The 288,358-nt window shown below is 44.7% G+C and overlaps 1 protein-coding gene across 1 annotated transcript; it reads right to left on the reverse strand.

The window, feature by feature from the left end:
* Window positions 1-96,312: 96,312 nt before the first annotated feature.
* Window positions 96,313-239,888, reverse strand: LOC122941561 (heparan sulfate glucosamine 3-O-sulfotransferase 3A1-like). Its single transcript, XM_044298890.1, has 2 exons — window positions 238,981-239,888; window positions 96,313-97,458 (listed from the first exon to the last, which is right to left on the reverse strand). Exons 1-2 carry the CDS (start codon window positions 239,511-239,513, stop codon window positions 96,837-96,839), a joined length of 1,155 nt encoding a protein of 384 aa, XP_044154825.1. The 5' UTR covers window positions 239,514-239,888; the 3' UTR covers window positions 96,313-96,836.
* Window positions 239,889-288,358: the final 48,470 nt, after the last annotated feature.

Raw genomic sequence — 288,358 nt, forward strand, 5'->3', positions numbered from 1 at the left:
TGTTTGAAGTTATCCCCTATCCACAGGATAGGGAATAACTATTAGATTAGTGGGGGTCCTTCTGCTGGGAACCCCACTGATCACGAGCCCCGTATCCCCCTGAAATGAATGTGCACTTGCGCATGACCGTTCTTTTCATTTTTATGGGAGGTCCGGAGACAGCCGAGTACAGTGCTGAATTCCTAAATAAGCTGCCGCATGGTGCCCAACTGGCTGCTCTGTTCATTGCAGGGGTTCTGCAGGGGGTACGGTTCTCATGATCAGAGGGGGTCCCAGCGGTAGGACCCCAACCTATCTAATAGTCATCCCCTATCCTGTAGATAGGAATAACATAAAAAAAACGGAATGACCCTTTAATCAGGATGCAGCAGGGCTTTTCAGATCTAGTGGTGCTGTGTTTGTCAAATGTAAAAGTGCTCTGTAGATGTTTGGCACAACTTAAAAGTGTTTTTAGGATAGGTCATCATTAGTGTTGAGCGAAGCAAGCTTTCGGATGTTACATCCGAAGTAGCTTTGTTCATAAGTTCGGAATAATACTGTACGGAGATCCGTCTCCGTACAGTATTAGAATGTATGGGCTCTGATGAGCCGAAGTTAGTTATTCGCGAGCTTGCGCGTGACTTCATTGAATAACATCGGTAATTTATTTTTAAAGTAGAAAACCAGTTTAAAACTTGAAACCGAACTTGGTTCCGAGGTACTATGACATTTATGGCATATCCTATCAATGTTCCAGAGGAAAAGGCATTGGGCAGCATACAGTGCAGAGGCGGGTCACTACACATGAAGGGACTTGCCCCCGAGGCACATGAGATCTCAGCCATAACTATCCAGATGGGAATACCTCTTTAAGTGAAAGCAATTTTGATGCTGGGTTTCCGTGTGCCGTGTAGCCAATAACCACCAATTCATAGCAAAACTTAGGCAGTTTTTCTGCAGGGCAATTGGCCATGTGGCACAAATTTAGATGCAGGTGACTAATTTGGCACAGCACGCTCTGTGTATATCAAGAGTGAACAGAGGGACCACATACAAAAAAAGTATATGGGCTCCATGTTCCTCTTATATCTAAATATGTGACTGCAATGTGCCACCCCCCCAGAGCCAAACATATCCCAGGTTTATAGGAATGCCGAGTGGTGTGGTACGGCACCAATATTTTTATGTGTGTGTCACGGTGCTCCTACCTGGATACAGTAGCTCCCTAGGGTTAGGCTTCGAAGCAAGGGGGGAGTAGTGGTGGAGGCAGAGAAATAGTGGAGTCCAGACTTTTGTGAAGTATAACAGCTTTACTTGAATCCACTTGCATCCGTACAAGAAGTGGTGTTTCTCTTGGCTCCAACAGGTATTGGCATAAACTGGCAGGCAAACTTGAATATTCTGCTTTCTCTCCCTGCTTTGCTGAACTCAGCTTTAGTCTGGTCGCTGGATTTTAAGACTGTTCTGGTACCTTTGCAGTGGGGTGCCTTTGGCTGTTCATTCTGTCTGTTAATCTGTTAGGAGTCAGGGTGATTCTCCTCTCCTTCCAACTATAGGCTAGACTGCACTCAGACTGACTGTAAACCTCCTGCAGCCCCTCCCTTGGTAGGAAGCAGGACTAGCCCACTACTGTCCAAAAGGGGAAGAATGGAATAGTAAGTTCCATTCTATCTAAATATCTCTCTGCCATATGCACTGCCACCTGTTGGTGAACATGTAATGCAACAAATAACAGTTACATAGCAATAATAGGAATGCACAGTGCAAAGGACATGGAATAAATACACAGATGACATTGTGGTTAGCCCATTAAAGACAGTAGCAGGGTGTAGGAATGGTAATACCATTCTCGGGTATTAGAAGACCTCTGAAATTTGTTTGTTCAGTCCCTTACATGTAATCTGTCATTTGCTACAATGACTCTTGTCCAGGCAATATTCTGTGGGGTAAGTAGATCAGCATACTTGAGGTACATGGTAGGAATTGTAGTTCTACAACAGCTAGAGACCTACAAGTTGGAGATCATTGGTCTAGATACACATAAATCTTGGAAAGAGCCATCTGGGTTTCCCAGCCAGACCTTCTAGGAGATGCCAGGGGGAATTAGCAACAGGACAGTAAATGGAGGAGACATTGAGGTCTACGGCTATTTTAAAGCCTTCCTGTTTGCAACTCAATCTTGTAATTTACAGCTTGGCAAGAATCTCTCGAGCCTGGGAATTCTTACATTTTCATCACGGCGCTTTCAGCCTTTTATGGTGGAGTCGTAATAATGCACTCCGGGTATTATTACAAGAACGGAAAATGTTCATGCGCAAGTTTTCCCCAAAATCTATGCAAAACGTATTGCAATTTCCACCAGTGCTCGGATGCAGAGCGCAGTCCGTGACAAACCCTTTATGTCTGCTAAACCTATGTACAGTGTTTCTCTTGGCATTCATATACTATGTGACATAAGATCTTCCTCCAGAAGACCATGAAATTGGGTGTAATTTATGGCATCCTCGTTGAGAGTCAGGCGCTCACATTCGGCTTTTCCGCGGGTCCAGTGGCACTTATGCAATGCTCCATCTGCCAGTATAGGAAAGACACGACTCCTGACCCCCACTAATAATTCTTCGTTTTTTGGATTCTTACCTCGTCTATACTGATTTTTTGTTTTGGTTTCAGCACTGCCTTCCTGCTCCCAGGGTCCTATATATTTGAACAAGGAGAGAACTGAGAGGTAACAGGCTACATGCAGGTTTTATGAGGTTTCCATGATGAAGTTTCTACTGAAAGGAGAGTTTGAAAGTGACATTGGTGAATATACTTAGAAAGCATTTTCCATAAGAAGTGTTTTTTGCATCAAAGGTGCAGTAATCATAACAATCAGTACAGGTTACACAGTGAGGATAGTTTCTAATGCTGATTTTTTTTTTCTAATGACGTGAAAAATACCAACTGCTCTATAAATAAGAATATGACTACTAAAATACTGCTCTATATATATAAGAATATATATCGGATTGCCTAATTGGAGTCAGGAAGGAATGTTTTTCCTCTGGAAAGTGGGGAAAATTGGCTTCTACCTCGCATTTTTTTTTTTTTCTTCCTCTGGATCAACTTGCAGGATAACAGGCCGAACTGGATGGACAAATGTCTACTATGTTACTGCCTCCTATGTACAAGAATATAACTACTATAATACTGCCTCCTATGTACAAGAATATAACTACTATAATACTGCTTCCTATGTACAAGAATATAACTACTATAATACTGCTCCTATGTACAAGAATAGAACTACTATAATACTGCTCCTATGTACAAGAATAGAACTACTATAATACTGCTCCTATGTACAAGAATATAACTACTATAATACTGCTCCTATGTATAAGAATATAACTACTATAATACTGCTCCTATGTACAAGAATATAACCACTATAATACTGCTCCTATGTACAAGAATATAACTACTATAATACTGCCTCCTATGTACAAGAATATAACTACTAGAATACTGCCTCCTATGTACAAGAATATAACTACTATAATACTGCTCCTATGTACAAGAATAGAACTACTATAATACTGCTCCTATGTACAAGAATAGAACTACTATAATACTGCTCCTATGTACCAGAATATAACCACTATAATACTGCTCTTATGTACAAGAATATAACTACTATAATACTGCTCCTATGTACAAGAATATAACTACTATAATACTGCTCCTATGTACAAGAATATAACTACTATAATACTGCTCCTATGTACAAGAATATAACTATTATAATACTGCTCCTATGTACAAGAATATAACTACTATAATACTGCTCCTATGTACAAGAATATAACTACTAAGAATATAACTACTATTTCTACAGCTACACAGCTTTCAAAGAGACACAAAACTCCTACACATACAAACATCCCACTTTGCCTCCCCCACTTGGTTGGAGCAGAGGCTGAGGTCGGCTCGGCCCACCAGCAGACCCTTCTCCACGATGTATAAAGAGCTACTGTCTTCTATCTGTTCTGAGCCACAATTCCTGAGCTCTTGGGAGAAAGAACTATCCCTTAAATTGTCAGAACCAGAGAAAGCTTTTATCTTGACCCATTCCCATGGCTTCAGCCGCTGCATTAAAATTCAGGAGAACTCGTACAAGTTGTTGACTCGATGGTACAAGACACCTGAGTTCCTACATAGACTCAACCCAGAAATCCCCGAGGTCTGCTGGAGGTGCGGAGTGGGCATCGGTTCTCTCTCGCATATTTGGTGGGATTGCCTAAGTATACGTCCCTTCTGGAGCCAAGTGGAGAGCTTAATTAATAAAATTTGCTCTACATCGGTAATCCTGGATCGCAAATTGATCTTACTCTGGTGCCCTACCGCATCATACACCCCAACTAAATCAGATTTACCCACTATACTAATAACAGCTGCCAAACTTCTAATCCCTCTGCTTTGGAGACAAACTCTACCTCCTACCATTTCAAGTTGGTTGGAAAAAATGGACCAACTATATAGATTTGAGGAAATGGCCCACTGGGAGTCGCGTACGCGCACAAAGTTCCTCAAGACGTGGCTTCCTTGGAAGAAATTTAGGTATCCTGACAACTAGGGCAGAATTCCCCCCTCCCCTCCCTCCTTCCCTTACCCCTTTTTCCCTTTGTCTGTTTGTCCTTTCTTATATTACTTGTTAAAATGGGTCTCTATTGTATTTACTATGGTATTAGCCATATGCCTAGATAGAGATATAATTGTTGTTTACCAATTAATAACACAGATTGTTCTAGCTGATCGACCTTCTGTGCCTTACGGCTACTTTTCATGATGCACTTTTTGTGTTTGACACTGTAAAATGTACTCTGTCTATGTTTTAATCTGACCAATAAAAAGAGATTTGGTTAGGAATATAACTACTATAATACTGCTCCTATGTACAAGAATATACCTACTATAATACTGCCTCCTATGTACAAGAATATAACTACTATAATACTACTCCTATGTTCAAGAATATAACTACTATAATACTGCCTCCTGTGTACAAGAATATAACTACTATAATACTGCCTTCTATGTACAAGAATATAACTACTATAATACTGCTCCTATGTACAAGAATATACCTACTATGATACTGCCTCCTATGTACAAGAATATAACTACTATAATACTACTCCTATGTTCAAGAATATAACTACTATAATACTGCCTCCTGTGTACAAGAATATAACTACTATAATACTGCCTTCTATGTACAAGAATATAACTACTATAATACTGCTCATATGTACAAGAATATAACTACTATAATACTGCTCTTATGTACAGGAATATAACTACTATAATACTGCCTCCTATGTACAAGAATATAACTACTATAATACTGCTCCTATGTACAAGAATATAACTACTATAATACTGCCTCCTGTGTACAAGAATATAACTACTATAATACTGCCTTCTATGTACAATAATATAACTACTATAATACTGCTCCTATGTACAAGAATATGACTACTATAATACTGCTCCTACGAACAAGAATATAACTACTATGGTGGAGTTGTGAGAAAATTAAGCCTTTCTGGGTAGCTGTAGTAGCCATAAACAAGGCCTGTAACACCCGTATTACGCTAGACGCAAAGCTTCTGCTACTTTGGTGCCCCAATGGTACGCTCGCTCTCTCAAAATCAAATCTTCCAACCATGCTTATTACGGCAGCCCGTTTGCTGATACCTCTACTGTGGAGGAATGATTCACCCCCATCCCTATTGATGTGGATCGAGAAAGCCGATCAACTATATAGGTTTGAAGAGCTTGCTCATTGGGAAACGCACTCCAGAGCACTGTTTGTCAAGATATGGTCCCCCTGGAAGCAATATCGCGGATTCTAGCCGTATTTAACTTATGCGTCTGACATCTTGTTCCCCCCCCCCCCTCCCTCCTCTCACCCGTGTCTTGTTCCCCCGTTACCTGTTCATTTGTATGCAACTGTGATTGTGATCTTTAAGTTGTGTGGCAACTTTTTTGATATGCCGTGCCTGCTGATTAAGCAAGTCTCCAGCTGCGTCTGGTACATAAGATGTATGACTTTCCACATGACTTTGTGCTTTTCTTACAATAAAAAGAAATTTGATTAAGAATATAACTACTATAATACTGCCTCCTACGTACAAGAATATAACTACTATAATACTGCTCCTATGTACAAGAATATAACTACTATAATACTGCTCCTATGTACAAGAATATAACTACTATAATACTGCCTCCAATGTACAAGAATATCCCTACTATAAAACTGCTCCTATGTACAAGAATATAACTACTATAATACTGCTCCTACGTACAAGAATATAACTACTATAATACTGCTCCTATGTACAAGAATATAACTACTATAATACTGCTCCTATGTACAAGAATATAACTACTATAATACTGCCTCCAATGTACAAGAATATCCCTACTATAAAACTGCTCCTATGTACAAGAATATAACTACTATAATACTGCTCCTACGTACAAGAATATAACTACTAGAATACTGCCTCCTATGTACAAGAATATAACTACTATAATACTGCCTCCTATGTACAAGAATATAACTACTATAGTACTGCTCCTATGTACAAGAATATAACTACTATAATACTGCTTCTATGTACAAGAATATAACTACTATAATACTGCTGCTATGTACAAGAATATAACTACTATAATACTGCCTCCTATGTACAAGAATATAACTACTATAATACTGCTCCTATGTACAAGAATATAACTACTATAATACTGCCTCCTATGTACAAGAATATAACTACTATAATACTGCTCCTATGTACAAGAATATAACTACTTTAATACTGCTCCTATGTACAAGAATATAACTACTATAATACTGCTCCTATGTACAAGAATATAACTACTTTAATACTGCTCCTATGTACAAGAATATAACTACTATAATACTGCTCCTATGTACAAGAATATAACTACTATAATACTGCCTCCTATGTACAAGAATATAACTACTATAATACTGCTCCTATGTACAAGAATATAACTACTATAATACTGCCTCCTATGTACAAGAATATAACTACTATAATACTGCTCCTATGTATAAGAATATAACTACTATAATACTGCCTCCTATGTACAAGAATATAACTACTATAATACTGCCCCCTATGTACAAGAATATAACTACTATAATACTGCTCCTATGTACAAGAATATAACTACTATAATTCTGCTCCTATATACAGGAATATAACTACTATAATACTGCCTCCTATGTATAAGTATATAACTACTATAATAGTGCTCCACAAATGCTGAAATGATTTTTCATGCATTGTAATACAGTTTCATACATTCTCCTGGCTCTGATGTTATCCCGTTATTTTGGAGAATGACTTTCTTCCATCAGCCCTTCTGTTCCCAGAATGGCATCCCACTTCTCCCCCTAAGCTGAGGTTCTGCTCTCACTGTACGCAGGCAGTAGATTGCACCGCCATAGTGCTGCACCCTGCCTCGTTCTGTGCTATTTGCCGGAATAGACCGTCATTTGATAAATATTTCAGGGAGCTGTTGCTCTTTGCAATTTCGCTAACAACCTCTGATGCGTACGGGCACGCTTTAACGCTGACAAAATGTGCATCACTTATTCACTAGCGCTGTGTTTTGGGGACTAAATGGCTATGCTCATTATCCAGTCCCTGGGTATTACTCCCGGAGAACTGATATGAAATGCCATTACGGTATAATGTTCCCTGGGATCGTACAATCATATTAGTAAACACAGAAGCTTGTACAGATTGTGCCTAATACGTGCTGACAGTTATGGCTTTATTAAATCAGCGGCTCAAGCGGGGGAGGGAGCGTGGGGCTGCTCCGCGCGCCTGATAGTAGAGGGCTATGGAGACTGCTTTCCAGTGTCTGTGTATCTGTCCTCACTCTGAGGCCTCGTTCACAGTTCCGTGTCCGTGTCACATCCGTGAAAAAAACATACGTGTTTCATTTTTCATTGTCCGTGAAGGATTCGTGTTTGGTCCGTGTGTCCGTTTTTACGACCCGCGTGTCATCCATAAGTCACAGACGTGTGCATTCTGTTTCCATTTGTCCGTATTTCCATTCCGCAAAAAACATGTCCTATTATTCTCTGCATTACGGACAAGAATAATACTGTTCTATTAGGGGCAGCTGCTCCGTTCCGCAAAAAACAGAATGCACACAGATGTCATTCTTATTTTTTGCGGATCAGTTTTTTGCGGACTGAAAAATACATACGGTCGTGTGCATGAGGCCTTAGGGTCCATTTAGACTTCCGTATTTCTGGGGCCGCAAAGGATGTGAACGGCACACCGTGTACTGTTCACATCCGTATTTCCATTTCGCGGCCCCGCAAAAAAGATAGAGCATGACAAGAAGAGGCATTTCTATCACAGGGCCGGCCATGTGCGGTCCAAAAAATGCGGAACGCACACAGCTGGTATCCGTGGTTTGCGTATCCGCAATTTGCAAGTTAACTAAGTGTCTCATTTTAACCTGTTCTAGAAGCTCTATAAAGTGTAAACGTATCTCAAAGCTCATGTTACGGCGGCATTATGTACACTTCAGTAGTCTTGAGCGAATCCAAGTCGACGAAGTGGAATGCAATACGAATTTCAGGGAAATTTACGAATTTCAGGGAATTTCAATTCCCTGCGAATCCGAATTTCTTCGTGCTTCATGGCAGCTAATGGATTTTCCCTGAATGGCGGTAAAAAATAAAAGAAATGTACTTACCTCAACTGTTTGAGCACAAAGAGCCGTCCACCAGAATTTTGATTAAAGATCTTGCACGAAATCCAATGCGCGGTGACGTATGATGTCACCACGCTGGGCGGCATGATGATGTCATCACGGGCCGCGGGAAATTTTCAGCTAGATTTTCAGTCAAGATGGTGGCTGCCGGCTCTTTGCGCTCAAAAGGATGCACCCACTACTTACAAAGAAATGTGCTTTTTAACGAAGTAATTCATCATGTACACTTCGACGAAGCAGCCGAATCAAATTTTTCAATACTTTGCCCATCACTACACTTCAGCTCTAGAAAATGTATTCTGTAATTTTTTTAAATCTGCTCGGCTTGTATAGATACAAATTTATCTAAAATTTGAACATTTAAAAGAGTTTTCTGAGATTTTTTTAACTGATGATCTATCAGTCCCTTGAATGGGGCTGAGCTGCTCCTAGGCCCGATGAAGGTATGGTCACTCTGCCTAGGAAAAGCAGAGAGAAGGCCGCAGCCCTCACAGGAGTGAAACAGCTGATCGGACAGGGTCCTGGGTGCCATTCCCCCACCAATAAGATACCGATGACTTACCCTCAGGATAGGTCATCAGTTAGAAAGCCTCAGAAACCCTTTTAATTTCGCACTGATGAACCAGAAACTCCCAACAAATCCCTTGCTGTATCTGTGGACGTTGCATGCCGATTTGTCAGGTGTTTTTGCCATAGTCATTGCAAAAGGTGAAATCTGTGAGCAGGACAGTTAGGGTTCGGCTAGACAACGACATGTCAATAGTGTTGCAAACCAACACGTGACAGTCGCCAAAAAATCTGAAAAGTTTGTAGGATCAGGAGAGGCAAGTCTGATAGTGTAGGTCCCATCTGTTGGAAGCCACCTTGTCGTTGGTAGATGGGCCCCACAAAGAGCTTCTAATTTTCAGTATAGCAGTGATATAATTCAGTATTTGCACGTGTCTTTGTGCTTGGAGCAGGGTGCTGCTGCATATAGTGGCTATTTGCCTTTGCATTGCAGTCTTGGTAGCCTGCTCATGTACTTTATTACATATTGTTTGGAGGTGCTGGTCTAAGGCCTCATGCACACTACTGCGGCTCCACAAACTATGGATTCCATCCATGTTGCATTCACATTTTTGTTGACCCATTAACTTTAATGGATCCGTGTTCCAATTTTTTCAGCCAAGTACAGCACATGTTTTGTCTTTTTGCGAAAGGGACATATGAATGCATCCGTATGTCCATTCTGTGAAAAGATAGAATATGCCCGCAAAATGCGGATCACGGACATATGGAAGTCAATGGGTCCATGAAAAAAATGCGTATGGCACATGGACTGCACCGTATTTTGCAGATTCAAAATTTGAAGACCGCAAAACAGATACGGTAATGTGCATGAGGCCTTTGTCTTTTTGCATTGTACATTTGGGGGAGTGGCTGCCTTCATTTGGACGGTGCGTCCCCCACCCATCTGCCCAGGGCTTGTAATCAGAGTATAATACAGCTGGATTCTATATTGCCCTGAATGTTGTAGGCAAAAAGCACAGAAGATGCCAGTCTGGTAGATGGGCCCGACACAATTTTGATAAAAAATTGCCGCAAAGAGCTTCTAATTTTCAAATAGTAAGTATAGTAGTAACGCAATTCAGATTTATCCATGTTTCTAGTGTTTGCATGTGTCTTTGTGCACGGAGCAGCGTTTGCCATGGTACTTTATGTTATTTTATATTGTTTGAAGTAGGGATCGACAGATATAGATTTTTCAGAGCCAATACCGATAATCTGTGAACTTTCAGGCCGATAGCTGATAATTTATATCGATATTTTATATCTAATAATATACATTATATTAGTTAGTAGTCCCTGAGATCGTGGAAATTTGCATTTGTAAATTATAAATTAATAAAGGCCTTAGTTCGTAGTCAATTTATAATTAAGGCTACTTTCACACTGACGTTTCTGGGTCCGCTTGTGAGATCCGTTTCAGGGCTCTCACAAGCGGCGCAAAACGGATCAAAACATATATTTTTTTTTTTTCTTCATGGTAATGCAAACGGATCCGTTCTGAACGGATACAAGCATTTGCATTATAGGTGCGGATCCGTCTGTGCAGATACCAGACGGATCCGCACCTAACGCAGGTGTGAAAGTAGCCTTACATTTATAATATACTAGTGTCAAATGCGAATTTACACACTACCCCCCTTACTGACTTTATTAACCCCTATCAGACCTTTATTAACCCCTATCCGACCTCAGATCAGATCATTATTAACCCCTCTCAGACCTCAGATCAGACCTTTGTTAACCCCTATCAGACCTCAGATGAATAAAATAAAAAACTCTTCACCTCTCCTGCGCCGCAGCTCCTCTTCATCTCCAGGTACGGCGTCTTGCTCCCCTGTGTTCTCCGGCCCGCTCTGCAACATCACCTGACAGCGTGCTGCGTCAGGTCATAGTGTGCGCACTACGTCCTGATGCTGTACGGGGTCAGGACAGTGCAGCGCGGGCCCCATCAAAGAAGACCAGGAAGGGTGAGTATCGGAAGTGCTTGCTGCGCTTCTTCCCCGCTACCGGCACCCAATGCATACCTAGTGCGCGCTTCCATAATGGAAGCGCTCACTAGTATTCGCTTTATATATCAGCAAGGTTAGATACCGATAATGTACAAAATCCTGAATATCGTCCGATAATATCGGTACTTCCAATAATCGCTCGATCCCTAGTTTAAAAGTGCTGTTCTAATTATGTTTTTTGCATGATGGATTTTGTATCATAGGTCTCATGACGTACGCGACCTTTCCTCCATTAACGTTAATGTAATTGCCGCTCTACACACAACTTACCTGCGACTTTGCTGTGTTTTTACAGTCGCGCAACTTCAAGTTGCAGAAAAGTCGCAGAACACAAAAATGTGTGACTTGTCTGAAACCTGCTGTCACATGTCCGTGTAGCTATAACCCTAGGGAGATTGAGAATTTTTCCCCCTGAATCGGAAACACCACCAGATGTTGCCTAGTACTGTAGTTTGCCATACAGCAGCCAGATACACCATGCTGTAGCAGCATCCGGGTTCTCACAATTCTATAGAATCTGAATTTTTATAAAAATTTGGGTCGATGTTTGGTTCTATAGAATTGATCCACTTATCTCTAGTCAATAGTAAAAATTAGTGAATGGGTCAATACCAACTAGTTTACAGCAATGAAGGAACTAATCCTCTGTATCCCTGGTGGCCTAGGCCGGTGATAAAATTAAAGGTGTTTTCCGTGCTACAGATATTGAGCACCTATCCAGGTGGGTGTCTGACATGTTTTGGGCCAAAACCTGGTACCCCCTACTGATCAGTTGTTTACGGCAGCAGCCGGTGCTAGAAATAACATAGAGGATGGAGCCAGAAGCTCCATTCTCAATCTCTGCCACCACACACAGAACAGAGTTTTCTGCTTCTGGTTCCTTCTGTTTGTTAGTTCCAGCGCTGTTGGCTGCTATAAACAACCGATCATAGGGGTAGTGGGTGTCAGATTCCTAGCAAACTGATATTGATAACCTATCCTAAGAATAGGCCATTAATATCTGTAGCAAAGAAAACACATTTAATGTCAGCATCCCTGGGGGTCTAGCGTAGTGAAAGGGTCAATGTAAATATCCCTGGGGTGAGGAAGGAGTTAGTAACAAGATGGTGGTCTAGGGCAGTGATGAAAGTTAATACTGACATCCCTGTTGGTCTAGGGCAGTAATGGAATTAATGCCAATATTCCTAGTGGTCTAGGACAGTTAAATATTTATTGTCAACATCCCTGGTGGTTTAGTGTTAAAAGGGGTCAATGTTTACATCCTTGATTGTCTAGGTGTCACGGCTGAGGATGGGGAAAATCCTCAGCCGTGCGATGCCAGATGGTGTTAGGCTGCTCGGCCAGGAACACAGGATTAGGGAGCAGGTCACCTCCTAGCGCATCCCTAACCTGACCCTAACTCCTAGCTGCATGGGCCGACCTTTAAGGTAGGAGGACCCATGCTCCGGAACCTCGGATCCCTAACTCACCCTCCGTCCGGTCCCTGGGCTAGGAGTCAGGGTAAGACTGACCTACTCCTCCTAGGCACGGAGGAGCAGGAGTCTCAATGGCCAAGCTGCTGGGAAAAGGGGAACACAAACAGACTAACGGAAATGGCAGGCGAACTAAGTAGTTCCACCAACCTGCCACAGCCTTGCTGACTGAATCTCTGAGCACACAGGAATGCAGAACCATTAGCTGCACAAACCAACAAAGGAAGGTCCCAACAGAACATCACATGGACATCACACACAACAAGACAAAAACATAATGTTACAATATCTTTATGACCACAGGGGTGGCTCTCAATGACAGGTAGAAAACACAGGAGGCTGCTCCAGCTAAGCATGGCTGAAGCAACCCTCAGACCTGTGCTAACAGTGAGGCTTTATAGGCCAAGAAGCCACACCCCACAGTCGGACACAACCAGTGACACACACACACACTGTCACGACCTTTGGTCATGGTCGTGACTTCTTGTGACCGCATGCAGTTGCCTGCGGTCTAGGTGTGGTTGCCGCTGGCAACATTGGATATGTGGCAGCAGCGCTGCCTGAGCGGTGTTAGGCAGCTTGCTGCGGTAGGCATGCGGTTGCACCTGGCAACCTCTCCTTTAGGTGTGCCTTTTATTGGTGGGCACAGTGTGTTTGTTGTGTGTGGACACTGTTCCTTTTAGTTGCTGTCTTCCCTTCCCTTCTGTGGTGTTGGAAGGGTTAATTCCCTTCCCAGTGTGTCTGTGAGTCACTGGGTGTGTCTGACCGGTGGGTGGGGCCACTTGGCCTATAAAGCCTCAGTTCCTGGCTTGGTTCAGTAGGTTGCTCTCAGCCATGCTGGCTGGAGCAGCCTCCTGTTTCCACCATCTACCAGTGGGGACCATCCTTCTGGTCATAAAACCTCTGTTGGGAATTTCTATGTTTCACGGTGTTATTTAGGTGTGTGTGGGGTTATATGTTAGTGCAGCTTGTGGTCCTGGGTTCCTGTGGGATGTCTGGTGTGTGCTGTGTTCGTTGGTGTCTGAACTGCAGCACCTGCACATGGGATCCAGGGTTTGTTGTCTGTGGCAGGTGAGTGATGTGTTGGTCCCATTTGCCTGTCACTGCCATAAGTCTGTTATTGTATTCCCCTGTGTTGCTTGGCCGTTGAGACTCCTGCTCCCCCGTGCCTAGGAGGAGCAGGTCGTCTCACTCTGTCCCCTAGTACAGGGCCGACTTGAGGGCTCGTAGGGACTTTAAGGTTCCGGCGTATGAGTCCTCCTACCACCAAGGTCGGCTCATACAGATAGGAGACAGGGTCAGCGTTAGGGACGCAATAGAAGGTGACCTGCTCCCTAACTCTGTGGTCCCGGCCAAGGGGTAACCCTACCATCTCCTGGCACCGCACGGCTGGGGGTTTCCCCCACCGCCAGCCGTGACACACACACACACTGGGAAGGGAGTTAACCCTTCCAGAACCACAGAAGGGAAAACACAACTTAAAGGGGAAGTGTCCAAACAACGAACACACTGTGGCTGTGTCACGGCTGTAAGTGAGCAACACACAGTGAATAGCAACTGACCGGACCCAAACTAGGGAGGATAAAGGGTGACCCCTGTCAGACCCTAAAAGCTCTCCCTCAGCTGCTATGCACATGTCCGGATCCATATGATGACCACTGAAACCCCTACAATAGTGGAAGGGGCGCGGCCACCGGTGCCCTGCTCAGTATATGGACGGAACCGGGGTCGCCTCGGATCCAGTCAGCAAAGAAACAGAAACACACAATGTCTGAACACTTATCTGACGGAGCTGCGGCTGCAGTGAAAACAGATCCAAAGTCAGCAGACAATATCCAAAGTACTTGCTTCAGCAGAACACAGATCCAGTGAAAAGATATCACACAGGTGAAGCTACTCAAGCGAGAGATACAGCTCAAATGAAAAGTATAATCCGCACCTCTACAAAGGAGGAGGGGTGATTTAAAGGCAGCGAAATCAAACACAGGCGAGACAGCTGGGAGGAAGGAAACCGAAAGTAAAGACCTCATCACAGGGGCGGAGAAACAGGGCAGAGGGAACTCCTCCAAGCTCTAGTAGTGACATCATCACAGGGGTGGAGAAACAGAGCTGTGAGAACGTCTCAAAGCTCTGGTAGTGACAGGCTGTTGCCGCTGGCAACGACATGGGTGGCAACCGTGTCCTGGGAGTCAGCCAGAAGGCCGGGACACTGCCACCACACGTACACACAACGACCAAACAGTTGCCACGGGCAACCACAGTGAGGGGAAGATGTGAGTGCACACCACACATAACACAGAGTGCACACAGACATACCAAAGTGCATACAAACGCGCACACAACTCCAAGGGAACCGCACACATAGCTGTTGTCCGCGGCAACCGCACTTGAGGCCAACAACATTATGCCACCAGCTGCGGTTGACACTACAACCCAAACCGCGGGCAACTGTATGCGGCTCCCAAGGAGTCACGGCCATAAACATGGTCGTGACACTAGGGCAGTGATGGCTAACCTCTGGCACTCCAGCTGTGGTGAAACTACGACTCCCAGCATGCTCCATTCATTTTTATGGAGTTCTGAGAACAGCCAAGCAAGTGTGCATTTTGGGAATTGTAGTTTTACCACAGCTGGAGCGCCGGAGGTTAGCCGTCACAGGTCTAGGAGGTTACTGAAGATCTAAGGCAGTGAAGATAGTTGAGGGGTTAATGTTAAAAACTCTGATGGCCTACAGTAGTGAAGTTATTAATATCAACATCCCTTGTGGCCTAGGGCAGTGAATGCATTTTTCAGCATCCCTGGTGGTCTAGGGCAGTAAAGGGGCTAATGTTTAATATCTAATTATCAGAGTACTCCTGGTGGGTTATTGTAATACCAAGAGAACAAAACCATCCCATCCCTACATAAAACAGAACTAGGATTTGTAAAAAAAAAAAAAAAAAAATCTCCCTAAAACGTCCTGATCTGGGCAGATATTATTTTTTTATCTCCACATATTTTGAATAAGAAAAATATGTTGCTACTTGGGAACTGTCAGCAAGCAGGCTAACCACTAACATACTGTAGCTTCTTAAGGCTTTTAAAGGGGTTGTCCCATACAACTCTAAATGAGTGGTTTTGCTAAACATAATGGGTCCGGCAGAGGCGCTTTGATCCGACTAAGGGCCCTTTCACACTTGCGTTGTCCGGATCCGGCGTGTCCTCCACTTGCCGGAGGTACACGCCGGATCCGGAAAAACGCAAGTGTACGGAAAGCATTTGAAGACGGATCCGTCTTCAAAATGCTTTCAGTGTTACTATGGCAGCCAGGACGCTATTAAAGTCCTGGTTGCCATAGTAGGAGCGGGGAGCGGGGGAGCGGCATACTTACAGTCCGTGCATCTCCCGGGGCGCTCCAGAATGACGTCAGAGCGCCCCAGGCGCATGGATGACGTGTACATGCGATCACGTCATCCATGCGCCTGGGGCGCCCTGACGTCACTCTGGAGCGCCCCGGGAGCCGCACGGACTGTAAGTATGCTGCTCCCCCGCTCCCCGCTACACTTTACCATGGCTGCCAGGACTTTAGCGTCCCGGCAGCCATGGTAACCATTCAGAAAAAGCTAAACGTCGTATCCGGCAATGCGCCGAAACGACGTTTAGCTTAAGGCCGGATTCGGATCAATGCCTTTCAATGGGCATTCATTCCGGATCCGGCCTTGCGGCAAGTGTTCAGGATTTTTGGCCGGAGCAAAAAGTACTGCATGCTGCGGTATTTCCTCCGGCCAAAAAACGTTCCGTTCCGGAACGGAAGACATCCTGATGCATCCTGAACGGATTTCTCTCCATTCAGAATGCATTAGGATAATCCTGATCAGGATTGTTCCGGCATAGAGCCCCGACGACGGAACTCTATGCCGGAACCGGCCAACGCAAGTGTGAAAGGGCCCTAACACTGTTTGGTCTCGCACAGACTTGCTCTATGACATTCATATTGCCTAATAGGACTGGTGGGTAGGGGTTATCTTAATGAGACCTCCGCTTAAAGGAGCAGAACATTTTTTAACACATAGCAGGGGTTATGCACATTTACGAAGCACGGGTGACTCTGTGACTAAATAGTTGTTGCTGAAAATTGCTGCTCTCGGTTATATTCTAGGCTCAGGAAGAAGAAGAGGTCAGGAGTTTTCAGCAGAGCTAAGTAGGGTTTTCTTTTAGCAAAAATGTGCTTAAAACAAATAATGTTTTGAAACTAAGCTATAGAATTCAGCAGACTAGACAAATATAAGAACCGGGGCTGCGGGATATTGTAGCCCTGGGCTATAATACAATATTCAAAAATACAGTGCGAACAAAGGACAAATAAAGAGGCCAACAGCTCCGGGCCTCTGGAAAATGAGATAGATGGTGCACTCATGCAGGTGGGAATTCCAGCAGAAGGTAGAGCCCCCCCACTACTGCAGTGTCAGCATGATTCCACGTATTAAGAAAACGGGATTATCAAGAACGTCATACAATTTATAAGGTGAAGGAATCAAATTTTCTTTTGATTTTGCTCCAAGACTTGAGATCAGAGTCTCTGGGAACGTCTGACAAAGCAAGTCCGATTTACAAAGTGTTCATAGTCTACTATAAGCCTACAGGTATAGCTATAAGGGGTGCAAAATACAGAAGTCTCATGTTGGTGCTGGTTCTTGAGGGGGTCCAAATGCTCAAATGCATCACGAGTATCGATGGCACCATGATAAGTAGAGGTCCTGGTTCTAAAGGATGCTATATGGGCTCATACTGTACATCTTCATGTGTCCAGTTAAAAGAAGAAACAAAAGCATGCCGTATTACAGAAGTATTCTCCACTAGAAACCATGAGGCAGCATATGGCTACAGCACGGTAATATGGACCATTAGGGGTTGTCCTACTATAGCTATGTGAGACCAACTATCATAGAACACCAGTGGAAATGATTAATGGACTAGACTCAATTTTATGGAGTCTACGTGCTCCCATACTGGGTCTGTACAGATATGGACCTTAAGGGTGTCATGATAGAGTGAGATCTTCAACCAAACAACCAAGAAACTAGATCAGCGTATCAGGGGATAGTCTTAGATAGAGATGCATACGTAGTTGTCAAAAGTGATGAAACTGCAGGGTCTGTCCCTAGTATCACATACAGTCCCTCCAATTTTGGCCTGTCCCTGTTGTTTATGCAAACACTGACCATAAATGGTCAGTTTGGGTAATTCCCAGGGGCATGACCTATTTGTCCCGAATTTACCAGCTGCAAGGATGTTAAGTATGGGGGTGTCATTGTCACACCAGAGGAAATGAGGATGGCCATGAATAAGCATCTAAGTCTTGTCCCTGGGTAGGGTTTATGTTAGTTACGCACATTTTTGAACCTGGGACAGCCTGTCTATGACAACCATCTCACATCCCCTGGAGCTCCACAATCTCCTCGCAGTTGCAAACTTGCCAAGGAAATTCAGAAACATCCATGCAAAGGTTACCCTTCATAAGCTGTCCAGTGGTCCGTAAGTAGTAGTCAATTGAATTGAATTGTATGGGCTTCTGTTATAACTGGACTTACAGGTACACAGAAGTGTCTTCATCTTTTTATCTTCAACCACATGTTTTGGTCCCCTAAGGAACCTAACATTATGTCGGGTAAACGTGTTGGGACACCCAAGAGCGACACAGTAGGGAATAGTGAGGGTTTAGCCACCGAGAGGTGGGGACGCCCCTTTCGGGGCGGGTGTTCTGCCTGTAGGAAGGAAAAATATCAGGGACATTAGATGGTGAGCTGGTGTCCATCTCCTGAGGCAACATCATATCCAATGATTGCTGCATTATTTGCACCCAAGTCCGACCCCCTTTCCTCTGGTTTCACCGGAAGGTCGTAAGTAATAGTGGCCCACATATTACAGTGTAGTGGCCCCAATTTTTTGTGGACCCGTCTGGATTTAGCGAGATTGCTTAATTGACTCCTCATACAGAAGTAAAAGATATACTAAAAAAAAGGTTACAAGCTGAACTTTTTTGTGGGTAAGAATTTTTGGAATTTCCCCCGAGCTGCCTTACCCATGAATTTCCTGTGGGCTGCTGTCACATCTGGACAGAACATAGTCTGCAGGAAAAGCTGCCCCATACCCCAGCACATCCTGAGCGCAACATTTACTGGGAGTCCCTCAAATAATAAAAAGTTATAGCAGCAAAATTAAAATCTGTCTCCATAGCGGGAGATATAAAGGTGGATTTGACAGGTGCAATCAAAAAATATGGAGAAAATTTCATGTAAACTATTCATTTAAACTGACATCTGATAAGAGATGAAAAACAATAGAGATAATGCTCCCGGAGTGAAAACTATAGAAATGAGGGTCCCAGAAGGGGGATGAAGAGGGAGCTAAAACTTAGCTTTTACTTCTAATTAATAAAATATAATAGGAGCACCATAATAATAATACAGACATAAAAACTCCCCAGTGAAAGGAATTTTGCTAGAAAAAAAAAAAAAAAGGAACATCCTTACCAGTTCAGATGTACCCCAGGCACGACAGGCCAAACTAGATTTGGGTTCAGCAGCAAGGTCGGGTGGTAATTGGGGCTCTGCAGATTATTCAGGGCACTGTGGCTGTTACTGGAGCATTGGGGGCACTGTGGCTGTTAATGGAGCATTGGGGGCACTGTGGCTATTACTGGAGCATTGGGGGCACTGTGGCTGTTACTGGAGCATTGGGGGCACTGTGGCTGCTACTGGAGCATTGGGGGCACTGTGGTTGCTACTGGAGCATTGGGGGCACTGTGGCTGCTACTGGAGCATTGGGGGCACTGTGGCTGTTACTGGAGCATTGGGGGCACTGAGGCTGCTACTGGAGCACTAGGGGCACTGTGGCTGTTACTGGAGCATTGGGGGCACTGTGGCTGTTACTGGAGCATTGGGGGCACTGTGGCTGCTACTGGAGCATTAGGGGCACTGTGGCTGCTACTGGAGCATTGGGGGCACTGTGGCTGCTACTGGAGCATTGGGGGCACTGTGGCTGCTACTGGAGCATTGGGGGCACTGTGGCTGCTACTGGAGCATTGGGGGCACTGTGGCTGTTAATGGAGCATTGGGGGCACTGTGGCTGCTACTGGAGCATTGGGGGCACTGTGGCTGTTACTGGAGCATTGGGGGCACTGTGGCTGTTACTGGAGCATTGGGGGCACTGTGGCTGTTACTGGAGCATTGGGGGCACTGTGGCTGCTACTGGAGCATTGGGGGCACTGTGGCTGCTACTGGAGCATTGGGGGCACTGTGGCTGCTACTGGAGCATTGGGGGCACTGTGGCTGCTACTGGAGCATTGGGGACACTGTGGCTGTTACTGGAGCATTGGGGGCACTGTGGCTGTTACTGGAGCATTGGGGGCACTGTGGCAGCTACTGGAGCATTGGGGGCACTGTGGAAGCTACTGGAGCATTGGGGGCACTGTGGCTGTTACTGGAGCATTTGGGGTACAGGATAATGACGCTGACACTTGGGGTACAGGATAATGACACTGACACTTGGGGTACAGGATAATGACACACTGACACTTGGGGTACAGGATAATGACACTGACACTTGGGGTACAGGATAATGACACTGACACTTGGGGTACAGGATAATGACACAGTGACACTTGGGGTACAGGATAATGACACGCTGACACTTGGGGTACAGGACAATGACACTGAGACTTGGGGTACAGGATAATGACACTGACACTTGGGGTACAGGATACTGACACAGTGACACTTGGGGTACAGGATAATGACACGCTGACACTTGGGGTACAGGACAATGACACTGACACTTGGGGTACAGGATAATGACACTGACACTTGGGGTACAGGATAATGACACTGACACTTGGGGTACAGGATAATGACACTGACACTTGGGGTACAGGATAATGACACTGACACTTGGGGTACAGGATAATGACACTGACACTTGGGGTACAGGATAATGACACTGACACTTGGGGTACAGGATAATGACACTGACACTTGGGGTACAGGATATGACACTGACACTTGGGGTACAGGATAAGACACTGACACTTGGGGTACAGGATAATGACACTGACACTTGGGGTACAGGATAATGACACTGACACTTGGGGTACAGGATAATGACACTGACACTTGGGGTACAGGATAATGACACTGACACTTGGGGTACAGGATAATGACACTGACACTTGGGGTACAGGATAATGACACTGACACTTGGGGTACAGGATAATGACACTGACACTTGGGGTACAGGATAATGACACTGACACTTGGGGTACAGGATAATGACACTGACACTTGGGGTACAGGATAATGACACAGTGACACTTGGGGTACAGGATAATGACACTGACACTTGGGGTACAGGAATAAATGACACATGACACTTGGGGGTACAGGATAATGACACTGACACTTGGGGTACAGGATAATGACACTGACACTTGGGGTACAGGATAATGGACACCGACACTTGGGGTACAGGATAATGGACACTGACACTTGGGGTACAGGATAATGACACTGACACTGGGGTACAGGATAATGACCACTGACACTTGGGGTACAGGATAAGGACACTGGACACTTGGGGTACAGGATAATGACACTGACACTTGGGGTACAGGATAATGACAGCTGACACTGGGGTACAGGATAATGACACAGTGACACTTGGGGTACAGGATAATGACACTGACACTTGGGGTACAGGATAATGACACTGACACTTGGGGACAGGATAATGACACCTGACACTTGGGGTACAGGATAATGACCACTGACACTTGGGTACAGGATATGACACTGACACTTGGGGTACAGGATAATGACACTGACACTTGGGGTACAGGATAATGACACTGACACTTGGGTACAGGATAATGAACACTGACACTTGGGGTACAGGATAATGACACTGACACTTCGGGGTACAGGATAATGACACTGACACTTGGGGTACAGGATAATGACACTGACACTGGGGTACAGGATAATGACACTGACACTTGGGGTACAGGATAATGACACTGACACTTGGGGTACAGGATAATGACACTGACACTTGCAGGATAATGACACTGACACTTGGGGTACAGGATAATGACACTGACACTTGGGGTACAGGATAATGACACTGACACTTGGGGTACAGGATAATGACACACTGACACTTGGGGTACAGGATAATGACACTGACACTTGGGGTACAGGATAATGACACTGACACTTGGGGTACAGGATAATGACACTGACACTTGGGGTACAGGATAATGACACTGACACTTGGGGTACAGGATAATGACACTGACACTTGGGGTACAGGATAATGACACTGACACTTGGGGTACAGGATAATGACACTGACACTTGGGGTACAGGATAATGACACTGACACTTGGGGTACAGGATAATGACACTGACACTTGGGGTACAGGATAATGACACTGACACTTGGGGTACAGGATAATGACACTGACACTTGGGGTACAGGATAATGACACTGACACTTGGGGTACAGGATAATGACACTGACACTTGGGGTACAGGATAATGACACTGACACTTGGGGTACAGGATAATGACACTGACACTTGGGGTACAGGATAATGACACTGACACTTGGGGTACAGGATAATGACACTGACACTTGGGGTACAGGATAATGACACTGACACTTGGGGTACAGGATAATGACACTGACACTTGGGGTACAGGATAATGACACTGACACTTGGGGTACAGGATAATGACACTGACACTTGGGGTACAGGATAATGACACTGACACTTGGGGTACAGGATAATGACACTGACACTTGGGGTACAGGATAATGACACTGACACTTGGGGTACAGGATAATGACACTGACACTTGGGGTACAGGATAATGACACTGACACTCGGGGTACAGGATAATGACACAGTGACACTTGGGGTACAGGATAATGACACTGACACTTGGGGTACAGGATAATGACACTGACACTTGGGGTACAGGATAATGACACAGTGACACTTGGGGTACAGGATAATGACACAGTGACACTTGGGGTACAGGATAATGACACAGTGACACTTGGGGTACAGGATAATGACACTGACACTTGGGGTACAGGATAATGACACACTGACACTTGGGGTACAGGATAATGACACAGTGACACTTGGGGTACAGGACACACTGTATTATCTGTTTTTAGCAGTAGTAAAATGTGATGAAGCCACAGATGAGATGATAGGACCCCACAGGGGGGTTCTGTTCTCCGTATAACGACGTGTTCTTTGTTCGCTATACCGTGGTCTCCATACGATCGGAGAGAATAATCGAGCTGTTTATTTCTGAGAAAATCAAAATCAATGATGAAGTGACGACAAGAGCCTCAGTCAGAAAACTGATTTCAAGCATATGTTTGGTAGAATCTAGAATATCACAAGATCTAACAATTGTGACCACAAGAGACAAGGAACCAGCATCTAACATACATCCATGGTGGCATTAGTCTGCAATCAGACAAGATGTCACACAGAGAATGGCTGCTGTATTTCAGAGCTATGCTAATCTGCGCTACATACAAGCGCGCATTATAATCAGGCCTGAGCAGCAGTAACGTAATAGTCACTGTCTTGTTCACTGAAACAAATTACTTCAGAAATGTTATTTTGTGGCTTCATCGCAGTCACCAAAATCAAGTAAATATCAACGATTTTTTTCTACTGTGTACACAAATATGCTTTGATGCAATCTCATTAACTGGTGGTGGAAGTAATTGTACCGTGCACCAGGCAGGTCGTGAATGGACTCTTTTGTACAGAGCCGTACTCAAGTTAAGCAGAGCCATGTCAGTAACAGTCTGATCACCATCACAAGTGATTCCTGCCCATTCAGCTGTACATATATATTACCGTATATACAGGAGATGCCCAGGTTATACCAGCATGGTCCATATCACTGTATACAAGAAGATGTATAACTTATACCAGCTGTACATATATAATTATATACAGGAGATGCCCAGGTTATACCAGCATGGTCCATATCACTATATACAAGAAGATGTATAACTTATACCAGCTGTACATATATAATTATATACAGGAGATGCCCAGGTTATACCAGCATGGTCCATATGACTGTATACAAGAAGATGTATAACTTATACCAGCTGTACATATATAATTATATACAGGAGATACCCAGGTTATACCAGCATGGTCCATATGACTGTATACAAGAAGATGTATAACTTATACCAGCTGTACATATATAATTATATACAGGAGATACCCAGGTTATACCAGCTGTACATATATAATTATATACAGGAGATGCCCAGGTTATACCAGCATGGTCCATATCACTGTATACAAGAAGATGTATAACTTATACCAGCTGTACATATATAATTATATACAGGAGATGCCCAGGTTATACCAGCATGGTCCATATCACTGTATACAAGAAGATGTATAACTTATACCAGCTGTACATATATAATTATATACAGGAGATGCCCAGGTTATACCAGCATGGTCCATATCACTATATACAAGAAGATGTATACCTTATACCAGCTGTACATATATAATTATATACAGGATATACCCAGGTTATACCAGCGTGCTCCATATCACTATATACAAGAAGATGTATAACTTATACCAGCTGTACATATATAATTATATACAGTAGATACCCAGGTTATACCAGCATGCTCCATATCACTATATACAAGAAGATATATACCTTATACCAGCTGTACATATATAATTATATACAGGAGATACCCAGGTTATACCAGCATGGTCCATATCACTGTATACAAGAAGATGTATAACTTATACCAGCTGTACATATATAATTATATACAGGAGATGCCCAGGTTATACCAGCATGCTCCATATCACAGTATACAAGAAGATGTATAACTTATACCAGCTGTACATATATAATTATATACAGGAGATACCCAGGTTATACCAGCATGGCCCATATCACTGTATACAAGAAGATGTATAACTTATACCAGCTGTACATATATAATTATATACAGGAGATGCCCAGGTTATACCAGCATGCTCCATATCACTGTATACAGGAAGATGTATAACTTATACCAGCTGTACATATATAATTATATACAGGAAATGCCCAGGTTATACCAGCATGCTCCATATCACTATATACAAGAAGATGTATAACTTATACCAGCTGTACATATATAATTATATACAGGAGATGCCCAGGTTATACCAGCATGGTCCATATCACTATATACAAGAAGATGTATAACTTATACCAGCTGTACATATATAATTATATACAGGAGATACCCAGGTTATACCAGCATGGTCCATATCACTATATACAAGAAGATGTATAACTTATACCAGCTGTACATATATAATTATATACAGGAGATACCCAGGTTATACCAGCATGCTCCATATCACTATATACAAGAAGATGTATAACTTATACCAGCTGTACATATATAATTATATACAGGAGATACCCAGGTTATACCAGCATGGTCCATATCACTATATACAAGAAGATGTATAACTTATACCAGCTGTACATATATAATTATATACAGGAGATGCCCAGGTTATACCAGCATGCACCATATCACTATATACAAGAAGATGTATAACTTATACCAGCTGTACATATATAATTATATACAGGAGATGCCCAGGTTATACCAGCATGGTCCATATCACTATATACAAGAAGATGTATAACTTATACCAGCTGTACATATATAATTATATACAGGAGATGCCCAGGTTATACCAGCATGGTCCATATCACTATATACAAGAAGAAGTATAACTTATACCAGCTGTACATATATAATTATATACAGGAGATGCCCAGGTTATACCAGCATGCTCCATATCACTGTATACAAGAAGATGTATAACTTATACCAGCTGTACATATATAACTATATACAGGACATGCCCAGGTTATACCAGCATGGTCCATATCACTATATACAAGAAGATGTATAACTTGTACCAGCTGTACATATATAATTATATACAGGAGATGCCCAGGTTATACCAGCATGGTCCATATCACTATATCCAAGAAGATGTATAACTTATACCAGCTGTACATATATAATTATATACAGGAGATACCCAGGTTATACCAGCATGCTCCATATCACTATATACAAGAAGATGTATAACTTATACCAGCTGTACATATATAATTATATACAGGAGATGCCCAGGTTATACCAGCATGCTCCATATCACTATATACAAGAAGAAGTATAACTTATACCAGCTGTACATATATAATTATATACAGGAGATGCCCAGGTTATACCAGCATGCTCCATATCACTATATACAAGAAGATGTATAACTTATACCAGCTGTACATATATAATTATATACAGGAGATACCCAGGTTATACCAGCATGGTCCATATCCCTATATACAAGAAGATGTATAACTTATACCAGCTGTACATATATAATTATATACAGGAGATACCCAGGTTATACCAGCATGGTCCATATCCCTATATACAAAAAGATGTATAACTTATACCAGCTGTACATATATAATTATATACAGGAGATACCCAGGTTATACCAGCATGCTCCATATCACTATATACAAGAAGATGTATAACTTATACCAGCTGTACATATATAATTATATACAGGAGATGGCCAGGTTATACCAGCATGGTCCATATCACTATATCAAGAAGATGTATACCTTATACCAGCTGTACATATATAATTATATACAGGATATACCCAGGTTATACCAGCATGGTCCATATCACTATATACAAGAAGATGTATAACTTGTACCAGCTGTACATATATAATTATATACAGGAGATGCCCAGGTTATACCGGCATGCTCCATATCACTATATACAAGAAGATGTATAACTTATACCAGCTGTACATATATAATTATATACAGGATATACCCAGGTTATACCGGCATGGTCCATATCACTATATACAAGAAGATGTATAACTTATACCAGCTGTACATATATCATTATATACAGGATATACCCAGGTTATACCGGCATGCTCCATATCACTATATACAAGAAGATGTATAACCTATACCAGCTATACATATATAATTATATACAGGAGATACCCAGGTTATACCAGCATGGTCCATATCACTATATACAAGAAGATGTATAACCTATACCAGCTATACATATATAATTATATACAGGAGATACCCAGGTTATACCAGCATGGTCCATATCACTATATACAAGAAGAAGTATAATTTATACCAGCTGTACATATATAATTATATACAGGAGATGCCCAGGTTATACCAGCATGCTCCATATCACTGTATACAAGAAGATGTATAACTTATACCAGCTGTACATATATAACTATATACAGGACATGCCCAGGTTATACCAGCATGGTCCATATCACTGTATACAAGAAGATGTATAACTTATACCAGCTGTACATATATAATTATATACAGGAGATACCCAGGTTATACCAGCATGGTCCATATCACTGTATACAAGAAGATGTATAACTTATACCAGCTGTACATATATAATTATATACAGGAGATACCCAGGTTATACCAGCATGGTCCATATCACCATATACAAGAAGATGTATAACTTATACCAGCTGTACATATATAATTATATACAGGAGATGCCCAGGTTATACCAGCATGGTCCATATCACTGTATACAAGAAGATGTATAACTTATACCAGCTGTACATATATAATTATATACAGGATATACCCAGGTTATACCAGCATGGTTCATATCACTGTATACAAGAAGATGTATAACTTATACCAGCTGTACATGTATAATTATATACAGGAGATGCCCAGGTTATAGCAGCATGGTCCATATCACTATATACAAGAAGATGTATAACTTATACCAGCTGTACATATATAATTATATACAGGAGATGCCCAGGTTATACCAGCATGCTCCATATCACTATATACAAGAAGATGTATAACTTATACCAGCTGTACATATATAATTATATACAGGAGATGCCCAGGTTATACCAGCATGCTCCATATCACTATATACAAGAAGATGTATAACTTATACCAGCTGTACATATATAATTATATACAGGAGATGCCCAGGTTATACCAGCATGCTCCATATCACTGTATACAAGAAGATGTATAACTTATACCAGCTGTACATATATAATTATATACAGGAGATGCCCAGGTTATACCAGCATGCTCCATATCACTGTATACAAGAAGATGTATAACTTATACCAGCTGTACATATATAATTATATACAGGAGATGCCCAGGTTATACCAGCATGCTCCATATCACTATATACAAGAAGATGTATAACTTATACCAGCTGTACATATATAATTATATACAGGAGATGCCCAGATTATACCAGCATGGTCCATATCACTATATACAAGAAGATGTATAACTTATACCAGCTGTACATATATAATTATATACAGGAGATACCCAGGTTATACCAGCATGGTCCATATCGCTATATACAAGAAGATGTATAACTTATACCAGCTGTACATATATAATTATATACAGGAGATTCCCAGGTTATACCAGCATGGTCCATATCACTATATACAAGAAGATGTATAACTTATACCAGCTGTACATATATAATTATATACAGGAGATACCCAGGTTATACCAGCATGGTCCATATCACTGTATACAAGAAGATGTATAACTTATACCAGCTGTACATATATAATTATATACAGGAGATTCCCAGGTTATACCAGCATGGTCCATATTAAATATTGAGTTTTAAGACAATCATTTTTATTCAGGAAAACATAGCATTTAGTATATGAGAATTAAAAACACAGATGTGTGCCATGCATAATACCACTTATGTGCTATATATACATATATACTGTATGCATATGTAAATAGATATACAGTGCATATACAGATATATAAATATATATGATTTCACTTATAACGTCCTGTAGTTTTCGATCGTGTCTACCCCATATCATATCATTCATCGGCTTTTTTTACACCATCGTGCCCAATAGTGGTAAATGAAGTTTTAAAAAATTTGCCTTTAAAGAAATTAGATTTTGAAAATAAGGACTTTCAGGGGTTAATCCGGGGGAAAAAAATATATAATACTCACCTTATCCATTTAAGCACGAAGAGGCCCCCGCAGCCATCTTGATTAAAGACACCGCACATGACGTCATTATGCAGCGTGATGTTCAATCAACATTGCCGCGGTGGCCTCTTCGCTCTCCAATGGATGAGGCGAGTATGTTTTTTTTTTTGGTTGATTACCACAGAGCACCAGAAAATACGGCTTTGCGGCAAATCACATTTTTCCAGAAATTCGGATCAAAGTCCACTTTGGATACTTCGATTCACTCAACCATAGGGTCCAGTATTATATGAACACAGTACAGTAGAGCCGTGGTCAGCAGGGACTCTGGCTTGGTTATAACCCTATCACCTCTCTTTCCCGATGCTGATGGCACTGCTTCTGTTTCCATGGCTCCTCTCCGCTCCTGGTAATATTAAGCTTGCAATAATTGCTGATGTTTCCAGTAGCCTTTCCAGCCTGCTAATCAGACCCAGCAGCTTCATTGGCAATCAATTTTATTTTGCCATCTGCAAAACCTGACAAGTTCCTAGCTCCAGCAGCTTGTCAGGGGATTGAAGACACCTAAACGTACTTTCTACCGCATCCAGCGCGCAGATGTTAAGAGTTTTACATCTTTTTACTTTCAATATTTCATCATCCAGGAAAATATTTGATCACAGCTCCTGACACTTTCATTCTAGTTGGCAACTACTTGAGTAGAATGTAAAACAGTTTATACAACCCGCCATCAATATCCTGAAGTATTCACACGAATTGAAAACTTTGAAGGCATGCAGCATTATTTATGTAATATTCTACATAGGGTAACCGATAAAGATAATTACAAAATTCAGAAAAGAACATTGTACTAAGTACATTAAGTACTTCCTAATGTATTGTGATTGTCAATATTGCTTTCTTTTCTGGCTTCATTAGTTATTCCATCACATTATACACAGCTCGTTTTCATGGTTACAACCACCTTGTAATTCAGCAGGGGTCGTGGTGCTTACACGCTACAGGAAAAAGTGCTCATAGTCCAGCACTTTTTTCTATAGTGTGCAAGCACGACCACCACTGTTCGATTGCAGGGTGGTCGTAACCATGGAAACGAGTAGTGTATAAAGTGTTTGAAATTTTTATTTAGCTGGCAAACTAGGCAATATGGATAATAACAATACATTATTAAGTGCCTGGTATTAACTTTGTCTACATGATAAGTACCATTTGCTGAAGTGAGACAACCCCTTTAAGAATAAAGTTCATCATACTGCTCCTATGTACAGGAATATAACTACTATAATACTGCTCCTATGTACAAGAATATAACTACTATAATACTGCCTCCTATGTACAAGAATATAACTACTATAATACTGCTCCTATGTACAAGAATATAACTGCTATAATACTGCCTCCATGTACAAGAATATAACTGCTATAATACTGCCCCCTATGTACAAGAATATAACTACTATAATACTGCCCCCTATGTACAAGAATATAACTACTATAATACTGCTCATATATACAAGAATATAACTACTATAATACCGCCCCTATGTACAAGAATATAACTACTATAATACTGCCTCCTATGTACAAGAATATAACTACTATAATACTGCTCCTATATACAAGAATATAACTACTATAATACTGCCTCATATGTACAAGAATATAACTACTATAATACTGCCTCCTATGTACAAGAATATAACTACTATAATACTGCCTCCTATGTACAAGAATATAACTACTATAATACTGCCTCCTATGTACAAGAATATAAATACTATAATACTGCCTCCTATGTACAAGAATATATCTACTATAATACTGCTCCTATGTACAAGAATATAACTACTATAATACTGCTCCTATGTACAAGAATATAACTACTATAATACTGCCTCCTATGTACAAGAATATAACTACTATAATACTGCCTCCTATGTACAAGAATATAAATACTATAATACTGCTCCTATGTACAAGAATATATCTACTATAATACTGCTCCTATGTACAAGAATAGAACTACTATAATACTGCTCCTATATGTACAAGAATATAACTACTATAATACTGCTCCTATGTACAAGAATATAGCTACTATAATACTGCTCCTATGTACAAGAATATAACTAGTATAATACTGCCTCCTATGTACAAGAATATAACTACTATAATACTGCTCCTATGTACAAGAATATAACTACTATAATACTGCCTCCTATGTACAACAACATAACTACTATAATACTGCCTCCTATATACAAGAATATAACTACTATAATACTGCCTCCTTGCTGAGAGGTTGTGTGTCAGGAGCTCTCCTGAGGCTTTGGATGTCTGGAGAAAGTCCAGGGAGTGGCCACCCCCGGGGGGGAAGCTCCCCAAGCAAGGCCCAGGCTTCTAGGCCAAATCTGGGAAGCACTCAGACAACTCCGTCAGGGGATGTAAATCCCAAAGTTTCTATGGACAGAAAGTATGTCAGCAGTACCAGTTCCAGCGTAAGAGAAGAAGAAGGAAAAAGTAAGTGTCCGGTGAAACCACCTGCCAGTGTGAATGAAGGGTCACCTGTGTGCAAGACCAAAGTGTTGGAAAGTCCAGAAGTAAGAACCGTGCAGAGTGTGCAGGAGCTGAGACAATCTCCATTGCCGGCCTCAGGTGGACAATCCACCTCCACCCTGGGGAGGCAGAGGAGGACATCTCTGGAAAAGCAAACCATCCAGGAGAATCTGCAGCAGCGTGTGGTGATAGGTTCTGAGCGCAGAAAGTCTGGGGGCATGCAAGCTGTGAAAGAGATCAAAGGCAGTAATGGAGGAAGACCTCAAGGTGCTACCAGTACCGTCTCTGCTACACAGCCGGGATCCAGTCGCCCACCAGGAGATTGTGACCCAAGAGCAGTGACAGCAGCCGCAAAACTCCAGGGACTGCGAGGCTCTGCACCAAAAATGCAGATTCTTGGTTCAGGACAGACAGAAACCTGTACTGCAAACAAACAGCCTGCAAAACTCCCCAGCAGCAATCAGAGGCCTCCAGAGCAGCCACCTGAGCTCCACCTGGCTGAGCAGATCCCAGCACTGGTGAGGAGAATGGAGACGCTGAAGAAACATAAGCTGTACCTGCAGAAACAGATAAACTGCACATACAAACTAAAGGCTGCAAACCCAGGGAAGCAGGCCTTACTGGACAAGAAGCTGGACTCACTGGCCAAGGAACTCGCTGACAATGCGCAGGAGATCGACTCTGTCTTGGAGAAAATGGGACCAGTGGGAGAGACATACCGGAACCAGCAGAAGTTTGAGAAGGACAAAAACTCAGGGACCAAATCAACATCTAGGTCTGAAACCCTGCAGTCCCACGTAAGACCCATATTACAGCCGGCAACTCTTCCCTTTGAGGAGAGAGAGTTGTACAAGAAAAGTACATCTAAGAAACAAGAGCCAAGTCCTGCATCAGCCCCCGGTGAGGTACTACAAGTCCCAGCAGTAAGTACTGCGCAAAATGAAAACTGTGGACTCTTACCTGATGACAGCAATGAAGTGGCAGTGCAGACACCACAAGTCCCAGAAGGCAGTGCACTGCAGGAGGACTGTGGACTGACACCTACAGGTAACACTGTAGCAGCACCTCAGGGTGTGTCTGAGCAGGACGCTCAGGACTGTGGGGTGCAAGGGGTTAATACTGAGGACTGTAATGCTGCTGAGATGTTTGATGTCTCTGTGGATGATAATGTCCTAGCTGAGGAGTCCTCTATGGCTGCTGAGATGTCTGATGTCGCTGATATTTCTGTGTGTGATAATGTCCCAGTTGAGGAGTCCTCTATGGCTGCCATGTCTGATGTTGCTGATGTCTCTGTGGGTGATAATGTTCCAGCGGAGGAGTCATCTATGGCTGCTGGGAACATAGAGAACCCTGGTATTGATGGTGGGGAGGGGGCAGTGCAGTCTCAGGCTGAGGAGTTCCCCCCTTTAGTTACACCACAGGCAGCAGAGTCCCACAGTACGGGCGGTCAGCAGCCCACACGTCGCCCCCCGCAGGATACTGGTACTGGTCAGACATCTGGGAATGCTTGGAGTCGGGGTTCTCCATCATTTCCCTCTAACGCCAGATACACAGGCCAGGCCTTCAAGAGAAGGAACGTTGTCAGGTTTAGACATAAAGGGGCAAAAGAAGATCTACCCGACAGAAGGTGTGTGGTCAGAGACATGTTGTGCACTCAGATGGGCTTCCTGCCAGCCAACATCCTGGCAGTAATAAACCTCCCAGACAGACAGGGCTATGATATTAGCTTCAAGCTCATGTCTGATCTGGACCGGTTCTGGGCTCTCTACACCCGGGTCAGAGATACTGAGGGGTGGAACAAGTTCAGCTTCATTCCCATCTCTAAGCCTGACACTGTAAATGTCACGATCATTTTCTGGAACGAGTCTGTCCCCCCTCAGGATATTATTATCTGGCTCAGAAGGCATTGCGACCTCAAGTCAAACCTGACCAAGACCAGGGATGAGGATGGAATCTGGACTGGGGGATGGAGGGTCCTGGTTACATTACACCAGCACCAGAACATCACCCATCACCTTCCCAATTCCTTCTTCATTGGCCGGGAGAAAGGGGTTTGTTTCTATGCTGGTCAGCCCAGGCTATGCTTCAAGTGTGGGAAATCAGGTCACGTGGCGAGTGTCTGCACCATGATGAAGTGCAGCCTGTGCGGGGACATCGGCCATGTGAGCGCCACCTGCCAGAACATAAGGTGTAACCTGTGCGGTAACATCGGTCACCCCCATAGAGACTGTCCTGAAGCGTGGCATAACATCTGTAGAAATCTCCCTGATGAGGACTTAGTGGAAGGGGCAGATGTCCCAGATGAGGAGCAGGAGGAGGAGGCGCTATTGTCAGGGTCATTATACACAGTGCCAGAGACCCCACACATGAATGATACTGTGCCGGACCACCCGCAGGCAGGTAACACTGAGGGGGACATGGAGGTTGTGGAGCAGCCTGTAGAGCATCCAGTGTCTGTCTCCTCCCCTGCCCCAGCACCCACCACTGGGGAAAATAAAATCCTTAAACGGAAAAAAGATAAATCCAGCCACAGGCCTGAGGGTGAATGGACCACCGTCCAAAAACCCACTAAAATAAGAGTGGACAGGCAGGCTGATGGAACTGTAACAACCAACAGATACGGTGTGCTCTCCGAGTCAGATGGAGAGGCAGAAATAGAGAGAGAGCTGAAGCGTATGATGGCGGAATGTGATGACGACCCAGGAGGGGATCCTCCCACAAAAAGGAGACCTCTTCATGCCGAGTCACAGGCTGTATGGGATATGGAAACTGGTAGTCAGCAAGAAAACTCTGACCCTGATTTATGATGATGGGGGTTATCTTTCTTCTTCTTCTCCTGATGGCAGACTTCCATCTTAGAGTGGTCACCAGCAATGTGAATAGTATTAGAGCTAGAAAGACCAGACATGCCGTCTACGAGCACCTGAGATACCTCAAGGCCGATGTGTTTTTCTTGCAAGAGACACGCTTAAACACCTCAGGTCTCATAAGAGAGGCAGAGCGAGAGTGGCAGTCTGGTCCGTCCTTTTGGTCGATGTCTGTGGAGCCTTATGCCGGGGTCTCTATCTTGTTTAACACCCATGATGTAATTGTACATAGACTAACGGAGATCTCGATGGGAAGGTGCCTTCTGCTAGAGATTACCATCCGAGGTAGAAGACTCCGGCTTATTAACGTCTATGGGCCACAGACAGTGAGCGAAAGGACTCAGCTTTTTAATGATGTTAAGCCATACTTATTCACATCTATTCCTATTATCATGGCTGGAGACTTTAATGCCACCACTACAACCAGTGACAGGCCTAGTGGTAGACCCCTTACTAGGGACTGTAAGGTCCTAAACAACATTATTCTGCATGCCGGCCTGTCTGATGTTTTTTTACAGGGTGGTAGGCGTCCAAAGTTCACTTACACCTGTGCAGGACGCAGTAGTAGGATAGATCTGGCTCTGGTGAGTCCTACTGAAGCCATCAGTGAAAGAAGGGAAAAGACAGTCCCTTATTCTGACCATTTGGCCTTGTACTTTTGTTTGGGCGCCACTAAGCATCCAGATCTTGGTAGAGGGCTATGGAAACTGAACGCTAGTCTTTTAGATGATAGCTCTGTCCAGGAATACATTTACTCTTTCTTTCAGAACCAACTTGACAGAGTGGATTTCTATGAGAACATGGCTGACTGGTGGGAGGATGTCAAGGAGGAGATCAGGTCCCTCTTACAGAGACTGTCAGTTAAGAAGGGGAAGAGTAAGTATGGCCAGTATCTGAGACTGCGCAAAGAATTGGAGTCACTCTATTCGATGGGTGGGGATGACCAACAAAGGATTGACCGGCTGAAATCTGAGATAAAGCAGTATCAGTACAGCAGGTACACCTCCCTGGTAGCTGAACGGGATTATGGGTCCTTAGGGGCTCCTGATCCCTTTGAGAACTGCCGGGAGCGCGTAGCTAAAAAATTGATCACAGGTCTCACTGACTCCCAGGGTGTTTTACAAGAATCTCGGGAGGGTATCCTGGGGGTGGTGAGATGCTACTATGCTGACTTGTTTCAGAGGAAGGCTTTGGATAAGGAAAAAGTGACCCAATTTTTGGAGGCAACTCCAGGGCCTGATACTAGAGATTTGGACTTTTCTCCTTTAACAGCAGAAATAACGGTGGAGGAGGTTAAAGTGGCAATTGATAAATTACATCTGAAGAAGGCACCAGATCCAGACGGTATTACTGCAGAATTTTATAAGAAGTTCAGAGACCACTTAGTTCCAATCCTCGTGGACGTGTACAAAAATTGTCTAGAAAATCACCTGATGCCTCCGTCCATGAGGGTGTCATCGTTAATTCTGCTGTCTAAAGGGAAAGAGCCTAGTGACATCAAGAACTGGAGGCCAATTGCCCTCTTGAATGTCGACAGGAAGATTTTGGCAAAAATTCTGTTCTCTAGGTTAGTTTGTTTGTCCCGGGCACTGTTGGCAGGCTGTCAGTTCGGCACAGTAAAAGGGCGGAACATCTCTGGAGCAGTCATCTCGATAAGGGAGATGTTTGAGAGATGTAAAGCTCTGAGGTGTGGGAGATATGTTGTAGGTCTGGACCAGGCTAAAGCCTTTGACAGAGTAGACCATGAGTATCTATGGGCCACTTTATCAAAGTACGGCATTCCGGGACAATTTGTAGATTGGCTGAGAACTTTGTACAGAGAGGCTGAGAGCTTTCCTCTAATCAATGGTTGGCAGGGTGACACGTTCAGGGTTGAGGCTGGGGTGAGGCAGGGTTGCCCGCTGAGTCCACTGCTGTATGTGTTTGCCTTGGACCCGTTCCTGAGGTCACTGCAGGAGTGTGATTTTCAGGGGGTGCCGGTCCCCCATTGCCTGCCCCTGAGTATTGTTGCCTACGCGGATGATGTGACTGTGGTGATATCTGAGCCTCGTGAGGTGGAGATGTTGTCGGCAGCCATCAGAAGCTACTCGGAGGCCTCAGGGTCTCTGGTCAACCTTGAGAAGAGTCAAGCTTTCTGGACATCGGATACTGACCCTGATTTTGATCTGCCACAGTTTGCGAAGGCCTCCACCCATATTAAAATCCTTGGGGTTAAATTTGGTAGGGAAGATAATGCCAAACTAAATTGGGAGGAAAAGTTGGATGCCGGAAATATAAAGGTTCAGCGATGGAAGAACTGGAGGCTGACCTATAGAGAAAGGGTTACTATGCTGAAGACTTACCTGGTCCCTGTCTTCTTGTACATCTCTGTCGTCTTTCCTTTGCCAGAATCTTTCTCGGCTAGGCTCTTTAGCCTGTTCTTCCAGCTGTTATGGGGGAACAGGTTGAACCCAGTAAAAAGAGGGATCACCTACCTACAGAGGAGAGAGGGTGGGCTGGATATGTTAAATCCAAGGGTTTTCTTTGACTCCATGTTTCTTAAAGTTAATTTTGGTGACCTGGACTCAAACAACAGCTCCCTGTGGGTGAATAGTATCAGGGATTGGATATTGCCTTTTGCAGAACCTTGGATGCGAGGCGGCAGTCTCAAGAGTGGCCGATTGACTTGTGACTTCCTCCCCCAGTACCTGGACTATGGTGTAAGATGTCTGAAGAAATGGGGTATAGACAAGTCTTTCATTGAGAGTAAAACCAGGAAAGATCTATACTCCAGAGTATGTAGGACCTTCTACTGTTTACAGCTAGCACTTCTAGACTGTCCAACCTCAACCTTACAGGATAGTCTGAGGCTTCTGAATGGACCAAGGCTGCCCCCTAAGTTCTGTGATATTGGCTGGCTCTCATTGCAGGGAAAACTCTTTGTCAGGGGGAATCTAAAATTCCTCAGTGTGTCAGATCGCATGTGTCCCTTAGGTTGTCATCAGGAGGAGACTATGCTCCATTTTATATCAGAGTGCTGGGGTGGGCGGACAATCTGGCATGACATATCCGCCAAGCTAAAAATCCCATCATTACAGTCCCTAAAATACCCAGAAATTATTTATGGTGTCACATCTCATGTGAATAACATCGACCGGGGGACCATGTATCTGATAATCACCGTCATCAAATATTACCACTGGCAAACCAGAACCCGAGTGTCCATCCATAACGAACCATTCCATCATACCACAGCTATAACCCTCATCATGTCAGAGCTCAGGTGGATCCGGTCATTAGAGGTCAGGAAAAAAGGGGAAAATATAAAACTATGGAGGAACGTCCATCTAGACTGACGGTTCAAGTGTATGATGTGACTGTGTTTGTTTCTTATTTTATTTAACTTTTTTTCTTTTTCTGCTTTAGCTAAAATGTGCTTTTAAGTTACAGTTAATATGCATTTTATTTTCTGATGAACATGTATAATTTATACTGAATGATGGAAAAGTCTGATTTATTATGATGAAAAAGTATTTCTGTATTTATGTTTGTTTTATACCAATAAAAATTGCCTCCTATGTACAAGAATATAAATACTATAATACTGCTCCTATGTACAAGAATATATCTACTATAATACTGCTCCTATGTACAAGAATAGAACTACTATAATACTGCTCCTATATGTACAAGAATATAACTACTATAATACTGCTCCTATGTACAAGAATATAGCTACTATAATACTGCTCCTATGTACAAGAATATAACTAGTATAATACTGCCTCCTATGTACAAGAATATAACTACTATAATACTGCTCCTATGTACAAGAATATAACTACTATAATACTGCCTCCTATGTACAACAACATAACTACTATAATACTGCCTCCTATATACAAGAATATAACTACTATAATACTGCTCCTATGTACAAGAATATAACTACTATAATACTGCTCCTATATACAGGAATATAACTACTATAATACTGCCTCCTATGTACAAGAATATAACTACTATAATACTGCTCCCTATGTACAAGAATATAACTACTATAATACCGCCTCCTATGTACAAGAATATAACTACTATAATACTGCCTCCTATGTACAAGAATATAACTACTATAATACTGCCTCCTATGTATAAGAATATAACTATTATACTACTGCTCCTATGTGCAAGAATATAACTACTATAATGATCTTTTTATTTAAAAACAGGCAACAAAATTATACAATACACTTACAATAAAATTATAGAAAAGAATAATAATATAAAGTTACATCACTTTGATAATACACATCACAACGCATTATACAATTGCTGACACATGGATGTTCCTCCAGTACACGTTATTGCGGTTATTTTTCAGGTCTTTCTTATATATCATCTTCAGACTTTCCAGGATATTATATAAGATGTTATCACAGGTCAGGAGCTCTCTGTTGATGACCAGGCAGCACTGCGCACACCACAGATGGTACATGGTCACCACATTCACTACATACATACAAGAGCTGATTATACGGCTGCCCCACTAGATGTGGTAACTGAAGGGACCGTGACACGGCCTCCCATACCTGGACACTGAACGGACAGTCCAGCAGAAGATGCTCCATGGTCTCCAGTACCTGACGGCATTGCTCTCTAGGGCAGGATCTGTCTGGCACATTTCTACACTTTAGATTCTCCCTGACATACATTTTACCATGAAATGCTAGCCATGACACATCCTTCATGTGAGCGGGGACTCTGGGGTCCTCCAGGATTTTCACAGCCTTTTTTACATCCAGGTTCGGGGCGTTCCTCAGCTGAATATGGGCACTAAACTGAGATATCAGCAGGTTCTTATACATCTCTTTCCTACTGAGTTGCTTTACTTCACCATATAAGATTTTCCATTTAATGATCTTACTAATTGCTTGTACTGCGTACCAGGAAACGTTATTCTTAATGCGCCCCGAGATCCTCTTAATGGGGTCACCTACCGACCACACAGACACAAACTGCTGGATCTGGTTCTTAAACAGAAAAGCTCTGAACTCTTACAAAATGAGAAATTCTTCATCAGAAACATTAGGTTAAAGAAGAGCTCTGGGCAGGCCATGGACAGGCCGCCCTCCTTCTAGGGGAGATAGACAATGTTCCTCCTGACTATATTCACCCTATTACCCCACAAGAAGTGGAAGAAGATATTGGTCAGTCTGGTAAGTAACTTATCGGGCACTGGGAACACTACACTGACATAAAGGAATAGCGGGAGAAGGAAGCTTTTCAGCAGGCGGATCTTCTCCTGATAGCACTGAGAAGACCCCATGGTCACCCGCCAGCCACAACGCTTTGCTCTTATCCATATACTTACAGCAGAATTTGACACTCGAGAGAAAGCTGCTATCTCCTGTTGTAGGGCCATGCAGTTATCACTAGACGAGACCAGAACCATCACATCGTCCGCATAGGCACAGAACTTTATGTCCACTATTTTACTCTGTAGGTGACATTCCTACACCAAGAGATTTCTATTATCCTGCAACTTTCTTAACCCCTTAAGGACTTAGGGCGTACCGGAAATAATTCAGCCGGCATCCTGCCCCAACGCCGGGGGGGGGGGGGGCGTCTTGTGACCCCCCTGTATCGGCAATCGCCGCAAACCGCAGGCAAATTCAGACCTGCGGTTTGCTGCGCTTTCTGCAGTTTCTGATCCTCGCGGGGATCAGAAACTTTAAAATGCCTAAAATGTATATTTTTTACCCCCCCTGCACCCCTGATTGATATTATGCCGGCGGGGGGGGGGGGTTGCGGGTGGTGCGGGAGGCGGGCAGTGCGGCAGGTGGGATCGCGATCCCCCGCCCGCCTCCTCTTGAAAATTCATTGGTGTCCAGTGGTTATGCCAGAGTGTCAGCACATTGCTGACACTCTGGTATAAACGGCTGACATCTGCGCTGTATGGAAAAGGTTAACAGTCAGGGTCAGGGAGCTCCCTCCCTCTCCCATCGGGGGGCTGCTGTGCCTTTGCAGCCCCCGGACAGGATGGGGTCACAGAGGGAGGGAGCCCCCTCCTTACCCTTCCCCGTCTGCGCAGTTGTGGCCACAACCGAGCAGACGGGGAAGGTTCCCATGGCAACAGGACGCCTTCTCAGGCATCCTGCTGTCCATGGTGCTGAAACGATCTGTGCTAAAAGCATAGATCTGTTCAGACAAAGTGTAAGTAAAATACAGTACAGTACACTATAGAGTACTGTACTCTATTATACAGACATCAGACCCACTGGATCTTCAAGAACCAAGTGGGTCTGGGTCAAATTTTTTTTTTTTTTAAGTGAAAAAAGTAAAGATTAAAAAAACACATTTATCACTGAATAAAAATTAAAAAAATAAAATACACTACACATATCACATATTAGGTATCGCCGCGTCCGTAACGACCCGATCTATAAAACGGTCATATTACTTTCCGCACATTTTGATCGCTTGCTATTACACTTTTTGTTCACCACTCCATAAAAATAAAAAATAAAAACTATGAGAAAATTTAAATTTTGCCCACCTTACTTCCCCAAAAAGGTAATAAAAGTGATCAAAAAAGTCGCATGTATGCCAAAATAGCCAATCAAACCGTCATCTCATCCCGCAAAAATCATACCCTACCCAAGATAATCGCCCAAAAACTGTCATCTTACGTCACAAAAAGTGTAATAGCAAGCGATCAAAAATTCATATGCACCCCAAAATAGTGCCAATCAAACCGTCATCTCATCCCACATAAAATGAGATACTACGTAAGATAATCGCCCAAAAACTGAAAAAACTATTGCTCTCAGACTATGGAGACACTAAAACATGATTTTTTTTGTTTCAAAAATGAAATCATTGTGTAAAACTTACATAAATAAAAAAAATTGTATACCTATTAGGTATCGCCGCGTTCGTGACAACCTGCTCTATAAAAATACCACATGATCTAACCTGTCAGATGAATGTTGTAAATAACACAAAAAAAACTGTGCCAAAAAAGCTATTTCTTGTTATCTTGCGTCACAAAAAGTGTAATATAGAGCAACCAAAAATCATATGTACCCTAAAATAGTACAAAACTACCACCCTATCCAGTAGTTTCTAAAATGGGTTTTTTTTTTTGGAGTTTCTACTCTAGGGGTGCATCAGGGGGCTTCAAATGGGACATGGTGTAAAAAAAAAAACAATCCAGCAAAATCTGCCTTCCAAAAACCGTATGGCATTCCTTTCCTTCTGCGCCCTGCCGTGTGCCCGTACAGCAGTTTACGACCACATATGGGGTGTTTCTAGAAACTACAAAATCAGGGCCATAAATAATGAGTTTTGTTTGGCTGTTAACCCTTGTTTTGTAACTGGAAAAAAAATATTAAAATGGCAAATCTGCCAAAAATGTTAAATTTTTAAATTGTATCTCTATTTTCCATTACATCTTGTGCAACACCTAAAGGGTTCAAAAAGTTAGTAGAATCAGTTTTGAATACCTTGAGGGGTGTAGTTTATAGAATTAGGTCATTTTTAGGTGGTTTCTATTATGTAAGCCTCGCAAAGTGACTTCAGACCTGAACTGGTACCTAAAAATTGGGTTTTTGAAAATTTCTAAAAAATTTCAGGATTTGCTTCTAAACTTCTAAACCTTGTAACATCCCCAAAAAATTTAATATCATTCTCAAAATGATCCAAACATGAAGTAGACATATGGGGAATGTAAAGTAATAACTATTTTTGGAGGTATTACTATGTATTATAGAAGTAGAGAAATTGAAACTTGCAAATTTGCAATATTTAAAATTTAAATTTGGTATTTTTTTATAAATAAAAATGATTTTCTTTTAACTTCATTTTATCAGTGTCATGAAGTACACTATGTGACAAAAAAACATTCTCAAAATGGCCTAAATAAGTCAAAGCGTTTTAAAGTTATGAGCACTTAAAGTGACACTGGTCAGATTTTCATAAAATGGCCAAGTCCTTAAGGTGAAATAGGGCTGAGTCCCTAAGGGGTTAAAAAAGGATCCAGACTGAATACGTATAATAATGGGCTTAGAGGGCAGCCCTGCCTTACACCAGTCATGATCCTAAAGGGTTCTGCCAAGTGACCATTAATCAGAGGCTGGCTTACCGCCTCATTATAGAGAACCTGCAGGCATTGTACGAAGCGTGCAGGATGGCCATACTCCAACAACAACTGGTACAGGTAGTCATCATGGACTCTGTCAAAGGCCTTGCTCTGGTCTAACCCCACCACATATGCTCCTCCACTGTGCTGCCTGATGTACAGTGCCTTGCAAAAGTATTCACCCCCTTGACTTTTTTCACATTTTGTTACATTACAGCCTTAAGTTCAATGTTTTGTTAATCTGAATTGTATGTGATGGATCAGAACACAATAGTCTAAGGTGGTGAAGTGAAATAAGAAAAATATATAAATAAGACTATTTTTCAGAAATAGAAAACAGAAAATTGGCATGTGCGGAAGCCCATAAAAAGCTCTGGTGCAACCAATTACCTTCAGAAGTCACATAATTAGTAAAATGATGTCAGTGTGTGCAATCTAAGTGTCACATGATCTGTCATTACACACACACCTTTTTTGAAAGGCCCCAAAGGCTGCAACACCTAAGGCTACTTTCACACTGGCGTTTCTGGGTCCGCCTCTAAGATCTGTTTCATGGCTCTCACAAGCGGCCCAAAATGGATCAATTTAGCCCCAATGCATTCTGAATGGATAAAGATCCATTGAGAATGCATCAGTTTGCCTCCGTTCAGCCTCCATTCCGCTCTGGAGTCGGACACCAAAACAGCACTTTGATGTCCGCCTGACGATGCGGAGCCAAACGGATCCGTCTTGACTTACAATGTATGTCAATGGGGACGCAAAATGGTGCAATTGAAAATGGATCCGCCTCCCATTGACTTTCTGTGTAAGTCAAAACGGATTCGTTTGCATTATCATGAACAAAAAAACGGATCCATGGTAATGCAAACGGATCCATTCTGAATGGATACAAGCGTTTGCATTATAGGTGCGCATCCGTCTGTGCAGATACCAGACGTATATGCGCACCTAACGCAGGTGTGAAAGTAGCCTAAGCAGGAGGCATCACTAACCAAACACTGCCATAAAGACCAAGGAACTCTCCAAACAAGTAAGGGACAATGTTGTTGAGAAGTCAGGGTTAGGTTATAAAAAAATATCCAAATCTTTGATGATCCCCAGGAGCACCATCAAATCTATTGTAACCAAATGGAGAGAACATGGCACAACAGCAAACCTGCCAAGAGATGGACGCCCACCAAAACTCACGGACCGGGCAAGGAGGGCATTAATCAGAGAGGCAGCACAGAGACCTAAGGTAACCCTGGAGGAGCTGCAGAGTTCACAGCAGAGACTGGAGGATCTGTACATAGGACAACAATAAGCCGTACGCTCCATAGAGTTGGGCTTTATGGCAGAGTGGCCAGAAGAAAGACATTACTTTTAGCTAAAAACAAAAAGGCACATTGTGAGTTTGTGAAAAGGCATGTGGGAGATTCCCAAAATGTATGGAGGAAGGTGCTCTGGTCTGATGAGACCAAAATTGAACTTTTTGGCCATCAAAGAAAACGCTATGTCTGGTGCAAACCCAACACATCACATCACCCAAAGAACACCATCCCACAGTGAGACATGGTGGTGGAAGCATCATGCTGGGGGATGGGACTGGCAAACTGGTCAGAGTTGAGGGAAAGATGGCTGGTCACTCTGTGAGTGATTTGAGGCTAGGACGGAGGTTCACTTTCCAGCAGGACAATGACCCCAAATGACCCCAGACACACTGCTAAAGCAACACCTGTTTAAGGGGAAACATGTAAATGTAGTGGAATGGCCGAGTCACAGCTCAGATCTCAATCCAATAGAAAATCTGTGGTCAGACTTAAAGATTGCTGTTCACAAGCGCAAACATCCAACCTGAAGGAGCTGGAGCAGTTTTGCAAGGAGGAATGGGCAAAAATCCCAGTGGTAAGATGTGGCAAGCTCATAGAGACTTATCCAAAGTGACTTGGAGCTGTTAATGCTACAAAAAAAGGTGGCTCTACAAAGTATTGACTTTAGGGGGTGAATAGTTATGCACATTTACTTTTTCTGTTATTTTGTTGTTTGCTTCACAATAACAAAAAAACATCTTCAAAGTTGTGGCCATGTTCTGTAAATTACATGATGCAAATCCTCAAACAAACCATGTTAGTTCCAGGTTGTAAGGCACCAAAATATGAAAAAATGTCAAGGGGGTGAATACTTTTGCAAGGCACTGTATGTCACCGCTTCCCTCACCAGCAGCAATGTGTCCTCTATAGTCGGGCCTTTCACACCACACGTCTGGTTGGAGATGATCAGGTCATCTGCCACCGCACTCAGCCTGTGATACAAGATCTTGGCCAGGACTTTATAATCGGTGTTCAGTAAAGACAATGGACGCCAGTTTTTTAAGTCTTTTAGATTTCCTTTCTTTGCCAGGAGAACCAGAACAGATTTATACTGTGACTGCAGAAGTTTCCTGGAAGAGAGGCAATCATTATAGACCTTCGCCAGGTCTGGAGCTAATATATCTCTGAACTCTTTATAGAATTCACTAGTCAGACCATCCAGGCCCGGGCTCTTCTTGGTTTTTAAGGAGTCAATGCTCCTCTTCACCTCCTCCTCAGTTATGGGCTTGGCCAAGCCATCTGCTTGTGCATGATCTAGTTTGGGGAGTTTGACGCCTTTCAGGTAAGTTCTTATGCTGTCACCACTTATCTGACAACCTTTAAACAGATTTTTGTAATCATTTCCAATAATCTTGTGGAGTTTACCCTGATCTGATTTCTCCACCCCATGCTCATCTAACAGGCTAGTCATAAGCTTCCTGCTGACCCTGTTCTTACAGGCAATATAGGGGTCTGGGTTGTGAACCCGCCACTTATCAAACTGCCCCTCTGCTTTGAGAGACTTGAAGCGGTCATACTGCAGCTCTCGCATCTCCTGCTTTATCTGGCTGACGTACTTACCATCTATCTTCTCACCACTATTGATCTTACCATATACCCGGCTCAGCTGCAGCCTCAGTGCAGAATACCTCATATACTCCACATTACTATGCCTCCTCGCAGCACATATCAGAAACTGCTTGATATCACCCTTCATACACTCCCACCACTCCGCTGTGTCATCACACATACACTGCGTGGTCCTCCGATCATTATAGAAGGTGGTGAAGGCCTCTCTGAACTTTGGATCTTGCAGCACCGAGCTATTCACCTCCCAGTAGCCCCTACCACAGACCACGGCCCCGGCGTGACACACACCATACAATGGTCAGAGAACTCTATGGAACTCGTCCTGTAGTCAGAGCTCCTCACTTCACGTTTTATATACACCCGGTCTATTCTACTGGCGTTACCGGTCTTATGGTAAGTGTAGGCTCTACTGGAGATATTCAAACCATAAGGATCCACTAAATGAGCCTGCTGGACTATATTGTTGAGGAAGTTCTCATCATATCATATAAGAAGAAGATGTCAGATCTCTCCTGAGACAGACACTGGTAAATCGCCTGCCGCCTGTTCTTACGTCTCTTTTACACGGGTGTCGCGTGTGAGGGCGGGATAGGATGCGGGTGTGTCACGGGAAAATGCACGATTTTTCCGCGCAAGTGCAAAACGTTTCAACGTGTTTTGCACGCTTGTTAGAAAAATCTACATGTTTGGTACCCAGACCCGAACCTGGACTTCTTCACGGTGTAAATTGTACAGGGAGTGCAGAATTATTAGGCAAGTTGTATTTTTGAGGATTAATTTTATTATTGAACAACAACCATGTTCTCAATGAACCCAAAAAACTCATTAATATCAAAGCTAAATATTTTTGGAAGTAGTTTGTAGTTTGTTTTTAGTTTTAGCTATTTTAGGGGGATATCTGTGTGTGCAGGTGACTATTACTGTGCATAATTATTAGGCAACTTAACAAAAAACAAATATATACCCATTTCAATTATTTATTTTTACCAGTGAAACCAATATAACATCTCAACATTCACAAATATACATTTCTGACATTCAAAAACAAAACAAAAACAAATCAGTGACCAATATAGCCACCTTTCTTTGCAAGGACACTCAAAAGCCTGCCATCCATGGATTCTGTCAGTGTTTTGATCTGTTCACCATCAACATTGCGTGCAGCAGCAACCACAGCCTCCCAGACACTGTTCAGAGAGGTGTACTGTTTTCCCTCCTTGTAAATCTCACATTTGATGATGGACCACAGGTTCTCAATGGGGTTCAGATCAAGTGAACAAGGAGGCCATATCATTAGATTTTCTTCTTTTATACCCTTTCTTGCCAGCCACGCTGTGGAGTACTTGGACGCGTGTGATGGAGCATTGTCCTGCATGAAAATCATGTTTTTTTTGAAGGATGCAGACTTCTTCCTGTACCACTGCTTGAAGAAGGTGTCTACCAGAAACTGGCAGTAGGACTGGGAGTTGAGCTTGACTCCATCCTCAACCCGAAAAGGCCCTACAAGCTCATCTTTGATGATACCAGCCCAAACCAGTACTCCACCTCCACCTTGCTGGCGTCTGAGTCGGACTGGAGCTCTCTGCCCTTTACCAATCCAGCCACAGGCCCATCCATCTGGCCCATCAAGACTCACTCTCATTTCCTCAGTCCATAAAACCTTAGAAAAATCAGTCTTGAGATATTTCTTGGCCCAGTCTTGACGTTTCAGCTTGTGTGTCTTGTTCAGTGGTGGTCGTCTTTCAGCCTTTCTTACCTTGGCCATGTCTCTGAGTATTGCACACCTTGTGCTTTTGGGCACTCCAGTGATGTTGCAGCTCTGAAATATGGCCAAGCTGGTGGCAAGTGGCATCTTGGCAGCTGCACGCTTGACTTTTCTCAGTTCATGGGCAGTTATTTTGCGCCTTGGTTTTTCCACACGCTTCTTGCGACCCTGTTGACTATTTTGAATGAAACGCTTGATTGTTCGATGATCACGCTTCAGAAGCTTTGCAATTTTAAGAGTGCTGCATCCCTCTGCAAGATATCTCACTATTTTTGACTTTTCTGAGCCTGTCAAGTCCTTCTTTTGACCCATTTTGCCAAAGGAAAGGAAGTTGCCTAATAATTATGCACACCTGATATAGGGTGTTGATGTCATTAGACCACACCCCTTCTCATTACAGAGATGCACATCACCTAATATGCTTAATTGGTAGTAGGCTTTGGAGCCTATACAGCTTGGAGTAAGACAACATGCATAAAGAGGATGATGTGGTCAAAATACTAATTTGCCTAATAATTCTGCACTCCCTGTATTATTTTCCCTTATAACATGGTTATAAGGGACAATAATAGCATTCTTAAAGGATAACTGTCACACTTAGACCCGAATTTAAATTTTCATATATGTAGTTACTAGAGTTGAGCGGACACCTGGATGTTCGGGTTCGAGAAGTTCGGCCGAACTTCCCAAAAATGTTCGGGTTTGGGATCCGAACCCGATCCGAACTTCGTCCCGAACCCGAACCCCATTGAAGTCAATGGGGACCCGAACTTTTCGGCACTAAAAAGGCTGTAAAACAGCCCAGGAAAGGGCTAGAGGGCTGCAAAAGGCAGCAACATGTAGGTAAATCCCCTGCAAACAAATGTGGATAGGGAAATGAATTTAAAAAAAAATTAAATAAATAAAAATTAACCAAAATCAATTGGAGAGAGGTCCCATAGCAGAGAATCTGGCTTCACGTCACCCACCACTGGAACAGTCCATTCTCAGATATTTAGGCCCCGGCACCCAGGCAGAGGAGAGAGGTCCCGTAACAGAGAATCTGGCTTCATGTTAGCAGAGAATCAGTCTTCATGTCATAGCAGAGAATCAGGCTTCACGTCAGCCACCAATGCAACAGTCCATTGTCAGATATTTAGGCCCAGCACCCAGGCAGAGGAGAGAGGTCCCGTAACAGAGAATCTGGCTTCATGTCAGCAGAGAATCAGTCTTCATGTCATAGCAGAGAATCAGGCTTCACGTCACTCACCACTGTAACAGTCCATTTTCATAAATTTAGGCCCAGCACCCAGGCAGAGGAGAGAGGTCCCGTAACAGACAATCTGGCTTCATGTCAGCAGAGAATCAGTCTTCATGTCATAGCAGAGAATCAGGCTTCACGTCACCCACCACTGTAACAGTCCATTTTCATAAATTTAGGCCCAGCACCCAGGCAGAGGAGAGAGGTCCCGTAACAGACAATCTGGCTTCATGTCAGCAGAGAATCAGTCTTCATGTCATAGCAGAGAATCAGGCTTCACGTCACCCACCACTGCAACAGTCCATTTTCATAAATTTAGGCCCCGGCACCCAGGCAGAGGAGAGAGGTCCCGTAACAGACAATCTGGCTTCATGTCAGCAGAGAATCAGTCTTCATATCATAGCAGAGAATCAGGCTTCACGTCACCCACCACTGCAACAGTCCATTTTCATAAATTTAGGCCCAGCACCCAGGCAGAGGAGAGAGGTCCCGTAACAGATAATCAGGCTTCACGTCACCCACCACTGCAACAGTCCATTTTCATAAATTTGGGCCCAGCACCCAGGCAGAGGAGAGAGGTCCCGTAACAGACAATCTGGCTTCATGTCAGCAGAGAATCAGTCTTCATATCATAGCAGAGAATCAGGCTTCACGTCAGCCACCAATGCAACAGTCCATTGTCAGATATTTAGGCCCAGCACCCAGGCAGAGGAGAGAGGTCCCGTAACAGACAATCTGGCTTTATGTCAGCAGAGAATCAGTCTTCATGTCATAGCAGAGAATCAGGCTTCACGTCACCCACCACTGTAACAGTCCATTTTCATAAATTTAGGCCCAGCACCCAGGCAGAGGAGAGAGGTCCCGTAACAGACAGTCTGGCTTCATGTCAGCAGAGAATCAGTCTTCATGTCATAGCAGAGAATCAGGCTTCACGTCACCCACCACTGCAACAGTCCATTTTCATAAATTTAGGCCCAGCACCCAGGCAGAGGAGAGAGGTCCCGTAAGAGACAACATGGCTTCATGTCAGCAGAGAATCAGTCTTCATATCATAGCAGAGAATCAGGCTTCACGTCACTCACCACTGCAATAGTCCATTTTCATAAATTTAGGCCCAGCACCCAGGCAGAGGAGAGAGGTCCCGTAACAGACAATCTGGCTTCATGTCAGCAGAGAATCAGTCTTCATATCATAGCAGAGAATCAGGCTTCACGTCACCCACCACTGCAACAGTCCATTTTCATAAATTTAGGCCCAGCACCCAGGCAGAGGAGAGAGGTCCCGTAACAGACAATCTGGCTTCATGTCAGCAGAGAATCAGTCTTCATATCATAGCAGAGAATCAGGCTTCACGTCACCCACCACTGCAACAGTCCATTTTCATAAATTTAGGCCCAGCACCCAGGCAGAGGAGAGAGGTCCCGTAACAGACAATCTGGCTTCATGTCAGCAGAGAATCAGTCTTCATATCATAGCAGAGAATCAGGCTTCACGTCAGCCACCAATGCAACAGTCCATTGTCAGATATTTAGGCCCAGCACGCAGGCAGAGGAGAGAGGTCCCGTAACAGAGGATCTGGCTTCATGTCAGCAGAGAATTAGTCTGCATGTCATAGCAGAGAATCAGGCTTCACGTCACCCAACATTGGAACAGTCCATCGGCATATATTTAGGCCCCGGCACCCAGACAGAGGAGAGGTTCATTCAACTTTGGGTAGCCTCGCAATATAATGGTAAAATGAAAATAAAAATAGGATTGAATGAGGAAGTGCCCTGGAGTACAATAATATATGGTTAAGGGGAGGTAGTTAATGTTTAATCTGGACAAGGGACGGACAGATCCTGTGGGATCCATGCCTGGTTCATTTTTGTGAACATCAGCTTGTCCACATTGGCTGTAGACAGGCGGCTGCGTTTGTCTGTAATGACGCCCCCTGCCGTGCTGAATACACGTTCAGACAAAACGCTGGCCGCCGGGCAGGCCAGCACCTCCAAGGCATAAAAGGCTAGCTCTGGCCACGTGGACAATTTAGAGACCCAGAAGTTGAATGGGGCCGAACCATCAGTCAGTACGTGGAGGGGTGTGCACACGTACTGTTCCACCATGTTAGTGAAATGTTGCTTCCTGCTAACACGTTGCGTATCAGGTGGTGGTGCAGTTAGCTATGGCGTGTTGACAAAACTTTTCCACATCTCTGCCATGCTAACCCTGCCCTCAGAGGAGCTGGCCGTGACACAGCTGCCTTGGCGACCTCTTGCTCCTCCTCTGCCTTGGCCTTGGGCTTCCACTTGTTCCCCTGTGACATTTGGGAATGCTCTAAGTAGCGCGTCTACCAACGTGCGCTTGTACTTGCGCATCTTCCTATCACGCTCCAGTGCAGGAAGTAAGGTGGGCACATTGTCTTTGTAGCGTGGATCCAGCAGGGTGGCAACCCAGTAGTCCGCACACGTTAAAATGTGGGCAACTCTGCTGTCGTTGCGCAGGCACTGCAGCATGTAGTCGCTCATGTGTGCCAGGCTGCCCAGGGGTAAGGACAAACTTTCCTCTGTGGGAGGCGTATCGTCATCGTCCTGCCTTTCCCCCCAGCCACGCACCAGTGATGGGCCCGAGCTGCGTTGGGTGCCACCCCGCTGTGACCATGCTTCATCCTCATCCTCCTCCACCTCCTCCTCATCCTCGTCCTCCTCGTCCTCCAGTAGTGGGCCCTGGCTGGCCACATTTGTACCTGGCCTCTGCTGTTGCAAAAAACCTCCCTCTGAGTCACTTCGAAGATACTGGCCTGAAAGTGCTAAAAATGACCCCTCTTCCTCCTCCTCCTCCTCTTGGGCCACCTCCTCTTCCATTATCGCCCTAAGTGTTTTCTCAAGGAGACATAGAAGTGGTATTGTAACGCTGATAACGGCGTCATCGCCACTGGCCATGTTGGTGGAGTACTCGAAACAGCGCAACAGGGCACACAGGTCTCGCATGGAGGCCCAGTCATTGGTGGTGAAGTGGTGCTGTTCCGCAGTGCGACTGACCCGTGCGTGCTGCAGCTGAAACTCCACTATGGCCTGCTGCTGCTCGCACAGTCTGTCCAGCATGTGCAAGGTGGAGTTCCACCTGGTGGGCACGTCGCATATGAGGCGGTGAGCGGGAAGGCCGAAGTTACGCTGTAGCGCAGACCGGCGAGCAGCAGCAGGATGTGAACGCCGGAAGCGCGAACAGACGGCCCGCACTTTATGCAGCAGCTCTGACATGTCGGGGTAGTTGTGAATGAACTTCTGCACCACCAAATTCAGCACATGCGCCAGGCAAGGGATGTGCGTCAAACCGGCTAGTCCCAGAGCTGCAACGAGATTTCGCCCATTATCGCACACCACCAGGCCGAGCTTGAGGCTCACCGGCAGCAACCACTCGTCGGTCTGTTGTTCTATACCCTGCCACAACTCCTGTGCGGTGTGGGGCCTGTCCCCCAAACATATGAGTTTCAGAATGGCCTGCTGACGTTTACCCCGGGCTGTGCTGAAGTTGGTGGTGAAGGTGTGTGGCTGACTGGATGAGCAGGTGGAAGAAGAAGAGGAGGAAGCCGAGAAGGAGGAGGTGGCAACAGGAGGCAAAGAATGTTGCCCTGCGATCCTTGGCGGCGGAAGGACGTGCGCCAAACAGCTCTCCGCCTGGGGCCCAGCTGCCACTACATTTACCCAGTGTGCAGTTAGGGAGATATAGCGTCCCTGGCCGTGCTTACTGGTCCACGTATCTGTGGTTAGGTGGACCTTGCTACAGATGGCGTTGCGCAGTGCACACTTGATTTTATCGGATACTTGGTTGTGCAGGGAAGGCACGGCTCTCTTGGAGAAGTAGTGGCGGCTGGGAACAACATACTGTGGGACAGCAAGCGACATGAGCTGTTTGAAGCTGTCTGTGTCCACCAGCCTAAATGACAGCATTTCATAGGCCAGTAGTTTAGAAATGCTGGCATTCAGGGCCAGGGATCGAGGGTGGCTAGGTGGGAATTTATGCTTTCTCTCAAATGTTTGTGAGATGGAGAGCTGAACGCTGCCGTGTGACATGGTTGAGACGCTTGGTGACGGAGGTGGTGGTGGTGTTGGTGGTACATCCCCTGTTTGCTGGGCGGCAGGTGCCAACGTTCCTCCAGAGGCGGAGGAAGAGGCCGAGGCGGCAGCAGCAGAAGAGGCCGAGGCGGCAGTAGCAGAAGAGGCCGAGGCGGCAGCAGCAGAAGAGGTAGCAGGGGGAGCCTGAGTGACTTCCTTGGTTTTAAGGTGTTTACTCCACTGCAGTTCATGCTTTGCATGCAGGTGCCTGGTCATGCAGGTTGTGCTAAGGTTCAGAACGTTAATGCCTCGCTTCAGGCTCTGATGGCACAGCGTGCAAACCACTCGGGTCTTGTCGTCAGCACATTGTTTGAAGAAGTGCCATGCCAGGGAACTCCTTGAAGCTGCCTTTGGGGTGCTCGGTCCAAGATGGCGGCGGTCAGTAGCAGGCGGAGTCTCTTGGCGGCGGGTGTTCTGCTTTTGCCCACTGCTCCCTCTTTTGCTACGCTGTTGGCTCGGTCTCACCACTGCCTCTTCCTCCGAACTGTAAAAAGTCAGTGGCATGACCTTCATTCCATGTGGGGTCTAGGACCTCATCGTCTCCTGCATCGTCTTCCACCCAGTCTTGATCCCTGACCTCCTGTTCAGTCTGCACACTGCAGAAAGACGCAGCAGTTGGCACCTGTGTTTCGTCATCATCAGAGACATGCTGAGGTGGTATTCCCATGTCCTCATCATCAGGAAACATAAGTGGTTGTGCGTCAGTGCAGTCTATGTCTTCCACCGCTGGGGAAGGGCTAGGTGGATGCCCTTGGGAAACCCTGCCAGCAGAGTCTTCAAACAGCATAAGAGACTGCTGCATAACTTGAGGCTCAGACAGTTTCCCTGATATGCATGGGGGTGATGTGACAGACTGATGGGGTTGGTTTTCAGGCGCCATCTGTGCGCTTTCTGCAGAAGACTGGGTGGGAGATAATGTGAACGTGCTGGATCCACTGTCGGCCACCCAATTGACTAATGCCTGTACCTGCTCAGGCCTTACCATCCTTAGAACGGCATTGGGCCCCACCATATATCGCTGTAAATTCTGGCGGCTACTGGGACCTGAGGTAGTTGGTACACTAGGACGTGTGGATGTGGCAGAACGGCCACGTCCTCTCCCAGCACCAGAGGGTCCACTAACACCACCACAACCATGTCCACGTCCGCGTCCCTTACTAGATGTTTTCCTCATTGTTATGGTTCACCACAACAACAAAAATATTATTTGGCCCAATGTATTGTATTCAAATTCAGCGGAATATAAATTTGAGGCCTAGTATTTAGGCGCTGGGTGACAGGTATAGATTTACTGACAGAATTAGACTTGGAAATGCACAGTAGCGTGTGTGTGAAGTTATTCTGAATGACCCTATGTGCACCTTGAATATTATATACCCTTTTAGGGGTGTATTTAAAGTAGGCCTGATACAGCAGAAACCACTAAATTAGGAAATTGCTAAATTGGGAATTGTATTTCAACCCAGAACAAAAAATGTGCTTTGACGGACACTAAATAACTTGCCCAGCCAGAACAGTACAGCAGTAACGACAGATTTAGCGGGATATAAATTTGAGGCCTAGTATTTAGGCGCTGGGTGACAGGTATAGATTTACTGACAGAATTAGACTGGGATATGGCCAAAAAATAACCACACTATTGCTGGTTAAATGCACTTGGTGTGACAGCTTGACCAACCACACTACTGAGGGTTAAATGCACTTGGCGACAGGCGCAGCTTGCCCCTGATGTAGTATATGGCCAAAAAATGAACAGACTATTGCTGGTTAAATGCACTTGGTGTGACAGCTTGACCAACCACACTACTGAGGGTTAAATGCACTTGGTGACGGGCGCAGCTTGCCCCTGATGTAGTATATGGCCAAAAAATAAACAGACTATTGCTGGTTAAATGCACTTGGTGTGAAAGCTTCACCCTGATGTAGGCTTTAGCCAAAAAACAACCACACCATTGAGGGTTAAATGCACTTGGTGACAGGCGCAGCTTGCCCCTGATGTAGTATATGGCCAAAAAATGAACAGAATATTGCTGGTTAAATGCACTTGGTGTGACAGCTTGACCAACCACACTACTGAGGGTTAAATGCACTTGGTGACGGGCGCAGCTTGCCCCTGATGTAGTATATGGCCAAAAAATAAACAGACTATTGCTGGTTAAATGCACTTGGTGTGACAGCTTCACCCTGATGTAGGCTTTAGCCAAAAAACAACCACACCATTGAGGGTTAAATGCACTTGGTCGCAGCTTGTGCTGGCGCACCACAAGACACAAAATGGCCGCCGATCACCCCAGAAAAAAGTGACTGACAAACGGTCTGGGCAGCCTAAAAACAGTGAGCAATTGAGTATCAGCAGCTCAATGATGCACAGCTGCAGATCGATCAATAATCAAGTCCTTTGGAGGAGTTAATCAGCCTAATCTCGCCCTACTGTCGCAGCCGCAACCTCTCCCTATGCTGATCAGAGCAGAGTGACGGGCGGCGCTATGTGACTCCAGCTTAAATAGAGGCTGGGTCACATGGTGCTCTGGCCAATCACAGCCATGCCAATAGTAGGCATGGTTGTGACGGCCTCTTGGGGCAAGTAGTATGACGCTTGTTGATTGGCTGCTTTGCAGCCTTTCAAAAAGCGCCAAGAAAGCGTCACAAAAGCGCCAAGAAAGCGACGAACACCGAACCCGAACCCGGACTTTTACGAAAATGGCCGGGTTCGGGTCTGTGTCACGGACACCCCAAAATTCGGTACGAACCCGAACTATACAGTTCGAGTTCGCTCTTCCCTAGTAGTTACTAATAACATGATATTCCAGAATCAGTTACTATTAGACTGACTTACCCCATATTTAATAAGATTCAGCCCTTAGCAACCAGTCTGCATAAAACTGCAATTTCACTATTCAGTTAAGATGGCCGCCACTGCCCTCACCCTGAGGCTAATCCCGCCTGCCCTCACTAGCTAGTAACAATAGCCCCCCAAAAGTGTCAGTAACCAGAGCCCTCCCCCCTAAAGGGTTAATCTCCGGCAGTACAGAGGGGTTCTCTTACCACATGTTGCTTTCATTTATACACTGAGCAGACGGCAGATCTCCCTTCCCTGGTCTGTGCTGCTTCCACTCTGCATTCTCCAGCTCTGCTGAGTGAGCGAGCGTCTGCCAAGCGCAGGGACAGGGAGCACTGGTATCAGCTGCTGGGGAGGACCTGGCTTTAACCATTTACTTACAGTCCCTGGCTGTCTGTAATCTGACCTTGCACGCTGCTGCTTCTGCGTCCTCCAACACACAGACGGAGTAAGCACAGATAAAAGTAGGCAGGGAACAAAACTGTGGAATTAAGGGGTAATTGAGTACACAGTGAAAAGTTGAAATAGGGCCACCAAGGAGATATTAATCACCACAATCCAATACTCCAAAAAAAAAAAAAGATGACAGTTATACTTTAATACAGAATGCTAAGTAAATTAGGGATGGAGGGGTTAAAAAAAATAAAAATTAATTAAACTCACCTTGAAATGGCCGGCGCATGCTCAGTAAGAACAAAGCTGCCGGATGACTGCGGGAGCCGGAGAGGGGATTGCGCAGAAACATGGAGTGCACCGGGCATGCGCGAGACTTGCGTGATCCCAGCCTCTAGGCAGGATGTCAAAATGAAGAGGACGGGTAAGGGGTGGACTTATTTTTACTTGAAGCAAGGAGGCCATTGCCTCCTTGACTTCAAGCTGACTCTGAAGATAGCGAGAAGGGTGATTAAAAATGTGTTTTTTTTACAGTATGCAGCAACCGATGGAAGAAAGAAAAACATCATTGTGAACACACTGCGCGCACTGTAAGGTAATGATATCAGTTTTATATGTGTTTTGGAGGTGACAGGTTCCCTTTAAACTTCATGAAGTCCTTCAGAAGAACTTTCCCTATATACAGTCTGGAGGGGAAGTTTTCTTCTGGACCCGTATGCTTAATCCGTACAGCATTCCTCCTCTGAGGTGGAGGGTTAGCCGGCCTTGTAACATTGGAGAACAGTCTCCTGAATTGCGGACGATCAGCAGGAGGATCAGTGCTGGGCCTCTCCTCTACAGGCTTACTGAGTCCAGATTGTCCTGCAGATCCACCTGTGTCTGCTCCAGACTGCTGTGCACCTGACACTGTGGATGACTGAGTATCCATGTCTGCTCCACTCACATATACCCCACATCCCCTGACGAAGCCACAGCGTGTGGCGAAACATGTCGGGAGGGGTGGTATAGTGTTACATGTTTTAAACAGTGTCTGGTTCGCAGGGAGAAACAGTATTCAGTACGCTGCAGCAGCAGCATAGTACATAAAGGAGAGTGTTAGAGCGAGCCTAATAGGTAATCACAGCGCTAACTGAGACCTCTATGAATATTAATAGAGGACCCAGCAGAGTTTGAGCAGAGAGAGATAGAAGGGAACTAGTATAGAGAGAGGGAGACTGGTGAATTAGAGGCAGCCCAGCGTTAGAGGCAAACAGTTACATTAACATAAGAACAGCAACATTGTTAGGCTACTTTCACACTAGCGTTCGTCGGTCCGCTCGTGAGCTCCGTTTGAAGGAGCTCACGAGCGGACCCGAACGCCTCCGTCCAGCCCTGATGCAGTCTGAATGGAGCGGATCCGCTCAGACTGCATCAGTCTGGCGGCGTTCAGCCTCCGCTCCGCTCGCCTCCGCACGGCCAGGCGGACAGCTGAACACTGCTTGCAGCATTCAGCTGTCCGCCTGGCCGTGCGGAGGCGAGCGGATCTGTTCAGACTTACAATGTAAGTCAATGGGAACGGATCCGCTTGAAGATGACACCATATGGCTCAATCTTCAAGCGGATCCGTCCCCCATTGACTTTACATTGAAAGTCTGAACGGATCTGCTCAGGCATCTTGCGCACTTAGAAATTTTTCAAAGTTATTAATGCAGACGGATCCGTACTGAACGGAGCCTCCGTCTGCATTAATATGATCGGATCCGTTCAGAACGGATCCGATCAAGCGCTAGTGTGAAAGTAGCCTTAGGCCTCATGCACACGACAGTATTTTTTCACGGTCCACAAAACGGGGTTCCGTTGGTCCGTGATCCGTGACCGTTTTTTCGTCCGTGGGTCTTCCTTGATTTTTGGAGGATCCACGGACATGAAAAATGCAAAAAAAATCTAAGTCAAGTTTGCCATTGAAATGATAGGAAAAAACGGACACGGATCACGGACGCGGATGACAATCTTGTGTGCATCCGTGTTTTTTCACTGACCCATTGACTTGAATGGGTCCGTGAACCGTTGGCCGTGAAAAAAATAGGACAGGTCATATTTTTTTCACGGGCAGGAAAAACGGACCACGGATGCGGCTGCCAAACGGTGCATTTTCCGATTTTTCCACGGACCCATTGAAAGTCAATGGGTCCGCGAAAAAAAACGGAAAACGGCCACGGATGCACACAACGGTTGTGTGCATGAGGCCTTAGCTGTATGGCTATCTTGATTACAGAGGTTAGATAACAGAGAATCTCAGCAGGAGCGATACCCTCACCATATGTGATCACAAGAAAACTACAATTATCACAACTGCTAGTGTGATTACCACCCTACAACAAAAGGTGGGATGAGTTACACCCACCAAGGGATCCCATGAAATAAAGGCGAACGCAATCACACTACTCCGGATCTATCCCATATGATACCAGACACTGACAATTTTAAACAAATTTTTTCTTCAGAGTGTGTGTTTCCCTAAAAAATTTTTTTTAACAAATAATCAATAAATAAATAATTTTAACATTAGTTAGGGACCCCTACAGGGATTCTAGGTCTCAATAGACCAACGTTGTAATAATACTAATATCCCGAGGGTCTCTAAAAGGGATTTTGACTAATAAATACTGTATAGTTGTCTCGTCCACAGCACTGAGCGGGGTCTCGTCCACAGCACTGAGCGGGGTCTCGTCCATAGCACTGAGCCGAGTCTCCTCCACAGCACTGAGCGGGGTATCATTCGCAATGTCCGTAAATGAAGCACTCTCCTGCTCACACACAGGATTGCTGCTCTCATTCACTTCACCAGAGTTACAAATACATATTATGCACATCGCCGTAATCTTTACTTTTTATTTTTGTGATTTCTTTTATCTTCACATTCTGGGCTCTGGCCTCCCTCTTTTTCTCCATTGCCCAGCTTTCCACTTTAAGTATTGTGTTTTTACCTTTATCTAGTTTATCTAGTGTGCAGTCATCCAGGCATTCATACTTCATCAGCTTTTTCTTTGGATCAGATCTGTCTTAATCTCATCTCTTAACTTAGAAATGCGCCTTTCCAATTTTTACAATCCACCAGCCACCATTTCCAGATTATCGCTTTCACCATCTCCATGCTGCAGGCCACACTCCAAGCTCTGGGCTTTCCCAGGATCATCAACCCAGCTCCCCTCCCCTCCACCTGGGTCAGAAGCCATGCCCCCTCCCTGTAGGGAGCTCAGCAGCACATGTCTATCCTCTCCTATATAGACATGTGCTGCTGTACATAGTATAATACTGCTCCTATGTACAAGAATATAACTACTATAATACTTCCTCCTATGTACAAGAATATAACTACTATAATACTGCTCCTATGTACAAGAATATAACTACTATAATACTGCTCCTATGTATAAGAATATAACTACTATAATACTTCCTCCTATGTACAAGAATATAACTACTATAATACTGCTCCTATGTACAAGAATATAACTACTATAATACTGCCCCTATGTACAATAATATAACTACTATAATACTGCCCCCTATGTACAATAATATAACTATTATAATACTGCTCCTATGTACAAGAATATAACTACTATAATACTGCTCCTATGTACAAGAATATAACTGCTATAATACTGCCTCCTATGTACAAGAATATAACTACTATAATACTGCTCCTATGTACAAGAATATAACTACTATAATACTGCCCCTATGTACAATAATATAACTACTATAATACTGCCCCCTATGTACAATAATATAACTATTATAATACTGCTCCTATGTACAAGAATATAACTACTATAATACTGCCCCTATGTACAAGAATATAACTACTATAATACTGCTCCTATGTACAAGAATATAACTACTATAATACTGCCTCCTATGTACAAGAATATACAAATACTTACTCTAATACTGCACTCTATTTGAACACAAGAATACTTCTCTACATTTCCCCCTATAGTAAGAGTACCACTGTGCTGTATAGTAACACGATTAGTCCTCTTGTATACTACAGTATAAAAATGTTCAGAATTTGCATTGTGAAAAATCTGTAATAAGCAGAATTCTTGGCCGTCTTCCTATAATCCTCTCTTATGATCTAATGATCGTCAAACATTTTAAGCCAGAAAAGTTTAGCTGCAAAATATTTCTTTCTTTCCAGCCCGGAGGCTACAGATTCAGCCTTCGAAATTCATCAGTTGTTAATTTGGCGGTGGGGACGGTGCGGCATGTAATATACTTTCATAAGCTCCTAATCACAGTCTATTTATACAGATCCATCACGCTCTCCACTCAGCACCATATGGAACGGGACTCAGACACGATGCATCCTACCAGACAGAGAACAAAGCGCATGAGACCTGAATGGGGACTATTATACCGCTCCATTAAGGAGTCATTACACTTCAGACATTATATACTTTAGATTTTATGTTTCTCTTTTTTCATGTTGCTAAAGATACCTGTTTTATAGCATCACAATTGAAGCCACATTGGAGTTTGTCTTCGAATTTGCTCTCTGGCAACGTGATAAACATCTCAGCCTGTAGACGGCGGACATATGTACTGCATATGGTTGTTGTATGCGCGAGGGTGACTAATGCTGAGAAAGGCATGGCGATCAGAGAGATAATCACATAACAGTAAGAACAAAGGGAGAAAATAAGACAAAAGAGCCAAATGCAGCTATTTAACTATTTCAGTTTATTTTTACATATTTTTAATATGTTGGAATCAGTCATTATTGGTAGAGCTCAATCATTGTCATTATTTATCTTCCACTCCTCTTTTAAATACTCTATGATTACTCCATTATAAATAAATAAAAAACTTCTCTTGATCCGTTCCGGCCTATCACATCAGAAAATCACTGAAAATGGTGCACTACAATGGTTAATGCAATTGACAATATATGGCTAAACCCTCACGCTGATTAAAGGGGTTTTCCGGGCTGAACCCGGACATACCCCTAATTTCACCCAGGCAGCCCCCCTGATGTTAGCATCAGAGCATTCCATGCTCCGATGCGCTCCCTTGTCCGATGGGCTCTTTTATTTACAATAACACACTGCCTCCTCTTATGGGCCGGCTTTAGCGCTGCCCTAGCCGTTTTACAAGCTAGGGCAGAGCTAAAGCCCGCCCATCAGTGCCGATGACGTCACAGGCTCAATGCTGGGTGGAAGCCTCCGCCTGGCAGCCCTATCGAGAGCCCGGTACATCACCGGAATACCATAAAATGCCTTTGCCCTGCACGATTTAGCGCAGGGCAAATGAGAGCATCAGAGCATGAACTGCTCCGATGCTCAAGTCAGAAGGCTCCCTGGGTGAAAATGGGGATATGTCTGGGTTTAGCTCTGAACCCGGACAACCCCTTTAAAATGAGACTTTCGCCAATGTATTTTTATATCAAGAACATACCGGAGCTTGCGCACCCCATCAAGGCCTCTCAAAATGGCACGGTACATGAGTCAGTTATAGGTGGGACTCACAGCCTCCTCCCTTTGTATGAGTGATTTCACGCTGGAGGTAACTGGGAGTTGCTGGCTGTGTGTCGGACTTTATGCACCTATCATAAATTGTCCATGCTGCATAGGTAGGTTAGCGTGAGGTCCCGTGGCATTTTTAGAGACCTTGACGGAGTGTGCGGGCTCTGGTATGTTCTTAATATACCAATATATTGGCGAAAGTCTCATTTTAATATCAGTGTGAGGGTTTAGCCATATATTGTCAATTGCATTTACTATTGTAGGGCACCATTTTCAGTGATTTTCTCTTTCTTATAGCCCCATCCGCACATTTGTCTTACATGTGGTCCCGTTGCGGGCATCCTCCATTGTATGCATTTTTTTCTGGGGATTGCTGTTAGCAACGGATCACATGTGCAGGATTTGCTCCCCCGGTTAGAAATGCACAAAAGCATATGGGGGTTTGAGTATTTTCTGCTTTTAAGACCTGTGTAGGATGTTTTTGTGGTACATGTGGTCCGCTGCTCTCGGCATCCTTCATTGTATGCATTTTTGCTGGGGATTGCTGTTAGCAGCGGATCACAAGGTCAGGAATTTTCTCCCCCAGGTAGAAATGTGCAACAGCAGTTGGGGTTTTGAGCATCTTTTGCCTTTTATACCACTTTATTTTGTGATTTTGGCCTATCACATCCCGTGATCTAACTCATCTTCATATATAGCCCATTTAGCATTCCCTGAATCTGATCCTCCACCAAACTCCTCCACCGCACCCAGAAGCACTACATATATTGGCTGCTGACTGGCTCATGTAGCTTTCTATCTGCTCCCTTATTCTCCCAAGATGGCTAGGACCATTGTACAAAACAAGCACTTCTACCTTTTGTGTCACCCCTATCTCCTCATAGATTGTAAGCTCTTGCGAGCAGGGTCCTCATTCCTCTTGTAGTTATTGACTGTTGCTATGCTTTTTATGACTCTGTACATGAACCCCTGAACTGTAAAGCGCTGCGGAATATGTTGGCGCTATAGAAATAAAGATTATTATAGTATTATTATTAGACTAGTCTCCAATCTTCGTTCATCTGTAAATTCATGGAACATCTGCTCTACTCTCTCCTCATCCGCTATCTCTCTGCTCACTCTCTCCTTGATATCTGGTTTCCGCACCCTACATTCTACAGAAAAAAGTGACAAATGACCTCCTGACAGCAAAATGCAACGGTGACTACTCTCTGCTTATTCTCCTTGACCTCTCTGCAGCTTTTGACACTGTAGACCAACATCTCCTACTCACTATGCTCCATTCAGCCTAAAGGACACTGCTCTCTCATGGTTTTCTTCATATACTGTATCTCTGACTGCTCTTTCAGCGTATCATTTGCTGACTCCACTTCTTTTCCTCTCCCTCTTGATGTTAGGGCTCCTCAGGGTTCAGTCCTAGGTCCTCTCCTCTTCTTTCTCTACACAGCCCCAATTTCACGGACCATCAACAGATTTGGTTTCTAGTACCATCTCTATGCTGATGACACACAACGATACACTTCATCTCCCACATTACTCCTGCTGTATTATAGAACATCAGTGAATATCTGTCCGCCATCCCTAACATCATGTCCTCCCTCTATCGATTACTGTAACTCACTATTAATTGGCCTCCCCCTCACCAGACTCTCCCCTCTCCAATCTTTCCTTAATGCAGCAGCCAGGGTCACCTATATGTCTAACCGCTACTCCGATGCCTCCTCCCTGTGCCAGTCATGGTTGCACATACAGTATAGAATCCAATTTAAAATGCTTGTTCGCACCCACAAAGCTCTCCGCAGTGCTGCACCCCCCTACATCTTCTCCCCCATCTCTGTCTACCACCGTACCCATGGTCTGTGCTCTGCAATCGATTTATGACTGCCAACCGCCATAACCCGAATCTCTCACTCCTGGATTCAAGACTTCTCCTGAGCTGAACCAATTCTCTGGAATGCCCTACCCCAAGAAATTAGGTTTTAGGCGCTCCCTGAAAGCACATGTTTTTAGGGTGGCCTATCACATCCCCTGATCTAACCCCTCTCTATATATAGACCATTTATCATCAGTTCCTGATCCTGCACCAAACTCTCCACTGCACCCAGAAGCACTGCGGATATCAGCTAGTGATGGCTCATACAGCTTTATATCTACTTCCCTCTTTACCCAAGATGGCTGGAACATTGTACAAAACAAGCACTTTAATATTTTGTGTCACCTCTGTCTCCTCATAGATTGTAAGCTCTTGCGAGCAGGGCCCTCATTCCTCTTGTTCTAATTATTGGCTTGTCTGTTGCTATGCTATTTATGTACATGAACCTCTGAGGAGCCTGAGGGGCCCAAAGACCCTTGTGCCACATAAGACACTGGCATTATAGAAAGTGCATGCTGGTCAATTTACACCGCTGCTTGTAGGGAAGAGGTTAGGTCAAGAATTTGGCATGAGGGGGTGCCCTTTCAATGTTTGCCTCAGGCAGCAGGAAGGCTACGTGCTCCCCTGCACTTTCCAACAAGCACTGAGGGAAGGGGCGCCCAAGCTGAACTCTTGCACTAGGGCCCATGAGCTATTAGCTACACCCCTGTTACTGAGCATGTGCATCCACCTCAATGAGGTGGACAGAGAAATTAGAAAAAGAACAAACAGAAAGTAGCGCAATACAGATACATTGAATTGAATAACTTAGTGGTTGTGCCAAATTTCTAATTACATACCATTACAAAAGTGTTCAGATCCAGGGGCTGGTTTGAAAAATATTAAATATTTTTCATGGGACGACCCTTTAACCCCTTAAGGACCATTTTTTTGCAAATCTGACCAGTGTCACTTTAAGTGCCGATAACTTTAAAACGCTTTGACTTATCCAGGCCATTCTGATACTGTTTTTTCATCACATAGTGTACTTCATGACACTGGTAAAATGAAGTGAAAAAAATTCACTTTTATTTATAGAAAAATACCAAATTTACCAAAAATTTGTAAAACATTGCAAATTTCCAAGTTTCAATTTCTCTACTTCTATAATACATAGTAATACCTCCAAAAATAATTATTACTTTACATTCCCCATATGTCAAATGTTTGGATCCTTTTGGGAATGATATTTAATTTTTTGGGGATGTTACAAGGCTTAGAAGTTTAGAAGCAAATCTTGAAATTTTTCAGAAATGTTCAAAAACCCAATTTTTAGGGACCAGTTCAGGTCTGAAGTCACTTTGCGAGGCTTACATAATAGAAACCACCCAAAAATGACCCCATTCTATAAACTACACCACTCAATGTATTAAAAACTGATTTCAAAAACTTTGTTAACCCTTTAGGTGTTCCACAAGAATTAATGGAAAATAGAGATACATTTTCAAAATTTCACTTTTTTGGCAGATTTTCCATTTTAATAATTTTTTTCCAGCTACAAAGCAAGGGTTAACAGCCAAATCAGACTCAATATTTATGGCCCAGATTCTGTAGTTTACAGAAACACCCCATATGTGGCCGTAAACCGCTGTACGGGCACACGGCAGGGCACAGAAGGAAAGGAATGCCATACGGTTTTTGGAAGGCAGGTTTTGCTGGACTGATTTTTTTTACACCATGTCCCATTTGAAGCCCCCTGATGCACCCCTAGAGTAGAAACTCCTTAAAAGTGACCCCATCTAAGAAAATACACCCCTCAAGGTATTCAAAACTGATTTTACAAACGTCATTAACCCTTTAGGTGTGCCACAAGAATGAATGGAAAATAGAGATACAATTTCTAAATTCACTTTTTTTGGCATATTTTCCATTTTAATGATTTTTTTCCGGTTACAAAGCAAGGGTTAACAGCCAAACCAAACTCAATATTTATGGCCCTGATTCTGTAGTTTACAGAAACCCCCTATATGTGGTCGTAAACAGCTGTACGGGCACACGGCAGGGCGCAGAAGGAAAGGAATGCCATACGGTTTTTGGAAGGCAGATTTTGCTGGACTGTTTTTTTTTACACCATGTCCCATTTGAAGCCCCCCTGATGCACCCCTAGAGTAGAAACTCCATAAAAGTGACCCCATCTAAGAAACTACACCCCTCAAGGTATTCAAAACAGATTTTAAAAATGTCGTTAACCCTTTAGGTGTTCCACAAGAGTTATTGGCAAATGGAGATGAAATTTCAGAATTTCAATTTTTGGGCAAATTTTCCATTTTTATCCATTTTTCCCAGTAACAAAGCAAGGGTTAACAGCCAAACCAAAATCAATATTTATGGCCCTGATTCTGTAATTTACAGAAACACCCCATATGTGGTCGTAAACAGCTGTACGGGCACACGGCAGGGCGCAGAAGGAAAGGAATGCCATACGGTTTTTGGAAGGCAGATTGTGCTGGATTGTTTTTTTTGACACCATGTCCCATTTGAAGCCCCCCTGACAGGGGCGGACTGACCGGTCGGGCACTTCGGACATGGTCCGAGGGCCTGGCCGGGATGGGGTCCCGCCGCAGAATAACATAACACTGGGCCCCGCTCACTGTAACACTAATATTCATATGTGAACAACTTGAAATCCTCTCCCTCTGAGCTCTCTGTACTCACAAACTCAGTAGCAGGCCGGGCGGCAGCGCAACTCACTGATGTCATGCGCCTGCTCCTCCCACTTTATGAATGAAGTAGGAGGAGCAGGCGCGTGACGTCAGTGAGTTGCGCTGCCGCACGGCCTGCTACTGAGTTTGTGAGTACAGAGAGCTCAGAGGGAGAGGATTTCAAGTTGTTCACATATGAATATTAGTATTACAGTGAGCAGGGCCCGGTGTAATAGAATACAGTGACTGCACCGGGCCCCGCTGCCATTACAACACCAGATGCCAGCCCCCAGTCACTGCATTGGGGATCATTCACTCACAGGGATACCGTTATGGGGGGGGATCTGTGGATGACACATATATAGCTTAAGGTGCTATATATGTGTCACCCACAGATCCCCCCACAACAGTGTCATCCACAGAACCCCCATAACAGTGCCATCCACAGAGCCCCCATAACAGTGCCATTCACAGAGCCCCCATAACAGTGCCATCCACAGATCCCCTATAACAGTGCCATCCACAGATCCCCCCATAACAGTGCCATCCACAGATCCCCCCATAACAGTGCCATCCACAGATACCCCCATAACAGTGCCATCCACAGATCCCCCCATAACAGTGCCATCCACAGATCCCCTCATAACAGTGCCATCCACAGATCACCCCATAACAGTGCCATCCACAGATCCCCCATAACAGTGCCATCCACAGATGCCCATAACAGTGTCATCCACAGATGCCCACAACAGTGCCATCCACAGAACACCCCACAACAGTGTCATCCACAGATCCCCACAACAGTGTCATCCACAGATCCCCATAACAGTGTCATTCACAGAGCCCCCATAACAGTGCCATCCAAAGAGCCCCCATAACACCTTTTGGTTCAAAATATTTTTTTATTTGGCTATTCCCCACCCCTCTTGTAATTGTTCCGCTACTTGTGGGCTGCGCGGGAATGAGTTCAGTCACTTCGGTGGGCAATCCCGTCCTGCAGCGCGTGATCCCGCAAGACCTGCCGCTGTAGGTCACGGGTCTCGCGGGATCACGCGCCGCAGGATGGGATTGCGCACCGAAGTGACTGAACTCATGCCCATGTAGCCCGCAAGTAGTGGATCAGTGGAACAAGTACAAGGTGGGTGGGGGGGATGATCTGTGGGCCCTTCACAGTAGTTATTAACCCCTTTCAGCAGTCCCCCATTCACTGAAGGGGGGACTGCTGAAAAAGATTAATAACTACTGTGAAGGGCCTTCCCCCCCTTTCACAGTAGTTATGCCCAGATATGTGCCCCCTTCACAGTAGTTATGCCCAGATATGTGCCCCCTTCACAGTAGTTATGCCCAGATATGTGCCCCCTTCACAGTAGTTATGCCCAGATATGTGCCCCTTCACAGTAGTTTCGCCCATATATGTGCCCCCTTCACAGTAGTTATGCCCAGATATGTGCCCCCTTCACAGTAGTTATGCCCAGATATGTGCCCCCTTCACAGTAGTTATGCCCAGATATGTGCCCCCTTCACAGTAGTTATGCCCAGATATGTGCCCCCTTCACAGTAGTTTCGCCCAGATATGTGCCCCCTTCACAGTAGTTATGCCCAGATATGTGCCCCCTTCACAGTAGTTATGCCCAGATATGTGCTCCCTTCACAGTAGTTATGCCCACACTGCTTCTAACAGAGGCTCACTAATGGACGCTGAGATTAGATCACCCCAAACAAAAGCATTGAATCAACCCTGGAGGTCATCATGCAGGGTGTGAGGACGTCCAGCGTCATATACCAGACCGAAGGTCTGTTTTAATCCAGGAAGCCCTCAGGTGGCTTGCCGGCCACTAGAGGCTGACTTATAGCTGGAATGCAAACAATGCAGTTTCTCTATAACATTGCAGCTCGATTTGCAAAAGGGACACTGTACCCAGACCACTTCAATGAGCTGACGTGGTCTGGGTGCCTTTTGTGTCACTTTAACTTTGAAATCTTATTAAAGATTGTGTAGGGTGTGGCTGGAGGCGGGGCATGGAGGCGGGACAAGGGTAGGGCTTGCAGCAGAACATGGGTTCTGCCCGGGGGCCCTGAGGGTTCTCAGTCCGCCCCTGCCCCCTGATGCACCCCTAGAGTAGAAACTCCCAAAAAGTGGCCCCATTTTAGAAACTACGGCATAGGGTGGCAGTATTGTTGGTACTAGTTTAGGGTACATATGATTTTTGGTTGCTCTATATTACACTTTTTGTGAGGCAAGATAACAAGAAATAGCAGTTTTGGCACCGTTTTTATTTTTTGTTATTTACAACATTAATCTGACAGGTTACATCATGTGATATTTTTATAGGTTGTCACTAATGCGGCGATACCTAATATGTATACTTTTTTTATTTATGTAAGTTTTACACAATGATTTCATTTTTGAAGCAAAACAAATCATGTTTTGGTGTTTCCATAGTCTGAGAGCCATCATTTTTTCAGTTTTTGGGCGATTACCTTGGGTGGGGTATGATTTTTGCGGGATGAGATGACGGTTTTATTGGCACTATTTTGGGGTGCGTGTGACTTTTTGATCGCTTGTTATTACACTTTTTGTGGTGTAAGGTGACAAAAAATGGTTTATGTAGCACAGTTTTTATTTTTAATTTTTTACAGTGTTCATCTGAGGGGTTAGGTCATGTGATATTTGTATAGAATCGGTCGATACGGACGCGGCGATACCTGCGGTTTGCGGCGATCACCGATACGGGGGGTCACCCCCCGACGTTGTGACAGGATGCCCGATGATTGATTTCAGCGGGCATCCTGTTCCGATTAACCCCCGCCTCGCCGCAATCGCGGTTTAAACCCATGACAAACTGGTACGTCATGGGTCCTTAAGGACTCTGGAAACATGCTGTACCAGTACGTCAGGCGTCCCTAAGGGGTTAAAGGCTATGTACACCTTTGGGGGTAATTTTTTTGAAATTATTGCATTGTACTCATTTTGAGCTAAAAGTAATTTTTAAAATTGGTCTTTATTTTAAATATGGTGTCCTTTTTTGTGTACAGAGCAGACATGCTCTAGTAGCACCCTTTGTATTTTTTTGTATTTTCCGTCAGACCAGGAGCTGACGGACTACTTATCTCTGCTCTCCTAAACACTCATAGCTTAGTTCTTATTTTACCGAGAAGAATATGGCTTAGATAAGTGTTTATGACCTCTTAGTAGTTTAGAGACAAGGTTTATTAGATGACCGGCACAAACTGAACATGAAAGTACCGTCACACGCTAGAAAAACAGTTAACTCTTTGTGACAGAACGGCTCAATATTTTTAATAAAGGCCAATTAAAAAATTGATTTTTAGCCAAAAATGAGTTGGATGATTGCTTTCTGCAGCTTCTTGTATGAAGGAGTACACCGTGAATAAGACAAAGCGAGAACTCTTCCTCAGGCTGCCTTTTTCCTGACGACAGGAGGGCAGCATGAGTTCGGGTGGTCTGCTCATTGTTTGCAGGAACACCCATTGGTTTAAATACCATTTAAACGGTCATAAGTGATGACATGTTACCTTACAGTGACAATAACCTTTAAGAGAGCAAAAATGAACATCCCAGAATTCTTCCTGTACTGATATAATCTCAGGTTCAAAAGTGGAAAGTATGAAAGGATTGGGGCTGCGTTTCTGCTAAAAAATATGGCTGACTTGTGCACTTCCTCTGCTTAGTGCTCCCCCGATAATCAGCAGCGGCAGAATGTACTTATTCTAAGCCCACGTCTTGCTTCTATCATTTTATTTTTTCTTTCGCAAAGCTCATTAAAACGTACTCTGATCTCTGGTGCTGACAGTCTCTTCCATCCTAACTGGGAAATGATCTTTTTTCCTGCATCCTCCGAGCACAGTCGGCGTCTGTAGACACTGGACTGGAAGACATAGTGCGGTTTAGGTGAAACTGAGACATTTCTGCAATGTTAGTTACCTCCACTGACTCCTACACAAGTCAAAGGGAAGATTCAGAGACTCTGAATGGTCCTCAGTTGTCATTGGTTAAATTCAGTAGGAAAATGCATTTCTCTATGTTTTTGGGGGTTGAAATACTCCACTGCATAACATACTGGGGCATATTTATAGACAGGCGTATTTGCTTCGCTTGTCTTTCTTTTGCCGACTATTTATTTAAAGTCGCACAGCACTTCGTGAATTCAAATAGTATTGTTATTAGTCTGACCTCTAGTGGTTCTTTATCAGTATGACAGGTGCATATTCACTAAGATTGGTCTAATTAGTCCATTAGTGCGCATGAAAATGTTGCACAAATGAGCACATCTCCATGAAAATGCAACTTGTTAGGCAAAATGTGGCGTAACTCAAAACGAATAAAAGTACCCAGCCCTGGAGTGGAATAGAAATTAGACTGTTTTTGAGATTATCAGGTGAAAATAAGGCACAACTACATAACTAGGTCAGAAAATAGGCACAAAAGTTAGAAAACTTTGGAATTAGGCTGAGTTCATATCAGTGTTCAGCCTTTCCGTTCTCCATCAGGGCCATAGACATTACAGGGGAATCTCCCGGTGGAACGATGCCCAAGGGGCCACCCAAGCCCTTCTCGCTGCTGCTGGCCGGACATGTAGTCCTGAATTCATCTGCCGTGGCCCACATCTCACCTCTTAGGCCCCCTGCTCCATTTCCACTCAGAAGAAGATTTTTGAAGCGGACACAAAAGTCCTGCATGCAGGAATTTTGTCTCCGCTTCAGAAATCTTCATCTGAGCGGAAACATAACGGACCCCATTATAGTCTACGGAGCCTGTGGGTTCCGTTCGGCTCAGTTATGTGCCAAATCTGTCCTTTCCGTTCCCCTGCTCCTATAGAAGAGCAGGAGAATGGAAAGGTTGAACGCTGATGTGAACTCAGCCTTAGTCTAAGAAAATCAAAATAGGCAAAGAAGGCACAAATACCTCCAAAACAGGTTAGCTTTTAGTAGTAAAGGCGACTTAAAAATAAGAGTCTAAAACAGCATTCTTATGACTAAATATAGGCGCAGACACTATAGTAAATGTGCCCTACTGTATCTTGTATTGTCAGACAGAACAGCGATGGCCACATCAGGGCTCCTATCATACAATGCTTTTATCTCATACATTTTCCTGCCTAACCGGAACCTATAGTCAGGTCCATAAATGTTGGGACATTGACACAATTCTAACATTTTTGGCTCTATACACCACCACAATGAATTTGAAATGAAACGAACAAGATGTGCTTTAAATGCACACTGTCGGCTTTAATTTGAGGGCATTTACATCCAAATCAGGTGAACGGTGCAGGAATTACAACAGTTTGCATATGTGCCTCCCACTTGTTAAGGGGCCAAAAGTAATGGGACAGAATAATAATCATAAATCAAAATTTTCACTTTTTAATACTTGGTTGCAAATCCTTTGCAGTCAATTACAGCCTGAAGTCTGGAACACATAGACATCACCAGGCGCTGGGTTTCATCCCTGGTGATGCTCTGCCAGGCCTCTACTGCAACTTTCTTCAGTTCCTGCGTTGGGTATTTTCCCTTCAGTTTTGTCTTCAGCAAGTGAAATGCATGCTCAATCTGATTGAGGTCCGGTGATTGACTTGGTCGTTGCATAACATTCCACTTCTCTCCCTTAAAAAACTCTTTGGTTGCTTTTGCAGTATGCTTTGGGTCATTGTCCATCTGCACTGTGAAGCACCGTGCAATGACTTCTGAAGCATTTGGATGAATATGAGCAGATAATATTGCCCGAAACACTTCAGAATTCATCCTGTTGCTTTTGTCAGCAGTCACATCATCAATAAATACAAGGGAACTAGTGTTGAGCGCGAATATTCGAATTGCAAATTTTTTTCTTGAATATCGCAATTTCGAGATTTTGCGAATATTTAGAATATCGTTCTATATATTCGCGAAATCGAATATTCGTTTTTTTTTTTTATTGTTATATTTTTTTCTTTCCCACTTCCCTAAAGTTGTTCTTACCTGTCCTTTGGATTCCTGGCTTCCTGGCTGCTCCAGTCAGTGGCGTTTTCAACTTACTGCTATATTCCATATTAGCTAAATTACAATCTAATCTATATGTGTATTTTACGAAATTTCGCAATATTGCTCTAACTTCGTCTTTTAGAATATTCGTAATATTCTGAAAGACGAAGTTAGAGCAATATTACGAATATTCTAAAAGACGAAGTTAGAGCAATATTACGAAATTTCGTAAAATACACATAGATTGTATTTAAGCTAATGTACTGCTATAGTAATATTTTTTAATAGTGTACATATTTTACAAAACTTAAGTTTAGAAGAGGTAAAAAAAATTAGAGGAAAAAAAGGGATTATAGCACTATATTAGCTAAATTACAATCTATAAGTGTATTTTACGAAATTTCGTAATATTGCTCTAACTTCTTCTTTTAGAATATTCGCAATATTCTAAGAGACGAAGTTAGAGCAATATTACGAAATTTCGTAAAATACACATATTAGCCTAGCCATAGTCAATTAGCATAGGAACGTTGCCTTATACTATCAAGATAAATAATCGCAATACGCGAAAAATAAATCGCATATTATTTGCGATAATTGGAATAATTGGGAATATTCGATTTCGCCGAATATAACACAAATATTCATTCGAATATTCGCGAAATATCGCGAAATCGAATATGGCACCTCCCGCACATCACTAAAGAGAACCAGTTCCATTGGCAGCCATACATGCCCACGCCATGGCACTACCACCACCATGCTTCACTGATGAGGTGGTATGCTTAGGATCATGAGTAGTTCCTTTCCTTCTCCATACTCTTCTCTGCCCATCACTCTGGTACAAGTTGATCTTGGTCTTATATGTCCATAGGATGTTGTTCCAGAGCTGTGAAGGCTTTTTTAGATGTTGTTTGGCAAACTCTAATCGGGCCTTCCTGTTTTTGAGGCTCACCAATGGTTTACATTTTTTGGTGAACCCTCTGTATTCACTCTGGTGAAGTCTTCTCTTGATTGTTGACTTTGACACACATACACCTACCTCCTGGAGAGTGTTCTTGATCTGGCCAACTGTTGTGAAGGGTGTTTTCTTCACCAGGGAAACAATTCTTCGGTCATCCACCACAGTTATTTTCCGTGGTCTTCCGGGTCTTTTGGTGTTGCTGAGCTCTTTGGATCTCATCTTAAGAGTTGACAGCAACAGATTCCAAATGCAAATAGCACACTTGAAATGAACTCTGGACCTTTTATCTGCTCATTGTAATTGGGATAATGAGGGAATAACACACACCTGGCCATGGAACAGCTGAGAAGCCAATTGTCCCATTACTTTTGGTCCCTTAACAAGTGGGAGGCACATATGCAAACTGTTGTAATTCCTACACCATTTACGTGATTTGGATGTAAATACCCTCAAATTAAAGCTGACAGTCTGCAGGTAAAGCACATCTTGTTTGTTTTATTTTAAATCCATTGTGGTGGTGTATAGAGCCAAAAATGTTAGAATTGTGTCGATGTCCCAATATTTATGGACCTGACTGTAAATCTCAACAGCCATTTACCAGCTGCAGTACTTTAAAGAATTGGCTAACTCTCCTTACTTATCTCTTATAGTACATACATGACAGAGTGCCAAAGCATCTTTTCTACGGAGTCTTCTGTTGTGTCCTTCCTCTGTTTTTCCTCCTAGAAATGTTCAGTATGAAAGAGTGAACAACTAGACTTTCCAGTTCCTTTTGTCAATAAAGCATATCCTTACACAGTCTAACACTACTAATTGGGCAGATCCAGGTGGCATAGAGGCACACCCTTTGATTAGGGGAATAGCAACACCAGGACTGTGGGCAGGAGTTAGGAGGAAGTCCTAATAGCGGTCTTTAACAGGAAGTGGAGAGGGCGTGCCTCTGAACGGATGTGCAGATGGAGGGATCTGCTTCAAGTGTTGTAATAGAGGCAGGCCCATCCTAGTCCCTGAGAGTCCCTGGGTCACATGGTAAGAGAAAGTACTATGGTAGGGCAGATGCTGGGATTTCCAAACCCGGTTAAGAGCCAGACTTTAGGATTGTGCCATGTGTAATCAATAAATTGGTTGAACTATGATATCTGTGTCTTACTTGGGAAACCACCACAGAAGTGGCTAGAAGGGTTGAGTTGCCAAAGTCTTATACAAGTACCACCATTAGGAGAATAGGGGTTACCTTCTCCCCAAATCAGCAGTACTGAAATGAGGAGACCATGCATGCATGTGGGGATTGTAGTTCCCCGCAGCAAGGCACTTTGGACTAGGGATCGACCAATATTTATTTTTTAGAGCCGATACCGATAATCGGTGAATTTTCATGCCGATAGCTAATAATTTATACCGATATTCTGTGCATTTTTATTTTTGAAAAAACAAAAAATTCTACACAAATCTGCTGAAAATGAACATGTTTATTGTTAACGTGTAGCTTTTTTTGTAAATCTTTCTTTATCATTTATACCTAATATCTTGGTGTTTGTGTTTTTTTTTTACTTTTATTTTTTACTAACTTTTAGCCCCCTTAGGGGCTAGAACCCTTGTCCTATTCACCCTGAAAGATCTCTATTAGGGTGAATAGGACTTCACACTCTCCCTGCTGCCGTGTGCTTTGTGCACACAGCAGCAGGGAGCTGACTATGGCAGCCAGGGCTTCAGTAGCATCCTGGCTGCCATGTAACCGATCGGAGCCCCAGGATTACACTGCTGGGGCTCCGATCAGAAGCTGCCACTGCACCACCAATGAGGAGGAGGGGAGGGGGGGACCCTGTGGTCACTGCCACCAATGACCTTAATACTGGGGGGCTTGGGAGGGGGGTCATACTGCGCCACCAATGTTTTTAATACTGGGGTTGGGTGGGGGAGGGCGCACTGCACCACCAATGAAGATAACTCGTCCATTAATTCATATACAGGAGGCAGGTGCTGGCTGCAGAATCATATAGCCGCACCCGTCCTCTATGAGTGGTAGCTGTGATCCGCGTCAGTTAACCCCTCAGGTGTGTCAGGGGTTAACTGCCGCGGATCGCAGCTACTTGTCATAGAGGTCAGGTGCGACTATGTAATTCTGCAGCCAGCACACGCCTCCTGTTGAATTTGAATGAATGAGTGAGTTAACATCATTGGTGGCGCAGTGACCACAGTCCCTCTTCTCCTATCTCCTTTCATTGGTGGCAGCAGCACAGGGGGCGGAAGACACTGTTTACTTCTCCCCTGTGCTGCTCAAGGAACACGGATCGCGCTGACAACAGCACAATCCTTGTTCCTGATTCGTTATCGGCATATCGGCAAAATAGATGCCGATACCGATAACTTTAAAAGATCCTGAATATCGGCCGATAATATTGGTAAAGCCAATAATCGGTCGATCCCTACTTTGGACTAAGGACATTTGTGGACATATGCCCGTATTACTACTATGCAAATCCATCAACTACCTACTTTATTGTACTTTGAATGGTTAACTTGCACTATCATTTATGCCGGAGTTAACACTTATACTGTTTTATATCGTTGAACGGTGTTTTATGTTTATTATAATATATCCTGTTCACTTGCACTGTTATTGCACTATATCTGCACTGCACTGTAGAAGAGGTTAAAGCACAGCCAGCTTATACTGAGAGACTTTGGGACTTTCTTTCTATGCACTGAGAAATTACAAATCTTTCACAGTTACTATAAGGGACTATGAATAGTTTTGTAGGTAAAATATACATAAAATGACCTTCTGACTGTCTGGTTTAGCTGTGTTGTTTACATCTGAATACTTGCTTATGCCTGTAGAAATGGCTTAGTCATTCCCATAGACTTGTGTTGAAACTCTATAAAAGCCTATGACAGAATTAAATAGCAAAAAAAGTTTCTGTTTAGGCTACATTCACACCAGCGTTTTTTGCAGATCCGTTAACGATCTGCAAAAACCCTTTTGTTACAATAATACAACCGCATGCATCCGTTATTAACGGGTCCGGTTGTATTATGTCTTCTATAGCCATTATGGATCCGTCATGAATACCATTGAAAGTCAATGGGGGACGGATCCGTTTTCTATTGTGTCAGAGAAAACCGATCTGTCTCCATTGACTTACATTGTGTGTCAGGACGGATCCGTCTTGCTCCACACCACATCGCGGACAGAAAAACGCTGCTTGCAGCGTTATTCTGTCCGTGATGGGGATGCGACCAAATGTAACGGAATGCATTCTGGTGCACTCTGTTTCGTTCAGTTCAGTTTTGTCCCTATTGACAATGAATGGGGACAAAACTGAAGCGTTTTCTTCCACTATTGAGATCCTATGACGGTTCTCAATGGCGGACATGAAAACGCTAGTGTGAAAGTAGCCTTAGGCTGTGATTTTCCACTTTATTCAGCCCACCAGAATGTTCTAGTTCAGCTCTTTATGTAAGGAGAGAAATTAGAGCCCCTAGTTTTCTGTATATAGGGACCAGTGTTTAGTGGGAGAGACTCTGCATGAGTAACCAGAAGAATATGCTGAGATGGGGATGTTCCTGGGCCCGCTCCTACTGCCGCCCCGGTTGTTGCGCCAGAGTCTACCCCGACACCTGTTGCTGCGCCTGCGGTGTCTCGGGGTATGACCGGTTCTGCCCCCCTTCCACAGCGCTTTGGGGGAGAGCCAACTCAGTGCCGAGGTTTCCTTAACCAGGTGGGCATTTATTTCGAGTTGCTGCCACATGCCTTTCCTACTGAGAGATCAAAGGTGGGCTTCTTGATCTCGCTGCTCTCGGACAAGGCCTTGGCCTGGGCCAGCCCTTTATGGGAGAACAACAATCCGGTGGTTGCCGAGTTTTCCGGTTTTGTTGCTTCTCTTCGGAAGGTATTCGATGTGCCGGCTCGTGCTGCCTCTGCTGCGAAGCTCCTTATGTCCATCAGACAGGGTTCACGATCCGTAGCTGAATACGCCATTGAGTTTCGTACCCTGGCAGCAGAGGTGGGCTGGAATAATGAGGCTCTGGTCGCTGCTTTCTCTCATGGTCTCTCGGATGCCTTGAAGGATGAGGTTGCAGCTAAGGACCTACCAGTGGAGCTCGAGTCTCTTATTTCTTTCCTGATTTTGATTGACACCAGACTCAGGGAGAGACCTTCCTTTAAGGAGAGCCTGCGGAGGTCTCCTAACAGATTGGCGCCTACGTTTGCTGTCCCACCCGTGCCTCCCTCTCCTCCCACGCCTCCTGGGGATGACTTGTCTGGGGGTGAACCCATGCAGCGGGGGTTTGCTCGCCTGTCCGAGGGGGAGAGGGCACTCCGGAGACGCGAGGGCCGATGCATGTACTGTGGTCTCGGTGGGCATTTTCGGTTGGCATGTCCGAACCGTCCGGGAGAACGCTCGCACCTGAGATCCTGTCAGGGGCAGATCTTGGGTGGAGTCTCCTCGTCCCCGGTTTCCCGTGTTGACAAACCACTGATCACGGTTGTCCTCTCCTGGGTCGGGGGCTCGGTGACGACCCAGGCGTTGGTGGACTCTGGTGCTGGTGGTTTGTTCATTGATAGAGTGTTTGTTGCCGCCAATTCCATTCCTCTGCAGCCTCGAGGTTCCCCACTGGCTCTTGAGGCGATAGACGGCAGACCCCTTCTGCCGCCACACGTGACTCATGAGACCCTTCCAGTGGGGATAGCCATTGGTGCCGTTCACAGAGAGTCGGTCTGTCTCCAGGTTATTTCGTCTCCACACTACTCGGTGGTCTTGGGGTACCCCTGGCTCCAGAAGCATAATCCGACTTTCGATTGGAGATCGGTCGAGATCCTCTCGTGGTCACCGCAGTGTGGGGTTAGTTGCATCCATGGGCCTGTCAAGTTGCTGTGTACTTCCTCGGACTCTCTGTTGCCTCCTGAATACGAAGAGTATCGGGATGTATTCGATAAGGTGCGCGCGGTTGCCCTACCTCCGCACCGCCCATACGATTGTGCCATAGAGTTACAATCCGGTGCCGTTCCTCCTCGTGGCAAAGTCTATCCACTGTCGGTAGCGGAGAATGAGGCCATGGAGGAGTACGTGAGGGAGGCGCTTTCACGCGGACACATTCGCAAATCCTCGTCCCCGGCAGGGGCTGGATTTTTCTTTGTGAGATTGTTTGCCCAAGGAGATTGTGTCGGATCGCGGGAGTCAGTTTGTGTCCAGGTTCTGGCGCGCCTTTTGCTCCCAGTTGGGGATTCATCTCTCTTTCTCCTCGGCCTACCACCCTCAGTCCAATGGGGCCGCAGAACGATCTAATCAGGCCTTGGAGCAATTCCTTCGTTGCTATGTCTCCGATCACCAAGACAATTGGGTTGACCTCCTGCCTTGGGCTGAGTTTGCCAGGAACACGGCGGTGAACTCTTCCTCTGGGACGTCTCCCTTCATGGCCAATTATGGGTTCCAACTTCCTCGGACTCTCTGTTGCCTCCTGAATACGAAGAGTATCGGGATGTATTCGATAAGGTGCGCGCGGTTGCCCTACCTCCGCACCGCCCATACGATTGTGCCATAGAGTTACAATCCGGTGCCGTTCCTCCTCGTGGCAAAGTCTATCCACTGTCGGTAGCGGAGAATGAGGCCATGGAGGAGTACGTGAGGGAGGCGCTTTCACGCGGACACATTCGCAAATCCTCGTCCCCGGCAGGGGCTGGATTTTTCTTTGTGAAAAAGAAGGGCGGTGAGTTGAGGCCTTGCATCGATTACAGGGGACTCAATCGCATCACGATCAAGAACGCTTACCCGATACCCTTGATTTCCGAGCTGTTCGATCGCCTCAAAGGGGCCACGGTCTTTACCAAACTCGACCTGAGGGCGGCATATAACCTGGTAAGGATCAAGGCGGGCGATGAGTGGAAGACCGCGTTTAACACCAGGACCGGTCATTATGAATCCTTGGTTATGCCCTTTGGGTTGTGCAATGCGCCCGCAGTCTTCCAGGAATTCATCAACGATGTTTTCCGTGACCTGTTGCAGCAGTGTGTGGTGGTCTATTTGGATGACATCTTGGTATATTCTGAATCCATGGAGGCCCACATTATGGATGTCAGACGAGTGTTGCAACGGTTACGAGAGAACAGGCTGTTCGGTAAGCTTGAGAAATGCGAATTTCACCGATCCCAGGTAACCTTCTTAGGTTACATCATTTCCGCTGAGGGGTTCTCCATGGATCCTGAGAAGGTTTCGGCTGTCTTACAGTGGCCCCAGCCCAGTGGTCTCCGTGCCCTGCAGCGCTTTTTGGGCTTCGCCAATTATTATCGGAAGTTCATCAGGGACTTTTCCATGCTAGCCAAGCCTCTCACGGATCTGACCAGGAAGGGCAGTAATCCTCAGGTCTGGCCGCTCGAGGCCATCCGAGCTTTTGAGGCTCTAAAGTCCGCCTTTGTGTCGGCTCCGATTCTGTCGCATCCCAACCCTGGGTTGCCCTTTGTCCTCGAGGTGGACGCGTCTGAGACGGGAGTAGGCGCCCTTCTGTCTCAGCGTAGAACACCAGAGGGTCCTCTGCTTCCCTGTGGGTTTTACTCCCGGAAACTGTCTTCCGCGGAGTGCAACTATCAGATTGGTGACAGGGAGTTATTGGCCATCGTGCAGGCCCTTAAAGAATGGAGGCACTTGCTCGAGGGCTCGGTGGTTCCGGTTCTCATCCTGACGGACCACAAGAATCTGACCTACCTTTCTGAGGCCAAGAGATTGACACCACGTCAGGCCAGATGGGCTCTGTTCTTGTCACGTTTTAATTACGTGGTCTCCTACCTACCCGGTTCCAAGAACATCAGAGCGGATGCCTTATCACGGCAGTACTCCGAGCTGTCCGGGGAGGAGTCGATTCCGACTTCGGTCATACCTCCGAATCAGATCCTGGCCGCCATTCGCACCAGCCTGACCTCTCCCCTGGGTGAGCAGATTTTGGCGGCTCAATCTGGTGCTCCCTCTGGGAGACCCAACGGCAGGTGTTTTGTGCCTGAGGAGTTGCGCACTCGGTTGTTGCGAACCTACCATAACTCCAAGGCCGCGGGGCATCCTGGAAAGAACCAGCTGTCCTGGGCTGTTTCACGTCTGTTCTGGTGGCCTTCTCTACGTTCCGACATCGCCGCATATGTAGCGGCATGCTCCGTTTGTGCCCAGAGTAAGTCCCCTCGGCACCTTCCGTTGGGCCTTTTGCAACCCATAGCCACCGGGGAGCGCCCATGGTCACACCTGGGGATAGATTTAATTGTGGACCTCCCTGCATCCCGAGGCCATACGGTCATTCTCATGATTGTGGACCGGTTTTCCAAAATGTGCCACTGTGTTCCTCTCAAGAAGTTACCCTCTGCACAAGAGTTGGCCACGATTTTCGCCAGGGAGGTCTTCCGGTTGCACGGTTTGCCCAAGGAGATTGTGTCGGATCGCGGGAGTCAGTTTGTGTCCAGGTTCTGGCGCGCCTTTTGCTCCCAGTTGGGGATTCATCTCTCTTTCTCCTCGGCCTACCACCCTCAGTCCAATGGGGCCGCAGAACGATCTAATCAGGCCTTGGAGCAATTCCTTCGTTGCTATGTCTCCGATCACCAAGACAATTGGGTTGACCTCCTGCCTTGGGCTGAGTTTGCCAGGAACACGGCGGTGAACTCTTCCTCTGGGACGTCTCCCTTCATGGCCAATTATGGGTTCCAACCTGCCGTGTTACCAGAGGTATTCTCTCCCCAGGATACTTCGGCTGTGGAGGATCACCTTTCCGTCCTACGTGCTTCTTGGGTACAGATCCAGAGGTCCCTTGAGGTCTCTGCGCAGCGCCAGAGACTCCAGGCTGATCTCAGACGAGCGCCCGCTCCTTCCTACCAGGTCGGAGACCGTGTATGGTTGTCCACCCGCAACCTCAACCTTCGAGTGCCCACTCCCAAGCTGGCGCCTCGCTTTGTTGGTCCCTTCCGAGTGCTTCGCAGGGTAAACCCGGTAGCCTATGCCCTTGCGCTTCCTCCTGGCATGCGGATCTCCAACGTGTTTCATGTCTCCCTGTTGAAGCCGTTGGTGTGTAATCGTTTCACTTCCTCGGTTCCTCGGCCCCGTCCGGTCCAAGTGGGCAATCGTGAGGAATATGAGGTGAGCAATATCCTGGACTCACGCCTGGTCCGCGGTCGGTTGCAGTTTTTGGTCCATTGGCGTGGTTATGGTCCAGAGGAGCGTTCCTGGGTTCCCTCCGCAGATGTCCATGCTCCTGCTTTGCTCCGAGCCTTCCACGCACGCTTCCCTCAGAAACCGTTCCTTACTCCGCGGAGGAGGGGCCCTTGAGGGGGAGGTACTGTCATGGTCTTACCTTCGTTTGACATGTGCTGGCGGCCATCTTGGTTTCTGGGTTTCTTGTAGCCTCCCACCCTGCGGCTTCTCCTTCCCACTGGGAGGAGCTGGATGCCTAGCTCATATATATAGAAGGTCTGTGGCTTCAGTTCCTTGCTTGGTCCTCCTGTGTTCACATGCTTCTAAGACTGCTGCTGCTTCTGGTTCCTGATCCTGGCCTCGTCTGACTACCCCGTTGGTTCCTGATCCTGGTTTCGTCTGACTACCCCGTTGGTTCCTGATCCTGGCTTCGTCTGACTACCCCGTTGGTTCCTGATCCTGGCTTCGTCTGACCACCCTCCTGGTTCCTGACCTCTGTCTACGCAAGACCCTGCTTTGGTTTAGCCATCCGTTTGGACTTTTGCTACGGCTTGATTTCCAATAAAGCCTTCTTGTTTCCACTCATCTCTGTTGTACATCTGGTTCATGGTTCCATGACAAAACCCTGACTCTGGGCTTATTTCCCATTGGGTTGGAGAAGGCACGTCCAGAGTTCAGACCAGCCAACTTGAGTAATGTGTGGACTTTGAGTGTACCAGAGTGTTGTGAGGACATCGATACCATGACCTCATAGAGGCTTGTATTTAGGTGCACCTTGAGAAGCAAGTGCCATGGCCTGTCAAACTGCCAAGGTTATCTTCATTGGTGTCAGCCTGAGGAAGATTCTCGGGGTCTTGTCACCAAAGAGCAATGTTGCAAACATGGAGAAATTAAGCCTGCTGCTTCTAAAAGAGACTGCACATATGCCAATCCTGTTGCCACCAACTAAATTCGTTGAAAGACTGTAGCCCTACACCTGTTACACGAGACTGTAACCAAGACTTTTGTGTCCACCAAGCTTGTAGTCTCCAGCTGTTGTTCCTGTTACATCTGTCCCTTCCACCATCTTTGACTGCGGAGCCACGTATACCATTCACGAGCCAAACCAAAAGATCCTAAGGTCTTAGCTCCCCTACTGTACACGCATGCATAGATGATCACCTCTGTAGCTCATGTTCTCTTTTTCTCACCTCTGTAGCTCATGTTCTTCTATTCTCCTGGCATATGGAAGTCTAAGAGATGACTATGAAGTGCTCCTTTAGTAATTGCCTGCCCCTGTTCCTGAGCTGCACACCAATTTTCTCTGACTCACACAGACACACAGAGGCTTGGAGGTTATTGAATGATGGGAACAGAGCTCTGACAACCTCTCGGTCGTTTTCATGAAAATAAAGCTGGTTCCAACCCAGTCTGTGACAACCCTCCCCTCCAATACATCTGTCTAAATAACTTCAGAAACGGAGGTGCACACCTCTCAACCATGCAAGCAGCATATCATTTTCTGTACCTTAGTATATTCTTCGTAACCTATTGTTTGTTTGCCCTACAAAAATATCTGCAATCAAACTATGGAAACATAAGCATTCTTTCCAATACACAAAGTGACACAGATTGCATTACTTTTTATTGGTCATTATAATGAAAGTTTCCCTGCAATTATCAGTAAAAGCTGCAGAAAACTTTCTAACTTTCCCATGGACTCAACTGCACTCCAGAAAAATCTTCTTTGATTCTATTTTTTCCTCCCCTATTTTCTTTAAGCAATTTATTTGTGTACAAGATGATCGCTGCTCTGAATCATTGCCCCGGCTCCTTAATACCTGTGGGTTTCACTTGTCCTACTCTGTATGGATTTGCTAAGAACTTTGCTGAGCTAAAAGCAAATCACATCAGTTTCTCCTGTAATAAGACACTGACAATTTTTGCACATTAAAACAATTTACCGGCAGCAATGTGATCGGCAGACTAATGGATCCCTATTATGCTGCGTTCTGTTCTGCTCTGAGCTGTTGTTGTCGAATGCTGTAGCACCGTGACCCAGAATACCATGCTGTTTAACTCTTTAGAGGCCTAAACAAATACTTGTTTAGTAAACCTTAAAACCTCTGTAGTGCAACCAGCCATGTATTGCAATTCATACCCATTTCCGCACCTGAGGTCAGGAACCTTAAAAAAGTTACAAACTGTGACTTGTGTCGCTTTTTTTCTACCCCTCACACCATACTCGAAAGTAAAGTTGGCCACAAACAGGAGGCAAAAATTTCCAATGATTTTGCTTCTGCAGAGTGTGTGTAAGTAAGTGTTGAAATAGCTGCTGATGCTGCTGAATCTGGTATAAATCTGTAATACCCCAGAGTAGTATTACCATTCCTTCACTCTACTATTGTCTCTAATGGTCTAACATTAATGCTAGGGATGAGCGAATTTCTCAAAAATTCAATTCAGCCGATTCACCGATTTTTCTGAAAACAAATTCGCGGCGAATCACGTTAAAAAAAACTATTTCCTGGCTGCAGAGAGCCTTTATAGTGGTGTAGAACACTTTGCCTTGCAGTAACACATATAGGGAGTCTGCTGTGGTAGTGAAACAATACTGTGAGTCAGTATGACATGCAGATGGCAGGCGTCGCTCTTAGAATCACTGCATACTTCACTTATTTGGGCAGTTACAGGGCCAAAACTGACCAAATAACTCAAGTGTGAACTCAGACTTAGGCCCCATGCACACAAACGTATTTTCTTTCAGTGTCTGTTCCGTTTTTTTTAGGACCGTATACGGAACCTTTCATTTCAATGGGTCCACAAAAAAAACGGAAGTTGCCGTGTGTCTGTATTTCTGTTCCGCAAAAAAATAGAATATGTCCTATTATTGACCGCCTTACGGACAAAGATATTACTGTTCTATTTGGGGCCAGCTGTTCTGTACCGCAATATACGGAATGCACACAGACATCATCAGTATTTTTGGCGGATCTGTTTTTTGCGGACCGCAAAATACATACGGTCATGTGCATGAGGCCTTACAGGTCAATGTTAGCACCAGGTATAAAGAACCGTGCAGAGTCCCAAGATCCCACTGTAGCATGAAAGAGCGCACTCCTTTTACACCTTCGTCAGCTGATTCCACATAGATGTCTACAGATCCTGTTCTATTAAACGCTTATACAAGTAGAGCCCCCGACAGAGTGGAGAGGGTGTCAGCAGTAAGTTTGTGTTGACGTCACTGATTATTTTGCCCTTCCTCTGATCCGTCAGAACAATAACCCCCCAAAAAACGGATCCTGTCTGTTGAGCATCCGCCTTCACTCGGTCAACATTTAGTCATTATTCCATCAGTATTGCTAAAGCCCCAAAAAAACAGGAGTGGATCCAAAACAGAGATAACATGTTAACTGAATATTTGCATGTCTTTTGTGTTTTGTACCCACTCCTGCTTTTGGCTACCAAAGCTGATGGGATAATACAGGCCTTACAGCTGCTACACAGACAGGATCTGTTGTGCGTCTCATTTTTCCTTCTTTCTGACAGATCAGAAGAAGGCTCAAATAAATGATGATGTCAACCAGGTCAAAAAGGCAAAATAGTGGCCCAGTAATGGAGTAGGGAGGGTGGGAGAACAGCTTATGAAGTCCACAGAGTGGCCCACTGATGTAGAGGGGGGGGGGGCTGCCTTCAGCAGCATGATGAGACCACAGAGTGGCTCATTTACATAGTGTTGAGGTGGCAGCAGCATGAGGAAGCCACAGAGTGGTCCAGTGACATAGTTTTGATTTAGCAGCAGCATGAGGAGGCCACAGACTGGCAAGGTGACATACTGTGGAGGTCGCAGCAGCATGAGGAGGCCACAGAGTGGCCCAGTGACATACTGTTGATTTATCAGCAGCATGAGGAGGCCACAGAGTGGCAAGGTGACATAGTGTGGAGGTGGCAGCAGAATGAGGAGGCCACAGAGTGGCCCAGAGACAGCAAGATGACATAGTGTGGAGGTGGCAGCAGAATGAGGAGGCCACAGAGTGGCCCAGAGACAGCAAGATGACATAGTGTGGAGGTGGCAGCAGCAGCAGCATGAGGGAGCCACAGAGTGGCCCAGTGACATAGTGTTGATTTAGCAGCAGCATGAGGAGTACACAGAGTGGCACACTGACATAGTGTTGATTTAGCAGCAGCATGAGGAGGCCACAGAGTGGCAAGGCGACATAGTGTGGTGGTGGCAGCAGAAGCAGCATGAGAAGGGCCACAGAGTAGCACAATGACAGAGTGTGGAGGTGGCAGCTGCATAAGGAGAACACAGAATGGCCCAGAGACAGAGTTGTGAGTTGGCAGCAGCACAAGGAGACCACAGAGTGGCACAATGACAGAGTATGGAGGTAGCAGCAGCATAAGGAGACCACAGAGTGGCCCAGAGACAGAGTTGTGAGTTGGCAGCAGCATAAGGAGACCACAGAGTGGCAAGGTGACATAGTGTGGAGGTGGCAGCAGCATGAGTAGGCCACAGAGTGGTCCAGTGACATAGTGTTGATTTAGCAGCAACATGAGAAGGCCAGAGAGTGGCAAGGTGACATAGTGTGTAGGTGGCAGCAGCAGCATGAGAAGGCAACAGAGTGGCAAGGTGACATAGTGTGTAGGTGGCAGCTGCAGCATGAGGAAGCCACAGAGTGGCAAGGTGACATAGTGTGGAGGTGGCAGCAGCATGAGGAGGCTACATAGTGGCCCAGAGACAGAGTTGTGAGTTGGCAGCAGCATGAGGAGACCAAAGAGTGGCAAAGTGACATAGTGTGAAAGTGGCAGCAGCAGCATGAGTAGGTCACAGAGTGACCCAGTGACATAGTGTTGATTTAGCAGCAGTATGAGGAGACCACAGATTGGCAAGGTGACATAGTGTGTAGGTGGCAGTAGCAGCATGAGGAGGCACAAAGTGGCCCAGTGACATAGTGTTGAGTTAGCAGCAGTATGAGGAAGCAAGAGAGTGGCAAGGTGACATAGTGTGTAAGTGGCAGCAGCAGAATGAGGAGGCCACAGAGTGGCAAGAGGACATAGTGTAGAGGTGGCAGCAGCAGCATGAGGAGGCCACAGAGTGGCAAGGTGACATCGTGTGGACGTGGCAGCAGTAGCTTGAGGAGACCTGAGTGGTGAAGTGGCAGAACATCAGGAGACCACAGAATGACCCAGTGGCAGAGTGGGGAGGTGGGCGGCAATAACAGTGCCTGCTGACAATGGTGGGTGTAAGAAGGAGCACTTGGCATCAGATGTGTGGCATCAGGCGGGTGGCAGCATCAAAATAGTAGCTGAGGCAGGTAGCCAGAAGAAACCGGTCTCTTTTGTCAAGGTTTGGGTGAGACAGCTTGGATGATCTAATCTGATGCATCAGGCATTGGTGGGTGGAAATCCTGGCTCATCCATGCCTGATTCATCTTGACAAAGGTCAGTATCTCCACATTTTAGGTGGATAGGCGAGTTCTCCTTGGGGTAACTATGGCCCCCGCCACACTAAACACCCGCTCTGATGCCACACTACTGTTTGGGCAAGACGGCTCTTCCAGGGCAAACTCAGCCAGTTGCGGCCTCAAATCCTGTTTGGCTGCCCAGTAGTCCAGCGGATCTTCCATGTGGGGTGGCAGGGTGCTGTCCAAGTATGCCACCACCTGCTGGTTCAGGTTCTGCATCAGGTCTAGCTGCTGCTGCTGGTGAGTAGTTGTCATGGACGTACCAAGATATATGGACGTCCCGGTGACAGTGAGTGGCAGGAGATCTGTGAGACTGGTAACACGTGTTTTGATCTAAAAGGTTTTTCTTGTAGATCAATAGGTGTCTGTGTGGTTTCTGGTAATGGCCACACCCCTTGCCTCCAGGTGTTGATTATGTGGTCTTTTAACCTTTGTTATTTATAGTTGCTTCTCCCACTATGCTGTGCGGTTTATAGCTTCTGTGCCTGTGGATTGTTTGTGGTTGGATCTCGGCTGAGTTCCTGGTGCTACTATAGCCTCTTTAAAGTTAAGTCTTTCCTTCAACTTTTGTATTTTGTTTGGGTTCTGTGTGTTGCATTTGCCTATTGTTTGTATTAGGCCTGAAGTAGACTCCTTGCTTTAGGAGAAACAGGTAGTCTCATCCCTGCCATTAGTACTAGGACTCTAGGTATTCCTGCGTATGAACTCACCTACCTTTGGGGTCTGTTCATACTGGTAGTCAGTCAGGATTTTGGTTAGGGTTTTCAATAGGAGGTGTCCGTCTTCCTTCCCTAGTTCTCAGGCTTTATTCCATGTTTCCCTCTTCCCTCCTGTGCTCGGTGTGGTGTTTCCCTCCCACACCGAAGCGTGACCGTAGTATCTTCACAAGGCGGGTTAAGACAGCTGCTCATCATCGACTCTAGACTTAAGCTGCTGCCGATGGAGCTGGTACTGCTCCTACCCCCACCTGACCACAGCAGCCATGGCAGTGGAACGAGAGTGCAGAGGGCCCCCCCGGTCAGACCTGGGAGAGTATGGACGATGGCGCAAATAGGCAGTGGCCAACTGACTACATAGGATGTCTCTATAGTAGTTCAGTTTGTCCTCCAACTTAGCGGGTGTAAAAAAGGCCCCCATTTTGGACCGGTAGTGAGGGTACAACAAGGTGGAGAGCCAGAAGCCATCCCTCGGGGGGATTCCCTGCCTCCATCTCCACTGCATACTGTCATGGTGTGCCTGGGTCAGCCCTCCTTGACGCAGCGTCGACACCATGTTCTTCCCGCTGTCGGTCACATATATTGTCCTTGACAGTAGTTACAGTTCCACACGTCGGCGCTGCCGTGCACTTTGGCAGACACTGACAGGCTCAAGGACTGGCCTACCTTCTGTTCTACATATTTGTGCAGGGCTGGTACTGCCTTTTTGGCAAATAAATGACGGCTTGGGACTCTCCACCTCGGCTCGGCACAAGCCATCAGTTCTCTGAAAGGTGCAGAGTCCAACACTTGGAAAGGGAGGGACTGCAGCACCAGCAACTTGGCCAGGAGCACGTTCAGCTTCTGTTCCGTTGGATGAGTGCATGCATACTGTTGTCTTTTGGAAATCGCTTTGTGGATCGATTGCTGATGGAATGACTGATGAGGAATAGGAGGATGAGGAGCAGGAGCATCAGGACCTGTAGATGATGGGAAGGACAGACAGCTCCCTTCAGCTGAGGTGGTGGAGCCTTAACTGCCTGAAATCAGGTGCGTGCCACTGGGTGATGCAGTGGTTGCAGCAGCAGGTTGGACCACCACATTGGAGCCACAGTTCTCCCAGGCCACTTTATAGTGACACTGCATATGTTGAAGCAGGGCCATGGTGCCAACATTGGCACCCTTGCCACGCTTCACCTTCTGCCCATAGATTCGGCAAATGACCATGTTCACCTGCTCCGGCGGCTTAACAAATAACTGCCACACCGCCGAGTAGGTGATTTTACCCCAACACTCCACACTCACTGACTGCTACTGCCGCTGCCTCCGTGAGCCCCTGCACCACTACTTTCCAGGCAGGTAGGCACCTGCAAAGCGGGTGGTCTACCCCGGGCATGTTTAGCTCCCGACCTCCCACTGCTGCCACCCTGCTGACTCCCGGCCATGCTACCGACTTACTGGCTCCGCCGCTGCCTTACGCGCAAGCTGCCACCCTCTTCTCCCGATGATGATGAAGCCTCTTCGTCACCCGGCTCCCAATTGCGATCTGCTTCATCATCATCGAGTACTGTCTGCATGTCACTGATGTCCTCCTCAACAGTCTCTGAGCCAGGAGCCTCACCGCTCTCAACACCAGCTCCCTGTAATTTTCTCACTCAACCACACAACGGCTAATAAGCCCTTTTTTCCCACTTATACACACACCAAAAAAGGCTTTAGAACATATAACTGTATCGCTGAACGGCAGATAATAATTTTTTTGCCACTAATACACGCCAAAAAGGGCTGCAATTTTCCCACTTTACCACACAACGGCTAATAAGTCCTTTTTTTCCACTAATACTTCGTCAACTTCGATTCGCTCATCTCTAATTAATGTATGTATTAATGTGTATTTATTTCCAGGTCCTTTACACTTTGCATTTCTATTATTGTTATGAAATTGTTATATACAGTCAGGTCCCTAAATTTTGGGACACCGACACAATTCTAACACTTTTGGCTCTATACACCACCACAATGGATTTGAAATGAAACGAACAAGATGTGCTGTAACTGCAGACTGTCAGCTTTAATTTGAGAGTATTTACATCCAAATCAGGTGAACGGTGTACGAATTACAACAGTTTGTATATGTGCCTCCCACTTGTTAAGGGACCAAAATCTATCCCAACTCCCTTGCTGGTGTAGATTTAAAGAGGACCTTTCATCGGACCAAACATTGTGAACTAAGTATCATGACATATACAGCGGCGCGCAGGGATCTCACTGCACTTACTATTATCCCTGGGCGCCGCTCTGTTCTCCCGTTATGTCCTCCGGTATGTTCGGGGACTTGGTTATAGTAGGAGGAGACTGCCCTTGTTCTGCTGGGCGTGTCCTTCTCCTAGGCTGTAGCGCTGGCCAATGGCAGCGCACAGCTCACAGCCTGGGAGAAAAAACCTCCCATGCTGTGAGCTCTGCGCTGCGATTGGCCAGCGCTACAGCCTAGGAGAAGGAGACACCCAGCAGAACAAGGGCAGTCTCCGCCTACTATAACCAAGTCCCCTAAGTCTCTGCCTACTATAACCAAGTCCCTGAACATACCGTAGGACATAACGGGAGAACGGAGCGGCGCCCAGGCAGGGATAATAGTAAGTGCAGTGAGATCCCTGGGCGCCGCTGTATATGTCATGATACTTAGTTCACAATGTTTGGACCGATGAAAGGTCCTCTTTAAGTCATTTTGCATGCCAAAAACTGGCGTACAAAATGATGACAGAGAGGGCCTGTCAGCCCGCCCTCTTCTCTTCCCCGCGCCTTCATTTTTAGACTTGTTGGCAAAGTGGCATGGGAAGGGAAAATATGCCAATTTGTTTTCGTAAAATGGCTTGCAACAAAATTTGTGACCAATATACACGCAAAAGTGGCGTATATCAGTTAATAAATGGTATTGTCTTTATATGTTGTACATTGTATGCTTTATAGTCTTTTATTGATGCTGCCATGTTGTGATTTAACTGTGCCTGGGCACTAGTCAGGTTTCTTATTTAGAAATAGGATGCGTGTCGCTATGCAGGGATGTATTTTGATCCCTCATAGGATCTTTATTGTATAAAGTATTTTAACTTTGTGGTGTTTAATAAAGATTGTCATAAATTTTAAAATATTTGATGTGCGTTTTGCTTTTATAGTCCTGTGAACTAGTAAAGAGAGCAGTAGTCTGGACACACAGATCCAGCATATATTACTGAGAGGTACACGTCCAGTAATATATGAAACCAGAAGCAGGTTATAAACTGTATATCAGGGGATTTGTAAATGAATGAAGGAATAAAGATTTCAGCCTAAAACACAAAACCAAAAACCAAACAACGGGTCGCCATTATCATGAACTGACCACAGTGGCGAGACCCCCGCCGATCAGACACCCTCTCTTCACACATGCCCCGCCCCTTTTACCGAACACCTCACCTTTTTTTACTGATACGAGCCATCAATCATGCACCCTTTCCCTGTATGCTGTACCCCCTCATTTTGTTTTTCGGTGCCAAGATTAGATCTGATAGTGTAAGCCCCTGAGCCACACACAATTCGATGAAGCTTGTCGGCAGATGGTTTTTCCAGAACCTGACAGATCTGCAGACTCTTGAGGGATTGGGTGGTCTTCTCTTTTTCCTGGAGCCTCCTGGACATTAGGAAAGAGTTGGCAAGTATGATGTAGTATGATTAGACACCAACACAGTGTCACGGCCTTTGCTGTGTGCGGCGTGACATGGTTGCCACGCATGCTGTTGCCGGTGGCAACGTGGTGGCTGGTGTGTGCACTTCCCCTTTAAGTTGTAGCCTTCCCCTGTCTGGTGCTGTAAGGGTTAACCCCCTGATTGGGTGTGGTCACTAGGGTTTTATCCTCTGTGGCTCCCTGGCTGGAGTCAGTTGTACTTCAGCTGTCCAGTGAGGGCCATCCAGGGTGTTCCATCTGTCCAGTGAGGGCCACCCTTGTGGTCTTCAATGTCATCCCGATGTCTCCAGCGATGTCTTCCCATTCCATCCTCCATGTTCCCCTACCTTACCTGTGTGGATGTTTGGTGTTGGTTTATGTTCAGGGTTTGGTGTCTCGTCTTGTTGTTGTTACATGTCTGGTAAGTTGGCGTTTTATGTCCAGTATGTATGCAAGTTGTACCCTGTTAGTTGTGCCTCAGGAAGGGGGCTCCATGGTTTCCCGGAGGGGTGAACGAGAAGCCAAGTCTGGGTGCTGTTGCTGGAATGCTGGTTCCAGTTTACCTTGGTGTGGTGTTTATCTGTCATTCCACTTGGCTTCCTTTCCCTGCTGCTAGGCCATTTAAGACTCCTGTTCATCCGTGTCTGGGAAGAACAGGTCGTCTCTCCCCTGCTCCTATGTGAGGGATTATCAGGGCGACTCGGGGCCAAAGGTATCCTGGGTATGAGCCATCCTACCATCCAGGTCCACTCATACGGTGAGGAGTTAGGGTGAGGATTAGAGACACTATAGGAGGTGACCTGCTCCCTGATCCTGACATCCTGGCCTAGCTGCCTTCCTATTATACCTTACATTGTACGATGGGGGGTTTCCCCCACTCCCCACCGTGACACACAGTCTGTCTTGATTTTCCACTTCTCTCTAAATTACAAATGGAGCCCAATGGTAGTCTAAAGAGGTCTTCTACTTTGGACAATGGCTTTTTGTTAGAAGAGACATTTAACAATAAGCTGATCACTGCTAGCTTTGCTGTAATATATGGGATAGGCTGGCAGAAAGTGTTCAGTTCCTCTGGGGTGGTATTTTTAAGATATAGTGGGTGGGGAAGGGGTAAGAAATCTGAATACTGGAGCAAATACAGACAGGATACCACCTGCTGATAGAAGGAGGAAATCTAAGCATCAGTCTGGTCACCATAAGCATCACCAGCCTTCTTCTTTTCTGTATTTTAAATAAATCTGTGCACTTGGGAAAGGGAGGACTATGGGAAGGGGAAGGGAGGACAATGGGCAGGGGAGGATTATGGGAAGGGGAGGAGGATTATGGGAAGGGGAGGACTATGAGAAGGGGAGGGAAGATATTGGGAAGGGGGGGGGGACTTTGGGAAAAGGGTAGGAATAATGAACATTTAGGCAATGAGTATTACAAGAAAAACTTATTGATTAGGATATTATATATTTTATTTTCTTAAGGCAATTCGTAATGGATAAGTAACTTTGGGCTTTGGTACATTTCAGCATAAACAAAGCAATCTAAAAATGATGGGTCATTTACCATTAAAGGGACCTGTCACATAGAATATGCAGTCCAGTCCATGGTTATCATGTTATACAGCGGGAGGAGCTGTGCAGATTGATATAAAATGTTATAGGAAAAGATTCAGCACAACTTGTATTTTATCCATTTTAATTTAAACCATTCTGGGCTTAGTCATCCAGTGGGCGGTCCTTCTCAGTGATTGACAGCCCCTTGCAGAGACAGGGGGACCGCCGCCTCCCCCCCCCCCTTATCCCAAGGAAAAAAAAATGTTGTACTGAAACTTTTCCCACAAAACCATATAACAATCTTCTCAGATCCTCCTGCTCTATACCACGCTGCCCACGGATCGGCCTGTGCGTTCAGCATGACCGGTCCTCTTTAAATCTTCAGTTTATACTGCGAGTCGCCCATAGCAATACAGGAGGTGACAATAAAAAGAGAATAAAGGAGTGATTTCTCCAGTAAGATAGATGGAGCCATTTACCGCATGTCTCACCAAAATAAAGTAATCAAAAGACAAACTGGAAAATGAGAAAACACAATTATTTGTGGGTAATTTAGCAGAATAATGAGACGTGTTAATTGTTAAACAGATGCATCTAAATGATATGTTTTGAAAGGCAGAAAACAAAAACTTCACATAAATGATGTCTCAAACACGTACACTCCCGAAATGACTGAACTCAGATTTTCTAAACTTTTTTTTCTGCTGGATGCAGCCATTTTGTTTTCTTAGGCCTCAGAGATTGTGCTGGAGCCATATGTATGGAGCCTGCACAGTAAGTTCAGCTTGGAACTATGGAGCTGTAGACACTATGGGGGTGATGGAGATTTAGACCCTTGCTGGCGTAGTTGAAGACTATTTTCCACACCATAAACTGGTGTGGAAAATAATGAATGAGATGGGCCAGCCCAGCCCTCTTCCATGCCCATGCCACGTCCCTTTTATCTGCCATCCCAAAAGTGTAGTGAGCGGTCAAAAGTCAGAGATTTTGCCACAAAACCCCCTTTGCGACAAAATCTGCTACAAAAATATGCCAAAAAGTGGAGTAAAACTATAATAAATGACCCCCTATGTGCCGTAGTATGGTGCTCTATATATGTATCTCTATAAACTGCATATGATGATATAATGCTAACATCCAATTTTGCAATAAATTAGTGAATTGATTCTAAATTAATTGGATTCGATCCAATCCGAATCCAAATTTTGGGTGATTCGATTTGGACAAAGAAAAAGAAAAAAAAGTTAGAGAAAAAATATCCTCAGTGTCATACACAAATTTGCAGGCCAGTTGGAGCACTCTCAATTCGGGCAGAATATGGAACCATGAAGCTGGAACTGAGCGGCAAAGAGCAGGCAAGTATGGTTCTCTTCACAGTTCCCACTTGGCGGAAGGGGAAAAAAGAAAAAGTAAATTGTGGACAACCTGAATGCTACATACACACATATGAGAAAGATGTAGTACAAAGGTAAAATGGCCCCATATTCTTCTAGGTACAAAGGTTCACATTTGCGTCAGAGGTAGGGATGAGCAAACCCAATGTTTTTGGGTTCGGGTTCAGTGTTGGGACGTTGGAGGAATTCCGTTATGGATTCCGTTAGCATGGAATATAATGGGATTCTATCATGGAATGCAAAACGGAAGCCGTTAGGCTTCATAGTAACATAGTATATAAGGTCGAAAAAAAGACATTTGTCGATCTAGTTCGGCCTGTTATCCTGCAAGTTGATCCAGAGGAAGGAAAAAAAACATATAAAGTGAGATAGAAGCTAATTCTCACTCCATTCAGGCAATCAGATAACTCCCTGGATCAACGACCCCTCTCTAGTAGCTATAGCCTGTAATATTATTACCCCACAGAAATACCTCCAGGCCCTTCTTGGACTCTTTCAGTAAACTCCCCATCACCACCTCCTCAGGCAGAGAGTTCCATAGTCTCACAGCTCTTACTGTAAAGAATCCTCTTCTATGTTTGTGTACAAACCTTCTTTCCTCCAGACGCAGAGGATGTCCCCTCGTCACAGATGATGGGAGTGATCTCTGTACTGACCCCCTATATAGTTATACATAGTTATTAGATCGCCCCTTAGTCATCTTTTTTCTAAAGTGAATAATCCTAATGTTGATAATCTTTCAGGGTACTGTAGTTGCCCCATTCCAGTTATTACTTTAGTTGCCCTCCTCTGGACCCTCTCCAGCTCTGCTATGTCTGCCTTGTTCACAGGAGCCCAGAGCTGTACACAGTACTCCATGTGTGGTCTGACTAGCGATTTTTAAAGTGGTAGGACTATGTTCTCATCACAGGCATCTATGCCCCTTTTGATGCAACCCATTATCTTATTGGCCTTGGCAGCAGCTGCCTGACACTGGTTTCTACAGCTTAGTTTCCATGTCCTTTTCCATGTCGGTGTTACCCAGTGTTTTACCATTTAGTATGTATGGATGACTTGCATTATTCCTTCCCATGTGCATAAATTTACATTTGTCAATGTTAAACCTCATCTGCCACTTATCTGCCCAAGCCTCCAATCTATCCAGATCCCTCTGTAGTAGTATACTGTCCTCTTCAGTGTTAATTACTATACACAGTTTAGTGTCATCTGCGAAAATTGATATTTTACTATGCGAGCTTATTGAAGAGAATAGGGCCCAATACTGACCCCTGAGGTACTCCACTAGTGACAGTGACCCAATCTGAGTGTGTACGACTAATAACCACCCTCTGTTTTCTATCACTCAGCCAGTTACTTACCCACATACAGACATTTTCTCACAGTCCGAGCATTCTCATTTTATATACTAACCTTTTATGTGGTACAGTGTCAAATGCTTTGGAGAAGTCCAGATATATGACATCCATTGATTCGCCGCTTCCCGATACATTTTGTGCTAAAGGAATCCATAACAGAATTTCTCCACCGCCCAAATGCCGAACCCAAACCCGAGCCTGAAAACATTGGGTTTGCTCATCCCTAGTCAGGTGTAATTTTCTGTAAAAATGATTTGCCAGAAGCTAACAGACCCCATTATAAGTCAATAAGTCCCTCCAGCATTGTGGTTTCCGATATATACGGAAACTGCAACTCAGATGTGAATAGCGCTTAATAAAATCATAAGACGTTTTTTCTTAAATATCGTTATGTTTACAAACCGACTTTCTCCAATGTATGTAGTAAAGACTTGAAATTGTGAAAAAATTTATACTTGATTGCGTTCTGCAGAGTAGGAGGTCTGAGTGAAAAAAAATCATTAAAGTTGTCATCTTCGATTTTCTAAAAACCAACTAAAAGTAGGCAATAGTATAAAATAAAGAAATAACATATACTCACCTTTTCAGTCCCCTGCCACTCTGCTCCGGTCCCCACTAGCCCTGCAGAGATGACATCAAGTAAAACACCGCTGCAGACAATCACTGGCTTCAGAGGTCATGTGCACATACAGTATACAGCACATGACAATACATGACATCATCACTGTAGGATTGGTGGAGACCAAAGTGATGAAGCAGCGGGAGAATGATAGAGTAAGTACAGGTGACTTCATAATTTCATATCATTGCTTACTCCTAGGTAGATTTTAGAAAATTCCACTAAACCCCTTTAATATATGGAACTGTAATGAAGCGTAGAAAAGCATGGCCCATAGTGATTTAGGCATAAAGTTACTTAAAGTGCAAATCCACAAGGTAGTTCAGATCACATAGTGCAGTGTAAATGGTGCAAGTGCTTACATTATTGATAACTGTGCTTAACCGCACTTAGTGGAGGGATAAAAATACAACATGGCGGTCAACGGGCTGGGAATTTCCTCCCCCCATGTGCCAGTGATGGGATGAAGAGGCTTTAGTGTGTAGGTTGAAGATGTGCTCAGGAAAGACGTAGGAATTTGGTGGAAAGCATCATGGGCACACATTTTGGAGCCACAAAAAGGGAATGTAGGGTTAGTATATCATAAAAAAAGGATGATAATAAAGTTCTACCAGGTAAGGCTGACCATACATGTTAGATGTATGAGGGCCAACTGATTTTGGTGGGATCAGCCATCCATCTAATGATGATGATGGCCTCCAAACCTTTCTCCAAGGCAGATGTCAAGGGAGATAAAAATTGGGCAGATGGACTAGTCCTTTTGTTCTTCGGGAGATAAGCCACCTCTGGAGAACTCTGCCAGCAGCTACCTCCCCACCCCCATTCGGCCAAACCTGAACATGCAAGTGTAAGGGGTTTTCAGGAGATGTAGCTGAAGGCCAAATGAGTGTTCGGCCAACAGTTATCCCATGTCAATGGTCTTCATAACCTAATATTACACAAATTAACCCTTGATGCATAAAAAACTTAGACTAAGCAAGTAACTACATAAATAAGACTTCATACACATTATGGGAGAAAAAGCTGTCTTATACCATAAGAGCCAATGCTAGATGTTTACTCTGACTTTCGGTGTTAAAAAAATATATAGTGTCTATAATAGATCATATATGTGTTAGCTGTTCCAGCCAAAGTCATGGCCAGTCATTTGGTAGAACTTCATGTTGAACGGCCTGTAGAACTCGCGCAATCTCTGGACAACTTCTGGTTCTATGTTGGGGTGAGTCCGACCCTTGGTTTTCCCCAGACAGTGGGGTTTGCTGCTACCCTCCGCTTTTTTCAAGCATGGGAAACCCTTAGTCTTGTTGAAATAAAAATGTTTGTCTGTGATGATTCTTTTAAGTCCCAGGAAATCCTGGACACGTCCCAGTTCTCCAGCAGGATCCATGATCAGTCTCTCCCCGCTGACGAAAAGGATCTGGCTCATAGGGAAATACTGGAGCCAGTTCTCCAAGTGCTTGGAGTAGATGCCAATATGGATGGCACTCCATGAGATGTCGATAAGACCCATAGTTCTGTTTTTAAAGGTCAAGCTCTCAAATGTGGGGATGTCCGGCTTCTTGGACAACGTCTGGGTGTAGTCCGATATGATGCGAGTTACAGGGTCTCTCACCACCACAATCAGCTTAGCATCCTTCGACATGGCAGAGATCCGAGCTGGAGCTTCCTTTGTCACAAAGTAACTGGGAGTCTTTTCCATGGTGATCTGGCCATCCAATGTCCTCGGCATCAACTCCCTATGTAAAAAGCAATAAAGTTAATTAGTGAGGGTTATCCATTATAAGATATAATTGCATAGAATTAGCTTAATAATCAAAACACAGTATGAGAAGATCCAATGCCCTTGAAAAAACAATTATTAGAGGAGATTGAATTGATTGTAAGAAAATAGTATTATCCCCAAATTTTTAAAATTTTTAGTTGCTATTCAAATTTTTGGTTATTTAATTCGGGTGGATGAAAGAGAAGGGAAGGAGAGAGAGAAAGAAAAACTTTTAAAAATTAGGGAAGAGAGGCCAAAGAAAATATTGTCCTATATGAGTTCTGCAAATCCTATGAGACCACAGAGTGTCATACACAAATTTTAAGGCCAATTAGGGCACTTTTCGATTTCAGTGTGTCCGGCTGATTCTCTACAGGTACATCCCGAATCAAGGATGAGAAAGATCAAGCAGTTTGATTTCAACATGGCCAAGCCCTTTGTCCTTGGCAAAATAAGCCACCACCAGAGGTGCCCAGTGGCAACTTTTTTCCTTCCCACTGTTCAGGCATGCATGTGTATGAAGGGTCGAGAAAAGCAGGCATTCGCCGGACTAGCCTTGTGGAGAGCTGGAAAGAAGAACAGAAAAAAGGAAGAGCATGACTAGGAACATGATTGATGATACACCCATAAAAATCTTGAACATGACTTTGAGAATGATGATTTAAGTCTGGAGAGACGTTGTTCATACTATCACCTTATGATGAAGCCAAAAGAGTATATAGAAGCAACAATAAATTAGTTTTTGGCGAGAGTTAGACTACCATAATTGCCAACTGGAACAAGTCAATATGGTATGTTGCAGTTCTTTGGTCTACAGCAAGGCCATTCATCGCACAATGCTTTGAACTCATGTCTTCTACTGTCTACTGCATGTGCGGGAGGGACTATAGAATCCACCACACTACTATATGAAATGTCAGAGACCATTTCCCCTTAGAATAATAAAAAAAAAAAAGGAAAGTTGTGGCCCGCTCAATGTCATGGATATGAAAAGATGAGCAGAAACATTTGGCTCCAACTCGCTAGAGATTTAAGCTTCTCTCTAAACCGACAATTAGCACTTCAAATAACGAAGCCAAACTAGAGCTGACACCCGAAGCCCAGGGCACCTAGGATAATTAGACCAATTTGCTAATGCTACAAAGCTCTAATTTGTCTTTGAAACAATCACCTCTCTCGGGATCTCAGTGAAATATTACCGGCTGGTGACAATCAGGTTCCCACACAAAAATATGCTGCTGCATCAGGACCTCTACCAGCTGGCCAGGAACTACAAGTCCCACCATGTTCTGCCAATTTCTAGTTGGAAAAAAGGGCTCAAATGTGATGTTCCACATTTAAAAGGGAGTTTCATATTATAAAAAAAGAAATGAAATACTGTAAGTTTTATATAGCAACATATTCTGAAGCTCTTCACAACTTAGAGGAAAATGTAAAAACCAAATCATACATGACAGTAGTAAACTGATAAATAAAATAAAAGAAGAGCAAATGGTTGGGGTGGGGCACAAATCTAATAGTGCTTGGTTTGCACAATGGTCCTGCCAACTTTTCTACTAAATAGGGGAGTACACATAGAGATTCAGAAGTCCATCACCTGCCAGTATCTGTGTATGCACAGGTATTAAGAGCATGAGGGTGCAGGGAGTGTGGGGGACACTGCTGAAGAAAATGGGGCAGGTTCTGAGGAATAATGAAGAAAGAGAGCTTAAACAGAGAAGTGTTAGATTATGAAATTTGACAGAATGGCCTATGAATATGTGTTTTAGGACCTGTTTAAAACTGTGGATGCTGGGAATTAATCAGATTATTGTCCGAGGTAGTGCATTCTTTCCAAAGAATTGGTGGAGCATGAAAGAAGTCATCAAGACAAGAGTGGGAGGTTCAGATCATGGAGGTTAGTCTTACACCATTGGCAGGTGGTAGATAGATATGTGGTAGGAGATCTAGGGGAGTCTAGCACAGTATCTAAGATTTATCTATCTATCTATCTATCTATCTATCTACCTACCTATCTCATATCTATCCATCTATCTACCTATCTCATATCTATCTATCTATCTATCTCATATCATATCTGTCTATTAGTGTTGATCGAGCACCAAAGTGCTCGGGCGCTCAAGTAGAACACCTCATGATGCTCAGTTGCTCTACCGAGCACAATGGAAGTCAATGGGAGAACCCGAGCATTAAACCAGGCAGCCCCTGCTCTGAAGAGGGGATGGTGTTTGGTTCACATGAAAAGGTCAGAAATTGATGGAAACACCACTGAAATGGTTCGGGAACAGCATGGGGAGGATGTCTGGATGCATCTTGGACTCCCAGGTCGCTGCTGGGAACGATGTTGTCCGAGCAGTACACCAATTTTACAGACTGACAATAATACGCACAAAACCGAAGATAAAATCGATTTTAGAGGAAAAATTGTTAGGAAACATTCCCTTCTGTATAATTTTTTGGTAAATTACAAGGAAGAGGCACTCGGATACAACCTGTATATCACATAAAGGAGGGCCTCATTCACATTGTGGTACAATTGTTCAGGTAGTGGGACTCCTACACTCATAAAGTCTATGCACTAAGGGAAAGGGCTGCCAAAAATTACAAGGAACCGGCACTCCAATACACCCTTTATTACAGATTAAGGGGGGCATCATACACGCCATTGACAATTATGATTCATGGCCTGCTGGTGACCCTCAAAAACATTAGGAGCAAGGGCCTGCTGGTGACCCTCTAACACATTAGGGCCGAGGGCCTGCTGCTGATCTGACCATCTAAAACATTAGGGGTGAGGGCCTGCTGCCGAGCTGACCATCTAAAACATTAGGGGCGAGGGTCTGCTACTGAGCTGACATCTAAAACATTAGGGGTGAGGGTCTGCTGCTGAGCTGACTCTCTAAAACACTAGGGGCAAGGGCCTGCTGCTGAGCTGACCATCTAAAACATTATGGGCAAAAGGCCTGCTGCCGAGCTGACCATCTAAAACATTATGGGCGAGGGCCTGCTGCTGAGCTGACCATCTAAAACATTAGGGGTGAGGGCCGGCTGCTGAGCTGACCATCGAAAAAATTATGGTTGAGGGCCTGCTGCTGATCTGACTCTCTAAAACATTAGGGGCGAGTGCCTGCTGCTGATCTGACCATGGAAAAAATTATAGGTGAGGGCCTGCTGCTGAGCTGACCACCTAAAACATTATGGGCGAGGGCATGCTGACGAGCTGACCATCTAAAACATTAGGGGTGAGGGTCTGCTACTGAGCTGACCATCTAAAACATTAGGGGCGAGTGCCTGCTGCTGATCTGACCATCTAAAACATTATGGGCAAGGGCCTGATTGCTGAGCTGACCATCTAAAACATTAGGGGCGAGGGCCTGCTGCTGAGCTGACCATCTAAAACATTAGGGGGCGAGGGCCTGCTGTTGAGCTGACCATGGAAAAAATTATGGTTGAGGGCCTGCTGCTGAGCTGACCATCTAAAACATTATGGGCGAGGGCCTGCTCCCCTCCTCAGTTGCCCAATGAACTGCGTACTCTGCCACCAGCTATGTCAGATGGAAATATTTGGAGCAATTTTTCCACAAGGACCTTCTGGTATTGCACCATTTTGCTAGTCCTCTCCACCACAAGAATGAGAGATGAGAAGTTCTCTTTCTAGCGGTGGCCGAGAAGGGTGAACAACCAGTAATCAGTGGCCAAAATGTGTATAACGCGAGGGTCACTGGAAAGGCAGCATAACATAAAGTCAGCCATGTGTGCCAGAGTCCCAACAGACAAGACTTTGCTGTCTTCTTCAGGAGGATGGCTCACAATCTCCTCGTCCTCTTCCTCCTCTTCGGCCCATCCACGCTGAACAGATGGAATAAACCTGCTATGGGTACTACCCTCCTGATCCTCCTCCTCGTCATCATCCAATTCGCGATGAGAAGACGAACTGAGGATGGTCTGACAATCACCCTGTGTACTGTCTTCCCCCATTTCCACCTCTTCCACATGCAAAGCATCTGCCTTCATTGTGAGCAGCGAGCGTTTCAGTAGACACAGAAGTGGGATGGTCACGCTCGTTGACCGTGAAGAGCGGAAGCTGACTGGAAAGGCGACGACCATGTTGCAGCTGGTATTCCACTACTGCCTTCTGCTGCTCACAAAGCCTGGCCAATATGTGGAATGTGGAGTTCCAGCGCATGCTCACGTCGCACAACAGTCGGTGAGCTGTCAATTGCAAGCACTGATGCAGGGGTTTCCAGCGTGGCGGCAGCTGTAGATGACTTTCAGAAATGGGCACACAGCGCACCTTCACCAGTAGCTCAGGCAAATTGGGGTAGGTTTTGAGAAACCACTGAACCACTAAGTTTAACATGTGGGCTAAGCATGGTATGTGAGTGAGCTTGCCGAGCTCCAAAGCCACAACCAAGTTACGGCCATTATCAGACACAACCATGCCTGGTTCTAGGTTAAGTGGCGAGAGTCACAGCTCAGTCTGGTCTCTTATATCCTGCCACAACTCTGTGGCGGTCTACTGTTTGTCACCTAAGCAAATAAGTTTCAGCACGGCCTGTTGCCGCTTCCCCACTGCAGTGCTACACTGCTTCCAGCTACTGACTGATGGGTGACGTACTGCAAGATGACAATTCTGAGGTGGAGGTGGAGAAGTGGGGGTTAGAGCCACTAATCTAGGTGGTGGCAGAAAGCCTGATGGAATTAGGGCCCACAATCCTTGGCGTCGGTTGCACCTGTGCCGTCCCAGGGTACGACTCGCTCCCGGCCTCCACAACATTCACCCAGTGTGCCGTCAGGGAAATGTAGCGTCCCTGGCCACTAGCATTTGTCCATGTGTCAGTTGTTAAGTGGACCTTCCCAATAACTGCGTTGGTCAGGGCACGGGTGATGTTACGGGACACATGCTGGTATAAGGCGGGGATGGCACACAGGGAAAAATAGTGGCGGCTGGGGACTGAGTAACGAGGGACGGCTGCCGCCATCAGGCTGCGGAAAGCCTCAGTGTCTACAAGCCTAAATGACAACATTTCCAGGGCCAGCAATTTGGAAAGATGCACATTTATTGCTATGGCCTGTGGGTGGGTGGCTGGGTATTTACGCTTTCGTTCAAAGGCCTGGGGTATGGACATCTGTACGCTGCGCTGGGACATAGAAATGGATGCGCTATCTGATGGTGCTTGCAAAAGTCCAGGTGCAGGGCGGGAGGCATCCAGGCCTGCGTCTTGGACAGGGGATTGGCAAGCACGTAACACAGGGGAAAAGGAGGCAATGGTGTGACCCGCAGACACTGATTGTGGACCCAGGCGTTTGGCCCACCTATTAGGGTGCTTTGATGCCATGTGACAGATCATGGTGGTGGTGAGGTTGCTAATGTTCACGCCCCTGCTAATTTTGGTACGGCACAGGTTGCAAATGACAATTCTTTTATCATCCGCACTTTCCTGAAAAAAGCGCCAGACTGCGGGACACCTACCCCTTGGCAAGGGAGATTGCCGCAAGGGGGTGCTCCGGGGAACAGTTGCGGGCCTGTTTGGTGTGGCCCGCCTTCTCCCTTTTGCCACCCCACTGCCTCTTCCAGCCTGTTGCGGTACTGCGGATCCCTCCCCCTCTGTACTGCTGTCCTCGCTCGGCTTGCCACCTTCCCAGGGTCAGTGATTTCATCGTCCACCACCTCCTCTTCCACTTCCTCACTCTGGTCATTCTCCTGACTTGTTGACCTAACAACAACCTCACTTATTGACAACTGTATCTCATCCTCATCATCAACCTCTTGAGACACTAATTGCTGTTGACTTATTGGCAACTGTGTCTCATCATCATCATCCACCTTGTGAAACACTAATTGCCGTTCCCCACCGCCATCTTCTTCTGACTGTGGATTGCTCAAGAGTTTTGGAATCAGGGCACAAGGTCTCCTCATGTCCCTCTTCTAGCGGGCTAAATTGAGGCATGGCGCTGAAAAGAGCTCCTCAGAATATCCGAGTGTGGGATCACTTGTTTGCAAAGACTCTCCATGGTGGGAGGAAGGAGGATCAGGGAGAGAATTCTGTTGACCAGACTCTTGGCTACTGAGAGTGGACTTTGTGGAAGATAGGGTGGTGCTTAACCGACTGGAAGCATTATCTACTGCAATCCAAACGACCAACTGGTCGCACTGGTATGACTTTAAGTGGTGTCCCGCGCCACCCTGCAAACTGGAACATGAAGCTAGATATCGTGGATGAGTGTGTTTTTTTGTGCTCTAGCAGCAGGCACAGTTTCATCGTGCCCAGGGCCACTGCCTCTGCGTGCTCTGTCAGCATCACGGCCACTACCCCATCCCTTACTGCTCTCCTTAATCATATAAAATTGTATATATGCTTGCAAGTATGTCACACATACAGTAGCTCAGTTTTTTAAAGTGTATGCATAAATAAATTACAGTTAATGTCACAGATATTTGGGACGTGGAAATGTTATACAGGAGAGCTACCACAGGTAATGGCGCTGCTGTCATCAGCGGCTAAGAAAAAATTACAATGTCAGATATTTGGGATGCGGAAACTTTATATAGGAGATGTAGTGCAGGTAATGTCACTGTCCACAGCGTCTACGGAAAAAGTACCCTGGATGTCACAGATATTTTTAGTATGCGCACACGGTAAACAGGAGATGTAGCGCAGATAATGTCGCTGTCCGTAGCGTCTACGGAAAAAGTACACTGGATGTCACAGATATTTTTAGGATGCGCAAACATTATACAGGAGATGTAACACAGGTAATGTAACTGTCCGCAGCGGACACCGTGTACGGAGAAAGTACACTGGATGTCACAGATATTTTTAGGCTGCGCACACGTTACACAGGAGATGTAGCGCAGATAATGTCGCTGTCTGCAGTAGCCAAACAATTGCAAGCTATTTAGCGCCTGTTGCACTAAAAATATATATTGCTGCCAGATACAACAATAGTCCTTAAAAAGACTTTTGGGTCTCTAACACCAACCCTGCCTAACAAAAAATAATAATTCAATTCCCTACACTATCTGTCCCTTCTACAGCACAGCTCTCCCTGACTAACACTGAGCTGACCCACGTGTCATCGGGTGTTTTAGAGCGTTTTGGCCAGCCAATCACTGTAATGCCAGTAACCAACATGGCTACGGCATTTCAGTGGGTGGCAGTACTTATCTGCACGTTTATTGGCTGCGTAGCAGCCAACAAACGTGCGGGGAGGAGACTCGAGCATCGTGCTCGAGCACACGCGGTATTCGAGTCTCCGAGCATGCTCACTCAATACTACTATCTATCTGTCTGTCTTACATGTATCTATCAATCATCTATCTCATATCTATCTATTTATCTATCTATCTAATATCTATCTCACATCTATCTATTTAATATCTATCTATCTATCTATCCAAAATCTATATATCATCTTTATGTTCCAGTTTCCTTTCTTACTAGTAATACATAGTAACTCTGTATACAATGGAAAGTGAAGCCCTTTCCAGACTCCTTGTGCGCTATACACCCGCCCAGGCTCGCCACCCACCCTCCGGTCTTGAAGTCATTACCTTACGCTCAGTCTGCCACATGCCATCACTTATAATCTGCAAATTGCTGAGCCGCCTGCAATATGATAGGAGAGACCTCAATAAGCTGTTCGCCCTTTGACTGCCAGTCAGGGTAAATAAAGGCGAAGGTTCTGCATCAGCTTTGACAACTCCACTCACCCGGACGTCTCTCTACACCAGGATTAATTCATTAGATGGTAGCGGGGGGCGCCCGGCCTCTCGGGTGATGCAAAGCAGCAGCTGCACGAATTACGCAAACAAATACTAAATGATGATTTGGCAAGAGGCAATTTTAGGAAGGTTATTGTGCAGGAAAGACACATTATCAGAATCTTATTACTGGCTGCTGTATAATAAGAATTGCCAATTGTGCCAGGTTATTGATGTTTGTATAAAGCGATAATATAGAGAGAGCCAAAATGGAGGGGAGCCAGACGAGAGGGTGCGCGCCAGAGGGGAGAGCGCGCGGCAGAGTAAGCAGTGCAATATCGGTCAGCTTGGACAACAGTAACACCGTGAGGTGGGGATCTCCCTGTTTACACTGGACGCTTTTCATCCTCCTGTGGCTAAACTTGAGAGCCCATGTAAAAATATTATATTACGTGGTGTCCTTTTAGTACCTCGTATGGTGCCCAAACAAGGGTTTCCTTTATAAGGAGACTCGAGGACTCCGGCTGTTTCTTGCACAGGATCTAGACAGACAGATATTTTCATCCTTACTGTATAGAGTTATCTTCCATATACAAGGTCGTACACACCAAATGTCTTCTACAACCTTCATAGCGTAGTACATGACTGGTCTCCTGCCCTTAGTTACTGGGTGTTAATAACCTGTACAGAACTTTGCTCTTCAGATCCATTCGTTGGCAGCAAGGGAGTGCGAAATGAGCCTGAAGTGCCATGGAACGAGTGTTGGGGGTGAGCAAACCCCAAGCCTTTTGTCCTTAATGTCAACCATAATGGTGCGCCGCCTCGCAAAGTATCACATACTGGATAATCACCTGAATGCCTAAGTGGATCTTCCACCTAGTTAAAGAGGACTTTTCACCAGGATACATGTATTGAAATAGTTATATTACTGTGGCCCCCAGTGATGTCTTTCCGCATCCAATCAGAGCGCCCCGCTCTTAGCCAGGGAGAAGCTCAAGTTCTCGCGAGAATCGCAGCTCCTTCTCCTGCAAGAACTTAAGTTCCTTCTCCCTGGCTAAAAGCGGGGCGCTCTGATTGGATGCGCATGCAGCCAGGGAGAAGATGACCGCGCCCAGGACAAATTCAAGTCCCCGCCTAGTTGAACCGATTTTCCTTATTAGCATATGAGGCACCAAAACAAACGGGGACCACAGTGGACGAAAGGGGGGTCCTTTGAAGAAGAAAAAAGCGGAAAGACATCACTGGAGGCCGCACTGTAAGGTAATATAACTATTTCAATACATGTATCCTGGTGAAAGGTCCTCTTTAATGAATATTCTTCTTCTGTCACTCCTACAGGGTAATTAAGTTGGCACACCAATATAAAAAATTGTGTAATTAGCCTCTCAAGTAGTTACACTAGCCATAGTTAGAAAGATGATGTCTTAGGCAAGGACTACACATAGACGTTTTGTAACTCTGTCTGTTCCCTTGGACAATAGCTCTAGCTTTATTAAAATTGGAAAATCTTATGAAAACCTCTGCACTTATTTTTTAATGTTCATCAGCTTCCTAAATGCAAAATGAAGCAACTTTCTAAATAGTCTATGTTACACATTTCCTACCATCTTCCTTGTTGCAGAGTATGTGCAGTCCTTCACCTAGCAGCTGGTGCTGCTGAATTTAAAATAAATCCAGCAAAACTCTCTTTGCCTCCCCCTCACTGCTATCAGTGTAGAAATACAACTTTTACAACAAAAGTATGTGTACTGTGGGAAAACACAAGGGTAAGAGTAGGAGCCAGTAATTTCAGGTGTCAGCGGCAGCTAGTGCTGATTGACACTTTTGCTATTGTAGTATGGCTGTATAGCCGATCCGGGAAGGCTCTTACTGGGAGTATTCAAAAGTGCTGGGTGGGTGACTACTCCCCACGTTCCAGGCCGGGTCTTGACTGGCCTATATGAAACCCAGCCAGCAGTGTCAGCTGGGTGTGGATGACTCCTTTTTGACAGTGGAGCGCTGTCAGTCTCTGTGTTTGGGATCTGAGGCTTTGTGCTGTGCTGGAGGGCTGAGAGCCTCACGCTGGGAAACAGGCCCCCTAAAGCCTGCTGTGGATCGCTGGAGATAAAACTGCAAACAAGGAGATTTTTTGTTCTGTGGACTTTCCATTGTGTGAACTAACACCAAGACTGAAAAGTGTTGTTTTGTTTTGGCCTTATGTGAGAATAAACACTGAAGTTTTGCTTTACAAACAGTTTTTGCCTCTGTACTGCGTCCGCTTACACTGCCTACACGACCTAATCCCCACAATACTAATAAATCAATAAATCAGAATCCAAACCAGTCGTAAAATAACAGTTACTTTATTTCATCATCATATTGAAAACATATAAAGAAGAGCCCACAAAACATACCATATCAGTGTCTCTCACTCATCCAATGCGTCAGGGGAGGAAGGGGGCTCCCCTGATGAAGCCTGGAGGAGAAACGCGTTGGATGAGTGAGGGACACTAGTATGGTAGATACAATTGTGGGCTTGCACATGGTCTTATGCTTAAGTCTTATTGTTGGACAATCATTAGGACTGCTTTATATTTAGGCCTACTTTGTTGGTACTGGGTAGGTGTTAGTATGTTACCATATTGTGTTTGCCTTTTTCCAGTGTGGATGTAATTGCTGCTTTTTCCAGTGGTCCCTCACTCATGCATTTTACCAATGTTTTAGGGACTCTTCTTTATATGTTTTTAATACGATGATGAAATAAAGTAACAATTATTTTGCGATTGGTTTGGATTCTGATTGATTTGTGGGTATACATACTTTTGTTGTAGGAGTTGAGTTGTGTTTGATATTCGTGGCCCTTATAGGTCGGCTAATATAGGTATTCAGTGTAGAAATAGCAGCAAGGAGGGGGAGGAGGAGGTATATGGCAGATCAGAGTGTGAAGAAAGGGGAGAGGATCCAAGAAAGGTCGTTCACACATGCTGTAGATAGGGAGGAAAGCACAGACAAGGCAGTATGCAAGGGAAGACAGCAACATCCTAGACACACCAATCCATCATGTATTCCTGGGAGGAACGCGTTCATCGGGGGGTCTGAAAATGATTGAAGGTATGAAGATTGAAGCCTGAAACTTAGTGCAACATTTTGTCTAACAACTAACACATGCAAGAATTATTTTTTCAACATCAAAGTCAAAGGTGTCCATCTCCTTTAAAAAAAAAGTTAAAACCATTCATTAGTTCTTTTGGCCCAGTTTGTGTGGTTTTCTGAACAAATAGTCAGTGTGGATAGTAAAAGGGTCTGAAGTGGATACCCTGATGTTATAGTCATGCCCACAGTAAATTAATACCCCCAGGTATCTTTTAGATCATTAGGGGAAAGCAGAAAAGGAACCTAGTCATACCATACTTTTAAGGTAGGGTTCAATAAGTTCGATAGAAATTCAGAGGAACCTTCTAGGAATCTTCATGTTAAAAAGGCTCAGTTACAGATTGTATTGTAAATCACCCTGCTGCATATTATTGGTATACTTGACGTGTGTTCCATCTGTTGGCGGGTAGCAGAGACACTGGCCAGTGGATTGCGGCATCCGGTTTTTCTGCTGACTCTTCATATTCTTTTCTTGTTATCTGTCATGGAACCATGAACCAGACGTACAACAAGAGATAAGTGGAAAATAAGAAGGTTTTATTGAAGAGCAAGCCGTAAGCAAAGTCCGAACGGATAGCTAAACCAAAGCAGGGTCTTGCGGAGACAGAGGTCAGGAACCAGAAGGGTAGTCAGACGAAGCCAGGAACAGGAACCAACGGGGTAGTCAGACGAAGCCGGAATCAGGAACCAACGGGGTAGTCAGACGAAGCCGGAATCAGGAACCAACGGGGTAGTCAGACGAGGCCAGGATCAGGAACCAGAAGCAGCAGCAGTCTTGGAAGCATGTGAACACAGGAGGACCAAGCAAGGAACTGAAGCCACAGACCTCCTATATATATGAGCTGGCATCCAGCTCCTCCCAGTGGGAAGGAGGAGCCGCAGGGTGGGAGGCTACAAGAAAACCCAGAAACCAAGATGGCCGCCAGCACATGTTAAACGAAGGGAACAGCAAGGAGGTAAGACCATGACAGTACCTCCCCCTCAAGGGCCCCTCCTCCGCGGAGTAAGGAACGGTTTCTGAGGGAAGCGTGCGTGGAAGGCTCGGAGCAAAGCAGGAGCATGGACATCTGCGGAGGGAACCCAGGAACGCTCCTCTGGACCATAACCACGCCAATGGACCAAAAACTGCACCCGGCCGCGGACCAGGCGTGAGTCCAGGATATTGCTCACCTCATACTCCTCACGATTGCCCACTTGGACCGGACGAGGCCGAGGAATCGAGGAAGTGAAACGATTACACACCAGTGGCTTCAACAGGGAGACATGAAACACGTTGGAGATCCGCATGCCAGGAGGAAGCGCAAGGGCATAGGCTACCGGGTTTACCCTGCGAAGCACTCGGAAGGGACCAACAAAGCGAGGCGCCAGCTTGGGAGTGGGCACTCGAAGGTTGAGGTTGCGGGTGGACAACCATACGCGGTCTCCGACCTGGTAGGAAGGAGCGGGCGCTCGTCTGCGATCAGCCTGGAGTTTCTGGCGCTGCGCAGAGACCTCAAGGGACCTCTGGATCTGTACCCAAGAAGCACGTAGGACGGAAAGGTGATCCTCCACAGCCGGAATATCCTGGGGAGAGAATACCTCCGGTAACACGGCAGGTTGGAACCCATAATTGGCCATGAAGGGAGACGTCCCAGAGGAAGAGTTCACCGCCGTGTTCCTGGCAAACTCAGCCCAAGGCAGGAGGTCAACCCAATTGTCTTGGTGATCGGAGACATAGCAACGAAGGAATTGCTCCAAGGCCTGATTGGATCGTTCTGCGGCCCCATTGGACTGAGGGTGGTAGGCCGAGGAGAAAGAGAGATGAATCCCCAACTGGGAGCAAAAGGCGCGCCAGAACCTGGACACAAACTGACTCCCCCGATCCGACACAATCTCCTTGGGCAAACCGTGCAACCGGAAGACCTCCCTGGCAAAAATCGAGGCCAACTCTTGTGCAGAGGGTAACTTCTTGAGAGGAACACAGTGGCACATTTTGGAAAACCGATCCACAATCATGAGAATGACCGTATGGCCTCGGGATGCAGGGAGGTCCACAATGAAATCCATCCCCAGGTGTGACCATGGACGCTCCCCAGTGGCTATGGGTTGCAAAAGGCCCAACGGAAGGTGCCGAGGGGACTTACTCTGGGCACAAACGGAGCATGCCGCTACATATGCGGCGATGTCGGAACGTAGAGAAGGCCACCAGAACAGACGTGAAACCGCCCAGGACAGCTGATTCTTTCCAGGGTGCCCCGCGGCCTTGGAGTTATGGTAGGTTCGCAACAACCGAGTGCGCAACTCCTCAGGCACAAAACATCTGCCGTTGGGTCTCCCAGAGGGAGCACCAGATTGAGCCGCCAAAATCTGCTCACCCAGAGGAGAAGTCAGGCTGGTGCGAATAGCGGCCAGGATCTGATTCGGGGGTATGACCGTAGTCGGAATCGACTCCTCCCCGGACAGCTCGGAGTACTGCCGTGATAAGGCATCCGCTCTGATGTTCTTGGAGCCGGGTAGGTAGGAGACCACGTAATTAAAACGTGACAAGAACAGAGCCCATCTGGCCTGACGTGGTGTCAATCTCTTGGCCTCAGAGAGGTAGGTCAGATTCTTGTGGTCCGTCAGGATGAGAACCGGAACCACCGAGCCCTCGAGCAAGTGCCTCCATTCTTTAAGGGCCTGCACGATGGCCAATAACTCCCTGTCACCAATCTGATAGTTGCACTCCGCGGAAGACAGTTTCCGGGAGTAAAACCCACAAGGAAGCAGAGGACCCTCTGGTGTTCTACGCTGAGACAGGAGGGCGCCTACTCCCGTCTCAGACGCGTCCACCTCGAGGACAAAAGGCAACCCAGGGTTGGGATGCGACAGAATCGGAGCCGACACAAAGGCGGACTTTAGAGCCTCAAAAGCTCGGATGGCCTCGAGCGGCCAGACCTGAGGATTACTGCCCTTCCTGGTCAGATCCGTGAGAGGCTTGGCTAGCATGGAAAAGTCCCTGATGAACTTCCGATAATAATTGGCGAAGCCCAAAAAGCGCTGCAGGGCACGAAGCCCACTGGGCTGGGGCCACTGTAAGACAGCCGAAACCTTCTCAGGATCCATGGAGAACCCCTCAGCGGAAATGATGTAACCTAAGAAGGTTACCTGGGATCGGTGAAATTCGCATTTCTCAAGCTTACCGAACAGCTTGTTCTCTCGTAAGCGTTGCAACACTCGTCTGACATCCAGAATGTGGGCCTCCATGGATGCAGAATATACCAAGATGTCATCCAAATAGACCACCACACACTGCTGCAACAGGTCACGGAAAACATCGTTGATGAATTCCTGGAAGACTGCGGGCGCATTGCACAACCCAAAGGGCATAACCAAGGATTCATAATGACCGGTCCTGGTGTTAAACGCGGTCTTCCACTCATCGCCCGCCTTGATCCTTACCAGGTTATATGCCGCCCTCAGGTTGAGTTTGGTAAAGACCGTGGCCCCTTTGAGGCGATCGAACAGCTCGGAAATCAAGGGTATCGGGTAAGCGTTCTTGATCGTGATGCGATTGAGACCCCTGTAATCGATGCAAGGCCTCAACTCGCCGCCCTTCTTTTTCACAAAGAAAAATCCAGCCCCTGCCGGGGACGAGGATTTGCGAATGTGTCCGCGTGAAAGCGCCTCCCTCACGTACTCCTCCATGGCCTCATTCTCCGCTACCGACAGTGGATAGACTTTGCCACGAGGAGGAACGGCACCGGATTGTAACTCTATGGCACAATCGTATGGGCGGTGCGGAGGTAGGGCAACCGCACGCACCTTATCGAATACATCCCGGTACTCCTCGTATTCAGGAGGCAACAGAGAGTCCGAGGAAGTACACAGCAACTTGACAGACCCATGGATGCAACTAGCCCCACACTGCGGTGACCACGAGAGGATCTCGGCCGATCTCCAATCGAAAGTCGGATTATGCTTCTGGAGCCAGGGGTACCCCAAGACCTCCGAGTAGTGTGGAGACGAAATAACCTGGAGACAGACCGACTCTCTGTGAACGGCACCAATGGCTATCCCCACTGGAAGGGTCTCATGAGTCACGTGTGGCGGCAGAAGGGGTCTGCCGTCTATCGCCTCAAGAGCCAGTGGGGAACCTCGAGGCTGCAGAGGAATGGAATTGGCGGCAACGAACACTCTATCAATGAACAAACCACCAGCACCAGAGTCCACCAACGCCTGGGTCGTCACCGAGCCCCCGACCCAGGAGAGGACAACAGTGATCAGTGGTTTGTCAACACGGGAAACCGGGGACGAGGAGACTCCACCCAAGATCTGCCCCCGACAGGACCTCAGGTGCGAGCGTTCACCCGGACGCTTCGGACATGCCAACCGAAAATGCCCACCGAGACCACAGTACATGCATCGGCCCTCGCGTCTCCGGAGTACCCTCTCCCCCTCAGACAGGCGAGCAAACCCCCGCTGCATGGGTTCACCCCCAGACAAGTCATCCCCAGGAGGCGTGGGAGGAGAGGGAGGCACGGGTGGGACAGCAAACGTAGGCGCCAATCTGTTAGGAGACCTCCGCAGGCTCTCCTTAAAGGAAGGTCTCTCCCTGAGTCTGGTGTCAATCAAAATCAGGAAAGAAATAAGAGACTCGAGCTCCACTGGTAGGTCCTTAGCTGCAACCTCATCCTTCAAGGCATCCGAGAGACCATGAGAGAAAGCAGCGACCAGAGCCTCATTATTCCAGCCCACCTCTGCTGCCAGGGTACGAAACTCAATGGCGTATTCAGCTACGGATCGTGAACCCTGTCTGATGGACATAAGGAGCTTCGCAGCAGAGGCAGCACGAGCCGGCACATCGAATACCTTCCGAAGAGAAGCAACAAAACCGGAAAACTCGGCAACCACCGGATTGTTGTTCTCCCATAAAGGGCTGGCCCAGGCCAAGGCCTTGTCCGAGAGCAGCGAGATCAAGAAGCCCACCCTTGATCTCTCAGTAGGAAAGGCATGTGGCAGCAACTCGAAGTAAATGCCCACCTGGTTAAGGAAACCTCGGCACTGAGTTGGCTCTCCCCCAAAGCGCTGTGGAAGGGGGGCAGAACCGGTCATACCCTGAAACACCACAGGCGCAGCAACAGGTGTCAGGGTAGACTCTGGCGCAACAACCGGAGCGGCAGTAGGAGCGGGCCCAGGAGCGACAACCGACCCATCGGCAACGGAAGCTAAATGAGCCGTGCGTTCAAGCAGGGTTTGCAACGCCACAGCGAACCGACCCAACAGGTGATCCTGCTGATCAAGTCTGGCAACCAGCGTAGGTAGCGAGGGTGGCCCTGTACCGTCAGAATTCATGGCTTGGTCCTAATGTCATGGAACCATGAACCAGACGTACAACAAGAGATAAGTGGAAAATAAGAAGGTTTTATTGAAGAGCAAGCTGTAAGCAAAGTCCGAACGGATAGCTAAACCAAAGCAGGGTCTTGCGGAGACAGAGGTCAGGAACCAGAAGGGTAGTCAGACGAAGCCAGGAACAGGAACCAACGGGGTAGTCAGACGAAGCCGGAATCAGGAACCAACGGGGTAGTCAGACGAAGCCGGAATCAGGAACCAACGGGGTAGTCAGACGAGGCCAGGATCAGGAACCAGAAGCAGCAGCAGTCTTGGAAGCATGTGAACACAGGAGGACCAAGCAAGGAACTGAAGCCACAGACCTCCTATATATATGAGCTGGCATCCAGCTCCTCCCAGTGGGAAGGAGGAGCCGCAGGGTGGGAGGCTACAAGAAAACCCAGAAACCAAGATGGCCGCCAGCACATGTTAAACGAAGGGAACAGCAAGGAGGTAAGACCATGACATTATCTCTAATACTTTAATAATCATGATATGTTTATTATAATTAAAGTATATATTTTTCGAATACATTGGGCATTCATTTGTTGTTTGTTTAACAACATCATAGGTTTATATGGTTGTCTCTTCTCTGCCCTAAACTACGGTTTTATAGTGGGTCTTTTTTGTTTGGTTCTCAGTTACAGATAACCCTGGGTACTCAGCACTTTCCAGAAGTCCTATTAATTTCAGTCAATGTCTGGGATTACCGCCGTCCCATTCTGAGGTACCGTAGAATTTCATTCATTTCAGTCTAAAGTAAGGGGAACAACTTTTTGAGTACGAGCTCCACATTGACAGATTTACCCAATCACAAGGGTTGCTATCAAAAATAAAGGGGTATTAGCACCTGAGATATTTCCAGCATATGAAAATATGTCTAATAGGTACCGGGTGTACTTCCAATTTGACCACCAAGTCGTGAATGCATGGCTTAATCCCTGCTAGTACCTGTGACTAAAGCTGTCCCACTCCGGGAAATGTTGGTTCATCCTAATGCTGGCCACCAGCCTATCACTGGTTTTTGGCAAGTCATGTTAACAATTTATAAAACATTTGTTGGTAGACACCTCCTTTAAATAAGGAGAACCTGGCAACCATATTCTCAATGTTCACCCATAGAAACAGGCGACGTATTGCATCATTGTTTCAAGACTTCTCAAATGAGAACAGTATTTTTTTTCCTAGACATGAGAAGTGCTTATCCTTCCCCAGCCTGACATAATCCATTGTTAAATCAATTGTCTTAATTGTGAAATTGCTTTGGCTAATTGGAAGGCGTAAGACGCCTGTACGTTCCTCTACTCAGGTCTCGGAGAACAGATGGGCTGTTTAAAGCATTAGCAAAGCTTAGATTTGATCAATCAATTACAGTATGTGACACTTGTTAGGATTATGGGATCTTCTGCCTACGGCGAGGAGCCAGCTCTGAACATTAACCTTCCCCAAATGACAGCCAAGCACGGAGAGAGGTTTCTGTCTACATGAACGAGACATCCTTAAAGGGAACCTGTCATCACCTTTATGCTGCCCATACTAACGGCAGAATGAAGCATGGACAGGTGAGATGATTTCAGAGGTCTGTCATTTCTAAATTAAAAGTAAGTGGTTGCCGAGAACCAACATCACAATCATTGCAGACTGGGCCTGGAAAAGAGTCCTGGCCACCTGAGAAGAGTCCTTGTTAGTCATGATCTTCTGCTCTCCTGCCCACCTGCTGATGACTGACCGGCTTCTACCTCTTTTCTCCCTTTCTCTCTAGGAGAGAACTGCCAATCATCAGCAGATGGGTGAGAGAGCAGGAGATTATAATAACCATGACTCTTCTCAGGAGGATGGGACTCTTCTCAAGGACTTGGCTGCAATGATTATGATGCTGGTTCTCAGCAACCACTTACTTTTAGCTGATGAGTGACAAACCGCTGACATCAGCATTTCTGTCACTATTTTATACTGCCCTCGGTGATGTCAGCATAACGTTGATGACAGGTTCCCTTTAAGTGAGACATCCATTATTATTTTATGTACATAAAAGAGGGTTTAAACTGATGTGGACTGTTGGCGAATACTAGAGATGAGCGAATCGAAGTTGACGAAGTGGAATTTGATCCGAATTTCAGGAAAAATTTGATTCGCACCGACTCCAAATTTCTTCACGCCTCGTGGTAAAGAATCGCATTTTTCCTAAAATTGCTGCTGCACGTGTTAGGACATGGAGCAAAGGGACGAGGGATCACCCTCAATGCCATGCATGCAGCCAATCAGCAGCCAGCCCTGTGATGTCACAGCCCTATAAATAGCCTCAGCCATCTCGGATTCAGTCATTTTCCAGTGTACTTAGTGCAGGGAGAGACGTCAGTGGGCGCTAGAGACAGTGCTAAGAAAGACTTGAAAACTTTTATTTTGCTAAATAGAAGTTCAGGGAAAGAGCATTAGAAGTGTAGGGAAAGGATAGGGAGGAATTATTCCACAGTGTTGAAGTAGAACAGGGTTCAGTAGGGAAGTTTACAGCCTGGGTAATAGGAACCATCCGATTACACCTTGCTGCACTGACTGGGGATCCAAATTGCCATTATACAGCTCTGTAATTCCAGCAATCTGTTCTTGTTTTTAGGTTTATTACAAGGATATATTTCTATATGATATTTACCCTTGTGAGCAGGGCCAGTGCTTCCATAGAGGCAAGGGGGACAATTGTCCCGGGATCCGCCAGTCCTTAGGGGCCCCCAAGCCCACCACCCGACACCGGCAGGTCACAGGGAGATGAACGCTTCCATTGTGGTGGAAGCGCTCATCTCCATAGTTATCTGTATCGCCGTCCTCAGTACAGATGCCTGTGCGGTGGGGCAGGGGAGGGAGAGGCGTCTCCCTTCCCTGCTCCTCTGATAGGCTGCGGGCCTTGTGCCGGCAGCCTATCAGAGGCCGGTGCAGGAGGCGTGATGATGTCATCACGCCGCCTGAGCCGTACAGTGCGGGACACAGGCCGGAAGAGGCCTGCATTGCATCACTGTGTGATGGAGGTAAGTATACGTTTTTTTAATACCAGACTTTTACTGCCATATGGGGGGAGCGGGAGGCACTTGATACTGGCACATGGGGGGAGGGGGGTTTGGCTACTTGATACTGGCACATGGAGGGGTGGGCACTTGATCCTGGCACATGGGGGTGGGGGGTTTGGCACTTGATACTGGCCCATGAGGAGGTTGGCACTTGATACTGGCACATGGGGGGTTGGCTCTTGATATTGGCACATGGGGGGTTGGCACTTGATACTGGCACATGGGGGGTGGAAGAGAGGCACTTGATACTGGCACATTATTATGGGGCACTATGGGGGCTTCGACTGAGGCTACAAAGAAGGGGTATTTTATATGGGGGTCTCTGTGTGTTACTAGTATTATCAGGGGTATTATCTGTTTCTGAAGTATAGTATTGGGGAGCACAGCGGCACAGTATTGGGGGTAGTAGGATGATTTGTCCAGAAGATGGGAGGAGGATGAAAAAGTAGGAAGCTAAGATTATTTTTTTTTGTTTCCAAACTGCAGAGACGGAAAATGGCAACAAAATGGTGGTCTGGTCTGAAAGGGGAAGACGGGAACAGAGAACATCTACATCAAAGGAGACGTCACTGGATGTAAGAGGTATGGGGCGCTGTATTTCTGTAGTGATCGGGGGGACGTTAAAGTCAGCAAGTGTCATGTTTGCCCTTATTGTTTTTTTTCGCCCCAGGGCCCCATTTCACCTAGAACCAGCCCTGCTTGTGAGGTGCAATTATATGTTCTAAAGCATTTTTGGGCTTATATTAGTGGGGGGGAAAAAGGGCTTATTAGCCGTTGTGTGGTGAAGTGAGACAATTACAGCCCTTTTTGGAGTCTATTAGTGGCAAAAAATATATATTATTTGATGTTCAGCAGAGCAGCTATATGTTCTAAAGTCCTTTTTGCCATGCATTAGTGGCAAAAAAATACATATTATTTGCCGTTCAGAGGTGCAGTTACATGTTCTAAAGCCTTTTCTGGCGTATATTAGTGCAAAAAAATAAGGGCCTATTTGCCATTCAGTGGTGCAGTTATATGTTCTAAAGCCCTTTTTGGCGTGTATTTGTGGGAAAAAAAGGGCTTATTAGCCGTTGTGTGGTGAAGTGAGAAAATTGCTGACTTTTTTGGGGTGTTTATACTTCCTTTTTATTTATTTATTGGATCTAACAGTATGTCAAACAGAGAAGTGCCAGGCCCTACACAAGGGAGTGGCAGAGGCCTAAATGTTTCTGGCGCAGGCACAGGTCGCATCAGAGTAAGGGGGAGTGGCAGCAGGAGTCGCAGCGAGAAGCCTGAGCTCCCGGTGTCATCTAGCAGTCGTGTCTTGACCAGCAACCCAACCAGGGCCGTCTTTAACAAGGGGAAAAAGGGGCAGCTGCCCCGGGCCCAGTTGCTCCTGGGGGGCCCAAGGCAGATGCCTCTTGAGCTCTGCTAGCCACTGCCCCGGGTGTCAGGCTGTCAGCTACACAGGGGGTGCTGCCATGCCTGCCGGCACTCCAGGCAGCGTACTGTGAGAGCTGTGATTCTCTAGGCCCTTAGATGACATCATCACCATGTGAACAGTAACCTAGCAATATTACTGGTAACATGGCTATGAGGTCATCAAGGTCCTTTCTACCAGGAGTGTTGCTATAGAAGTTTGCCTTAACTGTGGAGCTTTTTTTGTGAAGATTACATCAGAAAAAGGTGACAGGGGCTGTTATGCTAATATACTGTAAACTACTGTATAGTGGGGTGCTGTATACTGTGGGGACCTGTATACTGTGGGGGGCAGTATACTGTGGGGGCCTGTATACTGTGGGGGCCTGTATACTGTGTGGGATGTATACTGTATACTGTGGGTGCTGTATATTGTGGAGTGCTTTACTGCTGTACTGTATTGTGTGGAGGATGTATACTGTATACTGTGGGTGCTGTATATTGTGGAGTGCTATACTGCTGTACTGTATAGTGTGGGGGGCTGTATACTGTATACTGTGGGTGCTGTATATTGTGGAGTGCTATACTGCTGTACTATATACTGTGGGGGGCTGTATACTGTGGGTGCTGTATATTGTGGAGTGCTATACTGCTGTACTGTATACTGTGGGGGGCTGTATACTGTATACTGTGGGTGCTGTATATTGTGGAGCGCTATACTGCTGTACTGTATAGTGTGGGGGCTGTATACTGTATACTGTGGGTGCTGTATATTGTGGAGTGCTATACTGCTGTACTATATACTGTGGGGGGCTGTATACTGTGGGTGCTGTATATTGTGGAGTGCTATACTGCTGTACTGTATACTGTGGGGGCTGTATACTGTGGGTGCTGTATATTGTGGAGTGCTATACTGCTGTACTGTATACTGTTGGGGGCTGTATACTGTGGGGGCTGTATACTGTATACGCTGTATATTGTGGAGTGCTATACTGCTGTACTGTATAGTGTGGGGGGCTTTATACTGTATACTGTGGGTGCTGTATATTGTGGAGTGCTATACTGCTGTACTATATACTGTGGGGGCTGTATACTGTGGGTGCTGTATATTGTGGAGTGCTATACTGCTGTACTGTATACTGTTGGGGGCTGTATACTGTGGGCGGCTGTATACTGCATACTGTGGGTGCTGTATATTGTGGAGTGCTATACTGCTGTACTGTATAGTGTGGGGGGCTGTATAGTGTGGGGTGCTGTATCGTGTATAGTTTGGGGTGCTGTATACGGTGAGGTGCTCTACTGCTCTACTGTCTACTGTGAGGTGTTGTATACTGTGGGCTGCTATACTGCTCTACTATATACTGTGGGATACTGTATAGTGTGGGGTGCTATACTGCATACTGTGTGGTGCTGTATACTGTGGGCTGCTATACTGCTCTACTATATACTGTGGGGTACTGTATAGTGTGGGGTGCTATACTGCAGTGCATACTGTGTGGTGATGTATACTTTAAGGTGCTATACTGCATACTGTGGGTTGCTGTATACTATAGGGTGCTATACTGCATACTGTGGGGTGCTGGGGTGCATTGTAACGCTAGGGTGAGCCGAGCCCCGGTCTCCTTCCTGCACAGCGGTGCCCACTTCCAGCCTGAGCCCAGCTGCCCAGAGCACTGATCCTGAGCTGCTGGAGTCTTCAGAACTGGAAGTATTTACAGTCATTCACTGTACTCTACCAGATGTGTGGATTTTTTTGTGTGTGTGTTGTGTTGGAGGGCATGATTGCCTGCTAAGGTGTGGGAAGGCGGGATCCAGGAAGCCCAAGTAAATTTTTGCCCAGGGTCCAATCAATATTAAAGACGGCCCTGAACCCAGCGGTTCTTAAATGGTTGACTCGGTCATCCATTTCGTCCTAAGTGACATCAGACCAAGAGTCGGTGGGTTCATCAGACACAACCCTTAGTTGACATGGCCCAGGAGCAGGCCCTGTGCCCTCACCTGTCCTCAACCTGCCTCTGTCCTTTTCTGTTCCCTCAGCCAGAGAAGTATTATTTTCTGTGGGCTTAGCTCCACTATACAGTGAGGACGAGCTACTAGAGGACAGTCAGCAGCTACTGGGCAGCCAAGATGTGTAGGAGACATCTGCCGCTTCCTCTAGTAGGCGGGCAAGTATTGATGAGGAGAGTGGCATGGGAGCTGGTGTTGCGATCGGTCAGGCTTCTGACCCAGAGACGGTTGAGGAGGACATTAGTGACGGTCAGACAGTACTCGATGATGATGATGTAGCTGATTGCACTTGGGAGCGGGGTGAATTAGGGGCTTCATCATCATCAGGAGAAAAGGGTAGCAGCTTGCCTGTGAGGCAGCAACAGAGCTAGCAAGTCGCTAGCGTGGCCGGGAGTCAGCAGGGTGGCAGCAGTGGGAGGTCGGGAGCTAAACGTGCCCAGGGTAGACCACCTGCTTCGCAGGTGCAGGGGTTCACAGAAGCAGCGGCGGTAGCAGTCAGTCAGTGCGGAGTGTTGGGGGTAAAATCCCCTACTCGGCGGTGTGGCAGTTTTTTGTTAAGCCTCCAGAGGAGGGGAACATGGCCATTTGTAGAATCTGTGGGCAGAAGGTGAAGCGTGGCCATGTGCCAATGTTGGCACCACAGCCCTGTGTCAACATATGCAGCATCACCATAAAGTGGCCTGGGAGAACCATGGTTTTGATGTGGTGGTCCAGCCTGCCGCAGCAACTGCTGCATCACCCAATGGCACGCACCCGATTTAATTCAGTCAAGGCTCCACCACCTCAGCCGAAGGAGCTCTCTGACCTTCCCATCATCTGCTTCTCCTGAAGCTCCTGCTCCTCCTCCTTGTTAGTAATTCCATCAGCAATTGAACACCAAAGCGATTGCCAAGAGACAACAGTATGCATGCACTCATCCAAAGGCGCAGAAACTGAATGTGCTCCTTTCCAAGTGGTGGACTCTGCACCTTTCAGAGAACTGATGGCTTGTGCCGAGCCGAGGTGAAGAGTCCCAAGCCGTCATTTCTTTGCCAAAAAGGCAGTACCAGCCCTGCAAACGTATGTAGAACAGAAGGTGGGCTAGTCCTTGAGCCTGTAGGTGTCTGCAAAAGCTCACGGCAGTGCCGACTTGTGGAGCTGTAACTACAGTCAGGGACAATACATTACCTTTACGGCCCACTGGATGAATGTGGTTCCTGCACAACCACACCAGCAACTTGGATAGGTGACGCTGATTCCGCCTCCACGTTCTCACGCTGTTGGTCCTGCGACAATGTCCGCCTCTGCCTCCTCATCCTCCACCGTGTCCTCAGCCTCCACTACAGGGACAATTCACAGTGCCCCTCCAGCATACCACATGTGCAGGGCATGGCGGTGTCACGCTATTCTGCACCTTGTTTACCTGGGCGACCGGAGTCACACAGGGGAGGAACTGCTCCGTGTCCTTCATCAAGAAATTGAATCCTGGCTTTCTCCGCGACAACTCAATATCGGAAGAACATGGTTCTTGCGTGGCACACGTGTTAAATCTAGTTGTCAAGCGGTTCCTAAGGCCTTCCACCCATCTGAAAAACATCCTAAAAATGGCCAGTAAAATTTGCATGCACTTCAGCCACTCACCAGTACACCACAAAGCACACCCTCCTTGAGCTGCAGCAGCAGAATTGCATCCCCCATCATAAGCTGAAATGCAATGTTTCCACCCATTGGAATTCCACCCTTCATAAGTTGGACCGACTATACAAACAGCGAAAGGCCATAAATGATTTCTTGATGATCCAAGTGGACAGGAGTACTCCCCTGTGTAACTTCGGGGTCAGCCAGTAGCAGCTCATGCGTGACATCTGCCGTTTTCTCAGGCCCTTTGAGGAGGCCACGTTATTTGTACGTCGCCAGGACTACGTAATGAACAACGTCATTCCAATGCTTCATGTCCTGGAACAGATGCTGGTAAATTTGGCTGGTCAGAGGACTAAAGACATGGCGCCTAGATCTCATGGCCACATTAGACCTGTGGGGGCTGAACTGGAGGAGGACATTAGAGAACAAGCAATGTGTTGCGAACTGGGTATTTTTTCTACACAGGTGAAAGGAGAGGAGGAGCAGGAGCAGCCAGAAGAGCTACAGGGCGATGAGGAAGACAAGGCAGAGGCCCCAGACACACTGTGGCAGTATGCAGTGGAGATGGAGGCAGGGAGTCCCTCTGAGTCACTTGCACAAATGGCCCGATGCATGCTCACTTGCTTGCGTAGTGACAGACCAATTGTCACCTTTTGGCAGAGGGATGACTTCTGGATCTCCACCTTGTTGGACCCTCGCTACCGGTCCAAAATGGGGGCCTTTTTGACACCCACTGAGAGGGAGGACAAACTGAACTACTATAGAGACATCCTATGTAGTCAGTTTGCCGCTGCCTATCTGCGCCATCGTCGTGCGGTGGGGGCCATAGTAACCCCAAGAAAAACTTGCCTGTCCACCCAGAATGTGGAGAGACTGAACTTTGTCAAGATGAATCAGGCATGGATCAGCCAGGATTTCCACCCATCAATGCCTGATGCATCAGACTAGATCATCCATGGTGCCAGCACTTTGACAAAAGAGACCGGTTTCTTCTGGCTACCTGCCTCAGCTAGCATTCTGATGCTGCCACCCGCCTGATGCCACACATCTGATGCCAAGTGTTCCTTCTTTCACCCACCATCTACAGCTGGTACTGGTATTGCCACCCGTCTTCCCACTCTCTCACCAGGTCACTCTGTGGTCTCCTGATGCTGCTGCCACCTCAACAATATGTCACCTTGCCATTCTGTGTTCTCCTGATGCTGCTGCCAACTCCACTCTATTTCACCTTGCCACTCTGTGGACTCCTGATGCTGCTGCCACCTCCACACTGTCATTGTGCCATCCTGTGGCCTCCTCCTGATGCTGCTGCCGCACCCTCCACACTCTGTCATTGTGCCAGTCTGTGGCCTCCTGATGCTGCTGCTGCCACCTCCACACTGTCATTGTGCCACTCTGTGGTCTCCTCATGCTGCTTCCACCTCACCACTATGTCATAGGGCCACTCTGTGGACTTCTCATGCTGTTCCCACCCTCCTCACTTCATGACTGGGCCACTATTTTGCCTTTCTGCCTGGTTAACATCATCATTTATTTGACCCTTCTTCTGATCTGTCAGAAGGTGTCATGGAACCATGAACCAGACGTACAACAGAGATAGGTGGAATAAGAAGGCTTTATTGAAAATCAAGCCGTAGCTAAAGTCCAAACGGATGGCTAAACTGAAGCAGGGTCTTGCGTAGACGGAGGTCAGGAACCAGGAGGGTAGTCAGACGTAGCCAGGATCAGGAACCAACGGGGTAGTCAGACGAAGCCAGGATCGGGAACCAACGGGGTAGTCAGACGAGGCCAGGATCAGGAACCAGAAGCAGCAGCAGTCTTTGAAGCATGTGCACACAGGAGGACCAAGCAAGGAACTGAAGCCACAGACCTTCTATATATATGAGCTAGGCATCCAGCTCCTCCCAGTGGGAAGGAGGAGCCGCAGGGTGGGAGGCTACAAGAAACCCAGAAACCAAGATGGCCGCCAGCACATGTCAAACGAAGGAGAACAGTGAGAAGGTAAGACCATGACAGTACCTCCCCCTCAAGGGCCCCTCCTCCGCGGAGTAAGGAACGGTTTCAGAGGGAAGCGTGCGTGGAAGGCTCGGAGCAACGCAGGAGCATGGACATCTGTGGAGGGAACCCAGGAACGCTCCTCTGGACCATAACCACGCCAATGGACCAAAAACTGCAACCGACCGCGGACCAGGCGTGAGTCCAGGATATTGCTCACCTCATATTCCTCACGATTGCCCACTTGGACCGGACGGGGCCGAGGAACCGAGGAAGTGAAACGATTACACACCAATGGCTTCAACAGGGAGACATGAAACACGTTGGAGATCCGCATGCCAGGAGGAAGCGCAAGGGCATAGGCTACCAGGTTTACCCTGTGAAGCACTCGGAAGGGACCAACAAAGCGAGGCGCCAGCTTGGGAGTGGGCACTCGAAGGTTGAGGTTGCGGGTGGACAACCATACACGGTCTCCGACCTGGTAGGAAGGAGCGGGCGCTCGTCTGCGATTAGCCTGGAGTCTCTGGCGTTGCGCAGAGACCTCAAGGGACCTCTGGATCTGTACCCAAGAAGTACGTAGGACGGAAAGGTGATCCTCCACAGCCGGAGTATCCTGGGGAGAGAATACCTCCGGTAACACGGCAGGTTGGAACCCATAATTGGCCATGAAGGGAGACGTCCCAGAGGAAGAGTTCACCGCCGTGTTGCTGGCAAACTCAGCCCAAGGCAGGAGGTCAACCCAATTGTCTTGGTGATCGGAGACATAGCAACGAAGGAATTGCTCCAAGGCCTGATTGGATCGTTCTGCGGCCCCATTGGACTGAGGGTGGTAGGCCGAGGAGAAAGAGAGATGAATCCCCAACTGGGAGCAAAAGGCGCGCCAGAACCTGGACACAAACTGACTCCCCCGATCCGACACAATCTCCTTGGGCAAACCGTGAAACCGGAAGACCTCCCTGGCAAAAATCGAGGCCAACTCTTGTGCAGAGGGTAACTTCTTGAGAGGAACACAGTGGCACATTTTGGAAAACCGATCCACAATCATGAGAATGACCGTATGGCCTCGGGATGCAGGAAGGTCCACAATGAAATCCATCCCCAGGTGTGACCATGGACGCTCCCCGGTGGCTATGGGTTGCAAAAGGCCCAACGGAAGGGGCCGAGGGGACTTACTCTGGGCACAAACGGAGCATGCCGCTACATATGCGGCGATGTCGGAACGTAGAGAAGGCCACCAGAACAGACGTGAAACCGCCCAGGACAGCTGATTCTTTCCAGGGTGCCCCGCGGCCTTGGAGTTATGGTAGGTTCGCAACAACCGAGTGCGCAACTCCTCAGGCACAAAACATCTGCCGTTGGGTCTCCCAGAGGGAGCACCAGATTGAGCCGCCAAAATCTGCTCACCCAGAGGAGAGGTCAGGCTGGTGCGAATAGCAGCCAGGATCTGATTCGGGGGTATGACCGTAGTCGGAATCGACTCCTCCCCGGACAGCTCGGAGTACTGCCGTGATAAGGCATCCGCTCTGATGTTCTTGGAGCCGGGTAGGTAGGAGACCACGTAATTAAAACGTGACAAGAACAGAGCCCATCTGGCCTGACGTGGTGTCAATCTCTTGGCCTCAGAGAGGTAGGTCAGATTCTTGTGGTCCGTCAGAATGAGAACCGGAACCACCGAGCCCTCGAGCAAGTGCCTCCATTCTTTAAGGGCCTGCACAATGGCCAATAACTCCCTGTCACCAATCTGATAGTTGCACTCCGCGGAAGACAGTTTCCGGGAGTAAAACCCACAAGGAAGCAGAGGACCCTCTGGTGTTCTACGCTGAGACAGGAGGGCGCCTACTCCCGTCTCAGACGCGTCCACCTCGAGGACAAAAGGCAACCCAGGGTTGGGATGCGACAGAATCGGAGCCGACACAAAGGCGGACTTTAGAGCCTCAAAAGCTCGGATGGCCTCGAGCGGCCAGACCTGAGGATTACTGCCCTTCCTGGTCAGATCCGTGAGAGGCTTGGCTAGCATGGAAAAGTCCCTGATGAACTTCCGATAATAATTGGCGAAGCCCAAAAAGCGCTGCAGGGCACGAAGCCCACTGGGCTGGGGCCACTGTAAGACAGCCGAAACCTTCTCAGGATCCATGGAGAACCCCTCAGCGGAAATTATGTAACCTAAGAAGGTTACCTGGGATCGGTGAAATTCGCATTTCTCAAGCTTACCGAACAGCTTGTTCTCTCGTAAGCGTTGCAACACTCGTCTGACATCCAGAATGTGGGCCTCCATGGATGCAGAATATACCAAGATGTCATCCAAATAGACCACCACACACTGCTGCAACAGGTCAGGGAAAACATCGTTGATGAATTCCTGGAAGACTGCGGGCGCATTGCACAACCCAAAGGGCATAACCAAGGATTCATAATGACCGGTCCTGGTGTTAAACGCGGTCTTCCACTCATCGCCCGCCTTGATCCTTACCAGGTTATATGCCGCCCTCAGGTCGAGTTTGGTAAAGACCGTGGCCCCTTTGAGGCGATCGAACAGCTCGGAAATCAAGGGTATCGGGTAAGCGTTCTTGATCGTGATGATGATTGAGACCCCTGTAGTCGATGCAAGGCCTCAACTCACCGCCCTTCTTTTTCACAAAGAAAAATCCAGCCCCTGCCGGGGACGAGGATTTGCGAATGTGTCCGCGTGAAAGCGCCTCCCTCACGTACTCCTCCATGGCCTCATTCTCCGCTACCGACAGTGGATAGACTTTGCCACGAGGAGGAACGGCACCAGATTGTAACTCTATGGCACAATCGTATGGGCGGTGCGGAGGTAGGGCAACCGCACGCACCTTATCGAATACATCCCGGTACTCCTCGTATTCAGGAGGCAACAGAGAGTCCGAGGAAGTACACAGCAACTTGACAGGCCCATGGATGCAACTAGCCCCACACTGCGGTGACCACGAGAGGATCTCGGCCGATCTCCAATCGAAAGTCGGATTATGCTTCTGGAGCCAGGGGTACCCCAAGACCACCGAGTAGTGTGGAGACGAAATAACCTGGAGACAGACCGACTCTCTGTGAACGGCACCAATGGCCATCCCCACTGGAAGGGTCTCCTGAGTCACGTGTGGCGGCAGAAGGGGTCTGCCGTCTATCGCCTCAAGAGCCAGTGGGGAACCTCGAGGCTGCAGAGGAATGGAATTGGCGGCGGCGAACACACTATCAATGAACAAGCCACCAGCACCAGAGTCCACCAACGCCTGGGTCGTCACCGAGCCCCCGACCCAGGAGAGGACAACAGTAATCAGTGGTTTGTCAACACGGGAAACCGGGGACGAGGAGACTCCACCCAAGATCTGCCCCCGACAGGATCTCAGGTGCGAGCGTTTCCCGGACGGTTCGGGCATGCCAACCGAAAATGCCCACCGAGACCACAGTACATGCATCGGCCCTCGCGTCTCCGGAGTACCCTCTCCCCCTCGGACAGGCGAGCAACCCCCAGCTGCATGGGTTGACCCCCAGACCAGTCATCCCCAGGAGGCGTGGGAGGAGAGGGAGGCACGGGTGGGACAGCAAACGTAGGCGCCAATCTGTTAGAAGGCCTCCGCAGGCTCTCCTTAAAGGAAGGTCTCTCCCTGAGTCTGGTGTCAATCAAAATCAGGAAAGAAATAAGGGACTCGAGCTCCACTGGTAGGTCCTTGGCTGCAATCTCATCCTTCAAGGCATCCGAGAGACCATGAGAGAAAGCAGCGACCAGAGCCTCATTATTCCAGCCCACCTCTGCTGCCAGGGTACGAAACTCAATGGCGTATTCAGCTACGGATCGTGAACCCTGTCTGATGGACATAAGGAGCTTCGCAGCAGAGGCAGCACGAGCCGGCACATCGAATACCTTCCGAAGAGAAGCAACAAAACCGGAAAACTCGGCAACCACCGGATTGTTGTTCTCCCATAAAGGGCTGGCCCAGGCCAAGGCCTTGTCCGAGAGCAGCGAGATCAAGAAGCCCACCTTTGATCTCTCAGTAGGAAAGGCATGTGGCAGCAACTCGAAATAAATGGCCACCTGGTTAAGGAAACCTCGGCACTGAGTTGGCTCTCCCCCAAAGCGCTGTGGAAGGGGGGCAGAACCGGTCATACCCCGAAACACCGCAGGTGCAGCAACAGGTGTCGGGGTAGACTCTGGCGCAACAACCGGAGCGGCAGTAGGAGCGGGCCCAGGAGCGACAACCGACCCATCGGCAACGGAAGCTAAATGAGCCGTGCGTTCAAGCAGGGTTTGTAACGCCACAGCGAACCGACCCAACAGGTGATCCTGCTGATCAAGTCTGGCAACCAGCGTAGGTAGCGAGGATGGCCCTGTACCGTCAGAATTCATGGCTTGGTCCTAATGTCATGGAACCATGAACCAGACGTACAACAGAGATAGGTGGAATAAGAAGGCTTTATTGAAAATCAAGCCGTAGCTAAAGTCCAAACGGATGGCTAAACTGAAGCAGGGTCTTGCGTAGACGGAGGTCAGGAACCAGGAGGGTAGTCAGACGTAGCCAGGATCAGGAACCAACGGGGTAGTCAGACGAAGCCAGGATCGGGAACCAATGGGGTAGTCAGACGAGGCCAGGATCAGGAACCAGAAGCAGCAGCAGTCTTTGAAGCATGTGCACACAGGAGGACCAAGCAAGGAACTGAAGCCACAGACCTTCTATAGATATGAGCTAGGCATCCAGCTCCTCCCAGTGGGAAGGAGGAGCCGCAGGGTGGGAGGCTACAAGAAACCCAGAAACCAAGATGGCCGCCAGCACATGTCAAACGAAGGAGAACAGTGAGAAGGTAAGACCATGACAGAAGGAAGGAAAAATGAGATGCACAACAGACCCTGTCTGTGTAACAGCTGTAAGGCCTGCATGACATGGTCCATTTCTTGCATCAGTATTGGCTTATGATTTGGTAGCCAATGCAGGAGTGGGTACAAAACACAGAAGACAAGTAAAAATTTCCATTATTCCAAATAATGCATTCACATGTCATCTCTCCACTTCTGTTTTTTTGGGGCTTTATCAATACTGATGGATTACTGACCAAATGCTGACCGAGTGAAGGCGGATGCTTCACGGACAGGATCCGTTTTTTGGGGGTTATTGTTCTGACGGATCAGAGGAAGGGCAAAATAATCAGTGACGTCAACACAAACTTACTGCTGACACCCTCTCCACTCTGTCAGGAGGGCTCTACTTGTATAAGCGTTTAATAGAACAGGTTCTGTAGACATCTGTGTAGAATCAGCTGCCGACGGTGTAAAAGGAGTGTGCTTCTTCTTGACAGTAACATTGACCTGTAAGGCTGAGTTCACACTTGAGTTATTTGGTCAGTTTTGGCCCCGTAACTGCTAAAATAAGTGAAGTGTGCAGTGATTCGAAGAGTGACGCCTGTCATCTGCCTATCATACTGACTCACAGTATTATTTCACTACCACAGCAGACTCCCTATGCATGTTACTGCAAGGCACAGTGTTTTACATCACTACTGTTTAAAGGGTCTTTGCAGCCAGGAAATAACCTTTTTTTTAATGCGATTGGCCGTGAATAACCTTGGATCGAACCAAATTTATTTGAAAAATTCGGCGAACCAGCCAAATCAAATTTTTGGGAAATTCACTCATCTCTAGTGAATACCCACTACTCTATCTATGAACTGTATATTTATTGGGGTACTTTAGGCACCTTCCCTATGAAGGGGTGCCTGAGCAATAGGTTTCCTAGCTTGCTAGTGTTGTTTCCGTTGGTTTCCCATGACCGATTTTCTACTCATTTCCTGGATTGTGACTCTCCACTGTCCTGTGCCAGAACTCCGTATTAACTCTTCGCTGCCCATCCTGACCTCGGACAGTTTACTGTGCTGCAGATACTCTGCCCGCCCTGACCTCAGACAGTTTAACTGTGCTGCAGAGACTCTGCCCTTCCTGACCTTGGACAGTTTACTGTGCTACAGATACTCTGCCCGCCATGACCTCGGACAGTTTACTGTGCTGCAGATACTCTGCCCCCCCTGACCTAGGTCAGTTTACTGTGCTGTAGATACTCTGCCCGCCCTGACCTTGAACAGTTTACTGTTCTGCTCATACTCTGCCCGCCCTGACCTCAGACAGTTTACTGTGCTCTCGCATGAGAAGTAAAAGACCAGCACTTATCAATATACACGTCTTCTATGAAGTTATGTCCTTACGGATGTATACAAGATGCATATACATCTATTTTGCCATATTTATTGATGGCATGAAACACCTTCGAAGCCGATTTCTACATTTTTTTTTGTGCCGTAGGAGGCAGTAAGTGGTATTGGATGTTAGAAATGCTCAGCATAATATGCCGGGACACAGGAACTAAGTTTTAATACACATTTGGCAGCTGTAATTGTATTATGTATTTGCCGCACCGCTTCAGTACACTGACCTCCGCTTGTAAAAAGAGCGTCTCTATTTTTTACTCCAGCAATTTTGTTTGATTTATGAAATCTGGATGACATTGTAAGTCCATGTAAGACTCCCATGCACACATCCGCTGGCCTTCTGTCATGTCAGGGAAACGTCTAGAGAGATACAGATGTTTCCACCGATGCCAGGCCAGCATTCGACATGTTTAGTTATTTGCTGGCTAATGCGTTAATCATTTACAGTAATGGCTTCCTACCCCCTCAGCACGCCTTCCACCATGCCAATAAATCCAATCTTAGGAAGCTTGTATCCTCTCTGTGAAGGATTGAGAACCAAAGACTCTGCAAGACCTTGTTTAACCCTGAACCCTCAAAGGGTTATTCCTGACATAGACATATGTAGTATGTCCTAAAATACACCACGATTATCAAATAGATGTCGTGCATGTGCGCAACTCGCTCCATTCACTTCTATGGGAATTATAAAATTAGCCGAATAGCCATACTTACAGAATATCCTGTGGATACATCATAAATGTCCTTTTAGGAAAGACTCTATTAATATTTAATCTACAGTATCATTTCATACGGTATACAAATAACATGACTTATTAAAACTTATAAAAGAAAATGGCATGTTAACAACAGAACATATAGCATAGGATTATTATAGCTACAGTTTAATTTTAAAAGTGCTATTGCCACTATTATAGTAGTTATATTCTTGTACATAGGAGGCAGTATTATAGTAGTTATATTCTTGTACATAGGAGGCAGTATTATAGTAGTTATATTCTTGTACATAGGAGACAGTATTATAGTAGTTATATTCTTGTACATAGGAGGCAGTATTATAGTAGTTATATTCTTGTACATAGGAGCAGTATTATAGTAGTTATATTCTTGTACATAGGAGCAGTATTATAGTAGTTATATTCTTGTACACAGGAGACAGTGATATAGTAGTTATATTCTTGTACATAGGAGGCAGTATTATAGTAGTTATATTCTTGTACATAGGAGCAGTATTATAGTAGTTATATTCTTGTACATAGGAGCAGTATTATAGTAGTTATATTCTTGTACATAGGAGGCAGTATTATAGTAGTTATATTCTTGTACATAGGAGCAGTATTATAGTAGTTATATTCTTGTACATAGGAGGCAGTATTATAGTAGTTATATTCTTGTACATAGGAGCAGTATTATAGTAGTTATATTCTTGTACATAGGAGGCAGTATTATAGTAGTTATATTCTTGTACATAGGAGCAGTATTATAGTAGTTATATTCTTGTACATAGGAGGCAGTATTATAGTAGTTATATTCTTGTACATAGGAGGCAGTATTATAGTAGTTATATTCTTGTACATAGGAGGCAGTATTATAGTAGTTATATTCATGTACATAGGAGCAGTATTATAGTAGTTATATTCTTGTACATAGGAGGTAGTATTATAGTAGTTATATTCTTGTACATAGGAGCAGTATTATAGTAGTTATATTCTTGTACATAGGAGCAGTATTATAGTAGTTATATTCTTGTACATAGGAGGCAGTATTATAGTAGTTATATTCTTGTACATAGGAGGCAGTATTATAGTAGTTATATTCTTGTACATAGGAGGCAGTATTATAGTAGTTATATTCCTGTACATAGGAGCGGTATTATAGTAGTTATATTCTTGTACATAGGAGCAGTATTAAAGTAGTTATATTCTTGTACATATGAAGCAGTATTATAGTAGTTATATTCTTGTACATAGGAGCAGTATTATAGTAGTTATATTCTTGTACATAGGAGGCAGTATTATAGTAGTTATATTCTTGTACATAGGAGGCAGTATTATAGTAGTTATATTCTTGTACAGAGGAGCAGTATTATAGTAGTTATATTCTTGTACATAGGAGGCAGTATTATAGTAGTTATATTCTTGTACATAGGAGCAGTATTATAGTAGTTATATTCTTGTACATAGGAGGCAGTATTATAGTAGTTATATTCTTATACATAGGAGCAGTATTATAGTAGTTATATTCTTGTACATAGGAGGTAGTATTATAGTAGTTATATTCTTGTACATAGGAGCAGTATTATAGTAGTTATATTCTTGTACATAGGAGCAGTATTATAGTAGTTATATTCTTGTACATAGGAGGCAGTATTATAGTAGTTATATTCTTGTACATAGGAGGCAGTATTATAGTAGTTATATACTTGTACATAGGAGGCAGTATTATAGTAGTTATATTCCTGTACATAGGAGCGGTATTATAGTAGTTATATTCTTGTACATAGGAGCAGTATTATAGTAGTTATATTCTTGTACATATGAAGCAGTATTATAGTAGTTATATTCTTGTACATAGGAGCAGTATTATAGTAGTTATATTCTTGTACATAGGAGGCAGTATTATAGTAGTTATATTCTTGTACATAGGAGGCAGTATTATAGTAGTTATATTCTTGTACAGAGGAGCAGTATTATAGTAGTTATATTCTTGTACATAGGAGCAGTATTATAGTAGTTATATTCTTGTACATAGGAGGCAGTATTATAGTAGTTATATTCTTGTACAGAGGAGCAGTATTATAGTAGTTATATTCTTGTACATAGGAGGCAGTATTATAGTAGTTATATCCTTGTACATAGGAGGCAGTATTATAGTAGTGATATTCTTGTACATGGGAGGCAGTATTAGAGTAGTTATATTCTTGTATATAGGAGCAGTATTATAGTCGTTATATTCCTGTACATAGGAGGCAGTATTATAGTAGTTATATTCTTGTACATAGGAGCAGTATTATAGTAGTTATATTCTTGTACATAGAAACAGTATTATAGTAGTTATATTCTTGTACATAGGAGCAGTATTATAGTAGGTATATCCTTGTACATAGAAGCAGTATTATAGTAGACATATTCTTGTACTTAGGAGGCAGTATTATAGTAGTTATATTCTTGTACATAGGAGCAGTATTATAGTAGTTATATTATTGTATATAGGAGCAGTATTATAGTAGTTATATTCTTGTACATAGGGGGCAGTATTATAGTAGTTATATTCTTGTACATAGGAGGCAGTATTATAGTAGTTATATTCTTGTACATAGGAGCAGTATTATAGTAGTTATATTCTTGTACAGAGGAGCAGTATTATAGTAGTTATATTCTTGTACAGAGGAGCAGTATTATAGTAGTTATATTCTTGTACATAGGAGGCAGTATTATAGTAGTTATATTCTTGTACATAGGAGCAGTATTATAGTAGTTATATTCTTGTACATATGAAGCAGTATTATAGTAGTTATATTCTTGTACATAGGAGCAGTATTATAGTAGTTATATTCTTGTACATAGGAGGCAGTATTATAGTAGTTATATTCTTGTACATAGGAGGCAGTATTATAGTAGTTATATTCTTGTACAGAGGAGCAGTATTATAGTAGTTATATTCTTGTACAGAGGAGCAGTATTATAGTAGTTATATTCTTGTACATAGGAGGCAGTATTATAGTAGTTATATTCTTGTACAGAGGAGCAGTATTATAGTAGTTATATTCTTGTACATAGGAGGCAGTATTATAGTAGTTATATCCTTGTACATAGGAGGCAGTATTATAGTAGTGATATTCTTGTACATGGGAGGCAGTATTAGAGTAGTTATATTCTTGTATATAGGAGCAGTATTATAGTCGTTATATTCCTGTACATAGGAGGCAGTATTATAGTAGTTATATTCTTGTACATAGGAGCAGTATTATAGTAGTTATATTCTTGTACATAGAAACAGTATTATAGTAGTTATATTCTTGTACATAGGAGCAGTATTATAGTAGGTATATCCTTGTACATAGAAGCAGTATTATAGTAGACATATTCTTGTACTTAGGAGGCAGTATTATAGTAGTTATATTCTTGTACATAGGAGCAGTATTATAGTAGTTATATTATTGTACATAGGAGCAGTATTATAGTAGTTATATTCTTGTACATAGGGGGCAGTATTATAGTAGTTATATTCTTGTACATAGGAGGCAGTATTATAGTAGTTATATTCGTGTACATAGGAGCAGTATTATAGTAGTTATATTCTTGTACAGAGGAGCAGTATTATAGTAGTTATATTCTTGTACAGAGGAGCAGTATTATAGTAGTTATATTCTTGTACATAGGAGGCAGTATTATAGTAGTTATATTCTTGTACATAGGAGCAGTATTATAGTAGTTATATTCTTGTACATAGGAGCAGTATTATAGTAGTTATATTCTTGTACATAGGAGGCAGTATTATAGTAGTTATATTCTTGTACAGAGGAGCAGTATTATAGTAGTTATATTCTTGTACAGAGGAGCAGTATTATAGTAGTTATATTCTTGTACAGAGGAGCAGTATTATAACGTGAATTACTTATTAAATAGGAAAAGGTAAATCTCCTTTCACATTAAACATATATCTCCCTATCTTGAGGTATATGTAAATAACACTATCACTTTCATGGCCTTGCCTCGGACCTTATAAATGATGTAATAGCACATAACATTACGTTCAGTGACATCTCTCGTCTTCTGCACTCGCCATAAATGACTGGAGGTTAAAAATGATTTCTTCATTCAGAATTATCTTGCCTTTGCATATGTGAGCGGCTCAGATAACACAAATGTGTTTTACAGAGCCCCAGCAGATGCTGTATGTTATTAAAGAGGGGGCAGGGGGGACGAGCAGCGGCAGAACTGAAATATTATTATTTTGATTGATTTCTGGCTCATTGCTAATACGGTGGGATAATGCCGCATTTCACAAGTCCTTATTACTGTTTATTACAAAGCCCCAAATCATTTGTATCCAGGCACAATTGGAGACGGCTCTTATCTGGTTTTTGATTCTTAGAGCATAAGAACCATCAAAAACAAATCAGCAAAGTGAAGACAGGATCCTTAGAAAAGCAAATCTGCATCTGTGATGTAAATGTATCTTAAAGGAAGTCTCTTCCAGGAGACCAGTCTTCCTGAATCCTTAGGACCATGAGACCTTATTGACTATTTCGGTGGGATCAGCCAACCATTTAACGTGTATGGGGGCCCCACGACTCCCTTCACTCCAGGTAAATCTCACTCTTCCAGCATGTTTAGTGTGGGCTGGATGTCAGTCGCTCTACACACACCTGCACATCAGCTTCTACCTGACTTCCAGCCCACACAAAAGAGGCTGTAGGATTCAGAGTGCTAGAGTATCGGTGACAAGGCACAACGGAGGAACACAACGTGCTTTGTAAGAAAAATACATTGCAAAAGGAGCAAAAGATTTTAAAAATATGGGGGTCACTTATCAATGTGAAATACACCTAAGTTAGGCGTATTTCGGACGCAGATTGAAGCACAACAACTAGTTGTGCCGCAATTTGCAACTTCTCCCCGCTCACGCCAGGTCTAAAATTGTGGGCTGATGCACCGTTCATTCCGATCATTGCATGATTGTTGAGAAGAGATAATAGTTGAATTCTTCTCCTCTGTATGGGGATAAATGGTCACTACTGTGATCATTCACCCATGTGCAGATTCATTGTTTGCTGGAATCAAAGATCCCTGACATGGCGGTGTGCTGCCAGCAAACAACTGACGAGTGCGCATTTTGCACATTTTTTGGGTGATCAGCAGCACATTTACATGAGACAATTATGGGGAAGGGGTGTTCGTACCAATGTTCCTTCACGACAATTGCCCTGATCATCTGCCAAGGTTTGAAGGTCTTGAAGTGGCTCCTAATGGCAGTCCGTTTTTTTTCTAAGCAGGATTGTTTATCTGCCATAAGGGACCATTTTACTACCATAAAACCATGTATTTGACCTAAATTAATAAAAACTTATCGTTTTTTTAAACATGCCATAGTTGTCCAAATTCCTGTTCAGGCATGAGGACAAATCTCATGGTATGGTGCCTTTTTGCACATGAATACTTTCCCCATCTTCCTTCCTCGCCATTAAGTGCTTTATTGCAGTATTATATGAAAAGGAACTTTGAACTCAATATCTACAATGCAGAATCACGGAGATGAGATGCATGTATGATAAATCACTTCGAGATTACCAACAATTTTGCGATTATAGGCTCCAAAGTATATTCAAATCCCATCCGGTTATCCACAAAAGACTTCCATTCTCACGAGAACAATTACCAGCTAATTCTCGTAAATGAAACTTCCGTACTTTCTGCTCATGGGATGTAATATCCAAATCTAATAAAAAAGAAGATGAGCATAGGATCGGTACGGGCAACGGGTTATGAATACAATACATTTTATTGATGCTAATGCTACACTTTGCGTTGGAGGAGCCAATGCGGTAATCAGCTCCAGGTTGGTGAGGGGCCATCAATGCTTCAGCTTAGCCTAGACTTTCGAATGCTCTAATAATTGACAGACCGAGGTAATGCTAGCCCACCGAAATGCCAGGATCGACTGGTGGACTGACAAATAATGACCCTGAATACAACAGGGCACAAAAGGTAGAGCACAAGTCAACTCTGGTTGGAGGTGAGTAGAACAAGGGTCCATTTCAGCTTAGCCTAGACTTTTGAATGCTCTAATAATTGACAGACCCAGGTAATGCTAGCCCACTGAAATGCCAGAGGATCTACTGGTGGACTGAGAAATAATGGCCCCGAATACAACAGGGCACCAAAGGTAGAGCACAAGTCAACTCCAGTTGGAGGTGACTAGGACTAGGGTCCATTTCTTATGAGTTGATTCACCAATAACCAACGATGATATGTCCTGCACGTACAATGATAACAATAAAGATAATGTGGCAAGTTGACCCTAGTGAAACAGTTAAATGAAGTGGCTCACTGCTGGTAATGGACGGTATGGTGCTTCAAACTAAAAATTGAGGACGCCACACCTCAAGTAGAAGGACAATAACAGAAATATAGAAGCGAGCACTCAGGGCTATGGCACACACTCAGATTTTATTGTTTAAAATATCACTAATAAAAATGACATAAAATGGATAAGAAAATATATAAAACAATTTAAAACAATAACTATGGTCGACCATAAAATACAGCAAAGATAAGGATTTCAATAATAAATAATATAAGGTGAGATGAAGTAAATCAACTGTATGACTGGTGCTGGATAATGAACTACGTTATAATATAATTACATTAATAAATATAGTGAAAAAATATAGATAAGGTGACTTAATGTGAACAAAGGTGATTGAAATCCAGCGCGTAATAGCGCAAGTTGCTGAAGATATTCGCTGAATAAAAAGTTCCTGTGGGGAGTTGGTAAGTCCGAATGTATGGTGTATATGCCACCGCACAGAAAGACTTGGCTATATTGAATGCAGTCCCGTAATGAACTCAGCTGTGGTCTTACCTCTGCCTGGAAGGAGCCGTCCGAGATCTGGTCTCCTATATTCAGGCGAAGTTTCTTGAGGACGCTGAGTAGACTGTTATGTCCGCCGCTCTGTCTCCACGGGTTCCACGCTGGTCTCGCTCAAGTCTCGCGACGTTTGGAGCGGGACTTTTCGTTTCGTAGCAGCGCTTACTCGGATATCCCGGACAGTGTTAGCAGCACGGAGAAGCAGTTGTTCATAGATCTTTTTCAAAGCATGGCCATGCTAAAAGTCCTTATTGCGGAGGTAGTTGCGGAGTGTCTGTTACCCAGACGCGTTTCGGGATATTCCAATCCCTTCTTCAGTGGTGAAGGAGGGGATTGGAATATCCACTGAAGAAGGGATTGGAATATCCCGAAACGCGTCTGGGTAACAGACACTCCGCAACTACCTCCGCAATAAGGACTTTTAGCATGGCCATGCTTTGAAAAAGATCTATGAACAACTGCTTCTCCGTGCTGCTAACACTGTCCGGGATATCCGAGTAAGCGCTGCTACGAAACGAAAAGTCCCGCTCCAAACGTCGCGAGACTTGAGCGAGACCAGCGTGGAACCCGTGGAGACAGAGCGGCGGACATAACAGTCTACTCAGCGTCCTCAAGAAACTTCGCCTGAATATAGGAGACCAGATCTCGGACGGCTCCTTCCAGGCAGAGGTAAGACCACAGCTGAGTTCATTACGGGACTGCATTCAATATAGCCAAGTCTTTCTGTGCGGTGGCATATACACCATACATTCGGACTTACCAACTCCCCACAGGAACTTTTTATTCAGCGAATATCTTCAGCAACTTGCGCTATTACGCGCTGGATTTCAATCACCTTTGTTCACATTAAGTCACCTTATCTATATTTTTTCACTATATTTATTAATGTAATTATATTATAACGTAGTTCATTATCCAGCACCAGTCATACAGTTGATTTACTTCATCTCACCTTATATTATTTATTATTGAAATCCTTATCTTTGCTGTATTTTATGGTCGACCATAGTTATTGTTTTAAATTGTTTTATATATTTTCTTATCCATTTTATGTCATTTTTATTAGTGATATTTTAAACAATAAAATCTGAGTGTGTGCCATAGCCCTGAGTGCTCGCTTCTATATTTCTGTTAAGTTGACCCTAGTACAACGTTGATGGCAGAAGACCAATTGAACTGTTCAATTGCTCTGTTGCTACTTAACCCCTTAATGACCACCGTTAAGTGTTTTTATGGTGGTCATCAACAGGCTTTATTCTAGGCTGCTGCCTTTTTACAGGTCTCGAGAGGAGAGCGAGGGCTTGGCTCTCATATGAGAGCTGGGCTCCTGCTTTTATGGCCCAAATAGGTAGAAGCGCTGATCCAGGCTTTTTAAGATCTTAGCAATAGCAACCTTGGCATCTATGGGGTTACAGAGCCCATCAGCACCCCACAAATTAGATTGTGGGGTGCCAATGTCTGTGCACAGTAGCCTGAGACCTAATGAAGCCTCTCTGGTGCGTCCTGCTGGTGACTGTCTATAGCACTGACAGTATAATTCTATGCAGTGCATAAGCAATATAGAGAATTATAGAAGCAAAAGAATGCCTATTAAAGTCTCCGTGTGGAACTATTAAATGGTTAAAAAGGTAAATAAAAAGTTCTAGTAAATAAAAATAAATCAATGTTAAAAAAAAAATGCTTTTCAGTGGTAAAAAATTGCAAAAACAAAATCTCTTCCACATATTTGGTATAGACATGTTTGTAGTGGCTGGCACTACACAATTAAACATGTAATTTATCCCATGCTGTGAACGCTGTAAAAAAAGACTGCAGCAGAATTGCTAGTTTTTGCTTATTCACCAACAAAATAAAATGGAATAGCAAGCAATCAAAAAGTGTTAAGTATCCAAAATGCTACCATTGAAAACAAGTCAGCCTGCAAAAATCAAGTCCTTACGCAGCTCCAGAAAAAGAAAAAAAATTTGGGTCTTGCAATACGGCAATATAAAAACATTTCCTTTTTTTTTTTTTTAAAAGGCTTTTATTGTGTACAAGTACGCAGTAAAACTTTAAAAAGAAGCTCAATCATAGTGACCCAGAGAATAAAGCTATTGTCTTATTTATGCCAAAAGATTTCTAATGTAAAAACTTAGTGGCAGTATTGCTTCCCTCCCCCCAGTTAATCAGTAAAATTATGTGTACCCCAAAATGATGTCATTAAAAACTACAGATTGCAGCACAAAAAACAAGCCCTCATATGGATGTGTCGGAAAATAAAAAGGTTACATCTTGAGAAAAAAAATTGCTTGCTCACTACGGCCCAAAATGCATACAGGGGAAAGGGGTAATGATTCAGAGTCATGCAGCAGAGGTGTTCTTCATGTAGAAACTTGAGACTGAAGTCTTTTATTCAGCAGTCTTGGTTTGTGGGGTGTACTTTTTGTCATTGAAGAGACACACCAATGTACAGAACTACTTTTTGTCATTGAAGAGACACACCAATGTACAGAACCTCATCGGTTCAGAGCAGGGTACTGGTTGGCTAAGTCCGCTCATTCATCCAGCTCTGTACTGATGAGGGGCGAGAACCCTGAAGCGGTGCTGTCTACAGGTGAGGCTCTGGTTTGGCTGGTATTTGCTGAAGTTAATATTTTTTCCCATGGAGCATTGCCTGAAAAATAAGGCTCCAAACACAGTTATCTCTTCAATGAGAAACAGTACCCACCCCTGAGCTACCTCTGAAGCATCTCATCCAGCCAGTTAGTACCCTGATCTGTACTGATGAGGAGCAAGAACCCTGGGGCAGCTGTATTCCAAAAAGCTGTCTTGATGTCTAGAGGTTTGCAACTCTTCTTCTTCAACGTAGGCATTTGGTATAGAAGTACAGTCAGCAGCACTGTCTCCAGTTCTTTTTTGTTAGTACCCATCCCTGATGACCTCTTCTGCAAATTGTTTGGTGCAATAATTAGAGATTTTATTGGTAATATGCCACCAGTATGCCCACAATTAGTTATTCATAGCAAGTACATTTTCGGACCGTAGTTAAATTCCCTGGTCTGACACACTGGAAAATGTGTCAGTCTTCATTGTAGACAGGAGATTATCTACATAAACCACCTCTATATGGACCACTAAAAGTGCAACACTGAACTATACAATTCATGCTTCTACACCAGAGCAGGTTACTTGGATACAAAGGTTGTGGGTCAATATTTGGTAACTCACAACTGTAAAATTATTTAACTTTTGCCACCTAGTGTTTGGATGGAGCACAACTTTATGACCATGCCAGTTGAGTGTCTATGAGGGGTTGGAAGAGTGACCACTGCTCTGAGAACATCGGAGATGAAGAAATATCAGTTCTTTTCCAGGACATCTGGCCACTAGCCTATCAAATAAAATATATACTTTTGATCACAGTATCTTTACAGACAACACTATAGTACTAACTGGGCTCTGTACAGATTTAACTTTTTGGGTGGAGTTTTCAATAGTTTATTATGACAGAAAACAATTTACCAATTGGAGGAAATGGTATAAAAAATAAAAATAAAATAAAAAGAGCCTATGCTGACCTGATAAATCTGCTGACGCTCCGACGCCGCTGCAGTGATGATGTGCTCATCTACCCCTGCGACTGCTGCAGCCATTTACTGGCCTCAGTGATCTTCAGTCAAATACTGCTGAGAACAGTGACTGGCTGCAGCGGTCAACTGGGTGTACAAACTCATCGTCATTGAGGCAGGGTAAATAAAGACTGGTACAGAGCACAAAAGAGGCAGCACTGAGATTTACTAGGTAAGTACGATTATTATTGTTATTTTCTTTTCTTATATTTGGTCCATTTTCTTCTGCCCTTTAAAGGCTATGGACACTTTTGGTTCAATTTATTTTTTAAGATTGCATTTTACTGATCTTTGTTTAAAAATCCTTTTTTTAATTGGTCTTTAATAAAAATGTATTAAAATAATTCTTTCAATTTGCCTTATTAAAAAAATATTCAGCCATTTCTGAGATGCAGGGGTTAAAAATCAGTCTGGTTGCAAGATGTCATTCCTGACCTCACACACACATTGTAGCGCAATTCTTATCACTTATGAATATGGCTTAAATAAGTGTTTTTGAGGTCAGGACATCAGAGATAAGAGCTACAACATGCGCTGTCAGATGAAGGGGTTTAAAAAAAAAAAGAAAAAAACAGAAAGTGGCGATTTGCTAATAGATTTTTAACCCCTGTATCTCTGAAATAAATAAAAATAAATACTTATTTTTAGCCCAAAAGAGTAAAATGCAATCAAAAATCAAAAACTGCAACCAAAGGTGTCCATAACCTTTAAGATCTAAGATGCGTTTAATGTAGACTGTGCAACCGAAGCCATTTAATTGAGTGATAGAGCGGTGAGGGTGAGGGGATGAGGTCATCCTTGACTTCTTGCTTCTAAATGACAATGAGGTATGCCAAGACTTACCTATTGATGAACTATCCTTAGGGTAGGCCATCAATATCACATCGGTGAAGGTCCATTTCCGACAGCTGCAATGCCAGAACCATGCGCCGGAACTACACAACTCTGTACTCTATGTACGCTATGTAGTTCTGGTGCCTGGTTCTGCTCCCACAGCTAGTGAGAACAGCGGATCGGCACTGGTACTGGGAGTCAATCTTCAGCTGATCTGATATTGGTAAGGCTAGGTCATCAATAGGCGAGTCCTGGACCCATATAACATATTCCTCAAAAGATAGGCGCAGTATTATGGTGCGGTAGTGGCAAGCTCACAGCGTTTTAGTCCTGTGTAGACCTACCCTAAGAAATTGACTTGCCGGCGGCTCAGCTGGTGATCTGGTAGATGTGTAAAGCAGACTTGTTACGGTCGGGTGAGATTGGCTTCCAAGAATCTTGGTGGGTGGGAAACGCATTGAATAGCTGCCTTTACTGTACCCTTAAGGAACTTCAAAGGCATCTCAATTTCTTTTCCAAGTAGCGCCTAGTGACCGTGTGTGAGGAGATGGATGTGACTGTAAGAATTGGCAGACTTCTCCATGAACTGAGTCTTGCTGCCTTTTCATGGACTAAACAACAAAATACAAAAGATACTTTCTTTCTCCATCTGGGCGATAACCTCCCCCTCCCCCCCAAACCGTAACAGGAAGGGATCGTATCTTACCTCTTTATTCTCTTGTTCCACATCTGACCCGTGTTTTCGGCGCCGAGCAGGAGTAAGGTTACCTTCCGTTAATCCATGAACTGATTTAAAGACAAATTCATTAATGTCCTCATTACCCAGGAGAGGGGCCCCTATCGTAGAGCTAATATATCTCCCTTTCCAAATATTTGGCCTAATCCCACTATTTCAACATGCGATAACATCAGTTCTCACACCCACAGGTTGCGCTAAGATTTCAGCATCTGAGTGGCAGTTTCTTAAGGACGTTAGTGGAAAAATCTAAGGAGCAGGAAAAGGAAAGAAAACGCTGCTGATGGAAGATAGTTACGTAAAAATATTCGAGGAAAGTAAAGACAATATTTTCTTAAAGGGGAAAACGGGACCTTTATGTGCGTTATATTACTATTATTATTTTTGTAATGATATTCTTTTTTCCTTTTATTTTTTTATTATTTTTTTATTTTCATTATTATTCTTATTATCATCATTATTATTTTTTATTAGATTTGTTCCTTCATACCAAAAGGGTTGTCCAGGAGATTAAAATTTTTTTGAAAATCACACCGATCTGTCTCTGCTCACACACCGATGCTTCTCGAGTCCACCACCAGTCTCTGCCTTCTAATGCCTCTTAAAAAGCAGAGAATGACCTCTCAGCTAATCACTGGCTAAGGGGATCACTGCTGCAGCCAGTGATTGGCTGAATAGTCATTTCCTGTGACACAAGTGGAGGACGGGGAAGTGGTTCTGGATGATTAACCCTATTAAACCAGTCAAGCTGCCTTGTACGGTTGATCATGCTGATTAAAACCACACCTTTGTTACCGTATATCTGTAGGTAGGACCGTTACCGAGATATCTGCATTTTTTTTATTATGCAAATGAGCTGGTTCAACCACCAAGGAACTGGCTGGAGCCCTTGGAGCACTGCTTTTGAAACACCCCTCTGACCTGGGCCTTCCATTCTCCCCTTTGAATGACAGGGCTATATAATCAAGCAAAGGGAGGGGTGAGTGCCTTGCTCGGAGGGGTATTACAAAAGCAGTGCTCCAAGGGCTCTGACTGGCCCCTTGGAGCTCAAATCAGCAACGGTTCTACCTATAGATATAACAAAGGTATTGTTTTAATCAGCATGATCAATCCTACCACGCAGAATAGCCTGGTTTAATAGGGTTGATCATGATAACACATGTTCTTTAAGCTTTGGCAAAAAATCTAGTAGTGTATCTAGACCCCACCTCTCTCCTTACCACAGCCACATATGAGAGAGGTGACTATATGTGGCCCTCTCCACTGTATTCTATGGAAGTTATCTCAACAGCCACACACATGCCTGGCCCCCTCTCCACCTCTTCTAGGCTTGATAGGATAACCAAACAGTCATTGAAGGAGGCCCAAGGGCTCATGTCCCAGTTTGGTCCAGCCCTGACCCCAGCTCAGCACACAGGATCACTCATCTAAGGGCTCATTCAGATGGCTGTATGACTGAGTCCGCATCCGTTCCGCAATTTTGCGGAACAGGTGCGGACAGCATTAATTTCAATGGGGCGGACTGTCCGCATCCGTGGTTCCGTTCCGCAGCCCCGCAAAAAAGATAGCACATGTCCTATTCTTGTCCGCAATCACGGACAAGAATAGGCATTTTTTATTATGGTTGCAGCCATGTGCGGTCCGCAAAGCACTATGGCCGTCTGAATGGGCCCTAAGGCTTAGATACGGTAGCATAACAGGAAGAATCCCCCTCCAGAAGGTTAGATACACCGGCTTGTATTGTAGCCTCTGTTTCCGTCATATTTATGCAGAATGCAGCAATATATTTTGCGGTAAAATGACGGACCCTATCATAGAACCCAACAGGCCTCATTATAAGTCATTGGGATGTATTGGGTGCCTGATCTGTCACAGCTCAAATCCTGTTTTTTCTGCTCCTGTGCCAGACCCCCCAAAAAACTGGAACTTATGTTCTTGGATACCTTGGCTAGGCAGGCAGTATCACACACAATATAGGTTTAGATACACTGGCTCAGCAACACGCCGCAATACGTAACACGGCGGGTCTGGTCCCAGTGTGACCATAGCAGTCGGCTATAACCTGCAAGCAGCAATTAGGACGAGCAGATAAATTCTTTTTAGAGCTCCTTTATAGAATTATTGCCCAAATTAAAATGAAATCATGTCGGTATCATATCCAGTTTATTCTCCATGAAAAGCCGCCACCAAGGGAACTGTATTGCCGTCTATACTCCCAGATGTAAATCACCCCCTGCTTCCTGCCGCTCTCCAGCCATGATAAGCAGGGAGGCCCCGCCGGTGGTTTAATAAAGCCATGTTGGTTTGCCGAGAAGCTAAATCGTGAACACATTCCAGTTCCATACTTAATATAACAATATAAAGAGATTATACTTCCGCTATTTTATGGCCATCCTGGGACGGCGCTGACTGTTACTAAACTGCTATAGCGGCGTAGAATGGGATATTTAGTGTCAGTAATTGAGATGCTATAAAGTCTTAAGCCGGAGTTTTCCCTGACCTTAAATTACTGAAACGATTTCTTTCAGTACTCTGCCGCTGCTTAAATCCTAGACATATGTTTAATTAGGTTTTCTTACTCCCGTTCTTTTTCTTTTTTTTTTCTTCATTTGCTTTTATCTCTGTGGTATTTCCAGATATTCTAACCATTGTATTTTTATGTCTTTTAATTTGGAATGTTTAAATTGATAATGAGATTGGAGGGCTGTGTGGAGCCCCTGCAGCAGAAAGCTTGTAATTAGACAAACGATCCTATTTGCTTTAGTTAAAGGAGCACTCCAACAGGTATTCTTTGCCTATATAGTGCAGCCAGGGCTGCCATCAGAAATTTTGGGGCCCCTAACACAGCTCAAGTCCTGGGCTAATTTTGCCACCCCCTTGACTCAGCCCATTGACCACACCCTTTAACGCTCCCCTTTTTTGTGCATGGCACTGTTATGGGGGATCTGTGGATGACACACTGTTATGGAAGATCTGTGGATGGCACTGTTATGGGGGATCTGTGGATGACACTGTTATGGGGGATCTGTGGATGACACTGTTATGGGGATCTGTGGATGACACTGTTATGGGGATCTGTGGATGACACTGTTATGGGAGATCTGTGGATGACACTGTTATGGGGGGGGATCTGTGGATGACACTGTTACGGAGGGGGATCTATGGATAACACTGTTATGGAGGGGGATCTGTAGATGACACATACCGTATATAGCATCTTATGTGTCATCCACAGATCCCCCTCCATAACAGTGTTCTGTGGATGACACTGTTATGGGGGATCTGTGGATGGCACTGTTATGGGGGGGGGAATCTGTGGATGACACTGTTATGGAGGAGGATCTGTGGATGACACATACCATATATAGCATCTTATGCTATGTGTCATCCACAGATCCCCCTCCATAACAGTGTTCTGTGGATGACACTATTATGAGGGATCTGTGGATGGCACTTTATGGGGGGGGGGGAATCTGTGGATGACACTAATGGGGGGGGATCTGTGGATGACACTGTTATGGAGGGGCATCTGTGGATGACACTGTTATGGAGGGGGATCTGTGGATGACACATACCGTATATAGCATCTTATGCTATGTGTCATCCACAGATCCCCCTCCATAACAGTGTCATCCACAGATCCCCCCCATAAGTGTCATCCACAGATCCCCCCCATAAGTGTCATCCACAGACCCCCGCATAACAGTGCCATCCACAGTCTAGATCCCTCATAACAGTGTCATCCACAGATCCCCCTCCCTATAACAGTGCCGCCATCCATAGATCCCCCTCCCCGCTGCTCACAGTAGTATACATGTTTAAACTGTAATCTGTATCCTGCAGACAGTAACTTTAAATCAGTGCTCATCTCTTTACTACCTTACATTCAGCTCCCTCCAGTAACAGGCAGTGCAGGCGACAGCGCTCACTCACTGGCGTCACGCGCCTGCGCTGCCTAGTGGGAGGAGCAGGCGCGTGACGTCAATGAGTGAGCAGCGCCCGCACTGCCTGTTACCGGAGCAGAGTCAGTGTAAGATAGTAAAGATATGAGCGCTGAGGGTCCGGGCCCCTTACATGGGGGTATCGGCTTTATCCCCTTGATGGCGGCCCTGAGTGCAGCATAGGCTAATATTAAAGAGTAAATGTGTAAGGCTCTTGTGTATGCCCTGTTCTCGTTGATGTGTCATTGATGGGCGGTCCGCTTCTTTCTCTCTGATATGGTTCCCATAATGCAGCATACATTTACCATTATACCTTTGGCTTGCTAGAGACTGAGGGGATGGGGTCTCATTACCCAAAGGGGCAGATTCTCCTCATACTGCACTAGCTGTACTCTGAGCCCTATATAAGTGACAGATCAGAGACATAGAACTTCTGTCCCCTGACTCTAACACTGCAGATTCTCAGTCTATTCCTTGCTTGTAATTGATAGGCTTCAGACTGCCCTCCACTGCCTCCTGCTTGTGAATTGTAGGCTTCACATTGCTCTCCACTGCCTCCTGCTTATGATTGCAAGCTTCACACTGCTCTTCCCTGCCTCCTGTTTATGATTGCAAGCTTCACACTGCTCTCCACTGCCTCCTGCTTATGATTGCAAGCTTCACACTGCTCTTCCCTGCCTCCTGTTTATGATTGCAAGCTTCACACTGCTCTCCACTGCCTCCTGCTTATGATTGCAAGCTTCACACTGCTCTTCCCTGCCTCCTGTTTATGATTGCAAGCTTCACACTGCTCTTCCCTGCCTCCTGCTTGTGAATTGTAGGCTTCACACTGCTCTCCACTGCCTCCTGCTTATGATTGTAGGCTTTACACTGCTCTCAGCTGCCTTCTGCTTATGATCAGGGCTGCCATCAGAAATTCTGGGGGCCCTAACACAGCTCAAGTCCTGCCCCACCCACCCCTAGGCTGTTATGGAGGGGGATCTGCGGATGACACTGTTATGGAGGGGGATCTGTGGATGACACATACTGTATATAGCATCTTATGTGTCATCCACAGATCCCCCTCCGTAACAGTGTTCTGTGGATGACACTGTTATGGGGAATCAGTGGATGGCATTGTTATGGGGGGTTAATCTGTGGATGACACTTATGGGGGGATCTGTGGATGACACTGTTATGGAGGGGGATCTGTGGATGACACTGTTATGGAGGGGGATCTGTGGATGACACATACCGTATATAGCATCTTATGCTTTGTGTCATCCACAGATCCCCCTCCATAACAGAGTTCTGTGGATGATACTGTTATGGGGGATCTGTGGATGGCACTGTTATGGGGGGGAATCTGTGGATGACACTAATGGGGGGATCTGTGGATGACACTGTTATGGAGGGGGATATGTGGATGATACTGTTATGGTGGGGGATCTGTGGATTACACTGTTATGGAAGGGGATCTGTGGATGACACATACCGTATATAGCATCTTATGCTATGTGTCATCCACAGATCCCCCTCCACAACAGTTTCATCCACAGATCCCCCCCATAAGTGTCATCCACAGATCCCCCCCATAAGTGTCATCCACAGACCCCCCCATAACAGTGCCATCCACAGATCCCCCTCCCTATAACAGTGCCGCCATCCATAGATCCCCCTCCCCGCCGCTCACAGTAGTATACATGTTTAAACTGTAATCTGTATCCTGCAGACAGTAACTTTAAATCAGTGCTGAGTCATCTCTTTACTACCTTACATTCAGCTCCCTCCAGTAACAGGCAGTGCAGGCGGCAGCGCTCACTCACTGACGTCACACGCCTGCGTTGCCTAGTGGGAGGAGCAGGCGCGTGACGTCAGTGAGTGAGCAGCGCCCGCACTGCCTGTTACCGGAGCTGAGTCAGTGTAAGATAGTAAAGATATGAGCGCTGATTTAAAGTTAACTGACACAAAAAAAAAGGCTCTGGACCGGCCGGGCCCTCCCTGGGTCTGGGCCCCTTACTGGGGTATCGGCTTTATCCCCCTGATGGCATCCCTGCTTATGATCGATAGGCTTCATGCTTCTCTCCCCTGCCTTCTGCTTTTGATTGATAGGCTTCACACTACTCTCCACTGCCTCCTGCTTATGAGGCTTCACACTGCTCTCCCCTGCCTCCTGCTTATGAGGCTTCACACTGCTCTCCCCTGCCTCCTGCTTTTGATTGATAGGCTTCGCACTGCTCTTCCCTGCCTCCTGCTTATAATTGATAGGCTTTACACTGCTCTTCCCTGCCTCCTACTTGTGATTGATAGGCTTCACATTACTCTTCCCTGACTCCTGCTTGTGAATTGTAGGCTTCACACTGCTCTCCCCTGCCTCCTGCTTATGATTGAAGGCATTTTACTGCTCTCTCTGCCTCCTGCTTATGATTGCTAGGCTTCATACTGCTCTTCCCACCTCATGCTTGTGATTGATAGGCTTCAAACTACTCTCCCCTTCCTCCTGCTTGTGAATGGTAGGCTTCACACTGCTCTCCCCTACCTTCTGCGTGTGAATAGTAGGCTTCACAATGCTCCCCCTGCTTCGTTCTTATGATTGACAGGTTTCACACTACTGTCCCCTGCCTCTAGTTTGTGAATGGTAGACTTTACAGTGTTCTCCCCTTTCTCCTGCTTGTGAATGGTAGGCTTCACACTGCTCTCCCCTACCTCCTGTGTGTGAATAGTAGACTTCACACTGCTCCCCCCGCCTCCTGCTTTTGATTAATAAGCCCCACACTGTTATCACCTATCTCCTGCTTATGATTGATAGGCTTCACACTGCTCTCCCCTGCCTCCTGCTTATGCTTGACAGGTTTCGCACTGCTCTTCCCTGCCTCTTGTTTGTGAATCAGTTTCACAGGCGATATTTGTGCTGCTAAACAGAAAGGCGCACCATAGGGTAATACCATATAAATCAGGTAAGTATTGATTCCAGGATAAGGCTCACCTTGAATGGTTGTGCTACCTGTAAGCACAACTCTAGATAGCGCTCATCAAGATGTATACTGGAATTCCAGAAGGTGGTTGGTCTGCAGCCACAGTTGGAGGTCTTCTTATCGGATATGTCTGAAATCCCCAAGGAGATGAAAACTTTCTGGAACAATAGATTCTTCCACAGCACAAGAAATCAGCCACGGTTCAGACTGCTGAAGGTTAAAGTCTTTATTGCAGATACACAACGCGTTTCGGGGAATCTCTCCCCTTGATCAGGTAAAAATTGCATGCAGTTTTTACCTGATGAAGGGGGGAGATTCCCCAAAACGTGTTGTGTATCTGCAGTAAAGACTTTACCCTTCAGCAGTCTGGGCCGTGGCTGGTTTCTTGCGCCGTGGGAGAATCTCTTGTTTGTGAGTGGTAGGCTTCACAGTGTTCTCCCTCTGCCTCCTGCTTGTGAATCGTAGGCTTCACATTGTACTCCTCTGCCTCCTGCTTTTGACTCATAGTCTGTCTGTCAACTCTTACAGACAGAAGGCAGGGAAGAACCATAGGGTACACAAGAGATTCTGCAGTCAAAGCTAGTGCACACAGTGTGAGTCAGGGGAGGGTTATAACTCTAAAGCTAATAATTGAAGGGCTTGTCTACTACACTATATGGGGAATAGAATTGAGACATAAATCTTAACCATAGCGTTTAGGTGTTTCATTCAGCCTCATTGCCTCAGGTGTATAAAATTCAGCTCTTATATATGCAGTCTGCCTTAAACATTTGTGAAAGAATGGCTCGTTCTAAAGACTTCATTCAATTCCAGCATGGTTCTGTAATAGGATGTCACTGCTGACACAAGTCACTTGAAATTTCTTCCCTCCTAGATATTCCTCCATCACCTTTGAGTTGTGTTATTGCCAAGTGGAAGTGTTGAAAAACCACAGCAACTGAAATGAAGACCACATAAAGTTACAGAGCAGGGTCGCCAAGTGCCGAGGAGCATAGTGCATAAAGGTCACCAACACTCTACTGACCCTCTAACTCCATAAGTACAAACCTCCTCTGCCATTAACATCAGCACAAAAACTGTGCTGTGCCAGGAGCTTCATGGCACAGGTTTCGATGGCCGAGCAGCTATATGCAAACCTTACATCGCCAAGCACAATGTCAAGCGTCAGATGGAGAGGTGTAAAGCACGTCACCACTGGACTCTGAAGCAGTGCAAAAACATCTTCTGTGGGGTCATGAATCACACTTCTCTATCTGGAAGTCTGTTGGACGAGTCTGGGTTTGGCAAATGCCAGGTGAACGTTACCTGCCTGACTGCATTGTGCCAGCAGAAAGTTTTGGTGGAGGATGGATTATGCTATGGGGTTTTTCAGGGATTTGCCTCGACCTCTTATTTCTAGTTATGGGAAATCTTAATGCTTCAGCAGACCAAGACATTGTAGAGAATTGTATGTTTCCAACTTTGTGGGAACAGTTTGGGGAAGGACCTTTTCGGTTCCATCATGACTGTGCCACAGTGCACAAAGCAAGCTCCATGAAGGCATGGTTGGGTGACCTCAACCCCATCCAAAACCTTTGGGATGAACTAGAACAGAGATTGAGAGCCAGGCCCTCTCATCCAACATCAGTGCCTGACCTCATGAGTGGGGATGAGCGAACGTGTGTTTGCAAGTTGGGCATACAAGGTTTGGGTTTGGGTTATCAAAAAATTCTGTTATAGATTCCGCTACCACGGACCATAACTTGGTATAACGTGGTAGCGGAATCCATAACTGAATTCTTAGATAACCCAAACCTTTTATGCTCAACTTGAAAACACAATTTCGCTCAACACTACTTATGAATGATCTTCTGGATGAATGGGCAAAAAGTCCCACAGACACCCTTCAAAATCATGTAGAAACCTTTCCCAGAAAAGGGGCACTAGCTCCATATTAATGTCTATAGATGTAGAATGGGAGGTGATAAAAGTTCCTGGAGGTAGAATGCAGAGGTGTTCCAATACTGTGTCCATATAGAGTATATATCTGCACTCGTGGATTTTTAGATAGGGCAAAACATCTTCAACAGCACTCTATGCATGGGGCGGTGGGGCATACAGAAGATCAAGAATGGGACTGAGATCTGAACGGAGGGATTCGATAGACGAAGTTGTAATCCTCTAGTTTACAGGAAGCCAGTCACATAGGAAAAACTGACAACCTTTCTATACAGAAGATCGAGGTCTGGGCTGGTAGTCAGACTGGGGATCACATGACACATAATGAATGGGTTCAAAAAAGTAGCACGTCTTTATTGGAGTTGTGCCAAGTTTGCAAGTTATTTCCTATCCACATGATAAGGGATAACTGATTGGTGGGGGTGTGACCACTGGGATTCCCACATTCCCCCCGATTTTATGGAGTGGGAAGACGAGCATGTGCCTGCTACTCTCATATGGGACCTCCACCAATAGCCAGTAGTCCGCTATCTCCTGCAGTCCCATAGAGAGTGAGTGGAGCGGTAGTGGGCATACCTGACCTGCTACTCCATCAGATCGGGGAAACTGGACCCTCCTTCTCGGGATCAGTGAGGGTCACAGCAGTCAGACCCCGCAGCAATCAGGTATTTATCCCATATCATTTCATCATGAGTGCCGCCCTCTGTTCTCTATTTTTGATCTTCTACATCCGCTGTATGACCTCACGGCATCCGTTATAGATGGGAACATGCATTATTCACCCCCTAGCAGTCCTCCTTCAGACTGCGCAGAGCAGGGTCATATCACCACGTGTACCGTTTTATAGCCCTGCACCATCTGTAATGAACTCTCTAACAATGGCACTTACTCAGGCCACTTTGGATATGAAGAGCCGGGAAGAGACTCCTCGACAGCTTCTCCATCTCCTCAAGTGCTCAGCACGAGTGAATGCCGTCTTGACAGTCTGCCAGGCCTGGGTGCATGAAATACTAGGTCTGAGCAGAGCTGGGCATGGAGGATAGAGGGTTTCTCAGCAAAGAGATGGATTCAAATGGTTAAAATGAAAAGTACCTACCCACTACGCCCACATCTTCTGCCGCTAATGCACTAAGTACATACCGAGAAAGCAATTATATGGACGTAGTAAAATACCGTACATAGCGATAAATACATGTTTAGTGGTTGTCAGACACAGCAGGTGTCAGCTTGTTGTGCCAAGAAGAGAGCGTGGAAGGGCCACCTGGTGGTCACAACGTAGAGTGCAAAATTCATTAGAGCGCCTTTATAAAAAGCGCCAATTCTCTGATAATTTAGACTATAAAGAAGAAGTCAAAATATTACTTTCATGTATATATTTGCTTCATTTTCTCCTACTGACCTAATGGACTGTGCTCTAAACACCGTACGAGCATTAAAGGGGTGGCCTGATTTCTTTGAAAAACAGTGCTGCACCTGTCCACAGGTTGTACGGCGTATTGCAGTTCAGTCATATCCACAATGGAGCTAAGGTGCAATACCAGACAGAACCTGAGGTCAGGTGCGGCGCTGTTTCCAGAACTCCACTCAACCCTTTTAACAAGACACCCTCTAGCTCCTATACCTCTTAAATACAGCTTTCATTCTCCGCTCTGCCTTCATATTGGAAAATGCAGGAAGTGTAATGATGATGATGATGAGCGCTCCTCTCACTGGAAATAGCTCCTGCCGTTTCAGCATTATCCACCTCTGTTCAAAATGATAATGATAATAACTCATCAAACTGGAATAAAAAATGGCTTCACATTACAATGTTTCAATGCACCAACAAGCCAAGATATCACCTACCGCCCCCCGAGCATCATCAGCTCCTCCGTGCAGAACTGATGGTAATGTCCTAGACAGGAAGGAACGGTTACAGCAGCGACAACAATCTGTAACCTACTCTGATTCTGCTGAAACCTGAAATCGCTGCTAGGTGCACACGTGTCCCCGCAATACAGGGGCAGGATGGGGCTGAAGGGCAAATGGTTTACAAGTAGTCACTGTGCAATCATATACCTGGCTGAAAGAATCAATTAGCTACATGCTCTTAGATAGTATTTGGTGGTATTATAGTAGTTATATTCTTGTACATAGGAGCAGTATTATAGTAGTTCTATTCTTGTACATAGGAGTAGTATTATAGTAGTTATATTCTTGTACATAGGAGCAGTATTATAGTAGTTCTATTCTTGTACATAGGAGGCAGTATTATAGTAGTTCTATTCTTGTACATAGGAGCAGTATTATAGTAGTTATATTCTTGTACATAGGAGGCAGTATTATAGTAGTTATATTCTTGTACAAAGGAGCAGTATTATAGTAGTTATATTCTTATACATAGGAGCAGTATTATAGTAGTTATATTCTTGTACATAGGAGCAGTATTATAGTAGTTATATACTTGTACATAGGAGCAGTATTATAGTAGTTATATTCTTGTACATAGGAGGCAGTATTATAGTAGTTATATCTTGTACATAGGAGCGTATTATAGTAGTTATATTCTTGTACATAGTAGCAGTATTATAGTAGTTATATTCTTGTACATAGAGCAGTATATAGTAGTTATTAAGGAGCCGTATTAGAGTAGTTATATTCTTGTACATAGAGGCAGTATTATAGTATTATATTCTTGTACATAGTAGCAGTATTATAAGTAGTTATATTCTTGTACATAGGAGCAGTATTATAGTAGTTATATTACTTGTACATAGGAGCAGTATTATAGTAGTTATATTACTTGTACATAGGAGCAGTATTATAGTAGTTATATTCTTGTACACAGGAGGCAATATTATAGTAGTTATATTCTTGTACATAGGAGCAGTATTATAGTAGTAATATTCTTGTACATAGGAGCAGTATTATAGTAGTTATATTCTTGTACATAGGAGCAGTATTATAGTAGTTATATTCTTGTACATAGGAGGCAGTATTATAGTAGTTATATTCCTGTACATAGGGCAGTATTATAGTAGTTATATTCTTATACATAGGAGCAGTATTATAGTAGTTATATTCTTGTACATAGGAACAGTATTATAGTAGTTATATTCTTGTATATAAGAACAATATTATAGTAGTTATATTCTTGTACATAGGAGGCAGTATTATAGTAGTTATATTCTTGTACATAAGAGCAAAATTATAGTAGTTATATTCTTGTGCATAGGAGCAGTATTATAGTAGTTATAGTCTTGTACATAGGAACAGTATTATAGTAGTTATATTCTTGTTCATAAGAGGCAGTATTATAGTAGTTATATTCTTGTACATAGGAGCAGTATTATAGTAGTTATATTCTTGTACATAGGAGGCAGTATTATAGTAGTTATATTATTGTACATAGGAGGCAGTATTATAGTAGTTATATTCTTGTACATAGGAGCAGTATTATAGTAGTTATATTCTTGTACATAGGGGGCAGTATTATAGTAGTTATATTCTTGTTCATAAGAGGCAGTATTATAGTAGTTATATTCTTGTACATAGGAGGCAGTAATATAGTAGATATTTTCTTGTACATAGGAGCAGTATTATAGTAGTTATATTCTTGTACATATGAGGCAGTAATATAGTAGTTATATTCTTGTACATAGGAGCAGTATTATAGTAGTTATATTCTTGTACATAGGAGCAGTATTATAGTAGTTATTTTCTTGTACATAGGAGCAGTATTATAGTAGTTATATTCTTGTTCATAAGAGGCAGTATTATAGTAGTTATATTCTTGTACATAGGAGGCAGTAATATAGTAGTTATATTCTTGTACATAGGAGCAGTATTATAGTAGTTATATTCTTGTACATAGGAGCAGTATTATAGTAGTTATATTCTTGTACATAGGAGCAGTATTCTAGTAGTTATATTCCTGTACATAGGAGCAGTGTTATAGTAGTTATATTCTTGTACATAGGATCAGTATTATAGTAGTTATATTCTTGTTCAAAGGGGCGGCATTTCAATAGATATATTGCTTTACTGTACATAGAAAAAGGAATGTTCTGTATATAAGGACTGTTATTTGGTGAAGATTTTATGCCCTATTGATATACAGTAGTCGCTCATCTAGAAGTTTGTGCTGTATTTTAATTAAATATAATAGTTCCAATAGCCGAAGGCTATCAAAATTCAGTTTTTGGACTTTAAAATAGAATATAACCTCCTTCTCCGCTCAAAAATCATGTTCTGAGCGGACACCGAACGGACCCCATTATAGTCTATGGGATCTTTAGGCTCCGTTACGCTCAGTTATCTGCAGAATCTGATAAGGTGAAATGGTGATGTGAACGAGGCCTTAGATTTATTATGGTCAGCTAGAGGGCAGCTACATAGTATATCTGTTAACTGAAATGTTACTGTGTTGCTTTTATGGCTTTGATGCCTGCTGTAATGTCACCTATTTAGCTATCTAACTCTCCCTGCTCTGCTACATTTAGATACAATCCTTATATTACTGTTTGATTTAAAAATACAAGGGGGAGCTTGTATTCAGTTTTTAAATCAAACAGTAATGCACCTAGTACGCTAAAGGATCCGAGGGACGTGCTGCAGGCGCCCCCTTGAATGCCGATCCAGGCAATAAAAACTTTGATACTCAGACAGAGATAGAAGGATTGTAGTTAAATGTAGCAGAGCCGGGAGAGTTAGATAGCTAGGTAGGTGACATTACAGCAGGCATCAAAGCCCTAAAAGTAGCACATTCAGTTAACAGATATACTATGTAGCTGTCCTCTAGCTGACTATAGAGAAACAACCCGGTCTAGTGAAGAGGTATGAATAAAATACCCTCACTATATATTATATGCAAAAATATAAAAACACGACCAGGTGCAAGCTGAAATTTGTAACCCACTAGAGCACATTTTGGTTCACATTGTTATTAAGAGAAATAATAAAGGTTATATTTGAAAGTATCATAATTGAGGTCAAAAACAGAATTTTTATAGCCTTCGGCTATTGGAACTGTTATATTGAATTAAAATATTCTGGGCCATAGGGGTATTTTTTGAATTAAAGTATTTTAATTAAGATACAACTTTAACAACTTTCAAATTTTAATGCAGTGTCATAAGGGTTAATGGCTAGTGACAATGTACCCATACTTTATAGACCTGGCAATCAGACGTGGCAGCTTCGTTACTATTTACGTCTGGTCCTACAACCTCAAATTCATCAGTCCATTTAATTAGACTTGTTTCATTATCCAGCCATGAAGCTTTTTTTAATTAATGGAATACTCCTTATCCTTCTCTGTCCGGTGGCGGACTAACAGCTGAGCAGGATCAAGGCCCTGCCTGTCACAGAGCGGCCATTCCTGCAGATTCAGCATCCTGCAATGATCTGTGCTAAGTGCCCAGAAAGTCTCTGCCAAATGGGACCTCGTTAAATCATCAGCGGCAGAAAAGGAGCCAAGCCAACCTCCAATTGTCAGGGAAGTCACCGGAACCACCACAAGGACTAGTACCCCGAGCATGAATGTGTGATTACCTGGAGAGAAGCACAGCCAGGAGCACAGTACTACTATTATCACTGCTATTACTACTACTACTATTACTGCTATAACCGTTCCCACAACTACTTTTACTACAACTATTATTGCTATAACTACTACTGCTGCTATTACAAATACTACTAGTACTATTACCACAACTACTATTACTAGTAGTGCCAAAACTACTGCTATTACTACTACCACTGTTAATACACTACGACTATTACTAATAGGATTACTACTGCTTATAATATTCTTACTACTATTAATAATACCATTACTACTACTATGACATTTAGTAATACATTTACTAATACTATCACTACTGTGCTATTACTGCTATTACTATTGTTAAGACTATTGCTGATAATGTTACTACTAATACTGCTACTATTAATGCTACTGCTACAACTATTACCACAGCTACTATTACTCTACTACTACTACTACCATATTACTGTTTTTACTACTACTACTACTACTACTAATGCTGCTATTTCTAATACTACTACTTCTACTAATACTACTACCACTGCTACTACTACTATTACTTATGTTATTACTATTGGTATGATACTATTGTTACTACAATTACTATTACTACTACTGATGCTGCTATTTATAATACTATTACTGCCTATTAAGTTTATGATGTGTGATACTGTGCTGCTTAACCCGAGTATCTAATCCTATCATGTGTGATACTGTCTGCTGAATTTCTGTATCTAAGTCAGTCATGTGTGATACTGTCTGCTGAATTGCTGTATCTAATTCTATAATGTGTGATACTGTCTGCTGAATTGGTGTATCTAGGTATGTCATGTGTAATACTGTCTGCTGAATTGCTGTATCTAAGTCAGTCATGTGTGATACTGTCTGCTGTGATACTCGCCTCCTCAGCACTACATTGCCCATGCTGAAATCTAATCTCCACGGCTGTGGACATCCCCGATATGGATGTCACCTGCGCTGCCGCGCCCCTCATGTGTCTCGGTGACAACCTCATACATTTTGACTTCTACGTATTCAGAAGTCGCAGGACGGTGTCTGACCTCCCCGAGGCCGCCATAAATATGGGGCAGATTGCTCCTGACACTGCCTATAAAACGTCCAGACACTCAGCCTGCGGTTTCTAAAAAGCCCAAATCTTTGCCCTTTTCTGTCTTTTTTGCACTAATCGGAAGCTTCTGTCTCCGCGGTTCTGCATTATTAACATAATGAAACCTCGCGGCGTCCTGCACATGAACGCTGCTGCTTATAAATCTGATTAAATGGCTTCTTCTGGGATAAAATGGAGCATTATTATTCTAAGAATACCCGTAACGGGTCGTGTACCTTCCTCTCCGCTAGAAGAAATCATGTCTTCAGACTAATTGGGGGCCGCGACTTGTAATTGCTGATAAGGATTTGGTGACCTCTGGTCTAGTTCTAGGCGTACGCGGGAACATTTACCATATCTTTCCCATAATCATGGGGAATAGCGTTCCGCAGACTGAAATCACAAGCTGCGGCTAAAACGTCATAGACTTCTTTACTAGACTACCGGCAGAGGATCTCAATACCGGAATTAAACGGATCCGTTCTGTTAGGATGCGGTTGTGTGAAGTCAAAACATTAAAAAAAAAAAAATCAGATCTGTCACTAAATGCATTGAAAGTCAATGGGTGACGCATATGGTTTTTAGGCTCCTAAAAAAAAAAAAAAAATCCGTCACCAATGACTTTTGAGTTTTCAGTGTTTTTTTCCCCGATTTTATGACCGGACATAAAACCACAGCTTGCAGTGGTTCTGTGTCCGGTCACGAACCGGAATGCTGCCGGAACGGAAGACATCATGATTCATCCTGAACGGATCTCTTTACAGTCAGAATGCATGAGGACTAAACAGAAACGTTTTTTTTTCAATACCGGAAAACAACAACGGAAGTGTGAAAGTAGCCTTACTTAAAGAAAACCTGTTGGCAGAATCAACCCTACCAGGGGTTGGCCCTGCTTTGAAAATCGGTACGAGCGTTCCCAAGAGAGATACTTGTATTCTTTATACAAATCAAGGCTTCGGTGCACCAACAGGAGGGTCCTAGCCCCTCAGTGAACTTCAGTGTTCAAGCAGTGGCCACCCCCTAGGTGCACTGAAGCCCTCATTTGTATAACCTTACTAGAAAGGTATCATTTTAATCAGCCTGATCAACCCTACCAGCCAGTATGCCTGGTTTAATAGGGTTGATCCTGCTGACAGGTGCACTTTAACAAGTATGTCCACTTTTGCAACACATTTTAATTGATCCAATCAAAGAAGTGAAGGTATACAGCTCTGTTACAGACCTGTGTGTCTCCATGGTTACAGACTACAAACCTTTTGTGTAGTCAGCCCTGTATTAAGGTCCATTTACACAAGCTGTCCATTAATGAGCGCCAATCGTTGATCTAGGTAACCGATCGGCAACACATTTATTGATCTTCACTTCAATAGGAGAGATGTGCTGCTAAAAAAGATCATTTCCACATACAAGATCAGTTGACAAATGAGAAGTTGTTTGTTGGCTGATTGGGGAGATGTTTAGGCACACCCATGATCGAGAAAACTAGTGTCAGTCCCGATCATTGGCCTGTGGAAAAGGGACTGCCCTCTTTGATCTGGCCTCTGCCTCTTCCTCTATTGCAGGTAAACAGGGAGTTTAGTTTCTCCACTGCAGGATCAGACTACACAGAGTCTGTAGTCTGTATCTATGGAGACACCTTGGTCTGAATGGGAGCTGTGGACACAAAATGAGATTGCTCAATCAGGACTATGTGCAAAGTAATAAAAATTATTTCAAAGATGTACATATACTAAGTTTAAAGAGCTATAGTATGTGCAATAAATATCATATAGGTGCAGGCCCCACAACTGGGACTCACAAAATTCCACTCACTACTATAGGACTTCCAAAAATAGCTGTGCAGGCTATTTTTTTGAATTTCCATAGTAGTGAATGAAGATTACGACCACCTCTTTATTCACCACTATGGGAATTCCAAAAATGGCTGAGCCAGCCCCTGACTGTTTTCAGAAGTCCCATCGTGGGGAATAGAGGGTGGCTTTAAATGCATGACTAGGGCTAGCCCTTCATTCACCTCAGGGCCCCATTCCGGAGACAGAAGCGGGTCTCAGGGTTGGGACTCGCACATATCTGACATTGATGGCATATCTTAGTGATACGTCATACATGTCCGAGATGGGAACACTAAGTGCTGTTAAACTTGCTTTCAGACACTACTGTAAAGATGTAGCTATGCTGTTACGTAGTTCCCAAGATACAGGGTTGGACTGGCCATAGACCCTACAGGCAAATTTCCAGGTAAGCCAATGACCAGGGGGGGCGCCTGAGCCCTCCTCATGGCCATCGGCCAGGTACATCTGATCCTTTCAGCATTAATTAATGTTAGAATCATCAGGTATTTATGCATCTGGCCAATGGCCGAAGGTGCCCTCCTCAGGAGGATGATACAGTTGAATACTGCAGCAGTGGTGGTGGTATCTTGGGCTGCATGTTGGTATTTGGTTCTGCTGGGGCGGTATTTTGTGCTGCACTCTGGTATTTGGTTCTGCTGGGGTGGTATTTTGTGCTGCACTCTGGTATTTGGTTCTCCTGGGGTGGTATTTTGTGCTGCACTCTGGTGTTTGGTTCTGCTGGGGCGGTATTTTGTGCTGCACTGTGGTATTTGGTTCTGCTGGGTCAGTATTTTGTGCTGCACTCTGATATTTGGTTTTGCTAGGGCAGTAATTAGTGCTGCACTATAGTATTGCTGAATCCACCTACTTCTGTTGCCCCGACTTCTGTCAATTTGGATCCACCTACAGCATAGGGGCCACTTTCGGTTTTGCTTCCACAGCCACTTTAAGTTCCTAGTCCGCCCCTGCCAAGATATGTAGGTAGTATGCTGTTCATACACTTTGTATCGGTTTTGCCACAGGCAGGGTCGGACTGCCCCATCCTTTGGTGGGGCCAGGTTTTGATACCATAATGGGCCTCAAAGGAGAAAGAACTCATTTGGCCGCCTTTGGAACCAGTCATTTGTCTCTAGGGTTTATTCTTTGATTCAAAACCTATTAGACTTTATTGATGATATAGAGGTTGGTCCTTAAAAATACTGTCTTCTGGTGGGTCCAACAGGTCATTTAATGGCAGCTACATCTGTGGTTACAGTCGTGGCCAAAAGTTTCGAGAATTACATAAATATTGGAAATTGGAAAAGTTGCTGCTTAAGTTTTTATAATAGCAATTTGCATATACTCCAGAATGTTATGAAGAGTGATCAGATGAATTGCATAGTCCTTCTTTGCCATGAAAATTAACTTAATCCCAAAAAAACTTTCCACTGCATTTCATTGCTGTCATTAAAGGACCTGCTGAGATCATTTCAGTAATCGTCTTGTTAACTCAGGTGAGAATGTTGACGAGCACAAGGCTGGAGATCATTATGTCAGGCTAATTGGGTTAAAATGGCAGACTTGACCTGTTAAAAGGAGGGTGATGCTTGAAATCATTGTTCTTCCATTGTTAACCATGGTGACCTGCAAAGAAACGCGTGCAGCCATCATTGCGTTGCATAAAAATGGCGTCACAGGCAAGGATATTGTGGCTACTAAGATTGCACCTCAATCAACAATTTATAGGATCATCAAGAACTTCAAGGAAAGAGGCTCAATTCTTGTTAAGAAGGCTTCAGGGCGTCCAAGAAAGTCCAGCAAGCGCCAGGATCGTCTCCTAAAGAGGATTCAGCTGCGGGATTGGAGTGCCACCAGTGTAGAGCTTGCTCAGGAATGGCAGCAGGCAGGTGTGAGCGCATCTGCACGCATAGTGAAGCGAAAACTTTTGGAAGATGGCCTGGTGTCAAAAAGGGCAGCAAAGAAGCCACTTATCTCCAAATAAAACAATAGGGACAGATGGATCTTCTGCAGAAAATATGGTGAATGGACTGCTGAGGACTGGGGAGAAGTCATATTTTCAGATGAAGCCTCTTTCCGATTGTTTGGGGCATCAGGAAAAAGGCTTGTCCGGAGAAGAAAAGGTGAGTGCTACCATCAGTCCTGTGTCATGCCAACAGTAAAGCATCCTGAGACCATTCATGTGTGGGGTTGCTTCTCATCCAAGGGAGTGGGCTCACTCAGAATTTTGCCCAAAAACACAGCCATGAATAAAGAATAGTACCAAAACACCCTCCAACAGCAACTTCTTCCAACAATCCAACAACAGTTTGGTGAAGAACAATGCATTTTCCAGCACGATGGAGCACCATGCCATAAGGCAAAAGTGATAACTGAGGGGACCAAAACGTTGACATTTTCGGTCCATGGCCTGGAAACTCCCCAGATCTTAATCCCATTGAGAACTTGTGGTCAATCCTCAAGAGGCAGGTGGACAAACAAAAACCCACTAATTCTGACAAACTCCAAGAAGTGATTATGAAAGAATGGGTTGCTATCCGTCAGGAATTGGCCCAGAAGTTGATTGAGAGCATGCCCAGTCGAAGTGCAGAGGTCCTGAAAAAGAAGGGCCAACACTGCAAATACTGACTCTTTGCATAAATGTCATGTAATTGTCGATAAAAGCCTTTGAAACGTATGAAGTGCGTGTAATTATATTTCACTACATCACAGAAACAACTGAAACAAAGATCTAAAAGCAGTTTAGCAGCAAACTTTGTGAAAACTAATATTTGTGTCATTCTCAAAACTTTTGGCCACGACTGTACAGTGCAGTCCATACTATCTTGACTGGTCCAGTCCTCATTTTCCTCCTGTTTCCGCAGCTCAGGGCTTCTTAAACCAAATGTCAAAAAGGGTCTCCATGATCCCTGCAGAAGAAAGCCAAAATGGAAAAAAAGTCTAAGCGAAAAGGGTGGCATTAACGGGAATTGTGTCTGCTCCTGTCACGGATACTGTCAGCCCCTAAGTGCTATCGACTAGCAGGAGACCTTCCATACCATTAGGGGAGACTTCTATTGATTTCCTCCTTTTAACAAGGAAATCTCCTTGGTTTCAACAATCTTAACAGCTCTAAGCCCCATCAGCTTCCTTGCATTGCTGATAATTGTTCAGAGTCGTTGTATTATTGAGTGGGAACTGTTTCAGGATCTTCACGCTTGTAAAGTATATGACCAATCAGGGATTAAAGGGCGTGTGGAGGGTTCAACCATTTAGACTAGTGGATGCATGTTACCCAGAGGTTGGAGACAGATAATTGGTCAGGACAGTTTGTCATAGAGTAGTCATATAGCTCTGCATAGGATCTGCATACACAAAACAGCAAGATTTGTCACTATGACTAATTGCAAAGCTGTATCTTCTGTATGATGGGTGGGAACACAAGTGTTGCCGATCACGTGCGATTGGGGCAATGGCTGTAGTACATAGAAGCCACAGTCCTGCTCTGACTTCTGATCTCCACCACCTCTGATCGCAACCTTCAAAAGGAGAGACTGAGAGGAACCCCCTCTTTAATTGCGTCATAGGGGAAAGGGCACTATGTACGGTAGTCTGACCATACTTCCTGTGGTTAGATCATACTTAAGTGCCCATGTATTATTTGTAAAAAAAAAGATGAATGTATTGGCACTAGAGACAACCACATTTGTTTTGGGTCAGATTCAAACGAAATGGTCAGCAGATTCTATTTTGGGTCCAAATAGACTTGACCCAAATCGAAAGTGAACCAATTGCTCTGAAAAGTTGTATATGATACTGAGAGGTTTCCTAGCACTGAATCAAACCCCTGTCAAATTCAAGGCAGCACTGGTAATGTCAAAGTGAGGGTGACATATATGGCTATGGGTAAACGCAGGATAGCCCGTAGTAACAAATGCTGTGTTTAGCACACGGCACTGTCAAATTTGTTATGCTTTTTTAAATTTGACTCCTTAAGGACCTGTGCCGTAAATGTACGGCACAGTTGGCCGTGACTTAAGGACCAGGGCCGCACATGTATGGTGCTGTGATCGGGCGGGTGCAGGAGATGCGCCCGCGGAGAGCCCGTGAGATCCAGCCCCCTGTATCTCCCAGGCAGGAAGCTGTAAGTGTATTACACAGTGTAATACACTTACAGCCAAAGCATCACAATACAGAAGTATTGTCATGCATTGTAAAGGGGATCAGACCCCCCCAAAAGTTGAAGTCCCTGAGTGGAACAAAAAAAAGTGTAAAAAAATGTAGTTTTACCCAAAAATTTAAGTTTCAAGTAAAAAAAAAAAAAAGCGTCCTTTTCCTAAAATAAAGTTAAAAAAAAAAAGTAAAAAATAGGGAAAAAGAGAAAAGTAGACATAATAGGTATCGCCGTGTCCGTATCGACCGGCTCTATAAAAGTATCACATGACCTAACCCCTCAAATGAACACTGTCAAAAAGATTAAATAAAAACTGTGCTAAAAAAACTTTTTTTTGTCACCTTACATCACTAAAAGTGCAATACCAAGCGATCAAAAAGGCGTATGCCCCCCAAATAGTACCGATCTAACCGTCACCTCATCCCGCAAAAAATGATACCCTACCTAAGACAATCGCCCAAAAACTGAAAAAACTATGGCTCTCAGAATATGGAGACAATAAAACAAGATTTTTTTAATTTTTTTTCAAAAATTATATTATTGTGTAAAACTTACATAAATAAAAAAAAATAGACATATTAGGTATCACCACGTCCCCAAGAACCTGCTCTATAAAAATATCACAGGACCTAACCCCTCAAATGAACACCGTAAAAAATAAAAAAATAAAAACTGTGTCAAAATCGTGAACGGCACAGGCGCGATGAGGAAGCTGGCAGCCTGTGAGCGTCTTTCCCTCACTGCGCCGAATGTTGAATGGTGCAAGATTTCACCAGAGCACAGGGCTGGCAGACAGATGCGAGCGCTGTCTGGCCCTGTCAATCAGGACTTGGAGGGAGGTGACAAAGGTGGGAGAACGGAGCCTCTAGGAGCAGGAACAACGCCCCCCCTTCTCCTAGAGTCTAATTAGCATATTATAAAAGTTAGATTTCTGACGTAACAGGGGCATAGATAAAAGTAGGAATGTCAGCTCGCTAATGTCAGCTAGCTTAATAGGGTTAATTTGAAAATCTTGTCAGAGACCCAAAAGTCCTTTTAAGGACTATTGTGTGTGGCAGCAATATCTATTTTTAGCGCACCCTGCGCTAAATAGCGTGCAATAGTTAGGCCGCTGCAGACAGCGACATTATCTGTGCTACATCTCCTGTGTAACATGTGCGCATCCCAAAAATATCTGTAACATCCAGTGTACTTTTTCCGTAGATGGTGTCCGCTGCGGACAGTGACATTACCTGTGTAACCTGTGCACATGCAAAAAATATCAGTGACATCCAGTGTACTTTTTCCGTAGACGGTGTCCGCTGCGGACAGTGACATTACCTGGGGTACTGACTTAAGGAGGTAAGATCATCCCAGACCCTTCCCACCCTCAACTCCTCCCTTCCCCCAGTAAACACACAGAACCCGAATTCTTGGTGGAAAAGGCCATAGCAGCAGTTTATTAAACAACAATATTAACCAACATCATTATAATGCAAACATGAGATATATATGCAAACATCAAAATACAATGTACCAACAATCACTTTGCGGAAGGATTTTAGAAGGCAACCCAAACAAGCTTCACTCCACACGTCTTATCTTTTACCCTCGGCCACACTCTCCGACCCAAGGGCACCGAATCCTCCAGAATCAATATCTTCCTCTACCCCTGTAGGCCTTTTAGCCCAACAGGAGCCCCCCAGCTTTCAGCTTACCAAACCACATAAGATGCACGTTCCAACGTGTCATGCACCTAATAAAACGCAGAATTGCCTTCCAGGACCCCCCGTTAACCTGCCATCGACGCACATAGGAGACACCTCACCTATGGACGTCCCGCCACACCCTGAACGCTGTCTCCAAACCCTCCTGGAGCTCCAGCGCCCACAAGTCCATCCCAATCTCGTTAAGATGAACCACATCAGCCCTGAGGAATTGAGGTGAAGCAACCTCCAATTCCCGGTGACGTACCACCAAACCGCCGCACAAAGCGCCCCACCTCCTTGTTCACCTTCGCACTGCACCTTGTTAATGCGATCCACAGACCTCGCAAAACGCCATGAACTCCTTGCCACCACATCCGACCATACGACCAGCAAATCTGGGAACTCCTCAGTCAAACGCAGCAAATCCAACTTCACATCACGTATGACATCCCTCGAGCGGCGGACACCCAAATCTTTCCCACCCACATGCAGAACCACAATGTCAAGGACACCTATCCAAGGAAGCGTATTTATGGAATACAGGTAACACACAAAACTCGCCCCCATGGGCAAAATTCTACAGGCAAAGTTCAATTTACCCAAAACCGACTGCACTTGTCTGAGCTGCACTTTCCTCGCCTTACGCAAAAAACCCACTTCACTACACAAATCAACCACCTTATCCTCGGGCAACCTACACTCCATAGCCACGCTATCGATCACAATCCCCAAAAACTTCACCGTTGTAGACGGAATCTTCTCCGGCGCTAACGGAATCCCAAAAGTTGCCGCCACCCGCTCCATGGTATGCAACAACACCGAACACACCCTCGACCCAGCCGGGCCTAAAAACAGAAAATCGTCAAGGTAATGCAACACTGAACTCCATCCCGCCTCTCGCCGCACTACCCACTCCAAAAATGAACTGAACATTTCAAACAACGAACACGAAATCGCACACCCCATGGGCAAACAACAATCCACAAAAAACTGCCCCTCCCACTTAAAACCAAGAAAACGAAAACTATCCGGATGAATCGGCAACAGGCGAAACGCTGCCTCAATATCCGTCTTAGCTAACAATGTCCCTTGCCCAAAAACGCCGCACCCACCTAATCGCCTCGTCAAACGACGTATACGACACGGAGCACAAATCCTCATCAATGCCGTCATACACGGAACACCCAGCCGGGAAAGACAAGTTGTGAATGAGCCGAAATTTGTTAGGTTCCTTCTTAGGAACCAATCCCAAAGGCGAAACCCACAAATCCAGGTAATGGACACTCTACAAAGGGGCCCACCACCCTACCAGCAGCCACCTCCTTCGCAATCTTGTCAGACACCACCTCCGGACGCTTCAACGCTGAAGCCAAATTCCGCGCCGCAACCCCCGAACCCACTGCCGTACACGGAATACGAAAACCGTCTCGAAAACCAGCCGATAACACCGCCGCCGCCCCCTTATTTGAATAATTCTCTTGAAACGGCTCCATCACGTCCACCCTCACCGGGGTCACCCCTCTTCTGCATAACCTCCAATCCCCTCCCTCTACCGCGCTTGAAACACCACGCAAATCTATGGGCTCCCCCACAACCGGAACACTCTTGTTTGAAACGGCACTCCGAAAGATACTTGCAGTATCCCTCATTGAACTGCCAGCAACATCCCCTTTTGTTCCCTCCAGCCGCATCGGACGCCGAGGGACCCCCGGCCGCCCCACGAAAGGGCTGGCTAACCCCTTTTAGCGCTGCCATCAACCGCATCCACAGACCAATGTCCTTATGGTCCCAACGAATACTAGGCCTTACCGCCTTCCTCTGGCGAAACTGCTCATCGTACCTGAGCCACGCCACCCCATATAGCAAAAAAGGGCCAAACAGTGTTCAGGCGCCTTCTCCCCCACCACACTGGCGAGAATAGCAAAGGCCTGAAGCCAATTGAAAAACGTACGCGGAATCAACCTGTACCGCTTTTCTTCCTCCTCTTTTTTACTCTCATCCGGCTTTCCCCTATCCAAATTAAATTTGTCCAACGGAAGTAACGAGAATATCTCGACATACTCGTCCTTCCAAATCTTTTCCCTGACCTCACTCTTCAAATGAGCCCCCAACGGCCCCTCAAAGCACACGTACAACTCCCCTTTCGCAGCATCAGCCAACCGAACCTCATCCACGGCAGCCCCTTTACTGCCTCCACACCGGCGACTTCAACCACCGCAGACCCCGCCCCTATGGCAGGGGTGTCGCCAACTCCAGCCACACTTAAACGCACCCCCTCCCCAACCGCCGGCGCAGCAGCCCAAACAGCGGCTGGAGACGACACAGCCCCAGTCTTCCACCGCGACAATAACGACCACATACCTGTCCACAATTCATGCGCCAACCCCTCCTCCCCCGACAACGTAGTCACACCCCCCCAACAGGATCCTGACCCGACGTCCTCTCACCTGGCTGTCCCTGGGGCATCCTCCCAGCAGCCGCCGACCTCACCGATGCTCCTCTCAGCGTCGACCCAGCCGATGACCTGGACGTTGAAGGACACACGCTGTCCGCATCATCCATCCGACACCCGATCTCCCACGCTTCCTGGCTGGCCTCTCCCTCCTCCAAAGACTGATCAGCCGCGAAACCCCCGCCAGAATCCACGTGGCGTGGCTGCGTAGGCGCCAATTCCCTGCACGCCGGCCCACCATCAAGTGGCCGCTGCACAACTCCCAACTCCCAACTCAGGGACATCCTGCCCCAGCTCCACGGCCTGTCCACCGCAAGCCGCAACTTGAACTCCCGTAGAAAAACCGTCCACTTGCTGCACCGTGGGCGGAGCAAAGTCCAGTCCCCCAGCCAGTGCATCACTCCGCAAACTTCTGCCTGGTACAGAGGACCGACCAGCAGGTGGCGACATTGCAGCACTCCTCAGACCACTGCCTGGTGCCGAGGACCGACCAGCAGGTGGCGACATAGTAGCTCTCCTCAGACCACTGCCTGGTGCAGAGGACCGACCAGCAGGTGGCGACATCTCCTCATTCCCCCTACTGCTGCCTGATACCGCGGACCTACCAGCAGGTGGCGACAATCCAGCACCATCCCGGCGAAGCTGCACATCAGAAGACTGCCGCAGTCCTCCAGACCTGGACCGTGACGCCGCCCGCCGCCTCCTGGAATCACCGCCTGCCACCTGGCCCCCACCAAAGGTAAGTGAGGCCGCATCCACATGTCTCCCTTCTCCGCTGCTACCGCCGGTCACCATCTCAGACCACGGCGCCGCCCGCTGCTCTCTGGAGGATCCGCCGACCGCAAGGTCCCCACCGCTAAACAGTGAAGCCGCATCCAGCCGGCCTCCCCCATCGCTGCCACTACCGGACTCACTAACAACCCGGCCACCCCACGCACAATGCCCCTAGCCGCCAAACCGCCGCACGCCCCCCCCCCCCGGGAACGGGACACCAGCTGGGTACTACCCCTCACCTCTCCAGCAAGCGCACGACGCGGCGCCGGAATCCTCCCACTGCGCCGGCTGGCAGAAACACTCGCCACCCCAGCCGACCACAGCGGAGGGTCCCCAGGGGGGTTCCTCGAACGCGGCCGAGCCCGAAGGGGTCGCCTCCGAGCTCAAACGTTCAGGCGGCACCGATCTCCTGGCCCTCAACCTCCCCCCCCCGCCGCAACCGGAGGCACGCTAGGGGCCCCCACCGCAGCCTGCAAACTACTAACCAGCCAAGCAGAACCATGCTGTTCTGCCGCTGCCCATACCGCCGCCATCAAATCCTCAAGAGACGCCATAACGCTGCACTATCCCGCACTCAACTCGCCAAGGCGCAACGGACACTAGTGCCGTTCCCGCCCCTAACCCCAGACTATATACGGCGCGCGAACTGCCCTGCCACCTCCACGAACCCTCTCCTGAAACACTACACCCCTTCCCAACCACCTTAACCCTAACCTGGCCTAGAAACTTCCCCCTTTCAGTCAATTTTCACTGCGCTACATCTGCGCCTCGCTCCGTTGTCATACATCTCCTGTGTAGCGTTTCCACATCCCAAATACCTGTGACATTCCCCGTAATTTTATATTAGCTGCTGCTGACATCAGCAATAGTTAGGCCGCTGCAGACAGCGACATTTTGTGTGCTACATCTCCTGTGAAATGGGTGCGCATCCCAAAAATATCTGTGACATCCAGTGAACTTTTTCCGTAGACAGTGTCTGCTGCGGACAGTGACATTACCTGCTCTACATCTCCTGTGCAATGTGTGCACATTCAAAAAATATCAGTGACATCCAGTGTACTTTTTCTGTAGACGGTGTACGCTGCAGACAGTGACATTACCTGGGGTACATCTCCTGTGTAACCTTTTCACATCCCAAATACCTGTAATTTTTTATTAGCCGCTGCTGACATCAGCGACATTATCTGCAGTATATCTCCTGTGTAACGTTTTCACATCCCATATACCTGTGACATTCCCTGTAATTTTTTATTAGCCGCTGCTGACATCAGCGACATTATCTGTGGTATATCTCCTGTGTGACGTTTCCATATCCCAAAATGTGCGCATACACTTACAAATCCTATGCTACTGTACATGTGACATACTTTCAAGCATATACAGACGTGGACAAAATTGTTGGTACCCTTTGGTCAATGAAAGAAAAAGTCACAATGGTCACAGAAATAACTTTAATCTGACAAAAGTAATAATAAATTAAAATTCTATAAATGTTAACCAATGAAAGTCAGACATTGTTTTTCAACCATGCTTCAACAGAATTATGTAAAAAAATAAACTCATGAAACAGGCATGGACAAAAATGATGGTACCCCTAGAAAACACAGAACATAATGTGACCAAAGGGACATGTTAATTCAAGGTGTGTCCACTAATTAGCATCACAGGTGTCTACAACCTTGTAATCAGCCATTGGGCCTATATATGGCTCCAGGTAATCACTGTGTTGTTTGGTGATATGGTGTGTACCACACTCGACATGGACCAGAGGAAGCAAAGGAAAGAGCTGTCTCAAGAGATCAGAAAGAAAATTATAGACAAGCATGTTAAAGGTAAAGGCTATAAGACCATCTCCAAGCAACTAGATGTTCCTGTGAGTACAGTTGCACATATTATTCATAAGTTTAAGATCCATGGGACTGTAGCCAACCTCCCTGGACGTGGCCGCAGGAGGAAAATTGATGACAAATCTAAGAGACGGATAATCCGAATGGTAACAAAAGAGCCTAGAAAGACTTCTAAAGAGATTCAAGGTGAACTTCATGCTCAAGGAACATCAGTGTCAGATCGCACCATCCGTCGTTGTTTGAGCCAAAGTGGACTACATGGGAGACGACCAAGGAGGACACCATTGTTGAAAACGAATCATAAAAAAGCAAGACTGGAATATGCCAAACTACATGTTGACAAGCCACAAAGCTTCTGGGAGAATGTCCTGTGGACAGATGAGACAAAAATCGAAGTTTTTGCCAAGGCACATCAGCTGTATGTTCACAGACGAAAAAATGAAGCATATCAAGAAAAGAACACTGTCCCTACTGTGAAACATGGAGGAGGCTCTGTTATGTTCTGGGGCTGCTTTGCTGCGTCTGGCACAGGGTGTCTTGAATCTGTGCAGGGTACAATGAAATCTCAAGACTATCAAGGAATTCTAGAGAGAAATGTACTAGCCAGTGTCAGAAAGCTTGGTCTCAGTCGCAGGTCATGGGTCTTGCAACAGGACAATGACCCAAAACACACCGCTAAAAACACCCAAGAATGGCTAAGAGGAAAAAATTGGACTATTCTAAAGTGGCCTTCTATGAGCCCTGACCTCAATCCTATTGAGCATCTTTGGAAGGAGCTGAAACATGCAGTCTGGAAAAGGCACCCTTCAAACCGGACACAACTGGAGCAGTTTGCTCATGAGGAGTGGGCCAAAATACCTGCTGAGAGGTGCAGATGTCTCATTGACAGTTACAGGAAGCGTTTGATTGCAGTGATTGCCTCAAAAGGTTGCGCAACAAAATATTAAGTTAGGGGTACCATCATTTTTGTCCATGCCTGTTTCATGAGTTTATTTTTTTACATAATTCTGTTGAAGCATGGTTGAAAAACAATGTCTGACTTTCATTGGTTAACATTTATAGAATTTTAATTTATTATTACTTTTGTCAGATTAAAGTTATTTCTGTGACCATTGTGACTTTTTCTTTCATTGACCAAAGGGTACCAACAATTTTGTCCACGTCTGTATAACATTCAATATGAAGAAAGTGAGCCGTAAGGGACAGGGAAGTGGCCGTGATGCTGATGTTGCACGCAGAAGCCGTGACCCTGGGCGTGGAGAAACTGTGAATGCTGCCAGAGCACAAGAAAAACAATCATCCACGATACCTACGGTAGCTTGATGTCCCAGTTTGCAGGGCGGCGCAGGACAACGCTTTCGAAGTCAGACTAGTGCGACCCGGTGGTCAGTTGGATTGCAGCAGATAATGCTTCCAGTCCGTTAAGCACCACCCTGTCTTCCACCAAGTCCAGTCTCAGTAGCCAAGAGCCTGGTCAACACAATCCTCACCCTGATCCTCCTTCCTCCCACCATGGAGAGTCTTGCCAAACAAATGATCCCACTCTCGGATATTCTGAGGAGCTCTTTTCAGCGCCATTCCTTCATTTGGGCCTTTTAAGTATCCACAGTTACAAGACGATGACGATGGGCAATGGCAATTAGTGTTTCACAAGGTGGATGATGATGAGACACAGTTGCCAATAAGTCAACGGCAATTAGTGTCTCAAGAGGTTGATGGTAAGGCTGAGACACAGTTGTCAATAACTGAGGTTGTTGTTAGGTCAACAGGACAGGAGGATGAGCAGAGTGAGGAAGTGGAAGAGGATGTGAAGGACGATGAAGTCACTGACCCAACCTAGGAAGATGGCAAGCCGAGCGAGGACAGCAGTACAGAGGGGGATGGATCCAAAGCACCGCAACAGGTTGGAAGAGGCAGGGGGGTGGAAAAAGGGAGAAGGCAGGCCACACCAAACAGGCCCACAACTGTTCCAGAGCACACCCTCGTGGAAATCTCCCTTGCCAAGGGGAAGGTGTTCCGCAGTCTGGCGCTTTTTTGAGGAAAGTGCGGACGACAAAAGAATTGTAATTTGCAACCTGTGCCATACAAAAATGAGCAGGGGCGTGAACACTAGCAACCTCACCACCACCACCAGCATGATCCGCCACATGGCATCAAAGAACTGTAATACTGTGTCCCATTGCAGCGTACAAATGTCCTTACCCCAGGCATTTGAACGCAAGTGCAAATACCCAGCCAGCCAATAGCACTAAATGCGCAACACTCCAAATTGCTGGCTCTGAAAATGTTGCCATTTAGGCTTGTGGACACTGAGGCCTTCCGCAACCTGATGTTGGAAGCTGTCCCTCGTTATGCAGTTCCCAGCCGCCACTATTTTTCACAGTGTACCGTGCCCGCCTTACACCAGCATGTGTCCCGTAACATGACTCGTACCCTGACCAACACAGTTACTGGGAAGGTCCACTTAACCACTGACACATTTCCCTGACGGCACACTGGGTGAACATTTTGGAGGCCGGGAGGGAGTCATAGCCTGGGATGGCACAGGTGCTACCGACGCCAAGGATTGCGGGCCCTAATTCCATCAGGATTTCCGCCACCACCTACGTTAGTGGCTCCAACCCCCACTTCTCCTCCTCCGCCTCCTTCCACTTCCACCTCAGATTTATCCTCTTGCAGCACCAGTCAGCCATCAGTCAGTAGCTGGAAGCAGTGTAACACTGCAGTGGGGAAGCGGCAACAGGCCGTGCTTAAGCTGATCTGCTTAGTTGACAAACAGCACACCGCCGTAGAGCTGTGGCAAGGGATAAGAGACCAGACTGAGCTGTGGCTCTCGCCACTCAACCTATAACCAAGCATGGTTGTGTCTGATAATGGCCGTAACTTGGTGGCGGCTTTGGAGCTCGGCCAACTCACACACATCCCATGCCTAGCCCACGTGTTATACTTAGTGGTTCAGCAGTTTCTCAAAACCTACCCCTATTTGCCTGAGCTACTGGTGAAGGTGCACTGCATGTGTGCCCATTTCCGCAAGTCATCGGCAGCTTCCGTCTGTCTGTCAACGCTGCAGCAGCACTTACAATTGCCAGCTCACTGACTGTTGTGCGACGTAAGCAAGCGCTAGAACTCGACGTTCCACATGTTGGCCAGGCTTTGGGAGCAGCAGAAGGCAGTTTTGGAATACCAGCTGCAACATGGTCGTCGCCTTTCCAGTCAGCTTCCGCTCTTCACAAGTGAGGAGTGGGCATGGATGTCTGAGGTTTTAAGAAACTTTGAGAACTCAACACAGATGGTGAGCGGCGAAAACGCTATTATCAGCGTCACCATCCCACTTCTGTGTCTACTCAAACGCTCGCTGCTCGCAATTAAGGCTGACACTTTGCATGTTGAAGAGGTGAAAACGGGGGAAAACAGTACACAGGGTGATAGCCAGATCACCCTCAGTTCGTCTTCTCAGCGCAAATTGGATGATGATGAGGAGAGGAGCAGGAGACGGTTGCCTCCGCTACAGAGGGTAGTACCCACGGAACTTTAATTCCATCTGTTCTGCGTTGATGGGCAGAAGAGGAGGAAGAGGATGAGGAGGTAGTCATCCTCCTGATTATGACAACGAAGTCTTGCCTGTTGGGACTCTGGCACACATGGCTGACTTTAAGTTAGGCTGCCCTTCCCGTGACCCACACGTTTTATGCATTTTGGACAACATCGATTACTTGTTGTTCACCTTTCTCGACCCCCGCTACAAAGAGAACTTTTCATCTATCATTCCTTTGGTGGAGAGAACGAGAAAAATGGTGCAATACAAGAAGGTCCTTGTGGAAAAATAGCTCCAAAAGTTTCCAGCTGACAACGCTGACGGCAGAGTATGTAGTTCCTTGGGCAACCGAGGAGGGTAGGCGAAGGGAACACACAGCAGTTTCAACAGAGTCAAGGCAACACTCTCCAAAGCCTGGAACAGTTTCATGACACCCCGCCAGCACCCTCACCCTGATGCGTGGCCTAGTGGGGAAGGAGTACGTAGCAGACCGTGTCAGCGTCCTCAATAACCCCTCTGTGCCTTACAACTACTGGGTGTCCAAGCTGGAGACGTGGCACGAACTGGCGCTCTACGCCTTGGAGGTGCTGGCCTGCCCTGCCACCAGCGTTTTGTCAGAGCGGATATTTAGTGCTGCTGGGGGCATAATAACTGATCAGCGCATCCGCCTGTCAACTGAAAATGCTGACAGTTTGACTCTTACAAAAATTAACAAGGCATGGATTGCCTCTGACTTCTCTACTTCACCAGAGGAAAGCGGCTGAACATAAAGGCACTTTAAATGTGTTTTTTATAATGTACAGAATACACTGTATTCCCAGGCACCCCTTCCACCACAAAAAAGGGTATATGGGTCAATCTTCCTTTTCTCGTCCTCCTCCTCTTCTATCATATCAACATGCTTATTAGTCTTCCCTCGCTCCTAATGTTGTAGAGGGTCAGCTCACCTGCAGGCCCTCGCATATAATGTTTTAGAGGGTCAGCTCACCAGCAGGCCCTCACCTACAATCTTTTAGAGGGCCAGCTCACCTGCAGGCCCTCACATGTAATGTTTTAGAGGGTCAGCTCACCAGAAGTCCCTCACCTACAATCTTTTAGAGGGTCAGCTCACCTGCAGGCCCTCGCATATAATCTTTTAGAGGGTCATCTCACAAGCAGGCCTTCACCTACGATCTTTTAGAGGGTCACCTCACCTGTAGGCCCTCACAAATAATGTTTTAGAGGGTCAGTTCACCAGCAGGCCCTCACCTACAATCTTTTAGAGGGTCAGCTCACCTGCAGGTTCTTGCATATAATGTTTTAGAGGGTCAGCTCACCAGCAAGCCCTCAACCATAATTTTTTCAATGGTCAGCTTCTAATGTTTTAGAGGGTCACTAGCAGGCCCTTGCTCCTAATGTTTTTGAGGGTCACCAGCAGGCCATCAATCATAATTTTTTAAGGGTGTGTATGATGCCCTCCTAAATGTGTAATAAAGGGTGTATTGGAGTGCCGGTTCCTTGTAATTTTTGGTAGCCCTTTCACTTAGTGCATAGGCTTTATGAGTGTAGGAGTCCCACTACCTGAACAATTGTACCACAATGTGAATGAGGCCCTCCTTTATTTGATATACAGGTTGTATCAGAGTGCCTCTTACTTGTAATTTTTGGCAGCACTTGCACTTTATATACAAGTAAATTTACAGGAAAGAATGTTTCCTAACAATTTTTCCTCTAAAATCGATTTTATCTTTGGTTTTGTACGTATTATTGTCAGTCTGTAAAAGTTGCGTACTACTCGGACAACATCGTTCCCAGTAGCTAAAGGTTTATGAGAATTATGAAATGCAGGCTTTGTCATTGTATTTATTTTCCCTCAATTTAGGTAATTTTTTTGTCTCTATTACTGATTTTTTATTTTTTTTAAGTGTTTTTATTTCATCAAAATCACTGAATAAAGTGGTCTAAATGACCACATGTAAGACAAATGTGCGGATGGGACTATAAAAAACTGAAAATCGCAGAAAATGGTGTACAACAATGGTAAATGCAAATGACAATATATGGCTAAACCCTAACACTGATATTAAAATGAGACGTTCGCCAATATATACTTATATCAAGAACACACCGGATACCCGCGCACCCAGTGAAGGTCTCTCAATGTGGCAAGGGACCCAACGCTAACCTACCTATGCCGTATGGACAGTTTATGATAGGTGCATAAAGTCCGACACACAGCCAGCAACTCCCAGTTATCGCCAGCGTGAAATCACACATACAATGGGAGGAGGCTTTGTGTCCCATCTATCACTGACTCATGTGACACAGGCCGCACAGGTGCACCTGAATGTTACCAATAGATCAAAATCAAGGCATATTCAAACCTGAGGTTGCCCCACCTCCAGGCATACATTTACAGACAAAATCACAGAATAAAAGTGGTCTTAAATGGCAAATGCTGTTGCTCATTTCTACCCGGAGGAGCAAAGTCTGCCCATGTGATCCGTTGCTAACAGCAATCCCCAGTAAAAATGCATACAATGGAGGATGCCGGCAGCAGACCACATGTACCACAAAAACATCCTACACAGGTCTTAAAAGCAGAAAATGCTCAAAACCCCATATGCTGTTGCGCATTTCTAACCGGGGAAGCAAATTTTACCCATGTGATCCGTTGCTAACAGCAATCCCCAGCAAAAATGCATACAATGGAGGATGCCAATATCAGCGTGAGGGTTTAGCCATATATTGTCAATTGCATTTACCATTGTAGTGCATCATTTTCAGTGATTTCCTGTTTTTATTCCATCCCCTTCCCTTCTCAAATGTGAAATAAATGCCTGAAACTGCAAATGACCATGTCTAAAGAAAAAAAATAATTCTACAAAAGTTATTTTTAAATATGCATGGCTAATTAGAGCACTCAATTTCTCTAGAATTGTTTTGAACCCCAATTGAATTAGTTCCTTGATTTGGCCATTTCCAACCTAAATTGAATTTTGAGCAATCCTCTAATCTCTAAAAGTAACCCAAAATGGTGTTTAAAAAAAATTATGCAACACATTGCTCAAAAAAACAAGGTATCATATGACTACATCCCTGAAGCATGAAAAAGTTATGGCTCTTCGAAAGCGGGGATGAAAAACTGGAGAAAAAAAAAAATCACATTTTGAAGGTCAAAATAGCTAATTTCTTAAAAGGGTATTCCATCTAAAAACATTACCGTTTGGTGTAAGTCCGATCGCTCCATCAAAGGGGAACCTTGTACTCCCAGGCAAAATGACCATGCCATGAGTTTTAAATGGAGCAGTGGTCAAGCGTGTGCAATGCTGCTGTTGATAAAAGTTGACAGGAACCATTTCCATTACTCCTATAGACTTTGAATAAAGCAGCAGTCCACATGTTCACCAGTAATATTTTTTGGGCTGGAATAGCCCTTTAAGCACCATGATGCATCATTTCTATCCACCATTTGGAAGACTTCCCTGCTCGATGGAGCTTAGCTAACGTGCAATGCTCGTTGTGGGGGTGGGGAGCAGGTGGAATATGCCCAAGCTCATTTCAAGCTCAAACAGCTAATCATTAGCTCATCAAAAACATATATAATTTTTCACCATATTTTGGAAAATCCAGGCCTCGTATTTGCCGTGCAAATCTCTTGTTATATTTCTATCTTGATGTGACTTATTTTATCCTAACCATAGCCACTGAAGGCACTTAATATTCAAATGAAACTTTGCGTTGGAGATGACTCAAAACACTAGAAATTTTAATGGATGGCGTTAAAAAAGATCGAGCTTGGAGCCAGCCAGAGTCATCCGTCATGGAAGCCTTGCCTCTAAACCGGAGGGAGACAATACGTCAATGTCCTCGAGACTCGAAGACCGAGACACAAACACAATAGACGAGAAAATACACAACAGAATAAATCTCCGGCCAGTGAATAAAGGCATATTGTGGTCCTGACAGTCTTACTCGGCACACGGGACTCGGGGTGTGACGGATGTCTTCGAGGACTAGACACTCTCGGCTTGAGAAAGCCCATCACCATTTAAATCCCCCCTGCTGTAATCTGAAGATTGGCTGTCAAGCGTTCACCCAACTATATCCATCTTAGACTTTCATGTTATTTACAAGTAAATTATCCATCAAGGTAATGATAGCTCGTTGTCTTTTTTATGTGCCATTGTGTCCATAAAATGGATGTACTTCTTGCTGCTTTCTTTGTAAGACCCACTTTTATTCTAAAAGAAGGCGCCACTGTTACTTCCATGGGGTTGTAAGGTGGTGGACGGGCCAAACGTAGCAGCTGATGATACTGTTGGACAGGATATCTGTAGCGCTATACCAGTATGAGAAGGAACAAGCTTTGAAGGATGGATAATACTTTTCTCCTTTTCTTACCGTTGCTGGACCCTACACTGTTACAACTAGAGATAAACAAATCAACTCTAAAGAAATATAATTCGGATCAAATTTCCCAAAAGTTTATATTCCAACCTAAATCTGAATCTTTTGTGATTCAATTCAGACGTATCTCTCAAAATGGTGGCCACCATTTGACATGTCAGAAGAAGGCATCTGCCACCAAAAAAGGATAGTTTGTGGCCTGTGTTTTGATGTCATATACAACTTTGCAGGGCAATCTGAGTTTCCATTCGGGTCAAATTTATTCATACCAGAATCGAATCTGCTGACTGATTCTAGGACCTGAAACAAATTTCAAGAAATTTGCTCATCTCAAGTTGCAACCTCTCTGTACCCTATATCACCAAACTGTGTTGAGCCAGTGAATGTATTGATGAATGAAATAATATGGATCCAACCAGGGTCTCAGCTCCATTATAACATTTTTGGTTTTATTTTCTCAGATTTGGCCCAAAAAAGTTAAATGGTTGTACTTCTATGTACAGCAGGGATGCTCAACCACTGGCCCTCCAGCTGTTGAAAAACTACAACTGCTAGAATTCCCAAATAGCTGTAGGCTACCCAGGCATGCTGGGAGGGCCACAGGTTGGGCATCCCTGATGTACAGTATCATAGTCTACCGCCCTGTTCTTACTTTGTGCCGCTCTCTTCTCCAGACTGGCATCCTGCTGTGCTCTTCAACTGCCCGAATTTATGCCCCTGCTCACTGTTATTTAGTTTCCTTCCTCATCATTCTGCTGACCACCAATGCCTCTGGGACCTTTGGTGCTCATTTTAGCAGGTGTACATTGACTCTTGGCTCAGTTCTCGGATGCCCAAAGCTTCTTAAGATACCCTCGTATCTGAGCCTAAGGAACAAGGTCCCATAGGTTCCTGCTAAGGTGCTCTATAGACTGCTATATGCTCCTGTTTATTCAACCATGTTGACTTGTCTATCTCCTGCCCTGACCTCTGCCTGTATACCATTGTTGACCATATGCAACCTGACATGACCTCCGCACTGCTTGACTACATCTTCTGCTTTGCAACTTGGTGCTGTGTCCTGGTGTCAACTGTGCTATTTAGGTTTCGCCGTAAGCCAAATCTGTTGCAACCCAGTGGGTCTAAATCTTCCTCCGATAACCTTGTTACACTATGTTCAAGCACATGTCTGACTGGCAGTGAGTTCAATGTATGGGAATCATATGCCAGGCCCTGGACTCTTGACTCTAGGTGCCTATTAATCCATCTGGGGATCATGAATGCTGGAAGGGCGATTATTCTGTACTATGGGTTACATATAGAAATAAGGTTTCCTTTCTCTATAACTATATAAAATAATATATATGAAAAATAAACCTCTGATTGTGAATAGCTAAGATTTTATAGACAAGTCCAAGTATTATTCCAGCAGAAGAAGCATGCACTTACTTCCGATCCGCATAAAGCTTCCTTTGACCAGTATCATATGGAATCTATTTTACAAATGGCATTTTTTTACCTTTTTTCAAAATCCCAAGACACAATGCAGCCTTATATCATCTAGCAACAACATACATTACTGGGCTACAGCCCAACGTTCCTACCCGGGCCATGCGTCAGCTGTAGATCTATCCTCATAAATTTCCACTAAGATGTATCCATCAGCATCAAATTCCTATTAGTGTATCCCCCTTTGCTAACTCTAGTCTCCACAGAGAAATATGAATTTATCTCCTTTAAGAGACATTTTTTTCCTTTGTAACTGGGTGTTTAATCTCTTAAGTGCAGATGGGGCATCGACTGGAGATTTCTGAGAGTTTGACATCCTTTATAAGAATAAGCCGTACTGGAAAGTACATTCCTGACCATATGGCTCTAGAATCGGTTACTTTAAAGAAGAATTCTACTCTTGTAATCTTTATACATTGATACAACCAAGTATTTTAGGAAAGTTTGAAAATCATTATTCTCAGGATTTGGGACCATGATGCCATAAGGCTACCAAACATCTAGGTTCGGCGATTCTTCTTCTTTTCTTTATGTAAAGCTGATCACACACATTAGATTAATACAAACGGAACCAGACGATTTTGGCGGGACTGTACAACAATAAAATGTGCAGGTTCTGACTTTCCACCAATGGTGAAAAATGGACTTCAACATGCCAGGCCATTTTGTTCACAGGGGAGATGAGCTGCCACCAGAGGTGTCTGGTAATGGCTTTCTCCCCTCTCCTCCTATAGACCACACACATGTGTACAGTATATGGGTCCAAGGAAGAATAACTGTCAGTCTAAAGAGTTACCTAAGTGTACCTAAGGTCTTTCTACTCAACCAACCAAACCACAAGGAAACTACTCTATGGCTGGCCAAGGAGCAGATTAGCGGAGAAGAGAAAAGAAAGTCTTGTGAAGAGCAGAGGTTGAGCATAGTATGGTATCTGGAGATAAGGGAAGAGGTAAATGGAGGGGGTTTGAGAGGACAGATGGATTAGTTGGGCATTAGAGTTGAGGAAAGATTGGAGGGGTGTTAGTCTGTTTGAGGTCAAGAAATAGAGGTTATTGCAAGCAGATTTAACATGGTCATACAAATCAGATGAAAGGTGGGTGAAATGTCCTATTTTGATCATTTTGGGTGACAGTGATATGTGATATTGGATACTTTTGACCGTTTTTGGCTAAAACCAACAGTGGTCGAAAAGATCAAACATCACAGATTTGTGTTATGATTGGCTGATGACAGTCAGTCACCACCTTGCACCTTATGTTCCAATCTGCTAGTTCAGTCCGCCATTTTGACCCAATGTATGATTAATCATTCGACATCAGTCCCACCCTATGGCCGGCTTTAAGATTTGTATTTGAGACGAGGTTGGAGGAGACAGTCAGCACTTAAAGGACGGATTACATGGTCAAGATCATTCAATTTTGGCAAATTTTGGGGACAGAGTGAGAGAAATTGAAAAACATCTAATATATAAAGCTGTATAATAAGTGTGTGTGTGTGTGTGTGTATGTCCGCTAAAGGAATCGCACCATCGCATTTACAATCAAGAAATCTGGTTTTAGACCTGGTCTCAGTTCTCTAGCACATACCGTTCCTGAGTAGAGTTGAGCGAACACCTGGATGTTCGGGTTCGAGAAGTTCGGCCGAACTTCCCGAAAATGTTCTGGTTCGGGATCCGAACCCGATCCGAACTTCGTCCCGAACCCGAACCCCATTGAAGTCAATGGGGACCCGAACTTTTCGGCACTAAAACGGCTGTAAAACAGCCCAGGAAAGGGCTAGAGGGCTGCAAAAGGCAGCAACATGTAGGTAAATCCCCTGCAAACAAATGTGGATAGGGAAATGAATTAAAATAAAAATTTAATAAATAAAAATTATCCAAAATCAATTGGAGAGAGGTCCCATATCAGAGAATCTGGCTTCCCGTCACCCACCACTGGAACAGTCCATTCTCAGATATTTAGGCCCCGGCACCCAGGCAGAGGAGAGAGGTCCCGTAACAAAGAATCTGGCTTCATGTCAGCAGAGAATCAGTCTTCATATCATAGTAGAGAATCAGGCTTCACGTCACCCACCAATGCAACAGTCCATTTTCATAAATTTAGGCCCAGCACCCAGGCAGAGGAGAGAGGTCCCGTAACAGAGGATCTGGCTTCATGTCAGCAGAGAATCAGTCTTCATATCATAGCAGAGAATCAGGCTTCACGTCACCCACCACTGTAAGAGTCCATTTTCATAAATTTAGGCCCAGCACCCAGGCAGAGGAGAGAGGTCCCGTAACAGACAATCTGGCTTCATGTCAGCAGAGAATCAGTCTTCATGTCATAGCAGAGAATCAGGCTTCACGTCACCCACCACTGCAACAGTCCATTTTCATAAATTTAGGCCCAGCACCCAGGCAGAGGAGAGAGGTCCCGTAACAGACAATCTGGCTTCATGTCAGCAGAGAATTAGTCTGCATGTCATAGCAGAGAATCAGGCTTCACGTCAGCCACCAATGCAACAGTCCATTGTCAGATATTTAGGCCCAGCACCCAGGCAGAGGAGAGAGGTCCCGTAACAGAGGATCTGGCTTCATGTCAGCAGAGAATCAGTCTTCATATCATAGCAGAGAATCAGGCTTCACGTCACCCACCACTGCAACAGTCCATTTTCATAAATTTAGGCCCAGCACCCAGGCAGAGGAGAGAGGTCCCGTAACAGACAATCTGGCTTCATGTCAGCAGAGAATCAGTCTTCATGTCATAGCAGAGAATCAGGCTTCACGTCAGCCACCAATGCAACAGTCCATTGTCAGATATTTAGGCCCAGCACCCAGGCAGAGGAGAGAGGTCCCGTAACAGAGGATCTGGCTTCATGTCAGCAGAGAATTAGTCTGCATGTCATAGCAGAGAATCAGGCTTCACGTCACCCAACATTGGAACAGTCCATTGGCATATATTTAGGCCCTGGCACCCAGACAGAGGAGAGGTTCATTCAACTTTGGGTAGCCTCGCAATATAATGGTAAAATGAAAATAAAAATAGGATTGAATGAGGAAGTGCCCTGGAGTCCAATAATATATGGTTAAGGGGAGGTAGTTAATGTCTAATCTGGACAAGGGACGGACAGGTCCTGTGGGATCCATGCCTGGTTCATTTTTATGAACGTCAGCTTGTCCACATTGGCTGTAGACAGGCGGCTGCGTTTGTCTGTAATGACGCCCCCTGCCGTGCTGAATACACGTTCAGACAAAACGCTGGCCGCCGAGCAGGCCAGCACCTCCAAGGCATAAAAGGCTAGCTCTGGCCACGTGGACAATTTAGAGACCCAGAAGTTGAATGGGGCCGAACCATCAGTCAGTACGTGGAGGGGTGTGCACACGTACTGTTCCACCATGTTAGTGAAATGTTGCCTCCTGCTAACACGTTGCGTATCAGGTGGTGGTGCAGTTAGCTGTGGCGTGTTGACAAAACTTTTCCACATCTCTCCCATGCTAACCCTGCCCTCAGAGGAGCTGGCCGTGACACAGCTGCCTTGGCGACCTCTTGCTCCTCCTCTGCCTTGGCCTTGGGCTTCCACTTGTTCCCCTGTGACATTTGGGAATGCTCTCAGTAGCGCGTCTACCAACGTGCGCTTGTACTCGCGCATCTTCCTATCACGCTCCAGTGCAGGAAGTAAGGTGGGCACATTGTCTTTGTAGCGTGGATCCAGCAGGGTGGCAACCCAGTAGTCCGCACAGGTTAAAATGTGGGCAACTCTGCTGTCGTTGCGCAGGCACTGCAGCATGTAGTCGCTCATGTGTGCCAGGCTGCCCAGGGGTAAGGACAAGCTGTCCTCTGTGGGAGGCGTATCGTCATCGTCCTGCCTTTCCCCCCAGCCACGCACCAGTGATGGACCCGAGCTGCGTTGGCTGCCACCCCGCTGTGACCATGCTTCATCCTCATCCTCCTCCACCTCCTCCTCATCCTCGTCCTCCTCGTCCTCCAGTAGTGGGCCCTGGCTGGCCACATTTGTACCTGGCCTCTGAGTCACTTCGCAGAGACTGGCCTGAAAGTGCTAAAAATGACCCCTCTTCCTCCTCCTCCTCCTCCTCCTGGGCCACCTCCTCTTCCATCATCGCCCTAAGTGTTTTCTCAAGGAGACATAGAAGTGGTATTGTAACGCTGATAACGGCGTCATCGCCACTGGCCATGTTGGTGGAGTACTCGAAACAGCGCAACAGGGCACACAGGTCTCGCATGGAGGCCCAGTCATTGGTGGTGAAGTGGTGCTGTTCTGTAGTGCGACTGACCCGTGCGTGCTGCAGCTGAAACTCCACTATGGCCTGCTGCTGCTCGCACAGTCTGTCCAGCATGTGCAAGGTGGAGTTCCACCTGGTGGGCACGTCGCATATGAGGCGGTGAGCGGGAAGGCCGAAGTTACGCTGTAGCGCAGACAGGCGAGCAGCAGCAGGATGTGAACGCCGGAAGCGCGAACAGGCGGCCCGCACTTTATGCAGCAGCTCTGACATGTCGGGGTAGTTGTGAATGAACTTCTGCACCACCAAATTCAGCACATGCGCCAAGCAAGGGATGTGCGTCAAATTGGCTAGTCCCAGAGCTGCAACGAGATTTCGCCCATTATCACACACCACCAGGCCGGGCTTGAGGCTCACCGGCAGCAACCACTCTGTTGTTCTATACCCTGCCACAACTCCTGTGCGGTGTGGGGCCTGTCCCCCAAACATATGAGTTTCAGAATGGCCTGCTGACGTTTACCCCGGGCTGTGCTGAAGTTGGTGGTGAAGGTGTGTGGCTGACTGGATGAGCAGGTGGAAGAAGAGGAGGAGGAAGCCGAGAAGGAGGAGGTGGCAACAGGAGGCAAAGAATGTTGCCCTGCGATCCTTGGCGGCGGAAGGACGTGCGCCAAACAGCTCTCCGCCTGGGGCCCAGCTGCCACTACATTTACCCAGTGTACAGTTAGGGAGATATAGCGTCCCTGGCCGTGCTTACTGGTCCATGTATCTGTGGTTAGGTGGACCTTGCTACAGATGGCGTTGCGCAGTGCACACTTGATTTTATCGGATACTTGGTTGTGCAGGGAAGGCACGGCTCTCTTGGAGAAGTAGTGGCGGCTGGGAACAACATACTGTGGGACAGCAAGCGACATGAGTTGTTTGAAGCTGTCTGTGTCCACCAGCCTAAATGACAGCATTTCATAGGCCAGTAGTTTAGAAATGCGTGCATTCAGGGCCAGGGATCGAGGGTGGCTAGGTGGGAATTTACGCTTTCTCTCAAATGTTTGTGAGATGGAGAGCTGAACGCTGGCGTGTGACATGGTTGAGACGCTTGGTGACGGAGGTGGTGGTGGTGTTGGGGCGGAGGAAGAGGCCGAGGCGGCAGCAGCAGAAGAGGCCGAGGCGGCAGCAGCAGAAGAGGTAGCAGGGGGAGCCTGAGTGACTTCCTTGGTTTTAAGGTGTTTACTCCACTGCAGTTCATGCTTTGCATGCAGGTGCCTGGTCATGCAGGTTGTGCTCAGGTTCAGAACGTTAATGCCTCGCTTCAGGCTCTGATGGCACAGCGTGCAAACCACTCGGGTCTTGTCGTCAGCACATTGTTTGAAGAAGTGCCATGCCAGGGAACTCCTTGAAGCTGCCTTTTGGGTGCTCGGTCCCAGATGGCGGCGGTCAGTAGCAGGCGGAGTCTCTTGGCGGCGGGTGTTCTGCTTTTGCCCACTGCTCCCTCTTTTGCTACGCTGTTGGCTCGGTCTCACCACTGCCTCTTCCTCCGAACTGTGAAAGTCAGTGGCACGACCTTCATTCCATGTGGGGTCTAGGACCTCATCGTCCCCTGCATCGTCTTCCACCCAGTCTTGATCCCTGACCTCCTGTTCAGTCTGCACACTGCAGAAAGACGCAGCAGTTGGCACCTGTGTTTCGTCATCATCAGAGACGTGCTGAGGTGGTATTCCCATGTCCTCATCATCAGGAAACATAAGTGGTTGTGCGTCAGTGCATTCTATGTCTTTCACCGCTGGGGAAGGGCTAGGTGGATGCCCTTGGGAAACCCTGCCAGCGGAGTCTTCAAACAGCATAAGAGACTGCTGCATAACTTGAGGCTGAGACAGTTTCCCTGGTATGCATGGGGGTGATGTGACAGACTGATGGGGTTGGTTTTCAGGCGCCATCTGTGCGCTTTCTGCAGAAGACTGGGTGGGAGATAATGTGAACGTGCTGGATCCACTGTCGGCCACCCAATTGACTAATGCCTGTACCTGCTCAGGCCTTACCATCCTTAGAACGGCATTGGGCCCCACCATATATCGCTGTAAATTCTGGCGGCTACTGGGACCTGAGGTAGTTGGTACACTAGGACGTGTGGATGTGGCAGAACGGCCACGTCCTCTCCCAGCACCAGAGGGTCCACTAACACCACCACGACCATGTCCACGTCCGCGTCCCTTACTAGATGTTTTCCTCATTGTTATGGTTCACCACAACAACAAAAATATTATTTGGCCCAATGTATTGTATTCAAATTCAGCTGAATATAAATTTGAGGCCTAGTATTTAGGCGCTGGGTGACCGGTATGGATTTAGTGACAGAATTAGACTTGGAAATGCACAGTAGCGTGTGTGTGAAGTTATTCTGAATGACCCTATGTGCACCTTGAATATTATATACCCTTTTAGGGATAGATTTCAAATAGCTCTGATATAGCAGAAACCACTAAATTATGAAATTGCTAAATTGGGAATTGTATTTCAACCCTGAACAAAAAATGTGCTTTGACGGACACTAAATAACTTGCCCAGCCACAACAGGACAGCGGTAACGAGAGATTTAGCGGGATATAAATTTGAGGCCTAGTATTTAGGCGCTGGGTGACCGGTATGGATTTAGTGACAGAATTAGACTGGGATATGGCCAAAAAATGAACAGACTATTGCTGGTTAAATGCACTTGGTGTGACAGCTTGACCAACCACACTACTGAGGGTTAAATGCACTTGGTGACGGGCGCAGCTTGCCCCTGATGTAGTATATGGCCAAAAAATGAACAGACTATTGCTGGTTAAATGCACTTGGTGTGACAGCTTGACCAACCACACTACTGAGGGTTAAATGCACTTGGTGACGGGCGCAGCTTGCCCCTGATGTAGTATATGGCCAAAAAATGAACAGACTATTGCTGGTTAAATGCACTTGGTGTGACAGCTTGACCAACCACACTACTGAGGGTTAAATGCACTTGGTGACGGGCGCAGCTTGCCCCTGATGTAGTATATGGCCAAAAAATTTACAGACTATTGCTGGTTAAATGCACTTGGTGTGACAGCTTCACCCTGATGTAGGCTTTAGCCAAAAAACAACCACACCATTAAGGGTTAAATGCACTTGGTCGCAGCTTGGATGCACTTGGTCGCAGCACCGCACAAGACACAAAATGGCCGCCGATCACCCCAGAAAAAAGTGACTGACAAACGGTCTGGGCAGCCTAAAAACAGTGAGCAATTGAATTTCAGCAGCTCAATGATCCACAGCTGCAGATCGATTAATCAAGTCCTTTGGAGGAGTTAATCAGCCTAATCTCGCCCTACTGTCGCAGCCGCAACCTCTCCCTACGCTAATCAGAGCAGAGTGACGGGCGGCGCTATGTGACTCCAGCTTAAATAGAGGCTGGGTCACATGGTGCTCTGGCCAATCACAGCCATGCCAATAGTAGGCATGGTTGTGACGGCCTCTTGGGGCAAGTAGTATGACGCTTGTTGATTGGCTGCTTTGCAGCCTTTCAAAAAGCGCCAAGAAAGCGTCACAAAAGCGACAAGAAAGCGACGAACACCGAACCCGAACCCGGACTTTTACGAAAATGTCCGGGTTCGGGTCCGTGTCACGGACACCCCAAAATTCGGTACGAACCCGAACTATACAGTTCGAGTTCGCTCATTCCTATTCCTGAGATATATTTTAAAAAAATGCATTAGCCAATAGAAGCCTGGTCACATGACCTTTATCAGCCAATAGAAGCTCGCAAGTCCTTAGTCGCCACACACAAACAGTTTTACTCCAGGTTTCCATAACAACCCAGTCATTTTTCCTCACTGCTGTAGGTAAGCTTTAAAGGGGCAGGGCACTGTGGATGACACTGTTAACAGAGCGGAGTGCTGTGGAGGTCACAGTTCAGGTCCCGCTCAGCCACATCCCCAACCAGCCAACGGGGATTGAAAAAAATGAAGGTAAAAATCAACTTTTTTCAGCTGCAGGGGTGGGAGGGAGGGTGACTTTCTCGATGCAGCTCACACTTAGACAGCACAGTGCTCCTGTCTGAGAGTGAGCAGTTTAAAAGGACATCCCTGTGTCTGTCCAGGCCCTGCGCCAGACGGAGGACAGGGAGTCTGAAAGCCTGACTCTCCGGCCTAAAACCGGACCTCTGGCCATCCTAGGGGCAGGCTGCTGTGGAGGTCACAGTTAAAGGGAGCATCCGCTATGAAGGTCAGTGTTAAGTGGCAGATTGCTGGGTTATTGTGGAAATTCTGTTAATGAGACAGGGTACTGTGGAGGTCACTAATAAAGGGGTGGCCACTGTGGAGGTCACTGTTAAAGAAGAGGGCGCTGTGGATGTTACTGTTAAGGGGGGAGGGGACTCTGGAGGCCAATATTAAAGGAGCAGTGGGGTACTGTGAGGACAATGTTAAGGGAACAGGGTACAGTGGAGGTCACTGTTAAGGGAGTGGGGTACTGTAGCAGTCACTGTTAAAGGGGCAGTCGCTGTGGAGGTCTCTGTTAAGGGGGCCAGGAATGGTGGAGGTCAGTTATGGGGACTGTAACCTATGGTCAGTGTTAAGGGATGGGTGCTGTAGAGGTCACTGTTAAGGGAGCGGGCCCCTGTGGAGGTCACTGTCAAGGGGGTGGGGTGCTGTGGAACTCACTGTTAAAGGGGCAGGCTGCTGTGAAGGTCAAAATTAAGGGGGTGGGCTGCTGTGGAGCTCCCATTTTAAGGATACGGGGCACTGTGGGGGGGATCAGTGTTAAGCGGTGGGGGGCTCTGGAGGTCACTGTTAAGGGGGCGGGGTACTGTAGATGTCACTGTTATAGTGGATACTGTCGATATCTTTTAACAACACACACAAACATTAAATGAAAAAGATGAAATATACCCACGCGAAGCCGGGTCCTTCTGCTAGTGTTTCATAAAAGTGAGTAACAAAAGACAAAAAATATGAGTCCTTGGAGACCACAGGGTGTCAAATTTTGTAGCCAAATGGAGCACTTTTAGAATCGATTTGCACCAATTGGTCAACCGTTTCAACCGAATAGAACACGAACTGATTCATTAATCTCTACTGGAGCATACAGCATATGTTTCTTTTTCTCTCACCCTAGATAGAGGAAACATCTGGGGGTTTCAATTTTAGGTTAAATAACTGGACATTAGAGATATGCGAAATTATTCTAAACTAGACCTGAATTTTGTACAAATTAGAGGTGGATTTGAATTAGACTTTTTGGTGATTCATTTTTGGCAAATTTTAGGGAGGGAGAAAAAATGTAAGTAAAAATGTTTAGAAAAGTACAGTAACAAAAAGATGACTCCTTAGAAGCCTCAGAGGGTCATACACAAATTTTCAGGCCAATTAGAGCACTTTTAGAATCAATGTGCACCTATCGGACTGAATCGTACCTGAACTAAATTTTTTGGGATTCGCTAATCTCTACTGGACATCTTTGATCATTCAGCATAAGTTCATTGAATTTTTTTATCCAATTAATTAATTTACTTGCCATGGCAGCATTAATTTAGGGTGGTTGACCTTCAAGGGATGTAAGTTTGTTTTCGAGGTATGGCTGATCTTCAGCTTTGACTACGATATGGCCTTAAGAAAACATGGTTCACCCCTATGCTTTTACATGGTGACTTATGCCCTGACTCTTTCTTTACAAGATGAATGTGAATTATAGAGGTATCTTCTGGAGAGATAAGACTGTGGACCAAGCCATTTACTTCTCCTGTTACTTCCAGTCTCTCTTATCTCCCTGATGGAGAGCTTTCAAAGAAAGGGGAAGGTTGTGTCTGGAATTATACAGGGAAAGTGATCTCTTTTTATTCGGCAGTATTTTTCACCTCTCCACTTGTGTGATAAAGAGGAGTTTTTCACCTCCGGTTGAGCGGTAAGATATATGGCTTCCCGCACGGTTATGTCAAGTTATTTATCAAACCAAATGTGCTAAGGATTACGAGGTCATTTTTCAAAGTTTTTGCTCACACACATGCTACATCAAGAACATCACTTTTTATCTTTCGGGTTGGAAAATCAGGAGAACAAAATCCTCAATGCAGAAATCTCTATTTATTCTCCATTATTTTATGGACTGCTGATAAATTGTGCAGCGCAGAATATATTTACATGGCTCAGAGAGGGGTTTACACTGTAATCTATCTCAGGTACACACTTGATAGGGACAACCTTTGAGCGGGAACGTGGTATCCCATGTATGTACTGGAAACATGCTGCAAAACCATAGGAGCAACCCTACGCCAATGTGACCCTGGTTAGGAGGCAGCACAGTGCTCTCAGTTAGGTGATGTGCTGTAGATGCAGCTCAGTGGGTGTTGGTTCTCACTGAAGAGATGCGGCATTGAACGAAGACATTTTTTCAGGCACTGCACTATGGGAAAAATGTATGCAGATTAGCTCATGACCGCCAAACCAGAGACACGCATCTATAGGCAGTTGTTGGAGGGTTCTTGTCTCTCATCAGTACAGAGGTAGGTACTGGTTGTGGAGCTAGCCCTGTAGTAGCTGGTCCAGAGGATGTGGGCAGTAGTGGCCCTCATGAAAAGTTGTGTCACAATGTACTCTCTCAGGCCTGTGCTCCTTGGGGTTTGGTGCAGTGGAAATGTAGTATTGAAGAATGAGGCCAGAGTTAAAGATATATCAGTCCTTTTTACTAAGTGCAACTTCAAATACATTCATTAGCAGCAGGATTTGCCCAGTATGGATTATGGAGGCAAATTGGATGGCTGCAATTTAGAACTAGTATTGTACTGGCCTAGTAATGCTCTAGGTGATGGGTGTCTTAGCCGTAGTCCCTAACCTCACAGCAGTGTCTTCAAATGCTGGATATAGCTGGTCACTCTGCTGTCTATCTTCTCAAGGATTCACTTAAGGCTTAAGATAAGGTTGATTTCTCTAGTTGATCTGTAGCAGGAGCCCAAACATGTGCTTCCTCTCCCGTCTGTGGTTAGAAAGGAACTCCCCTCCTGGCAAAAAGCAGTACTTGCCCACTCCTACCAAGAGGGGTGTAACAGGGTGGTTAGCCCTGTTCCTTGCCAACCATTTCCACCATTACTTACTGGTACAAATGGTTAAAAATATATCAAATTGATAATATAATACAATATAAAACATAACTACATACATTTGTAGTTACCCTAGGTACTACTGTACTACTGCAATGGCAGGCAACCCAGAGACGGTAGACAGATGTTTGAGGGATCTTGTCTCTGTTTAGTGCAAAGCCAGGTACTGGTTGGGTGAGGTGCTCTAGATGCAGCTCTGTAGTGTCCCACTAGGTAGGAGTGGGCACTACACAAGGGTCAATTGGGTAACGTGTTACTTCTGCTCACAAGGGACAGTGATATTGTATTTATCCATGCATTGTAATGTATTTCCTGTGTGTTTTTACATTGGTATGTTTCCCCTGTTAATGCTTAGCAGGCCTAGTTGGGTGTAATTAGACATCCCAGACACTAGAGGGAGATAGGGAGCCCCTAGTATAAATGTCCTGGCCCAGACAGGGAGGAGTTAGGTCATAGTCGGGAGTCTGTGGAGACAGAAGTGAGAAGGCACCAGCCCAAGATATGCTGAGGGCCTCCTCCTGACATGCAGCTAGATAGTCCTGGTTTCTAGTTGCACCAGGAGGATAGAAGGAGTACAGCCTGCCTGGAGACCAGTAATCCAGCCAACACAGATGAGACACCCCAGTAGTAGGAGCGGACCTCCTGGGAGAAACCTGCAGCCACCTTCCAACCCAGCAGAGAAGTAAGCTGAGAGGCAGAGGTACTGTAATATGTAAAGCAAGTGCCAATACTGGAGGAAGATTATATATACCAAGGATTCAAGCCAGCAATTAGGCATCCGGGCCTTGGGATCCAGCCAGCTAGCATAGCTGTGGGGATAGAGCAGAATTGTACTGCAAAGCATTAACTGTATACCCTCCAAGTATCTTTATACTGTAAAGGACTGCATTATCAACTACTGCAACTGCTTGTATAAAGTTGGACTGTTTCCTAAAGTAAAGCAACGTTTGGTTTACCATCTGTGTACTCCATTAATCCTCCTGCAAACCGGTGTGCCACTGTTACAGGCACTGGCATCACGATTCTTAAAGGGACCTTACCTAAGGCACTCAAAACACCTGCAACATCCAGGGCACCTCATCCACCATCAGGCCTGGTCCCTATTTACAGAGTGTGCCCCAGAGGAACTTGTGTCTACCTCTCCTTCACTGCCACATGCCTGCCCAGGGTTCTCCTCAGAAAAGTGAGTAACCCTCGATTGCCCATAACCGTGACCTCACTATTGATATACCCTGCAGGTCTGGCGTGCTGCAGCTCATGAGGGTGTTATAGCAGTATACAGTGTATGGAGACTTATTCATGGGGAAAAAAAAAATGCAAACTAGCTAATGCTGGCCAAACCCAAGGTACCCACCTGTAGAGAGCATCGATACTAATGAGTGGCAACAAGCCCCAAAAAGTGCTGTGTAAAGATGACTGTCTCTACTATGAGCTATATGGAAATATTACACATATCATAGCAATAGATTTTATTTTTTATATCAGTATAGCAATGAGTTTAGTATTTGAAGGTAGTAGATGATTTTAGGAAGGACACATTTTCAACAACAATTTGCTCAGTTGCACAGAACATTGCTGATCCCAACTGACCCCCCTGTGGATATTGGCTGATTGCTTTGTACATTCTTAGTAAATGCTCTTCTTACCTGCAGACAACATGGTACGGTGATAATTAGCATTGATGGATGCTCTTTGTTTTATCTGAATCAGGCTTTACGTGGTGCTTGGCTCTAACTAAATGGTGGGAGATCTTGATCAAAGGACTAATTTCCCTCAGGTTTAGATGTATGTAGAACCAGTCACAGCACCCGGGGAAGGAGATTCTGACCAGACTGGAAGTTAGCAAGCTTGTGCACCTTTGAGGCGTGTATGGGAGTATGGCCCAAAAAGAAGGCTCTACCTGGCATCTGTATATAATACCGGATAAAGGACACAACAGCGACGTTGTTCACTTGAAGCTTGTCTACTGCAGATTGATGGGACATTAGTGACTACAGTGGCAAATATAGCTTGTGGAAGTAAAGCCACCTGCCAAGGTTCTCCAGGTGTAAGAAAATACTGATTTCTAGGTGGAGGTAAAGAAACTGGCCTCCTGGATCAGAACTTTCTGGTGTTAATAATGATCACTTCTAGAGACAGATATAATGTACCCAGTTGTAGAGAACGTATGTTGCATAGTGCCTGATGAAATCGATGGCTTTACAATGGACACCTGCAGTCCTCCAGAGCAGAGATCCATGCTTGGCTTGGTGCTCAACATTATTTATTATAGTGGAATCCCAAGTAAAGAACCCTCCTCTCTCTGCTTGAGGGCTCATGCACACGACCGTATGTTTGCGGTCCCAAAAAAGGTTGCCGGAATAAAACTACGACATGTCCGACATTTATTCCAGCAGTCTCTCGCCGTGCGCTGCCGTGCCTCGCTGGAACTCTGCCCCTGCCCCAATTATAGTCAATGGGGACGGAGCGTCAGTCCGGAGGCACACGGTCACTAGTGGAAGGACGGATCCAACAGGCTGTTCACCCGACGGGACAGCCTGCCAGAGGTCCGTGCCGCTAGTGTGAAAGTAGCCTAAGACTCACTCCAACCCCGACCCAAATCACTGTTTTCTGTAACTGGAAGTTTTATCTTTCAGTATCTGTGGATAAATGAGAGAGACTGCGCTATGACTGTCCATGAAGGAAACGTCTAGGATACAATATGTTCTGTGTCTATTTCAAGTACAGGAAGAATATGTCAATACTATTTGTGCTTTCATAATTTTCAGGAAGTAGTATGAAAATAGTGCTGCATTTTCCTACATTAAGTGCAGGATGAGACAAAAAAGCTGTAAAATCTGTGCTTACATAATTTACAAGGAGAGACATGAAGGCAGTACTATCTGTACCTACATCATTTACAGGGAGACAAGGAGGCAGTACTGTCTGTACCTACATCATTTACAGGAAGACAAGGAGGCAGTACTATCTGTACCTACATCATTTACAGGGAGACAAGGAGGCAGTACTATCTGTACCTACATCATTTACAGGGTGACAAGGAGGAAGTACTATCTGTACCTACATCATTTACAGGGAGAGACAGGGAGGCAGTACTGTCTGTACCTACATCATTTACAGGGTGACAAGGAGGCAGTACTATCTGTACCTACATAATTTACAGGGAGAGACAGGGAGGCAATACTATCTGTACCTACATCATTTACAGGGAGACAAGGAGGCAGTACTGTCTGTACCTACATCATTTACAGGAAGACAAGGAGGCAGTACTATCTGTACCTACATCATTTACAGGGAGACAAGGAGGCAGTACTATCTGTACCTACATCATTTACAGGGTGACAAGGAGGCAGTACTATCTGTACCTACATCATTTACAGGGAGAGACAGGGAGGCAGTACTGTCTGTACCTACATCATTTACAGGGTGACAAGGAGGCAGTACTATCTGTACCTACATCATTTACAGGGAGAGACAGGGAGGCAATACTATCTGTACCTACATCATTTACAGGGAGACAAGGAGACAGTACTGTCTGTACCTACATCATTGACAGGGTGACAAGGAGGCAGTACTATCTTCCTACATCATTTACAGGAAGAGACAAGGAAGCAGTACTATCTGTAACTACATCATTTACAGGGAGACAAGGAGACAGTACTATCTGTGCCTACATCATTTACAGGAAGAGACAAGGAAGCAGTACTATCTGTAACTACATCATTTACAAGGAGAGATAAGGAGGAAGTACAATCTGTACCTACATTTTTTACTGGGAGACACAGGGAGGCAGTACTATGTGTACCTACATCACTTACAGGAAAAAACAAGTAGGCAGTACTATCTGTGCCTACATCATTTACAAGGAAAGACAAGGAGACAGTACAGGGTTGATGTTCCTGGAGGGATACCAAATGGAAAAGGATTTAGGAAAACTAGAGGAATGGTCAAAAATCTGTCAATTAAAATTTAATGTTGATAAGTGCAAGATAATGCACCTGGGGCGTAAAAACCCAAGAGCAGAATATAAAATCAGTGATACAGTCCTAACCTCAGTATCTGAGGAAAGGGATTTAGGGGTCATTATTTCAGAAGACTTAAAGGTAGGCAGACCATGTCATAGAGCAGCAGGAAATGCTAGCAGAATGCTTGGGTGTATAGGGAGAGGCATTACCAGTAGAAAGAGGGAGGTGCTCATGCCGCTCTACAGAGCACTAGTGAGACCTCATTTGGAGTATTGTGCTCAGTACTGGAGACCATATCTCCAGAAGGATATTGATACTTTGGAGAGAGTTCAGAGAAGAGCTACTAAACTGGTACATGGATTGCAGGATAAAACTTACCAGGGAAGGTTAAAGGACCTTAACATGTATAGCTTGGAAGAAAGACGAGACAGAGGGGATATGATAGAAACTGCTAAATACATAAAAAAAATCAACAAGGTAAAAGAGGAGAGAATATTTAAAAGAAGAAAAACTGCTACAAGAGGACATAGTTTTAAATTAGAGGGGCAAAAGTGGTAGCTGCACATACAGTGGAGGAGTTTAAGCATGCATGGGATAGGCATAAGGCCATCCTTCATATAAGATAGGGCCGGGGGCTATCCATAGTATTTAGTATATTGGGCAGACTAGATGGGCCAAATGGTTCTTATCTGCCAACAGATTCTATGTTTCTATCATTTACAGGGAGAGACCAGGAGGCAGTAGTATCTGTATTTATATCATTTACAGGAAGAGACAGGGAGACAGTACAATCTGTAACTACATTATTTGCAGGGAGACAGTACTATGTGTACCTACATCATTTACAGAAAGAAACAAGTAGGCAGTACTATCTGTGCCTACATCATTTACAATGAAAGACAAGGAGGTAGTACAGTCTCTACCTACATCATTTACAGGTAGAGACAATTAGGCAGTACTATCTGTACCTACGTTATTTACAGGGAGAGACAGGGAGGCAGTACTATCTGTACCTATATCATTTACAGGAAGAGACAAGGAGGCAGTACTATCTGTACCTACATCATTTACAGGAAGAGACAAGGATGCAGTACTATCTGTACCTACATAATTTACAAGGAAAGACAAGGAGGCAGTAATTCGTATCTGTACCTACATTATTTACAGGGAGAGACAGGGAGGCAGTACTATCTGTGCCTACATCATTTACAGGAAGAGACAAGGAGGCAGTACTATCTGTACCTACATCATTTACAGGAAGAGACAAGGAAGCAGTACTATCTGTACCTACATCATTTGCAGGAAGAGACAAGGAGGCAGTACTATCTGTACCTACATAATTTACAAGGAAAGACAAGGAGGCAGTAATACGTATCTGTACCTACATTATTTACAGGGAGAGACAAGGAGGCAGTACTATCTGTACCTACATCATTTACAGGGAGAGACAAGGAGGCAGTACTATCTGTATCTCCATGAAATACTGGGAGAGATGAAGAGGCGGTATTGTCCTCATGTAGCACCTTCTGACAAGGTGGAGGCAACATTATTAAACTACATGCCAGAGTAGTGCCTTATAATATCCAGTACAAATAACATTATTCTACCACCTTGTTTAACAGCTGTCCATTGAGTTGTATGGTGGGGGTTGTAGTAGCATAGTAGCAGCTGCAGTTGTCTTAGATTACAATAAAATGTCTCCACTTCTATGCAGATCTTTCTGCGCTGTATACATGACTAATTTTTATGCTGATGAGGGTCGTAAGGTATTCCATATTACATTGCCAAAGCCTTCCCGCTGACCCATATAATCATCGCTCAATTATCGTCTACCATTACGGTCGGGGGAAAAAACGTTACGCTGGTGTCCAGAAAGGGTTAAGACCCCCCCCCACCGGATGTTCCCAGACAAATCGGTTCCATTCTCAGTCAAACATTAATCCCCCTGGATCCTGTCAGATAATTGTTTATGAAGAGATATGTGGAGGCAATAATATCCCTCCACCGCCTTTGATGTATGAGGCGTTAATGGATTGGAATGATCACCCGGTTATTAACAAGCCCACAGATTTGTCAGGCCGGGCCCGGCTGGGGACTTCATATTTTTTTTTTTTACCACCACAGAGCAATAAGGTTTTCAGAAGGAGATATGTGTGACAAGCCTCGGAGAGATAGGCCAATGAATAAAAGAGCGGCACCCGGACAATAATTGAACTGCCAGTATGAATGTTACGAAACGGACATGATATCTTAATGGTGCCAGATAGGCGGCAAGTAATGAGTCCTGGCTGGAGGGATTTAATGAACACACCGATCATGGGATGACACCGTCGCTTCCACGCGCTTCCTTTACCCCAGCTCTTTAATGCCTGTTTTTGCCAGTGTATGCCCCCCCCCCTTCCCATTTTTATCAAACCACCTGGCGGTTTTTACAGCTCTTGCCGTTGAATCTTCACACCCTTGTACAAAGTCAGGGGCCCGGAGTACTGTGATGAATGTAAGATGGGATACAATGCGGATACCATCCTGCTCATTACACCTGCCAGTGAGAAGGATCCAGCAGCGCAGATGCAAGGAGTAAAAATACCTTCGGAGGTGATTGCTCATGTGTGCATCAATGGGCCGGACCGCCATGTCTAACTGCGGGTATAGAGGAAAGCATGTGAGGTCAGTTAAAGCACCCCCAAAAAATAAAGGGGGTGTGTCACCATTAACAGGGTTTTCCAGGACTTTAAGTGGCTCATGCACATGAGCGTATGTACAGTATTTTGCAGTCTGCAAAACATGGATCTTAAAAAAAAAAAAAAAACGGATGACGTCATGTTGCATGCGTTTTTTTTTTTTTTTGCAGATCCATTGTAACAATACCTGTCCTTGTAACGGACAAAAATGGGACATGTTCTATTTTTTTGCAGAATGGACTTGAGGACATGGGGAAATGGAATGCACGCTGAGTCATTTCCATTTATTATTTTTTTTTGCGGACCCATTGAAGTGAATAGTTCTGTATACGGGCTGCAAACAGAACGTAGAGGACACGGATAGAAGGTCATCAGTATCTGATCCTACACCCAGGACCACCAAGTCTTCCTGTGAGCGCTGCAGCCTTCTCCCTGCTGACTAAGCACAGCGCCGTACATTGTATAGCAGTCGTACTTGGTATTGCGCTCAGCCCCATTCACTTCTATGAAGCTGAGCGGAGCCTAGGTCACAAGACCGATGAACGTGTCGCCTAGGAAAATCTGAGACAAGGTAGTGGCGCTCCTCAAACAGCTAATCGGGGGGGTCCTGGGTGTCACACCCCCACTAATCGGTACTGATGACCTATCCTGAGAATACATCACCAGTATAAAAATCTCGGAAAACTCCTTTACCTGTTATATTAAAGGGGTTGTCCAACAAATAATATTCTACAGTTTTCAAACCAGCACCTGGATCTGAATACTTTTGTAATTGTATGTAATTAAAAATGTATTATAGCCACTGTCTGTATAGCGCCTTTCTTTGTCCTGCTCACTGAGATGGAAGCACATGTTCAGTTCTATCCTTCAACTGCGGCAGAAAGGACATGCCCCCTGAGAAATCACATGCCCCCCCCCCAAGGTTGCCATGTACTGGACTAGGTATGATTTAAATTTTTTACATTACTCAGGGGATAACCCCTTTAATATAATTTAGCACTAAAAATGAGTCATTTTTTTGTAATATACTTTCTATTATGCGCCAGTTGTATATTATAAATTCTCTTTACTTGATTATAATTGAGCCTCCTGCTGTTTACTCTGTTTAGTAATGTGCACGTCCATCGCACATGCCCAGTTCCATCTTTCAACTGCCAAGAGCCATATCTACTGTTAGTGTAGTGTCCCACTACGTAAAGGTGGGCACTACTCAAGGGTCACTTGGGTCATGTTGTTCCCCACCTCCTGTGGAACATGGTCATGGTATTTTGTATTGCATTATAATGTATATTGTCATGTTATCTCCTGTGTACCAGGCCTGCTAGGGGTGTAGTTTCTCCTCCCAAGCTGTAGAGGGAGCTAGGGAACCCCCTAGTATATATAGACAGGACCAGTCCAGGAGAAGGGGTGTGTGGTTAGAAGCCAGTGTCCACTTTAGCCAAATAGTAGCTTAAGATCAAACGGTCATCTCATACCGAAGAAAATGAGCGCCTACAAAGGACTGTCGCCCAAAAAAAAAAAATATGGCTTTCAAAAATGCTTTATTATGTAAAACTGAAACATACAACCAAAATGTTGGTATTTGGTATTGTTGCGTCCATAACAACCTGCACTATAAAAATAGCTCATGATCTAACCTGTCAGATGAACGTTGTAAATAACAAAAAATAGGAAACAGTGCCAAAACGTTGCCTCACAAAAAGTGTAATATACATCAACCAAAAATCATCTGTACACTAAAATAGTACCAACAAAACTGCCACCTGTATTGTATTATTGATCCGGCATGTATTAGTGCCGGATCAGGCATTAAGAATACCGCAATGCTGGATCCGTCCTTTCGGATCCAGCAAAAAATTTGAAACGGATCCATTTGTCAAAATATTTTTTTATTTTTTATTTTAAATACCAAATTTACCAAAAATTGGGAAAAATTCACAACTTTCCAAATTTCAATTTCTCTGCTTTTAAAACAGATAGTGATACCTCATATAATAGTTATTACTTTCATTCCCCATATGTCTACTTCATGTTTGGATCTTTTTTTAAATGCCATTTTATTTTTAGGGGACGTTAGAATGCTTAGAAGTTTAGAAGCAAATCTTGAAATTTTTCTGAATATTTCCAAAACCCACTTTTTAACCTCTTCAAGACATAGGGCGTACAGGTACGCCCTTATGTCCTGGTACTTAAGGACACAGGACGTACCTGTACGCCCTGTGTATTCCCGATCCCCACCGCCCAGGCGGGCGGTGATCGGAAGCCGGTGCCTGCTCAAATCATTTAGCAGGCACCTCGGCTAAATTCCCGGGGGGTCCCGTGACCCCCCCATGTCGGCGATTGCCGCAAACTGCAGGTCAATTCAGACCTGCGGTTTGCGGCTTTTATCTATTGCGACAGTTGCGGTCGGCGGTGCCATCGGGTCCCCATGGGGCTGTGGGGGGGACCCGATGGCATGGAAGGCAGCGTGATGCCTTCCTAATGCATCTGCGCTGCCTTCCGGTGACGAACCTGTGAGATCCAGCCCCCTGTGTGCCCGTACAGTAGTTTACGACCACATATGAGGTGTTTCTGTAAACTACAGAATCTGGGCAATAAATATTGAGTTTTGTTTAGCTGTTAACCCTTGCTTTGTTACTAGGAAAAATGGATTAAAATGGAAAAATTGCCCAAAAATTTAAATTCTGAAATTTCATCTCCATTTGCCAATAACTCTTGTGGAACACCTAAAGGGTTAACGATGTTTGTAAAATCAGTTTTGAGTACCTTCAGGTGTGTAGTTTCTTAGATGGGGTACATTTATGGAGTTTCTACTCTAGGGTTGCATCAGGGGGGCTTCAAATGGGACATGGTGAAAAAAAAACAGTCCAGCAAAACCTGCCTTCCAAAAACCGTATGGCATTCCTTTCCTTCTGCGTCCTGCCGTGTGTCCGTACAGCTGTTTACGACCACATATGGGTGTTTCTGTAAACTAGAGAATCAGGGCCATAAATATTGAGTCTGGTTTGGCTGTTAATCCTTGCTTTGTAACTGAAAAAAATATATTAAAATGAAAAATCTGCCAAAAAAGTGAAATTTTGAAATTGTATCTCTATTGTGGAACACCTGAGGGTTACACCTTGAGGGGTGTAGTTTCTAGAATGGGGTCATTTTTGAGTGTTTTCTATTATGTAAGCCTCGCAAAGTGACTTCAGACCTGAACTGGTCCCTAAAAATTGGGTTTTTGAAAATTTCAGAAAAATTTCAAGATTTGCTTCTAAACTTCTAAGCCTTGTAACATCCCCAAAAAATAAAATATCTTTCCCAAAATGATCCAAACATGAAGAAGACATATGGGGAATGTAAAGTAATAACTATTTTTGGAGGTATTACCATGTATTATAGAAGTAGAGAAATTGAAACTTTTTTACAAATTGTTGCTAAATTTGGTATTTTTTTTATAAATAAAAAAGATTTTTTTTTTACTTCTTTTACCAGTGTTATGAAGTACAATATGTGACGAAAAAACAATCTCAGAATGGCCTGGATAAGTCAAAGCGTTTTAAAGTTATGACCACTTAAAGTGACACTGGTCAGATTTGCAAAAAATGGCCTGATCCTTAAGGTGAAATAAGGCTGTGTCCTTAAGGAGTTAAGGACCAGTTCAGGTCTGAACTCACTTTGTGAGGCTTACATAATAGAAACAACCCCAAAATGACCCCATTTTAGAAACTACAACCCTCAAGGTATTAAAAACTGATTTTACAAACATTTAAAAATGGAAAATGGAGATGAAATTTCAGAATTTAACTTTTTGGGCATATTTTCCATTTTAATCTTTTTTTTTTACGCTCACAAAGCAAAGGTTAACAGCCAAACAAAACTCAATATTTATTGCCCTGATTCTGTAGTTTACAGAAACACCCCATATGTGGTCGTAAACTGCTGTACAGGCACACGGCAGGACACAGAAGGAAAGGAACGCCATATGGTTTTTGGAGGGCAGATTTTACTGGGATACATTTTAAGATCCCCTGATGCACCCCTAGAGTAAAAACTCCAAAAAAGTGACCCCATTTTGGAAACCACGGGATAAGGCTACTTTCACACTTGCGGCAGAGTGATCCAGCAATCTGCTTGCAAACGGACAGCATTTGTAGACGGATCCGGATGCGGATCCGTCTCACAAATGCATTGCAAAAAACTGATCCGTCTCTCCGTTTGTCATACGAACAAATTGATCCGTTTCAATTTTTTTTCTGGATCCGGAAGGACGGATCCAGCATTGCGGTATTTTTAATGCCTGATCCGGCACTAATACATGCCGGATCAATAATACAATACAGGTGGCAGTTTTGTTGGTACTATTTTAGTGTACAGATGATTTTTGGTTGATGTATATTACACTTTTTGTGAGGCAACGTTTTGGCACTGTTTCCTATTTTTTGTTATTTACAACGTTCATCTGACAGGTTAGATCATGAGCTATTTTTATAGTGCAGGTTGTTATGGACGCAACAATACCAAATACCAACATTTTGGTTGTATGTTTCAGTTTTACATAATAAAGCATTTTTGAAAGCCATATTTTTGCTTTTTGGGGCGACAGTCCTTTGTAGGGGCTCTTTTTTTTCGGTATGAGATGACCATTTGATTGGTACTATTCTAGGGTGCATATGACTTTTTGATCGCTTGGTATTACACTTTTGGTAATGTAAGGTGACAAAAAAAATGGCTTTTTTTTACAGTTTTTTTTTACGGTGTTCAACTGAGGGGTTAGGTCATGTAATATTTTTATAGAGCAGGTTGTTACGAACATGGAAATACCTAATATGTGTACTTTTTTTATTCATTTAAGTTTTACACAATAACAGCAATTTTTAAACCAAAAGAAATCATGTTTTAGTGTCTCCATATTCTGAGAGCCATATTTTTTATTTTTTATTTTTTTGGGCAATTGTCTTAGGTAGGGGTGAATTTTTTGCGGGATGAAATGACCGTTTGATTGGTACTATTCTAGGGTGCATATGACTTTTTGATCGCTTGGTATTACACTTTTGGTAATGTAAGGTGACAAAAAAAATTGCTTTTTTTTTACAGTTTTTTTTTAACGGTGTTCACCTGAGGGGTTAGGTCATGTGATATTTTTATAGAGAAGGTAGGTACGAACGCGGCGATACCTAATATGTATACTTGTTTTTATTTATACACTAATATTTTTGAATCAAAAAAAAAGATCATGTTTTAGTGTCTCCATAGTCTGAGAGCCATAGGTTTATTTTCTTAGGTAGGGTATAATTTTTGGCTGGATGAGATGACTGTTTGATTGGTACAATTTTGGGGTGCATATGACTTTTTGATCGCTTGCTATTACGCTTTTTGTGTTGTAAGGTGACAAAAATTGCTTTTTTGACACTTTTTTTTATTATAGTGTTCACCTGAGGGGTTAGGTCATGTAGTATTTTTATAGAGCAAATTGTTACGGACACTGCGATACCTAACATGTATACTTTTTTTTTTTTTTTTTACATTTAACACAATAAAAGCATTTTTGAAACAAAAAAAATCATGTTTTAGTGTCTCCATAGTCTGAGAGCCATATTTTTTTTATTTTTGGGGCGATTGTCCTATTTTTGGGGCTCAATTTTTGCGGGATGAGGTGACGGTTAGATTGGTAATATTTTTGAGGGCATACACCTTTTTGATCCCTTGGTGTTGCACTTTAAGTGATGTAAGGTGACAGAAATGGCTTTTTTTTACACTGTTTTTATTTAATTTTTTTATAGTGTCTATCGGACGGGGTGGATCATGTGATATATTTAGAGCCGTTCATTACAGACAAGGCAATACCTAATTTGTGTGTTTTTTCTTTCTTTTTTTTTCTATTTTTTATTATAAAATCAGGGGAAAGGGGTGTTTTTTTTTCTTTTTTTAACTTGAGACTTTATTTTTTTTATTGAAAACACTTTTTTTTTACTTTTTCTTTTTTTTTAACTTTATTTCTGTCCCACTCTGGGAATTAAACATTTGGGGGTCTGATCCCCTCTGCAATGCATTACAATACATCTGTATTGTAGTGCATTGCCTATTAGTGTATTACACAGAATAATACACTGACAGTTGCCTAGGAAACGGGTCTGAGGCTGGATCTCCTCGGCACCCGTAGAAGGCAGGTCCCCATGCTGTGCAAGGCATTGGGCAACCTCTGCATGGCATCGGGCTGCCTTGTCACCCATTGTGTCCCCACCACAGCAGCGCGGGCACCCTATGCGCTCCTTCACCCGCCGCAAACCACTTCTATGTCGCAGTCAACGCTGACCGCGGCATAGAAGGGGTTAATACGCCGGCATCGCTGTAAACAGCGATGTCGGTGGATACAGCAGGGGCCCGGCTAAGAGGGACTGCCGAACCCTTGTAGTGATTGGGTGGGCGCAGCTCCTGCACCCGCCCGATCAGCCCGCCGTGCATGTATGGCGGAATGCGTTCTAGCACAGCTTCCCCCGCCATTTTGCGTTAAGGGGTTAATAAGGGGCTGATTCCACAGCGCCATGTCTTTACATTGCTGTAGAATACATCTTGTAGGGGTGTCTAATGGGGGTCTAATGACAGTCAAGCTCCTTCTCTAATGGCCAGAATCCCCCAAACCTCCAAACTCCATTGAACCCTGCGCCGAGGTCAGCAGTGACCCTTCCATGATCTTACGGGGCTAGCTCTTATAATCAGGTCAACGGTTTACAACCTGTTCGACCCCCGTGTAGTCAGCACTGGGGTCTCAGAAAGTAACAGCTGACTGTGGTATCAGACTACATACAGGGCTTGTTTGTAGTCTGTAACCATGGAGACACATAAAAGTGTCGATTTTAGCCCAAACTATGAAATAAGTTGCTTCATTTTTATTTAGCATTCATTAAAGGGGTATTCCCATCACAGACAATGGGGGCATATCGCTAGGTGTGGGTCCACCTCTGGGACCCGCACCTACACCAAGAACGGAGGGGGAAGGTGGCGGAGGGTGCACTGCGCATGCTCAGCCACCCTCCATTCATTTCTATGGGGCCGCCAAAAATAGGCCCGGAGTACTCCAGCCACCATTCTCTCCACTCCGTTCTCGGCATGGGTGTGGGTCCCACCTCTGGTAGTGATATCCTAGTGATATGCCCCCATTGTCTGTGATGGGTATACCCCCTTAAAGGAGTTATACAATGTCTAACACATGCCCCCCAATGCCCAGGCCCCTCATATAGATTATATACTTGCCCCATTTGCTACCACCCATGTCGCTCCTGACCCCCACAGTCACCCATAATGCTAGGGAGGCTAGTCCCTGTCACGGCCTGCCATTGGCTGCATGTAGCGGAGGCTATACAGGGATCAGGAGTGATGTGGGTGTCGGGGAGCGGGGTAAGTATAATCTATATGAGGGGCCTGGGAATTGGGGGGGGGGGGGGCATGTGTTAGACATTGGATAACTCCTTTAAGTGCAATAAAAGGCATTTAAAAAATGAACCTACCCTTTAAGAAGCCTCCCCCCTCCCCCAGCACATTCACTGAAGCGGCTTTCATTTTACTTAATAAACCCTGTGTCATTTGACTACTAAAACTTTCCATTTCCAAACCCGCGTCTCCGGGGAATAATAGACTCATTAAACGTAGATGCCGATCCCGTTAGATAAAATAACTGCGGCGATCCCCCAGAGATTAAATGCCAGTTTAGTTTAAATCCGGGGATTAGGAATATAACACTGATTAGTTTACACAGAAAATCCCCCCACCCCGCCAGTGGGCTTTTTTGAGTTACCTTACGAGAAGCGAATGTAGGGAAGGGTGAATCAGAGCGGCGGGCGGTGAGGTATCAGCTTCTATCACATTCAGCTTGTATTTGTCGGAGAAAAAACTCTGAATTCCTGCACGCCGCGGGATGTGATTCCTTACAAAAAAGACGCCTAAAAGAAGGGTTTAAAGAGGGCGAGGCAGAAAGCTCCAGGCATTACCTAAGGCCCCATTCACACGACCGCATTTTCAGTCTGTATCCAATCTGGTCCTTTTTGTGGACACGAATAGCCATTGTTACTGTAAATCCGCAAAAAAACGGATGCAACATGGACGTTGTCCGTATTTTTGGCGGATTGCAAAATACATACGGTCATGTGAATGCACCCTTAGGGCTCATGCACACGGCTGTTGGATGTTTTGCGGTCTGTAAATTGCGGATCTGCAAAACACGGATACCGGCCGCATGCAATCTGTATTTTGCGGAACGGGACAGCTGGCCCCTAATAGAACAGTACTATCCTTGTATGTAATGCGGAAAATAAAAGGTACGGATATATGGACACGGAATGCCACGGAGTAATTGCCGTTTTTTGCGGACCCATTGAAGTGAATGGTTCCACATACGGGCCGCAAATAAACCGGAATGGACAAAGAAAAAGAATACGTTTGTGTGCATGAGCCCTTAAGTTGTGGTATAAAGGCCGTCTACAGGTGTCCCCAGGTGTCGTCTGTATTCTCCATGGAATTCATATTGTCCTAGATACCGACCAGGTGGTCAGTACCTAGGACAAGAGGTGGTCAGTACCTAGGACAATAGGTGGTCAGTACCTAGGACAATAGGTGGTCAGTACCTAGGACAATAGGTGGTCAGTACCTAGGACAATAGGTGGTCAGTACCTAGGACAATAGGTGGTCAGTACCTAAGACAATAGGTGGTCAGTACCTAAGACAATAGGTGGTCAGTACCTAGGACAATAGGTGGTCAGTACCTAAGACAATAGGTGGTCAGTACCTAGGACAATAGGTGGTCAGTACCTAAGACAATAGGTGGTCAGTACCTAAGACAATAGGTGGTCAGTACCTAGGACAATAGGTGGTCAGTACCTAGGACAATAGGTGGTCAGTACCTAGGACAATAGGTTAAGTTTTCCTATTGTAATATTCATTGACTTAATCTGTCCACTCCTCTGTTTTGTGAATACTTGTGCTCCCCATCTTTTCTTAGTACTTTGCATTGTGTGGTTCCTCAGTTATTCCTCCTAGAAATGTATGAACAATGTACAATTCTAGATGACTTTTTCTTAGGATTCTGAATTGTGTCCCTGCACATTCTCACTCTGTCAGCGGTGATTGGATGGTGTCAGAGTGCATAGGGATATGCCACTGACTGGGAACACCCCGTAGTCAATGTGGATACAATGCAGAGCCCTGAGGTTCCTCTGGGTGTTCCCAGTTTTATGGGCGGGGGTCGTGGTTCCTACGCACTCTGACGCTGTCCAATCACTGCTGACAGTGTTAGACTGTGCAGGGACACCCCCCCAACTGGTAACACCCAGCTGTCAATGTATTCATAAGTTTCTACAAGAATAACAGAGGAGCAACACAATGCAGAGTCCTAAAAAAAGTCATCCTGAATTGTTATTTCAGAAAGATTCACAGCTCAGCAGACAGTATCACACATGGGATTAGATACACAGCTCAGCAGACAGTATCACACATGGGATTAGATACACAGCTCAGCAGACAGTATCACACATGGGATTAGATACACAGCTCAGCAGACAGTATTACACATGATAGGATTAGATACACAGCTCAGCAGACAGTATCACACAGGATAGGATTAGATACACAGCTCAGCAGACAGTATCACACATGGGATTAGATACACAGCTCAGCAGGCAGTATCACACATGGGATTAGATACATAGCTCAGCAGACAGTATCACACATGGGATTAGATACACAGCTCAGCAGGCAGTATCACACAGGATAGGATTAGATACATAGCTCAGCAGACAGTATCACACATGGGATTAGATACACAGCTCAGCAGACAGTATCACACATGGTATTAGATACACAGCTCAGCAGACAGTATCACACATGATAGGATTAGATACACAGCTCAGCAGACAGTATCACACATGATAGGATTAGATACACAGCTCAGCAGACAGTATCACACATGATGGGATTAGATACACCGCTCAGCAGACAGTATCACACATGATAGGATTAGATACAGAGCTCAGCAGACAGTATCACACATGATAGGATTAGATACAGAGCTCAGCAGACAGTATCACACATGATAGGATTAGATACACAGCTCAGCAGACAGTATCACATGATAGGATTAGATACACAGCTCAGCAGACAGTATCCACCATGATGGGATTAGATACACCGCTCAGCAGACAGTATCACACATGATAGGATTAGATACAGAGCTCAGCAGACAGTATCACACATGATAGGATTAGATACACAGCTCAGCAGGCAGTATCACACAGGACAGGATTAGATACACAGCTCAGCAGACAGTATCACACATGATAGGATTAGATACACAGCTCAGCAGACAGTATCACCCATGATAGGATTAGATACAGAGCTCAGCAGACAGTATCACACATGATAGGATTAGATACACAGCTCAGCAGGCAGTATCACACAGGACAGGATTAGATACACAGCTCAGCAGACAGTATCACACATGATAGGATTAGATACACAGCTCAGCAGACAGTATCACCCATGATAGGATTAGATACAGAGCTCAGCAGACAGTATCACACATGATAGGATTAGATACACAGGTTCAGACCTCTCAGACACAGTCAGGCTTCTCTAAAGCAAAATATATTGGCTCCATTACATTGTTTCTATTAAAACAAGAAAACCTCTTTCTACTCACTAGGGGGCGCTGCATTCCACCATCATTGAGGTACAGTATGGCTATAGCAGACCACCAGTAAATAAAGGCAGACCCCCCCTATAAACTTGCCCATTTAGAGGATTGAGTTGTTGATACTTGATACTGAAGTCTTGGATCTTGGAGTTAATATTTCCTTCCAATGCTTCAGAGGAAAACTCTGCTGATCCGACCCATAAATCCAAGAGCTCAGAAACCACATAGACCTGCTGAGCCTTCATATGGGCGCCATGTCTGGCTTCATGCTAATACTGAGCCATAAATCCCAGGATGTCCAGGAGGATCGGATGTGACTCCGGGGCCTGTAAACCCAGCAGTCTAATTTTTCAAAGGCACTTACCCATATTTTTGTATTTTCTACTCGTGTTACATGAAACGATTTAAATTATGTTTGCTTTTGACAGGGAAAGGTTATATCCTCAACTAGAGCTAAAGTTCTGGAACAATATGGAGACTTAGGATAAAAGCACAAGGTGACATCACTGGGAGGGCTGCATGATGTCATCATGAAAGGGTGTGGCTCTCTTCAAGTGCCACCCGCCTTATCTCCTTCCCAAAGCCATAGCTTGAGGTGTGAAGAGCAATGTTGACATCATGGAGGGTTGGACATCGTGATGAGGTTTGTCCACCTGTCAAATATCTAAAATCAGTTTTGTACATGTATGTAAACCTTCTAGCATGCGATATTTGTGGGCGTGGACTACTGGGGAAATACGGTGGGATATCATTTGGGTCTGGATACAACTTCTTTTCAGAAAATTTGATATCTCTTGGGGTTTAAACCAACTAAGAAGAACAATGGTGACATAATCAAAGGTTGGATAATATACCATCATGCAGCCAATGGCTGGGTTCAGCCAAAACTCGTACATCTCTGGCATCTGAGGTTCATCATGTCTGATGCTTGTTTGCCCCAATATGTGCCACTGGGGTACATTCAGGATACACGCTGGATAGTAGATGAATCCTGCCCAAGTCAATGTCCATTGGTTGAGCCATTGTGGTCACATGAAATTTCCACATTTCACAACTAACCCCAATAAACAATAGGGCTCCCTAATACTTATGCACTAGGTATGCTACATAAGTACAAAAGTATATAAACGTTTATTGAGTAAATACGTTAAAAATGATAAATAGTAGATAGCGGTAGCAGACAGATACAGACAAATAAAACACACTGTCTATAGTTACATCATAAACGCCTCGAATGATGGAGACATAAACAATACCCCGAGTCTAAAGTATCTCATATAGCATAATAAAGTGCATAGTGCAAGGCATGACAACCATACTAGTACATAAAGATCAGGAAAGTAACACAATGACACCAATCATCCAGTATCAAGTAACATAAGAGTAAATACCGACCAGTGTGATCATATACCCCGACGCGCGTTTCGCATCTCGCTTCTTATGGGGATAGTGTGCAAGTGAACACCTCACATATTTATACCCGAATACTCAATACAATTAGAAACAGGTGAATAACTACCTTAGGAATCAAAAGCATGGCCAGATCGCGTTGAGCGGCGTGCGCTCCACGCTGGAACGCATAAGATCACTTCCTGTTTCGAATGGGAGTGTCCTGCTTAAACATATCAAATAGACCGGTGATATAACCCAAACCCACTCTGCACACAGCAGAGTCTCGCTGGATACATGGAGTATGTAAAATATTCAACATATAAAAATCAAGCATCCCTGCGGTGCGTACCACCGCGGAACGCATGCCGGAAATATCAGGCGCATCGCGGAAGAGTAAGAAAGGAGGAGCCACCTCCTCACTAAGGCCAAGTGGAGGAAGACAAAGAGCGCTCCAACGTGGAACACATAGCACGTCCGGTGCATCCATTAGCGTTCCACCCTGGAACGCACCTCATACCAGGCTAAGACACAAAACTGACAGGCCTGAGGGGGATAACTGGCACATAATACGACTGCATAAAGAAATCCATTTTTCCAAAATAGCCACAGAATACATAAAAATGAACAGGGCAGAGACAAAAAAAATGACAATATAGATGTGAATAAAAACCAAATATTGAATGGTGAGTAATGATGTCCGTGATAAATAAATTAAGTGAAAAAGTGCAAATGTGCAAGTGCCAAACCGTGAATAAAAAGTGCCATAAGTGAAAACATAATTTTACAACCAATAATCCATCAATGTTCATAAATTAGTGAAATATAAAAAAAGGAAATATATATATATATAGTGCAATCAAATATGTATCCCCTTGATAATAAGAATTGATCAACACCCTACGTAAGGAAAAAAATAAATATATATATACACAATAGCATAGAAAATGTATTAAAACTGTATTCATATTTTTTCTTTATTCTGTACATGTCCACTAAAATGTGTGGCCCAGGTATATAAGGTATTCAGGTTTAAAGCGGTCCCTTATGTGGACATCTCCCTTCTCTCGCTCATACTTCTTGATTCCTTTAAAAGGGATCCCGTGCCCTAGTGTTGAGAGAGCAACGTCATTCACTGATAGAACTGGTCGTGTAACATATCAAATCACACACACGATTTCGTGTAACACATTTGGGGTTATCTATGTGCCCAGTTGCCCGTGTAAGTTGTTATATGTTGGCTTAACTTCCAGAGAGTTGAAGAGGAAGATACGGGAACCTGTTCTAGGAATTGAAGCAGTGAAAAAAAGAAAAGGACATCACAAAATTGAAGACTATTCCTCGTCACTTTAATACCCATCATGAGAGTAATGGATCCCTTTAACCACTTCAGCCCCGCTAGGTGAAACCCCCTTCATGACCAGAGCACTTTTTACACTTCTGCACTACACTACTTTCACCGTTTATCGCTCGGTCATGCAACTTACCATACAAATGAATTTTACCTCCTTTTCTTCTCACTAATAGAGCTTTCATTTGGTGGTATTTTATTGCTGCTGGCATTTTTACTTTTTTTGTTATTAATCAAAATGTAACGATTTTTTTGCAAAAAAATGACATTTTTCACTTTCAGCTGTAAAATTTTGCAAAAAAAAACGACATCCATATATACATTTTTCGCCAAATTTATTGTTCTACATGTCTTTGATAAAAAAAAATGTTTGGGCAAAAAAAAAATGGTTTGGGTAAAAGTTATAGCATTTACAAACTATGGTACAAAAATGTGAATTTCCGCTTTTTGAAACAGCTCTGATTTTCTGAGCACCTGTCATGATTCCTGAGGTTCTACAATGCCCAGACAGTAGAAACACCCCACAAATGACCCCATTTCGGAAAGTAGACACCCTAAGGTATTCGCTGATGGGCATAGTGAGTTCATAGAACTTTTTATTTTTTGTCACACGTTAGCGGAAAATGATGATGATTTTATTTTTTCTATTTTTTCTTACAAAGTCTCATATTCCACTAACTTGCGACAAAAAAAAAAAAATTCTAGGAACTCGCCATGCCCCTCACAGAATACCTTGGGGTGTCTTCTTTCCAAAATGGGGTCACTTGTGGGGTAGTTATACTGCCCTGGCAATTTAGGGGCCCAAATGTGTGAGAAGAACTTTGCAATCAAAATGTGTAAAAAATGACCGGTGAAATCCGAAAGGTGCACTTTGGAATATGTACCCCTTTGCCCACCTTGGCTGCAAAAAAATGTCACACATCTGGTATCGCCGTACTCAAGAGAAGTTGGGGAATGTGTTTTGGGGTGTCATTTTACATATACCCATGCTGGGTGAGAAAAATATCTTGGTCAAATGCCAACTTTGTATAAAAAAATGGGAAAAGTTGTCTTTTGCCAAGATATTTCTCTCATCCAGCATGGGTATATGTAAAATGACACCCCAAAACACATTCCCCAACTTCTCCTGAGTACGGCGATACCAGATGTGTGACACTTTTTTGCAGCCAAGGTGGGCAAAGGGGCACATATTCCAAAGTGCACCTTTCAGATTTTGCAGGCCATTTTTTACACATTTTGATTGCAAGGTACTTCTCACACATTTGGGCCCCTAAATTGCCAGGGCAGTATAACTACGCCACAAGTGACCCCATTTTGGAAAGAAGACACCCCAAGGTATTCCGTGAGGGGCATGGCGAGTTCCTAGAATTTTTTATTTTTTGTCACAAGTTAGCGGAAAATGATGATTTTTTTTCTTTCTCTTTTTTCCTTACAAAGTCTCATTTCCACTAACTTGCGACAAAAAATAAAAAATTCTAGGAACTCGCCATGCCCCTCACGGAATACCTTGGGGTGTCTTCTTTCCAAAATGGGGTCACTTGTGGGGTAGTTATACTGCCCTGGCAATTTAGGGGCCCATATGTGTGAGAAGTACTTTGCAATCAAAATCTGTAAAAAATGACCGGTGAAATCCGAAAGGTGCACTTTGGAATATGTGCCCCTTTGCCCACCTTGGCATCAAAAAAGTGTCACACATGTGGTATCGCCGTACTCAGGAGAAGTTGGGGAATGTGTTTTGGGGTGTCATTTTACATATACCCATGCTGGGTGAGAGAAATATCTTGGCAAATGACAACTTTTCCCATTTTTTTATACAAAGTTGGCATTTGACCAAGATATTTTTCTCACCCAGCATGGGTATATGTAAAATGACACCCCAAAACACATTGCCCAACTTCTCCTGAGTACGGCGATACCAGATGTGTCACACTTTTTTGCTGCCAAGGTGGGCAAAGGGGCACATATTCCAAAGTGCACCTTTCGGATTTTGCAGGGCATTTTTTACACATTTTGATTGCAAAGTTCTTCTCACACATTTGGGCCCCTAAATTGCCAGGGCAGTATAACTACCCCACAAGTGACCCCATTTTGGAAAGAAGACACCCCAAGGTATTCCGTGAGGGGCATGGCGAGTTCCTAGAATTTTTTATTTTTTGTCGCAAGTTAGTGGAATATGAGACTTTGTAAGGAAAAAAGAAAAAAAAAAGAAAAATCATCATTTTCCGCTAACTTGTGACAAAAAATAAAAAATTCTAGGAACTCGCCGTGCCCCTCACGGAATACCTTGGGTGTCTTCTTTCCAAAATGGGGTCACTTGTGGCGTAGTTATACTGCCCTGGCAATTTAGGGGCCCAAATGTGTAAGAAGTACCTTGCAATCAAAATGTGTAAAAAATGGCCTGCGAAATCCGAAAGGTGCACTTTGGAATATGTGCCCCTTTGCCCACCTTGGCTGCAAAAAAGTGTCACACATCTGGTATCGCCGTACTCAGGAGAAGTTGGGCAATGTGTTTTGGGGGGTCATTTTACATATACCCATGCTGGGTGAGAGAAATATCTTGGCAAAAGACAACTTTTCCCATTTTTTTATACAAAGTTGGCATTTGACCAAGATATTTTTCTCACCCAGCATGGGTATATGTAAAATGACACCCCAAAACACATTCCCCAACTTCTCCTGAGTACGGCGATACCACATGTGTGACACTTTTTTGCAGCCTAGATGCGCAAAGGGGCCCAAATTCTTTTTAGGAGGGCATTTTTAGACATTTGGATCCCAGACTTCTTCTCACACTTTCGGGCCCCTAAAAAGCCAGGGCAGTATAAATACCCCACATGTGACCCCACTTTGGAAAGAAGACACCCCAAGGTATTCAATGAGGGGCATGGCGAGTTCCTAGAATTTTTTTTTTTTTGCATAAGTTAGCGGATATTGATTTTTTTTTGTTTTTTTCTCACAAAGTCTCACTTTCCGCTAACTTAGGACAAAAATTTCAATCTTTCATGGACTCAATATGCCCCTCACGGAATACCTTGGGGTGTCTTCTTTCCGAAATGGGGTCACATGTGGGGTATTTATACTGCCCTAGCTTTTTAGGGGCCCTAAAGCGTGAGAAGAAGTCTGGACTATAAATGTCTAAAAATGTTTACGCATTTGGATTCCGTGAGGGGTATGGTGCGTCCATGTGAGATTTTATTTTTTGACACAAGTTAGTAGAATATGAGACTTTGTAAGAAAAAACAAAAACAAACAAAAAATTTCCGCTAACTTGTGCCCAAAAAAATGTCTGAATGGAGCCTTACCGGGGGGGGGGGGGGGGGGGGGGGTGATCAATGACAGGGGGGTGATCAATGACAGGGGGGTGATCACCCATATAGACTCCTGTCCCTGATCACCCCCCTGTCATTGATCACCCCCCTGTAAGGTTCCATTCAGACATCCGCATGATTTTTACGGATCCATGGATACATGGATCGGATCCACAAAACACATGCGGACGTCTGAATGGAGCCTTACAGGGGGGTTATCAATGACAGGGGGTGATCAGGGTGATCACCCCCCTGTCACTGATCACCCCCCCTGTAAGGCTCCATTCAGACGTCCGCATGTGTTTTGTGGATCCGATCCATGTATCCATGGATCCGTAAAAATCATGCGGACGTCTGAATGGAGCCTTACAGGGGGGTGATCAATGACAGGGGGTGATCAGGGAGTGTATATTGGTGATCACCCCCCTGTCACTGATCACCCCCCCTGTAAGGCTCCATTCAGACATCCGCATGATTTTTTACGGATCCATGGATACATGGATCGGATCCACAAAACGCATGCGGACGTCTGAATGGAGCCTTACAGGGGGGTTATCAATGAAAGGGGGTGATCAGGGTAATCAGGGTGATCACCCCCCTGTCACTGATCACCCCCCCTGTAAGGCTCCATTCAGACATCCGCATGATTTTTACGGATCCATGGATACATGGATCGGATCCACAGAACGCATGCGGACGTCTGAATGGAGCCTTACAGGGGGGTTATCAATGACAGGGGGTGATCAGGGTAATCAGGGTGATCACCCCCCTGTCACTGATCACCCCCCCTGTAAGGCTCCATTCAGACATCCGCATGATTTTTTACGAATCCATGGATACATGGATCGGATCCACAAAACGCATGCGGACGTCTGAATGGAGCCTTACAGGGGGGTTATCAATGACAGGGGGTGATCAGGGTAATCAGGGTGATCACCCCCCTGTCACTGATCACCCCCCCTGTAAGGCTCCATTCAGACATCCGCATGATTTTTTACGGATCCATGGATACATGGATCGGATCCACAAAACGCATGCGGACGTCTGAATGGAGCCTTACAGGGGGGTTATCAATGACAGGGGGGTGATCAGGGAGTGTATATGGGTGATCACCCGCCTGTCATTGATCACCCCCTGTAAGGCTCCATTCAGACGTCCGCATGTGTTTTGCGGATCCGATCCATGTATCCATGGATCCGTAAAAATCATGCGGACGTCTGAATGGAGCCTTACAGGGGAGTGATCAATGACAGGGGGGTGATCAATGACAGGGGGTGAGCAGGGAGTGTATATGGGTGATCACCCGCCTGTCATTGATCACCCCCCTGTAAGGCTCCATTCAGACGTCCGTATGCTTTTTGCGGATCCGATCCATGTATCCGTGGATCCGTAAAAATCATACGGACATCTGAACGGAGCCTGACAGGGGGGTGATCAATGACAGGGCGGTGATCAATGACAGGGGGGTGATCAGGGAGTTTATATGGGGTGATCATGGGTGATCAGGGGTTTATAAGGGGTTAATAAGTGACGGGGGGGGGTGTAGTGTAGTGTTCGGTGCGACTGTACTGACCTACCTGAGTCCTCTGGTGGTCGATCCTAACAAAAGGGACCACCAGAGGACCAGGTAGGAGGTATATTAGACGCTGTTATGAAAACAGCGTCTAATATACCTGTTAGGGGTTAAAAAATTCGGATCTCCAGCCTGCCAGCGAGCGATCGCCGCTGGCAGGCTGGAGATCCACTCGCTTACCTTCCGTTCCTGTGAGCGCGCGCGCCTGTGTGCGCGCGTTCACAGGAAATCTCGGCTCTCGCGGGAGGACGCGTATATGCGTCCACCCAGAAGAGCAGGGCCGCCGGCAGGACGCAATCCTGCGTACGGCGGTCCTGTAGTGGTTAAGCGGGATAGATAGGATTTTGATAGGGAAAAGAGGGGGCCATTTGGAAATGGTTGTTCGGACAGAGGGAAGCAAGGTGGATCTTTAAATTGGATACAGTTGCGCCCTACGGTCTCAATGAGAACTTAAAGGGAACCTGTCACCAGGATTTTGTGTATAGAGCTGAGGACATGGGTTGCTAGATGGCCGCTAGCACATCCGCAATACCCAGTCCCCATAGCTGTGTTCACTTGCACACTATCCCCTGAAAAAGCGAGATGCGAAACGCGCGTCGGGGTATATGATCACACTGGTCGGTATTTACTCTTATGTTACTTGATACTGGATGATTGGCTCACTGTGCCATTGTGTTACTTTCCTGATCTTTATGTACTAGTATGGTTGTCATGCCTTGCACTATGCACTTTATTATGCTATATTAGATACTTTAGACTCAGGGTATTGTTTATGTCTCCATCATTCCAGGAGTTTATGATGTAACTATAGACAGTGTGTTTTATTTGTCTGCAATTTTGTACTTATGTAACACTGCGCAATATTTACTATAGGTGTTGACATTTCACAACTAGCAGGTGGAGATTGCCAGTAGGTGAGGTTCTACCATACATCTCTGGCCGAGGTCCAACATGCCTGGTCCTTGTTTGAGGATTGAGGATACACACTGGATGGTTGATGGATCCTTCCCAAATCAAATGGTTCAGACTTTGCTGTCACAATAAATTCCCAGGTTGCACAGTTAGCAGGAGAAGATCACTAGGAGGTGGAGGTTCAACCATACATCTCTTGCCGAGGTCCAACATGCCTGGTCCTTGTTTGAGGATTGAGGATACACACTGGATGGTTGATGGATCCTACCCAAATCAATTGGTTCAGACTTTGCTGTCACATTAATTTCCCAGGTTGCACAGTTAGCAGGAGAAGAACACTAGGAGGTGGAGGTTCAACCATACATCTCTGGCCGAGGTCCAACATGCCTGGTCCTTGTTTGAGGATTGAGGATACACACTGGATGGTTGATGGATCCTACCGAAATCAATTGGTTCAGACTTTGCTGTCACATTAAATTCCCAGGTTGCACAGTTAGCAGGAGAAGATCACTAGGAGGTGGAGGTTCAACCATACATCTCTGGCCGAGGTCCAACATGCCTGGTCCTTGTTTGAGGATTGAGGATACACACTTGATGGTTGATGGATCCTACCCAAATCAATTGGTTCAGACTTTGCTGTCACATTAAATTCCCAGGTTGCACAGTTAGCAGGAGAAGATCACTAGGAGGTGGAGGTTCAACCATACATCTCTGGCTAAGGTCCAACATGCCTGATCCTTGTTTGCCCCAATATTTGCTATTGGGGTACATTCAAAATACACACTGGATGGTTGATGGATCCTGCCCAAATCAATTGGTTTAGCCATTGCTTTCACCTGAAATTCCCAGGTTGCACAACTATCAGGTGGAGATCACTAGGAGGTGGAGATCACTAGCTAAGCCCTTGTACTGATCCTGGATGTCTGTGGCTTCCTTATCCCTTTTACAGGCAGTAATCCGGTTTAGCTGACAAGCCTCTGACATACGGACAAGGTGATTAGACGGAACAGAGGCTGATAATGACACGTTATCGGAGATCTTCGAGGTGTCGTACAAAGGAGCTGTTGCCAATGTTTGCTGACTATTTATGCAGATTATCCCTTCACCTGGTTCTCAGAAGTGTCAGGTAAATCACCTTGAAGTCAAAGGCAGGAGGGACTAAATTCATCATTCTTCATCATCAGTATTTTTTTAAATCTATCTTTGGTTTGTGTTGCTGAGAAAAATGTATGAAGTTTTGCTCGGTTTCATTAAATTTGGCACAAGTGCGATGTGGTTCCTCCACTGTCAGGATGTTGCCTGGCGTGGAGATGCGACTTTTTTACAACTTTTTTAAAAGTTGCACATTGTAAATTAGACATAAGACTGTTCTAATCTCTAATCCAGACCTACATTTCACTCCACTTTTAAAAGTGACACAAAATTACACTATAAGTCGCAAAAAATGCACACATCGCGCGCTTGTGACATTTTTACATAACAAAACTAGCCAAGCAGATTTGATCAATGTTCCCCTAAATGTCTCCTTCTTGAGAAAACGGATAGGCATGTTACTGGAGAAATACAGCTCAGCTCATCAGGACAGGGGCAGAATGGGATCTCATATTAAGCTGTCCGCATACGTTGGTGAGACCAGCCAACCACCCAATGTGTATGGGGACCTCTGGGCTCTACCCTGCGAGCAGTTGTCTGGGGAGATAAGGATCGGGCAAGTTGGATCTCAACATACCTGCATCATACCTGCATCTGGAGATGAACACGCAGGATCTGGATGAAGGTCTGCAATCAGGATACTGTCCCTGTACACAGTGTCGGACTGAAGTTTCTTGGGCCCACCAGAGGATTCAGAGGGCCCACCCTCTATGTATACAGGGCTCTGTTTTATTAGGGGTCCATTATTGTCAGAGCTTGGGCCCACTAGAGGATCCTCTGGTAGGCCAGTCTGACCCTGCCTGTATATACTTTACAGGACACCTCTATAACCCATCAGAGAGCATACGGCACAGATATAGTCCTCTTGGTCATTTTGAAAGGGGTGTAGTGAATACTGAATGAAAGACACTAACGTCGTGCAAAACAGACCTTAGGCTCTTTTCACATCTAAGGCTCCACTGCAGACAGGGGCGGATTGGTCATAGACCCTACAGGGAAATGTCCCGGTAAGCAGATGCTCAGGGGCCACTCAAGCCCTCTTGATGGCCACAGGCCAGGTACATAATGATCTGATGCTCAACGGCCACAGATGCCCTCCTGAACTCAACTGTATTACCGTCCTTATGATACAGTTGAACACTGTGGTTGGGGGCTGCAGTATTCTGTGCTGCCCTGTGGTATTTGGTTCTGCTGGGGCGGTAATCTGTGCTGCACTACAGTATTTCAAGTCCTGTCTACTTCTGTTGTCCCTGCCTACTTGTTTTGTGCCATCTTCGGTCAACCTGGACCCACATACAACGTGGGGCCACAGAAACCTCAGCAGAACACAACAGACCCATCGTAAGTCACTGGGGTTCAATGGGCATTATTAGAGTGATGGAGAATATGGCACAACACGACGCTCGTGTGAACACAGAGATGACAATGGTATTGGGGTGGGCTTGTCCCTTATTTTTTTTCTTTTTCCGAGGCCTATTAAGGGTTAAACAGTGCTGGCAACAGCTCGGGTGAAATAGACGCACTTGGAAAAAAGTCAACCTGGATGTGTTGTGTTAAAATGTGACCTCTGAACACATGTTAGCAGTGCAGACACCAGCGCTAACACCCAAAGAGCAGACAGAAAAAGGTGTATTATCACCTCCGCAGCCTGCACAGAATCACAGGAAGACGAGCCCGGCAGGGGACTGAGATCAACAGATGCTTCTGAGCAAGAAGCTCCCTGATTAACCCGCTCGCCATCTACTCAGGGCACAGGGACATCAACGGCCGGCTCGTTATTTTTCTGATATGGTCCAGGGCTTCACCCATACAATGACAACATACACAGCCTAGAATCCCAACAACAAAAAAACGCAACATCATAATTGAAATTATCCACCGTGACACCACCTAGAAGCCCCACGATCAGCTGCTTTTGGCAGTCACCGTCATCAGAAGCTAAACTGCAGACAGACTCGAAGCTAAAAGGAGCTGATCACTGGTGGCGCTGCTGGGTGTCAGACCCCCACCAATCTGACATTGATGACCTATCTTGAAGATAGGTCATAAATATCTAAAGGATTGTGACTAGACACTTTTCACACTGGCCACTACCAAGCTCACAATAGGTGGATAAATTTTGTTTTTGGCATCTGGCCTTTCAGCTTTGCTGTGTAGTCTTGGACAGAACTGCAGTCATCTCATTAACATTACATGATCATTATTAGTATTAATAACTGTAGTTCAGATGTACTGCTGGAGGCCGAGATAATGCAGTGTGGTAAGGGTGCATTCACACAACCATGGCCATTTTGCATCCTTGAGAGCATCCACTTTCTGGATAAATTTAGTTGTTTTATTTCATCCCAACCCCTGAGGTGCCCTCAGTATACACAGTGTCCCCCATAGTACCTCCTGGTACTCCTACAGTACCTCAGTAGCTATGATTGACCTCAAAGTGCCCCTAAGTAGCTATAATGGCCCCCACAGTGCCCCTCAGTAGCTATAATGACCCCCAAAGTGCCCCTAAGTAGCTATAATGGCCCCCACAGTGCCCCTCAGTAGCTATGATGGTCCCCACAGTGCCCCCAGTATCTATAATAGCCCCCACAGTGCCCCCAGTATCTATAATGGCCCCCACAGTGCCCATCAATATCTATAATGACCCCCACAGTGCCCCTCAGTAGCTATAATGGTCCCCGCAGTGCCCCTCAGTATCTATAATGGCCCACACAGTGCTCCTCAGTCTCTATAATGGCCTCCCACAGTGCAACTCAGTATCTATAATGGTGCCCACAGTGCCCCTCAGTATCTATAATGGCCTCCCACAGTGCTCCTCGGTATCTATAATGGTCCCCACAGTGCCCCTCAGTATCTATAATGGCACCCACAGTGCCCCTCAGTAGCTATGATGGTCCCCACAGTGCCCCAAGAATCTATAATAGCCCCCACAGTGCCCCTCAGTATCAGTAATGACAACAAAGTGCCTCCAAGTATAAATGATGTCCTACATTCTGCTGGTGCTGACAAACAAAAAACCTCACCACTTGCATGTGCGGGAACAGTCGCTCTGCACTGGAGGCACTGTGATGTCACCATGTGGAGAACATCCCTACCTGCTGCTTACAGTGTGGAGCAGGTGTTCCTGCCTGTGCAAGTGCTGAAGTGAGTATTTCATTTTTTTAACCTCTGAAAGGTCCTTTTTTCCATAGAGTACCTGTTTTTAACGGCCGCTAGACAAGTGCACTTCTATCTAAACGGACCCATTGATTTCAGTGGGGTCTGTCTGGCGGACCACAACAAGGCATATTTTTTGAAGGCCACTATTAACTGGCCATTAAAAAAACGGTCATTTAAATAGCCCCATAGACTTTAATTAGTTCTGAAAACCGCCATTTATTTCTATTTTCGAAAGTCCAATAAAAAATGAATAGAGAGCGCAGATCGCTCCACTCACCTCTATGGCACTGCCGGAAATAGTAAAGCCAGCGCTCGGCTATTTTTAGAGCTCCCATAGAAATGAATAGAGACTGGGCATGCATGCGAAGCTGCTTTCCGTTTGCTTCATGGGGTCCCATTTGGAGACAGGAGTGGGTCCCAGAGGTGGGACTGGCACCTATCTGACATTGGTGGCAAATCCTAGTGATGTGCCACCAATATCTGAGGTGAGATGACCCCTTTAACTTTTGTGCGGAAGATACCCAAGAAAGGACAGGTAATCAAAAAGGAAGGTAATCGGCAGCCAGGAAGAAATGAAGAATCATGGGAGGTGTACTTTTTAGGACTCTATCATTATCAGAATGGACCTATAAATATGAACACATGGTTGATTTTTCGATGTTATGGAAGAGCATAACCCCTTTATGGATTAGAATTCACTAATATTAACTCCTGCATGTTCTGGGGCAGCATAACTCCCCACCAGTCGAATCCCTCCCCACTGTCTGAATCCCGCCCCACCGTCTGAAACCTTCCCCACCACCTGAACCCCTCCCAACAGTCTGAATCCCTTCCCACCATCCAAACCGCTCCTCACTGTTTGAACCCCTCCCACCTCTTGAACCCATCTCTACAGATGAACCCCTCCCCAGCATCTGAACTGCTACCCACCTTTTGAAATCACTCCCACCTTCTGAACTGCTCCCCACCTTCTGAACTGCTTCTGCAGCACGCCAGACCTGCAGGGTATAGCGACAGTGAGGTCACGGTATGGGCAATCGAGGGTTACTCACTTTCTGGAGGACCCTGGGCAGGCATGCAGCAGTGAATGAGAGGCAGACACTAGTTCCTCTGGGGCACACTCTGGGTGTAGAGACCTGGCCTGATGTTGGGTGAGGTGCCCTGGTTGTTGCAGGTGTTTAGAGTGCCTGAGGCAAGGTCCCTTTAAGGATCGTGACGCCAGTGCCTGTAACGGTGGCACACCGGTTTGCAGGAGGATTAAATGAGTACGCAGTTGTTGAACCAAACGTTGCTTTACTTGGTGAAAACAGTCCAACTTTGTACATGCAGTTACAGAAGATGTTAATGCAGTCCTTTACAGTTCCCAATGCACAGCAGGTTTATGACACAGCAGGTTTCTATCTTGCAAGATACTTGGAGGGTATACAGTTAATGCTTGGCAGTGCTATGCTGCTCTATCCCCACAGCTATTCTAGCTGGCTGGATCCCAAGGCCCGGATGCCTATTCGCTGGCTTGAATCCTTGGTATAAATTCCTTCCTCCAGTATTGGCACTTGCTTAAGGTTACAGTACCTTTGTTTCCTAGCTGTCTCACTGCTTGATGTGAAAGGTGGCTGCAGGTTTCTCCCAGGAGGTGCTGTCCTACTACTGGGGTATCTTAACTGAGCTATCCTTAGCCTCAGGAGCTTCAGGCTGACGAGGTGACTCCTCTAGTCCCCTGGAATACACTACTCCTCCCCTGTCTGGGCCTTCCTATATATATCTAGGGCTCTCTAGCTCCCCCTAACGTCTGGGAGGCTAAACTGCACCCTGACAGGCCTGACACCCAGTTAACACAGGGAAAATACACAACTGCAATAAAACACATTAACCCCTTTTTGTGTAGTGCCCACCTTTACCTAGTGGGACACTACACTTCTCATCGTCTGAACTGCTCCTCACTATCTGAACCACCCCCCACTGTCTGAACCCCTCTCCAGCACCTGAAGCCCTCTCCACTGCCTGAACCACTTACCACCATCTAAACCGCTCCTCACCATCTGTACCACTTCTTACTGTCTGAACCAGTCACCACCGCCTAAACCCATCCCTACAGCCTCCCCAGCATCTGTACCGCTACCCACCTTTGAAATCACCCCCACCTTCTGAACTGCTCCCCACCTTCTGAACTGCTCCTCATCGTATGAACTGCTCTTCATCGTCTGAACTGCTCCTCACTATCTGAACCACCTCCACTGCCTGAACCGCTCCCCACCATCTGTACAACTTATTACCATCTTAACCGGTCCCCACAGACTGAACCCTTCCCCACAGACTGAAACCCTCGCCCATCTGAAATGCTCCTCACCGTCTGAACCGTTACCCACCTTCTGAAATGCACCCTACTTTCTGAACTGCTCCTTATCGTCGGAACTGCTACACACTGTCTGAACCATCCCCAATATCTGAACCACTCCCAACTATATGAACTGCTTCTCACTTTCTAAACCACTCCTCACAGTCTGCACCTCTTTCCACCATCTGAACCACTAGCCACTTCTGAAATTCTCCCCACCGTCTATATTGCTCCCCACAATCTGAACGGCTCCCCACCATCTAAACCATTCCCCACCGCCTGAACCGCTCCCGACCATCTGAACCACTCCCCACCATCTGAACCATGCCCCACAGTTTGAACTGCACCCAAATGTCTAAACTGCTTCTACTCTCCACAGGAGAAATGGCTGATTTGTAAAAGCAGGAGTTAATATCATATCATATTATAAACTACAGAGCTCTATCATTAGTGTCTGGTCGGGTATCGCCCTTCGCCCTCTACAAGAACTCATGTGCTTAACGCTCGTTTAATGTTCTAAGAGTTGGCACAGCAGATAAAAGATTTCCTGTAGAGAGGGTAAAAATACCATCTAATGATTCAGGAAACCTGGGGGTGGAAACATTAATAGAGAGAAATCTTGTGGATGTCAATGGAGATCTAATATATTTCTATTTTTCAATGTTCCATGAGGGTTGATGGTGATAAGGACTTTTCCTCCCACCGCCCCCCCCCCCCCGATTACTGCACTGACTGCAGAACGAAGCCTACAGGTCATTGATCAATGTCTCAATCTGGGTTTACTTAACGGCTTAACTTATCTAGAACTTTCCTCTTTACAAATAACTTTTTAATGAATTTTGGAACAAATCCATGAAACACGTATGCGATGGTTGATAATGCTGCTATCCAGGGAGCAAAATTAGGTTGAGAACTGATTTTAATGAATTGCCATATTAGGCATAAATCCAAGCCCATCGAGAAGCGGGGCCGTGTAATTTTACCTTTTACTCATAGAATGGGATTAAAGGACTTCAATCCAGTCATACAAACATCATCCCATCCACCAGGAAGTACATAGGAGGCAGTATTATAGTAGTTATATTCTTGCACATAGGAGCAGTATTATAGTAGTTACATTCTTGTACATAGGAGCAGTATTATAGTAGTTATATTCTTGTACATAGGAGACAGTATTATAGTAGGTATATTATTGTACATATGAGCAGTATTATAGTAGTTATATTCTTGTACATAGTAGCAGTATTATAGTAGTTATATTCTTGTACATAGTAGCAGTATTATAGTAGTTATATTCTTGTACATAGGAGCAGTATTATAGTAGCTATATTCTTGTACATAGGAGCAGTATTATAGTAGTTATATTCTTGCTCATAGGAGCAGTATAATAGTAGTTATATTCTTGTACATAGGAGCAGTATTATAGTAGTTATATTCTTGTACATAGGAGCAGTATTATAGTAGGGATATTCTTGTACATAGGAGGCAGTATTATAGTAGGGATATTCTTGTACATAGGAGCAGTATTATAGTAGTTATATTCTTGTACATAGGAGCAGTATTATAGTAGTTATATTCTTGTACATAGGAGGCAGTATTATAGTAATTAAATTCTTGTACATAGGATCAGTAATATAGTAGTTATATTCTTGTACATAGGAGGCAGTATTATAGTAATTAGATTCTTGTACATAGGAGCAGTATTATAGTAGTTATATTCTTGTACATAGGAGCAGTAATATAGTAGTTATATTCTTGTACATAGGAGGCAGTATTATAGCAGTTATATTCTTGTACATAGGAGCAGTATTATAGTAGTTATATTCTTGTACATAGGAGGCAGTATTATAGTAGTAAAATTCTTGTACATAGGAGCAGTTTTATAGTAGTAATATTCTTGTACATAGGAGGCAGTATTATAGTGAAACCTCTCTATAAAGAACATAGTTTATTTTTGTTATACAATTAAAGCTTAGTGGTAAGTTTTATCAGCTAAGTGCCGCACACCTGGCTGAAGATCCTTCTTGCTCCCTTGAAATTATGAATTCTAAACCAGTCTATCTTATCTGAACGATGCAGTGTGACTGACAGACGAAACAGTGTCCAATTCCTATTTCCTTTGGGAGATTGACCTCTTTGTTATGTTCATTTTCTTCCGAGCTGTAGTTAATATTTCTTCGCTCTACTTACTGGTGGTACACGGACCATCTGCACTCCACTTGGGTGGAATCCAGATGTCATCAACTGCCTCAATCTTGATGCAACAGACACACATTTGTTTTATTCAGGCCCTGTTATATTTACACAGATCACATCACTTCTGTTTTTAGCTAAGATGTATGGTTCTCTGCCAGACTTCATTAACATGGTGAAGACAATAGAGAATGTTCTCAAAGGCGGTCGGCATCAACCAGCCAAGCGGAGAAGACATTGTACACACTGATGACTTGGAAGGACAGCCATTTTATTGAGTCAAGAATTCGGTAGCATTGCCTACAGGTTCAGATGCTTCAATTAATTTCCGGACCAAGAGAGGAAAAAATGACACACGTAAACTAAGGAAACCAGTCCTGTGGCTGTGGAGAGGCCAGTCGACTGTGGCTACCTCAAATATTAGGTTTGAAAATGACACATGCAAGCTAAAGAAATTAGTCCTGGGTGCCAATGATGCTTGACTATCTCAAATACTGAGTTTGGAAATGATACACATAAGCTAAGAAAGCTCCTGTGACTGTGGAGAGGCCAATGGCGTGTGTTTATCTCAAAAATTGGGTTTGATGGTCAACCAAAATAAAAGGAGTAACATGACCTGGGCAAGAGGGTCCTGATGTTTAAAAAAGACTGCTATATACCAATATACTGGATGGTGAGAAGAAGATCAACATTCTTGGTCAATAGGACAATTTAAAAAAATGTAAATATTTCAGATAGACAGCTTGACATAATAGATATAGAAACTTATTCTTTAGCACTTTAAAAATAAATTATTCGATTTCATCATTGATTTCTATCTTAGCAAAACTAGGTTACATAGGGAACCAATAGTAACGTTTCTACTAAAGGACAGTAATGACTCCAACACACTGCTCCTTTATCTATATAAAGATGGTAAGTCTATGGACCATGTCAAGATGGCTTCATCATATACCAATGAGTAGCTCATGTACAGGTATATATATAATTAGCTGTAGCCTTCAGAGAGAACTAGGTTCATCATCACTGGTAGAAAGAAGACAGTAGTCTACATCATTACGTCTATGAAGATAAGTTGTTTTTTTTTGTACTGGAACCATTAGACCGCCATTATAACCTAGCAAAGTTAAGGTTGATATTCTTATCCTTCATGATTGGTCTGTGTAGATTGTTAAATTAGATGACTTGCCATAAGTTAAAAGGATGATTCAGACAAAAGGCCAGTTTATCTCTGGTGTGAGCTGTGGTCAAGTCTGGGGTGTAAACTTGTCATTCAGTATGAACATCTTTTCAACAACAGCTCCTGGCAACCAAGGATAAAAATCTAATGCAGATCAACTTTTTCACCAATATCCTTCCGTCACAAAAATTTGCAGATGGTCATCAGAAAATGGTCCAAACTGGCTACTTTAGCAATCCAAAATCTATATCGTATGGCCATCATAACAATGGTGCCACCACTGCCGAAGAGACAAATATAAGAGAAACTATGGTTTTGGCTATACATTTTCTTGAGACATTTTTTAATTTGGATAGTAGACAGTGTTTTTTTTTTTATATTTGCCCTTATGTTTCTACATTTGGAAGGATAGGAGCTATCTGTTTCACATTTAAATCCTATATCCATGTCAATCTTAAGCACAGTAATGATTGCACACAGGTGACTGACTGGCGGATCACTGCTAATCCACCTGCAAACAATCAAAATGGGATTAAATGTGGTCTCGGTCAGCCAAGACTGGAACACACGTTTCAGGAGAACCTGACACCGGCTAGATATTTTATTCCTGTCGTGCTACAATACACAGGAGGTGCTAGCCAATTCATAGTACATTGGGCACCGATAGGCCGCTTGGAATCCGAAAAGCTTCCATGACGTTGATGGAGCTTTGGTTCCATGGCGGATTTTTGTAGAACATCTGAGCACGCACAAGTGACAAAATCTGGCATCTCCACAAGCTCTCATATTTCTTCACATACCCTCTGAGAAGTTAAGCGGGCTTCAACCACGTTAAGGGTGGGAAAGGCTGGTGGGAGTCAGACGCACAGCCGGACACAGCTGCTACAAGGAATGTAGATGAGGCTTGTGAGCTAGCCCCCTGACCTTTCACTAGTGTCCATGTCACACTTGGTGTGATATTTTGTATTTGTGTAGACATCTTGAACAACACTGAGGGCAAAAGAAAATTTTACCACGGACAGCACATTAATACATACATATGGAAAGCTGATATCAAAGAACCTTCAGGTCATTTCATCTCACAGTAGAGTTGATGATGTTCTACAGTTACTTATGGTTAGAAGTTCATAACAAAGATCCATCAAGAGGACACAATTCTGATCTGGACTATCCATGTTACACCAGTGAAAGGCAAAATTAAAGCCATGTAGAATCAAAATCAGCTACTGGTTTAACTACTGCACGTTTTTTTCACAACCACATTTCGGTTCGATAAGGATTGGTGATGGCCATCTTCAAAAATTTTTGGCCAAAGGGCTTTCTAGGAAGCACCTGATTTGAGAAGGATTTGTATTGCAGTTACAATATTGGGACAAACTGACACTTGTTGAAAGAGAAAAGTCACAAATCGGGGCGCTCCATGGTGATGTACCGCATGTAAAGGAGACCTACTGTAGGACAACAGGTAGGTAATGAGGCTAAATCAGATAGGGTTGAGCATATGAACTCTGAGAAGCTCATGAAGCCCTCCAGAGGAAGGAACACAGGTACGGTAACCAAAGCACCCCCCACCGGTAATTCATATCATAGGACCTCCAAAGATGCAGAACAACATCCAAAAGAAGCAAGCTGAGGAGCGCAGGATACCAAAAGGATTTCATTATTGTATATGTAACTCGTTTCAAAGGCGTGGAACACTTGACGGGCATTGTGACTGTGCCTGATAAAGAAGGCAGCACACCCAGGGGTGCACCACCAATGAGGCCAGGGGAGGCTAGGTGCACCCCTGAGCACACCTTAGAAACATGTTACAAGCACAATAAAGAAATCCTTTTGGTATCCTGTGCTCCTCAGCCTGCTTCTTTTGGACGTTTATCTACACTGACACTTGGGGTACAGGACAGTAACTCTGTCCTCTCTCTGTATTTCTGAGCAGATGACACGGTCTCTCGCTTCTCTCCATGTTACTCTCGATCTCTCCTTCTATAAACCAGTGGCTGCTTTCCAGTCGAGAATGTTGGAGAATGAGTTTACGTTACGTCTCCCTTCTGTTTGAACAATCACCCGACTGTCTGATGGACTCTACAGAGAAGACATGAGAACAGATCACTACGTTCTGTCCAGGACATCAAGTAAAACGTGCTTGACAAGGAGTCAGTGCCTGGTGGGCTCTCTGGCTGCATGGAGGGGATTTCCACCAACTGAAAAGTAATATTTTACAGATCGTTCCTGTCCCTTTGGAACCTACTACTGAATTGTTTGTATTCACAATGTCAGATTGTGTCAGTAAAGCTTTGTGTCTCAGTGACGTGGTCCTGGAATAATTGTGTCCCTCAATAATATAATTGCTTGTATTTTATAGTCATTCTGTCTTTCATTTTACTCAACTCCCATGGCTCTTATTTGCCAGTGCATTCCATTTATTAGTCCACTAATCGAAAATTAGACGATGCAGCAACATGGTGGGAAATTATCAAAGATGGCTCCCACTGGAAGTTCCTTTGATGCATCACCATTTAAGCAGGATGTAGCACCAGATGGAAAGTCCAAGCAGAACGGGTCTGGACCAGCATTTGAATATTCACCTGGATCCCCCTGCTTTCTGTTAGTGCTGGAGACTTCAGGTCTGAGGATTCCTGCAATTTCACATATTGGGTCATGGCAGAAGGTCAACAAGGTCTTAAATAGGTTAGGGTTTCATGGTAAACACTTAATTTTTTGTGGGTCATCATACAATTGTGGTGTAAATCTGCTCATACCCATTAAAATGAAGGTGGCCGAACCTGCCTGAACCATCTGATCTAATGTGTATGCGCGTGCCCTGTCCGCCACACTCCCTTCTGTAGATGTTGGGAATAGAAGGACCCAAGATTGTTCTTACATGACATACAAGGAGAGTGGCAGTGGCTTATTCCCTGTTCCCCACCAAGAGCACACATCATAGCGCGACTAAAGCACGAACCAACACTTGTCTATTACACGCCATAAAATTGGCAGAGAAACAATGAAGAATTTGCCCTCGCGCATGAGGCGCAATAAAATCACAGGGGCTACAATAAAAAAAACATACGAGTTCAACCTGACAAGTGTCGGCTAGAAGTAGAAGTTGACAAATTAACAACTGGGAACCATTAAAGGGGCAGTGCCACCATTACAAGTTATCTTACTGATATATAATTCATCATGGAAAACTAGTTACTTTGGTGATTTACTTTCTATTACAAAATTGCTCCAGCTGTGAGATATTCTCGTTAATTCATTTAATAGCGCCCCCTGGTGTTTAACCGGTATAATAATGTGCATATCTGCCCAATGAGGTGGTCGCGCACATTGATCTACTGTTAGAAGGTGTGACAGTTTCAGGGAGAGAGCTGAAAGGACACAACCTCTTTGCTGTGATAGGGGGAGAGCTGCAGCAGAAAGGACCCACCCCTGAGCTGTGTCAGGGAGAGAACTGCAGCAGAAATGACAAGCCCTCTGATAAAGGACACACCCCTAAGGTGCTAGCTTGAAATAAATCTAGTAGAGCAACTGGATCAATGAATGGCGAGATCCCTGCATCTATATGAGGTACTGGGCTGGTTCTAACTTTGTGTGTCCTTTTTTGCTGCAGCCAGTGGCAGTTGAAGGATAGAACTGAGCATGTGCGTCCGTCTCAGTGAGCAGGACAGAGAAATTAGAAAAAGAGCAAACAGCAGGTGGCACTATACAGGTAGACTTCATTGAAAACCTCAGTAGCTATAATACATTTTTTATTACATGCAATTACAAAAGTGTTCGGATCTAGGTTCTGGTTTGAAAACTGTAGAACATTTTTTTGTGGGACAACCCCTTTAATTAGTCTTGAACGAATCGAGATTCAGATCACAGATTCAAAGCCGATTCGCAGGGGTGCACCTAGCCTTTCTGCTGCCTGAGGCGAAAACTGAAACGGTGCCCCAACCCCCCAATTCAAATTCTTTAACCTAACTCCTTCCCTCCAGCCCTACTGTTAAAGACAAAATTTTTGAAAAACATTACATACAGAGCTACAAAACATACAGGGTAATACAGCACCACATACTGTGCCCACTGTGCTTCCCAATACTATACTGTAGAAGCAGATAATCCCCCTTCCGCTGCCACCCTCTTGTCCCTACCGGGTGCTGCCTGAGGCAATCGCATCAACTCGCCTCATTGGTGGTGCACCCCTGCCAATTAGTTCAAAAACTTTTCTTCATCTTTAAAAAAAAAAAATAATTTGAAATCCGAAGTCGGGTTTGGTACCGGCTGGAACCTCGGTACCAAACCTAACTTTGGATTGCAATTTTAACATGTTTTTAAAGAAGTTACATATACAGTATATATATATATATATATATATATATACACACACACACACACACATTTTGGTGGCCTACTAGTAATTTATCCTCCAAATCACAGGAAAGAGTTAACAGTCAGTATCTGTCGGGAACCCGTCATCTGGGTGCTGAGGCTTAATACAACCTAATAGCTTCCTACATTTCCCATAATGGAAGTTCTTGCTTTTCGGGTTAATCAGCTGGAAAAATAAAAAGAAAGGAAACAGCAGTGGGCGGAGGAGGTGGCACTTTTACCAAGTGTCACCCGGCCCAGGAAACTTAGTACAATATTTCAGAAAGTGCCGCTTGTCCGTAATTACACGCTTCATTATAAAACGGCGGATTTTTGACGAGTTTCCCTCGAAATGCTGTTTTTTTTTTTTTATATGTCCTCTCCCTAGACAATTATGGCAATTCCGTCTGAAAGCTGTCAGATAGATGATTGATTCTCGTAACAACACTCGAAAAGGAGAAATAAAATCAGCCGGGGGATGAGTTACTCGGAATAATACTGGGACTCCGCTTTTTACTGCCGATACAAAGACGGATCTGCTTACACAAAGCCGCCGTGATCGCTCATCCAGAGGGACGTAAGTATCCCGCTCCTTCAGTTTATGGGCCAGAAGCGCACCGCTGATTGCTAAAATTATTCACTTCTCGATTTTCAGAATCAGAAGTGAAAAAATCTAAAGTGCAACCTGCAACTTTCTAATGATCTTTCTCCAATGTTTTAGAATTTTTTGTATTATGTCAATGGCACCTACTGTAGTCATGTAGGGGTTAAAATCATTACAGGACACCCACGCTAAAATCAAAAATTTCCGGCAAATATAAATCCTTCAGTCATTTTCTCCTGGGAAAATGGTCAGAATCTCCATCTGTTGATGGGTGACAATATGGCCACTAATAATACAGCTCAAGCAAGGGTTGTCAACCAACTTATCCAGACTTTTCATTGGAGGGTAAATTTGAAGCCTCCGTTGCAAATTCAGTGACAGTGATACTTGTAGATCTGTTCTTCTATTCAAACAATGGATACCACAATGGTACAAACGGGCCCATCCCCTAGGATCTGCTTCATTGGACTGTAATTTCGGAGCCTCCAATGAAAATTTAGTCAGATTTCATGAGAAAAACAGTGATGTTGGTAGAGCAGTTCTTCCATTCAAAAAATGGACACCACAGTGGGACCTGGTCATGTCAATGGGATCCATTGGTGGTTGTGGTTATACAATAGATTTGGCGCTGTGCAACAAATGCCAACAGTACCTAACATCTGTTGGCCATGGGGGAACCTCGGAACAGGTCCTAAAAACAAGGCTGTGGAGAATTTAAACCAAGCTTCATGAAAGGAGATGTCTTCCTGTCCCAGGTTGAAAAGTGGTGTTGCTAGCCTGCACAAATGTGCCCTACTACATCAGCTCTATGTGCCCCCCTACGTTAAATGTATGTGCCCCCTACATCAGCTCTATGTGCCCCCTACGTTAAATGTATGTGTCCCCTACATCAGCTCTATGTGCCCCCTACGTTAAATGTATGTGCCCCCTACATCAGCTCTATGTGCCCCCTACGTTAAATGTATGTGTCCCCTACATCAGCTCTATGTGCCCCCCTATGTTAAATGTATGTGCCCCCTACATCAGCTCTATGTGCCCCCCTATGTTAAATGTATGTGCCCCCTACATCATTGCTTTGTGCCCCCCTACCTCAGTGTTATGTGCCCCCTTACTTCAGTGCTATGTGCTACTACGTGCCCCCCTACCTCAGCTCTATGTGCTCCCCTACCTCAGTGCAATGTGCTTTGCTTACTCAGCACTATGTTCCCCTCTACCTCAGTGCACTATGTGCCCCCCTACCTCAGTGATATGTGCCCCCCTACCTCAATTCAATGTGCCCCGCTATCTCAGCACTATGTGCCCCCTACCTCAGCACCATGTGCCCCCTACCTCAGCACCCTGTGCACCCCTACCTCAGCACCCTGTGCCCCCTACCTCAGCACCATGTGCCCCCCTACCTCAGCTCCATGAGCCCCTTTACCTCAGCTCTATGTGCTCCCTACCTCAGTGCTATGTGGGCCCCTACATCAGTGCAATGTAGCCCCTCTACCTCAGCTCTATGTGCCCTCCTACCTCAGCTCTATGTGCCCCCTACCTCAGCTCTATGTGCCCCCTACCTCAGCTCTATGTGCCCTCCTACCTCAGCTCTATGTGCCCCCCTATCTCAACTCTATGTGCCCCCCTATCTCGGCTCTATGTGCCCCCCTACCTCAGCTCTATGTGCCACCCTACCTCAGCTCTATGTAGCCCCTCTACCTCAGCTCTATGTGCACCCTACCTCAGCTCTATGTGCCCCCCTACCTCAGCTCTATGTGCCCCCCTACCTCAGCTCTATGTGCCCTCCTACCTCAGCTCTATGTGCCCTCCTACCTCAGTTCTATGTAGCCCCTCTACCTCAGCTCTATGTGCCCTCCTACCTCTGCTCTATGTGCCCCCTACCTCAGCTCTATGTGCCCCCTACCTCAGCTCTATGTGCCCTCCTACCTCAGCTCTATGTGCCCCCCTACCTCAGCTCTATGTGCCCCCCTATCTCGGCTCTATGTGCCCCCCTACCTCAGCTCTATGTGCCACCCTACCTCAGCTCTATGTAGCCCCTCTACCTCAGCTCTATGTGCACCCTACCTCAGCTCTATGTGCCCCCCTACCTCAGCTCTATGTGGACCTTCTACCTCAGCTCTATGTGCCCCCTACCTCAGCTCTATGTGCCCTCCTACCTCAGCTCTATGTGCCCCCTACATCAGCTCTATGTTCCCTCCTAACTCAGCTCTATGTGCCCCCCTACCTCAGCTCTATGTGCCCTCCTACCTCAGCTCTGTGTGCCCCCCTACCTCAGCTCTGTGTGCCCTCCTACCTCAGCTCTATGTTCCCCCCTACCTCAGCTCTATTTTCCCCCTACCTCAGCTCTATGCCCCCCCCACCTCAGCTCTATGTGCCCTCCTACCTCAGCTCTGTGTGCCCCCCTACCTCAGCTCTATGTGCATCTTTCCTCAGCTCTATGTGCCCTCCTACCTCAGCTCTTTGTGCCCCCCTACCTCAGCTCTATGTTCCCCCCTACCTCAGCTCTATGTGGCCCCTCTACCTCAGCTCTATGTGGCCCCTCTACTTCAGCTCTATGTGCACCCCTACCTCAGTTCTATTTGGCCCCTCTACCTCAGCTCTATGTGCCCCCCTATCTCAGCTCTATGTGCACCCTACCTCAGCTCTATGTGGTCGCTCTACCTCAGCTCTATGTGGCCCCATTACCTCAGCTCTATGTGCCCCCCTACCTCAGCTCTATGTTGCCCCTCTACCTCAGCTCTATGTGGCCCCTCTACCTCAGCTCTATGTGGCCCCTCTACCTCAGCTCTATGTGGCCCCTCTACCTCAGTTCTATGTGGCCCCTCTACCTCAGCTCTATGTGCCCTCCTATCTCAGCTCTATGTGGCCCCTCTACCTCAGCTCTATGTGGCCCCTCTACTTCAGCTCTATGTGCACCCCTACCTCAGTTCTATTTGGCCCCTCTACCTCAGCTCTATGTGCCCCCCTATCTCAGCTCTATGTGCACCCTACCTCAGCTCTATGTGCACCCCTACTACAGCTCTATGTTGCCCCTCTACCTCAGCTCTATGTGGCCCCTCTACCTCAGCTCTATGTGGCCCCTCTACCTCAGCTCTATGTGGCCCTTCTACCTCAGCTCTATGTGGCCCCTCTACCTCAGCTCTATGCGGCCCCTCTACCTCAGCTCTATGTGGCCCCTCTACCTCAGCTCTATGTTTCCCCTCTACCTCAGCTCTATGTGGCCCCTCTACCTCAGCTCTATGTGGCCCCTCTACCTCAGCTCTATGTGGCCCCTCTACCTCAGCTCTATGTGGCCCCTCTACCTCAGCTCTATGTGGCCCTTCTACCTCAGCTCTATGTGGCCCCTCTACCTCAGCTCTATGTGGCCCCTCTACCTCAGCTCTATGTGGCCCCTCTACCTCAGCTCTATGTGGCCCCTCTACCTCAGCTCTATGTGGCCCCTCTACCTCAGCTCTATGCGGCCCCTCTACCTCAGCTCTATGTGGCCCCTCTACCTCAGCTCTATGTTGCCCCTCTACCTCAGCTCTATGTGGCCCCTCTACCTCAGCTCTATGTGGCCCCTCTACCTCAGCTCTATGTGGCCCCTCTACCTCAGCTCTATGCGGCCCCTCTACCTCAGCTCTATGTGGCCCCTCTACCTCAGCTCTATGTTGCCCCTCTACCTCAGCTCTATGTGGCCCTCTACCTCAGCTCTATGTGGCCCCTCTACCTCAGCTCTATGTGGCCCTCTACCTCCTCTCTATGTTGCCCCTCTACCTCAGCTCTATGTGGCCCTCTACCTCAGCTCTATGTGGCCCCTCTACCTCAGCTCTATGTGGCCCCTCTACCTCGGCTCTATGTGGCCCCTCTACCTCAGCTCTATGTGGCCCCTCTACCTCAGCTCTATGTGGCCCCTCTACCTCAGCTCTATGCGGCCCCTCTACCTCAGCTCTATGTGGCCCCTCTACCTCAGCTCTATGCGGCCCCTCTACCTCAGCTCTATGTGGCCCCTCTACTTCAGCTCTATGTGCACCCCTACCTCAGTTCTATTTGGCCCCTCTACCTCAGCTCTATGTTGCCCCTCTACCTCAGCTCTATGTGGCCCCTCTACCTCAGCTCTATGTGGCCCCTCTACCTCAGCTCTATGTGGCCCCTCTACCTCAGCTCTATGTTGCCCCTCTACCTCAGCTCTATGTTGCCCCTCTACCTCAGCTCTATGTGGCCCCTTTACCTCAGCTCTATGTGGCCCCTCTACCTCAGCTCTATGTTGCCCCTCTACCTCAGCTCTATGTGGCCCCTCTACCTCAGCTCTATGTGGCCCCTCTACCTCAGCTCTATGTGGCCCCTCTACCTCAGCTCTATGTGGCCCTCTACCTCAGCTCTATGTGGCCCCTCTACCTCAGCTCTATGTGGCCCCTTTACCTCAGCTCTATGTGGCCCTCTACCTCAGCTCTATGTGGCCCCTCTACCTCAGCTCTATGTGGCCCCCTGTGTAAGTAGATTTATTCAGTTAGAATTCTAGAAAGTTTGGGTAACAACCCTGGAGGAGCTATAATCATGACCTGACAAGAGTCATAAAGCTTTCCAAGATATCACCGACTATTAATTCATCAAAGGGAAAAGCGGGGTGACAAACACAGCAGGACGGGTGGTGACAGCCATAAGACTCGCTTTACACCTCATTTTTGGTTTGCACTTTTTACTGCTTGATGTGTTTTTTGCAGTATTAAGGTTTTTTTAACGACATAAGTACAACAGGCGTTTTTTTTCAGGAGCTCAACTCCCATAGAGATTTCTATGGGGCAAAATGTCAGAAAAGTCGCTATAACTACAGCATGCAGCTGCATTTTGCCCAAAAAAATTAAAATGCACACATAGAATGTGAAAAAAGCCATGCAAAAACCGAAATTACGAATCAGGGGCTCCGACCACGTAAGAGGGCCGACAAATATAATGTTACTTGCACCCGAAAACTGGCGTAATTTTACTAGGGTCACGCCCATTTTTAGTTTTTGACTCTGTATCATTACTTAGTCATTTTGTAACATCGCTTTACATTGCAGTTTACTAGAAAGCTTAGTCAGTCTTATGGCTCATGCGCACGACCGTATGTATTTTGTGGTCCGCAAAACACGGATCTGCAAAAAAAAGTGTGACTTCTGTGTTGCATCCTTTTTTTTTACGGATCCATTGTAGCAATGCCTGCCTTTGTAGGACATGTTCTATCTTTTTTTGCAGAACGGATATTTCAGTTTTATTTTTATTTTTGCAAGCCCCATTAAAGTGAATGGTGAATGGTTCCGCATACAGTCCTGTTAAAAAAAAAAAAAAATGGAACGGAAATGATAAAAAAAAAGACATTTGTCTGCATGAGCCCTTGATAACTTCCCACCTTTGCCTCTATTGCTTGGCTCACTTTGCGCCAAAATGTTGCGCCAAAATGTATTGTATGTTAAGCCACACACCTTCCTCCTAAGCCACACCGCCTCATCGAGCGAGGCACAGTGGATTATTCTTTTTTTGGTGCGTGTATCAGTCTGAAACATTATAGATAGGCATGAAAACTAATGTGACCTTATGTGATAGAAAAGTGTCAAATTTTGGCAAAATTTGGGCAAAATCTAGATACAACTACATTAGTAAACGTGGGCCGATTCGGAACAGTCCGGGGTCTTGGATTTAGGCCTGATTTATTAATATTCTATATTAATAAAAATAGGAATTTGTCTATCCTGCCACAGGAGCTGCCCCAAACTTAGACCACACACACCACATGCGCCATTTCAGTCAATGCGTACATATAGGCGATACACTTCCCCCGTGGTCTACGGACAGACTACAATATTTCCTGTATAATGTGCCATTCACACTGGTCCATAGAAATCAATACAACCGCACACCATAGAAGCCAATGGAAACTGCACGGAGGTATACGCAGGTGCGCAGGAGTCTCATTGACTCCTATAGGTGCTATATTATCGTTCTGGCTACGGCCATCAAGTCTAGTTTAGAGCGTATGTTGGGATCTAAAGAGTTAATCTACGCTGGTCACTGGACTGGAACAATATGGTGAGATTCTGCTGACGGGAGCCCCAGAAACGTCAGCAAATGGACTGTAGGGTTAATCTGTGACCAGTGCAGCTCTGAAGTGGTTAATGTCTCACTGACATACACGTTGGTGCAGAAAAGGGTTAAAAATCTGTTATTCATATTAACCCCTTTCTCGCTGGAATGCAGTCAAGTCCCGTAGATGAGAAGTAAGCAGGACTGAATACGGAAAGGGTTAATTACTCCCACACCCCAGTCCATCAATGAATGGAGGTGTGATAATACATGCAGGGAGGAACTACAAGTCCCAGAAGACCCCCAACAGCCTTACACAACATGTCCAGAGCTGGAAAAAATCTACGGTATACTGTATGCACAGAACAATTCCACTACCGGCCAGCGTGGGGCAGTAGAGACTCAGCATCTCCTATAGAAAACACCACGGCAGCAGGACCACTCACCTGTACCAGTCCAGTCCCTTGTCATAGTTCCTGTCAAAGAAGTGGGGTTCAGCTCCCACAGCCCTGATATCAGGGTGCACCCTCAGAAACTCCAGCAGGGCCCTCGTACCGCCTTTCTTCACGCCAATAATGATGGACTGGGGCAACTTCTTGCTCCCTTCCCCTAATGGAGTGAGAATAACACCCCCCTGGGTTTGCCTAGGGTAGGCTTCCCCAATATGAGGGAAAAGGTGACTCCACGGCGCCCCCTGGCGCCTTTTGACTCTTTGTCCCGTCATCCTTTGCAGAACAAGTCGTTTCCTCTTAACTGAGTGCCAGATGGCCAGGTGAGGGTCCAGGTCCATGTATGAGGCTTCTTCCTCCTCCGTGGCCCCAATGATGGGTCCTGGTAGGCTCTGGCACCGGTCAGTCAGGCAATAGAAGACATACAAGGACATGAGCAAGGAGCAGAGGATCAGGACAAACTTCCTAAAGATGCTTCGTGACAGTGTCCCAGGAAAGGCACTGGGGGATGCCATGATCGCCCAAAGCATGCCATGTTAGGTGATCCTGAACCAGGGTGCCATAGCATTACAGCTGTCAGTCGCTAAGGGCACCCGTAGCGGCAGCTCCTCTTGGCATGTCCGATTGTAAGCTCTGTGGGTCAGTACACTGCCGACCTCCTCTATGGGCTGCAGTCATGCTCCGGTAGAGATCTCCCCAGGCTCTTGTGTTGCCATCCAGCCCTTTGCAGTCAGCAGCAGAGTTTTGATCTCCACCCAATAGCCATTAGCACATCCATTTAGCTCCTGTGATGTCCCTCCTGTGTACAGCTGGTATTATCCTCAGCATTACCACCATCATCATTACTACACAGGGACTCTGGCAGAGACGCTGCAGCAATTTCTGCTTGGAGAAGCTCAGCTGCTACTGTGCCAAATCCCCTCCTGTAAACACCTCTATCTGTCACTGCTGCTTACACGTGGGGACCAGGGCACAAAACTTCTCAATGACATCACAGAGCGGAGCACTGACCAATGGCAGGCCGGCACTGACATCAATGGAATGCGCGGTGACCAATCAGCTCAAGGGGGGTGGTCTGCCTTTCACACCCTCTATCAAAGCTTTGTCCTTTTAAATAATAGTATATTGTAGGTGGGAATCGGCTGCCTAGACCTCAGATCCTCTCGTCTGCTCCTTATAAACTGAGGATCCGGCTCGTTACACCTCAGACCTTCTCATCTTCTCCTTAAAAACTGAGAAACCGGCTCCCTTAACCTTAGACCTTCTCCTCTGCTCCTTATAAACTGAGGAACCGACTCCCTGCACCTCATATCTTCTCCTCTGCTTTTATAAAACGAGGAACTGGCTCTCTACATCTCAGATATTCTCATCTGCTCCTTATATACAGAGAAATCGACTCCCTACACCTCACATCCTCTCTTCTGCTCCTTATAAACTGATGAACCAGCCCCCTAAACCTCATATCTTCTCCTCTGCTTCTTATAAACTGAGGAACTGGCTCCCTACACCTCAGATCCTCTCATCGGCTGCTTATAAACTGAGGAACTGGCTCCCTACACCTCAGATATTATCCTCTGCTCCTTATAAACTGAGAAACCGGCTCCCTAAACCTCATGTTTTCTTCTCTGCTCCTTATAAACTGAGGAACTTCTCCTCTGCTCCTTATAAACTGAGGAAACAGCTCCGTACACCTCACATTTTCTCCTCTGCTTCTTATGTACTTAGGAACCGGCTCCCTGCACCTAAGATTAACTTGCGTGCTCCGTATAAACCGAGGAACCACCTCCCAACACCTCAGATCTTCTTATCTGCTCATATAAACTGGGGAAATGGCTCCCTGCATCTCTGATCTTTTCGTCTACTCCTTGAAACGCAGCTCTCAAGCGTTGGTGAATTAGAGATATTTTTAGGCAAAGGTTTTAAATATAACAGTGTTAAAGGATTCAATTCCGGGTACTTTATGCTATTATTTATGAATGAGATGCAAACAGATTTAAAAAAATAAATAAAAAATTAGCAAAGTATACAGTTTTTAGACGCATGGATTTTGTGACCATCAGGAATATGCTTTCAGAAAACATCTATCTTTAGTTAGATTAATGTTATTTGCATTAGGCTCCATGACAATCTGGGAGGAATTTATCATAAGGGGAATATTTGAGGACAGTTTTGATTCCAACAACATGCACATCCTTTACAAAAGATTTCTCAAATGCCGCATGTTGTTCATTATCTTTGGTACAACTTGAAGTATACCACTTTTACCTAGAAAGGCTTATCCAGTATCCCATTACAAAAATCCCTTGCAAGATTATAACCACTATAATACTCAATTCTATTTACAAAAATATAACTACTATAATATCGCCTCTTATGTACTAAAATATAAGTACTATAATACTGCTCCTATGGTATGTATAAGAATATACTATAATACTGCCTCCTATGTATAATAATATAACTAATATAATACTGCATCCTATGTACAAGAATATAACTAATATAATACTGCTCCTATGTACAAGAATATAACTACTATAATACTGCTCCTATGTACAAAGAATATAAATACTATAATACTGCCTCCTATGTACAAGAATATAACTAATATAATACTGCCTGCTATGTACAAGAATATAACTACTATAATACTGCCTCCTATGTAGAAGAATATAACTACTATAATACTGCCTCCTATGTACAAGAAAATAACTACTATAATACTGCTCCTATGTACAAGAATATAACTACTATAATACTGCTGCTATGTACAAGAATATAACTACTATAATACTGCATCATATGTACAAGAATATAACTACTATAATACTGCTCCTATGTACAAGAATATAAATACTATAATACTGCCTCCTATGTACAAGAACATAACTAATATAATACTGCCTCCTATGTACAAGAATATAACTACTTTAATACTGCTCCTATATACAAAAATATAACTACTTTAATACTGCTCCTATGTGCAAGAATATAACTACTATAATACTGCATCCTATGTACAAGAATATAACTACCATAATACTGCATCCTATGTACAAGAATATAACTTACTATAATACTGCTCCTATCTACAAGAATATAAATACTATAATACTGCCTCCTATGTACAAGAATATAACTAATATAATACTGCCTCCTATGTACAAGAATATAATTACTATAATACTGCCTCCTATGTACAAGAATATAACTACTATAATACTGCTCCTATGTACAAGAATATAATACCGCCTCCAATGTACAAGAATATAACTACTATAATACTGCTCCTATGTACAAGAATATAACTAGTACTATAATACTGCCCCCTATGTGCACGAATATAACTACTTTAATACTGCATCCTATGTACAAGAGTATAACTACCATAATACTGCAACCTATGTACAAGAATATAAATACTATAATACTGCCTCCTATGTACAAGAATATAACTGCTATAATACTGCCTCCTATGTACAAGAATATAACTGATATAATACTGCCTCCTATGTACAAGAATATAACTAATATAATACTGCCTCTTATGTACAAGAATATAACTACTATAATACTGCTCCTATGTGCAAGAATATAACTACTATAATACTGCCTCATATGTACAAGAATATTACTACTATAATACTGCTCCTATGTGCAAAAATATAACTACTTTAATACTGCTCCTATGTGCAAGAATATAACTACTATAATACTGCCTCCTATGTACAAGAATATAACTACTATAATACTGCTCCTATGTACAAGAATATAACTACTATAATACTGCCTCCTATGTGCAAGAATATAGCTACTATAATACTGCTCCTATGTACAAGAATATAACTACTATAATACTGCTCCTATGTACAAAAATATAACTACTATAATACTGCCCTCTATGTACACGAATATAACTACTATAATACTGCATCCTATGTACAAGAATATAACTACCATAATACTGCTCCTATGTACAAGAATATAACTACTATAATACTGCTCCTATGTACAAGAATATAACTACTATAATACTGCCTCCTCTGTACAAGAATATAACTACTATAATACTGCTCCTATGTACAAGAATATAACTACTATAATACTGCCTCCAATGTACAAGAATATAAATACTATAATACTGATCCTATGTAAAAAAAAAATATATAACTACTATGTTACTGCTCCTATGTGCAGGAATATAACTACTATAATACTGCTCCTATGTACAAGAATATAACTACAATAATACTGCTCCTATGTACAAGAATATAACTACTATAATACAGCCTACTATGTACAGGAATATAATTACTATAATACTGCCCCCTATGTACACGAATATAACTACTATAATACTACTCCTATGTAAAAGAATATAACTACTATAATACTGCTCCTATGTACAAGAATATAACTACTATAATACAACCTCCTATGTACAGGAATACATTTACTATAATACTGCCCCCTTTGTACACAAATATAACTGCTATAATACTGCCTCCTATGTACAAGAATATAACTGCTATAATACTGCCTCCTATGTACAAGAATATAACTAATATAATACTGCCTCCTATGTACAAGAATATAACTACTATAATACTGCTCCTATGTACAAGAATATAACTACTATAATACTGCCTCCTATGTGCAAGAATATAGCTACTATAATACTGCTCCTATGTACAAGAATATAACTACTATAATACTGCTCCTATGTACAAAAATATAACTACTATAATACTGCCCTCTATGTACACGAATATAACTACTATAATACTGCATCCTATGTACAAGAATATAACTACCATAATACTGCTCCTATGTACAAGAATATAACTACTATAATACTGCTCCTATGTACAAGAATATAACTACTATAATACTGCCTCCAATGTACAAGAATATAAATACTATAATACTGCCTCCTATGTACAAGAATATAACTACTATAATACTGCCTCCTATGTACAAGAACATAACTACTATAATACTGCTCCTATGTACAAGTATATAACTACTATAATACTGCCTCCTATGTACAAGAATATAACTACTATAATACTGCTCCTATGTACAAGAATATAACTACTATAATACTGCCTCCAATGTACAAGAATATAAATACTATAATACTGCTCCTATGTAAAAAAATAATAATATATAACTACTATGTTACTGCTCCTATGTGCAGGAATATAACTACTATAATACTGCTCCTATGTACAAGAATATAACTACAATAATACTGCTCCTATGTACAAGAATATAACTACTATAATACAGCCTACTATGTACAGGAATATAATTACTATAATACTGCCCCTATGTACACGAATATAACTACTATAATACTACTCCTATGTACAAGAATATAACTACTATAATACTGCTCCTATGTAAAAGAATATAACTACTATAATACAACCTCCTATGTACAGGAATACATTTACTATAATACTGCCCCCTTTGTACACAAATATAACTACTATAATACTGCTCCTATGTACAAGAATATAACTACTATAATATTCCCTTTCTATGTACAAGAATATAACTACTATAATACTGCCTCCTATGTACAAGACTATAACTACTATAATACTGCCTCCTATGTGCAAGAATATAACTACTATAATAATGCCTCCTATGTACAAGAATATAACTACTATAATACTCCCTCCTATGTACAAGAATATAACTACTATAATACTGCTTCTATATACAAGAATATATAAAAACCAACAGCACTTTGACTCCTTCCAAGATGGCACCCGGCAGTCCCATGTCAAACCTTTACTGCAGCCAGCAAGTTTTTCCTTTAGAGAAGGAAGCTTGTATAGAGGGATAGCAAGTATCCAGCACCAACAATCACCTGCAGCAGTCTTTACCATGGCACTACAAGTCCCACATCCAGTACTCTGAAGGAGGACAGTAAACTCTTACCTAAAGGTAACCCTGTAGTAGCAGTTCAGTCTTTGCAAGTGTCAGGGGGCAGCACTGTGCAGATGGAATGTGGACACCTACCAGAAGGTAGCAGTGCAGCAGCACATGAAACTGCTATTACTGAGTCGAAGCCTCAGGGCTCTGCTGTGCAGGACTGTACAGCTGAGGACTGTAAGGACATTCATGTGTCGGATGATATTGCAGATATTCTGTGTGATAATGCTGTGTCAGGGAGAGTGCACCACAGTCTGTGTGGCATCATCTGGGGAATCAGGCCAGTCTGGTTCCCTCTGTGAATCCTTGTGAAACTGATGGTGGGGAGGGGGCAGTACAGTCTAATGCACAGGAGTTCCCCCCATTAATTGCGCAGACAGTATCAGAACCCCCTAGTACAGGAGGTTAGCAGCCTACACAGGTCCCAAAAGGATGGCAAGATAGTGAACCTGGTCACACCTCCTCTGGGAATGCCTGGAGCTGTGGCTTACCATCATTTACGTATATCAAACACCAGTTATTCTGGACAGGCTTTTAAGAGGAGGAACATGGTCAGGTTCAGGCATAGAGGATGCAAGGAAGAGGTATGTCATCAGAGAGCTGCTCTGTAAGCAAATGGGCTTCCTGCCATCCAACATCCTGGTCGTGATAAACCTCCCAGACAGGCAGAGCTATGACATTAGTTTCACGCTTATGTCTGACTTGGACAGTTTCTGGTCTAGCTTCACAAGGTTCAGAGAAGAAGAGGGCTGGAATAAGTTCACTTTTATCCCCATCTCTAAGCCAAATACTGTTAAAGTCACCATTATCTTCTGGAATGAGTCGGTTCCCCACCAGGACATTGTAGTTTGGCTGAGGAGACATTGTGACCTCATGTCTGAACTCACTAAGACCAGAGATGAAGATGGTATCAGGACTGGGGGTGGAAGGTCTTGGTGAAGCTCCATCAACACCAAAATATAACCCAACATCTGCCCAGTTCTTTCTTCATTAGTCGGGAGAAGTCGGGAGTGTGTTTGTTTTTATGCAGGTCAGCCTAGAAAGTGCTGTAAATGTGGGAAGACTGGTCACTTGGCGAGTGCATGCACCATGGTGAAGTGCAACCTGTGTGGGGAGATTGGTCATGTCAGTACAAATTGCCAGGTCATAAGGTGTAATTTGTGTGGTAAGATTGGTCATCCCAACATGGACTGTCCTGACGCCTGGCATAACATATGCAAAAACTTTCCTGATGATGACTTACTGGAAGGGACATATGACATGGAGGAGGGCGCTTTGTTATCAGGGTCAGTGCCAACAGGACCAAAGCCTCAGTCTGAAATATCACACAGTGATCCAGCACAAAAACAAAACCCCAGTCAGATATCATTGAGGGGAACATGGAGGTGGTCACACAGGCTGTGGACTCAGAGGTTGTCTCTTCTTCTGCTTCAGCATCCAAGGCTGGGGAAAATAAACAGACCAAGAGAAGAAAGAAAGATAAGTCCAGCCGTAAGCCTGAGGGTGAGTGGACCACTGTCCAAAAAACATCTAAGATTAAAGTGTATAGTAGACCAGATGGAACAATGACAGGCAATAGATTCAGTGTCTTATCTGAGTCAGACTCAGAGGCAGAAATTGAAAATTAGTTAAAATGTATGATGGCTGAGTATGATAAGGACGCAGATGATGACCCTCCCTCTAAAAAGAGACCCATTCGAGTTGAGAGGCAGTCTGATTCTGACATGGAAACTGGTGGTCAGCGGGAAGGCTCAGACTGTGATTTATGATGACCGGTTTATTCTCTGCATTACTTGTAGTGTGTATTGCTATGATAGCTGATTTTCAACTTAAAGTCATTTCAAGAAATGTGAATAGTATGAAAGTAAGGAGAACAAGGCATGCTGTGTATGATCATCTAAAGTATACGGATGCTGATGTCTTCTTCTTGCAGGAGACTCATCTAAATACTTTGGGACTTGTACGAGAGGCAGAGAGAGAATGGCAGTCTGGCCCTTCCTTCTGGTCACTGGCTGTGGAACCATATGCCAGGGTCTCCATACTCTTTAACACCAGTGATGTGACCATACATAGATTAACAGAGGTTTCGATGGGAAGGTGTCTAGTCCTGGAGGATGCTATCCGAGGTAGAAGGTTCCGACTCATTAATATCTATGGTCTGCAGACATTGACTGAGAGGATTGACCTTTTCAATGAGGTTAAGCCATACCTGTTCACATCTGTTCCTGTGGTCATGGCAGGGGATTTTAATGCTAGGTGACAGACCTACTGGCAGATCCCTTACTAGAGACTATAAGGTCCTAAACAGAATGATTCTTCAGGCTGGCCTGTCCGATGTGTTTGCGTGTGGTGGTAGAAAGACAAAACTTACCTATTCTTGGGCTGGCAGAAGCAGTTGGATAGACTTAGCTCTGCTGAGTCCTTCTGAAAACATCAGTTAGAGGAGGGAGAAAGTAGTTCCTTATTCTGACCACCTGGCCTTGTCTTTCTGTTCGGGAGAGGGTATTGGAAACTTAACTCTAGTCTCTTGGATGATCCTTATGTCCAGAGCTGCATCCACTTCCTTCTTCAGTGTCAGCTAGAGAAAACAGATTTTTATGACAACATGGCTGACTGGTGGGAGGACATCAAGGATGAGATCAGATCCCTCTTAAAAAGACTGTCTTTTAAAAAAGGGAAGAGTAAGTACAGCCAGTAACTCAAGCTGCGGAACATGGAGGTGGTCACACAGGCTGTGGACTCAGAGGTTGTCTCTTCTTCTGCTCCAGCATCCAAGGCTCTGGAAAATAAACAGACCAAGAGAAGAAAGATAAGTCCAGCCATAAGCCTGAGGGTGAGTGGACCACTGTCCAAAAACCAACTAAGACTAAAGTGTATAGTAGACCAGATCGATCAATGATCGGCAATAGATTCAGTGTCTCATCTTAGTCAGGAGTCACTGTATTCGACAGATGGGGGGGACCAACAAAAAATTGACCGACTGAAATCTAAAATAAGGCAGTATCAGTACAGCAGGTACACCTCCCTAGTTCTTGAGTGGGATTATATGTCCTTAGGGTCACCTGATCCCTTTGAGAACTGCCGGGAGCGTGTTGCTAACAAAGTGGTCACAGGTCTCACTGACTCCCAGGACATTTTGCAGGAATCTCGGTAGGATATCCTGGGGGTGGTGAGATCTTACTATGCTGACTTGTTTCAGAAGAAGGTTTTAGATAAAGAGAAGATGACTAAATTTTTGGAGCTGACACTAATGTTATTGGACTTTTCTCCTCTAACAGCAGAATTGACGGTGGAGGCGGTTAAAGTGGCCATTGATAAATTACATCTGAAGAAGGCACCAGGTCCCTATGGTATTACAGCAGAATTTTATAAAAAATTCTGAGACCTTGTGGATGTGTACAAAAATTGTCTAGAAAATCACCTGATGCCTCCATCCATGAGGGTGTCCTCGTTAATTCTGCTCTCTAAAGGTAAGGAGCCTAGTGACATCAAGAACTGGAGGCCAATTGCCCTCTTGAATGTCGACAGGAAGTTTCTGTCAAAAATCCTTTTCTCTACATTAGTCTGTTTGTCCCGGGCACTGTTGGCAGGCTGTCAGTTCGGCACAGTGAAAGGGCGGAACATCTCTGGAGCAGCCATCTTGATAAGAGAGATGTTTGAGAGATGTAAAGCTCTTCAGTGTGGGAGATATGTTGTAGGTCTTGACCAGGCTAAAGCCTTTGACGGAGTAGACCATGAGTATCTATGGGTCACTTTGTCAAATTACGGTATTCCAGGACAATTTATTGATTGGCTGAAAACCTTGTACAGAGAGGCAGAGAGCTTTCCTCTGGTCAATGGTTGGCAGGGTGACACATTCAGAGTTGAGGCAGGGGTGAGACAGGGTTGCCCGTTGAGTCCACTGCTGTACGTGTTTGTCTTAGACCCATTCCTGAGGTCACTGCAGGAGTGTGATTTTCAGGAGGTGTCGGTTCCCCACTGCTTGCCTCTAAATGTTGATGCCTACGCGGATGATGTGACTGTAATGATATCTGAGCCTCGTGAGGTGCAGATGTCTGCAGCCATCCGAAGCTACTCAGAGGTCTCAGGGTTTCTGGTCAACCTTGACAAGAGTCAAGCTTTCTGGACACTGGATTCTGATCCAGACTTTGATCTGCAAAAATTTGAGAAAGCCTCCACCCATATTAAGATCTTAGGGGTTAAATTTGGGAGGGACGATAATGCCAGGATAAATTGGGAAGATAAATTGGAAGCCAGAAATGCAAAGGTTCAGCGATGGAAGAACTGGAAGCTGACCTATAGAGAAAGGGTTAAAATGTTGAAGACTTACCTGGTTCCTGTCTTCTTATATGTCTCTGTCATTTTCCCTTTGCCAGAATCTTTCTCGGCTAGGCTCTTATCCTGTTCTTCCAAATGTTATGGGGGAACAGGTTGAACCTGATAAAGAAGAGTATAATGTATCTGCAGAGGAGAGAGGGTGGGCTGAATATGATAAATTTAGGGGTCTTTTTTGACTCAATGTTTCTAAAAGTTAATTTTGGTGACTTGGAATCAAATAATCGTACTTTGTGGGTAAATAGTGTCATGGACTGGATATTGGCTTTTGCAGAATCTTGGGTGCTAGGAGGCAGTCTCAAGAGGAGGAGATGGACGCAGGACTACCTCCCCCAGTATCTAGACTATGCACTGAAGTGTGTAAGGAAGTGGAGGCTAGAGAAGTTGTTCATAGGGAGTAAGACAAGACCTGTACTTTAAGATATGTAGGGATTTCTTTTGCTTTCCACTTGCTCTGAAGGACTGTCCGACCACCACAATGCAGGAAAGTCTCAGGTTCCTCAATGGGAAGCGACTCCTAGCTAAACTGTATTACATTGCCTGGCTGTCACTACATGGGAGGCTCTTTGTCAGGGGCAATTTAAAGTACCTATCTCAGTCAGATAGGAAGTGTCCCCTGGGATGTCCGGAAGTAGAGACAATGGAAAATTTCATAGCTGAGTGCTGGGGAGGGAGGAAGATATGGAGGGAAGTGTCTAAAAGCTTAAAGATCTCAAGGTTGCAGTCCCTGAAACATCCTGAGATTATCTATGGTGTTCCATCGACTAATGGTAATATCGACAGGGGTACAATGTATCTGATAATATCCACCATTAAATACTATCATTGGCATGCAAAAACCCGGGTGTCCCTGCACAGCGAGGCCTTCCAACACATGACCGCAATCAGCCAAATACTGTCTGAACTTAGGTGGGTAAGGTCATTGGAGATAAGTGGGACCCATAACAAAAAAAAAAACACTATGGAGAAATGAATCTCTGGATTAAAAATTATTTTCTCATTTTTCAGTTTTTATTTGATATATTTATGTACTTATTTATTTTTTGTTCAACAATCATGGACTCTTTAAGTTTGAAATTTCATTGTGGTTTCTGTAGTGGAGAAATCATTGCATGTGCCCTTAATGTGATTTTTGTTTTCTACTGATGGAGTATTTTTGTTTCATTTAATTGTATTTGTTTGGGTTTTTACAATAAAAATTGCCTGCTATGTACAAGAATATAACTACTATAATACTGCCCCCTATGTACAAGAATACAACTACTATAATACTGCCTCCTATTTACAAGAATATAACTACTATAATACTGCTCCTATATACAAGAATATAACTACTATAATACTGCCTCCTATGTACAAGAATATAACTACTATAATACTGCCTCCTATGTACAAGAATATAACTACTATAATACTGCCTCCTATGTACAATAATAAAACTACTATAATACTGCTCCTATGTACAAGAATATAACTACAATAATACTGCTCCTATGTACAAGAATATAACTACTATAATACTGCTTCCTATGTACAAGAATATAACTACTATAATACTGCCTCCTAGCTGTGAGGACGTGTGTGAGTAGCTCTCCTGAGCCTGTGGATGTCTGTCCAGAGCCAAGGGTGTGGCCAGCCCGGGCGGGGAACTTCCCTCAGCAAGGCCCAGGCTTCCAGGCCTACACTGGGAGAAAACTCCCAAACCATTTCTAAAGTGGATACTAATCCCAAAGTTTCCAGTCAGCAGCAGAATGAAGGAAATATTGTTGTTCTGAAGGAAGAAGAAGAGAGGAAAGTGAGTGCAGTGAAGATGCAAGCGGATCCCAAGTCCAGCCAGCAAGGTGCAGGGGTGATGAGCACAGGCCGTGCAGCAGGTGAGCAGCTCCCCTCTCCTGCACACAGACAGAGACGGACATCACTGGAGAAACAAACATTGCAAGAGAACCTGAAACAGCAAGTTGTGGCTTCCAGCATGGCCTGTCAGGGCCGCACCAGATCTGCAGCAATGCCTCTACAGGTAACCAGGAATGCCATGTCTACAAACACTGCAAAGTGTGAACAGGCCTCAGCAGATGCAACCGCAAGTACTAGCAGTAAAGCTGGGAAGGCAAAGCTGCAGGAGACCGGTGAATCCAAACAGCCTGGACCCCTGCCCCGACCAGGACAGCAGGTGAAGGAGACCACGAGAGCACCTGAGCTGCAGATGGCGGAGGAGATCCCGGCACTGGTAAGGAGAATGGGGGAGTTAAAGCATCACAAACAACTGCTACAGATGCAGATAGACTGTGTGTACAACCTGAAAACTGCACACCCCGATAGTAAGGCATTGTACGATACCAAGCTGCACTCACTGAGCATAGAGCTGGCACAGGTGGTGAAGGAGATGGACTGTGTCCTGGAGAGGATGGGGCCCCTGGCCGAGTCCTACGGGAACCAGGAACGCTTCTCACAGCAGAGACAGAACAGTGACTCTGGATCCCGCTCCTCTAGAGCACAATCAGGGTCCGTGTCCCCAGATGAGCCCCGGCGAGTGACACAACCAATACTGAAGCCTGCAAGTTTCTCTTTCCAGCAGGGAGGTGGGCAAGTGCAGCAGCAAGAACCTTCAGCTGTCCCTGAGCAACATCCTGGATATGTGGCACCATAAGTCCCAGCAGAGCCAGCCCAACAGCAGGACAGTGGACATGTATCCATGGGTCAGGGTGATGCGATGACGCAGGAGAGCTCTGTTACTGGGGCACAGACCGGGGACATTGATATTGTACCTGAGGGGTTGGGGGCTGGGGATACTGTACAGTCTGTGTGGGATATAGAGGTGGATGGTGGTCAGGAGGGTGTACGGAATGATGTCTGTAATTTCCCCCCCTTAACACAACCCACGTCGGATGAGACTGTCCCCTCTAGTGCAGACGCGCGGCCCAATACTCAAGGTAGTGAGCCCCGTCAGGATCCTCCCAGAAATGCCTGGAGCCGCGGCGCTCCATCCTTCACCTCCGGTGCAGGCTATACAGGCCAGGCGTTTAAGAGGAGGAACGTGGTAAGGTTTAAGCACCGAGGCACCAAAGAAGACCTCCCCGATAGGAGGTTTGTGGTGAGGGAACTCCTGTGCCACCAGATGGGGTTTGCTCCAGAGGACATCCTGGCGGTGATAAATCTACCAGACAGGCAGGGCTATGATGTCAGCTTTAAGCTTATGTCTAGTCTGGATAGGTTCTGGGCAAACTTTGCCAGGGTTAGAGACACCGAGGGCTGGAATAAGTTCATCTTCATTCCCATTTCCAAGCCAGACACTGTTATTGTGAATGTTATTTTCTGGAATGAATCTGTTCCTCCCCAGGACATTGTGGTGTGGCTCCGGAGGCACTGTGACCTCGTGTCCGATCTCACTAAGAACAGGGACGATGATGGTGTCTGGACTGGAGGGTGGAAGGTGCTGGTGAAGCTGCGCCAGCACAATAACATCACCTTACATCTCCCTAACTCCTTCTTTATCGGTAGAGAGAAGGGCGTCTGTTTTTATCCTGGGCAACCTAGAAAGTGCTTCAAGTGTGGCAAAGTCGGTCATGTGGCAAATGTGTGCACAGTGGTCAAGTGCAACCTGTGTGGTGAGCTCGGCCATCTGAGTGCCACGTGTAAGAACGTTAGGTGCAATCTCTGCGGACAGATTGGCCACTCACATAGGGATTGCCCAGATGCCTGGCATAACGTATGCAGGGAGCTTCCAGATGAGGAGTTAGCGGAGGCCGCAGACGCTATAGAGGAGGAGGCTTTGATGTCAGGGACCATACTGACGAGGCACGAGGTACAACAGGGGTCAGGTGAGACAACACCCGAACCTCAGCCTTCAGAGAACACACAGGGCACCATGGAGGTGGTCACTCAGGACCAGTCTCAGGCAGCCGCCTCTGTATCGCCGTCTGTATATGAAGAGGCCGAGAGGAACAAAAGGAGGAAAAAAGATAAGTCTTCCCGTAAGTCTGAGGAGGAACATAACCTGGGCCAAAACACCAGGAAAAAAGTCAGTACCGGTGCAGGCGTCATGGTCCTATCAAACAGATATGAGGCGTTATCAGAGTCTGATGGGGATTATGAGGAAGAGCAACAGAGAATAGATAATGAGTGTGAGGCAGACACAGGGGACCCCCCAACAAAGAAGAAGGCCCCTCCTGTAGAAGCCCTTGTAGAGTCAGATATGGAGACCGGTGGTAGGCAGGAAGCCTCTGATCCTGACCTATGATGATGGGAGTCACTTATCTGCTCTTTCTATGTTGTCTTGTGATGGCTGTTTTTTTTCTAAAAGTTGCTTCGAGCAATGTGAACAGCATCAAAGTAAGAAGGACCAGATACGCGGTATACGATCACCTCAGATACCTGGATGCAGATGTCATCTTTCTGCAGGAGACACGTTTGAACACCTTGGGGCATCTACGTGAGGCTGAGAGTGAATGGCGGTCTGGTCCTTCTTGCTGGTCGCTGGCTGTGGAGCCTTATGCCGGGGTGGCCATATTGTTTAACACCAATGACGTGACTGTGCACAGGTTAACGGAGGTAGCTATGGGAACGTGCCTGGTGCTGGAAGTGACCATCCATGGTAGACGGCTCCGCTTTATTAACATCTACGGGCCACAGACAGTGGCTGAGAGAATCCAGCTGTTTAATGATGTGAAGCAGTATCTTTTTACCTCTATACCTGTAGTAATGGCGGGGGACTTTAATGTCACTTTGTCATCGGGTGACCGGTCCTCGGGCAGGGCAGTGGTCAGAGACTCCAGAGTCTTAAGTAACATAATATCGCAGGCTGGCCTAAGTGATGTCTTCACATGGGGTGGCAGAAAGCCAAAATTCACATATTCTTGTGCTGACAGAAGCAGTAGAATCGACATGGCGTTTGTGAACCCCACAGAGACTGTTAGCGGGATAAGTGAGAAGGTCGTCCCCTACTCTGACCACCTGGCTTTGTTTTTTTGCTTGGGAGCCACTAGACGCTCTGATATTGGTAGAGGGCTATGGAGGCTTAATTCTAGCCTCCTGGATGATGTCTATGTCCAGGATTGTGTCCACTCTCTTTTCCAGGTTCAGCTTCAGAGAGTGGACTTTTATAACAACGTGGCCGACTGGTGGGAGGATGTCAAGGTGGAGATCAGATCCCTCTTACAGGGACTGTCAGTTAAAAGAGGGAAGAGTAAGTATAGCCAGTATCTCAGGCTGCGGAAAGAATTGGAGTCACTGTATTCGGCGGGTGGGGATGAAAAACAAAAGATAGACCAACTGAAATCTGAGATAAGGCAGTATCAGTACAGCAGGTACACCTCCCTGGTTCTGGAACGGGATTATGGGACCTTAGGGGCTCCTGATCCCTTTGAGAATTGCAGGGAACGTGTGGCTAATAGATCGGTGGCAGGTCTCACTGACTCCCAGGGTGTTTTGCAGGAATCTCGGGAGGGTATCCTGGGGGTGGTGAGATCTTACTATGCTGGCTTATTTCAGAAGAAGGTTTTGGATAAAGAGAAGATGACTCAATTCTTGGAGGCAACTCCAGGTCCTGATACTAATGATGTGGACTTTTCTCCTTTGACAGCGGAATTAACGGTGAAGGAAGTTAAAGTGGCCATTGATCAATTACATCTGAAGAAGGCAACAGGTCCAGATGGTATAACAGCAGAATTCTATAAGAAATTGTCTAGAAAATCACCTGATGCCTCCGTCCATGAGGGTGTCCTCGCTAATTCTGCTGTCTAAAGGTAAGGAGCCTAGCGACATCAAGAACTGGAGGCCGATTGCCCTCTTGAATGTTGACAGGAAGATTCTGGCAAAAATCATGTTCTCTAGGTTAGTCTGTTTGTCCCGGGCACTGTTGGCAGGCTGTCAGTTTGGCACAGTAAAAGGGCGGAACATCTCTGGAGCAGTCATCTCTATAAGGGAGATGTTTGAGAGATGTAAAGCTCTGAGGTGTGGGAGATATGTTGTAGGTCTGGACCAGGCTAAAGCTTTTGACAGAGTGGATCACGAGTATCTATGGGCCACTTTGTCAAAGTACGGTGTTCCAGGACAATTTGTAGATTGGCTGAAAACTTTATATTGTGAGGCGAAGAGCTTTCCTCTAATCAATGGTTGGCAGGGGGACACTTTTGAAGTAGAGGCAGGGGTGAGACAGGGTTGCCCTTTGAGTCCACTGCTGTATGTGTTTGCCTTGGACCCGTTCCTGAGGTCACTGCAGGAGTGCGATTTTCAGGGGGTGCCGGTCCCCCACTGCTTGCCTTTGGAAGTAGTTGCCTATGCGGATGATGTGACTGTGGTGATATCTGAGCCTCGTGAGGTGCAGATGTTGTCTGCAGCCATCAGAAGCTACTCGGAGGCCTCGGGGTCTCTAGTCAACCTTGAGAAGAGTCAAGCTCTCTGGACTTTAAGTACTGATCCAGACTTTGATCTGCCACAATTTGCAAAGGCCTCCACCTATATTAAAATCCTTGGGGTCAAATTTGGGAGGGAAGATAATGCCAAACTAAATTGGGAAGAAAAGTTGGATTCCGGAAATGCAAAGGTTCAGCGATGGAAGAACTGGAGGCTGACCTATAGAGAAAGGGTTACTATGTTGAAGACTTACCTGGTCCCCGTCTTCTTGTACGTCTCTGTTGTCTTTCCTTTGCCAGAATCTTTCTCGGCTAGACTCTTTAGCCTGTTCTTCCAACTTTTGTGGGGGAACAGGTTGAACCCAAAAAAAGAGGGATCACCTACCTACAGAGGAGAGAGGGTGGGCTGGATATGTTAAATCCAAGGGTGTTCTTTGACTCCATGTTTCTGAAAGTTAATTTTGGTTGCCTGAACTCAAACAGCAGCTCCCTGTGGGCGAACAGTGTCAGGGACTGGATATTGCCTTTTGCAGAGTCTTGGGTGCGAGGCGGCAGTCTCAAGAGGGGTCGGTTTACTCGTGGCTTTCTCCCCCAGTACCTGGAATATGGTCTAAAGTGTGTGAAGAAATGGGGAATAGACAAGGTGTATCTGGAGACTAAGACCAGGAAGGATCTCTATATAAAGATCTGTAGGGCCTTCTATAACTTGCAGCCAGCACTGAGAGACTGTACAACAGCCACCTTGCAGGAAAGTTTTAGGTTCCTCAACGGACCAAGGCTTCCTGCAAAGTTGTTTGACATTGCCTGGCTGTCATTCCATGGGAAGCTTTTTGTCAGAGGCAATTTAAAGTTCCTGAGTGTTCTAGATCGCATGTGTCCCTTGGGCTGTCAGCAGGAGGAGACTATGGAACATTTTATAACCGAGTGCTGGGGAGGGCGACAGATATGGCAGGAGATAGCCAGCCAGCTAAAAATCCCAAGGCTGCAGTCTCTGACCTACCCAGACATTGTATATGGTGTGACGTCACAGGTAGCTGACATTGACCGGGGGACCTTGCATTTGATTATTACCATCGTTAAATACTATCACTGGCAGACAAGAACAAGAGTGTCCATCCACAGTGAGCCCTTCAATCATGAGAAAGCCGTAAACCTCATCCTGTCGGAGCTAAGGTGGGTCAGATCTATAGAAGTTAGGAGAAAGGGCGAAAATGAAAAATTATGGAAGAATGTATATTTGGAGTAATTTCTGGTTCATGTATCCTGGAATTATGTTTATTTATTCATCTTTTCTCCCATTTATTTGCAATGGACTCTTAAGTTAAAGTTATTATAAACTTATTATTTTGATGATATGTATGATTTCAGTTCAATAATTGTTTGTTCATTCTCATTTCGGAATGTACTATTGTATTTTTGCTTGTTTTATACTAATAAAAATTGCCTCCTATGTACAAGAATATAACTACTATAATACTGCCTCCTATGTACAAGAATATAACTACTATAATACTGCCTCCTATGTACAAGAATATAACTACTATAATACTGCTCCTATGTACAAGAATATAACTACTATAATACTGCTCCTATGTACAAGAATATAACTACTATAATACTGCTCCTATGTACAAGAATATAACTACTATAATACTGCTCCTATGTACAAGAATATAACTACTATAATACTGCCTCCTATGTACAAGAATAAAACTACTATAATACTGCTCCTATGTACAAGAATATAACTACTATAATACTGCTCCTATGTACAAGATTATAACTTCTATAATACTGCTCTTATGTACAAGAATATAACTACTATGGGGCGGAGCCTGGCTGCCTAGCTGAATGGCTGTGTGTCGCTGAGCTCCTACACCTTACCGGCGAATTAACCCCTAAAATAAGCATATAGCATCGCTTTTATGGGCAAAACGGGCAAGGATCGTGTTAAAGATCAAGCTGATCCATCTCCTAGGAGATCCAGACAGGCTGATATGGATCATTTCCTAAAAAAGCATCCGAAGCTGAGGTCGGCTGAGACCCCTAAGATGGCCCCCGCTATAGCCCCAGCATCTGATATGGAGGAAGACACAGATGGCGGCAGCGTCTCAGATGCCTCCACCTGCAAGTCAAGGAGGCAGAGAGGCTCATTCACTAAAGCGGCAATACTGGAGGTGCTGAATTCGGCTCTGGCCCCGATCAAAAAGGATTTATCCGAAATTAAAGAGGATCTCCGGAGCATCGGCCACCGCGTGTCTGATCTGGAGGGCGCGCAGGAGGCGGCCCTCCGACGGGAAGAGAAGACATTCAAAGCGCTCAATTCACACACTGACCTTCTCAACGATGCGCTCCTGAGGGTTGAAGACCAGGAGAACCAGAGCCGGAGGAGGAATTTGAGGATCCGTGGGCTTCCTGAGCTGATCGCGACTGAAGCGCTGGAGAAAGTGGCGCGGGAGGTATTTGCTGACCTGCTGGGGCCTGAGAGAGCGGAGCGCATAGTAATAGAGAGGATCCACAGGGCGCTTAGGCCGAAGCCTAAGAATACCGATCCCCCAAGAGATGTCATATGTGTCTTGCTCAGCTACATTGACACCGCAGCGCTTATGAGGGCTGGCAGAGAGTCGGATCACCTGCATTATGAGGGCACCCCGATTATGTTTTTTCAGGACCTGGCCCCGTCCACTTTAGTGAAAAGGCGCATCCTCAAACCGCTCCTAGATGCTCTCAGAGCATCAGCTACCCCATTCAGGTGGCTTTATCCATTCGGGATCGCGGTCATTAAAAACGGACGCCAAGTCTCCATCCGTACGCCGAGGGATCTTCAGGCCAGCTGGGATCAACTAGGACTGAGCCCGATTGACATCCCCTCCTGGATGCCAGCCGACATTGAGGACCCACCCCTCCCGCCACCTCGGGCGGCAGAATGGCGCCAGGTTTACAATAAAAAGTCGCCCAAAGCCAGGGCGGAGAAGTCTGACCGCTCTCCTACATGAGCAGGGGAATCTCTTATGGTGCTGGCTGTATTGTTTCCAGTTCCAATCAGCTTGCCTGAGACTTAGTGCCTTAGGATGAAGGGACTGGGAGCTTTCCTGATTGCTAGAAGTTATGGGCCTGAGCTCAGGCCAGTCATGTCCGCCTGTTGTGGAAATCAATGTTCCAACTTCCAGGTCTTGCTCACCCAGTCCTAGTTTTTCAGATGGTTTATATGTAGTTCTTGTTCTTGCCTGCTTCTTGCCCCCCTTTTTTGATCTGCAGGGGTTAACCCGGTACTACCTTTAGGTCACCTTTCCCTTGTGTGATGGCCAGTAATTGGCCCGCTATAGCTCTGCGGGACCCCCACCTGACAGACCCCGGCTGGTAGCCGTAATGAGAAAGGGTCGTACAGTCGGGTGCTCGGTAGAGCTCTCTATGCAGTATGTCTTTTCACTATTATGTACCTTACCTGTTTGTCTCCCCTCCTTCCCTTGTGTGTCTCCCCCCCCCCCCCCCTCCTTCACCTTCAGATGTCATATATTGCATTGTCAGATGCTGATTGTCCACTTTCTATTTCAGAATGTCGTCTATTGTGATATCATCCTTTTAACGCCCGGGGAATGAACGAGCCTTGCAAACGGTCCCAAATCCTGGCCCTTTTACAGAGGGATAAAGTGTCTATAGCATTCTTTCAGGAGACCCACTTAGAGGAGGGTAAGACCCCAAAATTGCCCCCCAAACGGTTTTCTCAGTGGTTCCACAGCACTTACGGTTCGGCTAGCAGGGGTGTCAGCATAGCGATCCACAAGCAGCTCCCCTTTAAGCACTCTGCCGTCTCTGCAGACCCTGAGGGTCGGTACCTGTTTGTTAAGGGCACTATCGCTGACACTCCTGTTACCCTGGCAACTGTATATGCCCCCAACAGAGGACAGGTTGCTTGGCTCGTTCAGACCCTTGGCTTATTGTCCTCCTTCAAGGAGGGAATGGTTATATTAGGAGGTGATTTTAATGCTACCCTTGAACCTGCATTAGATTCTTCAACTGGGAAATCTGCCATTACACATGTTCGCTTAAGACGCCTCAAACGCGCCTTACAGAAGCTGGGAGTCTTAGATATATGGCGTAACACTAACCCCACTGGTAGGGACTTTTCCTTCTACTCAGCAGCTAAACTGTCCTATCACAGACTAGACTATTTATTCCTATCTAAGTCCTTTGCTAATAGGGCTGCCGGGTCCCACATAGGGAACATCACCCTGTCTGACCATGCCCCTGTATTCCTGACTATTTCTCTGCAGGACCTCCCAAAGAGGGAATGGAACTGGCGCATAAACAAGACCATTATCTCGGACCCCTCCCATGCTGCTAAACTCTCCTCTATCATAACGGATTTCTTTAAGTCCAATGCTTCAGGTTCTGATGCACCCTCCCCTTCCATTGTTTGGGAAACCCATAAAGCGGTCCTGAGAGGGGAACTAATAGCCTTAGGTGCCCATATTAAAAGACAACGGAGTCAGGCTATGGCGACACTTCTTTCCCAGATCCAGGCTCTAGAGCTATCGCATAAAACCTCCCAGGCTCTTAGCTGTGCCGCAGAGCTCGCAGAAGCCTGCACTAAGCTCAAAAACCTGATGAATGTCACTTCAGCCAAGCTGTTGCTCAGAGCCAAATTCCGTTCATATGCCCACGGAGATAAAGCAAACAGGTTAATGTCCGCCCTAGTGAAGAAGCAGAAAACTGATTCCTTTATTTCTGCAGTCAAGAATGATAAAGGAGTTCTACATAAAAGTACTCCGGATATTGCTAAGTCCTTTTGTGCCTTCTATAGAGACCTTTATAATCTTAAAACACCAGATGATCTATCACCAGCACAACTAGGGGAAGCAACGGAGAAATTTCTCTCCTCCCTACAACTACCTACTATTACCCCAGCTCAGTCAGCTCAGCTCTTATCTCCCATCACTGACACTGAAATTAGCAAAGTCCTTTCCTCTATACCCTCAGGGAAAAGCTCAGGCCCCGATGGTTTCACCATTTCTTACTACAAAACCTTTAAGCACATTTTGATCCCCCAGTTTAACATCCTATGTAACTATTTACTCCAAGGGGGCTCCCTCCCGCCCCAGTCGCTCTCAGCCCACATCACGGTAATTCACAAAGAAAATAAAGACCCCCTAAATTGTGGAAGCTACCGCCCAATTTCGCTTCTGAATACAGATGTGAAGTGGTGGGCCAAGATTTTGGCTCAGCGGGTCCAGGCGGTTCTCCCTGGCATTATCAACGAAGAGCAGGTGGGATTCGTTTCTGGCAGACAGGGGAGTGAGAATACGGTCCGTGTCATATAATTGATTACACATGCCCGAAAGCACTCAATACCGCTGGCCTTGCTCAGTACGGATGCAGAGAAGGCTTTTGATAGGATTAGCTGGCAATTCATGGCTCGTGCATTGTCGAAATTTGGCCTTCCGGATCAGTTCATCCAATCCGTCTTCTCATTGTACTCGCTCCCTTCCGCCAGAATACGTATTAATGGGACGCTCTCCCCTTCCTTTCCCATCACCAATGGGACGCGTCAGGGCTGCCCACTTTCACCTGCTCTCTTTGTTATTGTCATGGAGACCCTGTTGGCCAAGATCAGACAGGATCCGGACATTGAAGGACTCACTGTGGGGTCGCAGACTCATCGGACGGCTGCTTTTGCAGATGATCTTTTAGTCATAACGTCCAACCCCCTAACTTCTTTCCCCAGACTTCAGGCCCTTTTTGAAGAATACGGAAAGGTTTCTAACTTTAAAATTAATTACACAAAGTCTCAGGCCCTGAATATCACCTGCCCACCTTCTACTGTTGAGACGCTCAAAAGCTTCACTGCTTTTTCGTGGGCCTCTAAGTCAATTCCATTTCTGGGTACTAACATCTCAGCAGATCCGGAGGAGCTGTTTGAGCTGAACCAGGTCCCCCTCCTGAAATCCATCAAATCTCACTTGCATTCCCTAAAATTGCCGTTTATCTCATGGATTGGTAGGAAAAACTACATCAAAGCCTTTATAGTCCCCAGACTGCTTTATCTTATTCAAACACTCCCTATCTGGCTACCCCATTCCTTCTTTGTGGAGGTCCGCAGAGTCTTTTCAGCTTTTGTGTGGTCAGGCAGTTCCCCTAGACTGGCGTATACCACTCTCACTCGGGAGAGGATGTTGGGAGGCTTTGGCCTACCTGACATGTACCTTTATTATAGAGCAGCACTGCTGAATAGAGCTTTGAGTCTCTTGTCCTGGCGCCCTTCCGGCCTTGTCTCCCGACTGGAGTGTTCTATGCTCTCATATAACGACAAGCTAGTTCTTTGGGGCTTATGCAAATGCACCGCCAACAATAAGTTCACATCGCCCTTATGGAAAGGTTTGTTATTGGAGTGGTCCAAACTATATAGATCTTCCTCCCTCCAGTTTCCTAGTGTGAATCTCCCCTTACACCTACTGCAAGCGTATATTCACCCTACCACCTCTAGGCCATCAGGAATCTGGGCATTGCTCTCTGGCTCCAAACTACAAGACGTCATGACGGAGTCGGGTGCTTTTGACTGGAGCAAAATAGACGCAATTCCGAGAGTCCAAGAGGCCTCTTTCCTAGCGGCCATAGCCTTTAAAAAGGATTTGGCGCGCTTGACAACGCTCCCCAAGCCTACTACTGACCCCTCGTGGATAGAAGGGAAACTCTCTACCGCCATTCGCCCTAAGAAACCTCTCTCCACATTTTACAAGGAGCTACTCTCCTCTGCACCTCCAGATCTGTGGTTCTTAGCGGCCTGGGAAAAGGAACTGTCCATGTCTCTTTCGGAGCCTGAAAAAGCGTTTATCCTCTCACACTCGCACGGATTCAACCGTTGCATCAGGATTCAAGCTAACTCTTATAAATTACTCAAAAGATGGTACAAAACGCCAGTATTCCTTCATAAGCTTAATCCCGCTATCCCAGACAGTTGTTGGAGGTGTGGAGGAGGGCCCGGCTCTTTATCACATATTTGGTGGAATTGTGAGAAAATTTAACCTTTCTGGGAGGAGGTGGTCACAACTATAAATAAGATTTGTAACACCCAGGTTAGGCTAGATGAAAAGCTTCTGTTACTGTGGTGCCCTAATAGCACGCTTACACCTTCAAAGTCTAGCCTACCAACCATGCTTATAACAGCAGCCCGACTACTGGTACCTCTCCTATGGAAGAACGACTCGGCTCCCTCGTCCGTGATGTGGATCGAGAAAATTGACCAATTATACCGGTTTGAGGAGTTGGCCCATTGGGAGAATCATTCTAGAGCGGTATTTGTTAAAATATGGTCCCCCTGGAAGCAATATCGCAAGTTCTAGGCTATGATGATGTATGATACATGTTACTGGATTGACATCTAATTTAACCCACCCTTCCCCCCTTTCCCCGTCCCTCCTTCCCCTTGTCTAGTTGTCCCTACCCCTTCAGATACTTGTTTGCTCAGGTTATGGATGGTTTTAGTTATGTAAGCTATCACATGTGATAATTTGTGTATGCTGATTGAGCATTTATCCAGCTGCGCCTGGTACACGAGTTGTATGTCTTTTACATAACTTTGTGCCTTTCTCAATAAAAAGAAATTTGACAAAGAATATAACTACTATAATACTGCCTCCTATGTACAAGAATATAACTACTATAATACTGCTCCTTTGTACAAGAATATAACTACTATAATACTGCCTCCTATGTACAAGAATATAACTACTATAATACTACTCCTATGTACAAGAATATAACTACTATAATACTGCTCCTATGTACAAGAATATAACTACTATAATACTGCTTCCTATGTACAAAAATATAACTTCTATAATACTGCCTCCTATGTACAAGAATATAACTACTATAATACTGCTCTTATGTTCAAGAATATAACTACTATAATACTGCTTCCTATGTACAAGAATATAACTACTATAATACTGCCTCCTATGTACAAGAATATAACTACTATAATACTGCCTCCTATGTACAAGACTATAACTACTATAATACTGCCTCCTATGTACAAGAATATAACTACTATAATACTGCCTCCTATGTACAAGAATATAACTACTATAATACTGCCTCCTAGCTGTGAGGACGTGTGTCAGTAGCTCTCCTGAGGCTTTGGATGTCTGGAGAAAGCCCAGGGCGGGGCCACTCTAGGTGGGAATGCTCCCCAAGCAAGGCCCAGGCTTCAAGGCCTATTCTGGGAAACAATTCCCAGACCTCTCACACCATGGATAATTATCCAAAAGTTTCTTTGGAAGGAAGGAATGTTCAGAGTGCTGCCAGTCCCAGTGCAGCAGGAAGCAAAGAAGAAAATAAAATGTTGGAAGTAAAGAAGGAGACATCCCTGAGTAAGACCATGGCTGCAGGTGTGCAATCCACCCCACCCGCAGGCAGACAGAGGAAAACATCCCTGGAAAAGCAGACCATGCAGGAGAATCTGCAACAGTCTGTCCTGATGCGGTCTGACTGCACACGTTATGGAAGTGGGAACAGCGCAAAAGTCGCCTACACGACAGATGAGACCAGAGGGAATACTGCAGGAAGGCTTCATGGGGCCACAAGTGCGGTCACTGGGAAGAAACAGGGGCCCAGTCACCAATCTGGAGATAGTGACCTCGCAGCAGTGACCACGGCTGCACCAAGTCCAGTGCAAGGACCAAGCAGAGGGATGCCTGTAAGGAGCCATTCTGTGAGTACACTGCCGACACAGCCCCCCAATACTCAGCGTGCACCAGAACTAAGTCTGGCCGAGCGGATCCCAGCTCTGGTCAAGAGACTAGAGACATTAAAAAAGGCAAAACTACAGCTGCAGAAGCAGATAGATTGTGTCTATAAGCTAAAGGCAGCAAACCCCAACAATCAGGCTGTTCACGACAAGAAGCTGAGCTCCCTCGCTGTGCAGCTCGCTGACACTGTGCAGGACATGGAGGCTGTATTGGAGCAGATGGGACCAGTCGCTGAATCCTTCAGGAACCAGCAAAGACATGAGGAAAGACCTGCGCCAGAACCATCTCCATCTAAACCCAGGTCTCTAACCTGTCCAGATGACACCCAGCAGGCCTGTGCAAGACCAGTCCTCAGACCAGCCAGCTTCCCTTTTGAGAAAGGGAATTTGTACAGAGAAGTGGGAGAAAGTGTCCAGCACCAGCAAAGACCTGCAGAGACTCCTCAAAAGGTACCACAAGTTCCAGCAGTTTGTACTGTGAAGCAGGACTATGGACTCCAACCAGAAGGTAACTCTGCAGTAGCAGTGCAGTCATCACAAGCGCTGGGGGGCAGTAGAGAGCAGCAGGACTGTGGACTCTCGCCTAAAGGTAACTCTGCAGTAGCAGTGCAGTCACCACAAGGCCTGGGGGGCAGTAGAGAGCAGCAGGACTGTGGACTCTCGTCTGAAGGTAACTCTGCAGTAGCAGTGCAGTCACCACAAGCCCTGGGGGGCAGTAGAGAGCGGCAGGACTGTGGACTCTCGCCTGAAGGTAACTCTGCAGTAGCAGTGCAGTCACCACAAGCGCTGGGGGGCAGTAGAGAGCAGCAGGACTGTGGACTCTCGCCTAAAGGTAACTCTGCAGTAGCAGTGCAGTCACCACAAGGCCTGGGGGGCAGTAGAGAGCAGCAGGACTGTGGACTCTCGCCTGAAGGCAGCAGTGCAGCAGAGAGCTCACGGGTCATGGCTCAGCAGGACTGTCGGGGCTTTGTAGAGCAGGATCATACTGCCAGTGACTGCATTGATATGACTGCATGTGATGTTACTGATGATGTTTCTGCAGAGGGGAGCGCTTCACAGTCTGTGTGGGATTTGGGGTCATCTCTAGAGTCGGGTCCACCATTAGGTCAGCCTTCAGAGGCTTGTGACCCACAGAGTATAAAGGATGGTGGTGGGGAGGGGGATGTGCAGTCTGATGCACAGCACTTCCCCCCCTTTAGTTACACCAGAAGTGTCAGACCCCCATAGTGCAGGCGGTCAGCAGCCACCACAGCGCCCCCAAGTTCAGCAGGAGGGTGGAACTGGTGGTGTCTCCTCTGGTAATGCCTGGAGCCGTGGGTCACCATCCTTCACATCTAATGTGAACTATACAGGTCAGGATTTTAAGAGGAGGAACGTGGTCAGGTTCAGACATAGAGGGGCCAAGGAGGAGTTGCCTGACAGGAGGTTTGTGGTCCGTGAACTTCTGTGCCACCAAATGGGTTTCCTGCCATCTAACATCTTGGCAGTGATAAACCTTCCTGACAGGCAGGGGTATGACGTTAGTTTTAAACTCATGTCTGACCTGGACCGCTTCTGGGCTCATTTCTCCCGGGTGAGAGATGCTGATGGCTGAAATAAGTTCAGCCTCATCCCCATCTCTAGACCAGACACAGCAAGCGTCACCATAATATTCTGGAACGAGTCGGTACCCTACCAGGATATTGTTGTATGGCTAAAAAGACACTGTGACCTAATGTCAGATCTCACCAAGACTAGGGACGAGGATTGCATATGGACTGGGGGGTGGAAGGTCCTGGTAAAGTTACGGCAGGTTAACAACATTACCCAACATCTGCCCAACTCATTCCTAATTGGCCGGGAGAAAGGAGTATGCTTCTATGCGGGTCAGCCTAGAAAATGTTTTAAATGCGGAAAGGCCGGTCATATTGCGAGTGTGTGCACCCTGGTAAAATGTAATTTATGTGGGGAGATTGGCCATGTCAGCGCCACCTGCCAGAACATCCGGTGCAACCTCTGTGGTAGGATCGGTCACTCCCACAGGGACTGTCCAGACGCCTGGCATAATGTTTGTAAGGACTTCCCTGATGAGGACTTGCTGGAAGGGGCAGATGACCTAGAGGAGGAGATGTTGTTGTCAGGGTCAGCAGTGACACCGCCCGAGCCTTAGCACAATATGGGTGACAATATAGGTGACATAGCGCCTGACCAGTCCCAGCCAGGAGCCACTGAGGGGAACGGGGAGGTCACTGAGCAGGTTGTGGGCACGTCGTCTTCTGCCCCAGCATCAATAAATCCACAGAAAAGACGGAAGAAGGACAAAACCAGCCGTAAGCCTGAGGGGGAATGGACCACTGTCCAAAAACCTTCCAAAAAGAAAGTAGACCCCGGGTCAGGTGTCATGACCATAACAAATAGGTACGGTGTCCTATCAGAGTCAGACGCTGAGGAAGAGATGGAGAGAGAGTTAAAGAGAGTGGTAGATGAATTTAATGAGGACCAAGAGGGCGACCCCCCCCACAAAAAGGAAACCCCCGCGAGCTAAACGTCTGTCCGAATCAGACATGGAGACAGGTGGTCGGCAGGTGGGCTCAGACTCAGATCTATGATGATGGGGGTAATATCTCTGCTACTTGTGCATTGCTTGGCTTTGATGGCTGACTTCAACCTTAAAGTGTTCTCCAGTAATGTGAACAGTGTCAGAGTGAGGAGGACCAGGCATGCGGTTTATGAACATCTAAGGTCTCTTGATGCTGATATATTCTTCCTACAAGAGACACGTTTAAATACGTTAGGACTCTTACGGGAAGCCGAGCGTGAATGGCGGTCTGGTCCATCCTTTTGGTCACTGGCTGTAGAACCAAGTGCCGGGGTCTCTATCCTCTTTAACACCAATGATGTAACTATACATAGGTTGACAGAGGTATTGATGGGAAGGTGCCTAATTCTGGAAGTTACTATTCGGGGTAGGAGGCTCCGTCTCATCAATATCTATGGTTCGCAGACAGTGACTGAAAGGATTAACCTTTATAATGAAGTGAAGCCATATCTCTTCACATCTATCCCTATCATCATGGCTGGAGATTTTAATGCCGCCAGGGCATCTAGTGACAGGACCTCTAATAGGCCTCTTACCAGAGACTCCAAGGTCCTAAACAGAATCATTCAACAGGCCGGGTTGTCAGATGTGTTTGTGCAGGGTGGTCGGAAACCAAAATTTACTTATTTTTGTGGTGAAAGAAGAAGTCGGATAGATTTAGCTCTGGTGAGTCCTACAGAGACCATTGGTGAGAAAGATGAGAAGATCGTCCCTTTTTCAGACCATCTGACCTTATATTTCTGTTTGGGTGTCACAAAGTGTTCTGGGACAGGTAGAGGGTTATGGAGATTTAATTCCAGTCTATTAGAAGACCCTTCGGTTCAGAGTCATATTCACTCTCTTATACAGAGTCAGCTAGAGAGAGTAGACTTTCTGGTAATATGGCCGACTGGTGGGAGGATGTCAAGGATGAGATCAGATCCCTCTTAAAGAGACTGTCAATTATAAAGGGGAAGAGTAAGTATGGCCAGTATCTCAAGCTGCGGAAAGAATTGGAGTCACTCTATTCGGCGGGAGGGGGTGACCAACAAAGGATTGACCGGCTGAAATCTGAGATGAGGCAGTATCAGTACAGCAGGTATACCTCCCTGGTTCTTGAACGGGATTATGGGACCTTAGGGTCTCCTGATCCCTTTGAGAATTGCCGGGAGCGAGTGGCAAATAAATCTGTCACCGGTCTCACTGACCCCCAGGGTGTTTTGCAAGAATCTCGGGAGGGTATCCTGGGGGTGGTGAGATCTTACTATGCTGACTTGTTTCAGAGGAAGGTTTTGGATAGTGACAAGATGACCCAATTCTTGGAGGCAACTCCGCTCCCTGATACTAATGATTTGGACTTTTCTCCTTTGACAGCAGATTTGACGGTGGCGGAGGTTAAAAAGGCCATTGATAAGTTACATTTGAAGAAGGCACCAGGTCCAGATGGGATAACAGCAGAATTCTATAAGACATTCAGAGACCTCTTGGCCCCAATCCTCGTGGATGTATATACAAATTGTCTAGAAAGTCACCTGATGCCTCCATCCATGAGAGTGTCCTCGCTGATTCTGCTGTCCAAAGGTAAAGAGCCGAGTGACATCAAGAACTGGAGGCCGATTGCCCTCTTGAATGTCGACAGAAAGATTCTGGCAAAAATTATTTTTTCTAGATTAGTTTGTCTGTCCTCAGCACTGTTGTCAGGCTGTCAGTTTGGCACAGTAAAAGGGCGGAACATCTCTGGAGCAGTCCTCTCGATAAGGGAGATGTTTGAGAGATGTAAAGCTCTGAGGTGTGGGAGATATGTCGTGAGTCTTGACCAGGCTAAAGCCTTTGACAGAGTAGATCATGAGTATCTATGGGCCACTTTGTCAAAGTACGGTATTCCGGGGCAATTCATCGATTGGCTGAAGACTTTGTATTGCGAGGCTGAGAGCTTTCCTCTAGTCAATGGTTGGCAGGGTGATACCTTCAGGGTTGAGGCAGGGGTGAGACAAGGTTGCCCACTGAGTCCACTGCTGTATGTATTTGCCCTAGACCCATTCCTGAGGTCACTGCAGGAGTGTAGTTTTCAGGGGGTGCCGGTCCCCCATTGCCTGCCCCTGAGTGTTGTTGCCTATGCGGATGATGTGACTGTAGTGATATCTGAGCCTCGTGAGGTGGAGATGTTGTCTGCAGCCATCAGAAGTTACTCGGAGGCCTCAGGGTCTCTGGTCAACCTTGAGAAGAGTCAAGCTCTTTGGATATCAGACAGTGATCCAGATTTTGATCTGCCACAATTTGTGAGAGCCTCCACCTATATTAAAATCCTAGGGGTCAAATTTGGGAGGGATGATAACGGCAAACTAAATTGGGAAGAGAAGTTGGAAGCCGGAAATGCAAAGGTTCAGCGATGGAAGAACTGGAGGCTGACCTATAGAGAAAGGGTTAAAATGTTGAAGACTTACCTGGTCCCTGTCTTCTTGTATGTCTCTGTCGTTTTTCCTTTGCCTGAATCTTTCTCCGCTAGGCTCTTTAGCCTGTTCTTCCAACTGTTGTGGGGGAACAGGTTGAACCTGATAAAAAGAGGGATCACCTACCTACAGAGGAGAGAGGGTGGGTTGGATATGCTGAATCCAAGGGTGTTCTTTGACTCCATGTTTCTAAAAGTTAATTTTGGTTGCCTGGACTCAGAGAACAGCTCCCTGTGGGTGAACAGTGTCAGGGACTGGATATTGCCTTTTGCAGAATCTTGGGTGCGAGGCGGCAGTCTCAAGAGGGGTCGATGGACGAGTGACTACCTCCCCCAGTACCTGGACTATGGGCTGAAGTGTGTGAGAAGGTGGAAGATAGAGAAGTCCTACATTGAGGGTAAGCCAAGGAAAGATCTATATGTGAGGATCTGTAGGGCTTTCTTTTGTTCTCCACTAGTCTTGAGGGATTGTGTGACTAGCACTTTACAAGAAAGTCTGAAGCTCCTCAATGGGAAACGTCTCCCCGCCAAATTCTTTGACATAGCTTGGTTGTCATTACATGGAAAGCTATTTGTTAGGGGTAACCTAAGTGTTTCAGATAGGAACTGTCCTCTCGGTTGTCAGCAGGAGGAGACGATGGAGCACTTCATATCTGACTGCAGGGGTGGGAGGAGAATATGGGAAGAGGTGTCACAAAAGCTAATCCCATTACTGCAGTCCCCAATTTATCCTGACATCATCTATGCTGTTCCATCCAGAAATAGTAATGTAGACAGGGGGGACAATGTACCTGATCATTTCTGTCATAAAATACTACCATTGGCACATGAGAACCCGCGTGTCTATACACAATGAGCCATTCCACCACACCACAGCCGTAAACCAAATAATGTCTGAGCTCCAGTGGGTTAAGTCATTAGAGATAAGGAGTAACCCAAATAATAGGGAATTATGGAGGAATGTGTCTTTGGTTTAAAACAGAAAATATGTTATTTTGTGTTTGTTTCGTTTTTTGGTCCCCCCCCCCCCTCTTCTTTTTCCTCCCCAGCAAATGTGGACTTTATCAGTTTAATATAATTCTATAGGCATTCTAGCTGAGTAGTCATTGTGTGTACAATGCCTGTTATTTTTTGGGTTTTGTATTGTAAGAATGTATTTTTATTGTATTTTTTGTTTGTTTGTTTTCACAATAAAAATTGCCTCCTATGTACAAGAATATAACTACTATAATACTGCCTCCTATGTACAAGAATATAACTACTATAATACTGCTCCTATGTACAAGAATATAACTGCTATAATACTGCCCTATGTACAAGAATATAATTACTATAATACTGCCTCCTATGTACAAGAATATAACTACTATAATACTGCTCCTATGTACAAGTATATAACTACTATAATACTGCTCCTATGTACAAGAATATAACTACTATAATACTGCTCCTATGTACAAGAATATAACTACTATAATACTGCCTCCTATGTACAAGAATATAACTACTATAATACTGCCTCCTATGTACAAGAATATAACTACTATAATACTGCTCCTATGTACAAGAATATAACTACTATAATACTGCTCCTATGTACAAGAATATAACTACTATAATACTGCCTCCTATGTACAAGAATATAACTACTATAATACTGCCTCCTATGTACAAGAATATAACTACTATAATACTGCCTCCTATGTACAAGAATATAACTACTATAATACTGCTCCTATGTACAAGAATATAACTACTATAATACTGCCTCCTATGTACAACAATATAATTACTATAATACTGCTACTATGTACATCAATATGACTACTATAATACAGCTCCTATGTACAAGATTAAAACTAGTATAATACTGCTCATGTGTACAAAAAGATAGAGAGGATGGAGAATTTTGGTGATACATATAATGCACTTTTTATCCTCTCCTCTATTCATTACTGATGGGCATGAAGTATTTAGGGGCATATTTATTAAGTCTAAAACACCGGTCTTAATAAGGCCCTGCGCTGGTGGTGGATCTGCCTGAGTTTAACAGAAATATGGCTAAAATAAGCCTATATAAGGTAAATTTCTGGCGCAGATTGCGCCGTAAAAGTCCTTTGCGTCACAATCTCCGAATTTTCCCCAATCACTCCAGGTATACATTACTATAGGGTGTGCAGTATTTGTGTCTATCCTCTATATACATTACTATAGGGTGTGCAGTATTTGGTTCTTTCCTCTATATACATTACTATAGGGTGTGCAGTATTTGGTTCTTTCCTCTGTACATTACTATAGGGTGTGCAGTATTTGGTTCTTTCCTCTGTACATTACTATAGGGTGTGCAGTGTTTGGTTCTTTCCTCTGTACATTACTATAGGGTGTGCAGTATTTGGTTTCTTTCCGCTGTACATTACTATAGGATGTGCCGTATTTGGTTCTTTCCTCTATACATTACTATAGGGTGTGCCGTATTTGGTTCTTTCCTATATACATTACTATAGGGTGTGCAGTATTTGGTTCTTTCCTCTATATACATTACTATAGGGTGTGCAGTGTTTGGTTCTTTCCTCTATATATTACTATAGGGTGTGCAGTATTTGGTTCTTTCCTCTGTACATTACTATAGGGTGTGCAGTATTTGGTTCCTTCCTCTATACATTTCTATAGGGTGTGCAGTATTTGGTTCTTTCCTCTATATACATTACTATAGGGTGTGCAGTATTTGGTTCTTTCCTCTGTACATTTCTATAGGGTGTGCAGTGTTTGGTTCTTTCCTCTATATATTACTATAGGGTGTGCAGTATTTGGTTCTTTCCTCTGTACATTACTATAGGGTGTGCAGTATTTGGTTCCTTCCTCTATACATTTCTATAGGGTGTGCAGTATTTGGTTCTTTCCTCTGTACATTTCTATAGGGTGTGCAGTGTTTGGTTCTTTCCTCTATATATTACTATAGGGTGTGCAGTATTTGGTTCTTTCCTCTGTACATTACTATAGGGTGTGCAGTATTTGGTTCCTTCCTCTATACATTACTATAGGGTGTGCAGTATTTGGTTCTTTCCTCTGTACATTACTATAGGGTGTGCAGTATTTGGTTCTTTCCTCTGTACATTACTATAGGGCAGGCATCCTCAAACTGCGGCCCTCCAGCTGTTGCAAAACTGCAACTCCCAGCATGCCCGAACAGCCTACAGGTATCAGCCTACAGCAGGGCATTGTGGGAGTTGTAGTTTTACAACAGCTGGAGGGCCGCAGTTTGAGGATGCCTGCTATAGGGTGTAGAGTATTTGTCTTTCCTCTGTATACATTACTATAGGGTGTGCAGTATTTTTCTTTCCTCTGTATACATTACTATAGGGCAGTGATGGCTAACCTTGGCACTCCAGCTGTGGTGAAACTACGACTCCCAGCATGCTCCATTTATTTCTATAGAGTTCTGAGAGCAGCCAAGCAAGCGGGGCATCTTGGGAGTTGTAGTTTTACCACAGCTGGAGTGCCAAGGTTAGCCATCACTGCTATAGGGTGTGGAGTATTTGGTTCTTTCCTCTATATACATTACTATAGGGTGTGCAGTATTTGGTTCTTTCCTCTGTACATTACTATAGGGTGTGCAGTATTTGGTTCTTTCCTCTGTACATTACTATAGGGTGGGCAGTATTTGTCTTTCCTCTATATACGTTACTATAGGATGTGCAGTATTTGGTTCCTTCCTCTATACATTACTATAGGGTGTGCAGTATTTGGTTCTTTCCTCTATATACATTACTATAGGGTGTGCAGTATTTGGTTTCTTTCCTCTGTACATTACTATAGGGTGTGCAGTATTTGGTTCTTTCCTCTGTACATTACTATAGGGTAGGCAGTATTTGGTTCTTTCCTCTGTACATTACTATAGGGTGGGCAGTATTTGGTTCTTTCCTCTATACATTACTATAGGGTAGGCAGTATTTGGTTCTTTCCTCTGTACATTACTATAGGGTGGGCAGTATTTGGTTCTTTCCTCTATACATTACTATAGGGTGGGCAGTATTTGGTTCTTTCCTCTGTACATTACTATAGGGTGTGCAGTATTTGGTTCTTTCCTCTGTGCATTACTATATGTTGTGCAGTATTTGGTTTCTTTCCGCTGTACATTACTATAGGATGTGGAGTATTTGGTTCTTTCCTCTATATACATTACTATAGGGTGTGCAGTATTTGGTTCTTTCCTCTATATACATTACTATAGGGTGGGCAGTATTTGGTTCTTTCCTCTGTACATTACTATAGGGTGGGCAGTATTTGGTTCTTTCCTCTGTACATTACTATAGGGTGGGCAGTATTTGGTTCTTTCCTCTATACATTACTATAGGGTGGGCAGTATTTGGTTCTTTCCTCTGTACATTACTATAGGGTGTGCAGTATTTGGTTCCTTCCTCTATACATTACTATAGGGTGTGCAGTATTTGGTTCTTTCCTCTGTACATTACTATAGGGTGTTCAGTATTTGGTTCTTTCCTCTGTACATTACTATAGGGTGGGCAGTATTTGGTTCTTTCCTCTGTGCATTACTATATGTTGTGCAGTATTTGGTTTCTTTCCGCTGTACATTACTATAGGGTGTGGAGTATTTGGTTCCTTCCTCTATACATTACTATAGGGTGGGCAGTATTTGGTTCTTTCCTCTGTACATTACTATAGGGTGTGCAGTATTTGGTTCCTTCCTCTATACATTACTATAGGGTGTGCAGTATTTGGTTCTTTCCTCTGTACATTACTATAGGGTGTGCAGTATTTGGTTCTTTCCTCTGTACATTACTATAGGGTGTGCAGTATTTGGTTCTTTCCTCTATATACATTACTATAGGGTGGGCAGTATTTGGTTCTTTCCTCTATATACATTACTATAGGGTGTGCAGTATTTGGTTCTTTCCTCTGTACATTACTATAGGGTGTGCAGTATTTGGTTCCTTCCTCTATACATTACTATAGGGTGTGCAGTATTTGGTTCTTTCCTCTGTACATTACTATAGGGTGTGGAGTATTTGGTTATTTCCTCTGTATTACTATAGGGTGTGCAGTATTTGGTTCCTTCCTCTATACATTACTATAGGGTGGGCAGTATTTGGTTCTTTCCTCTGTACATTACTATAGGGTGGGCAGTATTTGGTTCCTTCCTCTATACATTACTATAGGGTGTGCAGTATTTGGTTCTTTCCTCTGTACATTACTATAGGGTGGGCAGTATTTGGTTCTTTCCTCTGTGCATTACTATATGTTGTGCAGTATTTGGTTCTTTCCGCTGTACATTACTATAGGGTGTGCCGTATTTGGTTCTTTCCTCTATATACATTACTATAGGGCAGTGATGGTGAACCTTTTAGAGACCGAGTGCCCAAACTGCAACAAAATACCCACTTATTTATAGCAAAGTGCCAACATGGCAATTTAACCTAAATACCAATATAGTATATCTTCCATGTACTTTATCATTTAGCTATAACAGCTTAATAGCCTACATTCAGTGCGCTGCCTGTGCTGTTCATAGTGCGTCCTGTGCTGATGAATGGTAGGAAAAGTCTCAATCATATTGGTACAGCATAGACTTTTTCCAAGGCGCGGGTGCCCACAGAGAGGGCTCTGAGTTCCGCCTCTGGCACCCGTGCCATAGGTTCGCCATTACTGCTATAGGGTGTGCAGTATTTGGTTTCTTTTCTCTGTACATTACTATAGGGTGTGCAGTATTTGTCTTTCCTCTATATACGTTACTATAGGGTGTGCAGTATTTGGTTTCTTTCCTCTGTACATTACTATAGGGTGTGCAGTATTTGGTTCTTTCCTCTGTACATTACTATAGGGTGTGCAGTATTTGGTTCTTTCCTCTATATACATTACTATAGGGTGTGCAGTATTTGGTTCTTTCCTCTGTACATTACTATAGGGTGTGCAGTATTTGGTTCATTCCTCTGTACATTACTATAGGGTGTGCAGTATTTGGTTCTTTCCTCTGTACATTACTATAGGGTGGGCAGTATTTGGTTCTTTCCTCTGTGCATTACTATATGTTGTGCAGTATTTGGTTTCTTTCCGCTGTACATTACTATAGGGTGTGCAGTATTTGGTTCTTTCCTCTATATACATTACTATAGGGTGTGCAGTATTTGGTTCTTTCCTCTATATACATTACTATAGGGTGGGCAGTATTTGGTTCTTTCCTCTGTACATTACTATAGGGTGGGCAGTATTTGGTTCCTTCCTCTATACATTACTATAGGGTGTGGAGTATTTGGTTCTTTCCTCTGTACATTACTATAGGGTGTGCAGTATTTGTCTTTCCTCTATATACGTTACTATAGGGTGTGCAGTATTTGGTTCTTTCCTCTGTACATTTCTATAGGGTGTGCAGTATTTGGTTCTTTCCTCTATACATTACTATAGGGTGTGCAGTATTTGGTTCTTTCCTCTATACATTACTATAGGGTGTGCAGTATTTGGTTCTTTCCTCTATATACATTACTATAGGGTGTGCAGTATTTGGTTCTTTCCTCTGTACATTACTATAGGGTGTGCAGTATTTGGTTCTTTCCTCTGTACATTACTATAGGGTGTGCAGTATTTGGTTCTTTCCTCTATATACATTACTATAGGGTGTACAGTATATGGTTCTTTCCTCTATATACATTACTATAGGGTGTGCAGTATTTGGTTCTTTCCTCTGTACATTACTATAGGGTGTGCAGTATTTGGTTCTTTCCTCTATACATTACTATAGGGTGTGCAGTATTTGGTTCTTTCCTCTATACATTACTATAGGGTGTGCAGTATTTGGTTCTTTCCTCTGTACATTTCTATAGGGTGTGCAGTATTTGGTTCTTTCCTCTATACATTACTATAGGGTGTGCAGTATTTGGTTCTTTCCTCTGTACATTACTATAGGGTGTGGAGTATTTGGTTCTTTCCTCTGTACATTACTATAGGGTGTGGAGTATTTGGTTCTTTCCTCTATATACATTACTATAGGGTGTGCAGTATTTGGTTCTTTCCTCTACATACATTACTATAGGGTGTGGAGTATTTGGTTCTTTTCTCTGTACATTACTATAGGGTGTGCAGTATTTGGTTCTTTCCTCTATATACATTACTATAGGGTGTGCAGTGTTTGGTTATCTCCTCTATACATTACTATAGGGTGTGCAGTATTTGGTTCTTTCCTCTATATACATTACTATAGGGTGTGCAGTATTTGGTTCTTTCCTCTATATACATTACTATAGGGTGTGCAGTATTTGTCTTTCCTCTATATACATTACTATAGGGTATGGAGTATTTGGTTCTTTCCTCTGTACATTACTATAGGGTGTGGAGTATTTGGTTCTTTCCTCTATATACATTACTATAGGGTGTGCAGTATTTGGTTCTTTCCTCTACATACATTACTATAGGGTGTGGAGTATTTGGTTCTTTCCTCTGTACATTACTATAGGGTGTGGAGTATTTGGTTCTTTACTCTATATTCATTACTATAGGGTGTGCAGTATTTGGTTTTTTCCTCTATACATTACTATAGGGTGTGCAGTATTTGGTTCTTTCCTCTGTACATTACTATAGGGTGTGCAGTATTTGGTTCTTTCCTCTGTACATTACTATAGGGTGTGGAGTATTTGGTTCTTTACTCTATATTCATTACTATATGTTGTGCAGTATTTGGTTTATTTCCTCTGTACATTACTATAGGGTGTGCAGTATTTGGTTCTTTCCTCTGTACATTTCTATAGGGTGTGCAGTATTTGGTTCTTTCCTCTGTACATTACTATAGGGTGTGGAGTATTTGGTTCTTTACTCTATATTCATTACTATATGTTGTGCAGTATTTGGTTTATTTCCTCTGTACATTACTATAGGGTGTGCAGTATTTGGTTCTTTCCTCTGTACATTACTATAGGGTGTGCAGTATTTGGTTCTTTCCTCTATGCATTACTGTAGGGTGTGCAGTATTTGTCTTTCCTCTGTACATTACTATAGGGTGGGCACAATTTGTCTTTCCTCTATATACATTGCTATAGGGTGTACAGTATTTGTCTTTCCTCTATATTCATTACTATAGGGTGTGCAGTATTTGGTTCTTTCCTCTGTACATTACTATAGGGTGTGCAGTATTTGGTTCTTTCCTCTGTACATTACTATAGGGTGTGCAGTATTTGGTTCTTTACTCTATATTCATTACTATAGGGTGTGGAGTATTTGGTTCTTTACTCTATATTCATTACTATAGGGTGGGCAGTATTTGGTTTATTTCCTCTGTACATTACTATATGTTGTGCAGTATTTGGTTTCTTTCCTCTGTACATTACTATAGGGTGTGCAGTATTTGGTTCTTTCCTCTGTACATTACTATAGGGTGTGCAGTATTTGGTTCTTTCCTCTGTACATTACTATAGGGTGTGCAGTATTTGGTTCTTTCCTCTGTACATTACTATAGGGTGTGCAGTATTTGGTTCTTTCCTCTGTACATTACTATAGGGTGTGCAGTATTTGGTTTCTTTCCTCTGTACATTACTATAGGGTGTGCAGTATTTGGTTCTTTCCTCTGTACATTACTATAGGGTGGGCAGTATTTGGTTCTTTCCTCTGTACATTACTATAGGGTGTGCAGTATTTGGTTCTTTCCTCTGTACATTACTATAGGGTGTGCAGTATTTGGTTTCTTTCCTCTGTACATTACTATAGGGTGTGCAGTATTTGGTTCTTTCCTCTGTACATTACTATAGGGTGGGCAGTATTTGGTTCTTTCCTCTGTACATTACTATAGGGTGGGCAGTATTTGGTTCTTTCCTCTGTACATTACTATAGGGTGGGCAGTATTTGGTTCTTTCCTCTGTACATTACTATATGTTGTGCAGTATTTGGTTTCTTTCCTCTGTACATTAATATAGGGTGGGCAGTATTTGGTTTCTTTCCTCTGTACATTACTATAGGGTGGGCAGTATTTGGTTCTTTCCTCTATACATTACTATAGGGTGGGCAGTATTTGGTTCTTTCCTCTGTACATTACTATAGGGTGGGCAGTATTTGGTTCTTTCCTCTATATACATTACTATAGGGTGTGCAGTATTTGGTTCTTTCCTCTGTACATTACTATAGGGTGTGCAGTATTTGGTTCATTCCTCTGTACATTACTATAGGGTGTGCAGTATTTGGTTCTTTCCTCTGTACATTACTATAGGGTGGGCAGTATTTGGTTCTTTCCTCTGTGCATTACTATATGTTGTGCAGTATTTGGTTTCTTTCCGCTGTACAGTACTATTAGGGGGTGTGCAGTATTTGGTTTCTTTCCTCTATATACATTACTATAGGGTGTGCAGTATTTGGTTCTTTCCTCTATATACATTACTATAGGGTGGGCAGTATTGGTTCTTTCATCTTTACATTACTATAGGGGTGGGCAGTATTTGGTTCTTCCTCTTACATTACTATAGGGTGTGGCAGTATTGGTTCCTTCCTCTATATATTACTATAGGGTGTGGAGTATTGGTTCGTTCCTCTGTACGTACTATAGGGTGTGCAGTATTTGTCTTTCCTCTATATCCTTCTATAGGTTGTGCAGTATTTGGTTCTTTCCTCTGTACATTTCGAGAGGGTGTGCAGTATTTGGTTCTTTCCTCTATACATTACTATAGGGTGTGCAGTATTTGGTTCTTCCGCTATACATTACTATAGGGGTGTGCAGTAGTTGGTTCTTTCCTCTTATACATTAATATAGGGTGTGCAGTATTGTGGTTCGTTCCTCTGTACATTACTATAGGGTGTGCAGTATTTGTTCTTTCCTCTGTACATTACTATAGGGGTGCAGTAGAGTGGTTTCCTCTATTATACATTACTATAGGGTGTGCAGTATTTGGTTCTTTCCTCTGTACATTACTATAGGGTGTGCAGTATTTGGTTCTTTCCTCTATACATTACTATAGGGTGTGCAGGTATTTGGGTTCTTTCCTCTATACATTACTAAGGGGGGGTTGTGCAGTATTTGGTTCTTTCCTCTGTACATTTCTATAGGGTGTGCAGTATTTGGTTCTTTCCTCTATACATTACTATAGGGTGTGGCAGTATTTGGTTCTTTCCTCTGTACATTACTATAGGGTGTGAGTTATTTGGTTCTTTCCTCTGTACATTACTATAGGGGTGTGGAGTATTTGGTTCTTTCCTCTATATACATTACTATAGGGTGTGCAGTAGTTGGTTCTTTCCTCTACATACATTACTATAGGGTGTGGAGTATTTGGTTCTTTCTCTGTACATTACTATAGGGTGTGCAGTATTTGGTTCTTTCCTCTATATACATTACTATAGGGTGTGCAGTGTTTGGTTATCTCCTCTATACATTACTATAGGGTGTGCAGTATTTGGTTCTTTCCTCTATATACATTACTATAGGGTGTGCAGTATTTGGTCTTTCCTCTATATACATTACTATAGGGGTGTGCAGTATTTGTCTTTCCTCTATAACATTACTATAGGGTTGGAGTTATTGGTTCTTTCCTCTGTACATTACCTATAGGGGTGTGGAGTATTTGGTTCTTTCCTCTGTACATACTATAGGTGTGGGAGTAGTTGGTTCTTTCCTCGATATACATTACTATAGGGTGTGCAGTATTTGGTTCCTTTCCTCTGTACATTACTATAGGGTGTGCAGTATTTGGTTCTTTCTCTATACATTACTATAGGGTGTGCAGTATTTGGTTCTTTCCTCTGTACATTACTATAGGGTGTGCAGTATTTGGTTTTTTCCTCATACATTACTATAGGGTGTGCAGTATTGGTTTTTCCTCTGTACATTACTATAGGGTGTGCAGTATTTGGTTTTTCCTCTGTACATTACTATAGGGTGTGAGTATTTGGTTCTTTCTCTATATTCATTACTATAGTTGTGCAGTATTTGGTTTTTCCTCTGTACATTACTATAGGTGTGCAGTATTTGGTTCTTTCCTCTGTACATTTATAGGGTTGCAGTATTTGGTTCTTTCCTCTGTACATTACTATAGGGTGTGCAGTATTTGGTTCTTTCCTCTATATCATTACTATAGTGTGCAGTATTGGTTTTTCCTCTGTACATTACTATAGGGTGTGCAGTATTTGGTTCTTTCCTCTGTACATTACTATAGGGTGGCAGTATTTGGTTCTTTCCTCTGTACATTACTATAGGGTGTGCAGTATTTGGTTCTTTCCTCTATGCATAACTATAGGGTGTGCAGTATTTGTCTTTCCTCTGTACATTACTATAGGGTGGCACATTTGTCTTTCCTCTATATACATTCTATAGGGTGTAGTATTTGTCTTTCCTCTATATTCACATTACTATAGGGTGTGCAGTATTTGGTTCTTTCCTCTGTACATTACTATAGGGTGTGCAGTATTGGTTCTTTCCTCTGTACATTACTATAGGGTGTGCAGTATTTGGTTCTTTCCTCTATATTCATTACTATAGGGTGTGGAGTATTTGGTTCTTTCCTCTATATCATTACTATAGGGTGGGCAGTATTTGGTTTTCCTCTGTACATTACTATATGTGCAGTATTTGGTTCTTTCCTCTGTACATTACTATAGGGTGTGCAGTATTTGGTTCTTTCCTCTGTACATTACTATAGGTGTGCAGTATTTGGTTCTTTCCTCTGTACATTACTATAGGGTGTGCAGTATTTGGTTCTTTCCTCTGTACATTACTATAGGGTGTGCAGTATTTGGTTCTTTCCTCTGTACATTACTATAGGTGTGCAGTATTTGGTTCTTTCCTCTGTACATTACTATAGGGTGTGCAGTATTTGGTTCTTTCCTCTGTACATTACTATAGGGTGGCAGTATTTGGTTCTTTCCTCTGTACATTACTATAGGGTGTGCAGTATTGGTTCTTTCCTCTGTACATTACTATAGGGTGTGCAGTATTTGGTTCTTTCCTCTGTACATTACTATAGGGTGTGCAGTATTTGGTTCTTTCCTCTATACATTACTATAGGGTGTGCAGTATTTGGTTCTTTCCTCTGTACATTACTATAGGGTGTGCAGTATTTGGTTCTTTCCTCTGTACATTACTATAGGGTGGCAGTATTTGGTTCTTTCCTCTACATTACTATAGGGTGTGCAGTATTTGGTTCTTTCCTCTGTACATTACTATAGGGTGTGCAGTATTTGGTTCTTTCCTCTGTACATTACTATAGGGTGGCAGTATTTGGTTCTTTCCTCTATACATTACTATAGGGTGCAGTATTTGGTTCTTTCCTCTGTACATTACTATAGGGTGGCAGTATTTGTTCTTTCCTCTGTACATTACTATAGGGTGTGCAGTATTTGGTTCTTTCCTCTATACATTACTATAGGGTGTGCAGTATTTGGTTCTTTCCTCTATACATTACTATAGGGTGTGCAGTATTTGGTCTTTCCTCTGTACATTACTATAGGGTGTGCAGTATTTGGTTCTTTCCTCTATACATTACTATAGGGTGTGCAGTATTTGGTTCTTTCCTCTGTACATTACTATAGGGTGTGCAGTATTTGGTTCTTTCCTCTGTACATTACTATAGGGTGTGCAGTATTTGGTTCTTTCCTCTATACATTACTATAGGGTGTGCAGTATTTGGTTCTTTCCTCTATACATTACTATAGGTGTGCAGTATTTGGTTCTTTCCTCTATATATTACTATAGGGTGTGCAGTATTTGGTTCTTTCCTCTACATACATTACTATAGGGTGTGCAGTATTTGTTCTTTCCTCTGTACATTACTAGGGTGTGCAGTATTTGGTTCTTTCCTCTGTACATTACTATAGGGTGTGCAGTATTTGGTTCTTTCCTCTTATACATTACTATAGGGTGTGCAGTATTTGTCTTTCCTCTATATATTACTATAGGGTGTGGAGTATTGGTTCTTTCCTCTGTACATTACTATAGGTGTGCAGTATTTGGTTCTTTCCTCTGTACATTACTATAGGGTGTGCAGTATTTGGTTCTTCCTCATATACATTACTATAGGGTGTGCAGTATTTGGTTCTTTCCTCTACATTACTATAGGGTGTGCAGTATTTGGTTCTTTCCTCTGTACATTACTATAGGGTGTGCAGTATTTGGTTCTTTCCTCTGTACATTCTATAGGTGTGCAGTATTTGGTTCTTTCCTCTATATACATTACTATAGGGTGTGCAGTATTTGGTTCTTTCCTCTATCATTACTAGGGTGGCAGTATTTGGTCTTTCCCTGTACATTACTATAGGGTGGCACATTTGTCTTTCCTCTATACATTACTATAGGGTGTGCAGTATTGGTTCTTTCCTCTATACATTACTATAGGGTGTGCAGTATTTGTCTTTCCTCTGTACATTACTATAGGGTGTGCAGTATTTGGTTCTTTCCTCTGTACATTACTATAGGGTGTGCAGTATTTGGTTCTTTCCTCTATATTCATTACTATAGGTGTGGCAGTATTTGTTCTTTCCTCTATATCATTACTATAGGGTGGCAGTATTTGGTTTTTCCTCTGTACATTACTATAGGTGTGCAGTATTTGTTTCTTTCTCTCTCTTTCCTCTGTACATTACTATAGGGTGGCAGTATTTGGTTCTTTCCTCTGTACATTACTATAGGGTGTGCAGTATTTGGTTCTTTCCTCTGTACATTACTATAGGGTGTGCAGTATTTGGTTTCTTTCCTCTGTACATTACTATAGGATGTGCAGTATTTGGTCTTTCCTCTGTACATTACTATAGGGTGTGCAGTATTTGTCTTTCCTCTGTACATTACTATAGGTGTGCAGTATTTGGTTCTTTCCTCTGTACATTACTATATGTGCAGTATTTGGTTTCTTTCCTCTGTACATTACTATAGGGTGGCAGTATTTGGTTCTTTCCTCTGTACATTACTATAGGGTGTGCAGTATTGGTTCTTTCCTCTATACATTACTATAGGGTGGCAGTATTTGGTTCTTTCCTCTGTACATTACTATAGGGTGGGCAGTATTTGGTTCTTTCTTCCTCTGTACATTACTATAGGGTGGCAGTATTTGGTTCTTTCCTCTGTACATTACTATAGGGTGTGCAGTATTTGGTTTTTCCTCTGTACATTACTATAGGGTTGCAGTATTTGGTTCTTTCCTCTGTACATTACTATAGGGTGTGCAGTATTTGGTCTTTCCTCTGTACATTACTATAGGGTGCAGTATTTGGTTCTTTCCTCTGTACATTACTATAGGGTGTGCAGTATTTGGTTCTTTCCTCTGTACATTACTATAGGGTGGGCAGTATTTGGTTCTTTCCTCTATACTTACTATAGGGTGCAGTATTTGGTTCTTTCCTCTGTACATTACATAGGGTGCAGTATTTGGTTCTTTCCTCTGTACATTACTATAGGGTGTGCAGTATTTGGTTCTTTCCTCTGTACATTACTATAGGGTGTGCAGTATTTGTCTTTCCTCTATACATTACTATAGGGTGTGCAGTATTTGGTTCTTTCCTCTGTACATTACTATAGGGTGTGCAGTATTTGGTTTTTCCTCTATACATTACTATAGGGTGTGCAGTATTTGGTTCTTTCCTCTGTACATTACTATAGGGTGGCAGTATTTGTTCTTTCCTCTGTACATTACTATAGGGTGTGCATATTTGTTCTTTCCTCTATACATTACTATAGGTGTGCAGTATTTGGTTCTTTCCTCTGTACATTACTATAGGGTGTGCAGTATTGGTTCTTTCCTCTGTACATTACTATAGGGTGTGCAGTATTTGGTTCTTTCCTCTATCATACTATAGGGTGTCAGTATTTGGTTCTTTCCTCTGTACATTACTATAGGTGTGCAGTATTTGTTCTTTCCGCTGTACATTTACTATAGGGTGTGGCGTATTTGTTCTTTCCTCTATACATACTATAGGGTGTGCAGTTTGGTTCTTTCCTCTGTACATTACTATAGGTGTGCAGTATTTGTTCTTTCCTCTGTACATTACTATAGGGTGTGCAGTATTTGGTTCTTTCCTCTAATACATTACTATAGGGTGTGCAGTATTTGGTTCTTTCCTCTTATACATTACTATAGGGTGTGCAGTATTTGGTTCTTTCCTCTGTACATTACTATAGGGTGCAGTATTTGGTTCTTTCCTCTATACATTACTATAGGGTGTGCAGTATTTGGTTTTTCCCTGTATACATCTATAGGGTGTGCAGTATTTGTCTTTCCTCTATATACATTACTATAGGGTGTGCAGTATTTGGTTCTTTCCTCTGTACATTACTATAGGGTGTGCAGTATTTGGTTCTTTCCTCTGTACATTACTATAGGGTGTGCAGTGTTTGGTTCTTTCCTCTATATACATTACTATAGGGTGTGCAGTATTTGGTTCTTTCCTCTATACTTACTATAGGGTGTGCAGTATTTGGTTCTTTCCTCTGTACATTACTATAGGGTGTGCAGTATTTGGTTCTTTCCTCTGTACATTACTATAGGGTGTGCAGTATTTGGTTCTTCCTCTATATACATTACTATAGGTGTGCAGTATTTGGTTCTTTCCTCTATGCATTACTATAGGGTGTGCAGTATTTGTCTTTCCTCTGTACATTACTATAGGGTGGCACATTTGTCTTTCCTCTATATACATTGCTATAGGGTGCAGTATTTGTCTTTCCTCTATATTCATATATAGGGTGTGCAGTATTTGGTTCTTTCCTCTGTACATTACTATAGGGTGTGCAGTATTTGGTTCTTTCCTCTGTACATTACTATAGGTGTGCAGTATTGGTTCTTTCTCTATATTCATTACTATAGGGTGTGGAGTATTTGGTTCTTTCTCTACATTACTATAGGGTGGCAGTATTTGGTTTTCCTCTGTACATTACTATATGTGCAGTATTTGGTTTCTTTCCTCTGTACATTACTATAGGGTGGGCAGTATTTGGTCTTTCCTCTGTACATTACTATAGGGTGTGCAGTATTGGTTCTTTCCTCTGTACATTACTATAGGGTGTGCAGTATTTGGTTTCTTCCTCTGTACATTACTATAGGGTGTGCAGTATTTGGTTCTTTCCTCTGTACATTACTATAGGGTGGGCAGTATTGGTTCTTTCCTCTGTACATTACTATAGGGTGGCAGTATTTGGTTCTTTCCTCTGTACATTACTATAGGGTGGGCAGTATTTGGTTCTTTCCTCTGTACATTACTATATGTTGTGCAGTATTTGGTTTCTTTCCTCTGTACATTACTATAGGGTGGGCAGTATTTGGTTCTTTCCTCTGTACATTACTATAGGGTGGGCAGTATTTGGTTCTTTCCTCTATACATACTATAGGTGTGGGCAGTATTTGGTTCTTTCCTCTGTACATTACTATAGGGTGGGCAGTATTTGGTTCTTTCCTCTGTACATTTATAGGGTGGGCAGTATTTGGTTCTTTCCTCTGTACATTACTATAGGGTGTGCAGTATTTGGTTCTTTCCTCTGTACATTACTATAGGGTTGCAGTATTTGGTTCTTTCCTCTCATACTGTATATTATGTCTTAGGGTGTGCAGTATTTGGTTCTTCCTCGTACATTACTATAGGGTGGGCAGTATTTGGTTCTTTCCTCTGTACATTACTATAGTTGGTGCAGTATTTGGTTCTTTCCTCTGTACATTACTATAGGGTGGCAGTATTTGGTTCTTTCCTCTATACATTACTATAGGGTGCAGTATTTGGTTCTTTCCTCTGTACATTACTATAGGGTGTGCAGTATTTGGTTCTTTCCTCTGTACTTACTATAGGGTGTGCAGTATTTGGTTCTTTCCTCTGTACATTACTATAGGGTGTGGAGTATTTGGTTCTTTACTCTCTACATTACTATAGGGTGCAGTATTTGGTTCTTTCCTCTGTACATTACTATAGGGTGCAGTATTTGGTTTTTCCTCTATACATTACTATAGGGTGTGCAGTATTTGGTTCTTTCCTCTGTACATACTATAGGTTGCAGTATTTGGTTCTTTCCTCTGTACATTTCTATAGGGTGTGCAGTATTTGTTCTTTCCTCTGTACATTTCTATAGGGTGTGCAGTATTTGGTTCTTTCCTCTGTACATTACTATATGTGGCAGTATTTGGTTCTTCCTCTGTACATTACTATAGGGTGTGCAGTATTTGGTTCTTTCCTCTGTACATTCTATAGGGTGCAGTATTTGGTTCTTTCCTCTGTACATTTCTATAGGGTGTGCAGTATTTGGTTCCTTCCTCTATACATTACTATAGGGTGTGCAGTATTTGGTTCTTTACTCTATATTCATTACTATAGGGTGTGCAGTATTTGGTTCTTTCCTCTGTACATTACTATAGGGTGTGCAGTATTTGGTTCTTTCCTCTGTACATTTCTATAGGGTGTGCAGTATTTGGTTCTTTCCTCTGTACATTACTATATGTTGTGCAGTATTTGGTTCTTTCCTCTGTACATTACTATAGGGTGTGCAGTATTTGGTTCTTTCCTCTGTACATTACTATAGGGTGTGCAGTATTTGGTTCTTTCCTCTTACATTACTATAGGGTGTGCAGTATTTGGTTCTTTCCTCTGTACATTTCTATAGGGTGTGCAGTATTTGGTTCTTTCCTCTACATTACTATAGGGTAGCAGTATTTGGTTCTTTCCTCTGTACATTACTATAGGTGGTGCAGTATTTGGTTTTCCTCTATACATTACTATAGGGTGTGCAGTATTTGGTTATCTCCTCTATACATTACTATGGGTGTGCAGTATTTGGTTCTTTTCCTCTGTACATTCTATAGGGTGTGCAGTATTTGGTTCTTTCCTCTTATATTTACTATAGGGTGTGCAGTATTTGGTTCTTTCCTCTGTACATTCTATAGTGTGCAGTATTTGGTTCTTCCTCTGTACATTACTATAGGGTGGGCAGTATTTGGTTCTTTCCTCTGTACATTACTATAGGGTGTGCAGTATTTGGTTCTTTCCTCTGTACATTACTATAGGGTGGGCAGTATTTGGTTCTTTCCTCTGTACATTACTATAGGGTGGGCAGTATTTGGTTCTTTCCTCTGTACATTTCTAGGGTGTTGCAGTATTTGGTTCTTTCCTCTGTACATTACTATAGGGTGTGCAGTATTTGGTTCTTTCCTCTGTACATACTATAGGTGGGCAGTATTTGGTTCTTTTCCTCTGTACATTACTATAGGGTGGGCAGTATTTGGTTCTTTCCTCTGTACATTACTATAGGGTGGGCAGTATTTGGTTCTTTCCTCTGTACATTACTATAGGGTGGGCAGTATTTGGTTCTTTCCTCTGTACATTACTATAGGGTGTGCAGTATTTGGTCTTTCCTCTGTACTTACTATAGGGTGGGCAGTATTTGGTTCTTTCCTCTGTACATTACTATAGGGTGTGCAGTATTTGGTTCTTTCCTCTGTAATTCGAAGGGTGTGCAGTATTTGGTTCTTTCCTCTGTACATTACTATAGGGCAGGGGTGGCCAACCTTACATACACAAAGAGCCAAAAAAAAAAAAAAGTATTACTACCAGCAGCCACAAGCTATACATTTACACACAGTCACCGTATTTTTCACCCTACAAGATGCACCTAGGTTTTAACAAAGAAAAATAAGATAAAAAAAATATTTATCTTTGATCTGAGGTCTGCTAAAAATATATTTTTCTTATTGTTCATTAGCAGAGAAAAATATATATAAATTTTTCATCAGACCTCAGATCAGACTCCTAAATCAGATCACCAATCCTCATCTGACCTACAATAAGATCCCCAAACCTCATCAGACTTTCAAATAAGACCCCCAATGCATGGATCAGACAACACAAATCAGACTCCCAGTGTCAGACCCTCAGTGCTCAGATTCCCCCCACATGCTCAGATCCCCCTTCATATCTGACCCCTCCCCCCCCCCCCCCCCATGCTCAGACAGGACAAACCCATGCTCAAACAAGACCCCTAGCTTAGATCTGCCCCTAATGCTGAAATCTGAACCGTTCATGCTCAGATCAGACCCCCGTTG

Source organism: Bufo gargarizans, chromosome 6 (assembly GCF_014858855.1).
Source record: "Bufo gargarizans isolate SCDJY-AF-19 chromosome 6, ASM1485885v1, whole genome shotgun sequence".
NCBI classification, from domain to species: domain Eukaryota; kingdom Metazoa; phylum Chordata; class Amphibia; order Anura; family Bufonidae; genus Bufo; species Bufo gargarizans.

What these genes read in the sequence shown, in the direction of transcription:
- LOC122941561 (XM_044298890.1), bottom strand. Translation starts at nt 239,513, where the DNA reads ATGCTTTGGGCGATCATGGCATCCCCCAGTGCCTTTCCTGGGACACTG. An exon ending in AAGGGACTGGACTGGTACAG is followed by an intron (nt 97,459 to 238,980) that starts GTGAGTGGTCCT and finishes CTTTTTACATAG; the next exon opens with GGAGTTGATGCCGAGGACAT.